This window comes from Mustelus asterias, chromosome 20 (assembly GCF_964213995.1).
Source record: "Mustelus asterias chromosome 20, sMusAst1.hap1.1, whole genome shotgun sequence".
In the NCBI taxonomy this organism is placed as follows: domain Eukaryota; kingdom Metazoa; phylum Chordata; class Chondrichthyes; order Carcharhiniformes; family Triakidae; genus Mustelus; species Mustelus asterias.
The window spans coordinates 26,157,290-26,436,904 of NC_135820.1; the positions used below are offsets into that span (position 1 = coordinate 26,157,290).

A 279,615-nucleotide genomic window follows, 5' to 3' on the forward strand; every position below is an offset into this window, starting at 1 on the left:
TCCAACAGGTTTGAGATTCTTCCTCCCTGTGTGGACGGGAACGGGGACTGCAGGGAGGATGAGCCAACTGACTGCAGCAGAGTGGTGCAGGGAGCCATTCAAGGGGGTTGAGAGAAAAGAAATGTAGTTGTAATTGGGGAAGTATAGTTAGAGGCATAGACACTGTTCTCTGTGACCAGGATCGAGAGTTCCGAAGGTTGTGTTGCCTACCTCGTGCCCGGGTTTGGGATATCTCATCTGGGCTGCAGAGGAATTTGGAATGGGAGCGTAAAGATCCAGTTGTCGTGGTCGACGTAGGGACCAACAACATAGATAAAACAGAGGTTCTGCTAAGGGAGTATGAATAGCTAGGAGCTAAATTCAAAAGCAGAACCAAAAAAGGTGATAATCTCTGGATTATTACCTGAGGCACAAGCTAACCGGCACAGGATCAATAATATTAAGCAGGTAAGTGTGTGGCTTAAAGATTGGTGTGGGAGAAATGGGTTTGAATTCATGGGACATTGGCACCAGTACTGGGAAACAAGGGACCTGTTCCGATGGGACGGTCTTCATCTGAATCATGCTGGGACCAGAGTCCTAGTGAGTCGCATAACTAGGGCAGCAGATAAGGCTTTAAATAGAATGGGGGGTGGTATTGGGAGGGTTCCGTTGTAGGGGAAATTAGAAAACCCAAATTAAAGGAGGAGGTAAGAGTGCAGGTTAATAATGTGGCGGATGCTCACCAGACAATAAAGGTGAGGGACAGAACGGGTTTATGCACCAAGGAATTATAAAAGAGTAGGGAAATTTGCCAGTAGAATAAATTTAAAATCTTTGAATCTAAATGCATGAAGCATTCGGTACAAAATTAATGAGTTAATGGTGCAGTAGAAACAAAAAGGTATGATTTGGTGGCAATTACTGAGACATGGTTACAAGGTGATCAGGTCTGGGAATTGAATATCCAAGGGTACTCAGCATTTCGGATAGACTGAAAGGAAAAGGAGGTGGTGTAGCTTTGCAGGTGAAGAAAGGGATCAGTGCTGTAATGACATAAGCACGGGAGATCAAGATGTGGAATCAGTCTGGGTGGAAATAAGAAATAGCAAAGGGGAGAAGTACTTGGTCGGAGTAATCTATAGGTCCCCAAGCAGTCGTTCCGCAGCGGGGCACAGTGTAAACCAGGAAATTCTAGGGGCTTGCAAGAAAGGTATGGCAATAATCATGGGTGATTTTAATCTGCACATAGATTGGAAAACTCAAATTGGCATGTGTAGCCTGGAGGCAGAGTTCACTGAATGTATTAGAGAATGTTTCTTGGAACAGTATGTTGTGGAACCAAATAGGGAGCAGGCTGCTCTGGATTTGGTATTGTGCAATGAGGAGGGATTAATTGATGACCTCATAGTTAAGGATCCTCTAGGGAGTAGTGACCGATAGAATCCAAAATTGGGGGTGAGAAAGTGGAGTCCCACATTAATGTTCTGGAATAAAACAAAGGAAATTACATTGGCATGAGAGCAGATTTGGCCCGAGTAAAATGGGCAGAAGGCTAAAAGGTAAGACAGTGGATGAGCAGTGGCAGTTGTTTAAGGTGATTCTCAATTCCTCACAACTAAAATATATCCCAATGAGGAAGAAAGATGGTAAGGGGGTAAAAAACATCCATGGCTAAACAAGGAGGTCAAGGACAATATAAAGACAAAACAAAGGTATATCATTTTGCAAAGGCCAGTGACAGGCTGGAAGATGTGGCACGGTAGCACAGTGGTTAGCACTGCTGCTTCACAGCTCCAGGGTCCCGGGTTCGATTCCCGGCTCGGATCACTGTCTGTGTGGAGTTTGCACATTCTCCTCGTGTCTGCGTGGGTTTCCTCCGGGTGCTCCGGCTTCCTCCCACAGTCCAAAGATGTGCGGGTTAGGTTGATTGGCCAGGTTAAAAATTGCCCCATAGATGCATAGGTTAGAGGGATTAGGGGGTAGAAATATGTGGGGGTAGGGCCTGGGTGGGATTGTGGCCGGTGCAGACTCGATGGGCCGAATGGCCTCCTTCTGCACTGTAGGGTTTCTATGATTCTATGATAAGATTGGGAAACTTTCAAACATAAACAAAGGGATACTAAAAAAGTAATAAAAAGAGCTAAGTTAAATTACAAAAGAAAACTAGCGCAAAATATCAAAAAGGATAGCAAAAGCTTCTATAAGTATATAAAAAGGAAGAGAGTGGCTAAGGTGAATGTTGGTCACTTGGAAGGTAAAACCGGAGAGTTAATTCTGGGGAACACGGAAATAGCAGAGATGCTAAATCAATTTTCGTCCTGAGATGCGTACATTAGCGGGTAAAATATGTGGGGGTAGGGCCTGGGTGGGATTGTGGTCGGTGCAGACTCGATGGGCCGAATGGCCTCCTTCTGCACTGTAGGGTTTCTATGATTTCTATGAATACTTTGCTTCCGTTTTCAGGGTGGAGAACACGAGTACCATTCCTAAAGGAACGGGCAAGTCGGAATAATAGAAAGGGTAGAACTTAGAACAATCAACACAGATAGGGAAAAAATACTCAGCAAACTATTGGGATTGAGGGCAGACAAGTCCCCCGGCCCTGATGGCCTACATCCTAGGTTAAAGGAAGTGGCGGTGGAGATAGTGGATCTATTGGTTATAATATTCCAAAATTCCCTGGACTCGGGAAAGGTTCCAGTGGATTGAAAAAATGCTAATGTAATGCCCTTGATCAAAAAGGGAGGGAGGCAAAATGTGGGAAATTACAGACCAATTAGTTTAGCATCTGTTATTGGCAAAGTGTTAAAATCAATTATCAAGGAAGCAATGTCTGGACATTTGGAAAGTCAAAATGCTATCCATCAGAGTCAGCATGGTTTTATGAAGGGCAATTCATGTTTGACTAATTTGCAAGAGTTCTTCAAAGATGTAACAAGCAAGGTGGATAATGGGGATCCTGTAGATGTAGTATATCTGGACTTCTGGAAAGCGTTTGATAAGGTGCCGCACAAAAGATTAATTCACAAGGTTAGATCACATGAGATTTGGGGTAATTTATTAGCTTGGATAGGTGACTGGCTGATGGACAGAAGTCAGAGAGTCGGGATAAATGGTTTTTTTTCTGGATGGCAAAAAGTAACTAGTGGGGTGCCACAGGGTTCAGTCCTTGGGCCCCAGCTATTTACAATCTATATTAACGACTTGGAAAGAGGGATAGAAGGCTCTATAGCTAAATTTGCAGATGACACAAAAATAGGTGGGACAGTAAGTTGTAATGAGGAAATAAGAACCCAACAAATGGATATAGATAGGTTAGGAGAATGGGCCAAAAGGTGGCAGATGATGTTTAACGTGGATAAGTGTGGTCATGCATTTTGGTTGGAAACATGGGAAGGCGACTTATTACCTAAATGGGGAGAGACTTCGGGGTGCTCCAGTGCAGAGGGACCTGGGTGTCCTCGTTCATGAGTCACAGAAAACTAGCATGCAGGTAGAGCAGATAATAAAGAAAGCGAATGAAATGTTGGCATTTATAGCCAAAGGAATAGAATATAAAGAAGTACTGTGGCAATACAAGGCATTGGTGACACTGCACCTGGAGTATTGTGCAGTTTTCATCCCCTTATTTGAGGAAAGATGTAGTGGCATTGGAGGCAATTCAGAGAAGGTTCACTAGATTGATTCCAGAGATGAGGGGTTTGTCGTATGAAGAGAGATTGGACAGATTAGGCCTATACTCTCTAGAATTTAGAAGAATGACAGGAGATCAAATTGAGGTATGTAAGATGATAAAAGGTATGGATAAAGTAGACGTGGAGTGGATGTTTCCTCTTGTGAGACATTCTAGGCAAGAGGTCATAGTCTTAGGATAAGGGGTAGCAAATTTAAAACAGAGTTGAGGAGAAACAACTTCCCCCAAAGGGTTATGAATCTGTGGAATTCGCCACCCCAAAGTGCAGTGGATGCTGGGACAGTGAGTAAATTTAAGGAGGAGTTAGACAGCTTTTAATTGGCGAAGGGTTGAAGGATTATAGGGAGAAGGCAGGAAAATGGGGATGAGGAGTATATCAGCCATGATCGAATGATGGAAAGACTTAATGGGCCGAATGGCCTAATTCTGCTCCTATATTTTATGAACTTATGAACTCCACTAGTCTACATCTGCCAAGGCACTAAACTCCAGACATTCCCTCCCTACCTCGCTCTACTTCACTTTCCTCCTTTCAGACACTTCTTAAAACCTTTTCATTTGACTCGATGTAGCTCAATGTCACATTTTTTCCCCCAGAAATATACTTTATTCATAAAATAATCTGAAAAACATTACAGAAAAGACTTTTCCAATCATTACAACAGTGAAAAACGGTCATATTTACACTTTCCTAATTTCAAATTTACAATGTTCAGTTCAGAAACGTTTCATACATTACAGTATACCCAGCGTTCTTTATCAATCTATATACATTCGTCACATTGCACTGTGTTACACACAGTTATGCATTCTGGAGTTTTTTTACAGTTAGTAGCCCCTCGGTCTGCCTTGGTTGAAAGGTCTTAAACGGTGGCCTTTCCCCATTGTGCCTTGGCGGTGGCTGCCCCAAGCTTGAGAGTGTCCCTCAAAACATTGTTCTGGACCTTGGAATGTGTCAGTCTGCAACACTCAGTGGAGGACAATTCTTTGCACTGGAAGATCAGCTATAATGTCTTGAAATGCCTCTGTGAAGCACCTTGGGATGGTTTATTTTGTTTAAGGTGCAGCATTTAAATGTTATTGCTCGGGAAGTTGGTGTGAATATTTCTTTATTTACATAGTCCTGTAACTCTGACTCTGAATTGCATCTGAGGCTTGTATTGTGCTCTTCAAATGAAGTGCGAACAATCAGAAGAACACGAATATTCTGCTAATGTTCCCTTTGAATGAAATGTAAGGCTCACTGCTGATTGCCTAGCTATCCACGAGGTGATACATGGAGTACTGTGACCAGACGTCTTGTGCATCTAAAAGTTGCAATAGAAAATGCTAAAGATACTCAAGATGTCTGACAGCATCAGTGGTGAGAGAGATTTAACAGTTCAGATCATAGAATTGCAGGAAAAAATTCGCCCAAAATTGCAGGAAAACGAGTAATTCACTTTTTTTTCAGTGGGAGTTCACACTAGAATCTTCCATACTCTGTGCAATGCAGAGACCACCAGCGTGAATATCATTAGATTTAAGGGAGCATTCCCCCACGTGGGAGGCTGAAACCTGTGGGCCTCTGCGCATGCGCAGTGGCCCCGAACTGTCAGCCTTCCGTTTGCTGACCAGCTCAATTGCTGACCAGCCTGGGAACCCCACAGTGCTGCCGCCCCCCCCCCCACCCCATTGGCCCAATCGCGGCTCCCCTGACCATTCCCAGGCCTCGACACCCCCCCCCCCCCACCTCCGTCCCATCCCAGACCACCCCAACCTGCAGCCCCCCCCCCACCACAGTGCCAATCCCCCCCACCCCCTCGCAGTGCAGACACCCCGCTGTCAGACCCCCACCCACTCACCACAGATGGCCCCAATACTGCCCCCATCGATCCCAATGGCAGAGTGACAGCGGGACCCCCCAACCCCACCAATCGCCCCGTAGGCCCTACCCCAAAATGCCCCACCCCCTTGGCACTGCCCCATGCCCAATGGGCAGTGCAAAGGTGCCCCCTTGGCATGGGTACTTTGCCCCTTGGGCAATGCCAGGGGCACAGGTTGGCACTGCTAGGATGCCCATACACAGGGGGCACACCTCCCCCACTGCCCGACCCCTTGTGGGGCCCCAATTGCCCCCCCCCCTTCACTCCAGTGGGGTCAGGCCGTTAGGACCATCATGTCTGTGTCAGCCATCAAACACCTATCTATTCCAATCTCATTTTCCAGCACTCAGTCTGTAGCCTTGTGTGCTAAGGTGTTTCAAGTGCTCATCTAAATGCTTCTTAAATGTTGTGAGAGTTCCCGCCTCTACCACCCTTTCAGGCAGCGTGTCCCAAATTTTCAACACCCTCTGGGTAAAAAGGTTTCCCTCAAATCCCCTCTAAATCTCCTGCTCCGATTTCCTCCCACAGTCCAAATATATGCAGATTAGGAGGATTGGTCATGCTAAATTGCCCCTTAGTGTCCCAAGATGTGTAGGTTCGGGGGAAGGGGCATTAGTAGGGTAAATACCTGGGGTTATGGTGGAAGTGGAGAGCTACTCTAAACCCCGCTGGAATGAAACACTTTGGCAGGGGTAGGAGAGGCTAGGAAGTCCCGGGCTCACTAATCTCATTTAAATTACATTTAAATAACTTACCTGTCTTCCCGCCGGTTTCCAGCACAGATCTGACGACGCCGGAAATCCGGCGCTGGGAGATGCACTGGGGGCGGAAACGCATGAGTGAATCCCGCGCGCACCCGGCCGCGAGATTCTCCCGCCCCACTGCGCTAGAAAATTAGCGCGGGGGTGGGGTGAGAGAATCACTCCCATAGAGTTTTACAGCACAGAAAGAGGCCTTTGGTCCATCATGTCTGTGCCAGCCAGCAAATACCTATCTGTTCTAATCTCATTTTCCAGCACTCAGTCTGTAGCCTTGTGTGCTAAGGTGTTTCAAGTGCTCATTTAAATGCTTCTTAAATGTTGTGAGGGTTCCCGCCTCTACCACCCTTTCAGGCAGTGAGTTCCAAATTGCCATCGCCCTCTGGGTAAAAAGGTTTCCCTCAAATCCCCTGCTCCAGTCCAAATATGTGCAGATTAGGCGGACTGGCCATGCTAAATTGTCCCTTAGTGTCCAAAGCGGAGCGGATTAGGTAGATTGGCCATGCTAAATTGCCCTCAGTGTTCAAAGATGTGTAGGTTAGGGGGAAGGGGCATTAGCAGGGTAAATACCTGGGGTTATGGGGATAGTGTGGGGGATGGGTGGGTAGATCTGGGTAAAATGCTGTGTTGGAGAGTTGGTGCAGATTAGAATCATAGAATCACTGTGCTACCGTGGGCGGCACAAGTAGCACAGTGGTTAGCACTGCTGCTTCACAGCTCCAGGGACCTGGGTTCGAATCCCAGCTCGGGTCGCTGTCTGTGTGGAGTTTGCACATTCTCCCTGTGTCTGCGTGGGTTTCCTCCAGGTGCTCCGGTTTCCTCCCACAGTCCAAAGATGTGCGGGTTAGGTTGATTGGCCATTCTAAATTGCCCCTTAGTGTCCCGGGATGCATAGGTTAGAGGGGTTAGTGGGTAAATATGTAGGGATATGTGGATAGGGCCTGGGTGGGATTGTGGTTGGTGCAGACTTGATGGGCCGAATGGCCTCTTTCTGCACTGTAGGATTCTATGATTCACTATGAAACCCTACAGTGCAGAAGGAGGCCATTTGGCCCATTGAGTCTGCACTGACAATCCTATCCCCACAACCCCAAACATTTACCCCACTAATCCCTCTAACCTACACATCCCGGAACAACTTAGCATGGCCAATCAACCTCACCTGCACAATTTTGGATTGTGGCAGGAAACCGGAGCACCCGGAGGATACCCATACAGACACGGGGAGAACGTGCAAACTCCACACAGACAGTGACCCAAGCTGGGAATCGAACCCAGGTCCCTAGAGCTCTGAGGCAGCAGTGCTAACCACTGTGCCGCCCAATGGACTTTATGGGCTGAATGGCCTCCTTCTACGCTGTAGGATACAATCTATGCCCTCCAGGTTATTGATCCCCTTTACCAAGAGGAAAAGTTTCTTCCTATATATCCTATCTATGTCCCTAATAATTTTATACACCTCAATCGTGTCCCCCCTCAGCCTTCTCTGCTCCAAGGAAAACAACCTCAATTTACCCAGCCTCTCTTGATAGCTGAAATGCTCCAGCCCAGGCAACATCCTGGTGAATCTCCTCTACACCCTTTTTAGTAGGTTTGTGGTCTTTCAACAGAACAGGTAAAATTAGAAATGTAACAGGTTTTAAGCAAGTACATGAGGCAGGGAAAGGAGTGAGATGGAGGGAGAACAAGAGGACAGATCTGAAATTTGGTTTTCCAGTATTGTAATAGAATCCCTGCTGTCTGTATCAAGTCTGCACCAACTCTCCAACAGAGCATTAATTTGTATCAGGTCAGGGCTGTAAATTACATATCATTTGCTGTCTTTCAATTAGTATGATTTAACTAACTGCAAACAATTCAATTGTTGCATTACATTAACATACAGGCTCATCTAATAGCTCCTCTCACTCGATTAACCAGTTCAGTGGTACAGGCCAGTAAGATCCCAGTTATATTGGTCAGCAGTTAAATTTACATAAAATTGCTACAAGAAAAAAGACCTGTTCAGTTCAACTAACTTCTATTGGCATTTCTCCCCCAAACCACCCCAACCTGCAGCATTTTCAGTTTTTGCCTCCCCATTCATCTTTCAGATCTCTGTTAGAGGGAGAGTCTGGAGAATGGGATCAGGGAATGGTATAATTTTGGAAGAGAGATGAGGGTTCAGGAGGCTGGGGTCAATAGTGGGAAATTAGGAATTGAGAGAATGGAACTAATATGGCTCAATTCCATGAATGAGCCCAGGGAGTAATTTAGAATTGGTGATGAGCTGAGGTTAGAGAAATGCGTCCTGTGGTGAACTCTACCAACCACTGAGCTGACCACCCTTTGTGCAATCTCTCAGTTTGGCTCACTCCCACCTGGTTTAACATGTAAGGTACAAGTTCCGAATGGTCATGACTGACATTATCATCTTCACATGGAACCTGGGTCCAAAGCAAAGTCAAAAGAGATGAGGAGAGGAAGTCGCTACACATCTGAATAGGGTATGCAAAATCTTGAGCATCTAACCTGAGGTCATGCTAGCCAGTACTCATCAAAGCAAGTCTGGATTTCCTAAAGAGGACGCACTTGGAGGCACAAGTTCTTTGCATAAGTGGCTTGGACCTAAGAAAAACACAATGACAGATAGGCACGGTGGCACAGTGGTCAACACTGCTGCCTCACAGCACCAGGGACCCGGGTTCGATTCCTGACATGGGTCACTGTCTGTGTGGAGTTTGCACATTCCCCCTATGTCTGCTTGTGTTTCCTCCAGGTGCTCCAGTTTCCTCCCACAGTCCAAAGATGTGTGGGTTAGGTGGATTGAAAATGCTAAATTGCCCCTTAGTGTCAGTGGAGCTAGCTAGAATAAATACATGGGGTTATGGGGATAGGGCGTGGGTGGGATTGTGGTCGGTGCCGACTCGATGGGCCGAATGGCTTTCTTCTGCACTTTAGGGATTCTATGAGAATGGTTCCAAGGTTCTCCAGTGCTGTACTAGAAGGCTTATTGCACGTGAACAGGAGGATAGAGCTCCTCTATCCATAGAGTACCAGGAGACATTCCAGACAAACTCTGAGAAGGTGATGGGAATGGATAGCCATGTAGCTCAATGGCAGCAATGCAACCCTGAGAAGCTAGATGCAGTGCTGAAAGAAGATCAGTTATCTCATATCTTTACTTCCTTTTCTGTAAATTTTGAAGAAGTGAGTAATAAAAACTGCTTGGTTGCTTCCTAGCTTGCTGTCTGTGAAATTTTTCAAGTGATTGGTTGATTAGCCTGCTTGATTACATCACCTATAGCTGGCATCAGAACGAAATTAACATTGGAAAAGTGAAATCCACACCATTCAGCTCACTAGAATTTTGTTCAAGGCTGATTGAAAAATCCAGGGCAATAACTCAAAAGGGATAAGTTTCTTGGTTTTCTGTATTTTGCAAATAGCAAAATGCTAGGATCTTTAGAGCACCATGCTTGTTGATCTGAATAGTCTAATCAAAGAACAAAGAACAATACAGCACAGGAACAGGCCCTTCGACCCTCCAAGCCTGCACCGATCATGTGTTCCTAACTAGACCATCCGTTTGTATCCCTCTATTCCCAGTCTGTTCATGTGGCTATCTAGATAAGTCTTAAATGATCCTAGCATGTCTGCCTCAACCACCTTGCTTGGTAGTGCATTCCAGGCCCCCATCACCCTCTGTGTAAAATACGTCCCCCGCATATCTGTATTGAACCTTGCCCTCCTTACCTTGAACTTGCGACCCCTTGTGTTTGTCATTTCTGACCTGGGAAAAAGCTTCCAACTGTTCACCCTATCTATGCCCTTCATAATTTTATAAACTTCTATTAGGTCACCCCTCAACCTCCGTCTTTCCAGGGAGAACAACCCTAGTTTACTCAATCTCACCTCATAGCTAATACCCTCCATACCAGGCAACATCCTGGTAAACCTAAACCTTTTCTGCACTCTCTCCAAAGCCTCCACGTCCTTCTGGTAGTGTGGCGACCAGAACTGGATGCAGTATTCTAAATGTGGCCTAACCAACGTTCTATATAACTGCAACATCATATGCCAACTTTTATACTCTATGCCCTGTCCAATTCCACTTGTGCTGCCACCTTTAAGGATCTGTGGACTTGCACACCCAGATCCCTCTGTGTGTCTATACTCCTGATGGTTCTGCCATTTATTGTATAGCTCCCCCCTGCATTAGATCTACCAAAATGCATCACTTCGCATTTATCTGGATTAAATTCCATCTGCCATTTCTCCGCCCAATTTTCCAGCCTATCTATATCCTGGTGGAATACTCTCTTATGTTCTATAATTCTGTGGAAAACCATGCATGCATCGTAATGCAATGTTCCTCAGGCTATCATATTCCTCAAAACTCTCACACCCACAGAAGAACCATTTCCTAACCTGGTCCCTATGGATGTGTAGGAAGATGATACCATAGCAAGGAAAAGGAATTACAGTATAACACAATTTTAGCCATTGACCACCAGATCTGTCTGGACCACACAAAGCACTGTCGGGTCCTACTCTTATCTGTGAAAACTGCTCACTTTTCAAGGATCATCCTGGAATGCCAAGGTAACCCTTGGCTTCCTGTTTTTACTGCAAACTCCTCTTCCCTGTCTCCTCCACCCTCATCTCCACCAACAAGTAGGAGGAGCCCGGGTTCCTGCTGCCTCATAGCACCAGGGACCCGGGTTCAATTCTGGCCTTGAGTCACTGTCTGTGTGGCGTTTGCACATTTTCCCCGTATCTGCGTGGGTTTCCTCCAGGTGCTCCGGTTTCCTCCCACAGCCCAAAGATCTGCAGGTTAGGTTGATTGGCCATGCTAAATTGACCCTAGTGTCAGGGGATTAGCAGGGTAAGTATGTGGGGTTACGGGGATAGGGCCTGGGTGGGATTGTGGTTGGTGCAGACCCGATGGGCTGAATGGCCTCCTTCTGCACTGTAGAGATTCTATGAATCTAATCAACTGCCCCTATCACGTCCCTCAGTTCCAGACCAAACTTCCTCAGAGTCTCCCTCTGTTCTAGCCTGGCACTTGTACCTTTTTCCAGTCTCTCTCTTGTATCCTCTTCAAGCTTATTGTATGCATCCTCTTTGATCCTATTCCCACAAAACCGCTAACCACCCCACTTTCCTTCCTGGCTCCCAGTTTGCTGATATTGTTAATGGTTCTCTTCCTTCAGGTACTGCCTCTATTTCTCTCTCTCTTTTCAAATCTGCCATCATCAGACCTCTCCTCAAAATACAAACAACTGAAGCCACCATCCGTGCATGCTGTCTCATCACCAAAGTCCCTTTCCTCTCCAAGGTTCTCAAATGTGTTGTGTCCTCCCAAATGCATTCCATCTTTCCTGAGACTTTATGTTTTGAATCCCTTCAATCAGGTTTTCACCCTTGCCACTGTTTTGAAACAGCTTTTAGGAAAGTCACAAATGACATTCAGAGAATCCTACAGTGCAGAAGGAGGCCGTTTGGCCCATCAAGTCCACACCGACCACAATCCCACCCTATCCCCATGCATTCACCCTAGCGAGTTCCCCTGACACTAAGGGGCAATTTAGCATGGCCAAGCCACCTAACCCGCACATCTTTGGACTGTGGGAGGAAATCAGAGCATCCTGAGGAAACTCACGCAGGCACAGGGAGAATATGCAAACTCCACACAGACAGTGACCCAAGCCAGGAATCGAACCCAGGTCCCTGGTGTGGTGAGGCATGGGATTGTGACAAAGGTAAGCTTTCCTTCCACATCCTTCCAGACCCGACTGCAGCCTTTAACCCACTTTTATCATACCATCCTCCTCCAATGCCTAACATCATCTAGCAAGGGCGGCACGGTGGCACAGTGGTTAGCACTGCTGCCTCACAGCGCCAGGGACCTGGATTTGAATCCTGGCTTGGGTCACTGTCTCTGCAGAATCTGCATGTTCTCCCCGTGTCTACATGGGTTTCCTCCGGATGCTCTGGTTTCCTCCCACAGTCTGAAAGGCATGCTGTTAGATACATTGGCCATGCTAAATTCTTCTTCAGTGTACCTGAACAGGCGCTGGAGTGTGGAGACTAGGGGATTTTCATAGTAACTTCATTGCAGTGTTAATGTAAGCCTACTTGTGACACTAATAAATAAATACTGTCACTCAGCAACATTATCTGAAAACCTGCATGCAGATGGCACCCAATTTAACTCACCACTTCTTTCAGCCCCTCCACTGTCTCTAAATTGTCAGATGCTTATCTGACATCTTGTAGTCAACCAGTATTAATTGATTGGAAATTGAGTTTCCGTTCCTCACTCAGGAGGAGGTCCGTGCCTCTGACTGACCAATGGCTTTCTACTCTCAGAAGCTGCAGTAGACAGGACTGGCACTAAAAGTCTGAGGCCAGGATTTTACCGCCCAATTATGAAAGGAGGCACAGCTTTCCCACCCATGGCCCAAACGGGGTCATCTTTTGGACTTCCTACCTGTCCCAGAACTCCTCCCGTCAACCTGAACATAAATGCTGGGATAGAAGTAACCGCTAAGGGGCCATAAATTGAACTTAGTGGCTTGCTCGGCCATTTCAGAGAGGCACTCATCTTCCTGACTTGGAAATATATCTCCGTTACTTCGCAGTCACTGGGTCAAAATCCTGGAATTCCCTCCCGAACGGCATTGTGCGTCAACCCACATCACGTGGACTGCAGCGATTCAAGAAAGCAGCTTGCCACCACCTTCTCAAGGGCAACTAGGGATGGGCAATAAATGCTGGCCAGCCAGCGACGCCCACCAACCCATCTCCCCCCCCCCCCCCCCGCTGCCCCACCCCCTCTATAACTGCTGTACGACATCCCCACATCCACTGGAAAAGGCACACAAGGATCTCAGTCCCATGTCTTATCTAAATGCAACAGTGCCGCACCCCTACTGAAAGGTAAACTTAGATCATATGCCCAAACCCTGGATTGTGATTTTATGTAGGTTTATTAAGTTGATGGAAGTTCATGGAATTAAAGGGGAAGTGGCAGTATGCATACAAAACTTTCTCAGACTGAGAGGTGAACCGAGAATGCTGTTCCCCAAGAGTCTATTTTTAGTCCATTACTTTTTTGCGGTTTTTTAGATGAACTGGAGTCAGGGGTGGGGCATTATAAAGATTGTGAAGTGAAACTTGACAAAGTCATAGATAGTGATGAAGATAGTTCTAGGTTCAAATGTGCCTGAGACAGGATGGTGACACAAAAGCAGGGAGGTTACACTTGCTCAACCTTAGCTGGAGTGTTGTGTGCCGTTCTGGGCACCACACTTTAGGAAGGATGTGAAGGCAAGCGCTGAAGAGATTTACAAGAATGGCTCTCGGTAGCACAGTGGTTAGCACTGCTGCTTCACAGCTCCAGGGACCTGGGTTCGATTCCCGGCTTGGGTCGCTGTCTGTGTAGAGTTTGCACATTCTCCCCGTGTCTGCGTGGGGTTCCTCCGGGTGCTCTGGTTTCCTCCCACAGTCCAAAGATGTGCGGGCTAGGTTGATTGGCCATTCTAAATTGTCCCTTCGTGTCCTGGGATGCATAGGTTAGAGGGGTTAGTGGGTAAATATGTAGGGATATGTGGATAGGGCCTGGGTGGGATTGTGGTTGGTGCAGACCCGATGGGCCGAATGGCCTCTTTCTGCACTGTAGGATTCTAATGAGGGATTTCAGTTACTTGGATAGATTGGAGAAGGTAGTGTTCATCTCCTGAGAGAAGATTAAGAGAAGATTTGATAGAGGTGAACAAAATGATGAGGGTGTCAAGAGAGACGGTAGAGAAATTTGTCCTTATTGGTGGGAGGTTGAATATAAAGTCCCTCATAGTCCTCATGGTAGGCTGGTGAAAAAGGTTGGATCTCATGGGATAAAGGGGGAGGTGGCTAGATGGGTGGAGAACTGGCTTGGTCACAGAAGACAGAGGGTGGTAGTGGAAGGGTCGTTTTCCGGCTGGAGGCCTGTGACTAGTGGTGTTCCGCAGGGCTCTGTATTGGGACCTCTGCTGTTTGTGATTTATATAAATGATCTGGAAGAAGGTGTAACTGGGGTGATCAGTAAGTTTGCGGACGACACAAAATTGGCAGGACTTGCAGATAGTGAGGAGCATTGTCAGAAACTACAGAAGGATATAGATAGGCTGGAAATTTGGGCAAAGAAATGGCAGATGGAGTTCAATCCTGATAAATGCGAAGTGATGCATTTTGGTAGAAATAATGTAGGGAGGAGCTATATGATAAATGGCAGAACCATAAAGGGTGTAGATACGCAGAGGGACCTGGGTGTGCAAGTCCACAGATCCTTGAAAGTGACGTCACAGGTGGAGAAGGTGGTGAAGAAGGCATATGGCATACTTGCCTTTATAGGACGGGGCATAGAGTATAAAAGTTGGGGTCTGATGTTGCAGATGTATAGAACGTTGGTTCGGCCGCATCTGGAATACTGCGTCCAGTTCTGGTCGCCACACTACCAGAAGGACGTGGAGGCTTTGGAGAGAGTACAGAGGAGGTTTACCAGGATGTTACCTGGTATGGAGGGGCTTAGTTATGAGGAGAGATTGGGTAAACTGGGGTTGTTCTCCCTGGAAAGACGGAGGATGAGGGGAGACTTAATAGAGGTGTATAAAATTATGAAAGGCATAGATAGGGTGAACGGTGGGAAGCTTTTCCCCAGGTCGGTGGTGACGTTCACGAGGGGTCATAGGTTCAAGGTGAAGGGGGGGAGGTTTAACACAGATATCAGACGGACATATTTTACACAGAGGGTGGTGGGGGCCTGGAATGCGCTGCCAGGCAAGGTGGTGGAGGCGGACACACTGGGAACGTTTAAGACTTATCTAGACAGCCATATGAACGGAGTGGGAATGGAGGGATACGAAAGAATGGTCTAGTTTGGACCAGGGAGCGGCGCGGGCTTGGAGGCCCGAAGGGCCTGTTCCTGTGCTGTATTGTTCTTTGTTCTTATATACTGATATAAGGTGATAATATAATCTTACACTAATTCCCTCTGGTGAGTGATTCAATGATGTGGAGATGCCGGCGTTGGACTGGGGTGAACACAGTAAGAAGTCCCACAACACCAGGTTAAAGTCCAACAGGTTTATTTGGCAGCAAATACCATAAGCTTTCGGAGCGCTGCTCCTTCGTCAGATGGAGTGGAAATGATTGAGTGATTCAATGGCCAGAGGTTCTGGATAGAAAATCATTGGCAAAACATAAGAACATAAGAAATAGGAGCAGGAGTAGGCCATCTAGCCCCTCAAGCCTGCTCCGCCATTCAATAAGATCATGGCTGATCTGATAGTGGGTTCAGTTCCACTTACCCGCCCGCTCCCCATAACCCTTAATTCCCTTAATGGTTAAAAATCTATCTATCTGTGACTTAAACACATCTAACGAGGTAGCCTCCACTGCTTCATTTTTTTTAAGGTTTCTGGTGTGTAACAATGCCTCAACCTTGGGATCCAACATTACATCCAGACAGAGAATTCCACAGATTCACTACCCTCTGGGAGAAGAAGTTCCTCCTCAACTCTGTTCTAAATTGACTCCCCCATATTTTGAGGCTATGCCCCCTAGTTCTTGTTTCCATTGTAAGTGGAAATAACCTCGCTGCTTCTACCCTGTCTAGCCCCTTCATTATCTTATATGTCTCTATAAGATCTCCCCTCAACCTTCTAAACTCCAATGAGTACAGGTCCAGTCTACTCAATCTCTCCTCATAAAGTCCAAGGATGTGCGGGTTAGGCTGATTCGCCAAGCTAAAATTGCCCTTAGTGTCCTGGGATGCATAGGTTCGAGGGATTAGTGGGTAAATATGTAGGGATATGGGGGTAGGGCCTGGGTGGGATTGTGGTCGGTGCAGACTCGATGGGCCGAATGGCCTCTTTCTGTGCTGTAGGGATTCTAAGATAAGCTAACCCCCTCATCTCTGGAATCAACCTGGTGAACCTTCTCTGTACCCCCTCCAAAGCTAATATATCCTTTCTTAAATAAGGGGACCAAAATTGTACACAGTACTCTAGGTGCGGCCTCACCAGTACTCTGTACAGTTGCAGCATGACCTCCCTGCTTTTATACTCCATCCCTCTCACGATAAAGGCCAACATTTCATTTGCCTTCTTGATCACCTGCTGCACCTCAGCTAGTGGGAAGATGAGAAATTATTTCACTTGGGGAATTGTCCAGATCTAGAATGCTCTATCCAAAGAAGCTTATTTTAAAAGGGTGTGGAACAGGTGCTCAAAGATAAGGATTACAGGTAAAGGGCAGGCTTCACCTCCGCTCTTGCTAGTATGGGCACGACAGACCGAATAATCTCCTTCCTGTGCTGTGGCTTTCCACGATTCTCTGCAGTCACCATCTGATTCGGGGGCAAGGGAGCTAGCCAATGAACCTGTCGAAAGGCAGGTGAGAAGGTGGAGGCGATTATTTTCCCGGTGACAATAGTGAATTCAGCCTTAGTCTGGCAGGCACTGAGACTGGTGAAAATGAATGTCTCGCCTTCTTTGAGTGGTGTTAGAAAGCATCGCATCGGTGGGGCTTTGTAAGGGCTCCTGGCAATCGTCAAGGAAGAATGGTGAAATCCAGGGAAAGCTGCGACAAAAAAAGGTTCTAACGTTGCTGAGATGTGTGAGACTGGAATAGACCAGGTGCCTTAGGAATTGGCTGAACCGATTCATTTGTTTTGGGGAGGGGGGGTGGTGGTTGTTGTGTTTGCATTGGGAAGGGAGGGTTCATGTCTGTCTGCTTTTTTTGTGTGTTTTGTTTTCTAATCCACTCCCAGTTGCAGACACATACACACCAGGCATTAAGTCCAAGTGCAAATGCAGACAACAATCGCTGAGAAAAGCCACAGGCTTCCTTCAGCTGGTTGGCGGACAGCCCATCGACTGGACAAACCGTGACCAGCCAAGCAAAAAGAACAGACTAAACGCTCCACTCCACTCTCTTCTCCCCACCCCCCCTCCCCATCATCCTGGGGGGAAATCACCCACAAATAGAGAGAGGAGGAACATTTTCAAATTCGTCTATCACCAATTCCAGATGATTCACACCACACTTTCCCTGGGAACTGTAAGAGGATCTATCGCTAAAAAACATCGCGTTTATATAATGGGATTTGCATGCAGCTTGCGGGTAATAAGACTCTCGGATGTCGGCAGGGGGGCTACAGACTGGAAACTTCGCATCGTGCTTTGTTATTTGCACTGAAGCCTCTTTCGTGCTTTTTGCTACTTACATTAATCTTCATATTTCCTATGACAATATTCCTAAATTCCATCTTTAGGAACCGCAATCTGCAGTATCAGGAAGTGGGTGATTTTTCCAGACAAGGTGGGGAGGGAGAGTCCATTCGGTTTGTATCACTTTCGGGTCAAACTAAGGTTACGCTTTACAAGAGCAGATTGCCTTGTAAAGTCTGTCTGAACACACAGACGCTCCCCCCTCCCCCAACCCTTTTTTTGTTTGGATTCGTTACGAGGACTGAGGGATGTGTGTACATCAAGGGCAAGGGGGAAAAATGTAATCAAGGTTTCAGCATCCTGTTTCCTTTCGCCTGCCTTGCACATTGAAATCTCCAAGCCCCGAAATTGATCCAGTTTTAAGTTTTTTTTTAAAAAACCCGTTGACAACTTTTGAAAGTTAAGAAAGTGCTTTGTCCTTTTAAAGTCCTCCAAATGGCTCATATCACCAAGACAGAGATGGCAGTGTTCTGAGCCTATTTATTTTAGTTTCAGCAAACACTCAGGCTCTAGCAAGAGTTCAAACGCTTAGAACATTTCAAACTGTTGAGGACAAAAAAGACTATATTTTATGGAGCCGGGTTTGATTTTATTTGCAGGAGCATCCACGGAGAGACACTGAGCAAACGTTTCAACACAACTAAATCTCTCCACAGATGCTGCCAGCATTTTAGGCTTTTTTCCGATAGAATTTAGGTTTGGTATTACTTTATTTGAAGCTGGCTTTATCACGGTTTCCTTTCTGACTGATGAGTCAAGGGAGTATAAAATTCCGCACTGTCTTCGTAGCCCGCATTTTTTGAACGTGAAACACATTCAAGAGACTTTAGGTAAACTTTCAAGGTCTTTTTTTGCCCTCCTCTCATTTCCTGTGCTCACTTCACTCAATGCTGCTGACCCACGTGCGCGTCCCAGCCTAGCCCGCCCACCCTCTCTCATCGTCCAATCACATTGTGGGACACCGCTCCAACCGTATCTCTCTATTCGATGACGTTCACGTCAATAATCAAACCCAGTCCCGCCCACTCCAGCTGACCCGCCCACTGCCCGAGCCGCCATTGGTTAGCACCCAAAGCGGGGCGTGTCTAGTGGCCCCCAGTTGGCCGTCCCCCTCCGCGAGGCGGGGCGCCGCCAGCTTCCCATTGGTTACCGCCCCACGTCAATCAGCCAAGGCAGACCGAGGTGGGACAAGTTCGCCTGTGTCCTGGCTGGTGACGTCATAGAGGCGAACTCGAACTTCTGAAGTCCCGCCCCAAGCCGCTGTCACCTTGCTGATTGGTCGAGCAGGAGGGGGAAGGGCGTGAGGCAATTGGTGCAGTCGCCAGTCGATCAAGCCGGAGGCGGGGTTGCTTGGGTTGATTGGCAACTGCTGAGGTTTGGTTGTGGCGTGAGGGGCTGTGCTACTTGATTGTCTGAGTGTATCGAGTGAGAAGGGACACAAAGTAGCACTTGGTGTATCCAGAGCCGGCAGCGCAAGAAGAGGGAGAGCCCCGGGCCGGACTAACACTTATTCCCTGATTATGGTTGCTCACATCTAAGAGATAGCCAGCTCCCCGTCCCCTCTTCCAGCGGGGTTCAGCCAGCGGCACTCACAGCGGAGGCTCCTCTCCCACCCCGGGGCGCCTGGCTGTCTTTATTTAACTCCTGTTATTTATTTCCCCCTGCCCCCTTCCCTCCCTCCTCAAATATTAAATGTACAACTTGATGGGTCTGAACAGCACAGCCGCAACGAATCAGCCCAATGTCTCCTGCACATGCAACTGCAAGCGCTCTTTGTTCCAGAGTATGGAGATCAGTGAGTACTCTAAACATTTTATTTTAAAAAACTGTATCATCTTGTTACGGGAACGTTGCTGGTGATTAAAAATAAAGCTAGTGATTGTTGGCATCTACCAAATGAAAAGGGACTCCTTTCCCCTCAACAACGGGGTTGGTGGGGAGGGGGGTTGTCTGGCAGTGTTACTAATTAAGACGGCGTCTCCCGAGCTTTCAGACTGCTTGGAGTTTTCACTCCTGTCAGAGTTTGTACTGTGTGGGGTTTTTCTGCATTATATTGTGTTTTCGGTCTCTAGTTCGACTTTATTTTCCGCGTGTCTCCTTCACTTTTCGATGAGGGACGGCTTTGGAAATCTGCTCCCCTAGCCGCCAGCACCAACCCCCACCCCATCCCTCGGCCAAGTTCGAGGCCACACAACACAGAGAAAGGAGCCAAGACCCGGACTTTAGAGAGAGAGAGAGAAATGCGTCTGCTTTCCACCCCCACCGATCTCCTCTTCAGGACGCCGTCTCTTTTCCAGAAAGCTTTGGGCCACTTTCGTTTTCTTGAGAACAGTTCTGTTTTTATAGAACCGTTTAGTCAGCCCAACGGTTTGGCATTGACTCAGAGTCCAGAGGGTTGCTTGGTTTCGACAAGAATCTCGCTCCTTCCGCCCTCCCCCCTTCCCTCTCCTGATCTGTGAATTTTTTTTTCTACACTTGACTGGAGGTGTCCGTCCAGTCAGACCCACTGTATCCATCAAAATTATCCTTCCTGCAGTGTATTTAAAACACAATGTCACAATCTCTGGCGCTACTCATCATTCAAGAAAGAGAGAAGTTAAAAGAATTTGATTTATATATGTCTCAGCCCTTTCTTCACAGTACTGTATGAGTATAATTTCATATTTGGTGAAAGGGGTGAACCAGAGCTGATTCCACAGACTCTGAGAGCCCCTGCATCCTACAAAATACAAATTATATTGGATAAACTTTGAATTGCACTGTGACCAAACAGTGTTGGATTTTAGAATGGGCAGTCTTGTCCCCCTCAATTCAAAGTCTAACAATTTGGGGATTATTGGGAAAATTAAGGTCCTTTGAATTAAAATGCTCAGATGCATCATCCTTTTTTTGATATTTTAAATGAATTTTATCTAAAGCATCAGTAGAATATTTACGAAGCAAATTTTGCTCTTACTTCATATTTGTCTAGCATTTTGTCTAACTTTAGAAATGTTGTCTTTGCTTTGGAATGGAGGGGTGCTTTACTGAATCTGTCTGTGCTCTCCTCACTCTTGTCCGATGTTATAGAGTACTGCTTTCTGGGAAGTGATGCACCTAATCCTGTAGAAGTGGGTGCTAATTTTTCCAGACTCCAGTCACACTGCCAGCCTGTGTGGGTCAGCTGCTGGTTTTAAAAAAAAATACAGTTTGTATTTTCTACGACGTAAGGGGCTGAATATGGTTTGAGTAACCAGACATCCAGCAGGTTATATAGAGAAGGCTGGATTTTGGGGTGCAGCGTCTAGTGTGAGTAACTTGCTCAAAATCGCATTACTGTGGGATCAGTTTACTTGGTTCTCTTGAACAGTCACTGTCACACTGTACAGATCCCGATTCAGTCACATCGTTTTTCCCATCTGCCAGGATTTTTCAAATCAGGATCCAACTGTCAGTCTTCAGATGTTCCTGAGAGTTCTGGATTAAGATATCGTGTAATTTTTCCCCTCTTAAAATGTTGCATTCGGATACTTATCATGGACTAACTTGGTCTTTTAAAATTATCACTGACCATTTTCAAACATCTGTTAGTTGGTGCATGGTGTTGCCCTGAATCTGTGGATCTTATTCCTTTCTTGATTGTCTGTTAGTTATTGTGTTATTACTGTCCGCTTTTACAAGCTGCATATTTATATTGTGTATAAGATGCAAAGAGCTGGCGATAGTGAATACACTGTTACGTGCTCTGCAAATAACCCCATTTGTTGATTCTAGACATTGGCGGTAATATTTGGGTGCACTACCAACTTGCCTGCTGCGTTGGTCTAGCAGATTTTGTTTGCTCTATTAAATTTGGCATCTGAGTTGTGAAAGAGAGAAGCATGATTCTCTCTCTCTCTCAAGGATCTATCCATTGAAGTCTGGTTTTATAATTTGCCTTTGGTGCAAAAATATTATGCTTCCTTCCACCCTGCTGGCTTTCTGTGATCAAATACACCTTCAATTGCTCATGTTTTAGTGGAAATTGTGACTAACTGTGGCAGGTGAATCCTAAAGGATTTTTCAGATTCCGGTGAATAGTTTTTAATCTACTTAACTTGTGATCGATTGAAAGTATCTCCAGGTGCATTTGCGTATTCCTCGGGTAACAAATCCCTCTTTTATATTCACCGATTTGCTTTCAGATTAAGTAATTATCCCACATTTGGGGTATCTTTGTCCCTGTGAGAGGGGGTATAATTTTTATTAGATTTGTTCTGTTGTGCTATGGTTTCTGAATTTTTGTTTCGTTCGGTACTTGAGTCACCCACTTACAAGACAGTAATCATTTGCTTTTGCAAAAACTGGCCATTGTAGACAAGGAACTGTGAAAAATCAGCTTTGCAAAACTTTCCAAAATTTGGTTTAAAACTGAATGAATCCAAATTGTGCATAATTTATGGACAAAATTTGATGGTCCCATGTCTCCTCTACTGTGCCCTTTTAAGGACACTATTGAGACAGGTGAGCTATTTAGGTGGACTAGTATTCTATTGTTTCAATTGTTCTTCTGGTTAGAGCTGAAATTATCGTGAATCATGGATTCATTCTTGTACTCTTCCCTGGTAGTGTTGTACTGAGTGACAGAAGTTTATATGGCTAGTCTCAACATACTGTATCCTCAGCAATTGACAGGATTCACCCGACTGCACCCACCTTGCCAGTCAGCAGCAGACTGTCATGTTCTGGCAGCAAAGCTGATCGGAATCAGAACTTGGCAGAGGGCTGTGGAATACGATGTGACCCACTGGGTTGAGACCCTGTTTGGAAACGAGAGCTGTGCTGAGTCCCTCAAGTTCCTCTTTCCCTTCAGCCTCTGAATCAGTGATTCATTTCCAGGGTGTACAGTAGTAGCAGTATGACAGCGTTCCAGTACCTCACTGGGACTTGATGGTTTGAGTTGTAAGGAGAGGCTGGATAGACTGGGACTTTTTTCTCTGGAGCGCAGAAGGCTGAGGGTGATCTTGCAGAGGTCTATAAAATAATGAGGGGCATAGATCAGCTAGATAGTCAATATCTTTTCCCAAAGGTAGGGGAGTCTAAAATTAGGGGGCAGAGGTTTAAGGTGAGAGGGGAGAGATACAAAAGTGTCCAGAGAGGCAATTTTTTCACACACAGGGTGGTGAGTGTCTGGAACAAACTGCCAGAGGTAGTAGTAGAGGCGGGCACAATTTTGTCTTTTAAAAAGCATTTAGATAGTTACATGGGTAAGGTGGGTATAGAGGGATATGGGCCAAGTGTGGGCAATTGGGATTAGTTTAGGGGTTTTTAAAAAAAAAGGGCAGTATGGACAAATTGGGCCAAAGGGCCTGTTTCCATGCTGTAAACCTCTATGAATCTATGGTTCACTTAGTTGGCTATTCTGCATGTCTGATGATGGACCGTGAGTGTTGGCGTGCAGTCTGTCCACAGGGTCCATCACACTGAAGGTGACTCTGTCTGCATTTAAAATCCATACATGCACCTCCTAGCAAGGCTAGCTAGATAATAAGCAGGAGTAGGGACACTCACTGTTTTGTAAGCATGCTTGTATCTCCTTTATTCCACCACCCTAGCTCTCTCTCTCTCTCTCTCTCTCTCTCTCTCTCTCTCTCTCTCTCTCTCTCTCTCTCTTCCCCCCCCCCCCCCCCCCCCCCCCCAAATTATTACCCTGGGGATATGGGAATCAACCTAATCTCCACTCTAGCTTGTTTTGTAAAAAGATATCTTTTATTAACATTATTCCTAGGATATATTTGAAACTGGTCTCAAGAATTTGTTCAGTTTGGTGAGCTTTATTCCCACTTATTCAGTTGGGTAATAGTTAAGGTACATGTGTAGTTAGGGCGAGTTACCTGGTGTATGGTTGAGAATCAGTGTTGCAGTCCCAGCTTCAGTGGGATGCCTGTTTTAAGTATCTGGTGCTGTCAACGAATTACACAGTGCCAAAGGAAGGGGGACTGTTTGAACCGAATGTCTAATCAGTCCCACTCCTCCGGTCTTTCCCCCAAATTTTTGCTTTCATGTATACATTAAATTCCAAATTACTGTTGAACCTGTTTTTCAGACAGTGCATTCCACATTGTTGTTACTTGCTGCATTTAAAGAAAAAACCCTTTCCTCTAGTTCTTTTATCAGTTATCTTCAAACTGTGCTCTCTGGTTATCAAACCTCCTATCGGTGGAAACAGCTTCCCCTTATTTACACTTCAAGACTCCTCGTAATTTTGAGCAGAGGGAATGGGATTGAGGGGCAGAGACTGGAGAAGTCTGGAATGGCTGGGGGTCAGACAGGGAGAGGATAAAGATGGAAGTGGACAGAACAAATGGAAAAAGAGAGGGTGGAAGAGATTAGAGGATGAGGAAAGTTGGAGTCAAAGGAGATGGTGGTGGGTGGAACGAGCAGAGAGAACTGTGGAAATGGTCGGACAATTTGAGTTGCAAAATGAGACCAGTAGAAGCCATTCTGCTTTCCACCAATTTTTGGAAGAGCCGGCACTCGTTGCCAGTCATGTGCACAGTTCAGATGCTGTGATTTCTGTCTGTCACTATACCCTGGACTCCAGTTATGCCAAGATGTGTAGCATGCTGAAAGGCTACTTTTAGGCCAAGGATTGCAGATCGAACTTGATGCCCATCAGCAGTCAGTATGTGTTTCTGTCATGTCACGTCAACTCTGGTATTGAAACAGAGAGAAAGGGAAAAAGACTTGTATTTATTTAAATCTTATGCTAGCTCTAAAATATCCTAAAGGTTCTTGCATTATGTGAATTGCTGTAAGGTACAGTCATTCATGTTGTTTGGATGAATGTGGTAGCCATTTTTCTTTCACACAGCAAGATCCCACAAAAAACAAGATGAATGGCCTTTAAAGATTTTCTTAATTACATCTGGGATCTTTAATGTCCACTTGAACAAGAAAGATGGCACCTCTGACAGAACTGTGCTCCATCAGTGTTGTATTGAAGTTTCAATGTAGATTCTGTTTTCAACCAATGGCTTTATCATGTGCTGCGAGTGTGAAAATTACACACAGGTCATGTGTCACATATAGTGTGATCTTTAATCTGTACAGGTGCCATCAATCTTCTGACTTAAATGATGAGAGTGTGCATGAGTTAATAGTCCAATATTCTTTCTAGTATTTACCACTTTAGTCAGCACCCTCAAGTTAGATTATCTGATCATTTATTTAATGATATTTACTGGGAGCTGGTGAGATGGTTAGTGTGTGGTTAAAAATAATGCCAATGGCCCAGGTATGATTCCTGTTAAGATGAGGTAGAATTGGGGCCTGTCTGCTTGCACTATCGCTGAGGGTCGAAGGCAGTGGCACACCATCACTGAAGAACTGCCGAGAAAACAGCTGAGGGTGAAGCATCGGCAGATAATGAGCCAAGGAGCTGGCTTTGAGCAGAGCACATGCAACATGGCATGACCTTGCTTTCCACCAATTGCCAAAGTTGCCTATGTCACTATTTCAGAAGTCTCTCATTGGTTGTGAAGTGCTTTATGATGTGTTATCTGTGAAAATTGTTATTTAACATGTTCTGATAAGGTGTAATAAAAATAGAAAATGCTGGCAAATCTCAGCATCTATGGGGAGAGAATAGAGCCAACGTTTCGATTAGGATGGCACTTCAGAGTTTTGCTTTTATTCTGATGTGTGTTGTACTTTCTAGAAGAGGTGGCTATAACTTGGATATAGTACAGCTAGACGCAGAGAAAATCCATCTACTGTGTCATGATTGGGAAGGATACCCATTAGCACTAGTTTCTATTATTTTGAGGGACGTTGGAAGAGGCAGGAAAATGGAATTGAAGTTTATGATCCTGCTTGATCTTGTTAAATGGTAGAACAGGCTGTGTGTTCTACTCCTGTTGATTTTCTTATTGTTGTAGTTTAAGGAAATCTAGGGGCTTATGAGGCATCTGAACAATGTCCATTCAAACAGCAAGAAGCAACCAGCAGCATAGTTCTGGATTCTGCTCTTCCAAACTTGGGTTGTGTTTGGGTGGCGAAAATACATTTTAACTGCGTAAAAGTGGGATGAAAATCTGGTGGTCTCACCTGGCAGTGATATGTTGTGGGTGTGCTTTGAGATGGTGGATCAATATTGCTTAGCTGCCTGTATCCTAACGTGCATTCCTTTCGCCTATAATCTCTGTGCTCATTGAGCTACGTAGACTCCTGGTCCGGCAACACCTGAATTTGCAGTTCAGTTTTCAAATGTCTTGCCACTCCCTATTCGAAATATCTGCACTTCTCCAATTCTGGCCGCTCTTGCACATCCCTCACTGGTGGATGCGCATGCCTTCAGCTGCCTATGTCCTAAATATGCTTCATTGCCTAAACTTTGCCACCCCTCTACCTCCTTTCGAGTCACATTTTTCTGTCTGAGCTTCAGGCCATCTACTCTAATAAATCCTTATTGACAGTGTCAAGTTTTGTTTGACTTACACTGGTGAAGTGCCTTGAGATACTTTACGACATTAAATGTGCTACATAGATGGGAAGCGGTGGTGTAGTGGTATTGTCACTGCACTAGCAATCCAGAATGGACCAGGCTCTAGGGGCAGAGTGGCCTACTCTTGCTCCTAATTCATATGTTGACCCAGGGCAATGATCTGGAGTCAAAAACAGTAAATGCTGGAAAATCTCAGCAGGTCTGGCAGTTTCTGAGGAGAGAGAACAGATTAATGTTTTGAGTCTGGATAACTCTTCTCTGATGAAAAGTCATCCGGACATTCACTCCGTTCCTTTTCCACAGATGCTGTCAGACCTGCTGAAATTCTTCAGTGTTTTTGTTTCAGATTCCAGCATTAGCAGTAATTTGCTTTAATTTCAATGATCTATGCGTGGAGCCAGAGGAAATGGGCGAGGTACTAAATGAGTACTTTGAGTCAGTATTCATCAAAGAGGACTTGGTGGATGATGAATCTGGAAAAGGGTGTGTCAATAGTTTGAGTCATGTTGAGATCAAAAAGGAGGAGGAATTGGGGTTCTTGAGAAACATTAAGGTAGACAAGTACCCAGGACCTGATTGGATATACCCCAAAATACTGAGAGAGGCAAGGGAGGAAATTGCTGGGGCCTTGAGAGAAATCTTTGTATCATCACTGGCCACAGGGGAGGTCATGATGTGGAGATGCCGGCGTTGGACTGGGTTGAACACAGTAAGAGTTTTAACAACACCAGGTTAAAGTCCAACAGGTTTATTTGGTAGCAAATACCATAAGCTTTCGGAGCGCTGGTCCTTCGTCAGATGGAGTGGAAATGTGCTCTCAAACAGTGCACAGAGACACAAAATCAAGTCACAGAATACTGATTAGAATGCGAATCCCTACAGCCAGCCAGGTCTTAAAGATACAGACAATGTGGGTGGAGGGAGCATTAAGCACAGGTTAAAGAGATGTGTATTGTCTCCAGACAGGACAGCCTGCAAGTCCAGGAGGCAAGCTGTGGGGGTTACTGATAATGTGACATAAATCCAACATCCCGGTTTAGGCCGTCCTCATGTGTGCGGAACTTGGCTATCAATTTCTGCTCAGCGACTCTGCGCTGTCGTGAAGGCCGCCTTGGAGAACGCTTACCTGAAGATCCGAGGCTGAATGCCCGTGACTGCTGAAGTGCTCCCCCACAGGAAGAGAACAGTCTTGCCTGGTGATTGTTGAGCGGTGTTCATTCATCCGTTGTCGTAGCGTCTGCATGGTTTCCCCAATGTACCATGCCTCGGGACATCCTTTCCTGCAGCGTATCAGGTAGATAACGTTGGCCGAGCTGCAAGAGTAGGTACCGTGTACCTGGTAGATGGTGTTCTCGCGTGAGATGATGGCTTCCATGTCAATGATCCGGCACGTCTTGCTACGCTGCAGGAAAGGATGTCCCGAGGCATGTTACATTGGGGAAACCATGTTGACGCTACGACAACGGATGAATGAACACCGCTCAACAATCACCAGGCAAGACTGTTCTCTTCCTGTGGGGGAGCACTTCAGCAGTCATGGGCACTCAGCCTCGGATCTTCAGGTAAGCGTTCTCCAAGGCGGCCTTCACAACACAAAACAGCGCAGAGTCGCTGAGCAGAAACTGATAGCCAAGTTCCGCACACATGAGGATGGTCTAAACCGGGCTGTTGGATTTATGTCACATTGTCAGTAACCCCCATAGCTTGCCTCCTGGACTTGCAAGCTGTCCTGTCTGGAGACAATACACATCTCTTTAACCTGTGCTTAATGCTCCCTCCACTCACATTGTCTGTATCTTTAAGACCTGGCTACCTGTAGGGATTCGCATTCTAATCAGTATTCTGTAACTTGATTTTGTGTCTCTGTGCACTGTTTGAGAGCACATTTCCACTCCATCTGACGAAGGAGCAACGCTCCGAAAGCTTATGGTATTTGCTACCAAATAAACCTGTTGGACTTTAACCTGGTGTTGTTAAAACTCTTACTGTGTTCACAGGGGAGGTCCCAGAGGATTGGAGAAGAGCCAATGTTGTTCCTTTGTTTAAGAAGGATAGCAAGAATAATCCAGGTAATTACAGGCCGGTGAACCTTACACCAGTGGTAGTGAAATTATTTGAGACGATTCTTCAAGACAGGATTTACTCCCACTTGGAAATAAATGGATGTATTAGCGAGAGGCAACATGGTTTTGTGAAGGGGAGGTCATGTCTCATTAACTTGATCGAGTTTTTTGAGGAAGTGACGAAGATGAGTGATGAGGGTAGGGCAGTGGATGTTGTCTACATGGACTCAGTAAGGTCTTTGACAAGATCCCTCATAGCAGACTGGTGCAGAAGGTGAAGTCGCAATGGGATCAGAGGTGAGCTGGCAAGGTGGATACAGAACTGGCTCGGTCATAGAAGACAGAGGGTAGCAGTGGAAGGGTGTGATGCTGAATGGAGGGCTGTGACAAGTGGTGTTCCTCAGGAATTAGTGCTGGGACTGTTGCTATTTGTAATATATATAAATGATTTGGAGGAAAATGTAACTGGATTGATTAGTAAGTTTGCAGACGACACAAAGGTTGGTGGAATTGTGGATAGCAATGAGGACCATTGGAGGATACAGCAGGATATAGATCAGTTGGAGACTTGGGCGGAGAGATGGCAGATGGAGTTTAATCTGGACAAGTGTGAGGTAATGCATTTTGGAAGGTCTAATACAGATAGGGAATATACAATAAATGGCAGAACCCTTAAGAGTATTGATAGGCAGAGGGATCTGGGTGTACAGGTACACAGGTCACTGAAAGTGGCAACACGGGTGGAGAAGGTAGTCAAGAAGGTATACGGCATGCTTGCCTTCATTGGCCGGGCATTGAGTTTTAAAAATTGGCAAGTCATGTTGCAGTTTTATAGAACCTTAGGCCACACTTGGAATATAGTGTTCAATTCTGGTTGCCACACTACCAGAAAGATGTGAAGGCTTTGGAAAGGGTACAGAAAATATTTACCAGGATATTGCCTGGTATGGAGGGCATTAGCTATGAGGGGAGGTTGGAGAAACTTGGTTTGTTCTCACTGGAACGACAGAGGTTGAGGGGCAATCTGATAAAAGTCTACAAGATTGAGAGGCATGGACAGAGTGGATAGTCAGAAGCTTTTTCCCAGGGTGGAAGAGTCAACTTCTAAGGGGCATAGGCTTAAGTTGCGAGGGGCAAGGTTTAAAGGAAGTGTACAAGGCTAGTTTTTTACACAGAGGATGGTGGGTGTCTGGAACTCACTGCCGGGGGAGGTAGTGGAAGCAGATATGATGATGAGTTTTAAGGGGCATATGGACAAGTTCCTGAATAGGATGGGAATAGAGGGATATAGCCCCTGGAAAAGTAGTGGGTTTTAGTTCAGTCAGGCAGCACGGTTGGTGCAGGCTTGGAGGACCAAAGGGCCTGTTCCTGTGCTGTAATTTTCTTTGTTCTTTGTTCTTTCTTTGATCTGGGGACCCGGGTTCAAATCCCACCATGGCAGATGGTGAAGTTCAAATTCAATAAAATCTGGAATTAAAAGGCTAATGCGGACCATGAAATAATTGTCAATAAAATCCATCTTTCTTTAGGGAAGGAAATATGCCCTTTTTACCTGGTCTGGTCGATGTGTGACTCCAGATCCGCAGCAAAGTAGATGACTATTAATTGGTCTCTGAAATGGAGAGCAATTAGGGATGGGCAATAAATGCTGGCCCAGTCAGTGACACCTACATCCCATTAATTCATTTTTAAAAACAATTGTTGCTGTATAGCGTGGTACTAAGTTTATTGACATGTTTAGGATAGAGAACAGCAGAAGTGTCTCGTGCTGTGAATTACACTACAAGAGTTAGTGATTGAAATGGGGATTATGTCAATGTTTAAGAATAGGTTAAAAGACGGTTGAGAGACAGAGGAGGTTAGGAACAGAGTGCGCACATGGGATTAAGATGTTGCGCAAACTAGGCTAAAGAGACTGTTTCCACGTTACTCTTCATGTATAAAAAGTGATTCTTCTATCTATACCCAATCGGATAGGTAGGCTGATTAAAACACCTTGCTGATGTGGGATGTACGTGAAAGTAATTTTAAGCAATGTCTGACATTGATTGGAGCACCTCGCCTATTAGAGTTGTAGAGTGAGAGCCAGTGTTAGTAAAGTTGCCTTTTTCAAGAGCTACTTCAGCTGGGTTGTTTCCCTCTTTACAGATGCTGCCAGAACTGCTGAGCTTTTCTGGCATTTTCTGTTTTATTTCAGCTGGGTTGTTTGGGAAATCAGTTGATCTCAATGCTATCCCACTGTTGGAGGTAAGATATCGTACACAGTGGTAAAGCTGCTTATTGTTAATTGCAGCTTTAAAAAAGAATCTTTGGGATGTGGGTGTCACTGGCAAGGCAGCATTTATTGTCCATCTCTAATTGCCCTTGAGAAGCCTTGAACTGCTGCAGTCCATGTGTTGCTAGGTGTACCCATAGTGCTGTTAGGAAAGGAGTTCCAGGACTTTGACCCAGCGACAGTGAAAGAACGGTGATCTAGTTTTAAGTCAGGATGATGTGTGGCTTAGCAATGAACTAGTAGGTGGTGGTGGTGCTTCTATGTGCCTGATGCCCTTTTAATGGAAGATGCTTTCATTGTTTGTCAGTGGTGGTGGGGGTGCCAATCAAGTAACTGCTTTGTTCTGGATGGTGTTGAACTTCTTGAGTGTTGTTGAAGCTCCACTCATCCAGGTAGATGGAGAATATTCGATTACATTTCTGACTTGATAATAGATGGCAGATAGACTTGGAGTCGGGTGGCGAGCTATTCTCTGCAAAATTCTCAGCCTCTGTCTTGCTCTTGTAGCCACACTATATTTATGCGGCTAGTCCAGTTCTGGTAATTCCCAGGATGAAGATAGTGGGGATTCCGTGATGGTGATGCTATTGAATGTCATAGGGAAATGGTTAGATACTCTCTTTGGAGATACTCATTACATAGCATATGTATGGCAAGTAACACAAAGAGACAACTTAGCTGTCTTTTTGCACCCACTGACAATGACAGGACAGTATCATTGGCGTTATTTGAGGTGACCTGCTTTGGTGTTTCTGAAAGATCTGCAAAGTAAAATCCATGATTATATTTTGAAAAAACCCTAATATCAGTTTTGCAGAAAGTTAAACCCTGTGACTATGATGGTATTTTGGAAACTGGTGCTTGTACATTCATTGAACATGTTAAAACAATGGGTTTGTTTTGTAGGTGATAGCATGTTGAGTTTTTTTTTATTCCACATTCTTCAGGGGGACTAATGGTCTTGTGCCCCCCCCCCCCCCCCCCCCCCCAGCCCCATTCAACTGCTGCAATCATTGTCTCTTGGTGGTTTGGTTGATGATATCTGCACCTTTTAATTCACTTCCCTGCACTAATTGAGGGCTGAAGCTTTTACTTTATAAAAGCTGATGAGTCTGGAGGGAATCTGTGCAGTTAGGCCTCCTTAAAGGACTTGACCTCTCTGAACCACACAGCTCTTGGTTGCCTGAACAACTCTAGTGTGGGGGTTGAAAGAGGGATTACATTGATTTGCTGTGTCTGACATTGTGTACATCACGTCTGGTGCTCTTTGCCGCCAAACAGGTTTGTACTGCTTTTTGATAGCCGTTTGGTTGTTAGAGGCAGCTGCAAACTTCATTTGATCGGTGACCAATGCTTCAGTCTCTTACACCAGTATTACTCAATGCATTTACTGTTAGACATTGGCAAATTGGAGATCGAGATTTTGGTCAATTGCGTTTCTGATTTAGTAAGCTTAAAAGATGAGAAGCAGGCACATTTGCTGGACATGTGATCTCGAAACCCATATTCACACGGTGCTTGAAACCATGTGTGCCTTGGTAAAGATGAAAGAAGAGTGCATGTGTGTGTGGTTTTTAAAAAAAATTTAGTCCTTTACATCCTTGGTTACTGAATGGTAGCCAATGTTTATGAAGTAAATATACACACCTGAAATATATTTATCTGAATTGTGTGTAACTGAAATTGGTACAATGGGTAAAACAGCATCACCATTGTCACTCCTGTGGTTGGACATCTTGCACTATTTCTGCTGGAATTTCGATGAAGTGATAGACGTAGGTGTCTACATTTTGGACTGTGCCCACCTGAGATATGGAAAGAAACTTAACAGTAATCCCAGAAGCTTTCTGGAAGTTGTGCCCGAGAGTGCAGATTTGAGCTGTCTAACATTACTGATGGGTACAGAACTGTGACTGAAGATCATGGGTGAATCATGCAGAGGACACTTAATTTCTTTGGCAATGGTTTAGTAACCCTCTCTTCCCCACTCCCTGTCTCCTCCATAAATCCATTGTCTGCTTCTGTGCCTTATATTGGGAGCATATAGAAGTGTTACGTTGCTGCATTGCCTCTCCCTCTTGCTATAATCTTTCCCAGCCATCTGAGATCCCTGCACTCCTTCAATTCTGGCCTCTTGGACATGCCCAATTTCCATCACTCCATCATTGGGTCTTCAAATGCCTGGGTCCTAAGCTCTGGAATTCCTCACTAAATCACCACTTCTCTCCTCCTTTAGCACGCTGATTAAAACCTGTCTCTTAAGCCAGACCTTTGCTCATGTGTGCTGAATTTTGTCTGATAATACTCCTTCAGATGTTCTCACGATTGGTGTTACTAAATTTAAAGGTGCTATGTAGTTGCTGTAGTCTTATCGTTGTGAATTTTCTCCTCCCCCACCCCCCCCCCCCACCTCCTTAAGCTTAAATAATATTGATATCAATATGCTGCATAAATTCAGTACACCAGTCAGCCTCCACATTGTGGTAGAAAGAGTTAAAGCTGCTCATTGGAAATAAAATTTGGAGCTGTTGCCGAGAGTTATCCTGTCTGTGCAGGATGAGCTGTTGTGGCCCTAATTACACTGTCTGCAAGTGGCAGCACAATGTGCGGAAGACAGCTGGTTTCTTCCTTGGTCAGATTCTTCATGCCTCAGCTGATGCTTTTTGTATGGTAGTTGTAATTTGTTTTTTCTCGTGCATTCACCCTCGCTCAGTCTGTGTGGTGAGTGCGGTGCACGCAGTCTGGGCTTTAAGCAAGCTGCATAGTCTGTCTGGGAGAGTTCGGACAGCTGTCCTGTACACACTCATCTGGAGGTTTGAAATGGCGCAAATTGTAATATTACAAAATCAAACGGGTTGAAGATTTCAGCAGATAATGTCTCCTGTTCATAAATAATAGAAAAACATAGCAGAAGTAAGAACCATTCAATTATTTTTGCTTTGGTCAATCAATTTTCTCCCCGTTCCCCCATCCTCATCCCACGTATTAGCAAATTTGCTGATGACACCAAAGTCGGTGGTGTGGTAGACAGTGAGGAAGGGTGTCGTAGTTTGCAGGAAGACTTAGACAGGTTGCAAAGTTGGGCCGAGAGGTGGCGGATGGAGTTTAATGCGGAGAAGTGTGAGGTAATTCACTTTGGTAGGAATAACAGATGTGTTGAGTATAGGGCTAACGGGAGGACTTTGAATAGTGTGGAGGAGCAGAGGGATCTAGGTGTATGTGTGCATAGATCCCTGAAAGTTGGGAATCAAGTAGATAAGGTTGTTAAGAAGGCATATGGTGTCTTGGCGTTTATTGGTAGGGGGATTGAATTTAGGAGTCGTAGCGTTATGTTGCAACTGTACACAACTCTGGTGCGGCCGCACTTGGAGTACTGTGTGCAGTTCTGGTCCCCACATTACAGGAAGGATGTGGAGGCTTTGGAGAGGGTGCAGAGGAGGTTTACCAGGATGTTGCCTGGTATGGAGGGGAGATCCTATGAGGAGAGGCTGAGGGATTTGGGATTGTTTTCGCTGGAAAGGCGGCGGCTAAGAGGGGATCTTATTGAAACATATAAGATGATTAGAGGTTTAGATAGGGTGGATAGTGATAGCCTTTTTCCTCTGATGGAGAAATCCAGCACGAGGGGGCATGGCTTTAAATTGAGGGGGGGTAGTTATAGAACCGATGTCAGGGGTAGGTTCTTTACCCAGAGGGTGGTGAGGGATTGGAATGCCCTGCCAGCATCAGTAGTAAATGCGCCTAGTTTGGGGGCGTTTAAGAGATCCGTAGATAGGTTCATGGACGAAAAGAAATTGGTTTAGGTTGGAGGGTCACAGTTTTTTTTTTTTTTTTGTTTTTTTTTTAACTGGTCGGTGCAACATCGTGGGCCGAAGGGCCTGTTCTGCGCTGTAATGTTCTATGTTCTATTCTCAGAATTACTGTAAGTGCTAGCATAAGGGATGGCTCTTTTGGAGTTCATTTTGTTTATGTCTCCTTATCTTATTTTACTTTGGCTTCCTCCTATTGCTGTCTTATTTTCAGCCCCTAGAGCCTATTCTGACATTCAGTTAAATGACTGGTGATCTGTATTTAAACTCCATTACCTGCCTTGTTTCTGCTTCTCTATACATTTGCCAACAAAAATCTAAATCTAATCTAAACTTTTGCAGCCATGAGGGAGGTATTTTGCCACACAAGTGGGAGCAGAAATCTTTCCTCAAGAGTGGCTTAGCTGGTTAAGGTGCTCACTCGCCTCTGAATCACAAAAGTACAAAAATCGAGGCTCTCACACCCATGCAGCAGGAGTGCTGCACTGTCGGAGGTGCTGCCTTTCCGAAGAGACAAACCAAAGTCCCATCTGTCTGTTGGGTTGAACGCAAAAGATCCTATGGTGCTATTTTGAAGGAGAGCAGAAATCTGCCCAGTTTTTATCCCTCAATCAATACCATGAAGAGCAGGTTATCTGGTCATTATCATTATAGTTGTTCATTAGTGTTTGCTGAAGGCAAATTAGCTGCATGTTTTCTACATTACAACAGTAATTACATTTCAAAATGTACTTCATTAGCTATAAAGTGCTTTGCAATGTCCAGTGGTCATGGAAAGTGCTATATATAAGTCTTCATCCGGTGCAGTAGGGTTGGGAAGGGAGGAGGACCTCCTTGTAAGCGCACACCTGTGCTTGGCTGAGCTGCCATTTACAGGGGAAGGGGTCGCCTGCCCCTCTTCCTGTCTCTGTTTGGAGATGGGTATCCTTGGAGCACGTGGTATCCACCGGCAGGCACAATCAAGGCCTTCAGTGACTGCTGGGCACCGTGGGGGTTCGAGTGCATCTTTGATCCCAAAACAACATTTTGATTTAATTTTAAGTTTCCTTGAGATTGACAGTGCCCCTAAATTTTTAATTTCTTGATTAATCAATTGGATTTAACTCAGTAGAAATACAAGTCTTTTGTTTTGCTTGCGCTGAACCATGCACCTTCCCCCAGCTGAATGGTTACCTGTCACTTTTCCATCTCACATGGCCTGCAACTAAACCCTGAGATAGATGCAAGTTTGGGGAAGTCTTCAGCCTAGACAACTTCTCTGCTGAGAGGTGAGGGTACTTCTATCCATGTAAAACTGATGTAAAATCTATAGTCAATTTTGGAGCTTAGTTTGGGTCTATAGAAATCATAGAAACCCTACAGTACAGAAAGAGGCCATTCGGCCCATCAAGTCTGCACCGACTACAATCCCACCTAGGCCCTACCCCCATATCCCAACATAATTACCCACTAATCCTTCTAACCTACGCATCTCAGGACACTAAGGGCAATTTTTAGCATGGCCAATCAACCTAACCTGCACATCTTTGGACTGTGGGGGGAAACCGGAGCACCCGGAGGAAACCCACGCAGATGCGAGGAGAATGTGCAAACTCCACACAGACAGTGACCCAAGCCGGGAATCGAACCCAGGTCCCTGGAGCTGCGGAGCAGCAGTGCTAACCATAGCTTGTGTGACTCATTTTATTGGTGCCTGTGCTGCTGTTATCTTTTAATTTTAGGGTTCGTTTTCCAGACTGCAGCCTGACTAATGATTCATGTAAGATTAAGTTCAAGAAATATGTCTCAGCCAAATGCAGAATATGTTTTTCTGTTTTAGCCTTTCCCTATTTGCTCCTTGTGATGTGGATTTACTCAATTTATCTTATATAATGTTTAATTGTTCACCACATTTTTGGTTGTGTCCAGTGTGATCAAGCTGTGATGCACTCCATATCCTTTTTTATTTGAGCAGACAACTTAAAAAAAACTTGCAATTGTATAACATCTATTGCAACCTCAGGACATCCCAAGTTGTTTGACAACCAGTGAGGAAACTTCTGTAATGCCAACGCTATTGTAGTACAGGGAAACAGTAGATGACTGTGTACAGCAGGGTCCCACAAACACCAGCTAAAACCTTTTTACTGATGGCGGTTGAGAGATGCAACAGGGTGGATGCTGAGAGGATGATCCTCCTTGTGGGAGAGACCAGAGCTAGGAGACATTTTCAAAATAAGGGGTCTCCCACTAAGAGGATATTTTTTTAAGGGTCATTATTATGTTGAGTTCTCTCCCCAAGAGAGCAGTGGAGGCCGGGTTGTTGAATATTTTAAAGGCTGAATGAGTTAGATTGTGAGTCGTAGGGTTATTGGTGGTATACAGAATAGTAATGGTCACAATCAGATCTGCCATGATCTTATCAAACGGAGCAGGCTCAAGGGTCTGAATGGCTGCTGCTAATTTTTATGATCATCTGCATGTATTTATTTTGCAGGATCCTCTGGCAATCTCCTCTGTTTAGAATGTTCACCTGAGACAGCAGATTGGGCCTCCAATAATGTCAAATTTAATTCGGTACTGCCCAGATTTTATGGCTAAGTCTAATTGCTGTTTGTTGAATTTTGATGTGCACTAGTTGCCATGATTCCTACATTGCAACAGACTGCACTTCAAAACAAGCACCTCCTAATGCAGCAAAACCTGGACAATATCCAGACTTGGGCTGACAAGAGGCAAGTAACATTACCTGTCACAGTATATACCAGTGGTTCCCAAAGTGTGTGGCGTGCCACACTGGTGCGGCGAGAGAGGATGGTAAGTGTGGTGGGAAGATTCAAGGACAATCAAAGAAACATTTAAACATGGTTTAAACAAGCATTGTTTTATACTTTCTGGATGTCCCATGATCATATAAAGTAGTTGTGTTCTATGTTATGAATCAAGCACTGCTAGGAGTTGGGTTTTTTTTTGTTTTTGAATGTATTTCTTATCAATAAAAAATTCAGTGTGGTGCGAGCAAATTTTTATTCCGAAAGTGCGGCCCAGTGAAAAAAGTTTGGGAACCCACTGGTATATACTGTGGGTACAAGAGGAGGTCAAAGGCGTTCAATCCTGCGGAGAGTAACTCGACTCCTGACTCTCCAAAACCTGTCCACCATCGACAAGGCACAAGTCAGGAGTGTGATGGAATACTCAACACTTGCCTGGATGAGTGCAGCTTCAACAGCAATCAAGAAGCTTAACACCATCCAAGACAAAGTAGCCTGCTTGATTGGCAACCCATCCACAAACATTAACTCTCTTCACCACTGACGAACAGTGGCAGCCATGTATCCCACCTACATGATGCATTGCAGGAACTTGCCAAGGCTCCTTGGGCAAAAGCTTGCAAACCCATGATTGCTACCATCTAGAAGGATAAGAGCAGCAGATACATCCCCTCCAAGTCTCTCACCATCCTAACTTGGCACTATATCATTGTTCCATCACTGTCAGTGAGAGGGGAGAGATACAAAAGTGTCCAGAGGGGCAGCTCTTTTCAGAGGGTGGTGTCTGCAACGAGCTGCCAGAGGTAGTAGTAGAGGTGGGTACAATTTTGCCTTTTTAAAAACATTTAGACAGTTACATGGGTAAGATTGGTATAGAGGGACATGGGCAAAATGCAGGCAATTGGGACTAACTTGATGGCAAAAACTGGGCGGCATGGACAAGTTGGGCCGAAGGGCCTGTTTCCATGCTGCAAACGTCTATGACTCAACATCATGGAACCCCCTCCCTAACAGCTCAGTGGGCGTATGTATCTCTTGGGGACTGAAGGGGTTCAAGAAGGTGGCTCACCACCACCTTCAAGGGCAATTAGGGATGGGCAATAAATACTGATGTGGAGATGCCGGCGTTGGACTGGGGTAAACACAGTAAGAAGTTTAACAACACCAGGTTAAAGTCCAACAGGTTTATTTGGTAGCAAAAGCCACACAAGCTTTCGGAGCTCCAAGCCCCTTCTTCAGGTGAGTGGGAATTCTGTTCACAAACAGGGCATATAAAGACACAAACTCAATTTACATGAATAATGGTTGGAATGCGAATACTTACAGCTAATCAAGTCTTTAAGAAACAAAACAATGTGAGTGGAGTAGCATCAAGACAGGCTAAAAAGATGTGTATTGTCTCCAGACAAGACAGCCAGTGAAACTCTGCAGGTCCACGCAACTGTGGGGGTTACAAATAGTGTGACATGAACCCAATATCCCGGTTGATACTCTATGATGACATCAACAAGTTCCATCCCACCATCAGACTCACCATAGACTACTCTCCGGAATCGGTTGCATTCTTGGACACACGCATCTCCATTAAGGATGGTCACCTCAGCACCTCACTGTACCACAAGCCCACGGATAACCTCACGATGCTCCACTTCTCCAGCTTCCACCCTAAACACGTTAAAGAAGCCATCCCCTACGGACAAGCCCTCCGTATACACAGGATCTGCTCGGATGAGGAGGATCGCAACAGACACCTCCAGACGCTGAAAGATGCCCTCATAAGAACAGGATATGGCGCTCGACTCAATGATCAACAGTTCCAACGCGCCACAGCGAAAAACCGCACCGACCTCCTCAGAAGACAAACACGGGACACAGTGGACAGAGTACCCTTCGTTGTCCAGTACTTCCCCGGAGCGGTGAAGCTACGGCATCTCCTCCGGAGCCTTCAACATGTCATTGATGAAGACGAACATCTCGCCAAGGCCATCCCCACACCCCACTTCTTGCCTTCAAACAACCGCACAACCTCAAACAGACCATTGTCCGCAGCAAACTACCCAGCCTTCAGGAGAACAGTGACCATGACACCACACAACCCTGCCACAGCAACCTCTGCAAGACGTGCCGGATCATCGACACAGATGCCATCATCTCACGTGAGAACACCATCCACCAGGTACACGGTACATACTCTTGCAACTCGGCCAACGTTGTCTACCTGATACGCTGCAAGAAAGGATGTCCCGAGGCATGGTACATTGGGGAAACTATGCAGACACTGCGACAATGGATGAATGAACACCGCTCGACAATCACCAGGCAAGACTGTTCTCTTCCTGTTGGGGAGCACTTCAGCGGTCACGGGCATTCGGCCTCTGATATTCGGGTAAGCGTTCTCCAAGGCGACCTTCGCGACACACGACGGCGCAGAGTCGCTGAGCAGAAACTGATAGCCAAGTTCCGCACACACGAGGACGGCCTCAACCGGGATATTGGGTTCATGTCACACTATTTGTAACCCCCACAGAGTTTCACTGGCTGTCTTGTCTGGAGACAATACACATCTTTTTAGCCTGTCTTGATGCTCTCTCCACTCACATTGTTTTGTTTCTTAAAGACTTGATTAGTTGTAAGTATTCGCATTCCAACCATTATTCATGTAAATTGAGTTTGTGTCTTTATATGCTCTGTTTGTGAACAGAATTCCCACTCACCTGAAGAAGGGGCTTGCAGCTCCGAAAGCTTGTGTGGCTTTTGCTACCAAATAAACCTGTTGGACTTTAACCTGGTGTTGTTAAACTTCTTACAATAAATACTGGCCTAGGGAACGATGCCAACATCCAAGAATGAATTTGGCTGCAAAGAAATTTTGGACATGCAGGACACTTAATTTTTCTTTCTACAGTAGAGATTAAACAGTAAGATGATGCAGAAAACTAGTTGCTTGTTTTGGTATGGTGTCATACAGAGGAGAGCATTTCTGGTTTGCTGCTAGTCAGTGGTAGAGATGTTACAGTTGGCTTCCATATCCCTGAGCTACGGTGATAGAGAGACGTTCATCCAAAATTCCTGCTCCAGAAATGCATAAATTTAGCCACGATTGTTTTCATTCTGTACACTTTTTGTGGTCGAGTAGCCTGTTGACGCTAGGGTTGGATGTTTGCACAGTTTTAGAAAAGCCACAGTGGCTCCAGCCAAAACTCACTGTCTTTAGGAATTGAAGTAGCGAAATTGTGTGGGAGGAAGGAGAAGGCTCTAACGGTTTGATGTTTAATTCTACAGGTTTTTTCATAAAATATCTGGTGCTGTGGCTCATTACTTGCCCAATAGAATGGAGTTTGAATAGTTGAGACCTCCAGTGTTTTATTTATTTCATTAAAGATGCTATATAAATGCAGGTTCTTGAATTTACTCAGACACCATTTAGTGACTCTCTCTGCATTAGTTGAATCAGCTCCCAATCCATATTGAAGTGGCTCCAAAACTGGTCAGGCTTGGTTCAGTTGCTTTCACATGTACATGCATGGCAGTCTGTTTGTTTATCTAAGCTGACCAACTCCAATAAGATAGCTTTGCTTTTGGAAACTTCTGCCAATTCTTGGCAATGTTTAAGCGCTTTGTTCTTCCCATCATTGTGAAGCAGAATTCACCAAACGTTAGATTGTTCACCCACTAATAGGGAACGTGAGCTGGGTGCAGACCGTCACGAGATAGTTTTACCCTATTGATGATTGTTCATCCATCCTAGTTGATGGATGAACAATCGTAAAATGTTTGTGCAGCTGTTTTAGTTCTCTTCGGCGTACATGGAGAAGCCAAGGACCATTTCTGGAACAGCACTGTAAGCAGGAGCTGCCTCAGTGCTTCATGTGTCTTAAGGAGCCTGTGTAGTTCCAGACTGGAGGATACCCGGGGTGTTCCTGGTGATGTGCATACAGCAGAGATCAGAGACAGTGATCAGGGCACTTGTGGTGTAAATTGCAGTTAGATTCTGTAAATTCCTCTAAGTTCACCCTTCCTGAAACTAGTGAGCAGTACCAGATGCATTCTTGAGGAAGTTACGGCCCTTTGGCATTCATTCAAAGTCATGAAAAAATAATTCTGGGTTCCATTCCTCTTAAACTGCTTTTTGACAGAACGAATCTGTTTGCATGAGTTTATGATTAAGCTGTGTGTAAAACTTCAAACCTGTTATTGGAGAGTGGGTGTGTTGGCTGCTACTTCCTTCCACCAGTGCCTTCAGAAGTTGAGAGGAATGGGTGTTGCACGTTGGTCTCCCCCCACACATCTGGCATCTGGAGTTTAATTGGAACTCCAAAGATATTTTACCTTCTCTCCATGGAAGAAACCAGTTTGGGCACTCATTCCTTAGTTGCACATGAGGACAGGTTCTTTCAAAATTGCACAGATTGGCTGCTGGTTGAGAGCTGCCATGAGTTTGGCTGAATTTGGAAATCCTATGCTGTTCCAAGCTAGCTGGGGCAGAAGGAGTTTGACTGCTGTATTTGTGAATTCATGATTCTAGAAGTGTTCCATTGCCTGGTAATTTCACCCCACACCCCCATTCAACAAAAGCCACAAATATTTAATTATTATGGTAATCACTGCATAAATGTCATGTTGATTTATCTATTGCGGCTGAGTCACTAGCTAACTTGAAGAGGGAACCCTAGTTTTTTAAAAAAAATTTCATCCCTCACCCACCTTCTTACAACTTATATTGTCTTTGTCTCAACGCCATTCAGCCGTAAAACAAAAATTAGGTGAGATTCTGACTTGGAGGCGCTCAGTCATAATCCCACGGATGGTAGCTTCGCACCATTGGCTCCTCAGCCAAGCACATACACCAAATGTCCGAACATGCGGTTCCTCTCGTACTGAGCAGGATTACTATTGCAACAGCACTTTCATCAGTAGGGTAAAACTATCTCGTGACGGTCTGCACCCAGCTCATGTTCCCTATTAGTGGGTGAACAATCCAACGCTTGGTGAATTTTGCTTCACAATGATGGGAAGAACCATTGAAGGATCAAAAAGCAAGTCAAGGGAGCAAATGTGAGGACAGCTGACCAGATATGTGGATAAAATTTTGGTTTGAAGCAGCCTCCTAAACTCCCATTCTTCCTTTAGCAAGAGAATGCCAAGTGATTAGGGTCCAAGCTGGTTGAAGATATTGCTGTCAATAGTGGAATGGAGAGAATGGGGGTGAGCAAAGGACCAAAATTAGAGGAGCACAGAATTCTCAAGAGGGTTTGGAGAGCCAGAGATGGTTGCAGTTTAGGCTATTGAGGCCACTAGGTGTCCAATTCAAATTTCACCCTTGTGCTTAGCTCCTAGAAAGCAAAAGCCCTTGGATAGTTAATTATATGGCAAGCAGTATAGAATTATTGTGTTGGATTGATTTTGTGACTGAATCACGGGATAATGAACCAACCAGCTCTTGTCTTGGCCAAGCTTGACTAACAAGTGAGCTGATGATTGCAGCTGGGATGTTGTGAAATGGAAGAGAATTCAATCCTGTCCCTCTCACCAGCTTGTTGTTTGGTCGTGCACTGAGAAAAGACTACTGCATGCCTACCTGAGGGTATCTCGCCAAAACAATAAAGGTTCAAACTATAGATCTTATTCTGAGGATTTACAGTGCATTGGGAAGGTCACTGTTTGATTTCCATCACTCCAAAGACACACATGGACACATTGGGGAGGGGACCACAAGGACATAGGACCAATCCCTGGTGTACAGGGCATGAACTGTGAGGAGGGTCTAATGAGGTATATAAAATGGTGTGGATTAGGTGAACTCAATATTATTTCAAGATAATCCAGAGGATGTGAATGAAAAATAATGAAATAAGCATTGAAGACACCAGAACAAATTTTTACTTAAATATTTGAACTAGTTTGTGAAGTTAACTTGGATGAAAGTTCAAAATAGAGCTGGTTGCTGTGATGGAAGAGTTGGAGTACTATAAGATGGGCTTTGGTGGGCTGAATTTCTTTTGACTTGTGTACTTTGAAAGTAACTGCCTCTTGTGTACAATGGCACCTCTCGCTTGCAAGGTAGCTTGATGATAAATGCAGGAGAAGTGATGGTAATTATGTTGCATAGACTAGACTATATTCCTTTTGAGTATTACAAGATTAAGAGTAATCTAATTGAGGAGATTAAGATGATCAAAGAATTTGATGGATTAGGTGAAGGATGGAATAGTTCCTCTGCTGGTGGAGTCCAGAGCCAGGAGGCATAACTTTAATGAGTGGGCCTGTTCAGGGGTTAATGACAGGAAGCATTTTCTTGCACAATGCAGCAGAAATCTGAAAAACTCTTCCCTCCAAGATGTTGAGGCTCCATGCAGGTCAATGAAAAATGACAAAACTGAGGGTAGATTTTTGTTAGACAAGGGATTACAGGTAAATGGAGCTAAAATACAGAATGGCCATGATCTAACTGAATGACTGAACAGGCTTGAGGGGCTGAATGGCCTCCTCCTGTTCCATTTGCGTGGAAGTGGAAGTAACCTATTTTTTTCCTTTGTTTGGGATAATGAGACTTGGGTTCTGTTTCTGAGTACTCTTGATTTCTGAGTTTTCGCTGTGTGAGGTTTGACACTGGCATTTGGAGAAATTGGGTCAAGCGAGCTGAAAAAGGTTACATCATGGGCCAAATTGGCTGAAGTCTGACCTTTTTCCCCTGTACAGTGAGTTAATGGTCTAATTATCATACAGTCAACAACCTTTATCGAAGCAATATGACAAGCTTCTGAAGTGCCAGTGGGAATGGACAGATTGGCATCCTGCAGTACAATAACTCTCTTTCACTTGAGGTGATAATTATATCTTTATGTTTTGACAACTTTGCTTCTCCCTGCATTTTTCAATGAAAATTAGGATATTTCAACAAAAAGTTATGCATAACTGAAATTATGAATTGCTGGAATCAATTTGCAAACTTTAAAAAATGCTGACACTTCTGCGGTTACATGTGGTGCCTTGCTTGATGCTCATGGAATCATACAGCACAGAAGGAGACCATTCAGACCAATGTTGGCTCTTTTGAAAGAGCTGTCCCCTGCTATCTTTTCATTGTCTTGCACATTCCAGCATATATCCAATTTAAAATTTTATTCTGCTTCCACAACATCTTCAGGCATTCTGGATTGTAACAACTGTTTATTTTTTAAAGATCTCATCTACCCTTCTGGTTCTTTTGCCAATGATCTTAAACCTGCAATCTTCTCTCACCGCCCAATGGGAACACTTTCCTCCTGTTTACAACCATCAAACCCTCATAATTTCAATCATAAAGTCCCAGGTCTCATCTTGAAAGTCTGGGGCATGTTCAGGCTCTCTAATCCTCTGCTAGGACTGGAAGGGGTTAGGGGCAGTGCTGAATCACGGGTTCTGACTCCCAATTTGGAATCTAGAAAGATGCGTACCAAGGATTTCCCCAAAGTGGGTTGGGCAATGATGTTCCTTGAGACTGTTGAAAGTTGCTCGTCAGGGTGCAGGAGAGTAGCAGCAGCCCTTAAACCATAAACCTCCCTCCGGATAGTCTTCAGGAAACACTTGGAAGACTAGCTTCGGATCTTTGTGTCCCATCTATGGTGATCTTCAAAACTGGCCTGTGCAGCAGCCTGCAATTTGTACTTGGGATCTTTCAACTCCTGACAATCCCAGGGCAACGATCTAAACTCCGTAACCTTACTACTAATTTGCACCAGCTGTAAAATAACAAGCTGCAAGGACCAGAAAAAGCAATACTGAGTTGAGGGCAATAATACACACTTTGTTATCCATGGGGTCTTAGTTTCAGGGTCAGATGATTTAGTGTACACCTAATAGAAAATGCCTGTGTGGGTATATAGGGAGAGCAGAATTAAGTCAGGCTCTCTCACAAGGAATAGCAATTTGAGTAAAACATTGTTGGGCCTGTGGAACTGTATCCCTCAAATTCTTGGCCACTCTTTCTATAGACCTGGTCCACTCTTAACACCCCAGCACCCACCCGTGTTCCACGTCATCATCTCTGCAATTGACAGAGGTGTAACACCTGTCCTTTTCCCTCCTCACTATCCAAGGCCCCAAAAGCTTCTTCCAGGTGAAGCACTCCTTTCAGTTTAGTCTACTGCATTTGCTGCTCACAGTGTGGACTCATCTACACTGGGGAGACTAAATGAAAACTGGGTGACCATTTTGCACAAGAATTTCACTCGCCTGCAACCATAAACCTGACCTTCCAGTTAGTTACTTGCCGTCGAAATGGACCATCTTGCTCTCATGCTCACACCCTGGTACTCTCCTTTGTCCTCATCCTGCTCCAGTGAAGCCCCACACAAACTGGAGCAAGAGAATCTCATCTTCTGATTAGACACTTTATTGCCTTCTGGACTTAACAGTGAGTTCAACAACTTCAGACAATGACTGTGTCCTCCATTTTTATTTTTTTTCCCCAATCCTCCACCTCCCCCACACCACCCCAAATATCAATCAGTAACTTGTTCTTATTTTTGCTTTGAGAGAGCATGAACCCTTGTTCTGCTATTAGCACATTCTGCAGTTTATGCCACTTTATGCCTTTGTATCTTTATGCCACTATTAACACCTACCTTGGTCTTTAACACTATCATTACCACTCCCTTTGTCTTGTGTCCATGGCATCTTTGCTATTTGATCTCTCCTGACCTATTTTGCTCCAACCCACTCATACCAATACCATAAAACCTATCACATTTCTACCTCTCTCCTGCTCCTAAGAGTCATGCGTCTCCACAGGTTCTGCCAGACCTGCTTAAATTTTTCCAGCATTTTTTTTCTTTGAACAGATTTGCCCCAGCTAAATAATGAATTGCCAATCAGCAGGTGATGTGCAGTATTTAGGCCAGATGATGGCTTTCTGCTGAACTGATCAATTGCATTTTAGATTAGCAAGGTAACAGGATGCCAGATCACATCTATCTTTGTGTCTTGTATTTCTCAAGAGCCCTGCTCCAGCTGAAAATATTGGCCTCTTCAGTATCAGTACTGTCTGAAAGGTGGCTTCATTACTAATGGTATCAGGAAACCTCATTATTTGTAGAATTTTGTTTTTCTTTCCCCCACTGCTTTAAGCAAGTCTAGCAATATTCGTCACATTGCAGATGCTGCACTCCTGTCTGTCGTGATCCATTGCTGTTTTTTTTAAAAGAGAAAGCAAGCCAAGTATTTCATCTTGGATTCTAAACCAAAACTTGAAAGTCTTTGCATCTCCCCAATTTTGTAACTGGTTCCAACAAACCTGGATCATTGCAGGGAGTAGCAGTTAGGATTAGCAGCTCAAAATAATCATCCTAACTATGAGCAATACCATGGGAACTCCACTGATAAAATAAATATAATTGGCAGTCGGGAAAACTTGGAATGAGAGGCTAGTAGTGATTTGTGAGGATTATATCTGTATATATGTATATGGTATCAGGGTAGTTGATTGGTTCAGTTCCTTGTGACATGCAAGCTTCTATTGTGCATAGCTTCCCCCCCCCCCCCCCCCCCCCCCACACACACCTGCTGCCCTGTCTTGCCCCCACACATTGATTATCATCTAGATGCTAGACATAGTGAGGACTTCCCATTGAATTGCTCATTGATAGTTAGGATAATTATTTTAAGCTGCGAATCCTAACTGCTACTCCCTGCAATGATCCAGGTTTGTTGGAACCAGTTACAAAATTGGGGAGATGCCAATAGGCTGCAGGGGTGCATTCATGTAGTGCTATCAAAGGAAATTTGATTCCAAGCCACACAGAAATGTTAGGACTGATGACCAAAATCTCAGCCAAAGAGGTGGGTTTTGCGGAACATCTTAGGGGCGGGGGGAGGAAAGAGACATGATTAATGGGGGAATTCAAGACCTTGGGGCTTAGTCGTTTGAAAACCCAGCCAGCAATGATGAAGCAGCAGTACTCGGTGATGCATGAGATGATAGCATTCGAGCAGCATGGGGATCTCTTGAGCGTTGCAGCACTAACGAAGATTGTGCAGATGGGGTCAGACAAGGCTATGGAGAGATTTGAAAGCAAGGATACTGTTGTTGAACTGGAAGCTAATGGGTAATGGTAGCAACAATGGAAGACAGCGATTGATAGATATCAGGGGGTATGGGAATAGTGCGGGGAAAATGGCGTAGAGGTAGATCATCAACCATGGTCTGTTGAAAGGTGGAGCAGGCGCAGGGGCCGAATGACCACCTCCTTCCTATGTTCCATGTAACAATAGTTGGCCAGGGGCAGATTGAATGTCTTTCACAATGACTGTTCAGCCTTTCTTGAAATAGAAGACAGTCCTTAATAATGTCTGTGTCCATCTATCCTGTGGAGTTTAATATCACCTGGCTGTATAAGTGGGCCAGTCCACAGTGCCAGAATCCCTCATGTATCACAGTAGCAATCCTTGGATGTAAACATGTATTAATATGCCAGTTGAATGTCAATTTATTCCCATTTCCCTTTCCTCTCACTTCGAAGAGTTTAAGGTAACTATAAAGCCCTCATTGAACATCAAACCAGTGCACAGTGCAATCTGAGTCCTGTGAGCTCACTAAGAGGGAAGAATATGTCATCCTGTCTCCCTTTTTTCATGTGGTGTAACTGAGGCTTCAGTCTTGGTGCTGGCTGTCTGCTGTCAATGCCTTATCTTCTGACTATCTGTCTAGGAATTCTAAAATATTCCGAGTTGCAACACTGCCTCACAACAAAGGCTGCTTTTGTGGGAACACAGGTATATTGTACAGTATGATCAGGCAATGCTTATAAAAGGAGGAGGCCACTGAAACACCAGCAACATTCCTGCAATGCTGAGAGATAAACTAAATAAGAAATCTCAGCACTTTCTGCAGTGTGTTGTGAACCAGTTCTGTCGCTTTAATTTTTCATACTTTCCACAGCAGTCACCTTTTTAATTAAAATCAATTTATTTGATTTATTGTCACATGTATTAGCATACAGTGAAAAGTATAGTTTCTTGTGCACTGCACAGACAAAGCATACAGTACATGGGGAAGGAAAGGAGAGGGTGCATAATGTAGTGTTACAGTCATAGAGGTGTAGAGAAAGATCAACTTAATGTGAGGTAGGTCCATTCAAAAGCCTGGTGACAGCAGGAAAGAAGCTGTTTGAGTCGGTTGGTATGTGATCTGAGACTTCTGTATCTTTTTCCTAATGGAAGGAGGTGTAAGAGTGTGTGTCCTGGGAGCATGGGATCCTTGATTATGCTGGCTGCTTTTCCGAGGCAGCAGGAAGTGTAAACAGATGGGAGGCGAGTTTGAGTGATGGACTGGGCTTCATTCATGACTCTGTGGTTTCTTGTGGTCTTGGTCAGAGCAGGAGCCATACCAAGCTGTGATGCAACTGAAAAAATGCTTTCTATGGTGCATCTGTAAAAGTTGGTGAGAGTTGTAGCGGACGTGCCAAATTTCCTTAGTCTCCTGAGAAAGTAGAGGCATTGGTGGGCTTTCTTAACTATAGCGTCCACACAGAGGGACTAGGACAGGTTGTTGGTGACATCTAGAAACTGTTGATAATTTCTACTTTGTCCCCATTGATGTTGACAGGGGCATGCCCTCCACTATGCTTCCTGAAATCGATGACTATCTCCTTCGTTTTGTTGACATTTGAGGGAGAGATTATTGTCATCACACCAGTTCACCAGATTTTTCTATCTCTTTCCTGTACTGTGTCTCATCATTGCTTGAGATCCGACTCACAACAGTGGTTTCATCAGCAAACTTGAAAATTGAGTTGGAGGGGAATTTGGTCACAGTCATAGGTGTATAAGGAGTATAGTAAGGGGCTGAGGACACAGCCTTGCGGAGCACTGGTGTGGAGGAAGTGTTGTTGCCTATCCTTAATGACTGCAGTCTGTGGGTTAGGAAGTCTAGGATCCAGTTGCAGAGGGAGGAGCCGAGCCCCAGTTTGAAGATGAGTCTCATAGGAATAATGGTGTTAAGGCTGACCTGTAGTCTATGAATAGGAGTCTGACATAGGTGTGTTTGTTATCTAGGTGTTCCAAAGTTGAGTGTAGGGGCAGGGAGATAGCATCTGCTGTGGACCTGTTGCGGCGATTGGCAAACTGTAGTGGATCCAGGCAGTCTGGGAGGCAGGAACTGATTTGTGCCATGACTAACCTTTTGAAGCACTTCATAATGATGGATGTCAGAGCCATCAGATGATAGTCATTAAGGCACGCTGCCTGGCTTTTCTTTGGTACCGGGATGATGGTCTCTTTGGACTGTGTTCTCTTGCAATCTTCAATTCTATAATGGCAAATTGCTTTAGCACGTTACTTATAAACTAACAGCACTGGCACTAATCATTATGTCCAAATCCACCAGTTTATTGGGAGGTGTGTTTTTTTCATCAGTGAATGTGATAGAAAACTATTAATGTTCTCGTGTGTTTCTGAGAAATCTACATATGTAGACTTCAGTCTTCCCACTGGCCATATCCCAGGTCCTAAGTGGCTTAAGTTTTGTCCCCATTGATAGAATGAAGACAATGTTCACATGAAAATGTGTATGAACATACGAGTTATGATCAGGAGTAGGCCACTTGTCCCCTCGATCCTGCTCTACTATTCAACAAGATCATGGCTGATCTGATTGTAACTTCAACCCAAGATTCCTGCCTACCCCTTGATAACCTTTCACCCCCTTGTTAATCAAGTATCTATCTAGCTCAACCTTAAAAAATATTTAAGGACTCTGTTTTCACTGCCTTTCGAGGAAGAGTGTTCCAGAGACACTCAACCCACAGAGAAAATTTCTCCTCCTCACTGTCTAAAATGAATGATCCCTTATTTTTAGAAAGCGATCCATAGTTCTAGATTTTCCAAAAAGAGGAAACACCCCCTCCGCATCCACCCTGTCAATATCCTTCAGGATTTCGATCAAGTTGCCTCTTACTCTTCTAAACTCTAGTGCATACAAGCTTAACCTCTCCTTTCCCTATGAGACAACCCGCCCATTCCTGGTCAAAGCAGAATTTTATAATTCCTGAATTTGGGTAAATGGAGTTGAGGATTTATATTAGAGATGAGGTTTCCCTATACTCCTTTTAATACAGCTCCTCTCATGATCTCTGGGTATCTCACAATGCTTTTCTCAGACAATCATGTGGGAAGGCAGATACACTAACATCCGTGTCCTCTCACAAATGGGCACCAGGAACATTGAGGCTATCATCATCTGCTGTCGTTTTCTTTGGGTTGGTTATACTTTGGGTGTCAAAAATCAGGCTCCCAAAACAGGTAGTCTTCCAGCTCAGCCAAGGCAGTTGCACCAAAGGAGATCAGAAGAGGTGGTTCAAGGGTCTATTGAAAGCCAACATGAAGAATTGCAACATTGACATCAACTCCTGGGAGTTCATCATCCTGGACTGAACCAAATGGCGGCCAAGTCTGGGAAGGATGCCAGCATTTTGAGACCCAACAACAAAATGAAGAGGAAAAATAAAAATGGCAAAGGAATACGCCATGACCCAACAAATACCATACCTGCCATAAAGTCTGCAGATCTGAATTGGCCTCATCTGCTATTCTCGGACTCGTGGAAGATAATCATCCTTGCTAGTGAGGGATAGCCAATAAGTATAACCGTGATAATTCTGTTATAATGTAAGAAACATTGTGGTCAGTTTGTGCGCAACAACAGCAATATGATGATGACCTGAGTCTTTTTCAGCGATATAGGTCAGGATATTGGGGAGAGCTCGACTGCTCTTCTCTTCTCTTTGAAATAGTGCAATGGACTCTTTTGCATCCATCTGATAGCGTCTCAGATAGATAGCGTCTCAGTTTAACATCTTTTCTGAAAGACAGCATCTTCAGTAATCCCTCAATTTGTAATGTCAGCTTGGATTATGTGCTCAAGGCTCTGGAAAAGCACTCGACCCACAACCTTCTAACTTGGGGAAGAGAGCTACAAACTGAGCAATACTTTGTGCTCATTAAGATATGGAAGGTGCCAGTTCTCCTCACCTGTATGGGTCAAAATGCTTCCTCCAGCCAGACCTGAAGACACTTTAATGGGTAAATTCTGACACTCAGGAATTCATTTACTTGTCCAAGGACCAATATAATTGCACATATATGGAGGAGCTCAGAAAGAACATGTGAAATTACTGTGATTGTCAACTGTCTTTTTGAAATATATAACCAGAATTTAATGGGTTAATAGTATAAAGATTGTTTCCACTTGTGAATTGGTAACAAATGGCATTGTACTAAGTCCATAAATGGCAGTTTACAGGCTTTTTCTTTTGTATCTTTAGAATTTTAAAACCTGATTGGATAGTTACTTGAAGAGGAACCTTAAAGGATATGGGAAATCAGCAGGAGAGTAATGGAGATGTGATGGGCCAAATGGCATGTTTGTGCATAGAGATTCTGTGGTTCTATAAATATGTAATCTATTACCACAGATGGCTATTGAAGCTTGCTCTTTCAAAGCATTTTAGAACAAATTGGATAAATATCATTAGGAAAAATAAAAAGGATATAGGGAAAGAGCAGGAAAATAGGATTGGCGTCAATAGCTCTGATGTGGAGTGAGCACAGTGTATGGAATTGGCCTCCTCTTGTCCTTTAAACTGCTTTGATGGTTTCCAGATTCCGGTTCCCTGAAATGACAAATGGCATCCTCCCTTGTATCTGATCTGGAGGGCTAATGCCCATAGGGGCGGCACGATGGCACAGTGGTTAGCACTGCTGCTTCACAGCTCCAGGGACCTGGGTTCGATTCCCGGCTTGGGTCACTGTCTATGTGGAGTTTGCACATTCTCCTCGTGTCTGCGTGGGTTTCCTCCGGGTGCTCCGGTTTCCTCCCACAGCCCAAAGATGTGCGGGTTAGGTTGATTGGCCATGCTAAAATTGCCCCTTAGTGTCCTAGGATGCATAGATTAGAGAGATTAACGGGTAAAATATGTAGGGATATGGGGGTAGGGCCTGGGTGGGATTGTGGTCGGTGCAGACTTGATGGGCCGAATGGCCTCTTTCTGTACTGTAGGGTTTCTATGATTTTTTTTCTATGATATCTATTCCATGTAAATATCACTCCGGGATCAGACAGCAGCCAATTTGTGCTCCCGCGATGAGCTAATGACCAAACCATTTATTATTAGTGACTGAGCAATGAATATTGACCAAGACGTCAGAACTCACCAACTATTTTTCAAATAATGCCATGGGATCTTGTGCATCCTTGCACTTGCTATTATATTGGTTCATTTGCTGGCTTTGGAGAGCAAAGGATCCCTAAATATTAACAAGGTGAACTGAAAGAAATTTGGGTGGTGAAGGTGAAGTGGGGCAGATTATGAGGGAGACACTGGAACAGCTTTCCTTTTCATTATGTCTTAAATATTTCCTTGCATTTATACAGAGTACCAATCTGTAGGACATCATGCACATGGACTCTAGACAAAGATACTGAAGATTACTTCCTATAACTCACCAGTGTAGACACAAGACAGACCAGAATGTAGATTATTGAGACATATTCTGCAAACTGGTGTGGCTGTGCAAGTTCCTGATGAGCAATTCTGATTTGTGGTTACTTGCTTAACTGTGGTCAAGGGCGCTTTTGTGTACCATACAACAGCTTACTGTTCCAGCATCATCACTCTGCCAGGCAAATACACTTGGAATGAACTGGAAAGCACTATTAACCAGTCTTTCAGTTCAATCCTTGCCTGCTGTTGTCTGTAACCTCTGCAATGAGTTGGTCCCTTTGTCTGCCACCCTACACACTGTCCCTGGCTTCGGCCATAGCTGTTCTCTTGTCACTTGTTGTCAACTAGTCTAAGTTGTACTTGCCGTCAGACCTTCCGTGTTTGGAGACTTCTGTACATTGTCCTTGTTTCCTGTTGGTGCTTACTTCTGCACTGTGTGAATCCTTTCTTTTCACTGGGTTACTGCTGTTTAATTTCCTGTCCAGCCAGCTTCTATTGCAGGTTCTTGGGCATGGAAACCACCATTAGTGTACCTTCAGGTAGGTGAAAAGTGTTCTGGGAATCCTGGCACCAATCTCAATACTGAACTTATGTCATGGTGGAAATTTGGTCATCTGTCCACATATCTCCTTAAGTAGCTCAGTGGCTGATTTTGTTTGATAATGGTCCTCAAGTGCCTTGGTCAAAGGTGCTATATAATCTTAGTGCACTGCAAGGATGCCATTGATGACATATGGAATGAGCCTTCTCTGTTTAGTTTGGGTCCTTGGGGATATGAATGAAAGACTTTGACTGACTTTGGTGCTTTTTCCTCCACAGACTGCTTGTATATGGGTGCAGAAATGTATGCTCCTTGACATGCTTTCTTTTGCAAGATTGAGTTGGTTTAATCTGCAAAATTTTCATCCTGTCATGCCTGATCCTGTTTTAAGCCTGTGAATATGTGGACGTTTGCTCACAGACATGACCTTGCCCGATGCTTTGCGCCTATGTGAGGGATGCTGCAATATGTGTCTATGTGTATGGAATATCCTCCATTCTCGCGTGTGCCTCAGCCATGACAGATTGAGTGTTTGTGTTATCTGCTCTTTCATCATATTGTTGCTGCTGTTCGGTCACTGGCATAAATAATATCTCTCCGAGGTCACAGCCGTAATCATTCTTTCTGGAGAAAGCCCTCAGTTTAAGAGGAGTTTGTTGCAGATCATAAATCTCGGTGTGGATAGGAACCCTTTAATTATATCTTCTTCAAAGTTCTATCTTTCTAAACCTTCGTACTGGTTTGTTGCCAAATTTGAATAGGTTCATAGAATCATAGAATTGCTGCTTATTTTTGCAAATGAACTCTTAGTCGGCAATTTATTTTCTCTTTTTTGGGGTGGGAGAAATTCTTTGACAAAAACATTGCGCCTGTCTGAAATAAAGCACAATTGATTAGAAAGGAAAATGATTTGACAGAGACTACCTCGAGTCTAGTCTGACACTGACTTGCGAAACTGTGATCCAGTAAGATGCTGATTATCTGGATTAATTGGGAGCAATGAACATTCAGGTAAGAAAATACTAGGGGCTGGTTTCACCCATTTGTGTCATTCATAGAATAGAATCCCTACAGTGCAGAAGGAGGCCATTTGGCCCACCGAGTCTGTACCGACCAAAATCCCACCCAGGCCCTATTTCCGTAACCCCATGCATTTACCCTAGCTAATCCCCCTGACACGAGGGTCAACTTAGCATGGCCAATCCACCTAACCCACACATCTTTGGACTGTGGGAGTAAACCGGAGCACCTGGAGGAAACCCACGCAGACACGGGGAGAATGTGCAAACTCCACACAGACAGTGACCCGAGGCCGGAATTGAACCTGGGATCCTGGCGCTATGAGGCAACAGTGCTAACCACTGTGCCATCGTGCCGCCCATTGTTGGAGTGTCTAGCTGTTGGGAGAGTCTGACACACACTCTTCTCGCATAAACTGTCAGGTAAGAGGGTGGAATGCTGATATGTCTGTTGAGAGCCAGTGAAGTGACTGAAACTATTCAGTAAAGTTGGCTAAGGAAGGAAAAGCAAAATCTGGTGCGCATTTACACAGTAAGAAGTTTAACAACTCCAGGTTAAAGTCCAACAGGTTTATTTGGTAGCAAAAGCCACACAAGCTTTCCATTTACATCGCATTTACATAGCAGCTTTCAGGGCATAGAAAAGTACCTTGCAGTCAAGGATGCACTTTTGAAATGTAGTCATTACCATTTACATACCGTAATCGTGAAATCCCACAGAGAGAAATGTGATCGTGACAATAGAATCTGTTTTACCATTGTTGGTTGGCACCCCTACTCTGTTTCAAATGAATGCCATGGAATCTATTGCCCCCACCTGAGACAGTAGACATGGCCGCAGTTTAATAGTGACATTTCCAGCAGTACAGCACTCCCTCGATGCTGCACTGAGATTTTCAAGCTAGACTCTTGTTCTCAAGTCTGTGAAATTGGATTTGAAAACTGATTGCAAATATCTCGTACTCCACGTGTGGATGATGTTTGTCATTGAGTTGGATTAGGGCGTGTGGGGTGGGCGGGGGGGTAGTTTTAAATTTATTTTGTGGCTTCCTGTGAAGATGGCCAACTTGAAAATTCCTTGATGGCAGATGAAAGAAAAGTTGCAGGCTGTGTTGGACCATACGTTCTGACTACGTTTTCTTCTTGTATGGAATTAAAATGCTTTTACTGTTGCTCTTGTACGTAGCAGAGTGATCATCTTTTTCTCCAGGCATAGGGCTCAAATTGAATCTCTCTTTTTTGGTTTTATTTTGCAGGGCCTAACTGGTGTGAAATATTATAAACTTTGGGTTTTGAAATACTTGTTATTTTCCCAGGTATAATGGAGAAGTATTGGGTTGGATGGGTGAGTAAAGAAACCATGAGGCTTTGTGCGACTCTTCTGAAGATTGGAGATCTTCAGTTCTGTTGACACACTGCCTGCCTGAGAGAGAGAACTTCCGTTAATCATCAAGTAATTTCCCAAAATTTTCTACTCCTATTCCTGTTATCAGGTACAGGAGTATACCATGTCACTGGACTAGTAATCCAGAGATCATTAAATTCAAGTCCCACCTTGGAAGTTTGAGAATTTGAATTTGTTATTTTGAAACTCCAGAAATACAAACTTGACATCAGTGAGCATGAAACTGCAGGATTGTCACTTTGAAAACCTAACTGGTTCAATGATGCACTTAGAGGAGCAAGCATGCTGTCCTCATCTGGCCTACATGTGATTTTAATCTCACACCAGTTGACGTTTAGTTGTTGTCTGAGATAGCAAATCAAATCACTACACTGCTCCAAATCCTGGAACTTCCTGCCTAATAGCAACTCGGCAGCACCTTCATCATGGGCTGCAGTGCTTCAAGAAGGTGGCTCACCATGCCAACTGGGGATAGGTAGTAAATTTCAAGGATGTATTTTTAACAAGCTTTGGCTGTACGCACTTGTTGTTTGTCACAGTATCCTGCTAGTATTAACATCCAAGGTTGAGAGGAATTTCCTCCTTTTTTAAAAATGCGCACAGTTTCTGTCCAGTGTTGCTTAAGATGAGGGTTTTCCCGCCCCGCTTAATTATACTGGTGTCTGAGTGGTGCAATTCTGTTCGAAAATAATGGCTGGTGTTAGTAACATGCGTTTCTCTGAGATTAAAAATGACACATGTCAGGTCTGTAGCAGCAATGTTCATCATGTCTCCTGCCTGTTCAGAGAATTTTATTCTTGGTGTAATGCTCAATAATCAAGCTGGCTTCTTCCTGATGACTGCTACAAATATTCTGAATCTAAAGGGATGGATTTTTGATGAGTAGATCCTTTGCCAAGCCACTTCACATAAGTTGAGACTGGGGTGCTCAGAGCTGACTTTGTAAGTGCAAGGTTTGGTTGGACACCTGATCCCACAGCAGAATGTGTGACAAAGCTTGCTACAGTCCCACGTCTGATTCACATTACAACTTTTGCTGGGAGGTGTATGCAGATGGGACTGTAGCAGTTGGGATAGGCTGCTACACGTATCTTAACCTCTTGTTCGGCATTTCTGGGCAACAATAAGGAAGGTCAGAGCATGGCAGCCTTACAATGTCAATCAAACCCTGTGGCCCAGTGCACTGGGAGCTAGTCCCCTCTGTGGTTGGCAGGTCAACACAACAGTTACTGCCACATGCATGGTATTGTGGCTATGGTCAAGACAACAGTTACTGCCACATGCTGGGTAACAATGACATGGAGATGCCGGCGTTGGACTGGGGTAAGCACAGTAAGAAGTCTCGCAACACCAGGTTAAATTCCAACAGGTTTATTTTCGAGCACAACATTTCGGAGTGTCGCTCCTCCTTCAGGTGAGTGAGGAGTTGTGTTCATAAACAGGGCATATATAGACACAAACTCAATTTACAAGATAATGGTTGGAATGAGAGTCTTTACAGGTAATCAAGTCTTAAAGGTACAGACAATGTGAGTGGAGAGAGCGTTAAGCACAGGTTAAAGAGATGTGTATTGTCTCCAGCCAGGACAGTTAGTGAGATTTTGCAAGCCCAGGCAAGTCATGGGGGTTACAGATATGAACCCAAGATCCTGGTTGAGGCCGTCCTTGTGTGCGGAACGTGGCTATCAGTGTCTGCTCAGCAATTCTGCGTTGTCGTGTGTTGTGAAGGCCCCCTTGGAGAACGCTTACCCGAAGGTCAGAAGCTGACTGCTGAAGTGTTCCCCAACAGGGAGAGAGCACTCCTGCCTGGTGATTGTTGAGTGGTGTTCATTCATCTGTTGTCATAGCGTCTGCATGGTCTCCCCAATGTACCATGCCTCTGGACATCCTTTCATGCAGCGTATCAGGTAGACAACGTTGGCCGAGTTGCAAGAGTATGTACGGTGTACCTGGTGGATGGTGTTCTCACGTGAGATGATGGCATCCGTGTCGATGATCCGGCACGTCTTGCAGAGGTTGCTGTGGCAGGGTTGTGTGGTGTCGTGGTCACTGTTCTCCTGAAGGCTGGATAGTTTGCTGCGGACAATGGTCTGTTTGAGGTTGTGCGGTTGTTTGAAGGCGAGAAGTGGGGTGTGGGGATGGCCTTGGCGAGATGTTTGTCTTCATCGATGACGTGTTGAAGGCTCCGGAGAAGATGTCGTAGCTTCTCCGCTCCGGGGAAGTACTGGACGATGAAGGGTACTCTGTCTGCCGTATCCCATGTTTGTCTTATGAGGAGGTCGGTGCGGTTTTTCGCTGTGACGCGTCAGAACTGTCGATCGATAAGTCGAGCGCCATATCCTGTTCTTATGAGGGCATCTTTCAGCGTCTGGACGTGTCTGTTGCAATCCTCCTCATCTGAGCAGATCCTGTGTATGTGGAGGCCTTGTCCATAGGGGATAGTTTCTTTAACGTGTTTAGGGTGGAAGCTGGAGAAGTGGAGCATTGTGAAAGGATGTTCCAAGGCATGGTACATTGGGGAGACCATGCAGACGCTATGACAACGGATGAATGAACACCGCTCGACTATCACCAGGCAGGAGTGCTCTCTTCCTGTTGGGGAACACTTCAGCAGTCACGGGCATTCAGCCTCTGATCTTCGGGTAAGCGTTCTCCAAGGCGGCCTTCACAACACACGACAGTGCAGAAACGCTGAGCAGAAACTGATAGCCAAGTTCCGCACACACGAGGACGGCCTCAACCGGGATCTTAGGTTCATGTCACACTATCTGTAACCCCCATGACTTGCCTGGACTTGCAAAATCTCACTAACTGTCCTGTCTGTTGACAATACACATTTCTTTAACCTGTGCTTAACCCTCTCTCCACTCACATTGTCTGTACCTTTAAGACTTGATTACCTGTAAAGACTCGCATTCCAACCATTATCTTGTAAATTGAGTTTGTGTCTTTATATGCCCTGTTTGTGAACACAACTCTTCACTCACCTGAAGGAGTGACACTCCAAGCTCGTGCCACCAAATAAACCTGTTGGACTTTAACCTGGTGTTGTGAGACTTCTTACATGCTGAGTAATGCAGCCATGCTCCCATGGGGACCGTAAACAATGATTGCCACAGATGTGGGTGAAACATGTGCAAGGCATATGTCTGCAGGAGATATGCCAGGGCTGTGCCTAGGACCTGAGAGAATATAATGAATCAGTGACCCGTTTTTTGAACTGTAGGGGCACCAGTGCCTGCGCGACTGGTACCCATTCTTAGAACTGGGCAGGGCAAGTCTGGAATCCATTCCTGAACCTTGGAGCTGACTGACTTCTGTTACGTGTATGGACTAGAGAAACTGGGATCCTCCTTATTGGTGGAGAGAAGATTAATGGAAAATTGAATAGATTACAAATCTTGAGGCGTTTGAAACTGTCTCAATAACCAGAGGACTAGTTTAATATAATTGGCAAACAACCGAGGAGTGGAAATGAATTTATATTTCAAAGCACAAATGAGTTCTGTTTTCCAGGAAAGCACTCCTTTGAAGGTTTCTATGGTGGTACCTCCCAAACTCAACAGTCAGCACCAGTTGGAAGGTCAGGGACAGCAACTGCTTGGGTTCCCAAGTTCCCTTCCCAAGTCACAGACCTTATGGATGGGACACATCTCTCTCCTTTGTCACTGGGCCACAATCGTCCAACTCCCACCCGAGCAGCACTGTGGGAGTACCTGCACTAAATGAAGTGCAGTGGTTAAAGAAGATGACCAGCCTCACCAGCAATGTCTGAATCCCAAGCTTGAATTAAAGGAGAATGGAATTTAATCCTGGGCACTTGGGTGTTCTATGCACCCAGCCACCTCCCTACCAATCCTGGTTTGAAAACCGTTGGTACAGGATACTTTACTCATCCTCAATCTTAAAGTATGGTGTTGTCGGATTTACTTTGTGACTTTAATTTATTCTGATCTCAATTACTGTAATTGGGTAAAGGAGCAATGACTGAGATTAGTAACTATGAAGCAATTATAAAGATTATCTGTAGGCACAACAAGAAGTCAATATTTCATAAATAGACTATATAATGCATGAAAATAGCCAGCTCTTCTTTTGTGGTGAGTATTGGATTGTAATTGCAGTCGAGAACACATTTTGGAATATTTGAGAGCTTGCAGGGGTGGGTGGTGGGAGTGGCGGGCAGGGGAGAAAGAAGAGTGAGGAGAAAGAGGGTCGAGGGCGGCGAGGTGGTGAGAGAGATTCTTTGTTATGTAACTTGTGATTCAGCCAGAGTCTCTGATTACTTAAATCATCTCCCTCGGGCTCATTCTGTGAGTTATCCAGGAAAAATGATGAAACATTTACACTGAGATGCTCATATGGAGTTGTTTCCCTTTTATTGCTTGGCTGGTTTTCATCTTCTTCTCTCCTGGTTTGTTTTTAATACATTTGTCTCTGACATTGTTAACCCTGTTAGCTCCAAATCCTAGTGATGTAAGAGACTTGCGCTTATAGTCAATGAAGTAATTGTGACGTAGTTATTCTGACTTCAACACACACACACACACACACACAGTGTTGTCACTGATGTTGCTTTTGAAGGGATATAGGACATCAGAAAAAAACTTTGTCGCTCATCATGGGATCTTTTGTGTCCACCAGAGACTGAGAACTGCTGTTTAACATCTCATCTGAAAGCTGTACCTCAGATCTCATTCCCTAAGCTCCAGTCATCAGTAGATTTGGGCCCACAACCTCGTGAATCAGGCGCATATGCTACCACTAAATGATGTGGAGATGCCAGCGTTGGACTGGGGTAAACACAATAAGAAGTCTCAACACCAGGATCACGAACCCACTCAGGTCAACCTATAGCACAGATACGCTGAGAGACTTTGCCATCGCACCTCTCACACTCCTCAACCACCTCGTACACCAGCTCTACAGCAAACGCCGCAGCCTGGAAACCAAGATAGAGTCCATATTCTCAACTTGCGCTCAGGACGCAGACCAGCTGTGAACCTCTGCCAAGCAGATGAGACAAAGGAACTACAACATCTACATGCACACCAAGAACAGGAAACTTGAGAAACTCAGCATCACCACCAGCAGCAACCAAGCCTCCCCCGGTACCACAGTAGAAAACAGTACCACTGCAGGGAAGTCCATTGTCAGCTTGTCAGACTACACACTTCAGCCAGATGAAATCGAAGTTCTCAGCCGAGGGCTCAATTTCTGCCCCACCACCAAAATAGACCCCATCAGTCTCGCAGCAGACACAGGAATTCATCAGGTGAATGAGGCTGCGGGAGTTCTTCCACAAACACCAAAAGGCCAACAGCGAACACAATGAGACAGCCAATGAACTGGAACAGCCGACAGAGAGATCTGCAGTGCAGCAACCGAAGAGGAAAGAGTCGAATTGGACTCCTCCGGAAGGCCGCTGCCCTCGACTTGACATGTACGCCCAAGCTGTCAGGAGGTGCATCAACACCAGGTTCATCAGCCGCACTCGACGACCCCGAACATCACCCAAGCACAAGGCAACGCTATCCGCGCTCTCAAGACCAAGCTCAACATTGTCATCAAACCAGAAGACAATGGAGGGGCCATCGTCACATTGAACAGAACAGATTACTGCAAAGAAGTGTACCGACAACTGAACAACAAGGAACACTACAGACAGTTACCCGCAGATCCGACCAAAGAACACACCCGTCAACTCAACAAACTGATCAAGACCTTGGATCCGGACCTTCAGAGCACTCCATGCTCTCATCCCACATACTCCCCGCGTTGGAGATCTCTACTGCCTCCCGAAGATACACAAGGCAAACAAACCCGGCCGTCCCATCGTATCGGGCAGTGGGACCATGTGCGAGAACCTCTCCGGCTATGTCGAGGGCATCCTGAAACCCCCCATTGTACAAAGAACCCCCAGCTTTTGTCGCGACACTATGGACTTCCTACAGAAACTCAGCACACATGGAGCAGTTGAACCAGGAGCCCTCCTCGTCACAATGGATGTCTCGGCACTCTACACCAGCATCCCCCATGACGATGGCATTGCTGCAACTGCCTCAGTACTTAACGTCGACAACTGCCAGTTTCCAGATGCAATTTTACAACTCATTTGCTTCACCCTGGACCACAATGTCTTCACCTTCAACAACCAGTTCTTCATCCAGACACACGGAACAGCCATGGGGACCAAATTCGCACCTCAATATGCCAACATCTTCATGCGCAGGTTCGAACAAGACCTCTTCACCGCACAGGACCTTCAACCGATGCTATACACTAGATACATCGATGACATTTTCTTCCTTTGGACTCGTGGTGAACAATCACTGAAACAACTATATGACATCAAGTTCCATCCCACCATCAGACTCACCATGGACTACTCTCTGGAATCAGTTGTATTCTTGGACACGTGCATCTCCATCAAGGACGGTCACCTTAGCACCTCACTGTACCGCAAGCCCATGGATAACCTCATGATGCTCCACTTCTCCAGCTTCCATGCTAAACACGTTAAAGAAGCCATCCCCTACGGACAAGCCCTCCGTATACACAGGATCTGCTCGGATGAGGAGGATCGCAACAGACCCCTCCAGACGCTGAAAGATGCCCTCATAAGAACAGGATATGGCGGTCGGCTCATCGATCGACTGTTTCGACGCGCCTCAGCGAAAAACCGCACTGGCCTCCTCAGAAGACAAACACGGGGCACGGCAGACAGAGTACCCTTCGTCGTCCAGTACTTCCCCGGATCGAAGAAGCTACAATATCTCCTCCGGAGCCTTCAACGTGTCACTGATGAAGACGAACATCTCGCCAAGGCCTTCAAACAATCGCACAATCTCAAACAGACCATTGTCCGCAGCAAACTATCCAGCCTTCAGGAGAACAGTGACCACGACACCACACAACCTTGCCACAGCAACCTCTGCAAGATGTGCCGGATCATCGACACGGATGCCATCATCTCGCGTGAGAACACCATCCACCAGGTACACGGTACATACTCTTGCAACTCGGCCAACGTTGTCTACCTGATACGCTGCAGGAAAGGATGTCCCGAGGCACGGTACATTGGGAAGACCATGCAGACGCTACGACAACGGATGAATGAACACCGCTCAACAATCACCAGGCAAGACTGTTCTCTTCCTGTTGGGGAACACTTCAGTGGTCACGGGCATTTGGCCTCTGACCTTCGGGTAAGCATTCTCCAAGGCGGCCTTCACGACACACAACAACGCAGAGTCGCTGAGCAGAAACTGATAGCCAAGTTCTGCACACATGAGGATGGCCTCAACCGGGATCTTGGGTTCATGTCACACCATCTGTAACCCCCACGACTTGCCTGGGCTTGCAAAATCGCACTGACTGTCCTGTCTGGAGACAATACACATCTGTGCTTAACGCTCTCTCCACTCACATTGTCTGTACCTTTCAGACCTGATTACCTGTAAAGTCTCGCATTCCAACCATTATTTTGTAAATTGAGTTTGTGTCTTTATATGCCCTGTTTGTGAACGGAACTCCCACTTACCTGATGAAGGGGCAGCGCTCCGAAAGCTAGTGGCTTTTGCTACCAAATAAACCTGTTGGACTTTAACCTGGTGTTGTGAGACTTCTTACTGTGTCTACCACTAAATCACAGGTGACACAGTCAAGTCTTGATGCTGGCAGTGTGCCATGCCGACCCTTGGTTGCACTGGGACGCTCTATATGCAGTGAAGCTGGGAATTTTCCTCATCATACAATTTGCCTGAATCTTAAATCCCAAAGCTCATGTATGAAAGTTTTTTTTAATTACTGCGATTTTACAAACTGGAGACTGCATGATATGTCCTAGATTCCAAACTTCAATCCTCTTGTCAGGAGATTTAACTGTGTCCTAGATTTAGTGCACGCATCTTTGCTGTTTTATGTAACCTTGGATTTATTTGCCCCCCTCTGTCCCCTCCCTGGACTTTTCTGCCACTTCTGTTTGTAAGAACTACTTTCTCTGCATTTGAAAGGAAAAGCAGACTATCTAACTTGAGGTAGTCCTGAGCACCCCTTGATCTAGCTTTGTGGACACACTTGTGGCTGGCTGAGTGGCCACCCAGTCCTCTCCATTGGGAGTCCACTGATGATCTAAGCAAAACATTGATACTCAACATCCTTCCTTTGAAACTTCAGCTGACGTACTGTCTCAATCTTCTGTTTGCTTGAACTTCCTCGTAATTGTCACAGAGAACGCTACTCATGAAAGACAAAAATGGATCTTTCTTTCTCATTGGATCAAAGTAAGTTAAAGAGACTGAGCTCAGGCATTTTCAGAATTATGAAAGGTTTTGAACTAAATAATGAAGAATTCCACTAGTGATAAGGCCTGAACTCAATCGTCAGAAAGGAAGGATGAAATAATTTCTCTCTGTATTACAACATGGAGTTCTTTACCCTGATGTCCACTGAGATAGATTGTAATTTCACATTGTTAGTGCAGAAGGAGGCCATTCGGTCCATTATGTCTCTGCACTGGCTCTACAGATGAGCATTATGACTTAATGCCAATCTCCTGCCTTTTCCCTGTACCCCTGCATGTTGCTTCTATTCAAATAATCACCTAACGCCCTCTTGAATGCCTCAATTGAACCTGAATCCATAACACTTCCATGCAGTGCATTCGAGACCCAAACTACTCAAGTGTGTGAATGTTTTTTTTCTCACATCACATTTGCTGTCTTGTAAATCACTATAAATCTGTGCCCTCATGTTCTCGATCCTTTTATAAGTGGGAACAGTTTCTCCTTATCTTGCTCTGTCCCGTCATGATTTTGAACTCCTCTTTCAAATCTCCACTTGGATGCCTTCTCGCACCAAGGAGAACAGTCTCAAACTCTCCAATCATCCCTGCAACCATTCTTGTAAATATTTTCTGAACTCTCTCCAATGCGTTCACATCCTTCCTATGGTCCAGCTGAGGTCCAACTGGTGTCTTGCATAATTATAGAATCCCTACAGTGCAGAAAGAAGACATATAGCCCACTGAGCCTGCACAACAATCCCACCCAGGCCCTATCCCCGCAACCCCACATAGTTACCCTGCTAATCTCCCTGATACCTAAGGGGCAATTGAGCATGGCCAATAAATCTAATCTGCACATCTTTGGACTGTGGGAGGAAACCAGAGCACCCGGGGGAAACCCATGCTGACACGGGGAGAACGTGCAAACTCCACACAGTTAGCTAAGGCTGGAATTGAACCTAGGTCCCTGGCACTGTGAGGCAGCAGTGCTAACCAGCATGCCACCGTGCTGCCCTTAAATTCAGCATAATTTCCTTATACTCTATGCCCCTATTAATAATGCCCAGGAGTCCGTATGCTATATTAACTGTTCTGTCCACATGTCCTACTACCTTCAATGATCTATGCACATATAAACCCAGGTCCCTCTGCTCCTGCAACCTCTTAATTTGTATCCCTTATTTTATATTGTCAGTCCATGTTCTGCATATCAAAATGCATTATCTCCCACTTCTCCACATTGACCATCATCTGCTACCTATCTGTCCACCCCACCAACTTGTCTTTGTCCTTTTGAAGCTTTGCATTGTCCGCTTCCAAGTTTGTATCATCCACAAACTTTTGAAATTGTCCCCTGTACACCAAGATCTAGATCATTAATGTATATCAGGAAAAGCAAGGATCCCAATACCAAGCCCTGGGGAACTTCACCACAAACCTTTCTCCAGCCCAAAAAATATAATTGACCATTAATCGGTTTCCTATTGCTTGGCTAATTTTGTATTCCCTGAATCTAGGGAAGACTCTAAGTTGTGAACAGAGCCCCTGAAATTTCCATTCTCACTTCCTTCAATATCCTTGGATGCATCTCATCTGGCCATATCAACTTTCAGTACCAATAGTCCATCCAGCACTTTCTCCTTAGATTTTGAAGCCTTTTAGTGAGAGTTTCCTCCTCTGCCACCATGGCCTGGGTAGCATCTACCTCCTGGATAAGGACAGATGCAAAGTATTCATTTAATATCTCAGCCATGCCCCCTGCCTCCATGTGTAAATTCCCTTTTAGGCCCCTAATCAGTCCTACTTCTCCTGTTACCATTCTTTTCCTAGCTTTATACTTTTTAGAACACTTTTGGATTCCCCTTTATCCTGGCTGGAGTCTTTTCTCATAATCCCACTTTGCTTCTTCATCTTCCCTCTGAACCTTTTGTATTCCTTTTGTTCTCGATTGTATTTTCTATCTGATACCTATCATAAGCATACTACTTCTTCATCCAGGAAGCTCTGGATTTATTTGTTCTGCCTTTTCCTTTTGGGGGGATATACTTTGTCTGCACCCAAACCAATTCATTTTTTTTTAAAAGTAGCCCATTGTTCTGCAAAGGTTTTCCAGTAATCAGTTGTTCCAATCTATCTAGCCCAGCTCCAAAGTTGTCTCATTGAAGTTGACTCTCCCCCAGTTAACTAATCCTAGATGACAAAGGGTCATCTAGACTCAGATGCTGTCAAACCTGCTGAGATTTTCCAGCATTTTCTGTTTTGTTTCAAATTCTAGCATCCGCAGTATTTTGCATTAAACTAATCTTAATCTTGATTGCTTATTGTTCTTTTCTACTCCCACCCTAAACCTTGCGATACAATGATTACTGTTTCCTTAAATGTTTCCCCACTGACACTTCATCTATTTGGCCCACTCATTTCCAATAACCAGATCCAACAGTGTATCCTTTCTTGTTGGACAGGACACGTAATATTGTAGAAAGGTTTCCTGAACACAATCTAGGAACATTGCTCCTCTCTTTCATTGACGACCATTGCCCCAGTCTACATTTGGGAAATTGAAGTCCCCAATGTTTGCATCTCTCTATAATTTCCCTGCAGATTTGCTTCTCTACATCCTTCTCACTAGTTGGCAGTATATAGACAACACTGCGCTATGCAATTGCACCATTTTTTGTTCCTTGGTTCTAACTAAATTGATTCAGACCTTGAACTCTTTGGGACATTCTCTTTCTCCAGCACTAGGATGCTCTCAATCAATACTGCCACCCCTCCCCCTTTTCTTCCTTTCATGTCTTTTCTGAAAACCTTAAACCTAGGAATATTTAACACCCAGTCCTACCATTCCTCGAGCCAGGTCTCTCTCATCACAATCTGCACCTGTAACTCGCCAATCTTATTCACTATACTCGGTGTATTCAGATACAGGCACAGTAACCCTGATTTAGACTTCTCTACTTTCTCCTTTAGTCTGACCCCACCTATTAACCTACTATTTTTATATAGTGGTGCTATTTGTCTCTCCCAGTATTTTGTGCACCCTGGTATTCCTCCACGCTAACACTTCAAAGCAGAATTGGGGGAGCACTGCATGGTCAGTGGTCCCAACATTCAGATATGGCACTATTTCAAAGCACAGCTGGGGAGTTTTCCCTGATATTCTGTTTGCTAGTGATCTCCCAACTAATGTTACTAAAACATGGTTAATATCACATTGCTGTCTTGCTGTGTGCAAATTGGCTGCCATATTTCCTATATTATAATAGTGATATAGTCAAAATGTACTTTTGCTCTCAAACACTTTTGGATGCCTTGATGCCATAAAAGGTAATATATAAATATAGGTTCATTCTTTTTTCATTCAAAGTAGTTTGGCTTGATTATTGTGAAAGGAAAGAATATCAGAAGAACCAGGAAATGGACAAGGATATGGGTTGAAGAGCCTGCCCAGGAGAGATCCTGTGTTGTAATTTTTGAGTTTGATATCTGATGGGTGATCTGGTTCTAAGTGTTTCGTTGTACTGCAGTGCAAACAGCTAGTGGGAATTGCCAAGGTGTTCTGCCCCACAGGCAAATGGTCAGCTTCCAACCAGCACCTGTCCACAGTGACACATTTGATGAAAACCGCTTGAGTTGTGTACATTTTCACTGTAGACGGAATTTGCAATATGAATTTTGCATATTGTTGATGTGTCAGCACCTGCAGTTTTTCTCTGAGCAATCATACATCCGGTATGTTTGCCCGGGGGGGGGCGGCATTAATAATTTAGAGATTGTGAAGGGGTGCCTCACGTCCATCAGCGATCTGGCTCTGGTAAGGTTTAGGCTCCTACGTCAAGCGGGGAGGTGAAGCACCCCACCCCAAAAAGAACACTCTTGCCTGTCTAAAGAGCCACCCTACCTGTCTGCTGCACAACCTATCCCCAGGATTTGATGGGGTGTTGGGGGTAGGGGGGATGTTTTTTTGAGATATTACAGTTGTATATTTTAACACACTGAAATTTGTTCAGAGTGGGGAATGTGAAGATCCAGTTACAGACTGACCACTGTGTCCTGCAATTGAGCAATTATATTCTCCAATGTCCTGAGCTGTGGACGTGCAATCAATTAGTCCTCTGGTTTCTTTTGCATCAAATCTCTTTCTATTATCTAAATGATTCCCTTGTCCTTTAGATGCAGCTTTTTTAACTGAAATGTCTCTTCCTCTCTCTCTCTCTCTCTCTCTCCCCCCCCCCCCCCCCCCCCTGCCTCCTCCTCACTGATTTCTGCAGGAAGCAGCTTGCTTATCTGTTGTGCCATTAATGTAACTTATTTAAAATTGCAGTCAGTATCTCACCATTTCTTCCTCCTCTTTAAAATGTGTTATTTCTCTTCACTGCTTGTATCTGAAATAGTCTGCCTGTGGAATGTCCCTTTTAGGACTAAAATAGAGTGATGTAAAATAGAATACTAGAGAGATGTCAGAAATTAGATTTATGATCAAAAAAGACAAGAGATTGATCACCAAGCCATTTCCGATGCAGGATTTTTTTAAAAATTTGTAACGGTGAGCTATGTATGTACACATGGCATGTTTAGACTTGAGTGAACAACTTCACAGTTCTTTGAGCAGGTGTGCACAAAGTTGTCTCTACACCAGTGGCAGTAGTGTGCAAGCTTTCTTGGTTCCAGTTTCTGATGACTGATCAGACATTTTTCAGTGATATTCTCAATCCACATTGTATAATTTTCAAGGATAAGCTGCAACACTGAACAAAAGCATTCCTGGGGCAGAAGAGAGAGAATCTCTGTATTTCTTTGGTTCTTATGCAGGACTATTCTTAAATCCTTTGAACGTAGCTTTGATAAGTGGTTAGTGAATAATTTCTACTAGTTTATAAATCTGTGTGAGAAGGGGTTATAGAATTAGCACTGAAAATGTAAAGAATAATTTGGAACTTTTAACCAAGATATTGAAAGCGAAAATAGAGCCCTGAAATTGCATGATTTTAGGAGGGAATTGAGTAATTAAACATATTAGGGAACAAGATTCAAGGGTCCCAGGTGCAAACAGGAAGTTAGAATTGCAATGACTGGGCTGACGCAGAGCTGACATGGATGCCATGGACCAACTTATCTCCCCCCGGAATCAAATTTCTATGTTTGTCTACCAATTTGGTGGTTGGGATGGGAGTGGGGAGAGGGGTAGAGGTTGTCATGTTCTGCCTCCTCCCACCCCCAAGCTGTTCCATCTCTGCCCAGTAAATAGACTTCAAGGCATTTGCTATCAGTTAGAAGGAGGAGGTCAAAATAAAGTAGTCATTGCCAAAGTGCTGCACCTAATCAGCTGCTCCTGTATTAACTAGAAACTGGCCATGCTGATGGATAATTTGGGAATTGGTATCCCTGAGAAAAGAGTGTTTAACTTTAGCAAGCTGTAGGAGGCAGGTAGCGAGCCGGCTGTGTTTTAAGTGTCCAAGTTAAGAATCTGTGTCTCTTCTAGTGACTCTGATTTCAATGTTGTTTCAGCTGGGAGTTGTTTTTTTAAAAAAATATAGTAGATCTTTTAAGGTTTCAAAACCTGCTACATTCATCTCTGGCCCTTCCAACACACAGATGTGGCACTATTTTGGTACGGAACTATGCAAGACTGTAAGGTTCCAGGTTTGATTCCCAGTTTTCTACTGAGTTAGTGTTATTGGCCTCACCATCCCCAGGGTTTGAAGAGAGGAAAGGAGAAAACCCTTGCATTGTTCAGTGTTCTGTGACCAGGATATCTGCTGATCCTTGACTGACCACTAGGAAATGCAAGATCACCTTTTCTTTCACATCTGAAATTGAGAACATATTGAAATGTATTGTGCAGAGTTATAGTACATTTGACTCATTGTATCTGTGCTGGCTCTTTGAAAGTCATTAAATTTTAGTTTGTTTTATATTCCAGAGCTCTGAACATCTACCTTTTCAAAAAAATATCTGATTCTGCTTTGAAAGTTGCTATAGAATTTGTTTCCACCAATCTTTTGGGCAGTGCATTCCGACAACTTACTGAATTTAATAATTTTTAAAATAATGTTCCCAATCTTCCCCACCCTTTAGTTCTTTGGCTTGTTATTATCTGAAATCCACTCCTTTGCACTTGCCCTGATTCACTTGGGAGGAGAATGTCCTTTTTCCACACTGTTCTACCAGACGTGGTCATTCTGTATTATTGCTCCCAAAAATAGTCAAGATTGAAAGTTAGCTTTCTTCTCGGGTCTTCCCCACCATGTCAGGAATCTGATGCTATGACTGACTGACGTTCCAGTATAGAAGTGAGAGAATTTGAATTGGAGAGCAGAAAATACCGCAGCAATGTGCTGAATGTGAACTGGCATGAAGTCTTTGAGCGCGAACAAAATATTGGAATAATATTATCCCATTGCCTTGTACTGCAGAACATTCACCGGGACTTCTGGCAGCTCGTGCTCCTTCTGCTTTCCATTCCTCCAACAGGTTTGTGAATCTTGACTTGAGGGACACTTGTCCATGACTCCTAATGCAATCTTCACCCTGGATTTAATGCTTTAAGTTCATAAGAATTCATATGAACTTAAATCCTTATGAACTTCTTAAGATATAGGAGCAGAATTAGGCCATTCAGCCCAGCGGGTCTGCTCAGCCATTCGATCATGGCTGATATGCTCCTCATCCCCATTTTCCTGCCTTCTCCCCAAAACCTTTCAACCCATTACCGATTAAAAATCTGTCCAATTCCTCAAATTTACTCTCTGTCCCAGCATCCACCGCACTTTGGGGTAGTGAATTCCACAGATTCACAACCCTTTGGGAGAATTGAACCTTCCTAGTTTGCAGGATTGAATTTAACTGGTTTCATGGCATTGAGGTAGCTTTACATTTAATGTGTGTAGGTGGCTTCCAAGGAACATTAATTGATGAATAATTTTGTTGGCTATGACCATCGCCCACACACAATAAGCATATTTTGTGTTGATGATGCAGGTTACACAGGTTAATTCTCCAGTGTAAGTATTTTGAATAAGCTGCATCTTATTGAATTTCAAATCCAGATGGTGCTTTGAAGGCTAGGATTTGGCGCACGCTTCTGTGCCCTGACTCTGTTTGCAATCATCTATCTGAACTCTGAACTTGTTGCCGGAGCAGGGGGTCAGGTCTCGATCCTGACCAAACATTAAGACCTCCTTGAGACTTAATTTGTTGACCAAGCTTTCTGATCACCTGTCTTCAAGTCTCCTTATGTGGCTTGGTTTTTTTAGTTCTCCTGTGAAATGCCTTAAGAGGTAATGTGACAATGTGCTGTAAATGTGGTGCAGGTTGTTGTTTCCAGTCCCTGCTGGCTGGTAAAGCCTCTGGAATGGTTGACAACTGATAACTGGAAGTGTGGAGCTTGCAGTTTACGCTTGCTTGCCTTGCTGACCAGTGTACGATGTGCTGCCGACAACTGATCCATATAGAAGTGAATGGAGGTTGTGGTTTGTCTGGTTTGTTCCTTTGCAGTCATTCTCTCTCTCTCTCTTTTCCCCCCCACCCCAACACCCCTGAAAGAAAGATGAAAGAGCTATGGCGAAATCATAGTGCTGACGCAGCAGGTCACTGAGTCAGACTTCAAGACAAGTACAGTGATTCTTTTTACAAAAAAGCACCTTTTGAAGCTTTTGCAGCTGAAACAGCATAAATGCAGCCCCTGCATGGAATGAGAAAACTGCAGCCTCTGCTTGCTTGAGTACTTCAACTGCCCTTTGTTATGATTGTCTAGACATGATGCAGGCTCTGTCTTTCTGTGTGATTGTTGATTAGTTTGTTGAAAAGGAAGTCCAGTCGATTCTGCACATTGATATTCTCTCTGACGGAGTCTCTCGTGTGTGTCTCTTTTTTTCTCTCTTTATCTCTCTCTCTCCTTTCTGTGTGTGCCCATCTCTTTCTGTGCTTGATGTATGGAAGGAGAACAGAATTTTACAAGAGAGGAAAGTATTTCAATGTGAATTTGTGCAGATATAAATTTTGCTGATTGCAGCAAATGGCAACAAGCTGAACTTGGGGGAAATGGGCAGATGTGAGTTTAGATTTTGATCATGGTGTTTGTCAGGAAGGAGTGTAAAAGGTCAACTTAGTGGGATAAGATTGAGCAACTGATGGAAGGCTGTCATCAGGTCTTGCTATAAATGGCATTGTTCTTTCACTCCTAGTGTCTTTACTGTTTCCATTCAGTATGGCTTCACCCATTTACTTACTGGTTACCTTTGTACCTCATACAAAAACCTGGTCTTGAGCTGCAATTTATTGTGATAATTTTAGATCAGTTAGCTAGAATCCTTTTTACCCTCCTCCTGCTGGTGCAGAAACTATCCACCATCTAGCTAAAATGAGTACGCTCTGGTATGAAAAAGCGTGCCTCAGTTACAGTGCACTGGACCATCTCAGAAACTGAGCATCAAAGGGGAGACGGGAAATCCAGATGTCTGTTTACTGTAGGGCAACAAAGACTGGCAAGTATTTGAGGTCAAGAGTGGTTTACTTCATTCAGGAAAGTTTGGGAGGTGGGGAGAGGGGGGGGGGGGGGATGGAAAGAGTGTGAGAAAACATTGTAAGCTGAGGCTAAACAACGTGTATAGAGTTGAGGCAGACTTCAAAACAATTCGGACATAGACTGGAAGAAGAGCATTCTATAACTGCCAAATACATAACAAACCTGCATTTTCTCTCTCCTTGTTCAGCCCCTGTCACTTTATTTAGATGTGCACCTAGTAGAATGAAGCAAGTGTTTACAATGTAGCTTAATGAAGGGGTGAATGCAGCCACTATGCTGGGTGTACCCTGCCAAGTCTGCTGTCCACTGCTCTACCATTCTTGCCCTTGTATTGCCCCTACTTGACCCCCTTGTTCAATGCCACAGACGGCAGTCCAATACTTTCAAAGAACTCTTTCAAACTGGAGAACAAGGGACATTGCTGACAATTCTCTGCGCAAAGGCGAGCCCTATTTTTACACCACTCGTCCTGCTGCCAAAGCACTCTGGCTGGCTGACTGCCTGCATCAGTGGGCCTATCTTTTGGCTGCTGGCTTCATTTGCAGCACTGGCACTTGTTTGTCTTGAGACTAGGGGCTATACGATTACCTCTGCACTGTTGTACACCTTTATGCACGTATAATAGATGGCAGAATTTTCTGGAAGGCAAGGTGATAATGGGTTGCTCCTGATCACCATTTTACTGGGAAATGGAATGTGAGAGAAAAGTCTTACTTCTGTATACCTCCATTCACAACTTTGGATACCCAAAGTGTTTATGAAGTGTGGTCACTATTATAGTGTAGGAAATGTGGCAGCCAAATGGATAGCAATGTGATAATGACCAGATTATCTGTTTTGTGATGTTGATTCAGGGATAATTATTGACCAAGACATGAGAGCAAACTCCCCTGCAAGCAGTTGGATTTATGTCCATTTGAGAACAAAGACCAGGCCTGGGTTTAACATCCCATCTGAAATTGAGTACATCTGACAGAGCAGTGCTCTTCGAATACTTCCCTGGAGCTTGTATTAAGTTAGCCTGTGGCTCGGCAAAGATTTGGCGTAAAGTGTTGCTACTTGTAATATTAAATGTTTCATCCTTCATTCTTCTGATTGGTGACTAGGGCATGTGCTCAAATGAATGGGACCAAGTGTTCACGATGATGCCTTTTCATATGCCAAGTCTCTGGCATGGAACTTGAATCCACAGTTTGAGGTGAGAGTTCTACCATTAAGCCATATCTAATTGGAACCAGACTTGGCTGAAACATTCCCAGTTGACTCACTGCCAACACTGTCATAGAGTCCTAGAGGTTTACAGCATGGAAATAGACCCTTCGGCCCAACTTGTCCATGCTGCCCTTTAACCACTAAGCTAGTCCCAATTGCCCATATCCCTCTATACCTATCTTACCCATGTAACTGTCTAAATGCTTTTTAAAAGACAAAATTGTATCCGTCTCCACCACTACCTCTGGCAGCTTGTTCCAGACACTCGCCACCCTCTGTGTGAAAGAAGTGCCCTTCTGGACACTTTTGTGTCTCTCCCTTCTCAGCTTAAACCTATGCCTTCTAGTTTTAGACTTCCCTACCTTTGGGAAAAGATATTGACTAGCTGATCTATGCCCCTCATTATTTTATAGACCTCTGTAAGAACACCCTTCAGCCTCCTATGCTCCAGGGGAAAAAGTCCCAGTCTATCCAGCCTTTCCTTATAACTCAAACCATAAAGTCCTGGTAGCATCCTAACAAATCTTTTCTGCACTCTTTCTAGCTTAATATCGCTCCTATAATAGAGCGACCAGAATTGCACACAGTATTCCAAGTGTAACCTTACCAATGTCTTGTACAACTTCAAAAAGACACCCCAACGTATTCAGTGTTCTGACCAATGAAACCAAGCATGCTGAATGCCTTCTTCACCACCCTGTCCACCTGTGACTCCACTTTCAAGGAGCTATGAACCTGTACCCCTAGGTCTCTTTGTTCTATAACTCTCCAACACCCTACAATTAACTGAATAAGTCCTGACCTAGTTTAATCTATTTAATCTACCAAAATGCATCGCCTCGCATTTATCTAAATTAAACTCCATCTGCCATTCATCAGTCCACTGGCCCAATTGATCAAGATCCTGTTGCAATACTAGGTAACCACCATCACTGTCTACTATACCACCAATCTTGGTGTCATCTGAAAACTTGCCAACCATGCCTCCTAAATTCTCATCCAAATCATTAATATAAATGCCAAATAACAGTGGACCCAGCACTGATCCCTGAGGTACGTGCTTTGTGTGTAATTGAAGACTACATGGGGGAGCTGACCAGCATTGAAGGCACCTTAACTAAGATGGAGTCTGTTCCTTCAGATGAAGAAAAAGCACTGAAAATTGACCAAGCAGAAGTAGGCCTCGATTGGAACTCAATTTAAATCTTTGTTATTTTTAATTTCGATCTTGTGGTGGAGAAAGCAATGTAACATTTTGCAAAGGTCTTTGGAATAGGTGGACGGTGAGGAAGGACAGATCTTTGTACATAGTTTTACACTTGGTGCAACTGAAGTAGCAGAGTATGTGCTGTATAGATGTTATGTTATGACTGGCAATTTAAAAATTGATCACAGTAACATATATGTATCTTGAAATTTTGCTGCTCTCCAGATGCAATCCAAGTCTGGGAAAACACAATGTATAATTATCCTCCTAGGTGTTCTTTAGGTTCGGACAGATGCAGTATGGAAATTTAAAACACCCAATGCTGCCCTTCACTAAAACACTCAAAAGTTACCTGATAATGCATAGGACAGACTGTCCACTCCTCTGTGTTAATCGAATTCCAGACAGTACTTTGCGTTACTCATCTTGTATGGGGGAATTGCTATGAGAGTAGAAAGAAACAGAATTGTCATTTATAAGCATATTCTGTGACATCCTAAGATGCTTTTCAGGCAATTGAGTGCATTTGAAGTGCAGTCCAAAACTGCACGGTAGTTTTGAGGGCGGCACGGTAGCATAGTGGTTAGCACTGCTGTTTCACAGCTCCAGGGACCTGGGTTCGATTCCCGGCTTGGGTCAGTGTCTGTGTGGAGTTTGCACATTCTCCTCGTGTCTGCGTGGGTTTCCTCCGGGTGCTCTGGTTTCCTCCCACAGTCCAAAGATGTGCGGGTTAGTTTGATTGACCATGCTAAAAATTGCCCTTCGTGTCCTGAGATGTGTAGGTTGGAGGGATTAGTGGGTAAATATGTAGGGATATGGGGGTAGGGCCTGGGTGGGATTGTGGTCAGTGCAGACATGATGGGCCGAATGGCCTCTTTCTGTACTGTAGGGTTTCTATGTCTTTCTAAAACATGCTGCTAAATTATGTGCAGTAAGATCCACAAACAGCAATGAAATAATAACTGTTTTAGGTGTTGAGTAAATGCTTTGTTCAGGGGGATAACTCCTTTCCCGCAGCACTATTTGAAGACGAGATATTTCACATTCACCTGAGAGGGCAGATTTAATGGTGGTTTAATGCTTCACCTGAAAGATGGCAACGTTCCTCAGTATTGCAAGTTTCAGCCTAGATTATAGGCTCCTATCTTTGACCTGTCCCAATTTATTGCGCTCTGTCCCCTTTGATTGTCTCACCCAATTTTACTTCCTCTGGACCAGGAGTTGAGGTGCAGTTCCTCCGTACTGACAGCTCTTAAGCACCTTACCCAAACAGTCATAACATTGCTTCACATAGAGAGGATGTTGCCAAGCTATTTAACATGTGCGTAGGGTGGGGCAGTGTAGGGTTTGATGGTAGCTCAGCTGATCCATTCCTGGAACTAACTGATGAGTACAAAGTACAAGTCACCTTGGTGCCGTAGACCAAAGTTGGGACGTATTCAGTACATCTCCATCTGTCTGCTCACAGGGAATTTGTCGTTGCAGATAAATGGCAAATGGAATACCAACTGAATATTCCTAAAGAAGGCAATAAACTTAAATTTGTATAGCACCTTTCACATCCTTAGAATGTCCCAAAATGTTTTGTAACCACTGTGCTACCGGCGGCACGGTAGCACAGTGGTTAGCACTGCTGCTTCACAGCTCCAGGGTCCTGAGTTCGATTCGCGGCTCGGGTCACCGTCTGTGTGGAGTTTGCACATTCTCCTCGTGTCTGCGTGGGTTTCCTCCGGGTGCTCCGGTTTCCTCCCACAGTCCAAAGATGTGCGGGATAGGTTGATTGGCCAGGTTAAAAATTGCCCCTTAGAGTCCTGGGATGTGTAGGTTAGAGGGATTAGCGGGTAAAATATGTGGGGGTAGGCCTGGGTGGGATTGTGGTCGGTGCAGACTCGATGGGCCGAATGGCCTCCTTCTGCACTGTAGGGTTTCTATGTTTCTATGTAACAAACGGATGGTGTTTTGAGAGGTGGCTGTTTTAGGGACAGCGTTTTGGCTGAGTTATGGACGGTGTTTTGAGAGATGGCTAGGTTATCATATTTCCTGGACATTGCAACCTAACAGATGGCCTTTTCTAAGCCTGTAAGCTCTTGTTTTTCCAACTCTTTTGTATAAAACCAATTAAAGCAAATCAAATGAACTGAAGGGACAGGTTTGCCACAGCATTCAAGTGCAAAACCAGCCTATGACAACAGGGCAAGGCTTGTCATAGAGGTTTACAGCATGGAAACAGACCCTTCGGCCCAACTTGTCCATGCCATCCTTATTTTTTTTAAAAACCCCTAAGCTAATCCCAATTGCCCGCATTTGGCCCATATCCCTCTATACCCATGTAACTATCTAATTGCTTTTTAAAAGATAAAATTGTACCTGCCTCTACTACTACCTCTGGCAGCTTGTTCCAGACACTCACCACCCTCTTTGTGAAAAAATTGCCCCTCTGGGCACTTTTGTATCTCTCCCCTCCCGCCTTAAACCTATGCCCTCCAGTTTTAGACTCCTCTACCTTTGGGAAAAGATATTGACTATCTACCTTGTCTATGCCCCTCATTATTTTATAGACCTCTATAAGGTCACCCCTCGGCCTCCTACGCTCCAGAGAGAAAAATCCCAGTCTATTCAGCCTCTCCTTATAACTCAATCCATCAAGTCCCAATAGCATCCTAGTAAATCATCTCTGCACTCTTTCTAGTTTAATAATATCACTTCTATAATAGGATGACCAGAATTGCACACAGTATTCCAAGTGTGGCCATACCAATGTCTTGTACAATTTCAACAAGACATTCCAACTCCTGTATTCAATGTTCTGACCGATGAAACCAATCATGCCGAATGCCTTCTTCACCACTCTGTCCACCTGTGACTCCACTTTCAAGGAGTTATGAGCATGTACCCCTAGATCTCTCTGTTCTGTAACTCTCCCCAGCGCCCTACCATTAACTGAGTAAGTCCTGCCCTGGTTCAATCTACCAAAATGCATTACCTCGCATTTGTCTAAATTAAACTCTATCTGCCATTCGTCAGCCCACTAGCCCAAGATCCTACTGCAATTGGAGATAACCTTCCTCGCTGTCCACCATGCCACCAATCTTGGTGTCATCTGCAAACTTACTAACCATGCCCCCTATATTCTCATCCAAATCATTAATATAAATGACAAATAACAGTGGAGCCAGCACTGACCCCTGAGGCACACCGCCGGTCACAGGCCTCTAGTTTGAAAAACAACTCTTTACAACCACCCTCTGGCTTCAGTCAAGAAGCCAATTTTGTATCCATTTAGATACCTCACCCTGGATCCCGTGAGATTTAACCTTATGCAACAACCTACCATGCGGTACCTTGTCAAAGGCCTTGCTAAAGTTCATGTAGACAACATCAACTGCACTGCCCTCATCTACCTTCTTGGTTACCCCTTCAAAAAACTCAATCAAATTTGAGAGACATGATTTTCCACTCTCAAAGCTATGCTGACTGTCCCTAATCAGTCCTTGCATCTCTAAATGCCTGTAGATCCTGTCTCTCAAAATACCTTCCAACAACTTACCCACCACAGATGTGAGGCTAACTGGCCTGTAGTTCCTAGGTTTTTCCCTGCAGCCCTTTTTAAACAAAGGCACAACATTTGCCACTCTCCAATCTTCAGGCATCTCACCCGTGACTATCGATGATTCAAATATCTCGGCTAGGGGGCCTGCAATTTCCTACCTAGTCCCCCACAAAGTCCTGGGATATACCTCATCAGGTCCCGGGGATTTATCTACCTTGATGCGCTTTAAGACTTCCAGCACCTCCTTCTCTGTAATATGTACATTCCTCAAGACATCAATATTTAATTCCCCAAGTTCCCTAACATCCATGCTTTTCTCAACAGTAAATACTGATGAGAAATATTCATTTAGGATCTCGCCCATCTGTTGTGGATCCGCACATAGATGATCTTATTGATCCTTAAGAGGCCCTACTCTCTCCCTTGTTACTCTTTTGCCCCATCAGTTATGTGCAGGGGTCTGCTTTGTGTCATTCAAGGAAGACTGAGGTCATTGACAAGTTCAGTTTTAAATGGGATGCCCATGGTTTACTGGTAGTCAGAAGGCAAGCCCTATAGCAGAGATGTGAATGCATAATCCTGGTCTATCAGTGCAGCATTGAGGGATTTGCCAACAATGGATGTGGTGTGAACTGAGGTTGACCTGCCTCCTCAGCTGCATGTAAGATCCCTTTGCAATATTGGGATGGTATCTGGGGAGCCCATTCCAGTGCCCTGGCCAATGTTTATTTGTTAACCAACATGCTCCAGTTTTCCGCCCCTTAAATCTCACTGTTTTATTTTGAACCCAGGTGTGTACAAATGACTACTTCATTTTTCAGCATTACAACAGTGAAGTAACTTCATTGCTTGGAAGTGCTTTAGGATGTCTTGAGGTGGTGATAGATGTTTAGAAATGCAAGATTTATTTTCACCTCCCTTGTTGCATGTTTGCAACCTGCACTGGGGCAGAGTGTTATCTGCAGCGACCATGGCCCATAGTTGGAAGCTGTAGAAAGTTGACGTTTGCATATGAAAAGCAAGACTTGTAAAAATCTGCATGAGGGTCATGTGGTGAGTCTGAATTTGAAACCATTGCTGACCTCAGTTGCAGGAAGGTATTCCTGCTGTCCCAGTGGATGTGAATAATTAGACCCTACATTGGAGAATTAAAAGCCCTGAACTCCTAAGCAGGTATTTTTCACTTGCTTGTTGGAGATTTACAAACTGAAAAACACCACTAAGAAAAACCACAGCCTTCCAAGAATTGTGTGTCACGCAATTCCTGTAATATGCCCTGAGGTAATCACAAACATTGTACTTGTCAATGCCCAGGCTGTTTAATGACATTTCACAAAAATGGATCAAATGGAAGCTGTGGACTGAGAGGAAAGAAGCGCAGCAGCTCTGGAATGCAGCTGCTGAGAATTTGCATTGATAAGGTTATTTATTTAAAGGTATTGAAGGCACTTTTCCACCTTCTTTCCCCTTGGATCATTTTTCCCTATTTGTCTTGGTGATTCAAAGTGTCTTTATAACAGTAAGTGTGGAAGACTTGGTGGAAACTAGTCAATTTGTAACCAATTCTACTCATCTAATTGAGGCACATAGAGGGTGCAACACACGGCGACCCACCTTGAATTACTGATTGTTGCTGTGACCATAGAAACTGCACAGTCAACACTCATTCTGTACTGGCTAGATTTTCCCGTGGCATTGCTTTGTCAGTGGAGGTGAGGGAACATGAGGCAGTGGATGTAGACACTCTGACTGATTATTGCCAGCCCTTCAGTGCTAGGGGTGTGGAGGTAAATTTTAATGGGTTAACCAGGTTTTATGGTCTGTCTGAATGGGCTCGGCATCAGCAGACAAGCTTTCACTTTGATTAAGTGAGTTACAGACTATATAATCACAATGTCTTTAATATCCAGAATAAAAGAAAAAACTGACCCAGCATATGAAGCAGTCCTTCCAGACAATTGTATTTTAATGTCCCAGCAGACAAAAAAAAAATCCCATTTGATTGCAAGATCCACACTTGGTGCCTTTCCAACTGAAAATTGCCCCTAAGAGTTCACTATCTAGAAATGTTCCTTTTTAAAAAAATGTACTGTTTCATTTTTTAATATTGACTGATATAAAATGTGTAACTGTCCTCCAATCTGATCTAGTTCCTATTAACCTATTTTGAGTCAATTTACAAGAGGAAACCCTATCAAGAAGCATCTCTAACATGTCATTGGGTGTAACATGATCGATGGTAGTCCATGCCTAACTGATTATATTATTAGTTGAGACTGCATAACACCAAACAGGCACATCTCCCATTTATAGAGCATAGCTTGCATTACTCAAAATCTTGAGGGAATGCTGCACTGTCAGAGGTGCTGTCTTGCAGTTGAGATGCTAAACTGGCCATCTTCATGTGTGCGCACACCCACACCAGCAGTCAAATCCCCAACAAATGTCATGGGTGAACCATTCAGCCCATCAAGTCTACACCATCTCTGCAAAAGGGCATCTGAGCCAGCACCCTCTCCCCTTCTTATACTTGTAACCCCACACATTTACATTTACCATGGCCAATCCAGCTTTGGACTGTGGGAGGAAACTGGAGTACCCAAAGGAAACTCACGCAGACACGTGGAGAACATGCAAACTCCAGACAGGCAGTCACGCAAGGCCGGAACTGAACCTGGGTCCCTGGCGATGTGAAGCAACAGTGCTAACCGCTGTCCAGAGTCTCCTCTCACTGGGTGGGTGAGCCAATGCCTTTGGACACGAGATAGTAACTGGCTCACTGTCAGTGTGGGTTTTGCCCAATGACGTAACTGTCCCTAAATTAATCCAATTTCTGAATCAAATTTGGGGTCTTTCTAACTAATCGGTGACTTTCCCCAGCTCCTGCTCTAGGGTTTAAGTCCCATTTGCTTTGGGATGTCAATACCTTGAATATAAACTCTCCAAACTGTGGCAGTAAGTTGAAGGTGGCAGTCAATCAGAGCTGATGATGGGTTTCAGCTGAAACACCAACCCGTCTTCTCTCTCTAACATGCATGCTGTCGGTTTCTAGTGCTTCTAATTGCAGGGTTTTTTTTATATAAAGAAAGCTGGTCTGCGGTACTGTCATCCTGAGTATAAAGAAGGGAAAGAAATATCAGGCAACGAGAATCAGTCTTGGCTGGGGAACTGAATTCCTGTTTGTCTGACTGTAAAGTCTGAGTTCCAATTTTCAGGGTAGCCTGCAGACTGCATTTTGTCTTTTTGACTGAGTGGAATTTGCAGATAAACTGGGTGGGGAAATGGTTGCCAGTCTTTGTGCTGATGGTTAATTTTAGAATGGCTGCAGTTGGATGAGAGGTGCGTTTGTCTGTGTGTTCCCCTTGTGTCCAGCCCTCTGCCTACGTGTGCATGTCTGAGTTTCACATTCTCACTGTCTGATTTCCAGGGGAAAGATGTTTCGAGAGTCGTCAGTGGAAAATTTCTGCAGTTGTGGAAGTGCACCTAAAGGGGTTTTGGCTTGTCTCTGAATTAAATGGCTTAATTAGCACAGTTGTTGTCATAAGCCGGGAAGTCTATGAAAGACATCGGGGGAGGGGTGGGATGACACTCGGCTATTTATAAGTACTGCCCCCCCCCCCCCGACCCCGTCGCAGTCTGGAAGAGTGGAAAAAAAAGGGAATTTGACTTTGAAACTTCGAACCAAGCCATACTGGATTTCAAGAAGCTGGTCACTTGAAATATGCAGATACACGATCGTAATTTCTTAATACATGAGCTCTTATTTATTTCTTTTAGTGAAACTGTCTGTTTTTGTTTGGTCTTCATTCACTCTCTCTCGAGAGTATGCCTCGCAGATGCAGAATGCTTACTGATTTCAGGAGGGTCTTTTTCTTTTAACTGACTGTTAAAAGCTTGAGGGGATATCTGTAAAGGTCACAGCGCTACCCTAAACTGGCAGGACTTCAGTTATTGAATGGGGTATTGAGAAACTGCAGCAATATTACATAAGAATGTTAAATGCACCAAAACACAAGCGCTGCATTACAGACTATACAAAGATAAAATTGTTGTGGCTTTGCCCCCCATCACCTCCTTGTTTCGTGCTTCGGATGTGCCCTTCAGTTTTCAGAAGCTCATTAATTGGTTTTTCCCCAGACAAATAGGAATCTGTGTCCAAATCACCTTGCTCGCAGTTGCCAATGATTTTTAACCATTCCTTTGGGGTCTCTGCGCTGTGAACAACAATGATTATTCTGTGTCCGTACTCTTGCTTTTAATTGAAGAGTTCATTTTCCTCTCTATTGACTCTGACTCTGATCTTCTACACTTGCCGGCGCGCACACACACGCACAAAGGTGCCTTGGCGCAGTATGTCAAAAGATGGATGAGATGACTCGAGGGGAGGTAGCTCCCAGTTGCTGCTGAGTGCTAGTTTGGTTTGCTGTTTCATTGCCCCACTTCTGTTTTTGCAGACTGCGCTGTACTGGGTAAAGCACACCTGACACGGATGCAGAATTCCACTGTCAGTGTTACGCAGCAGTGCTGACTCCAGCAAATCAGTCAGAACAAGGATTCCTCCGACTGTGGAGAAAGTAGCCCCCCCCCCCGTCCACCATTGAAAAGGCATTGAGGGAATGAAGTGCACAAGGGGTTTCAGTATTAGAGGTTTTAAAGGGACCTTTTTTACCTGCACAATAGACAAATAGACTTGCATGTGACAAATGTAGGTCAAAAGTGATCTGTTACTTCACATCTACATAAACAGTAGCCGGCTGTCACAGAGAGAGAGAGATGGGCACTCTGCTTCACTGAGTTAATTCATGCAGCTCACTGAATAAAATGAACAAGCCTTTTGTGTCTGAAATTACACTATCCGTCTCAGACTCCACAAAGAGCCAAGAATGGTTAGTGCGCCACTCTCTTCACCCGCTCCAGTGACGTGTCGGGTGCCTTTCTCCTGCCATTACTAGATTTTCTTGGGTCTTGCAGACTTTTACTTAAAAAGTACCTATCTCAAAGATTTATTGTTAGTGGTGGGAGCTGGAAGGTTGTGATGGAGGATTCACTCCGCTCTGTAAAATATATTATACTCCAGTAAATAGCAAGGGTCGTAGTGCTGGTGTCAACTGTGGCTTAGCTGGCAGCCCACTCCCCTCTTGAGTCAAAAGGTTGTGGATTCAAGTCCCACTCTAGGATTTGACACAAAATGCTTTGTACAAGTTCACAGGAGCAGGGAGACTGAGGAAAAATAAATTTCACCCAGGAGAGCTGTTCTGTGTACTGGGGTAATTTGGTTTCCTTAAAACTGGCCATTGATGGACACAGCCTTGCTGACCTCTTCTCCTGTCCGCGCAACAGCAAGCTTTACTGTCATATTTTAACATAAAAAGGATACTTCCTTCATTGAATTAACTTTTCTGTAAATTAGTGCTTAATTAAATTTTAAATAAAGGCTGACCTGCCTTTAAAAAATCTTATTTTGGGAGTCCTTGTATTTGTTATAAATAATAATTGGAATGCTAATGTTTGATATTGCAACATAGTTGCTGTGACGAATGAAGGTGGAGTCCTTTGGTTTCGTTTTGGAGCATCCAATAAAGACTTTGATTAGGAATTGATCAGAGTTTCACAATGATCTGGGCTTGAGAACACCTTACTGGCACCTCTTTACTTTGGATTGCTCCAAAATTGCAGGACACAAAAGTAGGCCATTTGGCTCAATAAAGCTGCACTATAAGTTAGCTGTTTTTGCACCCCCCCCCCCACCCCACCCTGCCAACCCAACCCCACCCCTTGCGCTTTCTTCAAACCTCTCTTACTTTATCTCCCAATGGCCTATATTGGTGTATTTTGCCTCCAGTATGACTCTGGTTTGTCTATCCTCCCCATAAAGGTAGGGAGAATAGATTGCTGGCTGAAGGATTGGATCAGAGGAACTTGCTGAAGGGATGATGAAGGTCCAGACAACAGAGTCTATATTGAACTTTTTTCCATCTTCTTCTACTCCTGCTCTATCTTTGGGATCTTCGTGTTTTTCGTTTGGTAAATTTGGCTTCATCAATTACTGTTGTGCTTTGTTTTCATTTAATTTTGTGATGGTATCTGGTTCATCCTTTAAGTGTGGCCAAACTCTTATTGGCTCAACTCCCTGACTCCATTCCGAACACTCATTGTGTGTGAGTGTATCTGTGTGCGTGCGTGTGTGTGTACACGTGCCTAAGATCAAGGCCAAGATGGGGTGCAATGCCCTAACTTGTCAACTTGGATCTTGTTTGTCTCTATTGTGAGGGCTGTGTGATAGCGAGTTCACAATTTTTACACTTTCTCTGTAGGGAATTTCTCCAGAATTCCTTATTGGGTTTATCAGTGGCCCCTAATCTTGTTTTCCCCAGAAGTGGAAATATAGTCTCTACATCTACCCTTGTGAATCTTGTTGTCATTTTAAAGACCACCTTTATCAAGTCACCCATCAGCCTTGCCATCTTAGAGAACAAGGCACAGATTGGTCTTTGAATCCAGGACCTCCTGGTCTGCGTCTAGGCATCACATCTAACTGTGTATTTGTCCATTGAAGGAGCTGCTTGTGTACGGGTAATCCATATATATGTAATGGGCTTCATGAATAAGCAGTCATTCCACATGGCAATCTGTGAAAAGCAGTGACCTTTTATTCCATTGTAGGGTGGCTGTATATTAGAAATGTAATGGTTATTTTTTAAAATGTTGGAAATATTCACAACCAAATTTGTATTAAGAGTGTGGTACAATGCTTCTGTTGACCAGCATTTATTTTGCTTTCATCTACTCAGTGAGGTGTGTGTGCGTGTGCATGTCCCCATGTGCATTAATGAGTTATAAGGCCAGTAAGGTGCGGAGTTAGCTGTGGGCAGTGAGAGCAGGAAATACCATTGATTGCCGTGCTTCTCATCACTGTCAACTGTCCTTTTGGTGGAGGGGTGTCACCAGAAGATGGAATCATTGATCATTTCTAAGGCAGCAGAGAAATTTGCAAAATCATAGTCCCTCCCCATCTGTTGGAAAAGATATCTGAGCATGGCAGAATGCTACCGGGTAAATGGTGGCATTGTGGTAATGTCACTGGACTAATAATCCAGAATCCCCGACTAATGCTCTGGGGAATCGGGTTCAAATCCCACCACGGCAACTGGTGGAGTTTAAAATCCATTAACAAAATCTGGAATTGAAAGCTACTTCCAGTGATGATGGCCATGAAACTGATATTAATTGTCGTATAAACCCATCTTTTAGGACAGGAAATCTGCTCTCCTCACCTGGTCTGGTCTTTGGGTGACTCCAGACCCAGATCAATGTGGTTGACTACCCTCTGAAATGGCCCAACAAGCTATTCAGTTGAAGGGCAACCAGGTGTGGGCAACAAATGTTAGCCTTGCCAGCGATGCCCTGATCCTGTGAAAGAATTTTTTTAAAGCTGCGAATGTCTAAGTGCACCTATTACACTGGAGGTCTTCCAAATTTGGAGATTCGTTGTTTCCCAATGTCAGACATTTGCTATTCTTTCTATACTGTTGGTAGTATAAGGAAAACTTTTTGCTATTGCAATCCACCCTGCTGCTCTCTTCTCAGTGCTATTTTTCATGTTTGGGCCTGCACCTCAATCTGTCATTGGCTATGTTTAACTTCCCTTATTTAAATAGAATTTTTTGAGGAGGTAACTAAGTGTGTTGATGAAGGTAGGGCAGTTGATGTCATATACATGGATTTTAGTAAGGCGTTTGATAAGGTCCCCCATGGTCGGCTTATGATGAAAGTGAGGAGGTGTGGGATAGAGGGAAAGTTGGCCGATTGGATAGGTAACTGGCTGTCTGATCGAAGACAGAGGGTGGTGGTGGATGGAAAATTTTCGGATTGGAGGCAGGTTGCTAACGGAGTGTCGCAGGGATCAGTGCTTGGTCCTCTGCTCTTTGTGATTTTTATTAATGACTTAGAGGAGGGGGCTGAAGGGTGGATCAGTAAATTTGCTGATGACACCAAGATTGGTGGAGTAGTGGATGAGGTGGAGGGCTCTTGTAGGCTGCAAAGAGACATAGATAGGATGCAAAGTTGGGCTGAAAAATGGCAAATGGAGTTTAACCCTGATAAATGTGAGGTGATTCATTTTGGTAGGACTAATTTAAATGTGGATTACAGAGTCAAAGGTAGGGTTCTGAAGACTGTGGAGGAACAGAGAGATCTTGGGGTCCATATCCACAGATCTCTAAAGGTTGCCACTCAAGTGGATAGAGCTGTGAAGAAGGCCTATAGTGTGTTAGCTTTTATTAACAGGGGGTTGGAGTTTAAGAGCCGTGGGGTTATGCTGCAACTGTACAGGACCTTGGTGAGACCACATTTGGAATATTGTGTGCAGTTCTGTTCACTATAAGAAGGATGTGGAAGCGCTGGAAAGAGTGCAGAGGAGATTTACCAGGATGCTGCCTGGTTTGGAGGGTAGGTCTTATGAGGAAAGGTTGAGGGAGCTAGGGCTGTTCTCTCTGGAGCGGAGGAGGCTGAGGGGAGACTTAATAGAGGTTTATAAAATGATGAAGGGGATAGATAGAGTGAACGTTCAAAGACTATTTCCTCGGGTGGATGGAGCTATTACAAGGGGGCATAACTATAGGGTTCGTGGTGGGAGATATAGAAAGGATATCAGAGGTAGGTTCTTTACGCAGAGTGTGGTTGGGGTGTGGAATGGACTGCCTGCAGTGATAGTGGAATCAGACACTTTAGGAACATTTAAGCGGTTATTGGATAGGCACATGGAGCACACCAGGATGATAGGGAGTGGGATAGCTTGATCTTGGTTTCAGATAAAGCTCGGCACAACATCGTGGGCCGAAGGGCCTGTTCTGTGCTGTACTGTTCTATGTTGTAACCCAGAGGCGGTCAAACACCTGAGCAAGTAAAGAATCACACAGCTGTCTTCTGTCACTATAGTCTTTTTAAAGACTAAATCTTTTTTAAAAATTAAAAATAGATTTATCATAGAATCCCTACAATGTAGAGGGAGGCTATTCGGCCCATCGAGCCTGCACTGACAACAATCCCACCCCGGCCCTATCCCCGTAGCCCCATATATTTACACTGCTAGTCCCCCTGACATTAAGGGGCAATTTAGCATGGCCAATTGATCTACCCAACACATCTTTGGACAGTGAGAGGAAACCAGAGCACCCGGAGGAAAGCCACGTAGACATGGTAAGAATATGCAGACTTCACACAGACCGGAATTGAAGCTGGATTCCTGACGCTGTGAGGCAGCAGTGCTAACCACTGTGCCTCACAGAGTCTCTGTGTGTATAAATGGATCCCTCGCCCAATGGCAAGCTCATTGCTGCCTCCATGCTACAACTTCTATGCTGCTAACAATTGCGTTAATTAGTGTTGGTAACCTTCCTGGGGATATTTACATTTTTAAACAAAATGTTGCAGGGTCCCACATAAAGATAGTGTAAGGGCCTGATTTAATTATTACAAAAGAAAATGTGTTATCTTCTGCCCTATCTTTAAATACAGAATCAACATCCTATCACAGTAGTCTTTAAAATTCTTTCACGGGATATATGAATTGCTGGCAAGGCCAGTGTTTGTTCTTATCCCTAATTGCACTTGAGAGGACTGACATGAATGCCCTAGATGTCTTTTAAGTGGATATATGGCGGAGAAAGGAATAGAAGGATATGCTGGTGTGAAGAATGGGAGGACGCTGTGTGCAGCATTAACCAGCTTGGCTGAATGTCCTAGTTCTATGCTGTAATTCTAAAAGAACGCTTTATTGTAGCTTCAAATAACTGTGGAACTGAGATGGCAGGCACCAACCTGTAAAAGGCCCAGCAATTTCTGGGCTAAGTCCTACACATGAAGGGACAAAGTCGAGATCCTTTCCAAGTAAAAGATGCTGGTCATCTGACTGACACACACGGGCCGTGGAAGCTTAATCATTGAGCATGTTCCAGATGGAAATTTCTGGAGACCAATGACAACCAGGGATATGGGGAAGGACTGGAAAGTGGTGTTGAGGAAGATGATCAGCTCCGATATTATTGAATGGCAGAACATGTTCAATGGGCTGAATGGCAACCTCCTGTTTCTGTATTCCTGAGAGTGAAAACACACAGCCAGACAAGACTTCCTGTGCAATACAAACTGATTATTGTCAACTTGCAGCTTGCTGTTTGCCGTTTCCTAAAGCCCTTTGACCAGAAGTGTTAAATCCGTTTTATTTAAAAAGGGTCCTTTTTTCTCATTTGACAAATTAATTTTTAAAAATCAATTTTGGCAGATGCCTTTTCATCCTATTTTTAAAAAATTTCCTTGTTTCATTGGAGCAAATGTGAAAATTCCACATTGCTACCTCGGCCTCCTTCCAATTTTGGTAAAGGTGATAAAGGTAAAGGCCTCAATTACTGACTAATAGCTGGGTCTCCAACTAGCACTTGGCACAAGTAACACTTGGGTGCCTGCCCTTGGGAATGCTGTAAGTGGAATATTTAACATTGACCACGCAAGACCCTGAATACATGCTTAAATCACAAATTTCCTTTTCAGAAATTTAAGGGAAGATTAATACAGTGTCTATTCATATTTCCCAAAGCACTTCACCTAACAAGGAATTGGTTAGAAATGTGGTCTGTTGCTTTCTCTGCCAAATGTGGGAAGGCATTTTGTGTGCAGTAATTTTCCACAAACTGCACAGAGGTGGGCGGTCAAGACCATCTGCTTTGCTTTTGTTGGTTTAATAAAGTTCATGTAGATGTTGAGAGATGTCATCTGTGGTACTGTCTGAAAAGCCTGTCCCAGTCAACAGTCCTGCAGGAGAACTCCTCACTTCTGAATTCTGTGGCACCAACCAGATAGACAGGGCCTCAATTTATCACCTCACCCAAAACTTGGAATGATGAGGAGGAAGTGATCCTTATTTAATGCCTTTCACCACCGTGAAACTTTTTCAAGTGCTCTACAATCAAAGATTTGAAGTGTAGTTACTGAAGTGCTGTACAAAATGCGGCAGCTAATTTGCAAATAACTACTCCCATTCATGATGATGACCAGATAATCTGTTTATAGTGACATTTAATTGAGGGAAACATATTGACCGGATACTGGGGAGAATTCTCCTGCTTTTCAAATATGCTGTGGAACCTGCTGCACACCCTGGTGCCTTTACAGCAGTTTCAAATGGGTTTGGGAGAAGAAAGTGGGACTAAACAGCAGGCTTCTTCCAAAGAAAAGGTGCAGGCCCCTCCAGCTGAAAGGCTTCCTCTTGCAAAATGGGCATGAACAAGTGTTGTGGTATCTACCTGAGAGGGCAGGCGATGTCTCGGTTATAAATGATGGCACCTCCGGTAGTGTAACACTTGCTCAGTAAGGCACTGGAGTTTCAGCCTAGATTAAGACTAGTCACAACCAGGATGGGTAATTGGAGACTGCTATCCAGTGATGCCTGCTGGACGTGTCTGCTTCTTTCTCATTCCCCATATCTTCCCAGAGTGTTGAAAAGAGTTTTTTTTTCATTGCAATCCAACTCTAACCTCCTGCACACTGACTACATAAATCATTGAGATCACCTTGCACAGCAGTTGACTGCCTCAATGTGTTTGTGCAGCACTGCATTCTCTCAGGACAGCTTGGCTCTCTGCATTACCTGTCTTTCCTTTGTTCCCTTCTCTTGTCTCTCTCCCTCTATATTTCACTATCTTGTCTCGTCTCATGTCCATCCCCTTCTCAACACTCTGCCCCCCCTCTCTCTCTCTCTCTCTCTCTCTCTCTCCAGATGGTGAGCTAAACCAGAACCTAGTTGGCTTGCACATGTGAAGGTCAGAGATTTCCCTCTGTTGCCACAGTGTTTTAAATCATAGAAACCCTACAGTGCAGAAGGAGGCCATTCAGCCCATCGAGTCTGCACCGACCACAATCCCACCCAGGCCCTACCCCCACATATTTTACCCGCTAATCCCTCTAACCTACGCATCTCAGGACTCTGAGGGGCGATTTTTAACCTGGCCAATCAACCTAACCCACACATCTTTGGACTGTGGGAGGAAACCGGAGCACCCGGAGGAAACCCATGCAGACACGAGGAGAATGTGCAAACTCCACACAGACAGTGACCCAAGTCGGGAATCGAACCCAGGTCCCTGGAGCTGTGAAGCAGCAGTGCTAACCACTGTGCTACCATGCCACCCTTCCTCAGTGGCATTTCCTTCCTCGTCAAATACTTGATTAGAAATGTGATAAAACACTGATGTACATTTTATCCCAGATTTCATCTTCAGTTACTGCGAGTTTATGCTGATCAATGAGTGGACTATCCAGCCTTAAGTTTATCTTTCACCTTTATTGTTTTAAAAATTGTTTGATCACATTGTTTTATTTGGTAAACTTCTAGGCATTGACTCGAGGTCGCTAACGGACAGTCGGGCTGTGTAAGTGACTGCCTGGCTCAGATTCTAAGGTCAATGTAGTGATGCATCGTCTGGGAAAACCTCCTGCAGCTGTTAAAAGGGAGGTAGAGAGATAGAGGGAAAACAAGGAACCATAGACCAGTGACCCTAACGTTAGTACTGGGGAAGTTGCTGGAATCCATTGTCGAGGATTTAATAACTCAGCATTTGGAAAGCATGGTATCGTCAGACAAAGTCAGCATAGATTTACAAAGGGGAAATCCATGCTTGACGAATCTATTGGAATTCCAAAGATGAACAGATTAGGTATATTGGCCATGCTAAATTGCCCCTTCGTGTAGGTTAGATGGGATTAGCCATGAGAAATGTGTGGGATTACAGGGATAGGGCAGGGAAGGGGGCCTGAGTAAAATACTCTGTCAGAGAGTCAGTGCAGACTCGATGGGTTGAATGGTATCTCCTACACTGTAGGGATTCTATGATGAATTATTTGAGAATGTAACTAGTAGAGTTGACCAAGGAGAACTGGTGGCTGTGGCTTATTTAGATTTCAGAAGACTTTCGACAAGGTCTCACAACAGGCTACTATGTAAAGCTAAAGCACGTGGGATTGCAGGTAATGTCTTAAGATGGATAGAAAGCTGTTTAGTAGATAGGAAGCAAAGAGTTGGCACAAATGGGTCTTTTTCTGGCTAGTGTTCACATCATATATTCATGACTTGGAGGATGAAACTAAATGTATTATCTCCAAATTTGTAGATAATATAAAGTTGTGTGGGAAGGGTGAGTTGTGAGGAGGATGCAGAGATGCTTCAGTGTAATTTGTACAGGCTGTGTGTGTGTGGGCATATGCATAGCAGATGCTGTATAGAACCATAGAAAATTACAGCTCAGAAACAGGCCTTTTGGCCCTTCTTGTCTGTGCCGAACCATTTTTTGCCTAGTCCCACTGACCTGCACTTGGACCATATCCCTCCACACCCCTCTCATCCATGAACCTGTCCAAGTTTTTCTTAAATGTTAAAAGTGACCCCGCGTTTACCACTTTATCCGGCAGCGCATTCCACACTCCCACCATTCTCTGCGTGAAGAAGCCCCCCCCTAATATTCCCTTTAAACTTTTCTCCTTTCACCCTTAACCCATGCCCTCTGGTTTTTTTCTCCCCTAGCCTCAGTGGAAAAAGCCTGCTTGCATTCACTCTATCTATACCCATCAAAATCTTATACACCTCTATCAAATCTCCCCTCAATCTTCTACGCTCCAGGGAATAAAGTCCCAACCTATTCAATCTCTCTCTGTAACTCAGCTTCTCAAGTCCCGGCAACATCCTTGTGAACCTTCTCTGCACTCTTTCAACCTTATTTACATCCTTCCTGTAACTAGGTGACCAAAACTGTACACAATACTCCAAATTCGGCCTCACCAATGCCTTATATAACCTTACCATAACACTCCAACTTTTATACTCGATACTCCGATTTATAAAGGCCAATGTACCAAAGGCACTCTTTACGACCCTATCCACCTGTGACGTCACTTTTAGGGAATTCTGTACCTGTATTCCCAGACCCTTTGTTCAACTGCACTCTTCAGACTCCTACCATTTACCCTGTACGTTCTACTTTGGTTTGTCCTTCCAAAGTGCAATATCTCACACTTGTCTGCGTGAAATTCCATTTGCCATTTTTTAGCCCATTTTTCTAGTTGGTCCAAATCCCTCTGCAAGCTTTGAAAACCTTCCTCACTGTCCACTACACCTCCAATCTTTGTATCATCAGCAAACTTGCTGATCCAATTTACCACATTATCATCCAGATCATTGATATAGATGACAAACAACAATGGACCAACACTGATCCCTGCGGCACACCACTAGTAAGAAGGGTAGCACCACTAGTCACAGGCCTCCACTTAGAGAAGCAATTCTCCACAACCACTCTCTGGCTTCTTCCATTGAAAGAAGTTTAACAACACCAGGTTAAAGTGCCAGTGTCTAATCCAATTTACTACCTCCCCATGTATACCCAGCGACTGAACCTTCCTAACTAACCTCCCATGAGGGACCTTGTCAAAGGCCTTGCTGAAATCCAGGTAGACAACATCCACCGCCTTCCCTTCATCCACTTTCCTGGTAACCTCCTCGAAAAACTCTAATAGATTGGTCAAACATGATCTACCACGCACAAAGCCATGTTGACTCTCCCTAATAAGTCCCTGTCTATCCAAATATTTGTAGATCCTATCCCTTATCACACCTTCCAATAACTTGCCCACCACCGACGTCAAACTTACTGGCCTATAATTTCCCGGATTTCTTTTGGAACCTTTTTTAAACAACGGAACAACATGAGCCACCCTCCAATCATCCGGTATAATGTGGATAAATGTGAGGTTATCTACTTTGGTAGCAATAATGGGAAGACAGATTATTATTTGAATGGGTGTAACTTGAGAGGTGGATACTCAAAAAGACCTCTGTGTCCAATCGCTGAAAGTAAGCGTGCAGGTACAACAGGCAGTTAAGGCAAATGGTATGTTGGCCGCCTTAGTGAGAGGATTGAAGAATAGGAATATATATAGGTATTATTGCATTGTATAGGGCCACACCTGGAGTATTGTGTGCAGTTTTGGAGTCCTTATCTGAGGAAGGATGTCCTTGCTATAGAGGGAGTGCAGCAAAGGTTTACCAGGTTGATTCCTGGAATGGCAGGTCTGTCATATGAGGAGACTAAATCGGTTAGGATTATATTCACTGGAGTTTAGAAGAGCGAGAGGGGATCTCATAGAAAGTTAAAAAATTCTAACAGGGTTAGACCGGGTAGGTTCGGAAAGAATGTTCCCAATGGTGGGGGAGTTCAGAACTAGGGGTCATAGTTTGAAGATGAGGGGTAAACCTTTTGGAACTGAGGTGAGGAGAAATCTCTTCACCCAGAGAATGGTGAACGTGTGGAATTCGCTACCACAGAATGTAGTTGAGGCTAAAACGTTGTCTGATTTCAAGAAAAAATTAGATATAGCTCTTGGGGCTAAAAGGATCAAGAGATATGGGGGAGGGGAGGGGGGGGAAGGGAGGAGATCAGGATAATGAATTTGATAATCAGCCATGATAATGAATAAACGTGGTAGGTCTGGCAGCATCTGTGCAAAGATAAACACAGTTAATTTTTGAGTCCAATATATACTTGGAGTAGGGGGTGGGGCAGAATGGAAAGTCAGTGATGGATTTTTGATTTGATTTATTTTTGTCAGATGTATTAGCATACAGTGAGAAGTATTGTTTCTTCCGCACTATACAAAGCATACCATTCACAAGAGTGCAGAATGTAGTGTTACAGTCATAGCTAGGGTGAAGAGAAAGATCAACTTAATGCAAGGTGGGTCCATTCGAAAGTCTGATGGCAACAGGGAAGAAGCTGTTCTTGAGTCGGTTGACCTCAGATTTTTGTATCTTTTTCTCGACAGAAGAAGGTGGAAGAGAGAATGTCCGGGGTGCACGGGGCCTTTAAATATGCTGGCTGCTTTGCCGAGGCAGCGGGAAGTGTAGACGGAGTCAGTGGATGGGAGGCTGGTTTGTGTGATGGATTGGGCTACATTTTGTAGTTCCTTGCGGTCTTGGGCAGAGCAGGAGCCATACGAAGCTGTGATACAACCAGAAAGAATGCTTTCTATGGTGCATTTGTAAAAGTTGGAGAGAGTCGTAGCTGACATGCCAAATTTCCTTAGTCTTCACAGAAAGTAGAGGCATTGGGCTTTCTTAACTATAGTGTCGGCATGGGGGGACCAGGACAGGTTGTTTGTGATCTGGATACCTAAAAACTTGAAGCTCTCAACCATTTTCTCCTTCGTCCCCATTGATGTAGATGGGCATGTTCTCCACTACGCTTCCTGAAGTCAAATCTCCTTCGTTTTTGTGGGTCAGAGTTAAGGAGACATTGACAAAGATGTCATGGACAAAAGGGCCTTTTGATGGTGCCATTAGGAACTGAAGACTATTAATGTTGGCAAAGGTGGGATAGCAGAATGTGTTTAATGAATGCTCAGTGGGAGCAAAACTGAACAAGTGGCAGTAGCCATTTTCAGCAAGTCCTGAGGGAATTGATGGCTACACGTGACTAATGCTGTGTTATCAAGATTCTGGAGGTGCAGTTGGCCTGTTTCCATAGAGTCAGTGTAACAGAATAAGCGGCAACAGCTTTTTTACATTTGGCACCATCACCTCCATGCTATGCTCCAGGGTCAGCTGGTGGTGTTGGGTACAATCCTGTCTACAGATATGTTTTAGCAAATGAAACTCAATCCTATTGTCAAGGCTGACACTTCCGGACCTCGGCAAACAGGTGATATTTGCAGCTGTTGATCAGATCATTCAATTTCTTGTTTTCAATGGGATGCTTTTGGGGATCGACACCACAATTTAATCCATTTTCCCCCACCCCCCCTCCCTCCCCTTGTCGAAAATGATGGTATTTATAGAGAGCCAGGAATAGGATTTAATAGGAAATGGAACACACATATATCGACAGATGAGCAGTTGGCATGTCATAACATTCAAGGCTATGGGCCAAGTGCTGGTAGATGGGATTAGGTGGGAGTTCAGGTGCTTACCGCTTGTCAGTGTAAACTCAGTGAGCCGAAGGGCCTCTTCTGCACTGTATGATTCTTCTGTCAGAAAAAGATAGAAAAATCTGCAACTGCAAACCAACCAACTGAAGAATAGCTTGTTCCCTGATGCCATCAGACTTTTGCACCTTTTGCAGCTGATCCTTCTCTTCACCCTACCATGTTACACTATATACTGCACCCTCTCCTTTCCTTCTCCCCTATGTACTCTGTGAATGGTATGCTTTGTCTGTATAGTGCGCAAGAAACAATACTTTCACTGTATCCCAATACATGTGACAATAATAAATCAAATGGTGAATTATAGTTGATCTTTCAAAGTTTAAATTTTCCCACCAACCTCTAAATGGCTCTTAACTTTAAGAAGTTTAACAACACCAGGTTAAAGTCCAACAGGTTTATTTGGTAGCAAAAGCCACACAAGCTTTCGGAGCTCTAAGCCCCTTCTTCAGGTGAGTGGGAATTCTGTTCACAAACAGAGCTCCGAAAGCTTGTGTGGCTTTTGCTACCAAATAAACCTGTTGGACTTTAACCTGGTGTTGTTAAACTTCTTACTGTGTTCACCCCAGTCCAACGCCGGCATCTCCACATCTTAACTTTAATGCAGGGGTGTTAATCCCCTCTTTACTAAATCTGTTCATTTCCTCTAACCACAAATAGCTTGGAAGTCACTTCTGAGGCAGAAGGCTCTGGATTCAAGCCTCACTGTAGAGACTGAGCACAGCATCTTGGCATGCAGTCTAGTGCAGTACTGACCAAAGTTCCATATTGGGGACTTTGAGGGCCATCTGCCCTCTAGGATGGATGCAAAAGGTCCCATGGGACTAATTCGAAGGAGAGTTGGAGTTCTCCCAGGTTTCTTGGCCAATAAATATTCCTCTATGAGCGACACTAACAGTTTATCTGGTTCTTCCTTAATTCCTGTTTGTGGGATCTTGCTCAAGTCAAAATTGGATGCTGCATTCTCCTACGTTACAATAATAACGTTTCAGAGCATGTAATCAGCAATAAAAAGCTTTTAGGACATTTGAGGTCACGAAAAGAACGATGGTTTAGACGGGAGTCGAGGGAATTTGTTTCTCACCCAAACGGGTGGTGCCGATCTGGGAAAACTACAGGGCTGGCTGGTGTGATTAGACCGTCTGCCTACTTATCAGCTAGTGTGTGAACACACTGAGCTGAATGGTCTCCTTATATTCCCAAAGTTTCTGACTTTATGAGCTGGAACTTGCTGTCTGAAAGGATATTGGAGGCAGAAACCCTCACTGCGGATTCTAATCGGGGTCAAATGTGTTGTGCCCAAAGCCAAACTAACCATTCTTTGGTTTATTATTTGAACATATTCTGGGGCCCTCTGTACCCATCCACTTCCCAATTAAAACCCAGACTGCAGTAAAATGGGTAAAGAAATGGGCTTGTAGAATATTTACACACAGTATCAATAATAAGATAAATTGCCACACATTAAAACTGTGCTTTAACTCGACTGATGAAGTGGTTGTATGCTGCTTCTAGCGGCATGGTCGGGATCTCCTATTTTGGCTGAGACACTGACTGATGTGTGCATGAACTGCATGTGGCTGGGAGGAGTTGAGATACCTTGAGCCCCCTGCCCTCTGGACTTTCAAGAGAAGGGAATCTATTCCCCCCAGAACGATATTCTTCACCCTGATAAAACAATACGTATTATAAAAGGCATTTCTTTCAATGCTACCTGTGCAACCATGGATTGTTAAATTGTGCAGCACACTCTGGGCAAGTGAAATTGTGCTCTCAGCAGCTATAACAGAACGTTTTGTTCTCCAAAGCTGCTTCCCTGTTTTTGAAGAATCTCCTGAATCCCTGGCTCTAATGCAGTGATCTGACCTGAGGAAGAAGCTGCTTGCTGAGAGACGATAAATGAAGCTGTGCACCCAGCCAACAGTGAGTCAGCAGGAAGCCGACCATTGGAATGTAAATGAGCTCTCTCTGCTGTCTCGCCACATAGAAAGCCGTCATTAGCCCAGATTAGATTTTCATAAAATTCAGACAGTTTAAGGTTTAATACCTGATATCTGCGCACTGGCTCAGACAGCTGTGAGAGTGTAGAGTGATAGGATTGTTTGGGAATGAACTGAGATTCCTGCCATTTAAGAATTGTTTTAATGACTCCCTTCCATCAGCCATTACAAGCTTTGGTTTTTTTTCGGGGGGTGGCATTGTAGAAAGCTGATCTTTTTCTATTCTGTCTGCTGCTTCTGTCTCTCTTTCGCTTCCCTATTCTGTTACACTCTCTCTTGCTTTTTCATTCTTGCGTGCTTTCACTCTTTCGCTTGTCTTTTATCCCCATTTTTGTCTTTTCTGGGCTCTTTCTGCATCTCCCTTCCCTCACCCCTTCCCTCACCCCTTCCCTCACCCCTTCCCTCACCCCTTCCCTCACCCCTTCCCTCACCCCTTCCCTCACCCCTTCCCTCACCCCTTCCCTCACCCCTTCCCTCACCCCTTCCCTCACCCCTTCCCTCACCCCTTCCCTCACCCCTTCCCTCACCCCTTCCCTCACCCCTTCCCTCACCCCTTCCCTCACCCCTTCCCTCACCCCTTCCCTCACCCCTTCCCTCACCCCTTCCCTCACCCCTTCCCTCACCCCTTCCCTCACCCCTTCCCTCACCCCTTCCCTCACCCCTTCCCTCACCCCTTCCCTCACCCCTTCCCTCACCCCTTCCCTCACCCCTTCCCCACATCTTTGTCATTGGCAAAAATACACCAGTAAAAATAGTGCCATTTGTGAACTTATTGTGATCTGTGGGATGGGGGTGAAGGGAGAGCTGTCAAAAACAGAGCAAGTAACTCTTGAGGTAGAGGAATGTTCGGCACCTGGGGGAAAATGAAAAGGGAGGTTTGTTGAGCAGCTTGCTCACAGATCTGTTCAAAGTATTTATTGAGCTGCTTCAGCTGGGTTTGTCCTTGGTTTGCAGACTCCCTCCCAGATGTGAAATGTTATTGATCTCATGAAGCCAGACTCTTTGTGATGTAATGTTGTACATTCCCCACTCTGCAGTGAGGTGTAAAACATGCCCAAAGTCTGGAGGCTCGTTCAATCCAACATTCCAGTTTCAATTCCCACTTTGCTGCAGATTTCATCTAACCCAAGTTATAAGATCCCAGCTCCAAAAAGGGTGCTGGAAATCCAAAATATAAAAACAGAAAACACTGGATAGCAATATTGGGTCAGCCAATGTCTGAGAGGAAAATGGACAAATATTTTCCGTCAGAAAAAATAGTAGGGGCATTTTTGTGTTATTTTAACAAACTGTGGAAAGAGGGGCAAGTTTGTATGTACCCAGTGCTAGGTACATCACTAAACACTGGGTACAGATAAACAGATCCAATCCTTATTTGAAATTGAGATGTATTGGTATTGACAATACATTTCAAATAAGGATTGGATCAATGGTAGAAAGGGGATAATATTGGAGACATTGTGACTGTTCCATTTGTTTGTGGGCTAGGATTATCTACCCCTTATTCCAATTTCAGCTTTAAAGTTATTTGCTAATGTCACAGTAGGCTTACATTAACACTGCAATGAAGTTACTGTGAAAATCCCCTAGTCGCCACACTCCGGTGCCTGTTCAGGTACATTGAGGGAGAATTTAGCATGGCCAGTGCACCTAACCAGCACGTCTTTCGGACTGTGGGAGGAAACCGGAGCACCTGGAGGAAACCCATGCAGACACGGGCAGACTCCACACAGTGACCCAAGCCAGAAATTTAATCTAGGTCCAGGTCCCTGGCGCTGAGAGGCAGCAGTGTTAACCACTGTGCTACCAGCTGAATATGTTGATTCGTACTGTGTTCTGACGCGGACACTGTCCCACCTGTCATCTCATTCCACCTCTGTTACCAGAGGAAGTAGTGGACAGTATTCAACAGTGGGAGCCCTGAAGACTTCCCTTTCCTCCACCAGAGCCTGAGTTAATTTATACTCCTCCCCAAATATCTCTCTCGCAGACACACACACCTGCCCTCAGTCACCACCTGGTTGGGGATCAATGTGTGTCACAGAGTTTCTAATTTTGTCTTCATGAAATTTCTAACTTCCAATCTAGTGAGTTTATTTATCTTCAATCTCCACCCTCTCCATCCAGAATAGAGAGAACTCTCTGAAATGGGGGCATAAGCAGGATAAGAAAGGAAACATCGCTTGGTGATGTCTCTCAAGACCCCTTGCATGGATTTACAGGGTGATTAACAATCGCAGGCTGCCAGATCATTGCTACCTTTATTCCAGTTGATAAGGTGGGTTGTCTTCTCCACCGGGCTTCCACAAACAACTTCTGCTGGCTAGCAATTTGGAATTAAGCCAATCCCTGCTCACTGGAGCTTTCGAGGAAGGGTTCAAACCCTTCTGAAGAGGCTGGGAATTCTATCACTAACCCGAAGACCCTTCCTGTAATTTAAATGTCAAGGTTAAATCCAAGGCAGGATGGAACTATTTTCAGCAATACATTGCAAAGTAGTAGGTACAAATGAAAGGCATGACATGATTGAGGCGCAGGTTTTAAGGAAGGAAAGCATTCAAAAAAATGACTGATCTCAGTCAGGGTTATGATGACTGTCAAAGGAGGAGACAGTCAGGTCCACAATGGACCTCTGGTGCTGCTGAGGGATAAAGTCCGAATGGGTTCCAGCCATTGTCACCATTCAGCAGCGCTGCTGGAAAGTGTGGGTTATGGTTGAATGCCCTACTGCGAAGAATAGACACAGCACGAAAATCGAGCTTGTGTCTTTGTGAGAGGTAGAGAGAAGATAAATTATTTGCTTTGAAGGAATTAATATAGTTTCTGTAAAGAGCATGCACACCTGAATTATAATAGGTTTATATTCTCTTGCTCTTCCCCCCGCCCTCCGCTCCCTTCCTCCACCTCCCCCCCCGCTCCCTTCCTCCACCTCCCCCCCCCCCCCCGCTCCCTTCCTCCACCCCCCCCCCCCGCTCCCTTCCTCCACCTCCCCCCCCCCCCTGCTCCCTTCCTCCACCTCCTCCCTGCGCCCCCTCAACCTTGAATGTCAGGGGGTGTACTGTGAATGGAGACATACTAACTCCCAGCCATTATGGTACGTAACAAAGTGGGCATTTTTTTTTGTGTTCTGTTTTTTAAGTATTGGAAGGGGTAATAATATGAAGCTGAATTCAATTTCCACGACCTTGCTTGGCATTCAGAAAAACTCTGACTGTCTCATAAACTACAGGCATCTATCAAGAGTCCCCGAGGACAAATTACTGGTGAAAAATTGAGCAAGGTCTCCTGCTAATTGAATAGTAACAGTGATTAGCAGCTGCTCTCTTCTAATCGGCCAACATTGCTCCATTTTCTGTTTCCACAAGGACCTTCTGCGGGAAGCTAGGCAGTGCCGCCAGTTGAGAGCTGGTTCCTCAATGCCTCTGTTGTTTATTTTAACTTTTTCTTTTCTTTTCCTCGTGGCGTGGCCTCCCTTTGCTTTGCGTCCTCTCTCCACCCGCGGTGTACTTTTCACTGAGTGCTAATGGCTGTGAAGGTGAGGTGACCAGCGTTGCTCCCGACTGAAGTTGATTTCCTCCTTTTTCAACTGACAGGTTATTCAAACAGGACTTTATTTGACTCTTGAGAATGCTCTCTTTCACCCCCACCACCTCTCATCCATCACACACTCTCTCTCTCCCCCCCCCCCCTTCCCTGCCTGCCCCACCCCCCCTCCCCCATTCAGAAGGCCTCTGCTGACCCTGTTCCTCCTCCTCCACCCCATTGCCAGGTAATTTCCTATCTAGCAGATCTATTTTCCCAGTGTGCTGAATGATTGATTTTTAGCAATGTGATGTTATCTCGTGCACTCTGGAGGATCCTAATTGCTGAAATTTGCATAATCTGGTTCCAATGAACCATGGATTTGCCTGCAGGACCCGGGATTGGCTCTCATCTTTAACAGGTGACTGGGCAAGTAGACTGATCAGTGCTCTTTGACAGCATCAAATGTAATAGAGACATGAATATATAAATCTTTTTGTATTTCGATCATGGAATGTGCCATGGGTTATAAGGTGGTGGTGGTGGTGGTGGAGGGGGGTGTGTGACGAGTGGTGGTGGTGGAGGGGGGGTGGGTGACGATTGGTGGTGGTGGAGGGGGGTGGGTGACGAGTGGTGGTGGTGGAGGGGGGTGGGTGACGAGTGGTGGTGGTGGAGGGGGGGTGGGTGACGAGTGGTGGAGGGGGGTGGGTGACGAGTGGTGGTGGTGGAGGGGGGGTGGGTGACAAGTGGTGGTGGTGGAGGGGGGTGGGTGACGAGTGGTGGTGGTGGAGGGGGGTGGGTGACGAGTGGTGGTGGTGGAGGGGGGTGGGTGACGAGTGGTGGTGGAGGGGGGTGGGTGACGAGTGGTGGTGGTGGAGGGGGGTGGGTGACGAGTGGTGGTGGTGGAGGGGGGTGGGTGACGAGTGGTGGTGGAGGGGGGTGGGTGACGAGTGGTGTTGGTGGAGGGGGGTGGGTGACGAGTGGTGGTGGTGGAGGGGGGTGGGTGACGAGTGGTGTTGGTGGAGGGGGGTGGGTGACGAGTGGTGTTGGTGGAGGGGGGTGGGTGACGAGTGGTGGTGGAGGGGGGGGGTGGGTGACGAGTGGTGGTGGTGGAGGGGGGTGGGTGACGAGTGGTGGTGGTGGAGGGGGGGTGGGTGACGAGTGGTGGTGGTGGAGGGGGGTGGGTGACGAGTGGTGGTGGTGGAGGGGGGGTGGGTGACGAGTGGTGGTGGTGGAGGGGGGGTGGGTGACGAGTGGTGGTGGTGGAGGGGGAGTGGGTGACGAGTGGTGGTGGTGGAGGGGGGTGGGTGACGAGTGGTGGTGGTGGAGGGGGGGTGGGTGACGAGTGGTGGTGGTGGAGGGGGGTGGGTGACGAGTGGTGGTGGTGGAGGGGGGGTGGGTGACGAGTGGTGGTGGTGGAGGGGGGGTGGGTGACGAGTGGTGGTGGTGGAGGGGGGGTCGGTGACGAGTGGTGGTGGTGGAGGGGGGTGGGTGACGAGTGGTGGTGGAGGGGGGGTGGGTGACGAGTGGTGGTGGTACTTATAGTCATCCAAACTAGCTATCTTCTTTGTGACCTACTCTTCGCATCTCACATGAGGAAGGCAAATACCTTGTGGGCAAAATCTCACCTGCAGTAAACAGCACAAGATGAGCCCCAACTGCTTTGACAAGTAGCCATTGGCCTGAAACATTAATTATGTTTTCCCCTCCACAGCATTTCTGGTTTTTATTTCAGATTTCCAGCATCGTAAATTCGTAACACCGTAGAAATTAGGAGTAGATCATTCGGCCCATCACGCCTGATCCACCATTCAATAAGATCATGGAGTTAAGACCACAATCCGATCAGCCATTTTCCTGCTGGTCCCACATAACTCTGACTCCCTTGTCAATCAAAAATATGTCGAATTTCAGCTTTGAATATATTCAATGACCCGGTCTCCACTGCTCTCTCTGGAAGAGAATTCCAAAGGCTAACTTCTCGAGAGAGCAGCAATCTTAAATGGGAGACCCCTTATTTTTAAGCTGTGTCCCCTAGTTCTAGATTCTTCCATGCAAAACACCTTGTCATCATTCACCCTGTCAAGTCTCTTAAGAATCTTATAGATTTCGATGAGATCACCGCTCAACCTTTCCTGATAAGACAATTCTTTCATCCCAGGCACCAACCGAGTGAACTTTCGCTGAACTGCTTCCAATAAGTAGATAAACGGTACTTCAGATGTGGTCTCACCAATATCCTGTACGGTTGTAAGCAAGACCTTCCTACTCGATCCCCTTTGCAATTAAAGCCAACATTCCATTTGTCTTCCTAATTACTTGCTGTAGTTGCATTCTGACTTTTTATGAATCATAGAAACATAGAAAATAGGAGCAGGAATAGCCATTCATGGCTGATCATCCAACTCAGTAACCCGTTCTTTTCTCTCTCTCTCTCTCTCCTCCCCCCCCCCCCCACACACACACACACACACACACACACACACACACACACACGCACACACAAACCCAGTTGAAGCCAAAACCACGATGTTTTGGCTTCAACTGCTTTCTGTGGTAGTGAATTCCACGGATTCACCACCCTCTGGGTGAAGAAATTTCTCATTTCATTCCTAAATAGTTTACTCCATATCCTCAGACTGTGACCATCGGTTCTGGACTCTCCTGCCATGTGGAACATCCCTTCCTGCATCTACCTGTCTTGTTCGTATTAAAATTTTATAGGTTTCTGAGATTTCCCCCCCTCATTCTTCTAAACTCCAGTGAATATAATCCATCTGACTCAATTCTCAGTCCCGCCATACCAGGAATTAGTCTGGTTAACCTTCGTTGCTCTCCCTCCATAGCAAAAACATCCATCCTCAGAAAAGGAGACTAAAACTGCACAAAATATTCTAGGTACATGTGCATTATTTACTCCAATCCCTCTGTACTGCCAACATTCTGCAGTCTATCTGCATTTTAATAATTTTCTTTCTATTCTTGCTGCCAAAATGGACATGACACATTTTGCCATATTGTACTCCCATCTGCCAATTTTTTGCCCCTTCACTTAATGTATCTATGTACCTTTGCAGATTCTTTGTATCATCCACACAACTTGCTTTCTTTGCTATCTTTGTATCGTCAGTAAAGTTGGCTACAATAAAAGTCAGTCTCTTCATCCAAATCATTAATATAGATCGTATATGTTGACTGGTTGATTGTATTATGATTTTCTGCTATTACAAAGAAAATTACAGCACAGGAACAGGCCCTTCGGCCCTCCAAGCCTGTGCCGACCATGCTGCCCAACTTAACTAAAACCCCCTACCCTTTCGACTAGTTACCTTCTTGATAATGGACTCTAGCATTTTCCCAATGACAGATCTCAGACTAACTGGCCTATAGTTTCCTGCTTTCTGTCTGCCTTCTTTCTTGACTTTCATTTGCAGTTTTCCAATCCTCTGGGACCTAACCAGTATCCAGGGAATTTTGGAAGATTGCAGCCGAAAGGTTGGAGATTTCCAGCAGGAAAAGCTGTAAACCGCATAAAATGGTGGAGAGAGGCAGGTGATTCCCACCTTCCCTTCCTCGAGGAAGTTTAGTCCTCCTGGTACCAAGAGTTACCCTTTGTCCGTCCCTGTCACACATTCCCAAATCAAATCCGTTCTGTTCTTGATTAGAGAGACTTGCATTTAGGCAGCACATCAAGGATTTCATAACTCAACACTTGGAAAGCAGTGGTATAGTCAGACAAAGTCAGCATGGATTTACAAAAGGGAAATCATGTTTGACGAATCTACTGGAATTCTTTGAGGTTTAACTAGTAGAGTTGACTGAAGAGAACTAGTTGATGTGCTTTATTTAGACTTTCAGAAGGTTTTCGACAAGGCCTCTCATAATCTACTGCTACCTTAGTTGAAGCAGATGGGATTGCAGGTAATGTCTTGAGATGGATAGAAAGCTGTCGCAGGTAGGAAGTAAAGTTGGCATAAATGGGTCTTTTTCTGATTGGCAGTCAGTGGCTAGTGGGGTTCCACGGATCTGAGCTAGGACCCCAATTGTTCACATTATATATTAATGATTTGGAAGAGAACTGAATATATTATTTCCAAATTTGCAGATGATACAAAGTTGGGTGGGAAGGTGAGCTGTGAAGAGGATGCAGAGATGCTTCAGCGTGATTTGGACAAGCTGAGTGTGTGGGCAGATGCAGTATAATGTGGATAAATGTGAGGTTATCCACTTTAGTAGCAATAATAGGGAGACAGATTATTACTTGAATGGGTGTAAATTGAGGGAGGTCAATTGAGAAATCAACGAGACTTTGGAGTCCTCATTCATCAGTCGCTGAAAGCATGCGGGCAGATACAGCAGATAGTAATGAAGGCAAATGGTATGTTGGCCTTCATAGTGAGAGGGTTTGAGTACGGGGTTAGGGATGTTTTGCTGCAATTGTATAGGGTGTTGGTGAGGCCACATCTGGAGTGTTGTGTGCAGTTTTGGTGTCCTTATCTGAGGAAGGATGCCCTTGCTTTGGAGGCAGTACAGCAAAGATTCACCAGGCCGATTCCTGGGATGGCAGATCTGTCATATGAGGAGAGACCAAGTCGGTTAGGATTATATTCACTGGAGTTTAGAAGAGTGAGGAGATGTCATAGAAACTTATAAAATTCTAACAGGGTTAGTAGATAGGTAGATTCAGAAAGAATGTTCCCAATGGTGGGGAAGTTCAAAACTAGGGATCACAGTTTGAAGATAAGGGGCAAACCTTTTAGAACTGAGGTGAGGAGAAATTTCTTCACCCAGAGAGTGGTGAATGTGTGGAGTTCGCTACCACTGAATGTAGTTGAGACCAAAATGTTGTCTGATTTCAAGAAACTAGATATAGCTCTTGGGGCTAAAGGGATATGAGAGGAAGGGGGGAGGGGGGGTGGAATCAGGATATTGAATTCGATGATCAGCCATGATCAAAATGAAGGCTCGAAGGGCCGAATGGTCTATTCCTGCTTCTAATTTCTATTTCACAACCATAGGATGCTCCAATAAAGTATTCCTGAAGTAAAGTTGTTGCTGTATGGTCGACAATTTGCACACTGCAAGATTCCAAATATAGCAATAATAAGCAGGGAACCCATTTCAAATAGGCGTTTGTCATTTAAATATTGGCTCTGGTCATCCAGAATGAACAACTGTTGTCATTTTTAAAGTCTGTTTCGATGTGCATGTTGAAGGTGAGATGGATTCTCGGGGAGGGGGTGGGGGGGGCGTGGGGGAGGCGTGGGGGAGGAGAGAGAGAGGGTGGGAGGATTTGAAAGTGGTCCTTGTGCAATAGAGGACTCCCAATTGCGGGAGCTCCTTCTGAGCTGCTGAAAGAGGGACAGACTCTCTTTTGCTTCTGTGAGCCGATGTTACAGCTGAGGTTTGCATCCGCCTTTTGTTTGCTGGAAGCTATAGGCTGTGGGGCTTTAAAAGTGCAAAGCTATGTCCTTCTGGATGGATGCTGTCAGGGCACAAGGTTGCGAGCTGGTCCCATTTAAGAATTGACTTGTTTTGGATTATTCCCTCATTGTGTCTGAGACAGCTGTTCAGTCTCCCTTCATAGTGCATTCACACTGCTAACCCCACCCCCTCATGGGGACTCCTGCCTTTTTTTAATAACGATTTGCAAGGCAGAAAATTGCCAGCCGTCACCCAACCCCTCCCCCTCCTCAATGCTTCCCAGACAGGCCGTCTAACTTGGGTGTTGAAATCCGTCACATCTGCAGCCCAGTGAGAGCTGTAGGTTCGCTGCAGTTTCATGATGTGAATGCCTAATACAGCCTTGACTGTTGAACTCCATTTTTAACTCCTCCCCGTCTGTCTAGGCAGGGAAGGGGCATACCTTAGGCGACAGCAGTTAACGCGGACAAGGAGAGCTTTTTCCCCTGTCGAGAACGTCTCTGTGAATGCAGTATGTATGTGTGTCTGTATGCCCGTGTGTATCTGTCCGTGTGTATCTGTCCGTGTGTATCTGTCCGTGTGTATCTGTCCGTGTGTATCTGTCCGTGTGTATCTGTCCGTGTGTATCTGTCCGTGTGTATCTGTCCGTGTGTATCTGTCCGTGTGTATCTGTCCGTGTGTATCTGTCCGTGTGTATCTGTCCGTGTGTATCTGTCCGTGTGTATCTGTCCGTGTGTATCTGTCCGTGTGTATCTGTCCGTGTATCTGTCCGTGTGTATCTGTCCGTGTGTATCTGTCCGTGTGTATCTGTCCGTGTGTATCTGTCCGTGTGTATCTGTCCGTGTGTGTGTGTCCGTGTGTGTCCGTGTGTGTGTGTCCGTGTGTGTGTGTGTGTCTGCCCGTGTGTGTGTGTGTGTCTGCCCGTGTGTGTGTGTCTGCCCGTGTGTGTGTGTGTGTCTGCCCGTGTGTGTGTGTGTGTCTGCCCGTGTGTGTGTGTGTGTCTGCCCGTGTGTGTGTGTGTGTCTGCCCGTGTGTGTGTGTGTGTCTGCCCGTGTGTGTGTGTGTCTGCCCGTGTGTGTGTGTGTGTCTGCCCGTGTGTGTGTGTGTGTCTGCCCGTGTGTGTGTGTGTGTCTGCCCGTGTGTGTGTGTGTGTCTGCCCGTGTGTGTGTGTGTGTCTGCCCGTGTGTGTGTGTGTGTCTGCCCGTGTGTGTGTGTCTGTCTGCCCGTGTGTGTGTGTCTGTCTGCCCGTGTGTGTGTGTGTGTGTCTGCCCGTGTGTGTGTGTGTCTGCCCGTGTGTGTGTGTGTCTGCCCGTGTGTGTGTGTGTCTGCCCGTGTGTGTGTGTGTCTGCCCGTGTGTGTGTGTGTCTGCCCGTGTGTGTGTGTGTCTGTCTGCCCGTGTGTGTGTGTGTCTGTCTGCCCGTGTGCGTGTGTCTGTCTGCCCGTGTGCGTGTGTCTGTCTGCCCGTGTGCGTGTGTGTCTGTCTGCCCGTGTGCGTGTGTCTGTCTGCCCGTGTGCGTGTGTGTCTGTCTGCCCGTGTGCGTGTGTGTCTGCCTGCCCGTGTGCGTGTGTGTCTGTCTGCCCGTGTGCGTGTGTGTCTGTCTGCCCGTGTGCGTGTGTGTCTGTCTGCCCGTGTGCGTGTGTGTCTGTCTGCCCGTGTGCGTGTGTGTCTGTCTGCCCGTGTGCGTGTGTGTCTGTCTGCCCGTGTGCGTGTGTGTCTGTCTGCCCGTGTGTGTGTGTGTGTGTGTGTGTGTGTCTGTCTGCCCGTGTGTGTGTGTGTGTCTGTCTGCCCGTGTGTGTGTGTGTCTGTCTGCCCGTGTGTGTGTCTGTCTGCCCGTGTGTGTGTGTGTCTGTCTGCCCGTGTGTGTGTGTCTGTCTGCCCGTGTGTGTGTGTCTGTCTGCCCGTGTGTGTGTGTGTCTGTCTGCCCGTGTGTGTGTCTGTCTGCCCGTGTGTGTGTCTGTCTGCCCGTGTGCGTGTGTGTCTGTCTGCCCGTGTGCGTGTGTGTCTGTCTGCCCGTGTGCGTGTGTGTCTGTCTGCCCGTGTGCGTGTGTGTCTGTCTGCCCGTGTGTGTGTGTGTGTGTGTGTGTGTGTCTGTCTGCCCGTGTGTGTGTGTGTGTCTGTCTGCCCGTGTGTGTGTGTGTCTGTCTGCCCGTGTGTGTGTGTCTGTCTGCCCGTGTGTGTGTGTGTCTGTCTGCCCGTGTGTGTGTGTGTCTGTCTGCCCGTGTGTGTGTGTCTGTCTGCCCGTGTGTGTGTGTCTGTCTGCCCGTGTGTGTGTGTCTGTCTGCCCGTGTGTGTGTGTCTGTCTGCCCGTGTGTGTGTCTGTCTGCCCGTGTGTGTGTGTGTCTGTCTGCCCGTGTGTGTGTGTCTGTCTGCCCGTGTGTGTGTGTGTCTGTCTGCCCGTGTGTGTGTGTCTGTCTGCCCGTGTGTGTGTGTGTCTGTCTGCCCGTGTGTGTGTGTGTCTGTCTGCCCGTGTGTGTGTGTGTCTGTCTGCCCGTGTGTGTGTGTCTGTCTGCCCGTGTGTGTGTGTCTGTCTGCCCGTGTGTGTGTGTCTGTCTGCCCGTGTGTGTGTGTCTGTCTGCCCGTGTGTGTCTGTCTGCCCGTGTGTGTGTGTGTCTGTCTGCCCGTGTGTGTGTGTGTCTGTCTGCCCGTGTGTGTGTCTGTCTGCCCGTGTGTGTGTGTCTGTCTGCCCGTGTGTGTGTGTCTGTCTGCCCGTGTGTGTGTGTCTGTCTGCCCGTGTGTGTGTGTGTCTGTCTGCCCGTGTGTGTGTGTGTCTGTCTGCCCGTGTGTGTGTGTGTCTGTCTGCCCGTGTGTGTGTGTGTCTGTCTGCCCGTGTGTGTGTGTGTCTGTCTGCCCGTGTGTGTGTCTGTCTGTCTGCCCGTGTGTCTGTCTGCCCGTGTGTCTGTCTGCCCGTGTGTGTGTGTCTGTCTGCCCGTGTGTGTGTCTGTCTGTCTGCCCGTGTGTGTGTGTCTGTCTGCCCGTGTGTGTGTGTGTCTGTCTGCCCGTGTGTGTGTGTGTCTGTCTGCCCGTGTGTGTGTGTGTCTGTCTGCCCGTGTGTGTGTGTCTGTCTGCCCGTGTGTGTGTGTGTGTCTGTCTGCCCGTGTGTGTGTGTCTGTCTGCCCGTGTGTGTGTCTGTCTGCCCGTGTGCGTGTGTGTCTGTCTGCCCGTGTGCGTGTGTGTCTGTCTGCCCGTGTGCGTGTGTGTCTGTCTGCCCGTGTGCGTGTGTGTCTGTCTGCCCGTGTGCGTGTGTGTCTGTCTGCCCGTGTGCGTGTGTGTCTGTCTGCCCGTGTGCGTGTGTGTCTGTCTGCCCGTGTGCGTGTGTGTCTGTCTGCCCGTGTGCGTGTGTGTCTGTCTGCCCGTGTGTGTGTGTGTGTGTCTGTCTGCCCGTGTGTGTGTGTGTGTGTGTGTCTGTCTGCCCGTGTGTGTGTGTGTCTGTCTGCCCGTGTGTGTGTGTGTCTGTCTGCCCGTGTGTGTGTGTCTGTCTGCCCGTGTGTGTGTCTGTCTGCCCGTGTGTGTGTGTGTCTGTCTGCCCGTGTGTGTGTGTGTCTGTCTGCCCGTGTGTGTGTCTGTCTGCCCGTGTGTGTGTCTGTCTGCCCGTGTGTGTGTGTCTGTCTGCCCGTGTGTGTGTCTGTCTGCCCGTGTGTGTGTGTGTCTGTCTGCCCGTGTGTGTGTCTGTCTGCCCGTGTGTGTGTGTCTGTCTGCCCGTGTGTGTGTGTCTCTCTGCCCGTGTGTGTGTCTGTCTGCCCGTGTGTGTGTGTGTCTGTCTGCCCGTGTGTGTGTGTGTCTGTCTGCCCGTGTGTGTGTCTGTCTGCCCGTGTGTGTGTCTGTCTGCCCGTGTGTCTGTCTGCCCGTGTGTGTGTGTGTCTGTCTGCCCGTGTGTGTGTCTGTCTGCCCGTGTGTGTGTCTGTCTGCCCATGTGTGTGTGTCTGTCTGTGTGCCCGTGTGTGTGTGTCTGTCTGCCCGTGTGTGTGTGTCTGTCTGCCCGTGTGTGTGTGTGTCCGTCTGCCCGTGTGTGTGTGTCTGTCTGCCCGTGTGTGTGTCTGTCTGCGTGTGTGTGTGTGTGTGTGTCTGTCTGCCCGTGTGTGTGTGTCTGTCTGCCCGTGTGTGTGTCTGTCTGCCCGTGTGTGTGTGTGTGTGTCTGTCTGCCCGTGTGTGTGTGTGTCTGTCTGCCCGCCCGTGTGTGTGTGTCTGCCTACCCGTGTGTGTGTGTGTCTGTCTGCCCGTGTGTGTGTGTGTGTGTGTCTGTCTGCCCGTGTGTGTGTGTGTCTGTCTGCCCGTGTGTGTGTGTGTGTGTCTGTCTGCCCGTGTGTGTGTGTGTCTGCCTGCCCGTGTGTCTGCCTGCCCGTGTGTGTGTGTGTGTGTCTGCCCGTGTGTGTGTGTGTGTCTGCCCGTGTGTGTGTCTGTCTGCCCGTGTGTGTGTGTCTGTCTGTCTGCCCGTGTGTGTGTGTGTCTGTCTGCCCGTGTGTGTGTGTGTCTGTCTGCCCGTGTGTGTGTGTGTGTCTGTCTGCCCGTGTGTGTGTGTCTGTCTGTCTGCCCGTGTGTGTGTGTCTGTCTGTCTGCCCGTGTGTGTGTGTGTCTGTCTGCCCGTGTGTGTGTGTCTGTCTGCCCGTGTGCGTGTGTCTGTCTGCCCGTGTGCGTGTGTCTGTCTGCCCGTGTGCGTGTGTGTCTGTCTGCCCGTGTGCGTGTGTGTCTGTCTGCCCGTGTGCGTGTGTCTGTCTGCCCGTGTGCGTGTGTGTCTGTCTGCCCGTGTGCGTGTGTGTCTGCCTGCCCGTGTGCGTGTGTGTCTGCCTGCCCGTGTGCGTGTGTGTCTGTCTGCCCGTGTGCGTGTGTGTCTGTCTGCCCGTGTGCGTGTGTGTCTGTCTGCCCGTGTGCGTGTGTGTCTGTCTGCCCGTGTGCGTGTGTGTCTGTCTGCCCGTGTGCGTGTGTGTCTGTCTGCCCGTGTGCGTGTGTGTCTGTCTGCCCGTGTGTGTGTGTGTGTGTGTGTGTGTGTGTGTGTGTCTGTCTGCCCGTGTGTGTGTGTGTGTGTCTGTCTGCCCGTGTGTGTGTGTGTCTGTCTGCCCGTGTGTGTGTGTGTCTGTCTGCCCGTGTGTGTGTGTGTCTGTCTGCCCGTGTGTGTGTGTCTGTCTGCCCGTGTGTGTGTGTGTCTGTCTGCCCGTGTGTGTCTGTCTGCCCGTGTGTGTGTCTGTCTGCCCGTGTGCGTGTGTGTCTGTCTGCCCGTGTGCGTGTGTGTCTGTCTGCCCGTGTGCGTGTGTGTCTGTCTGCCCGTGTGCGTGTGTGTCTGTCTGCCCGTGTGTGTGTGTGTGTGTGTGTGTGTGTCTGTCTGCCCGTGTGTGTGTGTCTGTCTGCCCGTGTGTGTGTGTGTCTGTCTGCCCGTGTGTGTGTCTGTCTGCCCGTGTGTGTGTGTGTCTGTCTGCCCGTGTGTGTGTGTGTCTGTCTGCCCGTGTGTGTGTGTCTGTCTGCCCGTGTGTGTGTGTCTGTCTGCCCGTGTGTGTGTCTGTCTGCCCGTGTGTGTGTGTGTCTGTCTGCCCGTGTGTGTGTCTGTCTGCCCGTGTGTGTGTGTGTCTGTCTGCCCGTGTGTGTGTGTCTGTCTGCCCGTGTGTGTGTGTGTCTGTCTGCCCGTGTGTGTGTGTGTCTGTCTGCCCGTGTGTGTGTGTCTGTCTGCCCGTGTGTGTGTGTCTGTCTGCCCGTGTGTGTGTGTGTCTGTCTGCCCGTGTGTGTGTCTGTCTGCCCGTGTGTGTGTCTGTCTGTCTGCCCGTGTGTCTGTCTGCCCGTGTGTCTGTCTGCCCGTGTGTCTGTCTGCCCGTTTGTGTGTGTCTGTCTGCCCGTGTGTGTGTCTGTCTGTCTGCCCGTGTGTGTGTCTGTCTGTCTGCCCGTGTGTGTGTCTGTCTGCCCGTGTGTGTGTGTGTCTGTCTGCCCGTGTGTGTGTGTCTGTCTGCCCGTGTGTGTGTCTGTCTGCCCGTGTGTGTGTGTGTGTGTGTGTCTGTCTGCCCGTGTGTGTGTCTGTCTGCCCGTGTGTGTGTGTCTGTCTGCCCGTGTGCGTGTGTGTCTGTCTGCCCGTGTGCGTGTGTGTCTGTCTGCCCGTGTGCGTGTGTGTCTGTCTGCCCGTGTGCGTGTGTGTCTGTCTGCCCGTGTGCGTGTGTGTCTGTCTGCCCGTGTGCGTGTGTGTCTGTCTGCCCGTGTGCGTGTGTGTCTGTCTGCCCGTGTGCGTGTGTGTCTGTCTGCCCGTGTGCGTGTGTGTCTGTCTGCCCGTGTGCGTGTGTGTCTGTCTGCCCGTGTGTGTGTGTGTGTGTGTGTCTGTCTGCCCGTGTGTGTGTGTGTGTGTGTCTGTCTGCCCGTGTGTGTGTGTGTCTGTCTGCCCGTGTGTGTGTGTGTCTGTCTGCCCGTGTGTGTGTGTGTCTGTCTGCCCGTGTGTGTGTCTGTCTGCCCGTGTGTGTGTCTGTCTGCCCGTGTGTGTGTCTGTCTGCCCGTGTGTGTGTCTGTCTGCCCGTGTGTGTGTCTGTCTGCCCGTGTGTGTGTGTCTGTCTGCCCGTGTGTGTGTCTGTCTGCCCGTGTGTGTGTGTCTGTCTGCCCGTGTGTGTGTGTGTCTGTCTGCCCGTGTGTGTGTGTCTGTCTGCCCGTGTGTGTGTCTGTCTGCCCGTGTGTGTGTCTGTCTGCCCGTGTGTGTGTCTGTCTGCCCGTGTGTGTGTCTGTCTGCCCGTGTGTCTGTCTGCCCGTGTGTGTGTGTGTCTGTCTGCCCGTGTGTGTGTCTGTCTGCCCGTGTGTGTGTCTGTCTGCCCATGTGTGTGTGTCTGTCTGTGTGCCCGTGTGTGTGTGTCTGTCTGCCCGTGTGTGTGTGTCCGTCTGCCCGTGTGTGTGTGTCTGTCTGCCCGTGTGTGTGTCTGTCTGCGTGTGTGTGTGTGTGTGTCTGTCTGCCCGTGTGTGTGTGTCTGTCTGCCCGTGTGTGTGTGTCTGTCTGCCCGTGTGTGTGTGTGTCTGTCTGCCCGTGTGTGTGTGTGTGTCTGTCTGCCCGTGTGTGTGTGTCTGTCTGCCCGCCCGTGTGTGTGTGTCTGCCTACCCGTGTGTGTGTGTGTCTGTCTGCCCGTGTGTGTGTGTGTCTGTCTGCCCGTGTGTGTGTGTGTGTCTGTCTGCCCGTGTGTGTGTGTGTGTGTCTGTCTGCCCGTGTGTGTGTGTGTCTGCCTGCCCGTGTGTCTGCCTGCCCGTGTGTGTGTGTGTGTGTCTGCCTGCCCGTGTGTGTGTGTGTCTGTCTGCCTGCCCGTGTGTGTGTGTGTCTGTCTGCCTGCCCGTGTGTGTGTGTGCCTGCCTGCCCGTGTGTGTGTGTGTCTGTCTGTCTGCCCGTGTGTGTGTCTGTCTGCCCGTGTGTGTGTGTGTCTGTCTGCCCGTGTGTGTGTGTCTGTCTGCCCGTGTGTGTGTGTGTCTGTCTGCCCGTGTGTGTGTGTCTGTCTGCCCGTGTGTGTGTGTCTGTCTGCCCGTGTGTGTGTGTGTGTGTGTGTCTGTCTGCCCGTGTGTGTGTGTGTCTGTCTGCCCGTGTGTGTGTGTGTCTGTCTGCCCGTGTGTGTGTGTGTCTGTCTGCCCGTGTGTGTGTGTGTCTGTCTGCCCGCCCGTGTGTGTCTGTCTGCCTGCCCGTGTGTGTGTGTGTCTGTCTGCCCGTGTGTGTGTGTGTGTCTGTCTGCCCGTGTGTGTGTGTGTGTGTCTGTCTGCCCGTGTGTGTGTGTGTGTCTGCCTGCCCGTGTGTCTGCCTGCCCGTGTGTGTGTGTGTGTCTGCCTGCCCGTGTGTGTGTGTCTGTCTGCCTGCCCGTGTGTGTGTGTGTGTGTCTGCCTGCCCGTGTGTGTGTGCCTGCCTGCCCGTGTGTGTGTGTCTGTCTGTCTGCCCGTGTGTGTGTGTGTGTGTCTGTCTGCCCGTGTGTGTGTGTGTGTCTGTCTGCCCGTGTGTGTGTGTGTGTGTGTCTGTCTGCCCGTGTGTGTGTGTCTGTCTGCCCGTGTGTGTGTGTGTCTGTCTGCCCGTGTGTGTGTGTCTGTCTGCCCGTGTGTGTGTCTGTCTGCCCGTGTGTGTGTGTGTGTCTGTCTGCCCGTGTGTGTGTGTGTGTCTGTCTGCCCGTGTGTGTGTGTGTCTGTCTGCCCGTGTGTGTGTGTGTGTCTGTCTGCCCGTGTGTGTGTGTCTGTCTGCCCGTGTGTGTGTGTCTGTCTGCCCGTGTGTGTGTGTCTGTCTGCCCGTGTGTGTGTGTGTGTCTGTCTGCCCGTGTGTGTGTGTGTCTGCCCGTGTGTGTGTGTGTCTGTCTGCCCGTGTGTGTGTGTGTGTCTGTCTGCCCGTGTGTGTGTGTGTGTCTGTCTGCCCGTGTGTGTGTGTGTCTGTCTGCCCGTGTGTGTGTGTCTGTCTGCCCGTGTGTGTGTGTCTGTCTGCCCGTGTGTGTGTGTGTCTGTCTGCCCGTGTGCGTGTGTGTCTGTCTGCCCGTGTGTGTGTGTCTCTGCCCGTGTGCGTGTGTGTCTGTCTGCCCGTGTGCGTGTGTGTCTGTCTGCCCGTGTGCGTGTGTGTCTGTCTGCCCGTGTGCGTGTGTGTCTGTCTGCCCGTGTGTGTGTGTGTGTGTCTGTCTGCCCGTGTGTGTGTGTGTGTCTGTCTGCCCGTGTGTGTGTGTCTGTCTGCCCGTGTGTGTGTGTCTGTCTGCCCGTGTGTGTGTGTGTCTGTCTGCCCGTGTGTGTGTGTGTCTGTCTGCCCGTGTGTGTGTGTCTGTCTGCCCGTGTGTGTGTGTGTGTCTGTCTGCCCGTGTGTGTCTGTCTGCCCGTGTGTGTGTCTGTCTGCCCGTGTGTGTGTCTGTCTGCCCGTGTGTGTGTGTCTGTCTGCCCGTGTGTGTGTGTCTGTCTGCCCGTGTGTGTGTGTCTGTCTGCCCGTGTGTGTGTGTCTGTCTGCCCGTGTGTGTGTGTCTGTCTGCCCGTGTGTGTGTGTCTGTCTGCCCGTGTGTCTGTCTGCCCGTGTGTCTGTGTCTGTCTGCCCGTGTGTGTGTGTGTCTGTCTGCCCGTGTGTCTGTCTGCCCGTGTGTCTGTCTGCCCGTGTGTGTGTGTCTGTCTGCCCGTGTGTGTGTCTGTCTGTCTGCCCGTGTGTGTGTGTGTGTGTGTCTGTCTGCCCGTGTGTGTGTGTCTGTCTGCCCGTGTGTGTGTGTCTGTCTGCCCGTGTGCGTGTGTGTCTGTCTGCCCGTGTGCGTGTGTGTCTGTCTGCCCGTGTGCGTGTGTGTCTGTCTGCCCGTGTGCGTGTGTGTCTGTCTGCCCGAGTGCGTGTGTGTCTGTCTGCCCGTGTGCGTGTGTGTCTGTCTGCCCGTGTGTGTGTGTGTGTGTGTGTCTGTCTGCCCGTGTGTGTGTCTGTCTGCCCGTGTGTGTGTGTGTCTGTCTGCCCGTGTGTGTGTGTGTCTGTCTGCCCGTGTGTGTGTGTGTCTGTCTGCCCGTGTGTGTGTGTCTGTCTGCCCGTGTGTGTGTGTCTGTCTGCCCGTGTGTGTGTCTGTCTGCCCGTGTGTGTGTGTCTGTCTGCCCGTGTGTGTGTCTGTCTGCCCGTGTGTGTGTGTCTGTCTGCCCGTGTGTGTGTGTGTCTGTCTGCCCGTGTGTGTGTGTGTCTGTCTGCCCGTGTGTGTGTGTGTCTGTCTGCCCGTGTGTGTGTGTGTCTGTCTGCCCGTGTGTGTGTGTGTCTGTCTGCCCGTGTGTGTGTGTGTCTGTCTGCCCGTGTGTGTGTCTGTCTGCCCGTGTGTGTGTGTGTCTGTCTGCCCGTGTGTGTGTGTGTCTGTCTGCCCGTGTGTCTGTCTGCCCGTGTGTCTGTCTGCCCGTGTGTCTGTCTGCCCGTGTGTGTGTGTGTCTGTCTGCCCGTGTGTGTCTGTCTGCCCGTGTGTGTGTCTGTCTGCCCATGTGTGTGTGTCTGTCTGTGTGCCCATGTGTGTGTGTGTCTGTCTGCCCGTGTGTGTGTCTGTCTGCCCGTGTGTGTGTCTGTCTGCCCGTGTGTGTGTCTGTCTGCCCGTGTGTGTGTCTGTCTGCGTGTGTGTGTGTGTGTGTGTCTGTCTGCCCGTGTGTGTGTGTGTCTGTCTGCCCGTGTGTGTGTGTGTGTGTGTGTGTGTGTCTGTCTGCCCGTGTGTGTGTGTCTGTCTGCCCGTGTGTGTGTGTGTCTGTCTGCCCGTGTGTGTGTGTGTCTGTCTGCCCGTGTGTGTGTGTGTCTGTCTGCCTGCCCGTGTGTGTCTGTCTGCCTGCCCGTGTGTGTGTGTGTCTGTCTGCCCGTGTGTGTGTGTGTGTGTGTGTGTCTGTCTGCCCGTGTGTGTGTGTCTGTCTGCCCGTGTGTGTGTGTGTGTCTGTCTGCCCGTGTGTGTGTGTGTCTGCCTGCCCGTGTGTCTGCCTGCCCGTGTGTGTGTGTGCGTGTCTGCCTGCCCGTGTGTGTGTGTGTCTGTCTGCCTGCCCGTGTGTGTGTGTGTCTGTCTGCCTGCCCGTGTGTGTGTGCCTGCCTGCCCGTGTGTGTCTGTCTGTCTGCCCGTGTGTGTGTCTGTCTGCCCGTGTGTGTGTGTGTCTGTCTGCCCGTGTGTGTGTGTCTGTCTGCCCGTGTGTGTGTGTCTGTCTGCCCGTGTGTGTGTGTGTGTGTGTGTGTCTGTCTGCCCGTGTGTGTGTGTGTCTGTCTGCCCGTGTGTGTGTGTCTGTCTGCCCGTGTGTGTGTGTGTCTGTCTGCCCGTGTGTGTGTGTGTCTGTCTGCCCGTGTGTGTGTGTGTCTGTCTGCCCGTGTGTGTGTGTCTGTCTGCCCGTGTGTGTGTGTGTCTGTCTGCCCGTGTGTGTGTGTCTGTCTGCCTGCCCGTGTGTGTCTGTCTGCCTGCCCGTGTGTGTGTGTGTCTGTCTGCCCGTGTGTGTGTGTGTGTGTCTGTCTGCCCGTGTGTGTGTGTCTGCCTGCCCGTGTGTGTGTGTGTCTGTCTGCCTGCCCGTGTGTGTGTGCCTGCCTGCCCGTGTGTGTGTGTGTCTGTCTGTCTGCCCGTGTGTGTGTGTGTGTCTGTCTGCCCGTGTGTGTGTGTGTGTGTCTGTCTGCCCGTGTGTGTGTGTGTGTCTGTCTGCCCGTGTGTCTGTCTGCCCGTGTGTGTGTGTCTGTCTGCCCGTGTGTGTGTCTGTCTGCCCGTGTGTGTGTGTCTGTCTGCCCGTGTGTGTGTGTGTGTGTCTGTCTGCCCGTGTGTGTGTGTGTGTCTGTCTGCCCGTGTGTGTGTGTGTCTGTCTGCCCGTGTGTGTGTCTGTCTGCCCGTGTGTGTGTGTCTGTCTGCCCGTGTGTGTGTGTCTGTCTGCCCGTGTGTGTGTGTCTGTCTGCCCGTGTGTGTGTGTGTCTGTCTGCCCGTGTGTGTGTGTCTGTCTGCCCGTGTGTGTGTGTCTGTCTGCCCGTGTGTGTGTGTGTCTGTCTGCCCGTGTGTGTGTGTGTCTGTCTGCCCGTGTGTGTGTGTCTGTCTGCCCGTGTGTGTGTGTGTGTCTGTCTGCCCGTGTGTGTGTGTGTGTCTGTCTGCCCGTGTGTGTGTGTGTCTGTCTGCCCGTGTGTGTGTGTGTGTGTCTCTGCCCGTGTGTGTGTCTCTGCCCGTGTGTGTGTGTGTCTGTCTGCCCGTGTGTGTGTCTGTCTGCCCGTGTGTGTGTGTGTGTGTCTGTCTGCCCGTGTTTGTCTGTCTGCCCGTGTGTGTGTCTGTCTGCCCGTGTGTGTGTGTGTCTGTCTGCCCGTGTGTGTGTGTGTGTCTGTCTGCCCGTGTGTGTGTGTGTCTGTCTGCCCGTGTGTGTGTGTGTGTGTGTGTCTGCCCGTGTGTGTGTGTGTGTCTGTCTGCCCGTGTGTGTGTGTGTGTCTGTCTGCCCGTGTGTGTGTGTCTGTCTGCCCGTGTGTGTGTCTGTCTGCCCGTGTGTGTGTGTCTGTCTGCCCGTGTGTGTGTGTGTCTGTCTGCCCGTGTGTGTGTGTGTCTGTCTGCCCGTGTGTGTGTGTGTGTCTCTGCCCGTGTGTGTGTGTGTGTCTCTGCCCGTGTGTGTGTGTGTCTCTGCCCGTGTGTGTGTGTGTCTCTGCCCGTGTGTGTGTCTCTGCCCGTGTGTGTGTGTCTGTCTGCCCGTGTGTGTGTCTGTCTGCCCGTGTGTGTGTCTGTCTGCCCGTGTGTGTGTGTGTGCCCGTGTGTGTGTGCCCGTGTGTGTGCCCGTGTGTGTGTGCCCGTGTGTGTGTGCCCGTGTGTGTGTGCCCGTGTGTGTGTGCCCGTGTGTGTGTGCCCGTGTGTGTGTGTGCCCGTGTGTGTGTGTGCCCGTGTGTGTGTGTGTGCGTGTGTGTGTGCCCGTGTGTGTGTGTCCGTGTGTGTGTGTCCGTGTGTGTGTGTGTGTGCCCGTGTGTGTGTGTGTGTGCCCGTGTGTGTGTGTGTGCCCGTGTGTGTGTGTGTGCCCGCGTGTGTGTGTGTGTGTGTGCCCGTGTGTGTGTGTGCCCGTGTGTGTGTGTGCCCGTGTGTGTGTGTGCCCGTGTGTGTGTGTGCCCGCCCGTGTGTGTGTGCGTGTCTGCCCGTGTGTGTGTGCGTGTCTGCCCGTGTGCGTGTCTGCCCGTGTGTGTGTCTGCCCGTGTGTGTGTGTGTCTGCCCGCCCCTGTGTGTGTGTGTGTGTGTGTCTGCCCGCCCCTGTGTGTGTGTGTGTGTGTGTCTGCCCGCCCCTGTGTGTGTGTGTGTGTGTGTCTGCCCGCCCCTGTGTGTGTGTGTGTGTGTGTCTGCCCGCCCCTGTGTGTGTGTGTGTCTGCCCGCCCCTGTGTGTGTGTGTGTGTCTGCCCGCCCCTGTGTGTGTGTGTGTCTGCCCGCCCCTGTGTGTGTGTGTGTCTGCCCGCCCCTGTGTGTGTGTGTGTGTGTGTGTGCCCGCCCCTGTGTGTGTGCCCGCCCCTGTGTGTGTGTGCCCGCCCCTGTGTGTGTGTGCCCGCCCCTGTGTGTGTGTGCCCGCCCCTGTGCGCGTGTGCCCGCCCGTGTCTGAGGGCCCGTGTGTGTGTCTGTAGAACATAGAACATTACAGCGCAGTACAGTCCCTTCGGCCCTCGATGTTGCGGCGACCAGTGGTACCAATGTGTGGCCCCTCGAATCTACACTATTCCAATATCATCCATATGTTTATCCAATAACCACTTGAACGCTCTCAACGTTGACGAGTCCACTACTGCTGCAGGCAGGGCATTCCACGCCCTCACTACTCTGAGTAAAGAACCTACCTCTCACATCTGTCCTATATATCTCGCCCCTCAATTTAAAGCTATGTCCCCTCATGCTAGCCATCACCATCTGAGGAAAAAGGCTCTCACTATCCACCCTATCTAATCCTCTGATCATCTTGTATGCCTCTATTAAGTCACCTCCTAACCACCTTCTCTCTAACGAAAACAACCTCAAGCCCCTCAGCCTTTCCTCATAGGATTTTCCCACCATACCAGGCAACATCCTGGTAAATCTCCTCTGCACCCTTTCCAACACTTCCACATCTTTCCTATAATACGGCGACCAGAACTGTACGCAATACTCCAAATGCGGCCGCACCAGAGTTTTGTACAGTTGCGGCATGACCTCCTGGCTCCGAAACTCAATCCCTCTACCAATAAAAGCTAACACACCGTACGCCTTCTTAACAACCCTATCAACCTGGGTGCCAACTTTTAGGGATCTATGCACATGGACACCCAGATCCCTCTGTTCATCCACACTACCAAGTATCTTACCATTAGCCCAGTACTTTGTATTCCTGTTACTCCTTCCAAAGTGAATCACTTAACACTTTTCCGCATTAAACTCCATTTGCCACCTCTCAGCCCAGCTCTGCAGCTTATCTGTGTGTGTCTGTGTGCCCGCGTGTGTCTGTGTGCCCGCGTGTGTCTGTGTGCCCGCGTGTGTCTGTGTGCCCGCGTGTGTCTGTGTGCCCGCGTGTGTCTGTGTGCCCGCGTGTGTCTGTGTGCCCGCGTGTGTCTGTGTGCCCGCGTGTGTCTGTGTGCCCGCGTGTGTCTGTGTGCCCGCGTGTGTCTGTGTGCCCGCGTGTGTCTGTGTGCCCGCGTGTGTCTGTGTGCCCGCGTGTGTCTGTGTGCCCGCGTGTGTGCGTGTGCCCGCGTGTGTGCGTGTGCCCGCGTGTGTGCGTGTGCCCGCGTGTGTGCGTGTGCCCGCGTGTGTGCGTGTGCCCGCGTGTGTGCGTGTGCCCGCGTGTGTGCGTGTGCCCGCGTGTGTGCGTGTGCCCGCGTGTGTGCGTGTGCCCGCGTGTGTGCGTGTGCCCGCGTGTGTGCGTGTGCCCGCGTGTGTGCGTGTGCCCGCGTGTGTGCGTGTGCCCGCGTGTGTGCGTGTGCCCGCGTGTGTGCGTGTGCCCGCGTGTGTGCGTGTGCCCGCGTGTGTGCGTGTGCCCGCGTGTGTGCGTGTGCCCGCGTGTGTGCGTGTGCCCGCGTGTGTGCGTGTGCCCGCGTGTGTGCGTGTGCCCGCGTGTGTGCGTGTGCCCGCGTGTGTGCGTGTGCCCGCGTGTGTGCGTGTGCCCGCGTGTGTGCGTGTGCCCGCGTGTGTGCGTGTGCCCGCGTGTGTGCGTGTGCCCGCGTGTGTGCGTGTGCCCGCGTGTGTGCGTGTGCCCGCGTGTGTGCGTGTGCCCGCGTGTGTGCGTGTGCCCGCGTGTGTGCGTGTGCCCGCGTGTGTGCGTGTGCCCGCGTGTGTGCGTGTGCCCGCGTGTGTGCGTGTGCCCGCGTGTGTGCGTGTGCCCGCGTGTGTGCGTGTGCCCGCGTGTGTGCGTGTGCCCGCGTGTGTGCGTGTGCCCGCGTGTGTGCGTGTGCCCGCGTGTGTGCGTGTGCCCGCGTGTGTGCGTGTGCCCGCGTGTGTGCGTGTGCCCGCGTGTGTGCGTGTGCCCGCGTGTGTGCGTGTGCCCGCGTGTGTGCGTGTGCCCGCGTGTGTGCGTGTGCCCGCGTGTGTGCGTGTGCCCGCGTGTGTGCGTGTGCCCGCGTGTGTGCGTGTGCCCGCGTGTGTGCGTGTGCCCGCGTGTGTGCGTGTGCCCGCGTGTGTGCGTGTGCCCGCGTGTGTGCGTGTGCCCGCGTGTGTGCGTGTGCCCGCGTGTGTGCGTGTGCCCGCGTGTGTGCGTGTGCCCGCGTGTGTGCGTGTGCCCGCGTGTGTGCGTGTGCCCGCGTGTGTGCGTGTGCCCGCGTGTGTGCGTGTGCCCGCGTGTGTGCGTGTGCCCGCGTGTGTGCGTGTGCCCGCGTGTGTGCGTGTGCCCGCGTGTGTGCGTGTGCCCGCGTGTGTGCGTGTGCCCGCGTGTGTGCGTGTGCCCGCGTGTGTGCGTGTGCCCGCGTGTGTGCGTGTGCCCGCGTGTGTGCGTGTGCCCGCGTGTGTGCGTGTGCCCGCGTGTGTGCGTGTGCCCGCGTGTGTGCGTGTGCCCGCGTGTGTGCGTGTGCCCGCGTGTGTGCGTGTGCCCGCGTGTGTGCGTGTGCCCGCGTGTGTGCGTGTGCCCGCGTGTGTGCGTGTGCCCGCGTGTGTGCGTGTGCCCGCGTGTGTGCGTGTGCCCGCGTGTGTGCGTGTGCCCGCGTGTGTGCGTGTGCCCGCGTGTGTGCGTGTGCCCGCGTGTGTGCGTGTGCCCGCGTGTGTGCGTGTGCCCGCGTGTGTGCGTGTGCCCGCGTGTGTGCGTGTGCCCGCGTGTGTGCGTGTGCCCGCGTGTGTGCGTGTGCCCGCGTGTGTGCGTGTGCCCGCGTGTGTGCGTGTGCCCGCGTGTGTGCGTGTGCCCGCGTGTGTGCGTGTGCCCGCGTGTGTGCGTGTGCCCGCGTGTGTGCGTGTGCCCGCGTGTGTGCGTGTGCCCGCGTGTGTGCGTGTGCCCGCGTGTGTGCGTGTGCCCGCGTGTGTGCGTGTGCCCGCGTGTGTGCGTGTGCCCGCGTGTGTGCGTGTGCCCGCGTGTGTGCGTGTGCCCGCGTGTGTGCGTGTGCCCGCGTGTGTGCGTGTGCCCGCGTGTGTGCGTGTGCCCGCGTGTGTGCGTGTGCCCGCGTGTGTGCGTGTGCCCGCGTGTGTGCGTGTGCCCGCGTGTGTGCGTGTGCCCGCGTGTGTGCGTGTGCCCGCGTGTGTGCGTGTGCCCGCGTGTGTGCGTGTGCCCGCGTGTGTGCGTGTGCCCGCGTGTGTGCGTGTGCCCGCGTGTGTGCGTGTGCCCGCGTGTGTGCGTGTGCCCGCGTGTGTGCGTGTGCCCGCGTGTGTGCGTGTGCCCGCGTGTGTGCGTGTGCCCGCGTGTGTGCGTGTGCCCGCGTGTGTGCGTGTGCCCGCGTGTGTGCGTGTGCCCGCGTGTGTGCGTGTGCCCGCGTGTGTGCGTGTGCCCGCGTGTGTGCGTGTGCCCGCGTGTGTGCGTGTGCCCGCGTGTGTGCGTGTGCCCGCGTGTGTGCGTGTGCCCGCGTGTGTGCGTGTGCCCGCGTGTGTGCGTGTGCCCGCGTGTGTGCGTGTGCCCGCGTGTGTGCGTGTGCCCGCGTGTGTGCGTGTGCCCGCGTGTGTGCGTGTGCCCGCGTGTGTGCGTGTGCCCGCGTGTGTGCGTGTGCCCGCGTGTGTGCGTGTGCCCGCGTGTGTGCGTGTGCCCGCGTGTGTGCGTGTGCCCGCGTGTGTGCGTGTGCCCGCGTGTGTGCGTGTGCCCGCGTGTGCCCGCGTGTGCCCGCGTGTCTGCACGCGTGTGTCTGCACGCCCGTGTGTGTGTGTGTGCGCGTGTGTCTGCACGCCCGTGTGCGTGTGTGTGCGCGTGTGTCTGCACGCCCGTGTGTGCGCGTGTGTCTGCACGCCCGTGTGTGCGCGTGTGTCTGCACGCCCGTGTGTGCGCGTGTGTCTGCACGCCCGTGTGTGTGTGTGTCTGCACGCCCGTGTGTGTGTGTGTCTGCACGCCCGTGTGTGTGTGTGTCTGCACGCCCGTGTGTGTGTGTGTGTGTCTGCACGCCCGTGTGTGTGTGTCTGCACGCCCGTGTGTGTGTGTCTGCACGCCCGTGTGTGTGTGTCTGCACGCCCGTGTGTGTGTGTCTGCACGCCCGTGTGTGTGTGTCTGCACGCCCGTGTGTGTGTGTGTGTGTCTGCACGCCCGTGTGTGTGTGTGTGTGTGTGTGTGTGTGTGTCTGCACGCCCGTGTGTGTGTGTGTCTGCACGCCCGTGTGTGTGTGTGTGTGTGTCTGCACGCCCGTGTGTGTGCGTGTGTCTGCACGCCCGTGTGTGTGCGTGTGTCTGCACGCCCGTGTGTGTGCGTGTGTCTGCACGCCCGTGTGTGTGCGTGTGTCTGCACGCCCGTGTGTGTGTGTCTGCACGCCCGTGTGTGTGTCTGCACGCCCGTGTGTGTGTCTGCACGCCCGTGTGTGTGTGTGTGTGTCTGCACGCCCATGTGTGTGTGTGTCTGCACGCCCGTGTGTGTGTGTGTGTCTGCACGCCCGTGTGTGTGTGTGTGTGTCTGCACGCCCGTGTGTGTGTGTGTGTCTGCACGCCCGTGTGTGTGTGTGTCTGCCGCCCGTGTGTGTGTGTGTGTCTGCACGCCCGTGTGTGTGTGTGTGTGTCTGCACGCCCGTGTGTGTGTGTGTGTGTCTGCGCGCCCGTGTGTGTGTGTGTCTGCACGCCCGTGTGTGTGTGTGTCTGCACGCCCGTGTGTGTGTGTGTGTCTGCACGCCCGTGTGTGTGTGTGTGTCTGCACGCCCGTGTGTGTGTGTCTGCGCGCCCGTGTGTGTGTGTCTGCGCGCCCGTGTGTGTGTGTGTGTGTCTGCACGCCCGTGTGTGTGTGTGTGTCTGCACGCCCGTGTGTGTGTGTGTCTGCACGCCCGTGTGTGTCTGCACGCCCGTGTGTGTGTGTCTGCACGCCCGTGTGTGTGTGTGTCTGCACGCCCGTGTGTGTGTGTGTCTGCACGCCCGTGTGTGTGTGTGTGTCTGCGCGCCCGTGTGTGTGTGTGTGTCTGCACGCCCGTGTGTGTGTCTGCACGCCCGTGTGTGTGTGTGTCTGCACGCCCGTGTGTGTGTGTGTGTCTGCGCGCCCGTGTGTGTGTGTCTGCACGCCCGTGTGTGTGTGTGTGTGTCTGCGCGCCCGTGTGTGTGTGTCTGCACGCCCATGTGTGTGTGTGTCTGCACGCCCGTGTGTGTGTGTGTGTCTGCAAGCCCGTGTGTGTGTCTGCACGCCCGTGTGTGTGTGTGTCTGCACGCCCGTGTGTGTGTGTGTGTCTGCACGCCCGTGTGTGTGTGTGTGTCTGCACGCCCGTGTGTGTGTGTGTGTCTGCACGCCCGTGTGTGTGTGTGTGTCTGCGCGCCCGTGTGTGTGTGTCTGCACGCCCGTGTGTGTGTGTGTCTGCACGCCCGTGTGTGTGTGTGTGTGTGTCTGCACGCCCGTATGTGTGTGTGTGTGTGTGTCTGCACGCCCGTGTGTGTGTGTGTCTGCACGCCCGTGTGTGTGTCTGCACGCCCGTGTGTGTGTCTGCACGCCCGTGTGTGTGTGTGTGTCTGCACGCCCGTGTGTGTGTGTGTGTCTGCACGCCCGTGTGTGTGTGTGTCTGCACGCCCGTGTGTGTGTGTGTGTCTGCACGCCCGTGTGTGTGTGTCTGCACGCCCGTGTGTGTGTGTGTGTCTGCGCGCCCGTGTGTGTGTGTGTGTGTCTGCGCGCCCGTGTGTGTGTGTGTGTCTGCGCGCCCGTGTGTGTGTGTGTCTGCACGCCCGTGTGTGTGTGTGTCTGCACGCCCGTGTGTGTGTGTGTGTCTGCACGCCCGTGTGTGTGTGTCTGCACGCCCGTGTGTGTGTGTGTGTCTGCGCGCCCGTGTGTGTGTCTGCACGCCCGTGTGTGCGTGTGTCTGCACGCCCGTGTGTGTGTGTCTGCACGCCCGTGTGTGTGTGTCTGCACGCCCGTGTGTGTGTGTGTGTCTGCACGCCCGTGTGTGTGTGTGTGTCTGCACGCCCGTGTGTGTGTGTGTGTCTGCACGCCCGTGTGTGTGTGTGTCTGCACGCCCGTGTGTGTGTGTGTCTGCACGCCCGTGTATGTGTGTGTCTGCACGCCCGTGTGTGTGTCTGCACGCCCGTGTGTGTGTGTGTGTCTGCACGCCCGTGTGTGTGTGTGTGTGCCTGCACGCCCGTGTGTGTGTGTGCCTGCACGCCCGTGTGTGTGTGTGTCTGCACGCCCGTGTGTGTGTGTGTCTGCACGCCCGTGTGTGTCTGCACGCCCGTGTGTGTGTGTGTGTCTGCACGCCCGTGTGTGTGTGTGTGTGTCTGCACGCCCGTGTGTGTGTGTGTGTCTGCACGCCCGTGTGTGTGTGTGTCTGCACGCCCGTGTATGTGTGTGTCTGCACGCCCGTGTGTGTGTCTGCACGCCCGTGTGTGTGTGTGTGTCTGCACGCCCGTGTGTGTGTGTGTGTGTGTCTGCACGCCCGTGTGTGTGTGTGTCTGCACGCCCGTGTGTGTGTGTGTCTGCACGCCCGTGTGTGTGTGTGTCTGCACGCCCGTGTGTGTGTGTGTCTGCACGCCCGTGTGTGTGTGTGTCTGCACGCCCGTGTGTGTGTGTGTCTGCACGCCCGTGTGTGTGTGTGTCTGCACGCCCGTGTGTGTGTGTGTCTGCACGCCCGTGTGTGTGTGTCTGCACGCCCGTGTGTGTGTGTCTGCACGCCCGTGTGTGTGTGTCTGCACGCCCGTGTGTGTGTGTCTGCACGCCCGTGTGTGTGTGTGTCTGCACGCCCGTGTGTGTGTGTCTGCACGCCCGTGTGTGTGTGTGTGTGTCTGCACGCCCGTGTGTGTGTCTGCACGCCCGTGTGTGTGTCTGCACGCCCGTGTGTGTGTGTGTCTGCACGCCCGTGTGTGTGTGTGTGTCTGCACGCCCGTGTGTGTGTGTCTGCACGCCCGTGTGTGTGTGTCTGCATGCCCGTGTGTGTGTGTGTCTGCACGCCCGTGTGTGTGTGTCTGCACGCCCGTGTGTGTGTGTCTGCACGCCCGTGTGTGTGTGTCTGCACGCCCGTGTGTGTGTGTCTGCACGCCCGTGTGTGTGTGTCTGCACGCCCGTGTGTGTGTGTGTCTGCACGCCCGTGTGTGTGTGTCTGCACGCCCGTGTGTGTGTGTCTGCACGCCCGTGTGTGTGTGTGTGTGTGTCTGCACGCCCGTGTGTGTGTGTGTCTGCACGCCCGTGTGTGTGTGTGTCTGCACGCCCGTGTGTGTGTGTGTCTGCACGCCCGTGTGTGTGTGTGTCTGCACGCCCGTGTGTGTGTGTGTCTGCACGCCCGTGTGTGTGTGTCTGCACGCCCGTGTGTGTGTGTCTGCACGCCCGTGTGTGTGTGTCTGCACGCCCGTGTGTGTGTCTGCACGCCCGTGTGTGTGTGTCTGCACGCCCGTGTGTGTGTGTCTGCACGCCCGTGTGTGTGTGTCTGCACGCCCGTGTGTGTGTGTCTGCACGCCCGTGTGTGTGTGTCTGCACGCCCGTGTGTGTGTGTCTGCACGCCCGTGTGTGTGTGTCTGCACGCCCGTGTGTGTGTGTCTGCACGCCCGTGTGTGTGTGTCTGCACGCCCGTGTGTGTGTGTGTGTGTCTGCACGCCCGTGTGTGTGTGTGTGTGTGTGTCTGCACGCCCGTGTGTGTGTGTGTGTGTCTGCACGCCCGTGTGTGTGTGTGTGTCTGCACGCCCGTGTGTGTGTGCGTGTCTGCACGCCCATGTGTGTGTGTCTGCCCGCCCGTGTGTGTGTGTGTCTGCACGCCCGTGTGTGTGTGTGTGTCTGCACGCCCGTGTGTGTGTGTGTGTCTGCACGCCCGTGTGTGTGTCTGCACGCCCGTGTGTGTGTGTGTGTCTGCACGCCCGTGTGTGTGTGTGTGTCTGCACGCCCGTGTGTGTGTGTGTGTCTGCACGCCCGTGTGTGTGTGTGTGTCTGCACGCCCGTGTGTGTGTGTGTGTCTGCACGCCCGTGTGTGTGTGTGTCTGCACGCCCGTGTGTGTGAGTCTGCACGCCCGTGTGTGTGTGTGTGTGTGTCTGCACGCCCGTGTGTGTGTGTGTGTGTGTCTGCACGCCCGTGTGTGTGTGTGTGTCTGCACGCCCGTGTGTGTGTGTGTGTGTGTGTGTGTCTGCACGCGTGTGTGTGTCTGCACGCCCGTGTGTGTGTGTGTGTCTGCACGCCCGTGTGTGTGTGTCTGCACGCCCGTGTGTGTGTGCGTGTCTGCACGCCCATGTGTGTGTGTCTGCCCGCCCGTGTGTGTGTGTGTGTCTGCACGCCCGTGTGTGTGTGTGTGTCTGCACGCCCGTGTGTGTGTGTGTGTCTGCACGCCCGTGTGTGTGTGTGTGTCTGCACGCCCGTGTGTGTGTGTGTGTCTGCACGCCCGTGTGTGTGTGTGTCTGCACGCCCGTGTGTGTGAGTCTGCACGCCCGTGTGTGTGTGTGTGTGTGTCTGCACGCCCGTGTGTGTGTGTGTGTGTGTCTGCACGCCCGTGTGTGTGTGTGTGTCTGCACGCCCGTGTGTGTGTGTGTCTGCACGCCCGTGTGTGTGTGTGTCTGCACGCCCGTGTGTGTGTGTCTGCACGCCCGTGTGTGTGTGTCTGCACGCCCGTGTGTGTGTCTGCACGCCCCTGTGTGTGTCTGCACGCCCGTGTGTGTGTGTGTGTGTCTGCACGCCCGTGTGTGTGTCTGCACGCCCGTGTGTGTGTGTGTGTCTGCACGCCCGTGTGTGTGTCTGCACGCCCGTGTGTGTGTGTGTGTCTGCACGCCCGTGTGTGTGTGTGTCTGCACGCCCGTGTGTGTGTGTCTGCACGCCCGTGTGTGTGTGTCTGCACGCCCGTGTGTGTGTGTGTCTGCACGCCCGTGTGTGTGTGTGCCTGCACGCCCGTGTGTGTGAATCTGCACGCCCGTGTGTGTGTGTCTGCACGCCCGTGTGTGTGTGTGTCTGCACGCCCGTGTGTGTGTGTGTCTGCACGCCCGTGTGTGTGTGTCTGCACGCCCGTGTGTGTGTGTGTCTGCACGCCCGTGTGTGTGTGTGTCTGCACGCCCGTGTGTGTGTGTGTCTGCACGCCCGTGTGTGTGTCTGCACGCCCGTGTGTGTGTCTGCACGCCCGTGTGTGTGTCTGCACGCCCGTGTGTGTGTGTCTGCACGCCGTGTGTGTGTGTCTGCACGCCCGTGTGTGTGTGTCTGCACGCCCGTGTGTGTGTGTCTGCACGCCCGTGTGTGTGTGTCTGCACGCCCGTGTGTGTGTGTCTGCACGCCCGTGTGTGTGTGTGTGTCTGCACGCCCGTGTGTGTCTGCACGCCCGTGTGTGTGTGTGTGTCTGCACGCCCGTGTGTGTGTGTGTGTCTGCACGCCCGTGTGTGTGTGTGTGTGTGTCTGCACGCCCGTGTGTGTGTCTGCACGCCCGTGTGTGTGTCTGCACGCCCGTGTGTGTGTCTGCACGCCCGTGTGTGTGTCTGCACGCCCGTGTGTGTGTCTGCACGCCCGTGTGTGTGTCTGCACGCCCGTGTGTGTGTGTCTGCACGCCCGTGTGTGTGTGTGTCTGCACGCCCGTGTGTGTGTGTGTCTGCACGCCCGTGTGTGTGTGTGTCTGCACGCCCGTGTGTGTGTGTGTCTGCACGCCCGTGTGTGTGTGTGTGTCTGCACGCCCGTGTGTGTGTGTGTGTGTGTCTGCACGCCCGTGTGTGTGTGTGTGTCTGCACCACCGTGTGTGTGTGTGTGTCTGCACGCCCGTGTGTGTGTGTGTGTCTGCACGCCCGTGTGTGTGTGTGTGTCTGCACGCCCGTGTGTGTGTGTGTGTGTCTGCACGCCCGTGTGTGTGTGTGTGTCTGCACGCCCGTGTGTGTGTGTGTCTGCACGCCCGTGTGTGTCTGCACGCCCGTGTGTGTGTGTGTGTCTGCACGCCCGTGTGTGTGTGTCTGCACGCCCGTGTGTGTGTCTGCACGCCCGTGTGTGTGTCTGCACGCCCGTGTGTGTGTGTGTGTCTGCACGCCCGTGTGTGTGTGTGTGTGTGTGTGTCTGCACGCCCGTGTGTGTGTGTGTGTGTGTGTCTGCACGCCCGTGTGTGTGTGTGTGTCTGCACGCCCGTGTGTGTGTGTGTGTCTGCACGCCCGTGTGTGTGTGTCTGCACGCCCGTGTGTGTGTGTGTCTGCACGCCCGTGTGTGTGAGTCTGCACGCCCGTGTGTGTGTGTGTGTGTCTGCACGCCCGTGTGTGTGTGTCTGCACGCCCGTGTGTGTGTCTGCACGCCCCTGTGTGTGTCTGCACGCCCGTGTGTGTGTGTGTGTGTCTGCACGCCCGTGTGTGTGTCTGCACGCCCGTGTGTGTGTGTGTGTGTCTGCACGCCCGTGTGTGTGTCTGCACGCCCGTGTGTGTGTGTGTGTCTGCACGCCCGTGTGTGTGTGTGTCTGCACGCCCGTGTGTGTGTGTCTGCACGCCCGTGTGTGTGTGTGTCTGCACGCCCGTGTGTGTGTGTGCCTGCACGCCCGTGTGTGTGAATCTGCACGCCCGTGTGTGTGTGTCTGCACGCCCGTGTGTGTGTGTGTCTGCACGCCCGTGTGTGTGTGTCTGCACGCCCGTGTGTGTGTGTCTGCACGCCCGTGTGTGTGTGTGTCTGCACGCCCGTGTGTGTGTGTGTCTGCACGCCCGTGTGTGTGTGTGTCTGCACGCCCGTGTGTGTGTCTGCACGCCCGTGTGTGTGTCTGCACGCCCGTGTGTGTGTCTGCACGCCCGTGTGTGTGTGTCTGCACGCCCGTGTGTGTGTGTCTGCACGCCCGTGTGTGTGTGTCTGCACGCCCGTGTGTGTGTGTCTGCACGCCCGTGTGTGTGTGTCTGCACGCCCGTGTGTGTGTGTCTGCACGCCCGTGTGTGTGTGTGTGTCTGCACGCCCGTGTGTGTCTGCACGCCCGTGTGTGTGTGTGTGTCTGCACGCCCGTGTGTGTGTGTGTGTCTGCACGCCCGTGTGTGTGTGTGTGTGTGTCTGCACGCCCGTGTGTGTGTCTGCACGCCCGTGTGTGTGTCTGCACGCCCGTGTGTGTGTCTGCACGCCCGTGTGTGTGTCTGCACGCCCGTGTGTGTGTCTGCACGCCCGTGTGTGTGTCTGCACGCCCGTGTGTGTGTCTGCACGCCCGTGTGTGTGTGTCTGCACGCCCGTGTGTGTGTGTGTCTGCACGCCCGTGTGTGTGTGTGTCTGCACGCCCGTGTGTGTGTGTGTCTGCACGCCCGTGTGTGTGTGTGTCTGCACGCCCGTGTGTGTGTGTGTGTCTGCACGCCCGTGTGTGTGTGTGTGTGTGTCTGCACGCCCGTGTGTGTGTGTGTGTCTGCACGCCCGTGTGTGTGTGTGTGTCTGCACGCCCGTGTGTGTGTGTGTGTCTGCACGCCCGTGTGTGTGTGTGTGTCTGCACGCCCGTGTGTGTGTGTGTGTGTCTGCACGCCCGTGTGTGTGTGTGTGTCTGCACGCCCGTGTGTGTGTGTGTCTGCACGCCCGTGTGTGTCTGCACGCCCGTGTGTGTGTGTGTGTCTGCACGCCCGTGTGTGTGTGTCTGCACGCCCGTGTGTGTGTCTGCACGCCCGTGTGTGTGTCTGCACGCCCGTGTGTGTGTCTGCACGCCCGTGTGTGTGTGTGTGTCTGCACGCCCGTGTGTGTGTGTGTGTGTGTCTGCACGCCCGTGTGTGTGTGTGTGTGTGTGTCTGCACGCCCGTGTGTGTGTGTGTGTCTGCACGCCCGTGTGTGTGTGTGTGTCTGCACGCCCGTGTGTGTGTGTCTGCACGCCCGTGTGTGTGTGTGTCTGCACGCCCGTGTGTGTGAGTCTGCACGCCCGTGTGTGTGTGTGTGTGTCTGCACGCCCGTGTGTGTGTGTGTCTGCACGCCCGTGTGTGTGTGTGTGTCTGAACGCCCGTGTGTGTGTGTCTGCACGCCCGTGTGTGTGTGTGTCTGCACGCCCGTGTGTGTGTGTGTCTGCACGCCCGTGTGTGTGTGTGTCTGCACGCCCGTGTGTGTGTCTGCACGCCCGTGTCTGTGTCTGCACGCCCGTGTGTGTGTCTGCACGCCCGTGTGTGTGTCTGCACGCCCGTGTGTGTGTGTCTGCACGCCCGTGTGTGTGTGTCTGCACGCCCGTGTGTGTGTGTCTGCACGCCCGTGTGTGTGTGTCTGCACGCCCGTGTGTGTGTGTGTGTCTGCACGCCCGTGTGTGTGTGTGTCTGCACGCCCGTGTGTGTGTGTGTCTGCACGCCCGTGTGTGTGTGTCTGCACGCCCGTGTGTGTGTGTGTCTGCACGCCCGTGTGTGTGTGTCTGCACGCCCGTGTGTGTGTGTGTCTGCACGCCCGTGTGTGTGTGTGTGTGTCTGCACGCCCGTGTGTGTGTGTGTCTGAACGCCCGTGTGTGTGTGTGTCTGCACGCCCGTGTGTGTGTGTGTCTGCACGCCCGTGTGTGTGTGTGTCTGCACGCCCGTGTGTGTGTGTCTGCACGCCCGTGTGTGTGTGTGTCTGCACGCCCGTGTGTGTGTGTGTCTGCACGCCCGTGTGTGTGTGTGTTTGCATGCCCGTGTGTGTGTGTGTGTCTGCACGCCCGTGTGTGTGTGTGTCTGCACGCCCGTGTGTGTGTCTGCACGCCCGTGTGTGTGTGTGTGTCTGCACGCCCGTGTGTGTGTGTGTGTCTGCACGCCCGTGTGTGTGTGTGTGTCTGCACGCCCGTGTGTGTGTGTGTCTGCACGCCCATGTGTGTGTGTGTCTGCACGCCCGTGTGTGTGTGTGTCTGCACGCCCATGTGTGTGTGTGTCTGCACGCCCGTGTGTGTGTGTGTGTGTGCACGCCCGTGTGTGTGTGTGTCTGCACGCCCGTGTGTGTGTGTGTCTGCACGCCCGTGTGTGTGTGTGTGTCTGCACGCCCGTGTGTGTGTCTGCACGCCCGTGTGTGTGTGTGTGTCTGCACGCCCGTGTGTGTGTGTGTCTGCACGCCCGTGTGTGTGTGTGTCTGCACGCCCGTGTGTGTGTGTGTGTCTGCACGCCCGTGTGTATGTGTGTCTGCACGCCCGTGTGTGTGTGTGTGTCTGCACGCCCGTGTGTGTGTGTCTGCACGCCCGTGTGTGTGTCTGCACGCCCGTGTGTGGGTGTGTGTGTCTGCACGCCCGTGTGTGTGTGTGTGTCTGCACTCCCGTGTGTGTGTGTCTGCACGCCTGTGTATGTGTGTGTGTCTGCACGCCCGTGTGTGTGTGTGTGTGTCTGCACGCCCGTGTGTGTGTGTGTGTGTCTGCACGCCCGTGTGTGTGTGTGTGTCTGCACGCCCGTGTGTGTGTGTGTGTCTGCACGCCCGTGTGTGTGTGTGTGTCTGCACGCCCGTGTGTGTGTGTGTGTCTGCACGCCCGTGTGTGTGTGTCTGCACGCCCGTGTGTGTGTGTCTGCACGCCCGTGTGTGTGTGTGTCTGCACGCCCGTGTGTGTGTGTGTGTCTGCACGCCCGTGTGTGTGTGTGTGTCTGCACGCCCGTGTGTGTGTGTGTGTCTGCACGCCCGTGTGTGTGTGTGTGTCTGCACGCCCGTGTGTGTGTGTGTGTCTGCACGCCCGTGTGTGTGTGTGTGTCTGCACGCCCGTGTGTGTGTGTGTGTCTGCACGCCCGTGTGTGTGTGTGTGTCTGCACGCCCGTGTGTGTGTGTGTGTCTGCACGCCCGTGTGTGTGTGTGTGTCTGCACGCCCGTGTGTGTGTGTCTGCACGCCCATGTGTGTGTGTGTCTGCACGCCCGTGTGTGTGAGTCTGCACGCCCGTGTGTGTGTGTGTGTGTGTCTGCACGCCCGTGTGTGTATGTGTCTGCACGCCCGTGTGTGTGTGTGTGTCTGCACGCCCGTGTGTGTGTGTCTGCACGCCCGTGTGTGTGTGTGTCTGCACGCCCGTGTATGTGTGTGTCTGCACGCCCGTGTGTGTGTCTGCACGCCCGTGTGTGTGTCTGCACGCCCGTGTGTGTGTCTGCACGCCCGTGTGTGTGTCTGCACGCCCGTGTGTGTGTGTCTGCACGCCCGTGTGTGTGTGTCTGCACGCCCGTGTGTGTGTCTGCACGCCCGTGTGTGTGTGTGTGTCTGCACGCCCGTGTGTGTGTGTGTGTGTCTGCACGCCCGTGTGTGTGTGTGTGTGTGTCTGCACGCCCGTGTGTGTGTCTGCACGCCCGTGTGTGTGTGTGTCTGCACGCCCGTGTGTGTGTGTGTCTGCACGCCCGTGTGTGTGTGTGTCTGCACGCCCGTGTGTGTGTGTGTCTGCACGCCCGTGTGTGTGTGTGTCTGCACGCCCGTGTGTGTGTGTGTCTGCACGCCCGTGTGTGTGTGTGTCTGCACGCCCGTGTGTGTGTGTGTCTGCACGCCCGTGTGTGTGTGTGTCTGCACGCCCGTGTGTGTGTGTGTGTCTGCGCGCCCATGTGTGTCTGCACGCCCGTGTGTGTGTGTGTCAGCACGCCCGTGTGTGTATGTGTCTGCACGCCCGTGTGTGTGTGTGTCTGCACGCCCGTGTGTGTGTGTGTCTGCACGCCCATGTGTGTGTGTGTGTCAGCACGCCCGTGTGTGTATGTATCTGCACGCCCGTGTGTGTGTGTCTGCACGCCCGTGTGTGTGTCTGCACGCCCGTGTGTGTGTGTGTGTCTGCACGCCCGTGTGTGTGTGTGTCTGCATGCCCGTGTGTGTGTGTGTCTGCACGCCCGTGTGTGTGTGTGTGTGACTGCACGCCCGTGTGTGTGTCTGCACGCCCGTGTGTGTGTGTGTGTCTGCACGCCCGTGTGTGTGTCTGCACGCCCGTGTGTGTGTCTGCACGCCCGTGTGTGTGTGTGTGTGTCTGCACGCCCGTGTGTGTGTGTGTGTCTGCACGCCCGTGTGTGTGTGTGTGTCTGCACGCCCGTGTGTGTGTGTCTGCACGCCCGTGTGTGTGTCTGCACGCCCGTGTGTGTGTGTGTCTGCACGCCCGTGTGTGTGTGTGTCTGCACGCCCGTGTGTGTGTGTGTCTGCACGCCCGTGTGTGTGTGTGTCTGCACGCCCGTGTGTGTGTGTGTCTGCACGCCCGTGTGTGTGTGTGTCTGCACGCCCGTGTGTGTGTGTGTCTGCACGCCCGTGTGTGTGTGTGTCTGCACGCCCGTGTGTGTGTGTGTCTGCACGCCCGTGTGTGTGTGTGTCTGCACGCCCGTGTGTGCGTGTGTGTCTTCACGCCCGTGTCTGTGTCTACACGCCCGTGTGTGCGCGTGTGTCTGCACGCCCGTGTGTGCGTGTGTGTGTCTGCACGCCCGTGTGTGCGTCTGCACGCCCGTGTGTGTGTGTGTGTGTGTCTGCACGCTCGTGTTTGTGTGTGTCTGCACGCCCGTGTGTGTGTGTGTCTGCACGCCCGTGTGTGTGTGTGTCTGCACGCCCGTGTGTGTGTGTCTTCACGCCCGTGTCTGTGTCTACACGCCCGTGTGTGCGCGTGTGTCTACACGCCCGTGTGTGCGCGTGTGTCTGCACGCCCGTGTGTGCGTGTGTGTGTCTGCACGCCCGTGTGTGCGTCTGCACGCCCGTGTGTGTGTGTGTGTGTGTGTCTGCACGCCCGTGTGTGCGTCTGCACGCCCGTGTGTGTGTGTGTGTGTGTCTGCACGCTCGTGTGTGTGTGTGTGTGTCTGCACGCCCGTGTGTGTGTGTGTGTCTGCACGCCCGTGTGTGTGTGTGTGTCTGCACGCCCGTGTGTGTGTGTGTCTGCACGCCCGTGTGTGTGTGTGTCTGCATGTCCGTGTGTGTGTGTGTGTCTGCACGCCCGTGTGTGTGTGTGTGTGTGTCTGCATGCCCGTGTGTGTGTGTGTGTGTCTGCATGCCCGTGTGTGTGTGTGTGTGTCTGCACGCCCGTGTGTGTGGTGTGTGTCTGCACGCCCGTGTGTGTGTCTGCACGCCCGTGTGTGTGTGTCTGCACGCCCGTGTGTGTGTGTGTGTCTGCACGCCCGTGTATGTGTGTGTCTGCACGCCCGTGTGTGTGTCTGCACGCCCGTGTGTGTGTCTGCACGCCCGTGTGTGTGTCTGCACGCCCGTGTGTGTGTCTGCACGCCCGTGTGTGTGTGTCTGCACGCCCGTGTGTGTGTGTCTGCACGCCCGTGTGTGTGTGTCTGCACGCCCGTGTGTGTGTGTCTGCACGCCCGTGTGTGTGTCTGCACGCCCGTGTGTGTGTCTGCACGCCCGTGTGTGTGTGTGTCTGCACGTCCCGTGTGTGTGTGTGTGTCTGCACGCCCGTGTGTGTGTCTGCACGCCCGTGTGTGTGTGTGTCTGCACGCCCGTGTGTGTGTGTGTCTGCACGCCCGTGTGTGTGTGTGTCTGCACGCCCGTGTGTGTGTGTGTCTGCACGCCCGTGTGTGTGTGTGTCTGCACGCCCGTGTGTGTGTGTCTGCACGCCCGTGTGTGTGTGTGTCTGCACGCCCGTGTGTGTGTGTGTCTGCACGCCCGTGTGTGTGTGTGTGTCAGCACGCCCGTGTGTGTGTGTGTCAGCACGCCCGTGTGTGTGTGTGTCTGCACGCCCGTGTGTGTGTGTGTCTGCACGCCCGTGTGTGTGTCTGCACGCCCGTGTGTGTGTGTGTGTCTGCACGCCCGTGTGTGTGTGTGTCTGCACGCCCGTGTGTGTGTGTGTCTGCACGCCCGTGTGTGTGTGTGTGTGTCTGCACGCCCGTGTGTGTGTGTGTCTGCACGCCCGTGTGTGTGTGTGTGTCTGCACGCCCGTGTGTGTGTGTCTGCACGCCCGTGTGTGTGTCTGCACGCCCGTGTGTGTGTGTGTCTGCACGCCCGTGTGTGTGTGTGTGTCTGCACGCCCGTGTGTGTGTGTGTGTGTCTGCACGCCCGTGTGTGTGTGTCTGCACGCCCGTGTGTGTGTCTGCACGCCCGTGTGTGTGTCTGCACGCCCGTGTGTGTGTGTGTCTGCACGCCCGTGTGTGTGTGTGTCTGCACGCCCGTGTGTGTGTGTGTCTGCACGCCCGTGTGTGTGTGTGTCTGCACGCCCGTGTGTGTGTGTGTCTGCACGCCCGTGTGTGTGTGTGTCTGCACGCCCGTGTGTGTGTGTGTCTGCACGCCCGTGTGTGTGTGTGTCTGCACGCCCGTGTGTGTGTGTGTCTGCACGCCCGTGTGTGTGTGTGTCTGCACGCCCGTGTGTGTGTGTGTCTGCACGCCCGTGTGTGCCTGTGTGTGTCTTCACGCCCGTGTCTGTGTCTACACGCCCGTGTGTGCGCGTGTGTCTGCACGCCCGTGTGTGCGTGTGTGTGTCTGCACGCCCGTGTGTGCGTCTGCACGCCCGTGTGTGTGTGTGTGTCTGCACGCTCGTGTGTGTGTGTGTCTGCACGCCCGTGTGTGTGTGTCTGCACGCCCGTGTGTGTGTGTGTCTGCACGCCCGTGTGTGTGTGTGTCTGCACGCCCGTGTGTGTGTGTCTTCACGCCCGTGTCTGTGTCTACACGCCCGTGTGTGCGCGTGTGTCTACACGCCCGTGTGTGCGCGTGTGTCTGCACGCCCGTGTGTGCGTGTGTGTGTCTGCACGCCCGTGTGTGCGTCTGCACGCCCGTGTGTGTGTGTGTGTGTGTCTGCACGCTCGTGTGTGTGTGTGTGTGTGTCTGCACGCCCGTGTGTGTGTGTGTGTGTCTGCACGCCCGTGTGTGTGTGTGTGTGTCTGCACGCCCGTGTGTGTGTGTGTCTGCATGCCCGTGTGTGTGTGTGTCTGCACGCCCGTGTGTGAGTGTGTCTGCATGCCCGTGTGTGTGTGTGTGTGTTTGCACGCCCGTGTGTGTGTGTGTGTGTCTGCACGCCCGTGTGTGTGTGTGTGTGTGTGTGTCTGCACGCCCGTGTGTGTGTGTGTGTGTCTGCACGCCCGTGTGTGTGTGTCTGCACGCCCGTGTGTGTGTGTCTGCACGCCCGTGTGTGTGTGTCTGCACGCCCGTGTGTGTGTGTGTGTGTGTCTGCACGCCCGTGTGTGTGTGTGTGTGTCTGCACGCCCGTGTGTGTGTGTCTGCACGCCCGTGTGTGTGTGTCTGCACGCCCGTGTGTGTGTGTGTGTGTCTGCACGCCCGTGTGTGTGTGTCTGCATGCCCGTGTGTGTGTGTGTGTCTGCACGCCCGTGTGTGTGTGTGTGTCTGCACGCCCGTGTGTGTGTCTGCACGCCCGTGTGTGTGTGTGTGTGTCTGCACGCCCGTGTGTGTGTCTGCACGCCCGTGTGTGTGTGTCTGCACGCCCGTGTGTGTGTGTGTGTCTGCACGCCCGTGTGTGTGTGTGTGTCTGCATGCCCGTGTGTGTGTGCGTGTCTGCACGCCCGTGTGTGTGTGTCTGCACGCCCGTGTGTGTGTGTGTGTGTGTCTGCATGCCCGTGTGTGTGTGTGTGTGTCTGCACGCCCGTGTGTGTGTGTGTCTGCACGCCCGTGTGTGTGTGTGTGTCTGCACGCCCGTGTGTGTGTGTGTGTCTGCACGCCCGTGTGTGTGTGTGTCTGCACGCCCGTGTGTGTGTGTGTCTGCATGCCCGTGTGTGTCTGCACGCCCGTGTGTGTCTGCACGCCCGTGTGTGTCTGCACGCCCGTGTGTGTGTGTGTCTGCACGCCCGTGTGTGTGTGTCTGCACGCCCGTGTGTGTGTGTGTGTGTCTGCACGCCCGCGTGTGTGTGTGTGTGTGTCTGCACGCCCGTGTGTGTGTGTCTGCACGCCCGTGTGTGTGTCTGCACGCCCGTGTGTGTGTGTCTGCACGCCCGCACGCCCGTGTGTGTGTGTGTGTGTCTGCACGCCCGTGTGTGCGTGTGTGTCTGCATGCCCGTGTGTGCGTGTGTGTGTGTGTGTGTGTGTCTGCACGCCCGTGTGTGTGTGTGTGTCTGCACGCCCGTGTGTGTGTGTGTGTCTGCACGCCCGTGTGTGTGTGTGTGTCTGCACGCCCGTGTGTGTGTGTGTGTCTGCACGCCCGTGTGTGTGTGTGTGTGTGTCTGCATGCCCGTGTGTGTGTGTGTGTCTGCACGCCCGTGTGTGTGTGTGTGTGTCTGCATGCCCGTGTGTGTGTGTCTGCACGCCCGTGTGTGTGTGTCTGCACGCCCGTGTGTGTCTGCACGCCCGTGTGTGTGTGTCTGCACGCCCGTGTGTGTGTGTGTCTGCACGCCCGTGTGTGTGTGTTTGTGTGTCTGCACGCCCGTGTGTGTGTGTCTGCACGCCCGTGTGTGTGTGTCTGCACGCCCGTGTGTGTCTGCACGCCCGTGTGTGTGTGTCTGCACGCCCGTGTGTGTGTGTCTGCACGCCTGTGTGTGTGTGTGTCTGCACGCCCGTGTTTGTGTGTGTGTCTGCACGCCCGTGTGTGTGTGTGTGTCTGCACGCCCGTGTGTGTGTGTCTGCGCGCCCGTGTGTGTGTGTCTGCGCGCCTGTGTGTGTGTGTCTGCGCGCCCGTGTGTGTGTGTGTCTGCGCGCCCGTGTTTGTGTGTGTGTCTGCGCGCCCGTGTGTGTGTCTGCACCCCCGTGTGTTTGTGTGTGTGTCTGCACGCCCGTGTGTGTGTGTGTGTCTGCACGCCCGTGTGTGTGTGTGTGTCTGCACGCGCGTGTGTGTGTGTCTGCGCGCCCGTGTGTGTGTGTCTGCACGCCCGTGTGTGTGTGTGTGTCTGCACGCCCGTGTGTTTGTGTGTGTCTGCACGCCCGTGTGTGTGTGTGTCTGCACGCCCGTGTGTGTGTGTGTGTCTGCACGCCCGTGTGTGTGTGTGTCTGCACGCCCGTGTGTGTGTGTCTGCACGCCCGTGTGTGTGTGTCTGCACGCCCGTGTGTGTGTGTCTGCACGCCCGTGTGTGTGTGTCTGCACGCCCGTGTGTGTGTGTCTGCACGCCCGTGTGTGTGTGTCTGCACGCCCGTGTGTGTGTGTCTGCACGCCCGTGTGTGTGTGTCTGCACGCCCGTGTGTGTGTGTCTGCACGCCCGTGTGTGTGTGTCTGCACGCCCGTGTGTGCGTCTGCACGCTCGTGTGTGTGTGTCTGCACGCCCGTGTGTGTGTGTCTGCACGCCCGTGTGTGTGTGTGTCTGCACGCTCGTGTGTGTCTGCACGCTCGTGTGTGTCTGCACGCCCGTGTGTGTCTGCACGCCCGTGTGTGTGTGTCTGCACGCCCGTGTGTGTGTGTGTCTGCACGCCCGTGTGTGTGTGTGTCTGCACGCCCGTGTGTGTGTGTGTCTGCACGCCCGTGTGTGTGTGTCTGCACGCCCGTGTGTGTGTGTCTGCACGCCCGTGTGTGTGTGTGTCTGCACGCCCGTGTGTGTGTGTGTCTGCACGCCCGTGTGTGTGTGTGTCTGCACGCCCGTGTGTGTGTGTCTGCACGCCCGTGTGTGTGTGTGTCTGCACGCCCGTGTGTGTCTGCACGCCCGTGTGTGTCTGCACGCCCGTGTGTGTCTGCACGCCCGTGTGTGTCTGCGCGCCCGTGTGTGTCTGCGCGCCCGTGTGTGTCTGCGCGCCCGTGTGTGTCTGCGCGCCCGTGTGTGTCTGCGCGCCCGTGTGTGTCTGCGCGCCCGTGTGTGTCTGCGCGCCCGTGTGTGTCTGCGCGCCCGTGTGTGTCTGCGCGCCCGTGTGTGTCTGCGCGCCCGTGTGTGTCTGCGCGCCCGTGTGTCTGCACGCCCGTGTGTCTGCACGCCCGTGTGTGCGCCCGTGTGTCTGCACGCCCGTGTGTGCACGCCCGTGTGTGCACGCCCATGTGTGTGCCTGTCTGCACGCCCGTGTGTGTGCCTGTCTGCACGCCCGTGTGTGTGCCTGTCTGCACGCCCGTGTGTGTGCCTGTCTGCACGCCCGTGTGTGTGCCTGTCTGCACGCCCGTGTGTGTGCCTGTCTGCACGCCCGTGTGTGTGCCTGTCTGCACGCCCGTGTGTGTGTGTCTTCACGCCCGTGTCTGTGTCTACACGCCCGTGTGTGCGTGTGTGTGTCTTCACTCCCGTGTGTGCGTGTGTGTGTCTGCACGCCCGTGTGTGCGTGTGTGTGTCTGCACGCCCGTGTGTGCGTGTGTGTGTCTGCACGCCCGTGTGTGCGTGTGTGTGTCTGCACGCCCGTGTGTGTGTCTGCACGCCCGTGTGTGCGTCTGCACGCCCGTGTGTGCGTCTGCACGCCCGTGTGTGCGTGTGTGCGTCTGCACGCCCGTGTGTGCGTGTGTGCGTCTGCACGCCCGTGTGTGCGTGTGTGCGTCTGCACGCCCGTGTGTGCGTGTGTGCGTCTGCACGCCCGTGTGTGAGTGTGTGCGTCTGCACGCCCGTGTGTGCGTCTGCACGCCCGTGTGTGCGTGTGTGCGTCTGCACGCGTGTGTGTGCGTCTGCACGCCCGTGTGTGCGTCTGCACGCCCGTGTGTGCGTGTGTGTGTCTGCGCGTGTGTGTGTCTGCACGCCCGTGTGTGTGTCTGCACGCCCGTGTGTGCGTGTGTGTCTGCACGCCCGTGTGTGCGTGTGTGTCTGCTCGCCCGTGTGTGCGTGTGTGTCTGCACGCCCGTGTGTGCGTGTGTGTCTGCACGCCCGTGTGTGTGTCTGCACGCCCGTGTGTGTGTCTGCACGCCCGTGTGTGCGTGTGTGTGTCTGCACGTGCGTGTGTGTGTCTGCACGCCCGTGTGTGCGTGTGTGTGTCTGCACGCCCGTGTGTGCGTGTGTGTATCTGCACGCCCGTGTGTGTGTCTGCACGCCCGTGTGTGTCTGCACGCCCGTGTGTGTGTCTGCACGCCCGTGTGTGCGTGTGTGTCTGCACGCCCGTGTGTGTGTCTGCACGCCCGTGTGTGTGTCTGCACGCCCGTGTGTGTGTCTGCACGCCCGTGTGTGTGTCTGCACGCCCGTGTGTGTGTGTCTGCACACCCGTGTGTGTGTGTGTCTGCACGCCCGTGTGTGTGTGTGTGTCTGCACGCCCGTGTGTGCGTGTGTGTCTGCACGCCCGTGTGTGCGTGTGTGTCTGCACGCCCGTGTGTGCGTGTGTGTCTGCACGCCCGTGTGTGTGTGTGTGTCTGCACGCCCGTGTGTGTGTGTCTGCACGCCCGTGTGTGCGTGTGTGTCTGCACGCCCGTGTGTGTGTGTCTGCACGCCCGTGTGTGTGTGTCTGCACGCCCGTGTGTGTGTGTCTGCACGCCCGTGTGTGCGTGTGTGTCTGCACGCCCGTGTGTGTGTGTCTGCACGCCCGTGTGTGTGTGTCTGCACGCCCGTGTGTGCGTGTGTGTCTGCACGCACGTGTGTGCGTGTGTGTCTGCACGCCCGTGTGTGCGTGTGTCTGCACGCCCGTGTGTGCGTGTGTGTCTGCACGCCCGTGTGTGCGTGTGTGTCTGCACGTCCGTGTGTGTCTGCACGCCCGTGTGTGCGTGTGTGTCTGCACGCCCGTGTGTGCGTGTGTGTCTGCACGCCCGTGTGTGCGTGTGTGTCTGCACGCCCGTGTGTGCGTGTGTGTCTGCACGCCCGTGTGTGCGTGTGTGTCTGCACGCCCGTGTGTGCGTGTGTGTCTGCACGCCCGTGTGTGCGTGTGTGTCTGCACGCCCGTGTGTGCGTGTGTGTCTGCACGCCCGTGTGTGCGTGTGTGTCTGCACGCCCGTGTGTGCGTGTGTGTCTGCACGCCCGTGTGTGTCTGCACGCCCGTGTGTGTCTGCACGCCCGTGTGTGTGTCTGCACGCCCGTGTGTGTCTGCACGCCCGTGTGTGTGTCTGCACGCCCGTGTGTGTATCTGCACGCCCGTGTGTGCGTTTGTGTCTGCACGCCCGTGTGTGCGTTTGTGTCTGCACGCCCGTGTGTGCGTGTGTGTCTGCACGCCCGTGTGTGCGTGTGTGTCTGCACGCGCGTGTGTGTCTGCACGCCCGTGTGTGCGTGTGTGTCTGCACGCCCGTGTGTGCGTGTGTGTCTGCACGCCCGTGTGTGCGTGTGTGTCTGCACGCCCGTGTGTGCGTGTGTGTCTGCACGCCCGTGTGTGCGTCTGCACGCCCGTGTGTGTGTCTGCACGCCCGTGTGTGCGTCTGCACGCCCGTGTGTGCGTCTGCACGCCCGTGTGTGCGTCTGCACGCCCGTGTGTGTGTCTGCACGCCCGTGTGTGTGTCTGCACGCCCGTGTGTGCGTGTGTGTGTCTGCACGCCCGTGTGTGCGTGTGTGTGTCTGCACGCCCGTGTGTGCGTGTGTGTGTCTGCACGACCGTGTGTGCGCGTGTGTCTGCACGCCCGTGTGTGCGCCCGTGTGTCTGCACGCCCGTGTGTGTCTGCACGCCCGTGTGTCTGCACGCCCGTGTGTCTGCATGCCCGTGTGTGTGCCTGTCTGCACGCCCGTGTGTGTGCCTCTCTGCACGCCCGTGTGTGTGCCTGTCTGCACGCCCGTGTGTGTGCCTGTCTGCACGCCCGTGTGTGTGCCTGTCTGCACGCCCGTGTGTGTGCCTGACTGCACGCCCGTGTGTCTGCACGCCCGTGTGTGCACGCCCGTGTGTGTGCCTGTCTGCACGCCCGTGTGTGTGCCTGTCTGCGCGCCCGTGTGTGTGTCTGACTGCACGCCCGTGTGTGCACGCCCGTGTGTGCGTGTGTGTCTGCACGCCCGTGTGTGCGTTTGTGTCTGCACGCCCGTGTGTGTCTGCACGCGCGTGTGTGTCTGCACGCCCGTGTGTGCGCGTGTGTGTCTGCACGCCCGTGTGTGCGTGTGTGTGTCTGCACGCCCGTGTGTGCGTGTGTCTGCACGCCCGTGTGTGCCTGTGTGTCTGCACGCCCGTGTGTGCGTGTGTGTCTGCACGCCCGTGTGTGCGTGTGTGTCTGCACGCCCGTGTGTGCGTGTGTGTCTGCACGCCCGTGTGTGCGTGTGTGTCTGCACGCCCGTGTGTGTCTGCACGCCCGTGTGTGCGTGTGTGTCTGCACGCCCGTGTGTGCGTGTGTGTCTGCACGCCCGTGTGTGCGTGTGTGTCTGCACGCCCGTGTGTGCGTGTGTGTCTGCACGCCCGTGTGTGCGTGTGTGTCTGCACGCCCGTGTGTGCGTGTGTGTCTGCACCCCCGTGTGTGCGTGTGTGTCTGCACGCCCGTGTGTGCGTGTGTGTCTGCACGCCCGTGTGTGCGTGTGTGTCTGCACGCCCGTGTGCGCGTGTGGGTCTGCACGCCCGTGTGTGCGTGTGGGTCTGCACGCCCGTGTGTGCGTGTGGGTCTGCACGCCCGTGTGTGCGTGTGTGTCCGCACGCCCGTGTGTGCGTGTGTGTCCGCACGCCCGTGTGTGCGTGTGTGTCTGCACGCCCGTGTGTGCGTGTGTGTCCGCACGCCCGTGTGTTCGTGTGTGTCTGCACGCCCGTGTGTGCGTGTGTGTCTGCACGCCCGTGTGTGCGCGTGTGTCCGCACGCCCGTGTGTGCGCGTGTGTCCGCACGCCCGTGTGTGCGCGTGTGTCCGCACGCCCGTGTGTGCGCGTGTGTCCGCACGCCCGTGTGTGTGTGTGTGTCTGCACGCCCGTGTGTGCGTGTGTGTCCGCACGCCCGTGTGTGCGTGTGTGTCCGCACGCCCGTGTGTGCGTGTGTGTCCGCACGCCCGTGTGTGCGCGTGTGTCCGCACGCCCGTGTGGGCGTGTGTGTCCGCACGCCCGTGTGTGCGTGTGTGTCTGCACGCCCGTGTGTGCGTGTGTGTCCGCACGCCCGTGTGTGTGTGTGTGTCTGCACGCCCGTGTGTGCGCGTGTGTCCGCACGCCCGTGTGTGTGTGTGTGTCTGCACGCCCGTGTGTGCGCGTGTGTCTGCACGCCCGTGTGTGTGTGTGTCTGCATGCCCGTGTGTGTCTGCACGCCCGTGTGTGCGCGTGTGTCTGCACGCCCGTGTGTGCGCGTGTGTCTGCACGCCCGTGTGTGCGCGTGTGTCTGCACGCCCGTGTGTGCGTGTGTGTCTGCACGCCCGTGTGTGCGTGTGTGTCTGCACGCCCGTGTGTGCGTGTGTGTCTGCACGCCCGTGTGCGCACGCCCGTGTGTGCACGCCCGTGTGTGTGCCTGTCTGCACGCCCGTGTGTGTGCCTGTCTGCTCGCCCGTGTGTGTGCCTGTCTGCACGCCCGTGTGTGTGCCTGTCTGCACGCCCGTGTCTGTGTCTACACGCCCGTGTGTGCGTGTGTGTGTCTGCACGCCCGTGTGTGCGTGTGTGTGTCTGCACGCCCGTGTGTGCGTGTGTGTGTCTGCACGCCCGTGTGTGCGTGTGTGTGTCTGCACGCCCGTGTATGCGTGTGTGTGTCTGCACGCCCGTGTGTGCGTGTGTGTGTCTGCACGCCCGTGTGTGCGTGTGTGTGTCTGCACGCCCGTGTGTGCGTCTGTGTGTCTGCACGCCCGTGTGTGCGTGTGTGTGTCTGCACGCCCGTGTGTGTGTCTGCACGCCCGTGTGTGCGTGTGTGTGTCTGCACGCCCGTGTGTGCGTGTGTTTGTCTGCACGCCCGTGTGTGCGTGTGTGTGTCTGCACGCCCGTGTGTGCGTGTCTGCACGCCCGTGTGTGCGTGTGTGTGTCTGCACGCCCGTGTGTGCGTGTGTGTGTCTGCACGCCCGTGTGTGTGCCTGTCTGCACGCCCGTGTCTGTGTCTACACGCCCGTGTGTGCGTGTGTGTCTGCACGCCCGTGTGTGTGTCTGCACGCCCGTGTGTGCGTGTGTGTGTCTGCACGCCCGTGTGTGCGTGTGTGTGTCTGCACGCCCGTGTGTGCGTGTGTGTGTCTGCACGCCCGTGTGTGCGTGTGTGTGTCTGCACGCCCGTGTGTGCGTGTGTGTCTGCACGCCCGTGTGTGCGTGTGTGTGTCTGCACGCCCGTGTGTGCGTGTGTGTGTCTGCACGCCCGTGTGTGCGTGTGTGTGTCTGCACGCCCGTGTGTGCGTGTGTGTGTCTGCACGCCCGTGTGTGCGTGTGTGTGTCTGCACGCCCGTGTGTGCGTCTGTGTGTCTGCACGCCCGTGTGTGCGTGTGTGCGTCTGCACGCCCGTGTGTGCGTGTGTGCGTCTGCACGCCCGTGTGTGCGTGTGTGTGTCTGCACGCCCGTGTGTGCGTGTGTTTGTCTGCACGCCCGTGTGTGCGTGTGTGTGTCTGCACGCCCGTGTGTGCGTGTGTGTGTCTGCACGCCCGTGTGTGCGTGTGTGTGTCTGCACGCCCGTGTGTGTGTCTGCACGCCCGTGTGTGCGTGTGTGCGTCTGCACGCCCGTGTGTGTGTCTGCACGCCCGTGTGTGCGTGTGTTTGTCTGCACGCCCGTGTGTGCGTGTGTGTGTCTGCACGCCCGTGTGTGCGTGTGTGTGTCTGCACGCCCGTGTGTGCGTGTGTGTGTCTGCACGCCCGTGTGTGTGTCTGCACGCCCGTGTGTGCGTGTGTGTGTCTGCACGCCCGTGTGTGTGTGTGTCTGCACGCCCGTGTGTGTGTCTGCACGCCCGTGTGTGTGTCTGCACGCCCGTGTGTGTGTCTGCACGCCCGTGTGTGTGTCTGCACGCCCGTGTGTGTGTCTGCACGCCCGTGTGTGTGTCTGCACGCCCGTGTGTGTGTCTGCACGCCCGTGTGTGTGTCTGCACGCCCGTGTGTGTGTCTGCACGCCCGTGTGTGTGTCTGCACGCACGTGTGTGTGTGTCTGCACGCCCGTGTGTGTGTGTCTGCACGCCCGTGTGTGTGCGTCTGCACGCCCGTGTGTGCGTGTGTGTCTGCACGCCCGTGTGTGCGTGTGTGTCTGCACGCCCGTGTGTGCGTGTGTGTCTGCACGCCCGTGTGTGCGTGTGTGTCTGCACGCCCGTGTGTGCGTGTGTGTCTGCACGCCCGTGTGTGCGTGTGTGTCTGCACGCCCGTGTGTGCATGTGTGTCTGCACGCCCGTGTGTGCGTGTGTGTCTGCACGCCCGTGTGTGCGTGTGTGTCTGCACGCCCGTGTGTGCGTGTGTGTCTGCACGCCCGTGTGTGCGTGTGCGTCTGCACGCCCGTGTGTGCGTCTGCACGCCCGTGTGTGCGTGTGTGTGTCTGCACGCGCGTGTGTGTGTCTGCACGCGCGTGTGTGTGTCTGCACGCCCGTGTGTGCGTGTGTGTGTCTGCACGCCCGTGTGTGTGTCTGCACGCCCGTGTGTGTGTCTGCACGCCCGTGTGTGTGTCTGCACGCCCGTGTGTTTGTCTGCACGCCCGTGTGTGTGTCTGCACGCCCGTGTGTGTGTCTGCACGCCCGTGTGTGTGTCTGCACGCCCGTGTGTGTGTCTGCACGCCCGTGTGTGTGTCTGCACGCCCGTGTGTGTGTCTGCACGCCCGTGTGTGTGTCTGCACGCCCGTGTGTGTGTTCCTGCACTCCCGTGTGTGTCTGCACGCCCGTGTGTGTGTGTGTCTGCACGCCCGTGTGTGTGTGTGTGTGTGCGCGCGCCCATGCATGTGTACGATAAATGGCCGAACCATCAAGGTTGTAGATACGCAGAGGGACCTGGGTTTGCAAGTCCACAGATCCTTGAAGGTGGCGTCACAGGTGGAGAAGGTGGTGAAGAAGGCATATGGCATGCTTGCCTTTATAGGATGGGGCATAGAGTATAAAAGTTGGCGTCTGATGTTGCAGATGTATAGAACGTTGGTTCGGCCGCATTTGGAATACTGCGTCCAGTTCTGGTCGCCACACTACCAGAAGGACGCGGAGGCTTGAGAGAGAGTGCAGAGGAGGTTTACCAGGATGTTGCCTGGTATGGAGGGTCTTAGCTATGAGGAGAGATTGTGTAAACTGGGCTTGTTTTCACTGGAAAGACGGAGGATGAGGGGTGACCTAATAGAGGTGTATAAAATTATGAAAGGCATAGATAGGGTGAACGGTGGGAAGCTTTTCCCCAGGTCGGTGGTGACGTTCACGAGGGGTCATAGGTTCAAGGTGAAGTGGGGGGGAGGTTTAACACAGATATCAGGCGGACATATTTTACACAGAGGGTGGTGGGGGCCTGGAATGCGCTGCCAGGCAAGGTGGTGGAGGCGGACACACTGGGAACGTTTAAGATTTATCTGGATAGCCATATGAACGGAGTGGGAATGGAGGGATACAAAAGAATGGTCTAGTTTGGACCAGGGAGCAGCACGGGCTTGGAGGGCCGAAAGGCCTGTTCCTGTGCTGTACTGTTCTTTGTGTGCGTGTCCGCGGGCCCGTGTGTGTGTGTGTGTGTGTGTCTGCACGCCCGTGTGTGTGTGTGTGTGTCTGCACGCCCGTGTGTGTGTGTGTGTGTCTGCACGCCCGTGTGTGTGTGTCTGCACGCCTGTGTGTGTGTGTGTCTGCACGCCCGTGTGTGTGTGTGTCTGCACGCCCGTGTGTGTGTGTCTGCACGCCCGTGTGTGTGTGTCTGCACGCCCGTGTGTGTGTGTCTGCACGCCCGTGTGTGTGTGTGTGTGTGTGTCTGCACGCCCGTGTGTGTGTCTGCACGCCCGTGTGTGTGTGTGTCTGCACGCCCGTGTGTGTGTGTGTCTGCACGCCCGTGTGTGTGTGTCTGCACACCAGTGTGTGTGTGTGTCTGCACGCCCGTGTGTGCGTGTGTGTCTGCACGCCCGTGTGTGTGTGTGTGTCTGCACGCCCGTGTGTGTGTGTGTGTCTGCACGCCCGTGTGTGTGTGTGTCTGCACGCCCGTGTGTGTGTGTGTGTCTGCACGCCCGTGTGTGTGTGTCTGCACGCCCGTGTGTGTGTGTCTGCACGCCCGTGTGTGTGTGTCTGCACGCCCGTGTGTGTGTGTCTGCACGCCCGTGTGTGTGTGTCTGCACGCCCGTGTGTGTGTGTCTGCACGCCCGTGTGTGTGTGTCTGCACGCCCGTGTGTGTGTGTCTGCACGCCCGTGTGTGTGTGTCTGCACGCCCGTGTGTGTGTGTCTGCACGCCCGTGTGTGTGTGTCTGCACGCCCGTGTGCGTGTGTGTGTCTGCACGCCCGTGTGCGTGTGTGTGTCTGCACGCCCGTGTGTGTGTGTGTGTCTGCACGCCCGTGTGTGTGTGTGTGTCTGCACGCCCGTGTGTGTGTGTGTGTCTGCACGCCCGTGTGTGTGTGTGTGTCTGCACGCCCGTGTGTGTGTGTCTGCACGCCCGTGTGTGTGTGTGTGTGTCTGCACGCCCGTGTGTGTGTGTGTGTCTGCACGCCCGTGTGTGCGTGTGTATCTGCACGCCCGTGTGTGCGTGTGTGTCTGCACGCCCGTGTGTGCGTGTGTGTCTGCACGCCCGTGTGTGCGTGTGTGTCTGCACGCCCGTGTGTGCGTGTGTGTCTGCACGCCCGTGTGTGCGTGTGTGTCTGCACGCCCGTGTGTGCGTGTGTGTCTGCACGCCCGTGTGTGCGTGTGTGTCTGCACGCCCGTGTGTGCGTGTGTGTCTGCACGCCCGTGTGTGCGTGTGTGTCTGCACGCCCGTGTGTGCGTGTGTGTCTGCACGCCCGTGTGTGCGTGTGTGTCTGCACGCCCGTGTGTGCGTGTGTGTCTGCACGCCCGTGTGTGCGTGTGTGTCTGCACGCCCGTGTGTGCGTGTGTGTCTGCACGCCCGTGTGTGCGTGTGTGTCTGCACGCCCGTGTGTGCGTGTGTGTCTGCACGCCCGTGTGTGCGTGTGTGTCTGCACGCCCGTGTGTGCGTGTGTGTCTGCACGCCCGTGTGTGCGTGTGTGTCTGCACGCCCGTGTGTGTGTCTGTCTGCACGCCCGTGTGTGCGTGTGTCTGCACGCCCGTGTGTGCGTGTGTGTCTGCACGCCCGTGTGTGCGTGTGTGTCTGCACGCCCGTGTGTGCGTGTGTGTCTGCACGTGCGTGTGTGTCTGCACGCCCGTGTGTGCGTGTGTATCTGCACGCCCGTGTGTGCGTGTGTGTCTGCACGCCCGTGTGTGTGTGTCTGCACGCCCGTGTGTGCGTGTGTGTCTGCACGCCCGTGTGTCTGCACGCCCGTGTGTCTGCACGCCCGTGTGTCTGCACGCCCGTGTGTCTGCACGCCCGTGTGTCTGCACGTGTGTGCACGCCCATGTGTGTCTGCACGCCCGTGTGTGTGTGTGTGTGTGTGTGTGTGTGCGCGCGCGCCCGTGCATGTGTACGATAAATGGCCGAACCATCAAGGTTGTAGATACGCAGAGGGACCTGGGTTTGCAAGTCCACAGATCCTTGAAGGTGGCGTCACAGGTGGAGAAGGTGGTGAAGAAGGCATATGGCATGCTTGCCTTTATAGGATGGGGCATAGAGTATAAAAGTTGGCGTCTGATGTTGCAGATGTATAGAACGTTGGTTCGGCCGCATTTGGAATACTGCGTCCAGTTCTGGTCGCCACACTACCAGAAGGACGCGGAGGCTTGAGAGAGAGTGCAGGGGAGGTTTACCAGGATGTTGCCTGTAATGGAAGGGCTTAGCTATGAGGAGAGATTGTGTAAACTGGGCTTGTTTTCACTGGAAAGACGGAGGATGAGGGGTGACCTAATAGAGGTGTATAAAATTATGAAAGGCATAGATAGGGTGAACGGTGGGAAGCTTTTCCCCAGGTCGGTGGTGACGTTCACGAGGGGTCATAGGTTCAAGGTGAAGGGGGGGGGAGGTTTAACACAGATATCAGGCGGACATATTTTACACAGAGGGTGGTGGGGGCCTGGAATGCGCTGCCAGGCAAGGTGGTGGAGGCGGACACACTGGGAACGTTTAAGATTTATCTGGATAGCCATATGAACGGAGTGGGAATGGAGGGATACAAAAGAATGGTCTAGTTTGGACCAGGGAGCAGCACGGGCTTGGAGGGCCGAAGGGCCTGTTCCTGTGCTGTATTGTTCTTTGTGTGTGTGTCCGCGGGCCCGTGTGTGTGTGTGTGTGTGCGCCCTTTGCCCAAGCGAAGGTACATTAGGCACTGCTTACCCTCCACTGTATGATGTGTTTTTGTTCGGGATGAACAGAGACGGAATAAGAATCAGGCACAGGAAGATAAAAGAGAAACTGACTGAGAAAAACTGCCACCGTGGCACTGAAGCATTTTATAGCTGAAATGTTTAAATTTGTACCTCCAGTTGGTCGCTCTTTCACCTCCAAGCCAAAGATTGTGGGTTCAACTCCCATTGCCGATTCTCTGACCTCTCCCTTTCTCTCTCCATCCACACTGGTCTGTGAGATTGCACCCTGGGTTTTCTGATCTGTGGCAGTTAGCTGTTGATTTTAAATGGCTTGACATTGGTACCGGTCAGAAAATTGAAGCTTCTGTTTGAGGTGAGCAAGAGACAGAGCATAAGCTGGCTCTCACCCTCTGTGAACATTCCATGTAGGAAGTGGTCCACAGATGATGATGGTGATGATCTTGTGTCTCCACCCTGTCTGATGGGGTGTTGAACCTATTTGGGGATCTGGAGGGAGTGAAACGATTGGATGCTGATGCTGCTAAATGCCCACCTGAACATAGTGGTTGCATTACTGAAACAGGCCATTCGGCCCAGCAGATCTATTCTAGTGTTTATGCTCAATGCAAACCTCCAGCCACTCCCCATGATTTGAAAGTTGTCATTCTGTATCAGACCTGTCTCCACGTGATTTGCGATGAAGTGGTGCTCCATGGAACTTATTTGCCCGACCTCTGTAAATGTTACTGAATTTGGAAACAGCAATGCTATGCTGGTACAACACACCCAATGCTGAACAGGGAGTTCAACTGCTGTATCTCTTGCTGAATTCATGATGCTACAAGTGTTCTATCACCCAGTAATTTCGCGCTCGCCTCCCAAAAAGCACAAGCCATGGAATATTTAATTGTATGGTTAGTTTTCTATAAATGTCACATTGGTTTGTTTATTGTGGCTGAGTCACTGGATAACTTGTCAAGAAAACCTTGGGTGACTTGCTTTATATTTTGTGCATCCCTTGCCTGATGACAACAACAACTTGCATTCGCATAGCATCTCTTTAAACCAAGACACAAACATGCAAGAAAATGTCTGACCGGTGACCAAAAACTTGATCAAAGGTGAAGGTTGTAAGGAATGTAGTAGAGGGGCAGAGAGTCATAGTCAGAATGTGGGGCCTAGACAGCTGAAGGCCATCAGTGGACGTGTAATTAAAACAAAAGGGAGGCCAGAATTGGCTGGTTGCAGCAATTTTGGCGGGTTGTGGGGCTGGAGGAGATGAGGGAGGGGCAAGGCCATGGAGTGATTTAAAATGAGAATGCGATTTTTAAAATCCTGAGGCACTGCCCAAGTTGGAGTCAAGACAGGGTTGATGGGTGAATAGGGGTTTGGGCTTGGTCATGGCCTGGACAGCAAAGCTTCGGATGAGCTCAAGTTTATGGACTGCAAGCCAAGTGACAGGCCAGGGGAGCATTGAAATAGTCAATTTAGGGAGTGTTACAGGTGAGGCCCAGATAATGTTGGTTCTGGCCTGAATGTGGTGTGTCAGCTGTTGCTGAGACTTGCATTTCACTCGCTCCCCATGGCCAGCTTATAATTTCCAGTCACAAGTTAAATATTTCATGAACTTTGCACACAGCAGGAAAAGAGTTGTTTTTATTATCAGCATTTTAATGAGTAAATGAATACAAGAAACCTGTTTTGTGTTGGCAAGCATTAAATATTAATTTTTTCCTGAACCCTTATGATGGTCCAAACCAGTTTAGTTTTCTTATATAAACATTACTTAAGAAACACATAACTAAGCTATGCTTCATATGCAATGGAAAAGGACATGGAGCAATTTAGAGTAAAAATACTTAATTGGAGGAGGACTGATTTCATCTGAGTGGGCATCAATTCCCCTCAAGTAATTTAAAATTGAAGAAAACTGGGCAAAACTGCAACTTTAAAGAGGAGATGGTCTGGATCCAGTTGAAGGGGAGATGGTGTAGTGGTAATGTCATTGGATTAGTAATTCACAAGTCCAGGCTGATGCTCTAGGGACACAGGTTCAAATCCTGCCACAGCAGCAGGTGGAATTTGAATCCAGATAGTTAAATCTGGAATTGAAAAGTTAGTCTCAGTAATGGTGACCATGAAACTATCATCAGTTGTTGTAAAAACCCACCTGGTCCACTTATAGGGAAGGAAATCTGCCATCCTTGCCCAGTCTGGACTACATGTGACTCCAGATCTTAACATTGTGGTTGACTCTTAACTGACCCTTTGAAATGGATGAGAAAGCTACTCCATTTATGGGCAATTAGTGATGGGTGATAAATGCCTTGTCATCAATGCCTACCTCCCATCAAAGAATGAAGATATTCTGAGAAGTTGCACTACTGGGAGTATACTACAGACCCCCAAATAGTGAGAGAGAGATAGAAGAACAAATATTTATGCAAATTTTTGTCTATAGCAACAAGAAGGCAATAATAGTAGAAGACTTTTAACTATTCCAATATCAATTATGATTCAAACAATATAAAGGGCACTGAGGGAGAAACATTCATGCAGTGTATCCAGGAAAATATTTTTCAACCAATAGTGACAAACCCAATGAGAGGAGATGCAATTCTAGACCTAGTCTTGGGAACGAAGAAGGGCAAGTGGGTGAAGTGACAGTTGGTGACCATATCTGTGGGGATGGTGATCACAATTCAGTTGGATTTAGCATTACCATGGAAAAGGACAGAGATAAGACGGGAGTAAAAGTTTTGAACTGGGGAAAGTCAAATTTTGCTGCAATTAGAAGAGACTTGGGTGATACAGGATAAATCAGTGGAAAACCAGTGGGAAGCAATAAAAATTGAGATCCTAAATGTACAAAGTAGACATGTTCCCACCATAACTAAAAATGGTACTGTCAAATCTAGACACCGCCCCCCCAGTTGTCTAGAGGAATACAGGGGAAGATCAAACAGAAAAACAAAATATACAAAAGGTACAAAGAATAAGCACTGCAAATAACCTAGACAAATATAGGAAGGGAAGTTTAAAAAAAGGAAATGAGGAAATCAAAGAGAAGGCATGAAAAAAGATTAGCAAATAAAGTTAAAGAAAACCCAAAGATTTGCCAATATATTAATGGTAAGATGTTAGTTAAGGATAAAGAGATGAAGAAGAGAACTTGTGTGTAGATGCAGTGGCTGTGGGACGGGTTTTAAATGAATATTTTGACTGTGTTTACAAAGGAAAGGAATGATGCAGCCAGGAGGAACACTTGAGATATTGGACAGGATAATCATAAAGAGAGAGGAAGTACTCAAATGGTTGGAATCCTTGAAAGTTGATAAGTTGCCCTGCCAAATTGACTGTTTTCGAGGTTGCTGAAGGAGGTCAGGGCGGAGGTGGCAGATGCTCTGAGGATGATTTTCCAATCCTCACTAAATACAGGGAAGACACCGGTTGACTGTAGAAACATAGTTCCATTAAAAAGGGATTGAAAGAAATGCCAAACAGTTATAGGCCAGCTAGTCTTGCATCAAATGAATAGAATCAGTCCTGAGAGATGGGATTAACTGCCATGTAGAAAGGCATGGACTAGTCAGGAATAGTCAGCATGGATTTGTTACTGGAAGGTCTTGCCGTACAAATTTGATTGAATTCTTTGAGGAAGTGACAAGAAGGGTAGATAGTGCAGTGGATGTTCTCTACTTGGATTTAGCAAGGCATTTGACAAGATCCTATATCACAGATTGGTCAAAAAAGTAAAAACCTGTGGAATACCAGGTAACGTGGCAAACTGGATCAAAAGTTGGCTTAGTAATAGGAAACAAAGGGTAATGGTCGATGGATGCCCTTGCAAATGGTAAGTTATTTCAAATGGTGTTCCATAGGGACCCTTACTGTTTGTGTTATATAGTAATGATTTGGAAGTGAAAATTGGGAAATTTGCAGATGACAGAAAGATTAGCCGAGTATTGGATAGTGTAGAGGATAGCTATAATTTCCCAAAGCGATATGGATGGGTGGGTGGACAGTAAAGTGGCAGGTGGATTTTAACCCAGGTCATGTATTTGGGGAGGTCAAACAGTTATAGGGAGTACACAATAAAGGGCCTGAAGGGTAGGTGAAGAGAGAGATCTTGGCGTACAAGTGCATGGGTCTCTAAAGGCAGCAGTTCAAGTAGACAAGATTGTAACAAAGGCATATGAAATGGTCTCCTTAATTGGCAGAGGTATAGATTATAAAAGTAAAGATATAATGTTGGAATTGTATAAAATACCGGTGAGGCCACAACTGGAGTATTGTGTGCAGTTCTGGTCATCATTGCTCTAGAGAGAGTACACCAGTTTACAAGAATGTTGCCAGGGCTAGAAAAGTGTAGCTAAGAGGAAATATTGGATAGGTTGGTGTTATTTCCCTTTAGAACAAAGACGACTGAGAGTGACTTGACTGAGGTGTACACAATTATATGGGGAGGAGATAGAATGGACAGGATAAAATTCTTTCCCTTGGTGGAGAATTCTAGATTCAAGATCAGTGGCAGTAGGTGTAGAAAGGACGTGAGAAGAACATTTTTATGCAGAGGGTGGTGGGTGTCTGGAATTCGCTGCCCGAGTTGGTGGCGGAGGCAAAGACCCAAAAAAGTACCTCGATCTGCACCTTATGTGCTGTGGCTTACAGCACTTTGGACTGGATGCAGGAAGGTGGGATTAGAAAGGGCACCTGGATGTCCTCTGGCTGGCATGGACAAGATGGGTTGAGTTGCCTCCTCCTGTGCTGTAACTTTTCTATGGAGAAGAGGAAACATTTGGAGAAGTAAAGTCAGAAGATTCTGGATGACGAGTGAGAGTAAAATGAAATGGGTTAAGGGACTTTTAGAAGAGTGAGGGGTGACTTGATTAACACGAGTACGATCCTGAGGGGCCTTGGCAGGATTCATTTGGAAATTATGTTCCCTTTTCTGGGAGAATCTAGAACTAGGGGTCACCCATTTGGAATGGAGATGAGGTGAAATTCTTTCTGAAGTTTGAGAGTCTTTGGAACTCTATTCCTGAAAAGGTGGTGAAGCAGAGTCTTTGAATATTTAAAGGCAGAGCTAGATTGATTTTTAGTATAGATAGGTAATTGAGAGTCAGTGGGATGCCGATTTGAGGTTACTATCAGATTGGCCACAATCTGATTAAATGGCAGAGCAGGCTTGAGGGACTGAATAACCGCCTCCTCGTTTGTATGTTCGTAAGGGTTGAGAACCAGTGGACACTGATTTAAGGGACTTGTCGGTAGAACCTAAGATGATGAGGCAAAACCTTTTACCCAGCCAATGGCTACGATCTGGAATAGACTGCCAAAGTATAGAGCAGGAAGATTCAGTTGCAGCTGAATTCAGTTGCAGCAGGGCGGCACGGTAGCACAGTGGTTAGCACTGCTGCTTCACAGCTCCAGGGTCCTGGGTTTGATTCCCGGCTTGGGTCACTGTCTGTGTGGAGTTTGCACATTCTCCTCGTGTCTGCGTGGGTTTCCTCCGGGTGCTCCGGTTTCCTCCCACAGTCCAAAGATGTGCGGGTTAGGTTGATTGGCCAGGTTAAAAATTGCCCCTTAGAGTCCTGGGATGCGTAGGTTAGAAGGATTAGCGGGTAAATATGTGGGGGTAGGGCCTGGGTGGGATTGTGGTCGGTGCAGACTCGATGGGCCGAATGGCCTCCTTCTGCACTGTAGGGTTTCTATGTTTCTTTCAAAAAACAAGCATCTGGAGAAGATGAGCATTTTCTTAGGCTACAGGAGTACAAGGGAGAGACGAGCTGAATTGTTCTTACAGAGAGCTGCACAAGCACTGAGCTGAATGGCCCCCTGTACTGTAGGCATTCTAAATGGTGTGGGCTAATCATGTGTTCCCAGAGGACAAGAGGTGTTGAGCTATAACCAGTCCCTATGTATAGTATGGAGTGCTGCAAAGGACCTAGGATACTGTACCTAGAGTTGTACAATCATGAGTTGGCCTGGGAGGGAGTGTGATGGAGCTGCAGATAATTATTGGCTGTGTTTGATTCCAAATCAACATCTGTTTCCCCTCTGTCTTTGGGCCTTGGTTTCACTCCTGGGTTTGCTATGCTATCTGTCTGACGACTTAATGCATTCTGAGTGAGATTGTGTCAGTTCCCAAAAGCCTGAGTGGGAGGAGGCCACAAATTGTGGAATCTTACAGACCTGAGGGAGATCATTTGATCCATCTTGCCTGTGCTGAGCTATCCATTGAGTCCCACACCCTCTGCAGAGCACTATAGTGGGGTTGCTTTCTCCCCCACCTCATTTGGGACTCTTGCCTCCATTCACTGCACATGGTAGTTATTTGAAAGCAGGTCTGGGACCTGCATTTTGCTGCAAGTAATGTCCAGTTTGTTAATGCAGCACTGCTGGAGAGAGATCCTTTACAGCCCTCCGAGATCCTTGCATTCCTCCACTTCTGACTGTATACACCCTGATTTCCATCACTGCATCGCTGGCATCCATGCCTTCAGCTACCTAGATCTCCAAGCTCAGAAATCCCCTCCTTAGGCCCCTCTCTCCACCTTGGTCTTCCCTCAAAACCGACTCTTGGCCAGCTGTCCTAATATCACTGAGGTTTGGTGTCAGATCTCTGAAGATCCTTGGGGCGTTTTAGTACGTTGAAAAAACGCTTCATAAATGCAAGTTATTGTCCAAGGCTCCTTCCCCACCTTAAAATTCAAATGTTTTGTGGACAGTGTTGGGAGCACCACTGCTTCTCAATAATGCTATATGTGTAGAAAAATTCCAATCAGGCCGGACCCCAAACCCCCCTCCCCCCACTGTCATTTCTGCTCCTGCCATAGAGCTGAGCCCTATACTCTGTATGAGGGAGATCACTTCGAGCTGATCCTAGAGTTAGCATAAGGGCATCTTCAGAAATGTCGTTGAGAACAGTATGGCCTGCTTCGAAGTTGCCTGTGGCCAACGGACACATTCAAGTTTGTGGTAGAGGATCACCAGCTCAGGAACTTGTAACTGGACAGCTTAATCTTCCAGTGTACTGAAGTCGGGCTCGGTCAGATGGTTAGGTCTCCCTGAGCTGGTGTGTTCCATCGGTTTGGATTTGATGTTCTCTGAAGTGGTATCTGCAATCTCTCTCAAGTTGTTCCTCTTTTGTGTTCCATTCCAGCTGAGTTGGAATTTGTCCAGATCATTGTGATAGTGGTGGTGATGATAGTGATGGTCGTGGTGATCACCTGCCTGCTCAACCACTACAAGCTTTCCACACGATCTTTAATAAACAGAACGAGTCACATGAGGCGACAAGAAGACACACTGCAGTCGGTAAGATGTCCACTTACAAGCATACTATACTTGGAATGTTTTTGAAAATGATTGCTTGGGTACAGTAGGTTGCTGGTTACTTTACTGGACTAGGAAGTCACAGATGCTGATATCAAAACCAATCATGGCTAGTTAGCGAATTTAATTGAATAAATGAGATATTGTGTGGGCCAGCACCAGGAAATGAAAGAAAGACCTGCATTTATACAGCACGATTCACAAGTTTGGCACGTCTCCAACTGCTTTATAACCAATCGGGGGTTTTTTTTCATGATAAGGAAATGCTGGCAGTCAACATTTCGCAGAGAAAGATCCCACAAGTAACCAGTGTGTATTTATGGTGTGATGCAAAGTACATATTTGCCAGGACACTAAGTGAGAACCTCCACTGCTCCTCTTGAAAATAGCATGGGATTTTTCACATCTACACGCCAGGGCCAATAAAGCCTGTTTAATGGATCAACTGGAAGGTACTGTCTCTGACAGGGCAGCGTTCCCTCAGTTATTCTCCTGGGTCAAGTTCCATTTCCTGCCCACCACCCCAACTCCAAATGGGCGGTGCAAGTTTGCAGCCTAACTACGCCACACTTGGTGGTCTCATTCTTGAAGTGCATTAAAATCAGCGAGGTGCATTGCTCCTGATTTTTCTTGACTAATTGTGAGCTAAAAGGGAGGGAGGAGGGGTGTTTGTGTGTTTTGTGTGGAGGGGAGAGAAACACTGTCCAGGGTAACACTTGGTCCCCCCCAAACTTACTCAACTCCCTCACTCATTCAGTCCTACTCCCCTCCCAGCTTGGACCTCCTGAGAAATGGCTTTGGGAGAGGTGAGGGTTCAGAAGGTAATGGATGTCTGTCCTAGTTACCTGGAAAGGAGACAGCCAATGAACATAGCAGAAAGAGCTCCAGGTTCTAGAGCAGCAGCTCTCACATGTCGCTGCAACACAGCACATTCTCATTCACTCTCACCTGTGTGGGTGGTGTTGGCTAATGAGACGCTGCTGAGTCGTGTCATCTTCTGTCATCCTTTTACTTTAGGCAAGATGAGTGTTTCTCTCAGTTCAGTGCAACAGTCAGCAATGAGGGCGTGGGTAGAATGCTAACAGATGGATGTGCGCAAATTTAGCCTGTTCTGTGCATTCTGAAATCCAAAAGTGACCCAAATACTGGACTTCCCGTTTTTAAAAACAGCCCCGTCTCAGTAACCTGAAGGGTACAAATGACCTCATCATTGAACAGCGAGTCCCGTGCTGTTTGCACAGTAGGAATTGATCAAAGTGACAGTTCCATTAATCAGTGCTGAGGTGCGCCAGGTAGATAGATGAATGCTCCTTGGGATCTGGGTCCTCAGGGCAGGACATTCTGATGTATGAGTGACAAGCAACTCATTGTATCATGGAGTGAAGGCAGGTGGATTAATCCCTCAGTTACCAGCACAGGTGTAACTGCACCTGGCTGTCACTTTGAAAAATAACCAGTGGGAGGAGAATACTCAGTGGGGAACACATACTCGACTGTCTCTCTAGAAACAAAAGCTTGCTACCTCGGTCTCCTTTTTTTAAGAAAAAGAATAAAAATAACTAGGTTTCCCCTGACAGTGCTCCAAAAAGGTAGTGGCATAGACCATTTAATAAAGTCCAGACTTTTATAGTCTGAAATCTACAGTGCATTACTTAACTGCTCAAGAGGAGCAGTGTGCAAAGTAGTTTGTCCCCATTAACTAATCTAAATCAACTGTAGATCACCTACTTGGTAACAGTCCCCTTGCGCTGTCAAGCTTCTTCTTGCCAAAGTGGACCCCATCACTCTATAACCAGTGGAGTTCAGGAATGTAGCCATGAACTTGCCTTGTGTTTGGTCTAGATCTGTGTCTCGTGCGTTCTCCTTCAATCTCTGCACATTTGGACTGAGTTAGCAAGAGACCCGATGATACTTTGACCCACAGTCAGGTTAAAATTACAGAATTTGTGATCTGTTGAGAGAATACCAGATGCGTTTAGTGTACTGGTCCATGTACTAGCGCACACATGCTATCCTGTTTCATGGCGTGGGATACAGCCTCTTGCCACCTGCCCTCATCCTGGAGAAGATGTTATTTTCCTTTCACAGTTTTTGATAAACTCTTGATTTCTGCCTGCCTCTGCCTGCCTCTGCCTGTCAATCTTTTTGGCGAACCAAATAAACTAAATCAAACAAACTGAGGGACAAAGTAAACGGGGCAGCTGCTAAAAAGGGGAGGGGGTCCACCCAAAACAAAGCACAAAGGAAACTTAAAATGTCAAACTAAAATGTGATTAAAGGAGCCAAAAATACAGCCCAGTCCCTGTGGGGCTCCTCAGCCTTCAACAAAAATGAGGAAAGATCTCCAGGTACTAACTTTCTCTGAATAACCAGACATGGATATGTCTTCAAGAGAAACACGTTCACATCTCTCCCTCTGATTAATATTAGTCCAGCTTGCACGCTCACACCTCCACGTGGAATGGAATGATAACCCACTTCTGACCAGACTTCACTCTTCACACAGCTTGTGTTCAAATCCTTCCCTGTGATGAAATGGTGAGGGATCCTGAACCAGGATTGTTTCTTTCACAGCCACGAGGTGTAGTTGCTGAGGTTTCCTAGGGTGGTTTGAAGCAAATTCCGATTAGTTTGTCCTCATTCAGTTTGCAGTCAGACAGGCTTTTATCTATCTTTTAGTGTGAATCCTGAAGCAAATCCAGACAATATTACCTGTTAGCGAGGAAACTTCTCTGCAGATTGGGAATGAGGTGGACTCGCTGGGTCGTGGTATTAAAAAGAGTGAAAGGGATTTGCACGTGACTGACGAGTCCCAACACTTCAAAATGGAGAGAGGCAAGCTTTCCACATGTCTGATTTACAATCCCTTCTGGGAGAGGAGTATGTTGGGAAGTACTTGCTCACTTCCCTCTGCACCTGGAAGCTTCAGAGTGGTACTTGGCAGCTGCCTCCCATGCGATGCTGTACACACAACAGACACAGTTTGATTCATCCTTGAGGAATATTTTATATATGGTGCCATTGTTGATCCAGTTGTGTGAAACTATGCCAATACAATTCTTACGCTGCACTAAGCAGCAATGTTGCATTGTCTGGAAAAGAGTAGAATCAGGGTCATTCAATCTGTTGCAACAACACCACCACCCCTGACCCATGTCATTGGACTACGTCAGCCATTCCATATGGTAATGGCCTCCTTCCACCTGACTTGATCTCCCCCTGACAGCAATACGAGATGGTACAAAACCCCTACTACCAGCTAAATAGTCCATTCCAAGCAAGGGCCTATGAAATGTTAGGTTTGAAGTTGGTCTTAAAAGATAGCCAGTGTGGGTGGTGCCATTAACGCTGTACACAGTTATTCTGGGCATGTGTGAGTACCAGTTTGGAGACTTGAACTGAATGGTGTACTCCATTGGTAGCACTTCCTCCTCCGAGCACCAAAACAGTCCAGGATGCCGACCCAGTGCGCTGCGGCGCTGGACTGTCTGGCCCAGTGCGCTGCGGCGCTGGGCTGTCTGGCCCAGTGCGCTGCGGCGCTGGGCTGTCTGGCCCAGTGCGCTGCGGCGCTGGGCTGTCTGGCCCAGTGCGCTGCGGCGCTGGGCTGTCTGGCCCAGTGCGCTGCGGCGCTGGACTGTCTGGCCCAGTGCGCTGCGGCGCTGGACTGTCTGGCCCAGTGCGCTGCGGCGCTGGACTGTCTGGCCCAGTGCGCTGCTGCGCTGGGCTGTCTGGCCCAGTGCGCTGCGGCGCTGGACTGTCTGGCCCAGTGCGCTGCGGCACTGGACTGTCTGGCCCAGTGCGCTGCTGCGCTGGACTGTCTGGCCCAGTGCGCTGCGGCGCTGGGCTGTCTGGCCCAGTGCGCTGCGGCGCTGGGCTGTCTGGCCCAGTGCGCTGCGGCGCTGGACTGTCTGGCCCAGTGCGCTGCGGCGCTGGGCTGTCTGGCCCAGTGCGCTGCGGCGCTGGACTGTCTGGCCCAGTGCGCTGCGGCGCTGGACTGTCTGGCCCAGTGCGCTGCGGCGCTGGGCTGTCTGGCCCAGTGCGCTGCGGCGCTGGGCTGTCTGGCCCAGTGCGCTGCGGCGCTGGGCTGTCTGGCCCAGTGCGCTGCGGCGCTGGGCTGTCTGGCCCAGTGCGCTGCGGCGCTGGGCTGTCTGGCCCAGTGCGCTGCGGCGCTGGGCTGTCTGGCCCAGTGCGCTGCGGCGCTGGGCTGTCTGGCCCAGTGCGCTGCGGCGCTGGGCTGTCTGGCCCAGTGCGCTGCGGCGCTGGACTGTCTGGCCCAGTGCGCTGCGGCGCTGGGCTGTCTGGCCCAGTGCGCTGCGGCGCTGGACTGTCTGGCCCAGTGCGCTGCGGCGCTGGACTGTCTGGCCCAGTGCGCTGCGGCGCTGGGCTGTCTGGCCCAGTGCGCTGCGGCGCTGGGCTGTCTGGCCCAGTGCGCTGCGGCGCTGGGCTGTCTGGCCCAGTGCGCTGCGGCGCTGGGCTGTCTGGCCCAGTGCGCTGCGGCGCTGGGCTGTCTGGCCCAGTGCGCTGCGGCGCTGGGCTGTCTGGCCCAGTGCGCTGCGGCGCTGGGCTGTCTGGCCCAGTGCGCTGCGGCGCTGGGCTGTCTGGCCCAGTGCGCTGCGGCGCTGGGCTGTCTGGCCCAGTGCGCTGCGGCGCTGGGCTGTCTGGCCCAGTGCGCTGCGGCGCTGGGCTGTCTGGCCCAGTGCGCTGCGGCGCTGGGCTGTCTGTCCCAGTGCGCTGCGGCGCTGGGCTGTCTGGCCCAGTGCGCTGCGGCGCTGGGCTGTCTGGCCCAGTGCGCTGCGGCGCTGGGCTGTCTGGCCCAGTGCGCTGCGGCGCTGGGCTGTCTGGCCCAGTGCGCTGCGGCGCTGCTGCATTTCCTCTATAAGTAACCACACTTCCAAAAAAGCACTTTGAGACATTCTGAGATTGTGAAAAGTGTTATATAGAAGCAAGTATCTTTCTTTCTTTTAAATGCCTACCAGCTGCCAGTGAGCATTTCCCAAAATGCTCCCTGGCAGCAAAGCCTGATCTAGAAACCGAGGCTAAAGTTAGATTGTGTGGTATACATTCTGTGTATGAAGCCATCTTGGTAAGACAGCCATTTTACAGTGAAGAATGGGCACGCCCATAGAAGCATGTGAACTTGCCCTTTGTGGCCCACCTGTGATACAGGTGACGTGGTTGTTTCTGACACCTATTACAGGTGCAGCGCAGCTGCCCAGAATGGCTGATGAGTGTCTCGGAGTCACCTTAGAACAAAGTAAAATTATTCTGCCCACATTTACTGATTTTTTTTTAAAAGCAGTTTCATTGAGAGCTTTCCATCAAATGACCCAATTACCTTGTTATTTGTTGGGTGCAGGGAGGAAACAAACATATAAATGGGAGTTGATGTGGCATTGTTTAGTCAGTTACTGACCTTACTGTTTCATCTGGTGTTCCTTAGTATTCTTTGGCACAAACACTGAAAAGGAGCAGAGCTCCAGATAAACTCTGAAACGGCTACTCAGTGACATCCGCACACCTCTAGTCTAGTCACTTTCAGACTGCATTTCTACTTCCCTAACCAGTCTCTGCAGACACTTTGCTGCGGGAGCTCCATGTCCTACTCCATTGTATCCTTGGAGCAATAGTGTCGCCTACTGGAGGCATAGTTACTGTCAGGAAACAAATCATCCATTTATCATTCCAACCACTATACTTATTAGTCAGCTGGTCTGTGTGAGCACTGTAGCTTATCTGCATTTTAGGAATAATTGTGTTCAAAGAGGGACTCTGAAGATAGTGAGTCGTGTACTTCCTTTACAAGACTTAGGGGTTGGTTTGTAAATGCAAATTCTTGTCTTAGCCAAAGGAATAGGACTTTCTAACCTCTCTCACAACAACATTTTGTTTAATCAGCTCTAGGATTCTCCATATTCTGTATGATGATGAGTTGTGATGTGGAGATGCCGGCGTTGGACTGGGGTAAACACAGTAAAGAAGTCTAACAACACCAGGTTAAAGTCCCAACAGGTTTATTTGGTAGCACATGCCATGAGCTTTCGGAGCACTGCTCCTTCATCAGGTGGAGTGGGAGATCTCCCACTCCACCTGACGAAGGGACAGCCTGTTCCAAAAGCTCATGGCATTTGCTACCAAATAAACCTGTTGGACTTTAACCTGGTGTTGTTAGACTTCTTACTGATGATGAGTTGGGCAGGGGAATAAAAACTTGCTTTTGTTTTGCCTTGTCAGCCATCAATATGAATGTTGCAGCAATTTACCTTTTTGTGGTTTTATTTCTAATTTTGCTGAAGTTTTCCATGTCCAGCTGGGTTTCCTGGTACAGTAGAGTGTGGGGAGAGCAAGAGTGGGAGCGAGACATGATCTGTTGGTGATGGCAAGGTTCTTGAGAGGCCAGGATAATGAATGATGACAGGGACATCTGGATGGGCGGCACGGTAGCACAGTGGTTAGCACTGCTGCTTCACAGCTCCAGGGACCTGGGTTCGATTCCCGGCTTGGGTCACTGTCTGTGTGGAGTTTGCACATTCTCCTCGTGTCTGCGTGGGTTTCCTCCGGTTGCCCCGGTTTCCTCCCACATTCCAAAGATGTACGGGTTAGGTTGATTGGTCATGCGGAAAAATTTCCCCTTAGTGTCCTGAGATGCGTAGGTTAGAGGGATTAGTGGGTAAAATATGTAGGGATATGGGGATAGGGCCTGGGTGGGATTGTGGTCGGTGCAGACTCGATGGGCCGAATGGCCTCTTTCTGTACTGTAGGGTTTCTATGATTCTGTGACTGAAAACGTCAGTTCTCTTCTCTCCTTACCGCTGCTGCCAGACCTGCTGACATTTTCTCTTTTGGTTAGTGAATGATGAGTTCAGGAAGCAGAGCATCTGAAGGGAGAGAAAGTAAATCCCTAAGGGAGAATGTGTGCTGAGCTTTTATATGTATTGCATATATTGAAATCAGGAAAGGGCATAAAGCCGATTTTTTTCACCCCTTGCACTACCGATCAGCATGGCAAGCCAGTAAAATCGCACCCATGTACTCAGTCCCATAACTGTCTCATTAGGATTCACTTTATTTTCAGCAACTATAAAAAGCCCAGTTTCTCAATCATACTCCATATTTCACAGATTTATGAATAGAACAATCGTGTCATTTCAGAAACTGTGTCCTCCCCCGCCCACCTCACTCACTCCCCTTTCCTCCTTTGCGCCCTCTTTCCTATATTTTCTCTCCCTTCTCTTTCAATTCTTTCTCTTTTTTCTTCACCCCATTGTTCTCTTCTCTGTCCTTTCGGATGTAAAATGAATTTGACCACTCCCTGATATCTTCCTGGTAAACATAGGGACCCACAGCACGAATCTGCTGATTTCAGTACGAAATGTGGCATCTAGAAAGAGGAGACAGGAAATGAAAGAACAGATTACATGTGACATCTGGAGCATTAGAAACTTTTTGCAGGCTGTGAAAAACACCACTGTAGCTAGTGATTGAAGCAATAAGCATGTTGACATTTAAGAATAGTAAGAAGCCTCACAACACCAGATTAAAGTCCAATAGGTTTATTTAGTAGCAAAAGCCACTAGCTTTCGGAGCGCTGCTCCTTCATCAGGTAAGTGGGAGTTCTGTTCACAAACAGGGCATATAAAGAGACAAACTCAATTTACAAAATAATGGTTGGAATGCGAGTCTTTACAGGTAATCAAGTCTTACAGGTACAGACAGACAATGTGAGTGGAGCAGCACTCCGAAAGCTAGTGGCTTTTGCTACCAAATAAACCTGTTGGACTTTAACCTGGTGTTGTGAGACTTCTTACTGTGTTTATCCCAGTCCAACGCCGGCATCTCCACATCATTTAAGAATAGGTCAGATGGATGGTTGAAGAAGAGAATAAAGTGATGGGGGACATAACAGACATGATGGGATTAGGACCAGCACTGCTGCGAAGGATAAACACAATGATATGCTGGGTGGATTGAACGGCATGTTTCCCTGTGGAAATTTGGCCCCCCAATGTAGCTGGTATGAAAAATGGGAATTGTCACACTGATGGAGTACATTCAGGCAAAATAGTGAGAGCTTTGCTCTGCATCTTGCCCTTCTGTATCTAACAGGACGAATGTTTGAAGTAGGGTTAGGACACAAGCACCAACATCCCTCCTCATAATTATCACAAAAACGACATTTCTGTCTCTGCTTCACAGAAGTATTTTTGTAGCGTAATCACCATTGTAGTGTTGGAAATGTGGTAATCAGTTTGTGCACAGCAAGCTCCCAAAAAAAGCAAACTGACCAAATGGCCAGTTTTCATGCTGTTGATTGGGAGGTAGTTATTGACCAGGACACAGGAGGAATTCCCCTGCTCTTCTTCAAATAGGATATTTTATATCCATGTGAGATAGTAGATGCTTGGTTACCATTTTGCCTGAAAGACCATACAGGAGAAACAATCTTCTCACTCTGAGAGTGCTGCCACTGAGCAAAGGCTGACACCATGCAGTAAGGTGTTTGTGAACATTTCATGCCAAGGAACCTTGAAAAGGACCGAGCAGTCCAGTTACAGGCTATTCTTCCTGACTCGAGCTGTACCTCAGGTGGGCTCTTTGAGGTGTATTATAGTGGAGTACTGGTAAACACAGAACTGCCACACACCATGGTAACAACTAGAAATGATGATTTTAAAAGCACCTTGGCTCAGTGGTTAGCACTGCTGCCTCAACGCCAGGGACCCGGGTTCAATTCCGGCCTCGGGTCGCTGTCTGTGTGGAGTTTGCACATTCTCCTTGTGTCTGCGTGGGTTTTCTCTAGGTGTTCCTGATTTCCTCCCACAGTCCAAAGATGTGCCAGTTAGGTTGATTGTCCATGCTAAATTGACCCTAGTGTTAGGGGGATCAGCAGAGTAAATATATGGGGTTATGGAATAGGCCCTGGGTGGGATTGTGATTGGTGCAGACCCGATGGGCCAAATGGCCTCCATCTGCACTGTAGGGATCCTGTGATTCTAAGTGCAAGTTAAAATTGATCAGCTAGCGTACTTTGAGATTGGTTGTACTTGCAATGGCACTGATTGACACTCTTTTACTTTAGCTATTTCTTCCAGCCCACAAAGCTGTAGATCAGAAACCCTTTCAATTGATCATCTTGCTTCTTTATGTAGGAAGGAGGCCTATGGCCTTCAGACGGCACAGCGGCAGCAAGTGGAATGTCAGAGGTAAATCTGGAAGGTCTAATCCTCACCGCCTAATTGTGAATTCCAGTCCATCATATCCCATCTACCACCAGATGATCTGTTTTTAATGATGTTGGTTGTGTGATAAATATTGGCCAAGAGAGAGACCTCTACTCTTCATGTTGTGAGATTGTGAATAACATATAAATGTAGATAGAGAATTTTATTTTTAAATATCTCAACACTTCAAGTGATTTGTCTTGTTATACACAGGACAAGTGCCAAACTGACTGAACTAAGATGACACTTTAAAATTCATACAATTAGTTAGCAAAAAAAATAATATTGCCCAGTCCCCTGTACTATATCTTCACTGAAGCATTATGATTTTACTAACATATGAAGCAAGGGACAGGGGTGTAGGAGACTGTGGGCTAATCCGGAAGTGCTGAAATCTGGTACCAGGTGGCTTGTTGTGCTTGTCTAAGTAAGTGATGGTGCTGTGTGTGTGACCAGACAGTGAATAAAAATGACTGATTGTTTAGAAGGATGGGGAGGGGTAGTGAATGTTGTTTTAAACTGACCAGTATTTCCTGCAGCAACTATTTTGCTTTTTAAATTTTGACGGACAGTTAATAAGGAAAAGTTAAGCTGATTATTGACCCTGTTCGCTATCCCTTGGATTTGTAACTGGCTGCTGTTCGGAACTAAAGTAAGAAGTCTCACAACACCAGTCCAATGCCAGTATCTCCACATCATGGCTACGTTTGGAACTAATGCAAGTTCATGAAATCTGTCCTGACGGTCATTGATGGGACATAAACTGCAGACAATTGCTCTGCACTTTATCTCATCAACAACAACTGCATTTATATGGTCTCTTTAACACAGTACTCATGGAAGCATTATCAGATCAAAAATATCAATCCATATAATTGTGATTGTAAGACAGGTGACCAAAGGCTTGGTCAAAAATGTAGGCCTTAAAGAATTGAAAGATAGGTTAAGATACTTGGGGAAGGGAATTCCAGACCTTGAAGACTGGGTGGCTTGAATGGAAGGTGACCACTACTGGACCAAGGAAATATGGAATACTGTAGAGGTCTGAATATGAGGAATACCGATATTTTACTGGGTTGTGGAGCTGGTGAGATTGGAGATGAGGAGGGGCAAGGCCATGGAGGGTTTTGAAGGCAAGGAAGAGTTCTTTAAATGAAAGCTTACTTAGGAGCTAATTTATTTAGTGAGCACAGAGATGATTGCGAGAACAGGATTAGGTGATGTTATAGGAAAACAAGAATATTAAATGAGCTGAATACCTTGCCAATCACCATTAATGTCTAAACCAGAATCCATATCCAAGGAAGTGTCTCTAGTGACATTAGAACAAGCGTGAATCCCTAATAAACACACCACCCAGTATGGTTCAGCAAGTGTCCAATTGAGAGTCCAAGGCAGCCAACTCGCCATTCAAGTATCAGGGTCTCCTCTGTGTTGTTGTGTAATACAGTCACCTGGGAGTCACGAGGTTGTGGGTTCAAGCTTCATTTCCAAACAGCTTTGTATTCCATGCAATACTGGAGGTGTGCTGCACAGTCAGAGATGCTGGCCTTCAAAACAAACATTAAATATCTTTGTGAGCAGATATTAAAGATCCCAATGGCACTGTTCAAAGAAGAGAAAGAGAAATCTTATTCGTGCCCTGGCCAATGTTTATCTCTCAACTAACACCAGTTAAAACAGATTATTTGGCCATTATTACATTGCTGTTTGTGGAATCTTGCTGTGCTTAAGTTAGCAGCTGCATTTCCTACAATACACACTTTAAAAAATGCTTAAATGACAAACATGGTTCAGAATGTCACAAGATTGTGAAAGGTGCTTTGCAAGTTCATTTCATTTCTGCCCTGGTTAACTGAAATCTGAATAACTTTTATTTGGAATTATTTTTGGTTTCTAATTTTAATGTTAGGTGCCATATTTTGGTTTGACTTTTTTGGCTTTGGCGATGTTAAAACCAGAAGTAGCTATCATGAAGGTGACTAACTGACTTATTTATTTCTTTTAGCAGCAGATCTACACACCCAGATCAACAGACAGATTGACAGTCCCGTCATTCCTACAACGAGATAGATTCAGTCGCTTCCAGCCCACCTACCCCTACCTACAGCACGAGATCGACCTTCCTCCCACCATCTCTCTGTCAGACGGTGAGGAACCCCCTCCATACCAGGGGCCCTGCACCCTCCAACTCCGCAACCCTGAGCAGCAGATGGAACTGAACCGTGAGTCAGTGCGAGCTCCGCCGAATAGGACTATTTTTGACAGCGATCTGATAGACACGTCGATTTACAACGCTGGGCCCTGCCCGCCCAGCAGTAACTCTGGAATCAGTGCCACCAGTTACAGCAACAACGGCCGAATGGAAGGACCTCCACCCACTTACAATGAGGTCATAGGTCACTACCCAGGGTCGACCTTTTTCCAACACCAGCAGAACCATGGCGTCCTCTCTGTGATGGGAGGCAACAGACTGCAGCACCCTCAGAACCACGGCCTTGAGAATACAGTCGTCCGGAACAGCAAAGACAAAAAGACAGGACATCCCTTCTGAGATCCACTCTGTGCACTTCAACTCAAACCAGGGGGTGTGGGTGAGCGGGAGAGCGTGGTCAAATGTGCTTTCTCCTCCTGCCCCCTGCTCCCCCTCTCCATTGTATAAAATTAATACTTAGCTATGTTGCATCTGAATTGAACATCAAGCATAAGGCTTCAGGTAGTTCTATTGAGCTACATTAGATAAGGAAGGTCCAATACTCTGTTACTTTAAAAGAGACCTTAGTTTAAGTGATGTGCGTAAAATGCTGTCTTTAATTATCTCACTTAACTTTAAAGAAACATTTGCACAAAATTTTATGTTTGAAGAACCTGCAATATGCCTAATGAGAAAACTGCATGTGGAGACAGGAGTATTTTTGTAATAGAAATGGCCTATACGAAAATGATGTCTTTTTTTTGTTTTGTTCCCAGATGAGAGAAATGGCAATTTTTGGAGTGCCATCTCGGTGTGTCTCTAAACATTTCTGTGTATAAAAAAAAGCAGGGGTTTAGAGTTATTTATGAACACTTTTGAAACATTGCACTATTTTGTAATATGAGTAACAAGCAGACACTTGTAATAATGATGGCCTGCAGTGTCTGCCACGGATGTATGAACAAGCAAAGACATTCTTGATTATAAAAGTGCTGAGCTACACAGATAATTGTAGGTAGAGTCCTGTAGGCCCTGGATCCAGTGGGGGGAAGAAGCTGCAATGATTTTAGAATATAGAGCAAAGTTTAGAGGATTGTGTGACATTCGGAATAAATTGTGCTTTAAGATTAGATGATGGGAGTTACAAGGAAGCTCATCTTTTCTTTGTGGCTCATGGTAATAACAATGGACCCAATACTGTGAATCCAGCTTGCAGTGCATCTTAGAAAATCATCAGGCTAGAAAATAGTCATGGAAAAGATAACCAAAGACAGTCCTCTTTGTACCCAGTACAGGGTAATAAAATATGATTTGTGACAGTTTTGGTACCTTTTAGCATGTCTGCAAAAAAAGTGTAGCAACTTTTATTAAGAAACCACTCCCTCCAATGCCAACACTCGCCTCATTTTGGAATTCTTTCAAAAAAATGTGATGGTGTGGGTTGCATGCCAATCAAGCTTGGAAAATTCTGTATGCTTTGGGAGTCTGGCGCGGAATCCAGGACTGAAATAATGACATTGAATATTGTGACTTGGAGAGGGGTTTAGATGTGCGAATGAGTCACTGGTAATGCAAGGTCCACTTTTTCCCAAACCTGTTGTTGAGGTATAGTCCGGGTAGTGTGGAGTTGGTCCAAGCTCCAGGGTGGACAGTTACTCTATTCCCTATTATTTCCATCCCTCTGAACTTTTGAGTACAAAATTCTCTAGATGGGGAATTAGGTTGATGGGGGAACAAAGTATGGCTGGCTAACTGGGACAGGGAAGGTGAGAAGAAGAGGACAGGAGGACCATTTCTAATAGGAGACATCAACTGGCATTTGGATTATCACATAATTGGCTGCATTCAGATCATGGTGTCTGATATACTGACTTTTTTTTCCACAAAGTTTTCAAGTTGCTCAAATGATGTGAAAAAACTTTGGGCCACCTTTCGAAAATAGGTCATGTCAATGAGTTTAAAGTAAAATGATGAGGGTTCTATACAGTCAAAAAGCCTCTATCAATTTGTAGACTGAAGGTCTACAAGAATAGTTCAAATGTTTATTTCCTCACCACCTGATAGTTTATTTGGTGGGTAATGATTAAAATAATTTGAAGTTCTCAGTCACACCATTATGTCCCTAGTGTAACTTTCCCTGGTTCTCACCAGGCCATGAACCCACAATCACTAGCACCTTCAATGATTAAAACTTCCCAGTGTCCTGCTTTCAAAAACAACCAGACCTCAAAATTACATCCACTTTTCAATTTGTTACATTATTGGCCAAATAAAGTTGAAGCTTAAAATGGTGAATGTGGTATAAATCCATCTTTTTGGTTTCTATGCTGTAGGGCAGGTCAAGTGCTTCACTCTTGTTTGTGCTCATTTTCTTTGGAGAAAATCAAACATGAGCCAGACACCCTATCTATCATGGGTCATGGAGAATGGCATGGGTGGTAATTGATTCAGAACAAAGCTTGGATTAATAGAACTCCGTTATTAGTTAGAATACATATTGATAATGCATGGTATCTTGTTTACAGCACTATTGTAACAGGATTACTAAGATGCACCCAATGTCTTTCAGGCATGTCTTTGACTCTGCCTTGATATATGGGGCTTTAGCAGTGCCCTGAAAGGTGATAATGTGATCCTGTAACCTTCTGCTTGCACACGTCAATTTCTTGATGCCCTTGCTAGATTTTCTTGGATCTGCACAGTTGTTGATTGCCAAGACCCGAGTGCATTTTACCAGTAAGAATAAGCTAATCTCCAGCTTCCACAAGGTATGTGAAGCAGTCATCACATGGAAAAACTGATGATGGTAGCTGCTCATCCATCCTCCTGGGAGGAGGAAAGTTTCAATATGCCTTCTGACTAGATAGATCTTGAAGACAGAAGGAGCTAGATTCCTTTCACTGGTAAGTGCACAAACTCGCAACTGGGGGTACCTACCCTAACACTCGCTCACCAGGCAGGATCAAGTGACTCACCACTTTTACAGACCCAATATTACTCCTGATTTCAGTTTTCTGATGAACAAGTTGGATTAAAATTCTGCCACAGTTGGAGAGAATTTTGATGGACTTGGGGAATGGATAGGCCATTTACAAGTCAATTCAATCTGCAAATCGAACCTAAGATAGCAATTTTGGCCAAATCCACCTTCCCAGTTCCCTTAATTGTAGCAATACCGCACAATTTAGCTCTGCAGTTATCATTGTTTCTAACCACACTATTTTGTTTCTTTAACCTATGGGCTGTCAGCAATTTCCACGCATGTTCACTTTTTTTCTACTAAATGTTGTCTTGGTGTATAGTATAGTGGAGAATCTTGCTAGTGCCAGATGAAGGCTGAGTCACCCAGAACCCTTGTGTTTCTACTTTTTCAAATTTGCTTTCTCTGAAATTGCTTCCATTGCCCTGGCCTCTCTCTTTCACTATCTCACATTAGTGTTACTCAGGCACGGGTGAGGTGCTCAGTTACTGAAGTTTCTTTAAGAATTGCTGTGCGATTGAGGCAGTGTTTGTCGCTCTTGTGTCAGGTCATTAAGAGCTCTGCAGGCTGGGAGAGGAATCATCCTTGTGCAATTCAGAAGGGGAGAGAGAACGGTGTGACCTTATCTTAAGATTTAAGCTTTATGTTAACACTCCAGGTTCCATGAGTATTGTGCCTCATGTTAAAATTGCTGCTTTGTTTAATTTCTTCTCCCCCCTCCCTCCCCGGTGCTGTGTATAACTTGAATATATTCACATATCCTACCCATTGGTGAAAGAAGAATTTATATTATGGGTATTGCATGTAGTTTAAACAATAGTATTAACCAAATGAATAGAATCTGTGAAACCTAACCTCCACCACCATTACATGATGTTAGTCTAATAGAGTTCTGTTCAATCTAAAGTCAAGAATGGATTAAAGAGGAACTATGAAAGGCATTATTACTTTGACAGGTTTATTTCCAATATTAGTTTTATAATAAACAGCTATACAAAGACAAAAGCTGCAATTTCTGCACTTTGTAACCATTTAGCGACTGCAATGATGCTGGTTTATTACATGAGAAGTGTATGTTTTAAAAAGTGGTGAGAGTGGGTGATAAATGGGAACCGGTCCAGCTGCTGTGATGTGTGGTCTGCCCCATGTAGCGTCTATGATTTGCTGAAAGCCTTATTAAAATCGAAGCAGTATGCTGCCTTATTGAGTCTATCAATGTTCAAAAGGCAAGGAGGTTTGGTTGGTAGGAGTGTATATTTTTTTTAAAAATTGGATTTCATTTAATCTATTTCTACACCCCCCCCCCCCCCCCCCCCCAAAAAAACACCAATACTGAACTCTTATGGAATAGGATTACCACCCTAGCGGCCACGTACATTAAGTAGCAGTCAGCTCCCCAATCTTCAACACCAAGTTTTAAATTAACTGCAAGCATCTGTCATTTGTATTAATTTAAATTACCTGGAAGACAATTCTCTCCCGCTCACTGACGGTTATTCCAGACCCGAATAAACATTCTTTTTGATTTTTCATTGCTTTCATTCGTCTCTTTCCCCCTCCCCCCCAACTCGACTCAAATAAAATTAATCAGCCACCTGTCCTGGATCAGAACCAATAGAAAGAGCGACACCCTCCAAAGTCTCTTTTGGGAGGGGGAGAGAGTGAACATTCAACTGGGTTAGGCAGCTCTTGCCTGGACCGGCTGCAAGAGGAAGAGTCTCACTTTCAATCGGATTGGAGCGAGTCTCGGGGCAGCTCCCAGAGTTCATGATTACCTCCTCACATGGGGGTTTGGACAGAACCGGCTGTATAAATAAAACCAAACCAAAATACTGGAGGCGCCTAGCTGATCAGTCGATGCTACAAGGTGGAAATTCACAAAAGCTGGGAGAGGGATATGGAGAAAGATTTCCTTCCGAAATCTCTGGGCTAAGCGTGTGGCTTTTGCTACCAAATAAACCTGTTGGACTTTAACCTGGTGTTGTTAAACTTCTTACTGAGCTGTCCCTGCAGACGCTGTGAACTGTAACAATATCTCCCGCGTTCTGGTTTTTAAACCCACGGGTGAGCTGCACCCTTTTCTAATCACCTGGTTCCAGATCATGACTTGCTCATTGGCTTTTAAATCGCTTTCTAACCCGCTCGAATCCCATTCTATTAGCCTGTAATTTACTCCACAGGTTTCGGAGTCCATTTATTTTTTGTGTTTGAAACCACCTGTTTATTACGGGGCAGCTCCCGAGGTTAAGCCATGCTGGGAGCGAGGGTTTCGCTCCTGAATCGGGAATGGGAGCTCCCGGAGTGGCTCAGGACTCTGTCCAAACGGAGTTAGCTCAGCCGGAATAGCCCTGTCTCAGATTCCCCGCCCTCTGTACTTTCACCTCTTCTGTTTCAATTATGTAACGTTTTGGAAACCTTTTTTTTTGGAGGAAAAAAAACTTCAGGTGGGTTTGGAAGGTCCTTTCCTGAATTCATCTGTTTAAAAAAAAACCTCGGGCATTTCTAAAACGATTCTGCGTGGATCTGCTGGATTTAAATTTGGTGTAAAATGTATACAGCACTTTTTTTCAAAGCTGAGTAACTTTTTTCTCATTGTAATAATTGTGAACTCTTGCTGAGCTTACAGAAGAGATTCCCCTGTACAAGCTTATTGTCTACATGTGACTAATGGTGTTTTTTTAAAATAAAAGGCAATCTCTCTTGTCACTAGGGCTTGAGTTACCATGGATGCCGCATATTTTCACGAGTTAAGTCCGTTCTTCCCCTTAGTAAAAGTGGGTGTGTCCTCCCCCCACCCCTCAACAAAAGTCAAAAAATGTCCTCAGCTCTACCATGGACAGACAGACTCTTGTGCTGCCAAACTCGGGTTACATCTGGAGTATGTGGTGGCAGGACAGGTTGTAAGAGTTCATTGCGGAGACATCTGACGACAGTGGTTCCCAAAGGGTGTGGCGCGCCACACTGGTGCGGCGAGAGAGGATGCCAAGTGTGGCGGGAAGATTCAAGGACAATCAAAGAAACATTTAAACATGGTTTAAACAAGCATTGTTTTATACTTTCTGGATGTCCCATGATCATATAAAGTAGTTGTGTTCTATGTTATGAATCAAGCACTGCTAGGAGTTGTTTTTTTTGTTTTTGAATGTATTTCTTATCAATAAATTTGGTGTGGCGCGAGCAAATTTTTATTCCGAAAGTGCGGCCCAGTGAAAAAAGTTTTGGAACCACTGTCTTACAAGGAGTGTGTACTAGTTCAATTTAGGAGTGCTTTAACTGGCCAGTGCACTCGAAATCCTGGTGAGATATATATATATATAAATGAGAAAGAAATCATTCCGACATGCTGCATTTTTCCATCCGTGTGTATAGTGCCCTTTAGCCTGCCTCTTTCTGTAAACTTAGTGGTATTAGAATGGATTTTAAATACCCTCTCTCCTCCCAATCCCACAGCACACATCCTTCCCTCACATCACCAACCCCACCACTGGGCTATTTTATCCATTAATGCATTTGCAGAATTATTCGAAGCGATGATATTAATTACAATTTTTTTTGTTTTTCAGACGCTTGTGGTCGACTTTGCAGCGATCACGTTTGAAACAAATTTTAAAAACACTTAAAAAAGAAAAATAAAGATGAGAATAAATATATTGGATGGTTTTGTTGTGGTTTGTTGGCGGGGGTGTAAACCAATAACCGGGGGCAGCCAGGCAAGTGAATATGTAGATCACGATGCCCTCCAGTCAGGATTAATCTGATTGTCTCCCCTAAACTACCACAATGATTGGAACTGCAGCCTACCTGGTTTCACATCTATAGCCGGCTGAAGTGACACTGCCAAGGCCAGTGTTTACTCCCCATCCCGAGTTGCCCTTGAGAAGGTGGTGGGGAGCTGCCTTCTTGAACTGTGGTATAGGTACACCGGTTAGCGAGGGAGTTTCAAGTCCATGTGGTGTAGGTACACCCACAGTGTTGTTAGGAAGAGAGTTCCAGGATTTTGACCCGGTGAAGCTGTTCAAGTTAGATTGGTGTGGTATTCCCATGTGCCTGATGCCCTTTCATTCCAAGTGATCATGGGTTTGCCGATAGGAGAGGCATTGTTGAATTCTTTCAGTTCAATTCCCAAGTTAACTTTCTTGTTTCTGCAATTCTCCTTACTTTGATTCTCTGAATCTTGGTGCTCAGCATCACAGTGATAGAGAGGTGATCCTTGCCCTACTTTACAAACAGGAATTCCCTCCAGTTACAGTTTGTTGCTATAAGCCAGCTGAATGACCCAAAGTGCTCAGCATAGATCAGTGAGAGCACTTCATTGTATAGCACTGAGGAAATGCAACATTGCAAATTGAGTCATTAAACCAAGCCCCCTCAAATAAAAGATCCCATGCAATTATTCCACAGATGAGCAGGGGAGTTCTCCCTGCTGTCCTGGCCAACATTTCGCTTTTAACCAACGGTACTAAACCTGATCAGCTGATCATTTCCCAATTGCTATTTGGGATCCTGCTCTATGCAAATTGGCCATCACATGGTACAACAGCAACTACACTTAAAAATTGCTTCATTAACCTCAAAACCCTTTGGGACAGTCAAGTGTCCTGAGAGGTGCTATATAAATGAAACTTCTTTTTCCCTGCTTTCTTTGCCCTTATGCACCAATTGCTGCCATGTATTGTACATTGTCAAATTGTGACAACATAGACGGTGGCCATTTGGTCTGTTACATCTGTGCCTACTCTCTGCAACAGCAATTTATTTAGTCCCACTTCTCTTCCTTTACCCTGTAGCCCTGCAATTGCTTTCTTTTGATATAATTACCCAATTCTCTTTTGAAAGCCTCAATTGAATCTGCCTTCACCATAGTCTCAAGCAGTGCATTCCAAATCCTGACAACTCGCTGTGTGAAAACGTTTTTCCTCATGTCACCATTGCTTCATCACCTCTAGTCAATGTCCTCTGGTCTTGACCCCTCTGCCAATGAGCACAGTTTCTCCTTATCTACTCTGTCCAGACTCCTCATGACCTTGAACACTACAATCAAATAAAATCACCTCTTAATCGTCTCTTCTAAAAACAAGCCCAGCTTCTCCAATCTATTCACAAATCGGAAGTCCCTCTTCCCTCGAACCATTCTTGTAAATCTTCTCTGTACCCTCTCTCTGATGCATTCACATCCTCCCTAAAGTGTGGTGCCAAGAAATGGATACAATATTCTAGATGAGGCCAAACAGGTTTATCACAGGAAAGTAAGAGCAGGAGTCGGCCATTTGCCCATCAAGTTTTGCTCCGCTATTCAATTAGATCATGCATGATCATATACTTAAACGCCATTTCCTACACTATTCCCTTGGTGTCATTAGTCTCTAGAAATCTATTAGTTTCTATCTTGAACATTCTCAATTCTTGAGCTTCTGCAGCCTTCTGGGGTAGGGTATTCCAAACATTCACTACCCTCTGAGTGAAGGCACAGTAATTAGCACTGTTGCCTCACAGTGCCAGGGACTGGGGTTCAATTCCAACCTTGGCTGCAAACTCGATGGGCCAAATGGCCTCTTTGAGATTCTATGATTCCATTGTATGACTGAGGTGATATGTAAAGCAAGTGAAATGAGTTGTGTGCTGTTTGCTCACAACCTTGATTGTGAGAGCCGTGCGCTTCCTCAGTGTCCAAAGTGTAAATATTTCTTTTGGTTTTAACATTTAAAGTTGATGATAGCTTTATTAATATATAAATGATTAAGCATTTTCTATAATAAAGGCAAAATACTGATGCTGGAATCTGAAACAAAAAAGAGAAAATGCTGGAAAATCTCAGAAGGTCTGACAGCATCTTTGGAGTTCTGATGTGGAGATGCCGGCGTTGGACTGGGGTAAACACAGTAAGAAGTTTAACAACACCAGGTTAAAGTCCAACAGGTTTATTTGGTAGCAAAAGCCACACAAGCTTTCGGAGCTTTAAGCCCCTTCTTCAGGTGAGTGGGAATTCTGTTCACAAACAGGGCTTATAAAGACACAAACTCAATTTACATGAGTAATGGTTGGAATGCGAATACTTACAGCTAATCAAGTCTTTAAGATACAAACAATGTGAGTGGAGAGAGCATCAAGACAGGCTAAAGAGATGTGAATTGTCTCCAGACAGGACAGCCAGTGAGACTCTGCAGGTCCAGGTAAGCTGTGGGGATTACAGATAGTGTGACATGAACCCAATATCCCGGTTGAGGCCGTCCTCATGTGCAACCACGCAGCCAAGTTCCGCACACATGGAGACAATACACATCTCTTTAGCCTGTCTTGATGCTCTCTCCACTCACATTGTTTGTATCTTAAAGACTTGATTGGCTGTAAGTATTCGCATTCCAACCATTATTCTGTAAATTGAGTTTGTCTCTTTATATGCCCTGTTTGTGAACAGAATTCCCACTCACCTGAAGAAGGGGCTTAAGGCTCTGAAAGCTTGTGTGGCTTTTGCTACCAAATAAACCTGTTGGACTTTAACCTGGTGTTGTTAAACTTCCTACAGCATCTTTGGAGAACAGATCTAATGTTTCGAGAGTCTGGATGACCCTTCGTCAGAGTTCATTTTCTACAACTTGTTATGAAATATTTGACATGTATTAAATGCATTTAATCTTATTCGTGGGATCATGGTTTGAGAACAAGCTTGATTTCAACCTTGTGACCCTCTGAGATGAAGGAGGGCCACTCATGTGGCCCACTCACTAGCTTAGGTTGCCTATCACTATTCTAGACTCACCAATCAGGGGAAACATCCTATCTACATCTACCCTGTCACACCCTAGCCATGACCTCCTTGCTTTTGTGCGGTTGCTATTAGTTATAAATCCCAGAGTCCTGTATGCATTATTAACTGCTTTATCAACCTGCCTTGCCATCTTCAATGATTTGCACATATTCCTTCAGGTCCTCTCCCAGGCTGCCTGTAATTCCTGCACTCTTGAGGAGTCTGTGTTTCAGGTTTACATTGGATTTTCAAGGTTGCAGCCTCTGTTTTAATATCTGAGGAGGCCGGTCCTGAACCTTTGGTTACACTTCAGCCACACATTTTGGATTTTTAGCCACCGGGTGCAGAGGGAGAGCGAGCAGGACAGAGAACCTCCTGATTAATCTGCTTATGGGTCTGGTCAAGGTGGCCATTAACAGGTCCAGGCAGTGGGCAGTTAAAGGGGTCACTCATCCTGACTGCCTGCCTTTCTTCCATGGTTATGTATACACCCAGGTGTCCTTGGAATGGGAGGACGCGGTGTCCACTGGTACACTTGATGTCATCCATGAGCGGTGGGCATCACAGGGGCTGGAGTGCTTCATCAGCCATGGAAAAAGTATTTCAATCTAGTTTGATAAGTTTCCTTTGATTTTCATTTTTGTTACAGTGCACTTTAAGGGGCTATCGGCCAGTTCATTTGTTTATTAGTTCATGCGTTTAAACGGTGGTGCATGTACACCAAATCAACTCTATTGCCTTCATCAAATGTCTCTGTTATTTCATCATAAAAAAACTCAAGCTAGTTAGTTAAACATGATTTGCCTTCCCAAACTCATGCTGACTTTCCTTAATCCACATTTGTTCAATGGACTCTTGATTTTGTCCTGAATTATCATTTATAAAAACTTTCACACCACCAAGATTGAAGTAACTGACCTGTAGTTGCTGGACTTACCTTTGGAACAAGTGAGGACAAGTGAAGTGAGGTACATGCTGTTTGCACACAACATTGCAATTAACCGTGTTTTCTGAAACAACCCCAGTATCTGAGGAGGGTTGGAAGATTAGTCAGTACCTCTGCAACTACCACTCTTCCATCGGTATTTTTAAAAATGTATTCATTCATGGGATCTCAGCATCACTGGGCCAGCATTTATTGCCCAACCTAATTTCCCTTGAACTGAGTGGCTTGCTGGGCCATTTTAGTCCATTTCAGAGCCAGCCACATTTCTGTGGGTTTGTAGTCATATGTAGGCTAGGCAAGGATGGCAGATTTCCTTCCCAAAAGGACATTCATGAACAAGATGGGTTTTTATGACAATCGACAATGGTTTCTTGGTCATCATTACTTATAATTCTAGATTTTTATTGAGTTCAAATTTCACCATCTGTCATGGTAGGAGAAATGCTGGAGAAAATTTCTGTGATCGGAGGAGCAGTACAAAGGTGAGCGGTGGCATTCAGCCTGAGGACTAAGCATGGCAGCTGCGGCAATGGGTCTGCGAGGGAGTGGCTGTTTGCTGTCAATATTCAGCAGGCTTCAATATCTCCGAGGAGCAAGGCTCACCCAGCAGATATCCTGAGAAATTTACAGGTAACACTATACCCAAAGACACCAATGACAATAAGGACTCCAATAATGTGATGCTAGAAGGACCAGTAACGGATGGCATCCTCACCACATTTTTTTCAAACTCCTTCAGAAAAACATGTGATGGGTTCTGTCTGTGAGTTGACATCATGAGGCTACGTCAATCACTGCCATCCCAGTGTTTTTGAGTGGGTCAAAAAACCATAAGCAGGGGGTTTTATAAAAGATGGAGATTCCTATGGGGAGGGGTGGGGGCATCCTTTGTGGATACCCGGGCCTATTGGAGGCATCCCCCCGCCAGGTCAATCCCCTCCCTTTAATCTTTTCCTCTGCTTTCTTGAACCCCACATCACTCTTGGCCAGAGACCTGAATCGGGACTCACCCGGGCTCCTTAGTGGCGTGGGACTGTCTGCAGTTCCAGGAGTGGCCACCCTCCTGCATGGCACTGCAGCACTCCCAGCTATCCAATTGGTGGGCCGCTCTCTAAGGGGGGACTTCCTCCCAAGATAGGAGCGAAGTCTCATGCTAAAACAATTTACACCTGCTCCCAGTGCTAAACTGCAGACATCAGGATCAAGGACAAACTCTCCCTCGATTTCTTCACCATGGGACTACAGCACCCCCATAAAATTCAGCCCAGAGTGAAGCCACACCAGGGATACACAGAGTTTTGGTTTCCATGTCTTGGAGGTGCAACTGCAAAGGTTCATTAGATTGGTTCCTGGAATACGAGAGGATTGTCTTATGATGAGAGGCTGAATATACTGAGTCTATACTCTCTGGAGTTTAGAAGAATGAGAGAGGAGCTAATTGAAACATACAAGATTCTGAAGGGAATAAAAACAAAACACTGCAAATGCTGCAGAAATAAAAAACAGAAAATGTTGGAAAAACTCAGCAGGTCTGGCAGCTTCTGTGGAAAGAGAACAGAATCAACGTTTCGAGTGCAATTTAACTCTTCTTTGGAACTCTGAAGTATATTGACTGAGTAGACTCCGAGAGGTTGTTTCCAGTTGGCGGGAATCTAAAACACAGGGCACAGTCTTAGGATAAGGGGCTGATCATTTAGGACTCATTTGGAAGAAATTTCTTCACTGAAAGGATTGTGAATTCTCTACCCCAGAGGGTTGTGGATGCTCCATCGTTGAATGTATTTAAGGCCAGGAATGTAGTGTCAGACTTTGAGGGGCCAAAGCTCTAAAATTTTGTGTGGGCCATGTAATTTCTAATTATTGCCTTGTTTTCCTATGTATTAATCATTTGAGCTCAGACTTCAATAAAAGTATACTTTTTAAGTGAAAAATACCAGTGTTGATAGGCATTTTATTTTGAACCATGGGGTATTTTGAATCATTAGTCCTTAGCATAGCTAGAATTTCATTATGCAACAGTCTAATTATTTAATTCATGCCTATTAAAACATGAATTAAGGAAAACGTTACTTGCCTCTGACTGGGGGACGGCATAAAAACAGGTAAGCTGTTTATCTTAATTAATTAATAACCTACATCTGGATGTACAGGGCTCAATTTCAAAATTTAAAGATGTGTAAGATTTGGAAGTCTTGTGAGGAGGATGGTGATGGACTTCAACAGGGTAGACAGGCTGGTAGAATGGGCAGACACATGGCAGATGAAATTTAATGTAGAAAAGTGTGAAGCAATACATTTTGGTCGGAAGAATGAGGAGAGCTAATATAAAATAAAGAGTACAATTCCAAAGGAAATATAGGAGCAGAGGGACCTGGGTGTACATGTGCATAAATCATCGGAGGTGGCAAGGTGAGTTGAGAAAGTAGTTCATAAATTATATTGAATTCTGGGTTTTATAAATAGGGGCACAGAGTACAAAAACAAGTAAGTTATGAACCTTCATAAAACACTAGTTAGCCTCAAGTGTGATTACACACTCTCACATGATGAATACACACTATCATGTGCTTACATACTGTCACATGTAATTATAGTCAAACAGTGATTACACAGTGTCACATGTTGATTACACACTGTCACATGGTAATTATGCACTGTCACATGGCGATTACAAACTGTCACATAGTGATTACACACTGTCATGCAATGATTACACATTGCCACGTGGTGATTACACACTGCCACACGATGATTACATACTGCCATGTAATATTACACTCTCATGCGGTGATTATATACTGCCATGCGGTGATAACACACTGTCACGCAGTGATTACACACTGGCACGTGGTGATTACACACCTTCACACACTTTTTAAATTTAAATATTCACTCATTTGGCTTGGCATTCTTATTTAGAAAACAAATCATAATTGAGCCAAAATAGGTGTGAAGGCTGTGATATTAATATCCAATCAGATCTACTGAAAACAGAAAAACAAGCCGGCAGAAACTGCTAATACATTTAACCAATTCAGAACACCCCAAAGCACTTCACAGCTAATGAAGTGATTTTGAAGCGGTGCCATTGTTGCAATGTGCAATGTTGAGATTTGAACCCCAGGTCTCTGGTTTACTAGTGCCACTGACAATACCACTATGCACCTCCACAACTCCCCCCCCCTCCCCCCCTCCCTCCCACCACCCATCAGCTCCCTGGCTAGCTTTATGTGAATTTGATGAAGGCCGGGTTGCATCCATCTCCAGTTTAACACAGTCAGATATTTTCCCCAGTTAAATTCCAATCTGCTCTTCCACCAGTATTTCTTTCTGACAATATAAGAGTAAAACCACGATGAGTAACTTTGTAAATCATGGCCTAAGACCTTCGCATGATTAGACAATTCTACCCCATTCCCTTTCCCACATTTCTACTGGAATTTGGAGTGGCTATTTTAAAGGATTTTGAAATCTTGGAACTCACTAAGCAAGGAATCCATGTGATGTGAGTGGCCAAGAACATTTGTGAATCATGAGCAAGAACCCTCGAGGTATGTAGTCTGTTCTTTTATCTCTACAATCCAGGTCAAGCAACACACTTTGAAGGACACCAATCCTCAAAGGGAAGATTCTTTGCTAAATAATTGCTTTGTCAAGCAATGTCCTCAATTAATAAAAAAGCTACATTTAAGAGGTCAGAAAGATCATCTCTTATTTTAGCTAGACACTGCTTGTTTAAAATCTAACACAGAGTTCTGCCTTGCCTTTTTAGAAGCTCTAGATCAATCACATTGATTTTTTTCTAGCTTTTAAAACCACATCTCCCTTTATAAACCTGCTTGACTTTTTTTTCCAGAGGCTTACATGAATTTGTGGAGAAAATGGATACAGCACCATTCCCTTTGAAGAGACAGATTGAAATTAATTATCAAGGGCAATGTAGCCCACAGGAACATTAAATAAAATGATAGGAGGGTGCAAGTGAAGGTTCTGCAGTCTTTAGAAGCAAATCTTCCTTAGGCAGAAACTAGGATTTAAAACCTTCAAAGAGACTTAAATGTTGTGTCACCGCAAAGTTCTAAATTCAAGCACCAGAAACCAACATATTCATCTGTGTGTTGCATTGCCTAGGGTAGATACTAATTCATAAGAGTCTGGAGTCACTTTCTGGGGAAAAGTTGCAAGCTGATTTCCTATTGCCTTCCTCATACATAGAACATAGAACATAGAACATAGAAAGCCACAGCACAAACAGGCCCTTCGGCCCACAAGTTGCGCCGATCACATCCCCACCTCTAGGCCTATCTATAGCCCTCAATCCCATTAAATCCCATGTACTCATCCAGAAGTCTCTTAAAAGACCCCAACGAGTTTGCCTCCACCACCACCGACGTCAGCCGATTCCACTCACCCACCACCCTCTGAGTGAAAAACTTACCCCTGACATCTCCTCTGTACCTACCCCCCAGCACCTTAAACCTGTGTCCTCTCGTAGCAACCATTTCAGCCCTTGGAAATAGCCTCTGAGAGTCTACCCTATCCAGACCTCTCAACATCTTGTAAACCTCTATCAGGTCACCTCTCATCCTTCGTCTCTCCAGGGAGAAGAGACCAAGCTCCCTCAACCTATCCTCATAAGGCATGCCCCCCAATCCAGGCAACATCCTTGTAAATCTCCTCTGCACCCTTTCAATGGCTTCAACATCTTTCCTGTAATGAGGTGACCAGAACTGCGCGCAGTACTCCAAGTGGGGTCTAACCAGGGTCCTATAAAGCTGCAGCATTATCTCCCGACTCCTAAACTCAATCCCTCGATTAATGAAGGCCAGTACGCCGTACGCCTTCTTGACCGCATCCTCCACCTGCGAGGCCGATTTAAGAGTCCTATGGACCCGGACCCCAAGGTCCTTCTGATCCTCTACACTGCTAAGAATGGTACCCTTCATATTATACTGCTGCTTCATCCCATTGGATCTGCCAAAATGGATCAGCACACACTTATCCGGGTTGAAGTCCATCTGCCACTTCTCCGCCCAGTCTTGCATTCTATCTATGTCTCGCTGCAACTTCTGACATCCCTCCAAACTATCCACAACACCACCTACCTTGGTGTCGTCAGCAAACTTACCAACCCATCCCTCCACTTCCTCATCCAGGTCATTTATGAAAATGACAAACAGCAAGGGTCCCAGAACAGATCCCTGGGGCACTCCACTGGTCACTGACCTCCATGCAGAGAAAGACCCCTCCACAGCCACTCTCTGCCTTCTGCAGGCAAGCCAGTTCTGGATCCACAAGGCAACAGCCCCTTGGATCCCATGCCCTCTCACTTTCTCAAGAAGTCTTGCATGGGGGACCTTATCGAACGCCTTGCTGAAGTCCATATAGACCACATCCACCGCTCTTCCTTCGTCAATGTGTTTGGTCACATTTTCAAAGAACTCAACCAGGCTCGTAAGGCACGACCTGCCCTTGACAAAGCCGTGCTGACTACTTTTGATCATACTAAACTTCTCTAGATGATCATAAATCCTGTCTCTCAGGATCCTCTCCATCAACTTACCAACCACTGAGGTTAGACTCACCGGTCGGTAATTTCCCGGGCTGTCCCTGTTCCCTTTCTTGAATATAGGGACCACATCTGCAATCCTCCAATCCTCCGGAACCTCTCCCGTCTCCATCGACGATGCAAAGATCATCGCCAAAGGCTCCGCAATCTCCTCCCTCGCCTCCCACAGTAACCTGGGGTACATCCCATCCGGTCCCGGCGACTTACCAACCTTGATGCCATTCAATAGTTCCAACACATCCTCTTTCTTTATGTCCACATGCTCGATCCTTTCTGTCCACCGCAAACCAGCAGTACAACCACCCAGATCCCTTTCCACCGTGAATACCGAGGTAAAGTATTCATTAAGCAGCTCCGCCATTTCTAACGGTTCCGCACAAACTTTTCCCCCTTCACCTTTTAAGGGTCCTATGCCTTCACATCTCATCCTTTTACTCTTGACATATTTGTAGAAAGCCTTGGGATTCTCCTTAATCTTACCCGCCAAGGCCTTCTCATGACCCCTTCTCGCTCTCCTAATTTCCTTCTTAAGCTCCTTCCTACATCCCGTATACTCCTCTAAATCCTTAACACCTCCTAGCTCTCTGAACCTTCTGTACGCCTTTCTTTTCTTATTCACCAGGTTCATCACAACCTTCGTGCACCACGGTTCCCGTACCCTACCAACACCCCCCTGTCTCATCGGAACATTGTCATGCAGAGCTCCAGACAAACATTCCTTGAAAATCCTCCACTTTCCTTCGGTACTTTTCCCCAAGAATGCCTCCTTCCAATTTACCCGTCTAATTTCCTCCCTGATGACACTGTATTTCCCTTTACTCCAGAGAAACACTTTCCTAGCCTGCCTGATCCTATCTCTTTCCAATGCTATCGTGAAGGAGATAGAATTATGATCGCTATCCCCAAGATGCTCACCCACCGAGAGATCCTCCACCTGTCCAGGTTCATTAGCCAGCACCAGATCAAGTACAGCCTCTCCTCTAGTAGGCTTATCCACATACTGTGTCAGGAAACTCTCCTGGACACACCTAACAAACGCCTCTCTATCCAAACCTCTAGCCCTAGGGATATTCCAATCTATGTTTGGGAAATTAAAATCTCCCATCACGACAACTCTGTTATTCCTACATCTCTCCAGGATCTGTTTCCCCATCTGCTCCTCAACATCTCTGTTACTATTGGGCGGCCTATAGAAAACACCCAGCAACGTTACCGACCCCTTCCTGTTCCTAACCTCCACGATGTGGAGATGCCGGCGATAACCTCCACCCACAGAGACTCCGTAGTCAATCCCTCCACGGCGTCCACCTTCTCAACAGCCGTGACACTATCCCTGATCAACAGTGCCACTCCCCCCCCTCTCTTGCCTCCCTCCCTGTCCTTCCTGAAACATCTAAAACCCGGCACCTGAAGCACCCAGTCCTGTCCCTGAGACATCCAAGTCTCCGTAATGGCCACCACATCACAATTCGAAGCAGCAATCCAGGCTCTAAGCTCATCCACTTTATTCACTACACTCCTGGCATTAAAATAGACACATCTCAGACCTTCAGCCTGAGCACTTCCCTTCTCCATCAGTCGTCTAACCTCCCTCTTACCCTGTTTACATTCCTTATCTATTTGCGAGCTAACCTCCTCGCTCTCAGTCCCCTCATTTCGATTCCCTCCCCCCAACCTTTCTAGTTTAAAGTCTCTCCAGTAGCCTTAGCCAACCTTCCCGCCAGGATATTGGTCCCCCTGGGATTCAAGTGCCACCCGTCTTTTTTAAACAGGTCACACCTGCCCCTAAAGAGGTCCCAATGATCCAAGTACCCAAATCCTTGTCCCTTGCTCCAGTCCCTCAGCCACGCATTCATTCTCCACCGATTCCTGTTCTCACTCTCCCGCGGCACAGGCAGCAATCCCGAGATTACTACCTTTGCATTCCTCTTTCTCAGCTGTCTACCTAACTCCCTATATTCTCTTTTCATGACCCCTTCCCTCTTCCTACCTATGTCAGCAGTACCTATATGCATCACGACCTTCGGCTCCTCTCCCTCCCCCTTCAGGATTTCTGGGACTCGACCAGAGACATCCCGGACCCCTGCACCAGGGAGGCAAACCACCATCCGAGAGTCCCGTCTGTGTCCGCAAAAACGCCTATCTGACCCCCTCACCGTAGAGTCCCCAATTAGCACTACCCTCCTTTCCTTACCCTTTTGCACTACTGGGCCAGGCTCAGCTCCAGAGACACTGCCACCGCTGCTTCCCCCAGGTGGGCTGTCCACCCCAGTAGTACTCAGACAGGAGTACTTATTATTAAGGGGCACATCCACCGGGGTGCTCACCATCAACCGAGCTTTCTCCTTCCTCACTGTTACCCAGTTACCCTCCTCCCGTGGTCCCGGTGTGACCACCTGCCGATAGCTCCTGTCAATGACCTCCTCACTATCCCTAACCCGGCGAAGGTCCTCGAGCTGCAATTCCAGTTCCCTAACATGGTCCCTTAGGAACCGCAGCTCAACACACCCAGCACAGATATGGTCGTCCGGGAGGCTAGGAGCCTCCAAGACCTCCCACATCCTACATTGGGAACAACATACTGGCCTCACACTCATAATTGCCCCTTTAAACACACAGGGAAAAAAAAGTGAATGAAAATTTTAAACTTACCTTTCCTCCTCCTGTTTTCTCCAAAGCCCTGCTCTCACTGGGTCTTTTTTTTTTAGGTTAGAGGAGGAGGGAGGGTGGGATACTCTACAAGTGTAGAGTATCGGGATTCCTCTCTGTTCCAATTTATTGGGGAAAAAAAAATCTCTCTCTCCCAGACCTCCCTGCGCGACCACTTCCGGGTTTAGATATTATTAAAGAAAAAACCCGCGAAAAAGTAAGTTAAAAAATAACAGCGCTTACCCGCAGCACTCCTCTCGCGAATCTCTCCCTCTCTGCTGCACTTCCAAGACGCAATGAGGTCACTGTTTGTGCGGAACCTGCACACTCTCCCTGTGTGTTTCCTCCAGGTGTTCCAGTTTCCTCCCACAGTCCGAATGACGTGCTGGTTAGGTGCACTGGCCATGCTAAGTTCTCCCTCAGTGTACCTGGACAAATGCTGGAGTGTGGCGACTCGGGGATTTCCACAGTAACTTCATTGCAGTGTTAATATAAGCCTACTTGTGACACTAATAAATAAACTTTGAGGTTGGGAGAGTTTTCGAGTGCTGTGGCAATCTAACTATCATTGCCACAGCTCGAAAGATCTGGCTCATTGTTGATAGCAAAAACAAATTGGCTATCCTCTGTTAATACACCTGTTTCACCAGCTTTCTTGGCTGGCACAGTGCCTAATAACAGAACTTTGAAAAAATGAGAATAGCAGCATAAAACAACAATGAGAGTAACATGAGTGAACAATGTGTTACGAGTCATGCATCCTCCTGAAGGCACATGGGTAATCTGTGTGCAGTATATTATATCATATCTATGTAACATTTGTGTGTGTGTATGACTAGCTGATCATGGCTCTGTGTCAGAACAAGGCAAAATCAATCCAATTGTTGTGCCCGCGATTTAAAGATCATTCTAGAATCCTAGTCGCAGAACAGAATGAGGCCATGCAACCAATAGTGATCCTTTTAGCTTTGGAGCAATCTCCTCTCAGGTGGGCCTCAAGCAAGACTAGAGAGCCTCATCCACCCTTTGAGAAGGGGGACTCATTAAATACAAGTACCATTGCTGGTGTGAACCCAGTAATCAGGGCCACAATTCAAAACTGTTTAGAGTGGAACCTGAACCCAACCATTCTGAATCAATGTCAAGAACCATAGGTTACTCCGTCACCAGTACACTGCAAATGTACTCCTCCAAGTATTTTTTCTGCATTTTGATTACTTGAACCCAGGTTACAAAGCTGCTATTGTTAATGTTGGAATTGTGCCTGTAATAGAGTACATGCTTTAAGTTGGTAATCAAAAGCAGCTATCCCCAACTGGAAAAGTATTATGGCTTCATTACAAGAGTATAAAAAAGGTGTTCACACTGGGTGTTTGGAGTGGGGGGGGGAGGGGGGGTTGTCTTTACAGGTTTGGAAACAGGTACAATCTTAAAGTATAAGCTGGTTTCCGACCCATTCTTGCCTCAACATATGAATATTCAATTTATCAATGATTGGATCTTACATATAAAAGTGATTTGTGTTATGTGGAGGAATATCCTTTAAAGCAGCATTGTGACACAGTGACATATGACACAGGCATTTGAAGAAAATAACTTGTATTTATATGACCCTTTTAAATTCGAAAACAACTATAGATGTTGCACAGATGTGTAATTAGAAATAAATGGACGCTGAGTCAACGTACCTTTAGAAGAACTTCCATTTATATAACAGCTTTCACAATCTCCGGACATCCCAATGCTTAATAAGCAATTAAGCATTTTTGAAGTATAGTCACTATGGCAAAGCTGTAACACAACAGCCAATTTACAGATTGGAAGGTCTCACAAAGAGGCTGAAACAATTGAAAATGATGGTATAGTCATACCTCATAATTTCCTCAAAAGCCACTTACCCTTGACTCACAATCTCTTCTGATTTACAAGCTACAGATGATATAACAGATCTCTTATTTTCATACCCTTCCTCACCACAATCCTGCCTTTTTCCCTTTCTGATACCCAATATTCACAGCCTGGCCTGGCAGTTGTGGATGATGAATTGGTGGATAAAACAAGAAGGCAATGATGATGAAGAAAGCCCACTGATCTCAGCCACCGGCTCAGATACTGACACTTTGTGAGGATGTTTTTGAGGTGGGATCTGCACATGATGAGGCATTGGCAATGAGATTGCAGCCAGGGAGGGGGAAGTGGTAGAGTAGGTACCAACTTAACAGAGGTGTGGTCGCACCTGGGTTGTGCTGCAGAGGACTCAGATGAGGGTGATGCAAACTACTGCACCCATGTCTGGAGGAGGCTTGTGTAGAATTTTGAGGTCAGGATAAAGTTGTTCAATGCAAGCATCACTCCCTGTTGATTTCAGCAATTTTAAGCAACTTTGTAAAACACCAAACACTTGTACAGTCACAGAAAGAGCCAGTAGAACTAACCTAAAAGTCTGTTCACAACCTTGTTGTCATATTTGATCCCAAAATGAACTTCCAATCTCATATCTGCATTGTCACTAAATCCCCATTTCCATTCCTGTAACATTGCTCAACTTTGCCCTTGCTTCAGCTCTTCTGCTCCCGAAACCAACATTCTTGCCTTTGCTATCTTTAGACTCGACTTTTCCAACACACTCCTGACTGGTCTCTCACATTCCACCTTCAGTAAACGTAAGGCCATTCAAAACTCTGCGACCCGTGTCTTAACTGGCACCAAGTCCCGTTCCCCTATCTTCCCTGCCTCTCTGACCTAGTGGCTCCCAATCAAGCAATGTCTTGATTTTAAACATTTTCATCCTTGTTTTCAAATCCCTCCGTGGCCTCGCCCCTCCCAATCTCTGTAATCTCCATCAACCAATTATCTGTTCTTCTCTAATTCTAGTCTCTTGTGCATTCCCAATTATAATTGATACATTATTAGAGGCAGTGTTTTTTGTTGTCTAGTCCCCAAGCTCTGGAATTCCCTACCTAAACTCTCCATCTCTCAGCCTTGCTTTCCTCCTTCAAGATACTTCTTAGATATGTCCCTTTGACTAAGCTTTTGGTTATCTGACCTAATATTTCATGTGGCTCAGTATCATACTTAGTTTCATAATGTTCTTGTCAAGCATCTTGGGATGGTTTCATCACATTAAAGGTAATACCACTGGACTAATAATCCAGAGGCCTAGGCTAATGCCCTTGGGCTGAATCACATCCTGGAAGCTGTGGAATGTGAATTCAATTATTTAATTAAAAAATTCAATTTAATATAATAAATTTTGTGGCTAAATTTTGGCGAGCCGAGAAACGGCTGTGATTTCTGCTTCTGACCACAATTGGAACTTGAACATCATTTCATTCTGGCTGGCCAATTGAGGACCGGCTGGTGTGACACACGACCAGACATTAGCACAAGCACGGCAGAGGCAGGAGTGTGGCAGGCGCCAAGACCAATGGAATCCCAGTGGAGGATTTAAAGTCAGCAGACACAGCTCCCTGGAGGCTGCCAGGAGTTGTTGAACAGGCTCGGGGAGTTGTCCATGAGAGATTATAAAAATTGGCATCAGTTATGGCCTTAGCACCCGCTGGACATAGCAGGTGGGAAGGCAATGCCAGTGGGCTACCCCCTGCTTTTTAGATGAGTGCCTGGCACTCTAGTGGAGGCAGTGAGTGCTGGGAGGACAGTTCCATATCGCATGTTGGCAAGAGAAGCCAGACAAAGAGGGCCTGGTCAGTAAGCATGACATTGTGCATCTCGCCTGGATCCAGTGCTGCAAGAGTGCCCAGCAAGAGTGAGTACTGAGTTGGCATGGTGATGTGTCACTGGGTGCACCTTCCCTGGTGGAGCCTTCTCAGGGCCTGCCATCCAGAGGACAAGATCAACAGGGCCAAAATTACAGCAGAGTCAGCAATTTGTCTCCAATGCCACTGCCAGCAGGGGTAGGGGGGGGGGGGCACCAAGACACAGCATTTGCAAGCATAAGTTTAAAGCACTGTGAGTACAAATTTTCACAGGTGACATTCATTCATTTCATTATTGTAATGCATTGTTTTTGTGTAACTGTGGCAACCATTTCATGTTTTGTTCCTTGCTTGCATCTCCGGTAAAAATATAAATCAAGATTTTGTTTCAATGCCCATGTCCTTCATGTTTTCCATAGGTGCTCATCAGTGTCTTATGATAGATGGCAGGGAAAGCAAACTTTATTGCAGAGCTTCTGAGGCAACACTGATGTCATGTATTGTCAGAAATGTGTGTGAAAGAGGCGGTGCCTTTAGAGATGGAGGGCAAGCCTTAACAGCCTAGCCGAAGGAGCGTTGAACCAATGCCTCCCTGGTTTCCTTGCCTCCTTGAAGGTTCATCATGTCTGCCTCCTTGTCCTAAACCTGTGTCTGCCAGAGCTCTTCATCAGATCCATCTGTAGAGTCTTCCTCTGAAGCATGTGGAGCTGCTCGGTATCCTCAATCTCGAGTGGGTCCCCCTGCCAGTGCCAGATTGAAGTCTCACAACACCAGGTTAAAGTCCAACAGGTTTATTTGGTAGCAAAAGCCACTAGCTTTCGGTGGCTTTTGCTACCAAATAAACCTGTTGGACTTTAACCTGGTGTTGTGAGACTTCTTACTGTGTTTACCCCAGTCCAACGCCGGCATCTCCACATCATGAGTGCCAGATTGTGCAGAGCACAACAGACCACAGCAATAATCTGGAGGATACTACAGGGCACCCCTGAAACAGTCCAGGCAGCAGAACCTCATCTTCAGCCCTATTGTCCTCTCAACCACTGCCCTTGTGAAGGCACGACAATGATTGTACCTCTTTTCTGCCTCTGACCTAGGGTGCTGGAGTGGCATTGTGAGACGCATTTTCACAAATACCCTTTGTCATCCAGCAACCAACCATCCAGCCAAGCTATAGCCATGAACAGTCTTGGCACCTGGAATTGTTGTAGAATATATGCGTCATGGGAGCTGTCTGGGTACTTGCAAAAACTTGAAGAATCTGGGTCCTGTGGTCACATATTACCTGCACGTTCATGGAGTAGTAACCCTTCCTATTCACAAAGGCACCCAGCTGACCAACTGGAGTCTTGATGGCCACATGGGTGCAGTCTATGGCACCTGGATGCGAGGGAATCCAGCAATAGCTTCAAAGCCTCTTGCTTGCTCAGCCTGGCTGGCTTGGTCCATCCAGTAATGGATGAATGTGACAACACATCTAAACAGAACATCAGTTATGAGCTTGGCACAGCTATGGACAGCTGATTGGGACATTCACACAGACCCCCCAAAGACTCCTGGAATGATCTGGAAGCAGAAACATGATCTTCAGAGCCACTGGCATTGGATGCCCACCCACATAGTTGGAAGCGATCACTGGACTAATCATATCATTGTGTCCCTAGAGGGGTGAAGCCTCCTGCTATACTGGACCTCGGACATGTTGAGGTAGCTGGATCGCTGCCTGTACACTCTGGCAACAGGGTAGCAGTGTCTTCTGCAGTGTCATCCACCTTGTTCTCCCTGCTGGCTCTGTACCCCTTCTGCTTGAGCCTTTCCTCCCACAGATCTCTTCCTGAGACACTGCTTGCAGACACCTGGCCTCCTCGCCCTTTGGACCCTCTCTTCCTCCTCAGAGGAGGTGCCCCCAAGAATGTATATAATCCCCATCTGCTGAAATGTAGATGGCACCACCCTATGCACCGAGGACTACAATCGGCAGAAATGCTCTAATAGTGTTGACAAGAGTCCTCAAAAGCAAATACTTCAGAAAAAAGCAAAGGGAAATCTCAAGACTAAAGCAGTAGCAAGCTCTCACCTGAACTCCCAGCATCTCACACAGCCAATACTCCAGCCCCTTTTATACCACCCTTGGATGAGAAAAGTGAAAGAATGGGATGGCCACCTGCCCATATTGCCTGTGCATCAACCTAAAAATCACTCAAACAACATAAAATTTCAGTCAATTGCTCTTAATTATGTTAACTAATTAATTGTTGGTGGGCACATGTCCAACTCATACTCGCGCCTGCTAACTGAAATATTATATGAGTGCGCAATGACGTTTGGATGCTTGCCTAATGTTTTCTCACGTAATTTCGGGCCAGGTGTATGCTCACTTGAACAATGTTAAATTCTGGCCCTGGAAGATATAGCTAGTCTCAGTAATGGTAACAATGAAACTATCACTGACTATTATTTAAAAACACATCTGATTCACTAATCTCCTTTAGGGAAAGAAATCTGCTGTCGTTACCTGATCTGGCCTACATCTGACTTTGTTGATTCTGAACTACCTTCTAAAGCAAGCAACGCAGTTCAAGGGCAATTAGAGATGGGCAATAAATGCTGGCCTTGCCAGCAACACCAACATCCCAATAAATTAAGTTGTTGTAGTTGCTAATATCTATGCACTTGTGAGGGGACCGTCCTGCTGCTGAACACATATTCAGCTGTGCAATGGGAAGAGATTAGCTGGAGCATCAAACTCCAAAATGGCAGCATTGACACCAAATCAATGTAAAATGCAGACTGACAACATAATCTGCACACTCTATATCCTTACAGCAGAGGCTTGCTATGTTAAGATCCTTACCAAAATGGCTGCCAGTGAATGCATGTACACCATGCATGCTATTTTGGGAGCAAATGGCATCCAAAGCGTTGCAAAAAAGAGCACTGTGCTTCTGGCTTTTAGAGTTGGATCTTGTGTTTCTGTTCTGGCGAATGGATCAAAAACTGACATACTGGCTCTGTGTATAAAAATGAATTGGGATAACATCTCAAAATTATTATATTGGCAATGAGGCTGAAATCACTGTTTTCTCACCAATGTCGGTTTGTGTTTCCAAAATTATCTGGAATTGTCTTCCCTTTCATGATGTATCTCTTATAATTTTCATTGGTGTTAAAGTTTGAAATGTATGAAAAATGAAGATGTAGGGGGCGATTCTCCCAAAAGTGCTGAATTGGTGGGAAAACTGTTCTAAATCCCGACTATTTTGTCAATTCAGCTTCTCCCCCGAATCTCCGCACTCTGTGCAATGCAGAGGGCCCAGTCATGAATATCATTAAATGCTTGGCAGGGCGGGGGGGGGGTGAAATCGGTGGGATGAGCGGGAACCAGCGCATGCGTACATCGCTGGGAGACTGCAGAAAAGAGCTCGCAGCATCCAGATCACTGCCATCAAAATCCCACAGACATCGCTGGCCTCATTGCTGGCCCCCACAACCCCCTCACAGAGACATCGCTGGCCCCCACAACCCCTCCCCCCCCCCCCCCCGCCCCCACAGAGACATCGCTGGCCCCATCACTGGCACCCACAACCCCCCACACACATTGCTGGCCTCATTGCTGGCCCCCACGACCCCCCCACAGAGACATCGCTGGCCCCCACAACCCCCCCCGCCCCCCAACAGAGACATCGCTGGCCCCATCACTGGCACCCACAACCCCCCACACACATCGCTGGCCTCATTGCTGCACCCCCCCCCCCATCTCCCCCCACACACAGACATGGCTGCCCGCTCACCTCATGCCCCCATGGATCCGGATAATGCAGGAACACAATCCCTCCATCCCTTGAACATACCGTCCTCATTGCAATATGTTAATGCTTGCTATCCACCTTATGTTCCCACAGGAAAAGAAAATCCACAACGCAAGGGAGATGACACACACTGGTGGTGGTGTGCCTGACCTGTGGCAGCTGACTAGCATGGAGGAGCATGCCATGGAGCTGGCAGGGGGTGATGGGCCATATCGAATAGTCACCGACAGCCATGTTGGCGTACAGTATGCAAGTGAGCAGAAGCGCACCCTCAACTTTGGTCCTCCTCTAAGTAAGTGCGATGCTGCATGGAATGTTTTGCCTCCCTCCCCTTAACGTGTGTTATTTTTTCCAGCTCTGGACCCAGAGGAACACAGCCCTTCAGGTATCGTCGCCACTCCCCGCTGCTCTGGAGCAAACTGCCCACGACTGCCTGGATGACACCTCAGAGAGAGGCACTGAGGAATCCTCCGAGGGCAGCACCACTAAAGCGTCATTGGCATATATCACACAACCCATCAACACAGAGACGATCACCTCGGTGTTGAGGCTTCTGGTCATGATCTGTTGAGCACATCACAGCCGCTGATGCACATTGGGTGGAGGCGGGCACATCCAAGGGCTCGGGCACACAGAGGTCTGCCGGAGGCCAGAATTCAGTTGTCCCCAAGCCTCTGGGTTTATTCCTCCCAAGGCTGGTAGACATGCATCAGGAAACCCAGGGAGTTGTGAAAGGACTGTCAGCAACCATGCAAGGCTGTTTAGAGGAGTCAAACAGAGTGCTGTTGCAGGAGGTGGTACCGACACAGCGAGAGACCCAGGCCAACACTGCAAGGGTGACGACCGCAGTGGAAAGTCTGGCTCAGGGTCTGTCTTCATGGGTGACAGGGTCTAGGCTATCCTGAAAATACTATGGGCCATGGGTGAGTATGTTTCCGGCATCCAGGAGGCACAGCGTTTGATGGCCATGGGTGTCGGGGGCATGTGGGAAACACTGCTGGCCATGGCTGGCACTCTCACTGGCATTCTGGAGACACAGCAGGCCATGACTGTGAACCTCGATAACTTAGCTCAGGCTCAGAGGGCTACTGCTGAGGGGCTCCAGAGCCTTGTTTGCTCACAGAATTCTGTAGCGCAGGGGCTCCGGAGCTTGGACGCGTCTCAGAGGGCCAGGGCTAAGGGATCACACATCATGGGGCAGACGCATCTAGGCCTCCAGGACTGGCAGAGCCAGGTGACGCCGGAGCTTCTGGAGCTCAGTCCAGCTACCCCGTCCCATGAAGTACCCCTGGGGCCTCTGGGCACCCCAAGGGAAGAAAAAGGGCTTGAGGCCATGCCGGGGTCTTCCACCCAGGAGATCCCGAATGTCCAGAGGCCTTACAATTCCCCCCTTCCTCACACTAGGGCACCTCAGGGCCAGCGAGATGAACAGGGTGGAACCGAAACAGTGCCATCCACAAGTCAGTTGGGGCCCTCCAGGTTCCAGCCACCCAGGAGATGTCCGCCAAGCGCATCACAGCTGGACACCTCCACCTCCGATGTGCATCCTGGGGTAACACCTAGAAGAAGCGTAGACAGCAAAAGTTAGAAAGTTGTAGTTCACTGAGGGGCACGGGTGAAGGTCAGCATTAGTCAGGGTTTGGTAATCATTTATGTCAAGAGCACAATAAGCTGTTAATTGCACATCATGCTGCGACTAATGTGTCTCTGATTCTCTCCCCCCCCCCCCCCCCGAACCCTCATAGCTGTGTTCCCGACTCCCAAACATAGAGGTGCTGTCTGATGAGCCTTGCAGACTCAGCCACATGTTTCAGAGTGCCTGCCCTACCTTCCCCAACACCCACCAGACCCTTGGTGCAAGTACCCTCCCCACCGCCCCCCCCCCGCCCAACTCTTGGTCAAAAAATGTGTTCCCAACCCTTACAGCTACGTGGGCCAGGGTGGCAGCGTGCATTCGCAGTACAGGTAGGAGTCAGACTTGAATTGCACGAGGGACAGGATCCCAGTGTGCACAACAGCAAGTCGTCATCATCCTCCAGCCTTCAAACAAGACTCACAACCATTGCCAGCCCAGGCACATTAATAGGGTCGGATGTTTCTGGCGTAAAGGGTGGTGGGATGACAGGAGCAGGAGAAGGGTGATGTTGTGGTTTGAGGGCCCAGGTTGATGCGGAGGGGGAATAGCGGCTGCACTTACTCCTGGGGTGTGGTGGATGTGTGTTGGTTGCACCCCCCTCACTGCGCAGCACCAGCTAGGTGAGGCGGGCTGCAATCAAGGCGTCCCTCGCTGCCTTTCCTTGCCAGACATCTGCCATTACTGCCCGTTATCTTTCCTCCGGCTCTTCATGTGGTGGGGCGCCCACCTTGCCGCTCCTCCAGCTTCAGCTGGTCTCCCCACTGCTGGGTGATGTTGTGCAGAGCGCAACAAACGATAATGATGCGTGAAGCACGCAAAGAGTCATACTGAGTGGTCCAAGCAGCGGAACCACATCTTCAGCACTGCTCAATTACAGACCAGATGGCTGCATGGGCCTTATTGTAGCAGATCTCCGCCTCAGTCTGGGGCCTCCGCACAGGCATCATCAGCCATGACCTTCGCGGGTAACCCTTGTCACCCAGTAGCTATCCTGGGAGCCTGGGCTGGTCTTCAAAGAGCCCAGGGATGTCCGACTGCCGGATCACAAAGCTGTCATGGACACTCCCTGGGTGGCGTGCATCAACCTGCATTATCTTGAGCCGATGGCCGCAGACAACTTTAACGTTCAGGAAGTGGAACCCCTTCCAGTTCACAAATCGCTGCGGCCCTGCATGGGGGGCCTGCAAGGCGATGTGCGTGCCTTCCACTGCCCCCTGCACATTCAGGATCCCGGTGATGGATGTGAAGCCAAGAGCCCGGGCTTCCTGCTGTGCACGGCCCAAATCAAAATTAATGAACAGCTCTGCCTGGGCATACAGGACATCTGTGACCTGCCGCACACATCTGTGCACAGAGGTCTGGGAGATCCCAGCTAGGTCGCCACTGGGAGCCTGGAATGACTCGGAGGCATAGAAATTGAGGGCTGCCATCACCTTCACATCCACAGGGAACGGGTGGCCGCTACTCCCCCAAGGTGCCAGGTGTGAGAGAACCTCACAAATGTAATGCGCCATGGTCTTGGACAAGTGCAGCCGGTGACAGCACATTTCCTCCGAGAGGGCCTTGAAGGAATTGCAGGGTCTGTACCTCCTTGGTCTCGGCACCCTCCACCTTTTGTGCGCCCTCTCGGGAGCCTGCTCACCCACCTTCTGGCCCTCTGCAGCAGCCCCCCTGCCCTCCTTCCTGAGGGTCTGGTGGTGGCTGCTCTTGCAATGGTCTCTCCACGCCGGCCACCTCCCGAGCTGCCGCCTCCTCCTCCGCCCCTGCTGCCACCAACATGGCCAGCTCCAGATCAAGCAAACCGAGATGCATCTGCACAGTGGGGTTTGCAAAGTGCATAGAATGACGGATTATTATCATTGGCTGCATAGACCCAGCACCACCCCAATCCCTCACTTGGTTCTCAATGAGTACTTTGTCTCTGGCTTCACTAAGGAGTGGGATGATGCAGACATTCTAGTTAAATTCTAGAGGGGTGATGCAGACATTCCAGTTTGAAGAGGGTGGAATATTGGATATAATAAGCATAATGAGAGAGGAAGTACTGAAGAGACTGTCGTCCTTGAAGATGGATAAATCACCAATTGAACCAATATTTCTCTTCGGTGTTCACGCAAGGGGACATGAATATAGCTGAGGAGGACACTGGGTTGCAAGGGAGTAGAATAGACAGTATTACAGTTGATAAGGAGGATGTGCAGGATATTCTGGAGGGTCTGAAAATAGATAAATCCCCTGGTCCGGATGGGATTTATCCAAGGATTCTCTGGGAGGCAAGAGAAGTGATTGCAGAGCCTCTGGCTCTGATCTTCAGGTCGTCGTTGGCCTCTGGTATAGTACCAGAAGATTGGAGGTTAGCGAATGTTGTCCCATTGTTTAAGAAGGGGAACAGAGACTTCCCCGGGAATTATAGACCGGTGAGTCTCACTTCTGTTGTCGGCAAGATGTTGGAAAAAATTATAAGGGATAGGATTTATAGTTATTTGGAGAGTAATGAATTGATAGGTGATAGTCAGCATGGTTTTGTGGCAGGTAGGTCGTGCCTTACTAACCTTATTGAGTTTTTTGAGAAAGTGACCAAGGAGGTGGATGGGGGCAAGGCAGTGGACGTGGTATATATGGATTTTAGTAAGGCGTTTGATAAGGTTCACCATGGTAGGCTTCTGCAGAAAATGCAGATGTATGGGATTGGGGGTGATCTAGGAAATTGGATCAGGAATTGGCTAGCGGATAGGAAACAGAGGGTGGTGGTTGATAGTAAATATTCATCATGGAGTGCGGTTACAAGTGGTGTACCTCAGGGATCTGTTTTGGGGCCACTGCTGTTTGTAATATTTATTAATGATCTGGATGAGGGTATAGTTGGGTGGATTAGCAAATTTGCTGATGACACCAAAGTCGGTGGTGTGGTAGACAGTGAGGAAGGGTGTCGTAGTTTGCAGGAAGACTTAGACAGGTTGCAAAGTTGGGCCGAGAGGTGGCGGATGGAGTTTAATGCGGAGAAGTGTGAGGTAATTCACTTTGGTAGGAATAACAGATGTGTTGAGTATAGGGCTAACGGGAGGACTTTGAATAGTGTGGAGGAGCAGAGGGATCTAGGTGTATGTGTGCATAGATCCCTGAAAGTTGGGAATCAAGTAGATAAGGTTGTTAAGAAGGCATATGGTGTCTTGGCGTTTATTGGTAGGGGGATTGAATTTAGGAGTCGTAGCGTTATGTTGCAACTGTACACAACTCTGGTGCGGCCGCACTTGGAGTACTGTGTGCAGTTCTGGTCCCCACATTACAGGAAGGATGTGGAGGCTTTGGAGAGGGTGCAGAGGAGGTTTACCAGGATGTTGCCTGGTATGGAGGGGAGATCCTATGAGGAGAGGCTGAGGGATTTGGGATTGTTTTCGCTGGAAAGGCGGCGGCTAAGAGGGGATCTTATTGAAACATATAAGATGATTAGAGGTTTAGATAGGGTGGATAGTGATAGCCTTTTTCCTCTGATGGAGAAATCCAGCACGAGGGGGCATGGCTTTAAATTGAGGGGGGGTAGTTATAGAACCGATGTCAGGGGTAGGTTCTTTACCCAGAGGGTGGTGAGGGATTGGAATGCCCTGCCAGCATCAGTAGTAAATGCGCCTAGTTTGGGGGCGTTTAAGAGATCCGTAGATAGGTTCATGGACGAAAAGAAATTGGTTTAGGTTGGAGGGTCACAGTTTTTTTTTTAACTGGTCGGTGCAACATCGTGGGCCGAAGGGCCTGTTCTGCGCTGTAATGTTCTATGTTCTATGTTCAAGCAAGGTACTAGACTTTGGTAACTAGAGGATTGGAGTCTGTGAAAGTTGTACCATTGTTTAGAAAGGGTGCGAGGAATAGGCCAACTAATTATGGGCTGGCCAATCTGAGTTTGGTGGTGGGCAAATTATTAGAATTAATTCTGCCAGGATAAACTGTCATTTAGAAGGCACGGATTCAGCAGGGATAGTCAGCATGGTTTTGTTAGGGGATGGTCGTGTCTTACTAACTTAATTAAATTTTTTGAATAAGAAACTAGGAGGATTGATAAGGGTCATGCAGTGGATGTTGTCTACATGGATTTTAGTAAGGCACTTGACAAGGTCCTACCTTGCAGACTGGTTAGGAAAGTAAAAGCCCATGGGATATAAGGAAATATGGCGAGTTGGGTCAAAAGTTTAGAATTCATAGAATCCCTACAGCGCAGAAAGAGGCCATTTGGCCCATTAAGTCTGCACCAGCCACAATCCCATCCAGGCCTTATTCCCGCAACCCCACATATCTACCCTGCCAATCCCCGTGACACTAGGGTCAATTTAGCATGGCCAATCAACCTAACCCGCACATCTTTGGGCTGTGGGAGGAAACCGGAGCACCCGGAGGAAACTCACGCAGACACGGGGAGAATGTGCAAACTCCACACAGTGACCCGAGGCTGGAACTGAACCCGGGTCCCTGGCGCTGTGAGGCAGCAGTGCTAACCACCCAGTCACCCAGTTGGCTCAGTGACAGGAAACAAAGGGTAATGGATGTTTTACAAATAGAAACCAATTTCCAGTGGTGTTCAACAGGGCTCAGTGTTGGGTCATTTCCTGTTTGTGGTATATATTGATGGCAAGATTGGGAAATTTGCAGATGACACAAAAATTGGCTGTGTAGTTGATAGTGAAGAGAATAGTTGTCGACTCCAGGTATTTAATGGGGTTTAATGGTTTAAGTTTATTTATTAGTGTCACAATTAGGCTTACATTAACACTGCAATGAAGTTACTGTGAAAATTCCCTAGTCGCCACACTTTGGCACCTGTTCGAGTACACTGAAGGAGAATTTAGCACAGCCAATGTACCTAATCAGCATGTCTTTCGGACTGTGGGAGGAAACTGGAGCACCCAGAGGAAATCCATGCAGACACTGTCTCCACACAGACAGTGACCCAAGCTGGGAATTGAATCCAAGTCCCTGGCGCTGTGAGGCAGCAATGCTAACCACTGTGCCGCCCACAAAAGAAGGAATGTAATGCTGGAATTATATGAAATGCTGGTTAGGCCATTGCTGGAGTTTTGCGTATATTTCTGGATATTACAGGAAGAACATAATTGCTCTCGAGAGAGAGTGCAAAGGACATTTACAAGAATGTTGCCAAGGCTTGAAAATTGCAGACATGAGGAAATATTGGATAGGCTGGTGTTGTTTTCCTTAGAACAGAGGCTTAGGGGGTGATTTGATGGAGGTGTACAAATTATGAAGGCCTAGACCGAGTAGACAGGAAAGACGTGTTTCCCCTAGAGGAGAGATTGATTTCCAGGCGGCACAGATTTAAGATGATTGGTAGAGCATTAGAGGGGATATAAGGAAAAACCATACCACCCAGAGTGTGGTTGGCGTCTGGAATTCACTGCCCAGATTTGTGGTTGAGGCAGAAACTTTCAACTTGTCTAAAAGGTAGCTGGCTCAGCACCTGAAGTGCTGTAACTTGCAAAGCTATGGACCGGATGCTGGAAGGTGGGATTAGAATGGGTGGCTAGCTTTTTCAGCTGACGCAGACACAATGGGCTGAATGGCCTTTTTCCATGCCCTAACCTTTATATGGTTCTATAGACATTAATTGGTCATATCTGAAAATATTCACTGTGAGATGTTTTGGGTTTTTTCACTCAATCCACAAGATGATGTACAGTATCTCTCTTTTATTCTATTTAATTATTGAATGAATAGCCTTCAAGGACAAGAAGGTCAAGAATAGCATAGGGCTTAATCTTATGCTTCCCCAGGTGGGCAGGGACATTAAATTTGGTGCAATGCAATGTGTGTCATTCCCAGCACTGCCACAATTTTACATGTGGCGGGAGAGGTGTTGTGTATCCTTCCAGGCTGCAGGCTAATTGAGGCCTTTAGTGGCCAATTAATGGCCTCTTCTCATCCCCACTGTAATTTTTCCTGTGACAGACAAAGGGGATGTACCTTCATTATGGGTCTCCTTGGCCCATCAGAGATTCCCTCCGAAGGTTTTCCCAGAAGGCTGAGAACGCTGTGGGAGATGAATTTGGGGGGAGGGGGAACAGAAGGAGTAGGAATTGGACAGAATCTGTAACAATAAAAGAGATTACAGAAAAGCACTGTAAATAGTTTATGAAATAGTGTAACATTGTTATTAAAGTTGTTGACTTCTGGGGAAAGTGTAGTATAATGGGTTAATAGAACAGTTATGGTCATGAATTGGTGATGTACATTATGTTATAACAGTGACCCTGGCTAATATTTCACAGATGGCTAGTGCCTATATGAAATTAGTTAGTGTCATAAGAGTTGAGTGTTATGGTCAACACAGCCAGAGTTCACGGCTGTAGGTCCTCAGGCAGTGGTTGGCACTGTTTCCCTATTGCCTCTTTAGTAATGCACACCTTTATTATACACACCTTCTCAGTCAAGTTCTCATACAAGCTGTGCTTCCTACATATTCCATGTGGGGCAGTTAATATTTTACAGGGTTCATCACCTTTTAACATTGTCTCATTTTGCTCCATTATATGCTGTCCTCCCTTAACAAGACAATAGAAAATCAGAGTACACATATTGTGGGTGCTATCCTTGCTCCTCAGAGACCCTGACTGTGGGTGGATGAAAATTTGCTCTGACTAGCAAGTCCAGGTGGCTGCCTGCAGAACAGCAGAAAAATCGCTGCTGAAATCAAGATAATCTCCAGATTCTTCAAGCTCAGTAGCTCCTCAATTCCACCCACTTTAGCCTATTCTGGCAAATAATGAACCACAGGATTCTCAGTCTTGGTTACCTAGCTCTTCCATTCTCTGTGTAAAAACAGGAAGCATAAAGCAGCAGTGCTACTAATATATGTAAATAATATATTGGCTGTGGTGGCCCCCAAAATCGAAGATGACATCCATCAGACTTGGCAGAGTCTTTTTGCTTTTGTCTGATGGAGGCCTATACATGACATTGTTTAGTGTGGGGACTCCGGCGCATGCCAGGTTCCACAGTTTTGGCGATTGGTGGCCGGATTCAGTGGCATGGTGAATCATGAGTGGGGCCATTTCACCATTGCAGCCTTCTTCCACATTCACAGCAATTGGAGCTAACGCCCTCCTCCACCTGCTCTGCCATTGAGGACTTCTTGGATCATTCTGGCTGCAATCTCTCCCTCCCCTTACCACCATGAGAGGCCCTACCAGGAGCACCAGCTCCAGCTGGCATTGCTCTCGGGCAAACCTCTCTAGCAAGGTGACTACCTTCAGAAAGGAAATAATATATGCAGAGATATGTAAATAAATACACCCACTGTATAGGAAGGATTAAGAGGTGAAGAAAATTGTGGTGGGGTGCAGACTTAAAGATGCGGTGTGGGCTTTATGTCCAATTTTCCTGACAGAACAACTTAACTGTTTCTGAAGTGTAAATTGGCCCCACACTGAATAAAGTACAATTCTGGCATCTAGTGGCAAGGATTAGAAATTACAACCTCCCTCCTCCATACTACAGTACTGCACTAGCAAGAAAATAAGAACCTTATGGCTAAGATAAAGCATCAGATCAAGCCCGAGATAGGATGCAAGCTTATCTTGTCAGTTTGGATCTTGTTTATCTCACTCATGGAGACGATGAATTGGATTCAATTTGACTTTGGATTTTGGAGCAAGCAGGAATGGATTTGGGTCTGCCCGATTCATTCTGAGCGCTTTGTAACTTTAATATTGGAATAATTTTTTTAAAAATCAATGATAAGCCAGATAATTTTGTCCAACTTAGCATTCAACTCTAATTAAAACAAGGTTAATATGAGCCCAAGCTGATTTCAGACAACCTTTCTCTCGAGCCCCAAGCATAGTTGCTGAAGTCAGCCATGAATGGATGTAAAAAAGTAACCTGGGTATATCACTCAAGCTCTGATTTCCCCCTCCCCTGGTCAAGAAGCTCCTGGTTTCCATTTCACACCTACTGTCACAGTGTTGCATTGTTGGGAACTAAGTGCTCATGCAGTTTTTCAGACTGGAGGCCTGTGACCAGCAATGTGCCTCAGGGATCAGTGCTGGGTCCACTGTTATTTGTCATTTATATTAATGATTTGGATGATAATTTAGGAGGCATGGTTAGTAAGTTTGCAAATGACACCAAGATTGGTGGCATAGTGGGCAGTGAAATAGATTATCTAAGATTGCAACGGGATCTTGGATCAAATGAGCCAGTGGGCTGACGAATGGCAGATGGAGTGTAATTTAGATAAATGCAAAGTGATGCATTTTGGTAGATCGGACCAGGCCAGGACTTACTCAGTTAATGGTATGGCATTGGGGAGAGTTATAGAACAAGGAGAGGTACAGGTTCATAGCTCCTTGAAAGTGGAGTCACAGGTGGACAGGATGGTGAAGGCATTTGGCATGTTTGGTTGAATTGGTCAGAACATTGAATACAGGAGTTGGGACGTCTTGTTGAAGTTGTACAAGACATTGGTAAGGCTATGCTTGGAGTACTGCGTACAGTCTGGTCACCCTATTATAGAAAGGATATTATTAAACTAGAAAGAGTGCAGGAAAGATTTACTAGGATCCTACAAGGACTTTATGGTTTGAGTTATAAGGAGAGGCTGGATAGACTGGGATTTGTTTTCACTGGAGCGTACGTAGGAAGCTTAGGGGTAATCTTATAAGGTCTATAAAATAATGAGAGGCATAGTTAAGGTATAGTCAACATCTTTTCCCAAAGGTAGGGAAGTCTAAAACTAGAGGACATAGGTTTAAGGTGAGAAGGGAGAGATACAAAAGGGTCCAGAGGGGCAATTTTTTCACACAGAGGGTGGTAAGTGTCTGGAATGAGCTGCCAGAGGTAGTAGTAGAGGCGGGTACAATTTTGTATTTTTAAAAAGCATTTAGACAGTTACATGGGTAAGATTGGTAGAGGGATATGGGCCAAATGTGGGCAATTGGGACTAGATTAATGATAAAAACTGGGCGGCATTTACAAGTTGGATCAAAGGGCCTGTTTCCATGCTGTAAACCTCTATGATTCTATGCACATATACTAACATTCTTTAGCATCATACACACAAGGTCCTCAATATTCAATTGCATGGCACCATACTTTCAGTGATGCAGGTGGTATTTCAGATGCAAAATGATGTCTGCACCACTTGAGCACAGTTTTGGTTATTAGATGGGCCAGACACCATTCTGGGTAGGCTGTTAGTATGGGCACTGGGATCATGTGCTGGAAGTGTGCGGCATCTATAGACTGCGACTTCAGCAGCGTGCAACACTTGAGTTAATGCTAGCAGTGCCATTTTCCACCTCAGCTCTTCAGTTAACGCTCTCTCTTAACCTTGCACAGTTGAACATGCATTCAGCATTAGGAAGAACTCCGCAGCAGTGCTATTTAAAGGGATCATGAACCACTTTCAGATTAGTTGCTGATGCCTTGATTCTCACTTCAAAGGGTCTGCTCACACTACTTGCTCACAGACATCAGTGTTATAGTCCCGTTGGTCTGCAGCATGAAAGGGAGAATCAACATAAACAGCAGAAAGAGTACCGCAGAAAGAGTACCGTGACTGAGGAAAGGAGACCATATCTACCCAAGGTCTTCAGGGAGCAATTCTCCTCTCTCAACAAGGTGTGTAGAATTCCAGAACGGTTACATCAGAGGAGGCCATTCAGCCAATTATGTCCATGCTTTGCCTGTAGCCCTGTAAATGTTTTCTCTTCAAGCGTTTATCCAATTCCCTTTTGAAAGCCACAGCTGAATCTGCCTTCACCAGACTCTCAGTGTGGTTCCAGTTTGTAACTACTGGCTGTGTCCAAATGTATCCTTATGGCACTGTTGGTTCTTTTGGCAATTACTTTAGATCGGTATCCTCTGGTTCCTGACTCTTCCACCAATATAAAATTACTCTCTATTCACGCTATCTACACCTCTCAGGATTTTCAAGATTGATCAGCTCTGAGGTAGGACTTCTTCTCGAGTGAGGGGCACCATCAAGTCAATTAACACTCCTTGGAGCATTAAATGGCTGCAATGGCAGCCAGTATCAGCAGGATTGTGTTCTCCCACTGATTGACTCTTCAGGTGATGGTGTGGGGAGAACCTGACCATAAAATGGTTACAGCACAGGAGGCTATTCGGCCTGTCTTGTTCACACCAGCTCTTTGCAAGAGCAACGCAGCTAGTCCCATGCCTCTGCCTTTTTCCTGTTGGAGGTGGGCCTGGGTGGGATGCTCTTTCAGAGAGTTGGTGAACACTTGATGGGCCAAATGGCCCCTTCCTGCACAGTAACGGTTCTATGGACACACCCTCTTTTTTACAGCACAAGCTAGATTGAGTGGTGAATGGAGGGGGATGGTCAGTGGAGGAGAGTTGAGTGTTCACTGGGGAGTTAAAGGGTGGAGTGTAGATAGGGGAGAGGGTAGTTGGTGGGAATTGGAAAGTGGGGAGGATGGTCAGGGGTGGGAAGGGTGGTCAGGGAGTGGAGAGGGCAGATGGGGGTTAAGTGTCCCAAGGGGGTGGGGCAGGGGCGTGGATAGTCCCATGATGGGTTGGGACCTAGGTGGGTCAATACACTGGTTACCTAGAAATTGGAAGTTGTTTTAATTCTTCGAACTTTTTCTGGGTAACTATTGCTATGAGACAGTTTGAACCATCCAAAGTTTGTGATTAGAGTGATGTGCAGGCTGGGTTGATTAGCCATGCTAAAGTTTCCTCTAGAGGGGACTGGCAGGGTAAATAAAGTTTATTAGTATCACAAATAGGCTTACATTTACACTGCAATTAAGTTACTGTCAAGTTAATGAAGTTACACTCCAGCACCTGTTCAGGTGAGAAAGAGAATTTAGCATGGCCAAGGCACCTAACCAGCACATCTTTTGGACTGAGAGAGGAAACTGGAGCACCCGCAGGAAACCCACGCTGACATGGGAGAATGTGCAGACTCCGCACAGACAGTGACCCAGGCCGGTAATCGAACCCGGATCCCTGGCACCGTGAGGCAGCAGTTAGCACTGTGCTGCCCTTACATGGGGTTACAGGGATAGGGCCTGGGGGCATTGTTATTGGTTCAGGCTCCATGGGCCAAATGGTCTCCTTCTGCACTGTAGGGATTCTATGAAATGGCAGTTTCATAAGGCACCCATTGCAGGGCAATTACTCAATGGAAGTTTGAACTAACCAGGCAATTGCTGTGCAATCCTTTTGTGGGGATTTTCAGGCGGGTCTCCCAGCACATTTTTGGGGTAACCCCTCACGAACTCTACGGCACCCCAGAGCTCAGATGCTATGGGCCAATACTTCCAAGTATAAATCATTTACAAATTTTGACATTGTGCCCTGTGCACCCAAATCTAGATCAATAATAGCAGCGTACCACATCTCAATTTCATTTAGCAGGTGGTCACTGAAATCTGCAGGTAGACTGGAAGCCAGGGGAGAGTGGCACCATCAGTAATTGTAAAGTTGACCATGATCTTGAACTTCTTCACGGTGGGTTACTTCCAGAATGGAGCAGATGCCATGTCCAACAGTTTGCATTTTGTCATCCACTTGTGTAAGTGAGGTCACTGATCTCTGCATGCAAAGAGAAGTGAATACATTGCTGCCTCTTTTTCCAGGATGAAGCAGGTGGCAAGCTCCACAGGCTGCAGTGTGCCACTGACTGCACACACATCACTTTGCCTGTTATGCATGCAAACACAGAAATATACTGCAACTCACCCCCGCAATGTCCAGCTGAGATGCAATCATGCTCAGCACAGATCAAATTTCAGTATTTCAGGAACAGTCACATCTTCATTCTGCAGTGGTCCACCTCATTATCCACTATAAGAAACCAGGGGTAGCTACTGGGTAACAAGGATAATCCACTAATCATCTGGTTCATGACTTCAGTACACAACCCATACACCTGTAAGCAGTATGCATATAACAAAAACCATTGTAGCTCATGAAACATCATTAAGCAGAGTACTGGGCCTTTTAAGCAATACATTTGTGGCCTGGATCATTGTGGAGGATTATTCATCAGAGCATGTTTCACAAATCTTCATGGTTTGCCTAATCCTACACAACATTGAAGTACACAGAAGATACAGCCCTTGTCACCAGTGGTGTGATAAGTAACTGAGGAAGAGCAGGGGGAAGAGAAAGAAGACAAGGGGGGGGTGGGGGGGCACAGAGGAGCAACAGAGGACAATACAACTGAGCCCCTTACCGATTGGATTGTCTTGATCAGCTCATCCGAATGTGCTGCCAGTGAACACAACCCAAAGTCCCCATTCAATAACAGCCCACACCTTACCTTCCCATTTTTCATGGAATAGAGTCATAGAACCCCTAGTGCAGAAGAAGACCATTCAGCCCATCGAGTCTGCACCGACACTGTAACAGAGAACCTTATCCAGGCCCGCTCCCCCGCCCTATCCCCATAACCTCACACATTTACCATAGCTAATTATTCTAATCGACACATCTCAAGACACTAAGGGGCAATTTAGCATGGCCAGTCCACCTAACCTGCACAACTTTGGACATTTTTGCTGAACATCACCATGTTCTCTTAGCCACAACACCAAAATAAGAACCACCACAAAATATTCAACACCAACTTTATCAAACCATCTAACATTCCAAACAAAAGTCAACTAACAGCCCTTGTGCATTCCCCTGGTACCTGTCTTCCATGTGCCTCTTCCTATCCCAGTGCTCCTACATAGTGCTACCCTGTGGCTGCAACATAGCTGGTGGATAGCTGCTGACATCCAGTGGGGAAGATTGAAGATAGCCTCGCAGGATGATCTCACATTGCACTGGCCCTAGAAGGCCCAGTTTATATTGCTCCACCTTGGCATGGTTAGGCTGACTGACATGGTAAGAAGTCTCACAACACCAGGTTAAAGTCCAACAGGTTTATTTGGCAGCACTAGCTTTCGGAGCCTCAAGCTCCTTCTTCAGGTGAGTGCGGACTTGTGTTCACAAACAGGATATACAGACACAAACTCAATTTACAAGATACTGGTTGGAATGCGAGCTTTACCCTCGCATTCCAACCATTATCTTGTAAATTGAGTTTGTGTCTTTATGCTCGCATTCCAACCATTATCTTACCTGAAGAAGGAGCTTGAGGCTCCGAAAGCTAGTGCTACCAAATAAACCTGTTGGACTTTAACCTGGTGTTGTGAGACTTCTTACTGTGCTTACCCCAGTCCAACGCCGGCATCTCCACATCATGACTGACATGGAACAGCAAGGGCATTTCTCCAGCTGGCACAGAAATGAATAGCTTCCTTCTGGATCATAATTTATCTCTGTTTCTCTGAACCTCTTATTCATCTGATCATAGCCAAAGCATTTCTATCAATGACTCTTCTTCTTTGGATTTGGCAAAGCAATTTCCTACTTTACAACAGTGACTCAAAGGTTCCAACAGTTGTAAAGCATTTTGGAACATCCTAAAGTCATGAAAGGCACTACAGTAAGTCCCTGTTCTAAGTTGCCCTGTTTTGAGTTGTTCTGCAAGAACGTAAGTCAGCTAAGGGGGAACACATATTTGTGTTTACTGTCAGGAGTTTCATTTTAAAAATGTTTCACGCCAGCTCTGACATTGGGTTGCATGACTCAATTGGCATCATTTTGGAATGGTCTCTCAAGCGTCTCTACCCTCTACTTCATGGTCTCTCCTGTTCCCTGATCCTCCAGCTCATGACCTCTCCCACTCCATGACTTTATCCCTCATGGCCTCTCCTGTTCCCTAGCCACAGCTTCTCACACTCCCTGACTCTTCAGCCACAGCTTCTCACACTGTTTGACCCTCCAAATTGCTGCCTCACCTGTTCCCTGATCCTCTCCTTCCTGGACTCCCCGACTCCATGGCCCTCTCCCTCGTGGCCTCACCTGCTCCCTGACCCTCCAACTAGCAGCCCTTCCAGCTCCCTGATCCTCTCCTTTGTGGTACCTCTCAACTCCCTGACCCACTGCTCACAGCCTCTCCTGCTCCCTGATCCTCCAACGCACAGCCTCTCTTGTTGTCTGACCCTCCAGCTCACAGCCTCTCCCACTCTCTGACCCTCCAGCTCACAGCCTCTCCCGTTCCCTGACTCTCCATCTCACAGCCTCTCCTGCTCCCTGACTGATCATTCAGTTCAAAGCCTCTCCTGCTCCCTAACACTCCAGCTCAAAGCCTCGCCTGCTCCCTGACCCTCCAGCTCACAGCTTCTCTCACTCTCTGACCCTCCAGCTCACAGCCTCTCAAGCTCCCTGACCCTCTCCTGCTCGCTGACTCTGTTCCTCATGGCTTCCCTTGCTCCTTAATCTTCACAGTAACTTCAATGCAGTGTTAATGTAAACCTGATTGTGCAATAAATAAATAAACTTTAAATAAACAAACTTCTGGCTTTCAGCTTCTCCCTCTCCTGACCTGTAGGCTGGGGGCAAACATCACTTCATATCTTAATCTTTCTCTCTCTTCTTCCCTCAGTGACATGAGGAGGGAATCAACCAATCCATTATTGCACAAAATATGTCACCCAGGAGGGAAAACAGATGCTAGAAACCTGAAATAAAAACAGATAATGCTGGAAAGGATTAACATAGAAGATTGCATCGTCAGAACAGAAAATCAGAAAAGGCACAAAAGATGTGCCTGCAGGACATGTAAAAGGGGAAAATGGAGAATCCTAAAACCACTGCTGTCAGAAAAAAAATCGAAGAGATGGGAGAACCTATAGAAACTAAGAGCAGACCCTTGAGTCTGCTACCCCATTCAATATAATCATAGCTGATCCTCTATTTCAGCACTATGCTCTCATGCTCTCCCCACATGCCTTGACACCTTTAGAGTCTAGAAATCTATTTCCTTCTTACATATATTCAGTGACTTGACCTCCACACCACTGTGGTAGAGAATTCCACAGGTTTACCACCCTCTGAGTGAAAAAATCTCTCATCTCAGTCGCAAACGGCCCACCCCGTATCCTGAGATGGTGACCCCTTGTTCCTGATCCATGAGCCAGAAGAAACAACATCCCTGCATCCAGCCTACCCTGCCCCATCAGAATTTTATACGTTTCAATTAGATCCCCTCTCATTCTTCTAAATTCCAGTGAATACAGGCCCAGTTGACCCATTCTCTCTTCATACAGCAACCCTGCCACCTCCCAGGAATCAAGATTGGTGAATCTTCGCTGTACTCGCTCCATGATCTGAAACTGTGGGAAGTTGACATGTCTGTTTCTAGGATGTCTAAAGAATCAAACGGAGCACCAGGGTTCTGGTATGTGGGTTCTCTGGATCCTCCGAGGACGATTTCCAATCCCTTTAAATATGTTGCCATGGTAACCGCTGGGCGCCATTTTAAGTTTGTGTGTGGGGCGGGGGGGGAGAGGAGTTTTGTTTGTGTAACAACGAGTCTGTTAGAGTTCGAACGGTATTGCTGAGACACACCCAGCGCCGGCGAATGCTTCCCTCCGAATCGGAAGATGTGGCCCAATGCGGCCTCCTATCAAGAGTGTTGATACTGCTGAGGGCGGAGAGAGAGATCAGGCCGCACCGGATGTGACATCAGGCAGTCCCGCTGTTGCTGGTGACCGCTCTGAGGACCCGGATTGAGCCGCGTAGCTGCTGTTTGAAAGCTCCGAGAGGCGAGATCCCAGCCCCCCATCCCTGGCTTCGAGTAACTACCCTCACCTCCTGGCCTGATATACGGCCCCGAGGCCCAGGGCCGACTGCAGCATTGACCGCTCGGGCCGCCGCCAGGTTAGTGTTTCTTTATACGGGGTGCTGGAGACGCCTCCAGCCCACTCCCTTCCTGCCGAGGACTGTGACTGTCCAAACACGGTCTGAAAGATTGATCTTCTGCCTTTTGGTCTGCCCTGATTGACCAACAGTTGAGGATTTGCTGTTATTTTATTCACTGTCTTTTAAATGTCCACTGTCGTTTTGTCCTCAACGAAACACTGCCTTGATATTCCACTCGAACTATTAGATTAGGTAAATATTGAGCCTAGCAATCTTGGCAACACAAAATGTAAAGTTTGATTTATTATTGTCACATGTATTAACATACAGTTAAAAGTATTGTTTCTTGCGTGCTATACAAACAGAGCATACCGTTCATAGAGAAGGAAAGGAGAGAGTGCAGAATGTAGTGTTACAGTCATAGCTAAGGTGTAGAGAAAGACCAATTTAATGCAAGGTCGGCCCATTCAAAAGTCAGACGGCAGCAGGGAAAAAAGCTGTTCTTGAGTTGATTGGTACCTGACCTCAGACTTTTGTATCTTTTTCCTGATGGAAGAAGGTGGAAGAGAAGGTGTGTGGGGTCCTTAATTATGCTGGCTGCATTGCCGAGGCAGCGGGAAGTGTAGACAATGGATGGAAGGCTGGTTTGTGTGATGGATTGGGCTACATTCACGACCTTAAGCTGTGATGCAGCCAGAAAGAATGCTTTCTATGGTGCATCTGTAAAAGTTGGTGAGTGTCGTAGCTGACATGCCAAATTTACTTAGTCTACTGAGAAAGTAGAGGCGTTGGTGGGCTTTCTTAACTATAGTGTCGGCATGGGGATGGGGATGGGGATGGGGGGGGGGGGGGGGGGAACCAGGACAGGTTGTTGGTGATTTGGACACCTAAAATCTTGAAGCTCTTGACCCTTTCCACTTCATCCTCGTTGATGTAGACAGGGGCATGTTCTCCTCTACGCCTCCTGAAGTTGATGACAATCTCTATCATTTTGTTGATATTGAGGGAGAGATTATTGTCGCCGCACCAGTTTACCAGATTCGCTATCTCATTCCTGTACTCTTGTCTCGACATTGTTTGAGATCCAACCCACTATAGTGGTGTAGTCAGCAAATTTGAAAATTGAGTTGGAGGGGAATTTGGGGCCACACAGTTATAGGTGTATAAGGATTATAGTAGGGGGCTGAGAATACAGCCTTGTGGGGGCAACGTGGCAACCACACAAATAAATGGTCCTTATTTACTGGTGGCACAATCTTTCCTGGAATATTCCCACCGAGTAGAGTGTTTGCAATGTCATGGTGTTACCTATAATAATCGAACAACATTCTGACCTACAGACCAGTTTAGACATTAGCATTTCATATTACTTTGAGTTACGTAAAATATGCAGCATAGAAAAAGACCATTCAGTCCATCTAAGTCCTTTTAAAAAAAATATTCTGGTTTCCCATTCTTGCGACTAAAGTGAATAATCATACACTTCCACATATTATATTCCATCTACCACCTTGTCTATCTCTGCAGTCTTTTTGTGTTCTTGCATCCCCAGTATTGTAAGCAAACTGAGATACATTACTCGCAGTCTCTCTTGATCTCAGTACATACTATAAATTGTAGATAGCTAAGGCATGGATCTTTGTGGAACTTCACTGCCAACTTGAAAATGTCCCTTTTATCCCTACTGTCTCCTTCCTTTCTGTTAGATTAGATTCTTGTTAGGCAAGGGAATCAAAAGTTATTGGGGCAGATGGGAATATAGAACTTGAAATATAAACTATTCAGCCATGATCTTATGGAATAGTGGGCAGGCTCAAGAGGCCAAATGGCCTATTTCTGCACCTATTTCCTATATTTGTATGTTAACCAATCCAAATGAAACACATGCCATTGTGAAAATTTAATTAATCTAAGCATTAATGTAAAGCGAATGTTTCTGACACTCCCATCAGAATACTAATTATGAGGGAGAAAGCATCGAGATAGCTCAAAATGTCTTCCCGTATTCAGGTTTCATTGGTTCTATACCAATAAACATGTACTGCAAATGTTTTTTATTAATTTTCAACAAGTCAGCCTATTCATCGAGCAGCCAAAAGAAAATGATTGTAGAATCTGTAAATACTGATGTGCTTGCCTGAGTATCGAAATCTACAAGATGCAAAGCTTGAGCAGTTTTAACTGATGGCTGCACCCAGAGTTTGCATTACTGCATTGAGATGTCTTTAATCTTTTTGTATAGATTTTTGTAAAGCAGAGTTTATTTATACTAAAGTAAGCAACTAAGATATTTTATTGAAGTGTTCAATCTTTAAGAGAATCGACAAGTTGAATTCTGAGAAACTGTTTACTATGCCCTTAGCAACGTCAGAGTTGTATGGGATGAAACGAGTGAGAGGGAATAAAAAGGAAGATGTGTTTCACAGTGTGGTGAGTGAAATAAAATGAAGGCTTGCATTTAAGTAGCACTTTTCGCAATCTCAGGATGTCCCAAAGTGCTTTTCAGCCAATAGTGTTTTGAAATGTAGTCATTTTGTAAGAAAAACAGTATCCGATTTGCCCACAGCAAGATCCCACAAACAACAGAAAGTTTATTTATTAGTCACAAGTAGGCTTACATTAACACTGCAATGAAGTTACTGTGAAATTCCCCTAGCCGCCACACTCCGGCGCCTGTCCAGGTCACTGTACCTAACCAGCACATCTTTCAGACTGTGGGAGGAAACCGGGGCACCCGGAGGAAACCCACGCAGACACAGGGAGAATGTGTAAACTCCACACAGACAGTGACCCAAGCCAGGAATCGAACCCAGGTCCCTGGAACTGTGAGGAGGCAGCAGTGCTAACCACTGTGCCACTGTGCCACCGTGCCGTCCATAGTGTTAATGGCCATATGTTTCAGAGGCACTGGTTGAAGGATAACCATTGTGCAGGACACTGGGTTAAACCCTTATGCTGTTCTTCAAAATTACACCAAAGGATCTTTTATATCTGCCAGAGAGAAAAGAGAATATCACCAACAGTATAGTGCTCTTCCAATATTGTGCTCGGATGTCAACCTAGCTTTATCCTGAGAATGGGCAGCCCAAGTGGAGGATCAAGACTGATTTGGCAAGAATATGAGTGAGTACAGATAGTGAAGTGTATATTCTGTAAGTGACCTCCAGAACATGCTTGATGGATTGAAATGATATTTTCCAGGTCTGTCCGTTCCTACCATTGATTCAGTTAGTTCCAGTTCCAGTGTGCCACACTGATGTACCTGCTGATATTTGCACTGTGTAGTTGAAGATGAAGTTGATTTAGTGGTCACTGTCCAGCAACCCATAGATTTCTGTTGCTAAAATCGCATGGCTTAGAAGGCAAATACCATGTATTACATTTGCTTCAAAAAAACTTTAAAAGTTGCCATGTGTCACTTTGCATTTGAGTTTTTAATCTGGTTATTTTGTTGAATCCTGCACTTTTCTGGCAAGATGACTTATTTCAGGATCCACAGCACAGCTAGATCATGTTAAATGCAGCGGAGAGCTCCCTATTCAACCGTGTGTCTCAGTCCAAACTTCCTCCTGTCCGATGTGCTGCTTTTCCATTTTCCATGCCAGTTGTCCTTTGCCATCACCTTGAGTGAATCAATAAATCAGGGTTGAGTGCCACAGGAATCAGTGCTGGGGCTTCCATATTAATTACTTGGATGGAGGGACCAAAAGTACGCCAGCTAAATCTGCAGATGACCCAAAGATAGGTAGGAAAGTAAGTTGTCAATTGGACATGAGCCTCCAGAAGATAAAAAAATGGCAGATGGAGTATATTGTGGAAAAATGTGAACTTGTCCACTTTGGCAGGAAGAATAGAAAAGCAGCTAGATCATGTTATGTAAATGGAGAGATTGCAGCACTCTTGAAGTACAGAGAGATCTGGATGTTCTGGTAAATGAATCAGGAAAAGTTAATATGCAGGTACAGCAAGTAATTAGGAAGACAAATGGAATGTTGTCATTTATTGCAAGAAGAATAGAAAATAAAAGTGGGTAGTTTTGCCACAGTTTTTGATGAAATCACATTTAGAATACCCTGTACCATTTTGGTCGTCTCATTTAAGAAAGGATACAATTGCTTTGAAGCAGTTAAAAGAAGATTCACTCGACTGATTCCTAGCATGAAGGGGTTATCTTGTAAGGAAAGGTGTAACAGGTTGGAGATATATCCATTGGAGTTTAGAAGATCGGGCGATGGTCTTATTGAAGCATGTAAGATCCTGAGGGTAGATGCTGCAATAATGTTTCCCATGTGGGGGAATCGGACACAGTTTGGAACTCTCCCATTTAAAACTGAGGTAAGGCAAATTTCTTTCTCCGAGGTTCATTAGTCTGTGGAATTCTCTTCCCCAGAGAGCAGTGGAGGCTGGGTCATTGAATATCTTCAAGGCTGAGTTAGATTTTTGATCAGTAAGGGAGGCAAGGATTAAGAGGGACTGACAGGAAAGGTGGAGTTGAGGCCACAATCAGGCCAGCCATGATATTATCAAATGAAGAGCTGACTGGCCCACACCTGTTCCTAGTTCTTGTGGTTCAACCGGGACCAAGGTGAATTAGAACTAGATTGAGACTTCTCAAATCAGTTTTCTTGTTGGAATGGAGGAGACTTTAAAGCAGCTGGTCTCAGCTGGATTTGAAGTCAGATCTCAAATGAAAGGTCACTAGTGAGTCTAAATTTTGACTTGTGTTTTCCTAATTTGAGATATATGATAGTGGTTGATCATCGTTCAGGCATTATGTGGCTGCTTGTGAATGCTTTCTGACATTTCAATTTGCAAATGTAATTTAATAGCATTTATTGAAATATTTTAGCATTTGCTGAGATGACGTATGGGTTCCATCTGGAACTTCAAGATCAGTTCTCTGGTACAACGGAGCAAAAAAAGCAACCTCAGCCCCCTCCGATACTCCTTACACACCTATGACTGTGTGGCCAAATTCCCCTCCAATTCGATTTTCAAGTTTGCTGATGATATCACCGTTGCGGGTCGGATCTCAAACAATGACGAAACAGAATACAGGAATGAGATAGAGAATCTGCTGAACTGGTGGGACGACAATAATCTCTCCCTCAATGTCAACAAAATGAAGGAGATAGTCATCAATTTCAGGAAGTGTACGGGAGAACATGCCCCTGTCTACATCGATGGGGCCAAAGTAGAAATTGTCGAGAGCTTCAAGTTTTTAGGTCCCCAGATAACCAACAACCTGTCCTGGTCCCTCCATTATAGTTAAAGCCTACCAACACCTCTACTTTCTCAGAAGACTAAGGAAATTTGGCATGTCAGCTACAACTCTCACCAAATTTTACAGATGCACCATAGAAACTATTCTTTCTGATTATATCACAGCTTGGTATGGCTCCTGCTCTGCCCAAGACTGCAAAAAACTACAAAGTGTCATGAATGTAGCCCAGTCCATCACGCAAACCAGCCTCCCAGCCATTGACTCTGTCTACACTTCCCGCTGCCTCGGAAAAGCTGCCAGCATAATTAAGGACTCCATGCACCCCGCACATACTCTCTTCCACCTTCTTTTCTCCTTGGAGTGACGTAGGATGAGAGGAGACCTAATAGAGGTATATAAGATGTTGAGAGCCATAGGTCGGGTGGACTCTCAGAGGTTTTTTCCCAGGGTGGAAATGGCTGCTACGAGAGGACACAGGTTTAAGGTGCTGGGGGGTAGGTACAGGGGAAATGTTAGGGGGAAGTTTCATCACACACAGGGTGGTGGGCGAGTGGAATCGGCTGCCGTCAGTGGTGGTGGAGGCAAACTCAATAGGGTCTTTTAAGAGACTCCTGGATGAGTACATGGGACTTAATAGGATGGAGGGTTATAGGTAGGTCTAAAAAGTAGGGATATGTTCGGCACAACTTGTGGGGACGAAGGGCCTGTTTTGTGCTGTAATTTTCTATGTTTCTTCCGTCAGTCTGAGGTCACGTACCAACCTACTCAAGAACAGCTTCTTCCCTGCTGCCATCAGACTTTTGAATGGACCAACCTAGCACTAAATTGATTTTTCTCTACACCCTAGCTATGATTGTAACACTACATTCTGCACTCTCTCCTTTCCTTCTCTGTGAACGGTATGCTTTGTCTGTATTGCGCGCAAGAAACAATACTTTTCACTGTATACTAATACATGTGACAATAAATCAAACAATATCCAATCTACTCCCTCCTCTCTCAGCTCTATCACTTCCAGCAATTCAAGTGCCTGAAAAGCCTGTTCATCATAATTGACATCCAGAATTACGGTGACTAGTGGAAGACTTTTGAAAATTGAAATGCCCCAAAAGGCTGCACAACCAGCTACTGAGGGAAATGGCTTCCTAACGCCGCCTTCCTCCTCTCGCCCACTCCATGCTGTTCTTGGAAGTCCAACTGCAAACAGTGTTACTTCCAAGTTGATCTGCTTTGAAGCAGTGATATAGTGTCTTCACCCCTGACCACCAGGACTGAACTAAATGAAACTTTCCTGCTGCCTCTCTGTTTCTGTTCAGCTAGTTGCTTTGTAATGTATCTTGTCTACTGTGAATTCTAGTGTCTGATTTCAGTATTGCCAGCTTGAATTTCAATGGATAGTTATTAAGGCTGATTGTAGTGTAAGATTCTGGTGTGTGCATGTGACTTTCAGCTCCGACCTCAGAACAAATATTTGGAGCCATTGACTAAGCGAGTATTTTAAAAATTATTTTGTGTGATGTGCACCCCGCTGGCAAGTTCAGCATTTGTTCCCCATCCCTAATTACCCCTGAGAAGGTGGCATTGAGCCACCACAGTGCACTTGGAGCAGGTACAATCACAGTGCTTGCTAGGAGGGGAGTTCCAGGATTTTGATCCGGTAACTGTGAAGGAACTGTAAGGATGGTGTGGCTTCTTTCTTGCCTCCTGTATTTTCAGGGTCATAAGTTGTAGGTGACCTCTTGTTCTGAAGAAGAGCCATATAGATTTGAAATGTTAACTCTATTTTCTCTCTCCTTTGATGTTGCTAGACCTGCAGAGGTTTTCCAGCATTTTCTGTTATTTCTGATTCCAGCATTTACAGTATTTTGCTTCTATTATCTTGCTCTTGTTTATCAGTCATGGCTCAATTGTATGTTATTGTAAAAGAGCAAATTTCAGTAGATTAGAACTAAGTATAATTTGAAAAAAATCTGTTTTTATTGTATGTTGCAGCAAGGACTGAGTGAATCTTTGACAATATCCATGTTTCTGAGTCATAAGGTTGTAGGTTAAAGGTTGAACACACTTTATGCACTTGCCTTATGTTGTCTTAAGTTTGAGGGTTAAGGGATAAGAACACAAGAAATAGGAGCAGGAGTAGGCCATCTAGCCCCTCGAGCCTGCCCCGCCATTCAATAGGATCATGGCTGATCTGAAGTGGATCACTTCCACTTACCCGCCTGATCCCCATAATCCCTAATTCCCTTGCCGATCAGGAATCCATCTATCCGTGATTTAAACACATTCAACGAGGTAGCCTCCACCACTTCGGTGGGCAGAGAATTCCAGAGATTCACCACCCTCTGAGAGAAGAAGTTCCTCCTCAACTCTGTCCTAAACTGACCCCCCTTTATTTTGAGGCTGTGCCCTCTAGTTCTAGCTTCCTTTCTAAGTGGAAAGAATCTCTCCGCATCTACCCTATCCAGCCCCTTCATTATCTTATAGGTCTCTATAAGATCCGCCCTCAGCCTTCTAAATTCCAACGAGTACAAATCCAATCTGCTCAGTCTCTCCTCATAATCAACACCCCTCATCTCTGGTATCAACCTGGTGAACCTTCTCTGCACTCCCTCCAAGGCCAATATATCCTTCCGCAAATAAGGGGACCAATACTGCACACAGTATTCCAGCTGCGGCCTCACCAATGCCCTGTACAGATGCAGCAAGACATCTCTGCTTTTATATTCTATCCCCCTTGCGATATAAGCAAACATCCCATTTGCCTTCTTGATCACCTGTTGCACCTGCAGACTGGGTTTTTGCGTCTCATGCACAAGGACCCCCAGGTCCCTTTGCACAGTAGCATGTTGTAATTTTTTTCCATTTTAGATAATAATTCAATTTGCTATTATTTCCTCAAGTGAATAACCTCACATTTGTCAACGTTATACTCCATCTGCCAGATCCTCGCCCACTCACTCAGCCTGTCCAAATCTTTCTGCAGACCTTCTACGCCCTCCACACAATTCACTTTTCCACTTATCTTTGTGTCGTCTGCAAACTTTGTTACCCTACACTCAGTCCCCTCCTCCAGATCGTCTATATAAATGGTAAATAGTTGAGGCCCCAGTACCGATCCCTGCGGCACACCACTAGTTACCATCTGCCAACCAGAAAAGCACCCATTTATTCCGACTCTCTGCTTCCTGTGGGATAGCCAATCCCGAATCCACGCTAACATCCTACCCCCAACACCGTGTGACCCAATCTTCTTCAGCAACCTTTTGTGAGGCACCTTATCAAACGCCTTTTGGAAATCCAAAAACACCACATCCACCGGTTCCCCTCCGTCAACCGCACTAGTCACATCTTCATAAAAATCCAACCAGTTCGTCAAGCACAACTTTCCCCTCATGAATCAGGATGATTATCAGGATGACCTGACCTGATTGGTTGTTGAAAATGATAATCCAGTGGGGTAGTTACAGAGAAACTATCACCTCTGAGAGCTGGGACTCTGAATGGGGAGGAATTTGTAAAATGCGTACAGGAGGGTTCTTTGGAACAATATGTAGATAGCCCGACTAGAGAGGGGACTATACTGGACCTAGTACTGGGGAATGAGCCCGGTCAGGTCTTCAAAGTTTCGGTAGAGGAACATGTGGCAAATAGTGACCACAATTCTGTTAGCTTTAGGATAGTGATGGAAAAGGATGAGTGGTGTCCCAAGGGTAAGGTGTTGGATTGGGGGAAGGCTAACTTTAGTGGGATTAGGCAGAAATTGGCAGCTCTTGATTGGGAGAGGCTGTTTGAGGGTAAATCCACATCTGGCATGTGGGAGTCTTTTAAGGAACAGTTGTTAGGGCTGCAGGACAGGCATGTGCCTGTCAAAAAGAAGGATAGGAAGGGTAGGATTCGAGAACCATGGATAACCAGGGAAATTGAGGGACTGGTCAAAAAGAAAAGAGAGGCGTATGTTAGGTCCAGGCAACTAAAAACGGAGGGAGCTCTGGAGGAGTACAAAGAAAGTAGGAAAGAACTCAAACGGGGAATTAGAAGGGCAAAAAGGGGTCATGAAATGTCCTTGGCAGACAGGATTAAGGAGAATCCCAAGGCATTTTATTCATACGTTAGGAACAAAAGGGTTGTCAGGGAAAAAATCGGACCTTTCAGGGACAAAAGTGGGGAATTATGCTTGGAGCCCAAAGAAGTAGGGGAGATCCTAAATGAATACTTTGCCTCGGTATTCACAAAGGAGAGGGATGTGTTGACTGGGAGTGTCTCGGAGGGGAGTGTTGAACCGTTGGAGAAAACCTCCATTACAAGGGAGGAAGTGTTAGGTTTGTTGGAGAATATAAAGACTGACAAATCCCCAGGGCCTGATGGAATCTATCCAAGGCTGCTCAGGGAGACGAGAGATGAAATCGCTGGGCCTCTGACGCAAATCTTTGTCTCGTCACTGGACGCAGGTGAGGTCCCAGAGGATTGGAGGATAGCTAATGTGGTCCCGTTACTTAAGAAGGGTAGGAAGGATAACCTGGGTAATTATAGGCCGGTGAGCTTGACGTCCGTGGTGGGGAAGTTGTTGGAGAAGATTCTTAGAGATAGGATGTATGCACATTTAGAAAGGAATAAACTCATTAACGATAGTCAGCATGGTTTTGTGAGAGGGAGGTCATGCCTCACTAACCTGGTGGAGTTTTTTGAAGAAGTGACCAGAATGGTTGACGAGGGAAGGGCCGTGGATGTCGTCCATATGGACTTTAGTAAAGCGTTTGACAAAGTCCCTCATGGTAGGCTGGTGAAAAAGGTTGGATCTCATGGGATAAAGGGGGAGGTGGCTAGATGGGTGGATAACTGGCTTGGTCACAGAAGACAGAGGGTGGTAGTGGAAGGGTCTTTTTCCGGCTGGAGGCCTGTGACTAGTGGTGTTCCGCAGGGCTCTGTATTGGGACCTCTGCTGTTTGTGATTTATATAAACGATCTGGAAGAAGGTGTAACTGGGGTGATCAGTAAGTTTGCGGACGACACAAAATTGGCAGGACTTGCAGATAGTGAGGAGCATTGTCAGAAACTACAGAAGGATATAGATAGGCTGGAAATTTGGGCAAAGAAATGGCAGATGGAGTTCAATCCTGATAAATGCGAAGTGATGAAATAATGTAGGGAGGAGCTATACGATAAATGGCAGAACCATAAAGGGTGTAGATACGCAGAGGGACCTGGGTGTGCAAGTCCACAGATCCTTTAAGGTGACGTCACAGGTGGAGAAGGTGGCGAAGAAGGCATATGGCATGCTTGCCTTTATAGGACGGGGCATAGAGTATAAAAGTTGGGGTCTGATGTTGCAGATGTATAGAACGTTGGTTCGGCTGCATTTGGAATACTGCGTCCAGTTCTGGTCGCCACGCTACCAGAAGGACGTGGAGGCTTTGGAGAGAGTGCAGAGGAGGTTTACCAGGATGTTACCTGGTATGGAGGGGCTTAGTTATGAGGAGAGATTGGGTAAACTGGGGTTGTTCTCCCTGGAAAGACGGAGGATGAGGGGAGACTTAATAGAGGTGTATAAAATTATGAAAGGCATAGATAGGGTGAACGGTGGGAAGCTTTTCCCCGGGTCGGTGGTGACGTTCACGAGGGGTCAGAGGTTCAAGGTGAAGGGGGGGGTGTTTAACACAGATATCAGAAGGAGATATTTTACACAGAGGGTGGTGGGGGCCTGGAATGCGCTGCCAGGCAAGGTGGTGGAGGCAGACACACTGGGAACGTTTAAGACTTATCTAGACAGCCATATGAACGGAGTGGGAATGGAGGAATAGAAAAGAATGGTCTAGTTTGGACCAGGGAGTGGCACGGGCTCGGAGGGCCGAAGGGCCTGTTCCTGTGCGGTATTATTCTTTGTTCTTTGTTCTCTGGTAGAATATCCAGAATAAGAGGGCATAATAAAATTGGAATTACGCCGGTTAGATGTGAAGCCTGGAATCTTACCTTACCCCCCTCCTCCCCAAAAGGTTGTGAATGCTAAAATTTTCAAGACTAACTAATAGATTTTTTTTGTTTTGGGGGGGGGTGCGTGGAGTGGAAGAATAAGTGCATAAAAGGATCAAAGATGGTTAAATAAGATTGAGGCACAAAACAGTCAGGATCGACCCAAATGGTGGAACAGGCTTGAAGGGCTGACATACATTTGTCCTGACATCACTTCAAATTGACGCAAGCTATGTGTCATGAACATAAATGTTTTGCTAACTTTTTTTATCTCCAGGAAGCTATGACTATCAAAAGAGAAAATTTACCTCCTTTGCTCACCATCCAAGGTCCAAAACATTCATTCCAGGTTAAGCAGCGTTTCACTTGCACCTCTTTCAATTTGATGTATTGCATTTGCTGCTCCCAATCTGGTCTCCTCTATATCGGAGAGACCAAGCGTAGACAGGGTGATCGCTTCGGTCTGTGCGCAATCAGGACTCTGGCCTTCCGGTTGCTTGCCATTTTAACACACAATCCTGCTCCCATGCCCACATGTCTGTCCTTGGTTTGCTGCAATGTTCCAGTGAAGCTCGACGCAAACTGGAGGAACAGCATCACATCTTCCAACTAGGCACTTTACAGCCTTCCGGTCTCAACATTGATTTCAACAACTTCAGATAATTTGCTCTACCCCACCTCGACCCCTTTGTTTTCATTCTATTTTATTTAATTTTTTACTGTCCTCTACCTTTTATTTCCTTATTGTTTTTCTTCATTATTCTTCCCCCCTCCACCCTTTTCCCCCTAGTTTATCCCCCTTCCCTTCCCTTTTCTCCCCCTTTGCTTCCCCTTGTCTAAATTTTACCTCTGTCCCATTCTCTCTCTCTCTTCCTCTTCTCTCTCTCTCTCCCCCCCCCCCCCCCCCCCCCCACCCCACCACCCACACACACACTCTTTTCCCTGGTTTCTGTGGCTATAACTCCTTTCATTCCCTCACCCTGCAGTATAAATATCTCCCACTTTCTATGCCTTTTAGCTTTGACAAAGGATCATCTGGACTCGAAACGTCAGCTCTTTTCTCTCCTTATAGATACCGCCAGACCTGCTGAGATTTTCCAGCATTTTCTCTTTTGGTTTCAGATTCCAGCAGTAATTTGCTTTTAGCTATGACTATCATACTGGCACGTGAATTATATATGGTAATGTTGACTTGCCATCTGAAAACATTTGTTTCTCTTTTTTTCTCAGGTGTTCTAAGCACATCTGTTCTGGACTCTGGGGCCCCAGTGTTTCTGATCTCCCTCCTGGCACTTTGCCCCAGCGAGCATCATGCTCCCGATAACTAAAGACTGAGAGTGGTTGTTCTCACTGCTGGTTGCAATTTGCAAGGTGTTCCATGGGAATGGCTGGGCACTTCCGCAGCTATGTATGGGATCCCGTTCTCATCATATCCCAGATTATCCTGATGCAGTGCATCTATTACAGTTTCCTCGGCATTTGGTTGGCTGTGGTGGACAGCCTGGTACAGAACAGTCGCTCACTCGATCAAGTGTTTAGTTATGAGGTAAGTAAAATTGAAGTTTTGTGGTGTGTGCTTTTTCTTGCAGCAGCATCTCCTACCTCTGCAGATTGAAACACAGTGAATTTATCCTATTTTCTGGGAGGAAGATGAAATGAACCCTGCAAGGGATACGTTGTTTGTTGTAGGAAGGTATGCATTATTAAAAAAAGAGCATGTTGCAGGCTTCACAGTCTGCAACAGGTTACAGTCAATTGAGCTGCCAGTAGCAGCTTCTCAACATCTCTGCATTTATCATCTGATGGGAGACACTGTCAACATCTGTATTTATATACCAATTGTGATCTCTACAAAGATCAAATCTGATTGTACATGATGTCTTGAGGCGCATTCCAATTGATAGAAAGCTACTTATCCTCTTTGATTTCAGTGCACGTGTTGAGTTGGAAAGAAATTTATGGCCAGTATGCCTCGATCATCATGAGGTGGGCAAGATCAGTGGCAATGGTTTTTTTTCAACTTTGAGCCCTGAATGAACTCTGTGTCACCAGCACTTTCTTTTGGGGCAACTTGGCTACAAAGACACATGGATTATCTCTCCCATACCTGTAATATGTTCTTCCTCACTAGCAGTGTCAGGAAAACCGTGGTTATGGAATAGGATGTCACATCTTCTCCCTAAATTACTCTAAATAACACCCAACTGAAAGTGGTTAGCAAATTCTGCTACAGTGATCCACAATGATAGACAATCTGTCTTTGATGCCAAAACTTGACAAACATATAGGCATACATGCTACCAAATCACAGCTCTAAAAATGTGCGTAGAATAGCATCAAGTTGGCTCTTGGTTTGTGAGGCCTGTGTTTTCAGTACCTTGGTATTGGCTGCGAATGACAGACGACTTTCACCTTTTGCTGTTTATGGTGCATTCTGGGCATCTCATCAAAGGACAAAATCACAAATGCCTCCCAAAGATCCTGGTATGTTGATATTAGTCAAGCAGAGACAATTTTGCTGGCTCGGGCAAATTCACAGGATGGAAAACAGTTGCATACCCAAAGACTTTGAGTGAAGAGGTAACTGAAGCCGGAAGACCAGTAGGACGCCCAAAGTTCTGCTCCAGGAATGCTTGCAAGCATCAATTTTTCACACCTAGGTAACACGAGCTGACAATGGAAGGAAATGATGACATCACTGGTGGGCCGGTGTGTGCCACCATGACAATCAGTGGCTACATGGTGAGGCATAGTGGTATTTTCGTTGGACTAATAATCCAGAGACCCAGGATAATGCTGTGCAGAGCAGGGTTCAAATCCCATCACAACAGATGGTGAAATTTGAATTTAATAAAAAAAATGTCATTAAATAATGACCATTATTATGTTGTCAATTGTCATAACACATCTGGTTCACTAATGTCCCTTGGGGAAGGAAATCGGTTGTCCTTACTTGGTCTGGCCACATGTGACTCCAGATCCACAGTGATGTACAAAGAACAGTACAGCACAGGAACAGGTCCTTCGGCCCTCCAAGGCTGCGCCGATCACGTTGTCCCATCTAGGCCAGTCACTTGTATCTCTCTCTTCCCTGCCTGTTCATGTGTCTATCCAGATAAGTCTTAAATGTCGCTAAAGTATTTGCCTCAACCACCTCACTTGGCACTGTATTCTAGGCCACCACCCTCTGTGTAAAAAGACTCTCCCCCCCCCCCCCCCCCCCCCCCCCCCCACACACACACACACACACACACACACACACACACACACACGCGCACACACACACACCTCCATTGAACTCTTATCCTTATCTTGAACTTTCCCCCCTTGTAATTGTCATTTCTGACCTGGGAAAAAGCTTCCAACTGTTCACCCTAACTATACCCCTCAAAACTTTATAAACTTTTATCAGGCCCCTCAGCCACCATCTTTCCAGGGAGAACAATCCCAGTTTATTAAATCTCTCCTCATAGCTAATACCCTCCATACCAAGCAACATCCTGAGAAAACCTTTTGTGTACTCTCTCCAAAGCCTCCACATTCTTCTGGTAGTGTGGCAACCAGAATTGGACACTGTTCCAAATGTGGCCGAACCAACGTTTTATATAACTATAACATAATTTGCCAACTTTTATACTTGATGCCTTGTCTGATGAAGGCAAGCATGCCACATGCTTTCTTCATCACCTTTTCCACATATGCTGCCACTTTTAAGGATCTGTGGACCTGCACAGTGTCTCTGTGCTCTATGCTCCTGATGGTTCTGCCATTTATTTTATAGCGCCCACCTGAATTGGATCTACCAAAATGCATCACCTTGCATCTGTTCGGATTAAATTCCATTTGCCATTTCTCCGCCCAATTTTCCAGTCTATCTATATCCTGCTGTATTCTTTGACAATCTTCATTACTATCCGCAATTCCAGCAATCCTAGTATCATCTGTAAATTTGCTAATCGGACCAGCTACGTTTTCTCCAAGTCATTTACATATATTACAAACAGCAGAGGTCCCAGCGCTGATCTCTGCTGAACACCACTAGTTACAGATCTCCATTCAGAGAAACGCCCTTCCACCGCTAGCCTCTGTCCACAGTAGTGGACTCGCCAACATTAAGGGCATTTAAATGGTCATTGGATAAACATATGAACATAGAACAGTACAGCACAAAACAGGCCCTTCGGCCCACGATGTTGTCCAATATCATATGGATGATATTGGAATAGTGTAGGTTAGATGGGCTTTAGATTGGTTTCACAGGTCGGCGCAACATCGAGGGCCGAAGGGTTTGTAATGTGCTGTAATGTTCTATGTCTTCTATGGCCAAGCCAGTTCTGAATCCATCTAGCTAATTCACCCCTGATCCCATGTGATTGAATCTTTTGCACCAGCCTGCCATGAGGGACTTTGTCAAATGCTTTACTGAAGTCCACGTAGGCAACATTCACAGCCCTTTCCTCATCAATAATTTTTGTCACCTCCTCAAAAAATTCAAATTAGTGAGACATGACCTCCCTCGTGCAAAACCAGGCTGTCTGCCGCTAATAACACCATTCAGTTCCAAATGTGTATAGATCCTATCTCTAAGAATCTTCTCCAACAATTTCACTATCGCTGACGTCAAGCTCACTGGCCTATTACTACCCGGGTTGCCCTTCTTAAATCACGGGACAACATTGGCTATCCTCCAATTCTCTGGGACCTCACCTGTGGCCAATGAGGAAACAGAGATTTCTGTTAGAGGCCCAGCAATTTAATCTCTTGTCTCCCTCAGTAATCTGGGATAGATTCCATCTGGCCCTGCGTATTTGTCTACCGTAATGCTTTTTAATACACCTAACACTTCCTCGTAATGATAACTTGTTCGAAAGGGTTTACATATCCCTCTGAGACACCACCAATCAACATATCCCTCTCTTTTGTGAATACTGATGCAAAGTACTCATTAAGGACCTCGCCCACTTCCTTTGGTTCAGTGCATAATTTCCTCCTTTGTCCTTGAGTGGACCAACTCTTTCTCTAGCTACCCTCTTGTTCTTAATATATGTATAAAATGCCTTGGGATTCTCCTTAATCCTGTCTGCCAAGGACATTTAGCCCTTCGAACCCTGTTTGAGCTCTTTTCTACTTTCCCTGTATTCTTCAAGTGCTTCATCTGTTTTTAGTTACCTGGACCAAAGTGAGTACTTTGCGTCAGCATTCACAAAAAAGGACATGTTGATTGGTGGTGTCTCAGAGGGATATGTAAACCCCTGAGAACAAGTCATCATTACGAGGGAGGAAGTATTAGGTGTATTAAAAAGCATTAAGGCAGACAAATCGCCAAGGCCAGATGGCATCTATCCCAGATTACTGAGGGAGACAAGAGGTTAAATTGCTGGGCCTCTTTTTGACTAGACTTGCAATTTCCCTGGCCATTCATGGTTCCCAAATCCTGCCTTTCCTGTCCTTCCTTTTCACAGGCACTTGCCTGTCCTGCACTCCGATCAACTGCTTCTGAAAAGACTCCCACATGCCAAATGTGGATTTACCCTCAAACAGTCTCTCCCAAACAGCAGCCTCCAAATTCTGCCTAATCTGGTTGTAGTTAGCCTTCCCTCAATTTAGCACTTTAACCTAAGGATAACACACGTCCTTTCCATAAGAACATAAGAAATAGGAGCAGGAGTAGGCCATCTAGCCCCTCGAGCCTGCCCCGCCATTCAGTAAGATCATGGCTGATCTGAAGTGGATCAGTTCCACTTACCCGCCTGCTCCCCATAACCCTTAATTCCCCTTCCGATCAGAAATCCATCTTTCCTGACTTAAACATATTCAACGAGGTAGCCTCCACCACTTCAGTGGGCAGAGAATTCCAGAGATTCACCACCCTCTGAGAGAAGAAGTTCCTCCTCAACTCTGTCCTAAACTGACCCCCCTTTATTTTGAGGCCATGCCCTCTAGTTCTGATTTCCTTTCTAAGTGGAAAGAATCTCTCCACTTCTACCCTATCCAGCCCCTTCATTATCTTATATGCCTCTATAAGATCACCCCTCAGCCCTCTAAACTCCAACGAGTACAAACCTAATCTGCTCAATATCTCCTCATAATCTACACCCCTCATCTCCGGTATCAACCTGGTGAACCTTCTCTGCACTCCCTCCAAGGCCAATATATCCTTTCGCAAGTAAGGGGACCGAAACTGCACGCAGTATTCCAGCTGCAGCCTCACCAATGCCTTGTACAGATGCAGCAAGACTTCTCTGCTTTTATATTCTATCCCCCTCGCGATAAATGCCAACATCACATTTGCCTTCTTGATCACCTGTTGTACTTGCAGACTGAGTTTTTGCGACTCATGCACAAGGACCCCCCAGGTCCCTTTGCACAGTAGCATGTTGTAATTTTTTTCCATTTAAATAATTATTCAATTTGCTATTATTTCTTCCAAAGTGAATAACTTCGCATTTGCCAACGTTATACTCCATCTGCCAGATCCTCGCCCACTCACTCAGCCTATTCAAATCTCTCTGCAGACCTTCCGCTTCCTCCACGCAATTTACTTTCCCACTTATCTTCGTGTCATCAGCAAACTTTGTTACCGTACACTCAGTCCCCTCCTCCAGATCATCTATGTAAATAGTAAACAGTTGAGGCCCCAGTACCGATCCCTGCGGCACGCCACTAGTCACCATCTGCCAACCAGAAAAGCACCCATTTATTCCAACTCTCTGCTTCCTGTTGGATAGCCAATCCCCAATCCACGCTAACACCCTACCCCCAACTCCGTGTGCCCCAATCTTCTGCAGCAACCTTTTGTGAGGCACCTTATCGAATGCACTAGTCACATTTTCATAAAAATCCAGTAAGTTCGTCAAACACGACTTTCCTCTCATGAATCCATACTGCGTCTGCTTGATCGAACCATTCTTATCCAGATGGCCTGCTATTTCTTCTTTAATGATGGATTCCAGCATTTTCCCAACTACAGACGTTAAGCTAACCGGCCTGTAGTTACCCGCCTTTTGTCTACTTCCTTTTTTAAACAGCGGCGTGCGTAACAGTAGCCGTTTTCCAATCAGCTGGCACTACCCCAGAGTCCAGTGAATTTTGATAAATAACTACTAACGCATCCGCTATTACCTCTGACATTTCTTTCAGTACCCTGGGATGCATTCCATCCGGACCCGGGGACTTGTCCAACTTCAGTCCTGTTAGTCTACCAAGCACTGCCTCTCTAGTAACAATAATTGTATTGAGTACCTCTCCTCCTACCAACACTCGATCGTTAACATTCGGTAAACTACTTGTGTCTTCCACCATGAAGACCGACACAAAAAAACTATTTAAAGTCTCAGCCATTTCCTCGTTTTCCACTATTAAATCCCCCCTCTCATCCTCCAAGGGCCCAACATTCACTCTAGCCACTCTATTCCTTTTTATATATTTGTAAAACCTTTTACTATTATTTTTTATGTTTAGAGCTAGTTTAGTTTCATAATCTATCTTTCCTTTCTTTATCGCTTTCTTAGTCATTCTTTGTTGTTTTTTAAAGCTTTCCCAATCTTCTAAGTCTCCACTATTTTTGGCCATTCTGTACGCATCGGTTTTTAATTTAATACTCTCCTTTATTTCCTTCGTTATCCACGGCTGGCTATCCCTTTTCTTACAGTCCTTCTTTATCACCGGAATATATTTTTGCTGAGTACTGAAAAATATCTCCTTAAAAATCCTCCACTGTTCCTCAGCAGACCTACCAGTCTGCTCTCCCAGTCCACCTTAGCCAATTCAGCCCTCATCCTATCGTACTCCCCTCTGTTCAAGCAGAGGACATTGGTTTGGGACCCTACTTTCTCCCCCTCCATCTGTACCAGAAATTCGACCATATTGTGATCTATCGACCCAAGAGGGTCCTTCACAAGAAGATCCTTAATTCTACCTGTCTCGTTACACATTACCAGATCTAAGATAACTCGTTCCCTCGTAGGTTCTGTAACATACTGTTCAAGGAAACTATCCCGACAGCATTCTAAGAATCTTCCTCCATCCCACCACGTACAACTTGAGTCAGCCAATCAATATGCAGGTTAAAATCCCCCATGATTATTGCCGTTCCATTTTTGCACGCATCCATTATTTGTTTGTTTATAGCCCTCCCCACCTCAACATTATTATTTGGGGGCCTATAGACCACGCCTACTAGTGTCTTTCTCCCCCTACTATTCCTTATCTCCACCCATAATGATTCCGCGTTTTGCTCCTTAGAGCCTATGTCGTCCCTCACTACTACCCTGATATCCTTTATTAACAGAGCTACCCCACCACCTTTTCCATCCTGTCTATCCTTCCTAAATGCCTGATACCCCTGGATATTCATTTCCCAGTCCTGGTCACCCTGTAACCACGTTTCTGTAATGGCCACTAGATCTTACCCATTTGTGCTGATTTGCACCATCAACTCATTTACTTTGTTCCGAATGCTTCGTGCATTCAGGCAAAGTGTCCTTATTCCAGCTTTTATCTGGACCCGAATTATTCCATGAATATCCAAAAGCTTACCGAATTGTGGTCATTGTTGCCACATGTTCCCCCACTGCAACTTTGACCTGGCCGGGCTCACTCCCCAGTACTAGGTCCAGTATCGCCCCTCTCTCTAGTCAGACTATTCACATATTGTTCCAAAAAGCCTTCCTGGACACACTTAACAAATTCCTCACCATCTGGACCCTTAGCCCCAAGGGATTTACGGTCAATATAAGGAAAATTAAAGTCTCCCATGACAAAAACACTATTATTTCTACATCTGTCCAGAATCTGCTTACATATCTGTTCTTCAACTTCCTGTGGGCTGTTTGGAGGACTGTAGTACACCTCCATCATAGTGACTGCTCCCTCCCTGTTTCTGAGCTCTACCCACAGTGTCTCATTATATGATTCTTCCAAGGTGTACAGCAGTAATATGTTCTCTAACCAGTATTGCAACTCCCCCAACTCTTTTACCTTCCCCTCTGTCTCACCTAAAACACTTGTATCCCGGAATATTTAGCTGCCAGTTCTGCCCCTTTTTTAACCAAGTCTCCGTTACCGCAACCACATCCAGGTTTTGCGCATGAATCAAGGCTCTAAGTTCATTTGTCTTACTTGTTATACTCCTTGCATTGAAGGATGCACTCCAGGCCTCCAGTTTTGGTTTTTGTTCCAGGATTGTCTGAGACAAAACAAGAAATTTGACCCCATGGTTTCCAAATAAATACATTTCATTTTTGCTACTAAAATAAGCAAAATAGTGCGGATGTTGGAATCTGAAACGAAAACAGAGGATGCCGGAAAAACCCAGCAGGTCTGGCAGTATCTGTAAGGAAAGAAAGCAGCCAGAACTGCTGAGATTTTCTGGCATCCTCTGATCTTCCTTCATATTTTCTTTCTTGGCTATTGAGACAGTATTGTCAGGTGGCTTCCTGGATACTGTTCAATTCATCAAAATGATGAGAAAGAAACTTCTGTAAATTGGAAAATTGCACAAGTCTAGTGCTAATCGAATGACGGATGTTGTTTTTCTTTTGTGGACGGTTTTGGACCAGATACAGTCTTTCCATTAATGGGCCATTTGATTATTTCCAAAATGTAACTGTAATTTTAACATGGTTTTTAACAGTAATCTTTCTGCTTCCCATAGTGTAGAGAAATTGTTGACCAATGCCATTAAGACTTTTAATGATTTTTTTATCAACAGTAAAGCAAACATCAGAACTGTTATCCCTCCCCTCCCCCTTCATTTACTTTGTGAAAGGTGATAGCTGCCCTGTGGGGAACAGATGTAATAGTTGCCATTCAGTCTGGGATGTGGGGAGGGTTGCATTATAATCTATAATGTCAAAATACAGAGCAGCTAATCTATATCAACTTTGGGAGGCTAAATTATACTTCAAATTATTTTTTTAAATAAAGGCTTTTTTTTTTTGTTTTTTTTCCTAAACTGTGAACTCACTAACTCTTTGCAATCTACACATTTCTGTTCCCAGATGGTAACAGGTTTACATCTACATTTAAGTGGGATATCTGTAGACTTGGTTACCTCTAGGTCTTGTTCCTGCATTTTCTATTCAAAACTGCTGGTCAAGGGCAGCAAAGGAACAAAACTTCCCCTGCGTTTGACTACTTACCAGGTTTTTTTAAAATCGCCATTTTGTCATTCAGCCTTTGCACTGTAATAATTTTCCAACTTGGATTGGTCTGCACTATTGCATTCAGCACTGATCCATAGCACACCGGATTGAATTGTGTCACGGAAACTGGAGCCAGGAAGGAAGGTAGCATTGAATTTTGAGTACCATACATATTGGAAAGAAGCACTGTACATATCCACATTTCCCATTGCAGTGTAATTTAGTGACTTCCATGTCCAGACAGGTTTTTAGACAGATAATTGACCCATTTCTTTAAATTCAAATTACCTCTTGAAACCGTGAAACCAGCAACAAATTCTTGACATTGGAAGTGAGCTGATACATGCTGCCTGCTTGTGGTGTATTGGGAAGTACCTAGTTCATACCTGGTTAGAGGCTTGGTCTTTATAGGTGATGTCTTTGTTTTAATTTTCTTTTTATATTAACCCAGTTTGTTTGTGATTTAGGTGCTGGGATTTTCCACAGCTCAGGGGAGGCTGTCGATGATGGCATTTATCCTCAATTCACTCACATGGTGAGTACATACACAGATTAGAAGTGTTCAGAGAATAGCAGACCAAATAACAATGTATATGGAGTGTTTCAATTAAGATCTTGGTAGTGACTTATTAATATCACCTAAAGGATATCAATTGGATTATACGAAAAGGGCTGAATCTCATCTCCTTTATTTAATTTCTAAATTATTCCACGACTGTTGCTTGATTGAATTCCTCGTGATGGCATTATATCACAGAATGTTTACAGAACAGAAGGACGCCATTCAACTTGCTGTGTCTACACCAGATTTCCGTGGGAGCAATTTACCCAGTGCCATTCCTATACATTTTATGAGAAGTCACCAAAGGATTATAAGTAATCTGTTCACTTGAATTGCCATTTAAACCTAGATTTAAACAGGATACCTGTAGAAATGGTGAGAGCTCTGTCTTTCTCTTTATACAGTAAGAGTTTTAACAACACCAGGTTAAAGTCCAACGGGTTTATTTGGTAGCAAATGCCATTAGCTTTTGGAGCGCTGCTCCTTCGTCAGATGGGGTGGAAATCTGCTCTCAAACAGGGCACAGAGACGCAAAATCTAGTAACAGAATACTGATTAGAATGCAAATCTCTACAACCAACCAGGTCTTAAAGATACAGATAATGTGAGTGGAGGGAGCATTAAGCACAGGTTAAAGAGATGTGTATTGTCTCCAGACAGGACAGCCAGTGAGATTCTGCAAGTCCAGGAGGCAAGCTGTGGGAGTTACTGATAGTGTGACATAAACCCAACATCCCGGTTTAGGCCGTCCTCATGTGTGCGGAACTTGGCTATCAGTGTCTGATATACCGATAGCCAAGTCCTTGGGAGCTTGAAAGCTAATGGCATTTGCTACCAAATAAACCTATTGGACTTTAACCTGGTAGTTGTTAAAACTCTTACTGTGTTTACCCCAGTCCAACGCCGGCATCTCCACATCATTTCTCTTTATACACATACCATGTCCAATTTAGAAAAGTTTCCAACCAGCAAAAATTTAAAATAATACTTTTTTTATTCATCTTGGGATCTAAGCACCTCTGACAAGACCAGCATTTATTGCCCATACCACATTACACTTGAGCAGGTGGTGCTGAGCCATCTACAATAGAGTGGCTTGCTAGGCCGTTTTACAGGACATTTAAGAGTCAACCACATTGTTGCGACTCGAGTCACATGTAGGCAGGACCAAGTATGGATGGCAGATTTCCTGTTCTGAAGGACATTGCTTTTTGTGGCAATTCAGTGGCTTCACAGTCATTATTAATGAGATTAGCGTTTTATTCCAGATTCATTAAATTCTCCAGCAGCTGTGGTGGGATCTGAACTCAAGACTCCAACGCATTAATCCAGGCCTCTGGATTACAAATCTTGTAACATGACACTATACACTACTGTCCACCGATCTGTTGAGGATGGCTTCATGAAATCTATGTTGCCCCACTCTGAGATTCTTAAGAGCTAAGAAAATCATAGATTCGTAGAAATCATAGAAACCCTACAGTACAGAAAGAGGCCATTCGGCCCATCGAGTCTGCACCGACCACAATCCCGCCCAGACCCTACTCCCATATCCCTACATATTTTACCCACTAATCCCTCTAACCTACGCATCTCAGGACACTAAGGGGCAATTTTAACATGGCCAATCAACCTAACCTGCACATCTTTGGACTGTGGGAGGAAACCGGAGCACCCGGAGGAAACCCACGCAGACACGAGGAGAATGTGCAAACTCCACACAGACAGTGACCCAAGCCGGGAATCGAACCCAGGTCACTGGAGCTGTGAAGCAGCAGTGCTGCCATGCCGCCAAGTGTAACAATGGGCTGGTTTTTTTAAAAACTGTCCTTCCACCCCCTGATCCTGGGTTTGAAACCAGCTCAGACTAATGTATTGAGATAGCCTTCCTCTCCTTTCAGACTTCAGGAATCCTACATGAAATTAATTTAGCCAGTGACTACACAGTTACTAATGAGTGGAAACAGTCCACAACACAAATGAGCTGAATTTGATACTAAGTTGGCAGTTTGTCAAAGGGCCCATAGGATACTGGAAAATGATACACTCATGCAGTACAGGGAACTTCCTGCAGGTTGCAATTTTGGTGCAACACTCCATGTGAGCTAGGCGTATGATTTAGGCAATGGGTGCCTATGATGAAAAGTGCCCATTCCTTAGACTCAATGAGCATAACCCAGCAGAGAATAAAGGTCCTCTTGTACTTACACAACACCTTTCATCACTTCAGGATGTGCCAGAGCGTATTACAGCCTATGAAGTAGTTTTGTAGTGTAGTCAGCAAGTGCTGCAATTTGCACACACCTTGCTCCTATAGCAAACAAGCAGTGAGCAATGTGATACTGACCAAACAATTTGTTTCACTTGATGTTGATTGAGTTGAATGAGACAGGAGACCCCCAAACCCCATCTTGCTGTTCTTCAAAATAGTGTCATCAGATCTTTTACACCCAACCAAGAGGGCGCACCTAGATTTGATGTTTCATCTGAAAAGAAAGCACCTGTGACAGTGTAGAACTCCCTCAGTACTGCACTGGAGTGTCAATGTATACTAAATGCTCAAGTCTTTGGAGTGGGAAAATTCTAAAATATATTCCAGTCTGTTGTGTGTAAATAGTGCATCTAATTACCTTTTCCTTGTTTCCTTCACAAGTGCACTTGGATTGTGGTATTTTATCCGAAGAGGGAAGCAGTGTCTGGATTTTACTGTGACCATCCATATCTTCCACTTTATAGGCTGCTGGATCTACAACTTACACTTTCCCACAGCACTGAGCTGGTGGCTCGTGAACATTGTGTGCATTGCACTGATGGCCGTGATAGGGGAGTACTTGTGCATGCGGACAGAACTGAGGGCCATCCCTGTGAACACTGGGCCCAAATGTAACCTGTGACACATTGTGCGGAGTCATGTGCTTCTTGAGCATTCAGCACCTTGGATTTGTCCAATCGTGAATGAAACTGCCCCAACGACCAGTGTTAAAATAGATTGTAACATTAAATATTTTATTTCAATGTTCGCAAGACAGAATACAACAAACTCATTCTTATTTTGGTCAGCATATACAACCTGATATGTAAAGTGAAAATGGTTTGCACACTACATTTTTTTCTAAATAAGCCTTTCTAAGCATGTATCTATGTTCATAATCTGGAAGTAGCTTTGGTTGGCAGAGAGTTGAAGGTTGGTATCAGAGTTCACACAAAGATAGTTGTGGTTTTATAAACTTAAGCTGGATATAGATTGAATCAGATTTTCAGACTTGCTGAGAGTGCAGCATGGTGCAATTATTGCAGAAATCTGCTTTTACATCTCACCCCATCGCCCAGCATGCCTGCCCAGTATCTTCACTCCTTTTATAAACAAGCTGGAATGTTCCCAAATTGTACCCTGATTTTGTTTCTTTTCTTAATCTAAGTGCCCTTCAAATTAGGACATAAAAACCTTTATACTCACTGAGCATCTTTAAACTTGAAATCTATGTCTCAAACCATCCATTCGACACTTGGAAAGGTAAGGAATACTTTAAGTCATCAAGTGAGAGACCTGGAACCTATTGTAACACTGGGTGTATCTGGCATTGCACAGTTTCCACTGATTTTAAGCAAAGATTAAGTTCCCTTGTTTTGATATTGAGATATATCTACTGGTTGGTGTAAAATAGTTTAGTAACAAAATGGTAAAAGCACTTTGAAGCTAAAGGCTGGTCCTAGACCTGAGAACTGACTTGTGGCCACAATCCATGACCCTTGTACCATGTTTTATTGGCAGGGTACACAGCTTAATCTTTATTTTGTTTAAAAGTCACAGGAATAAATCTATTGCAGTGCTTAAAGTGTTTTAGTTCTTGATTCAGATCAACTCGATTGAAAGATCCTGACATGTTTCTGTATACCTGCTCCATCGCCACTGTTTTCCACTCTTCCCATCTCAGTTTTCACTTCTCAAGGCAATGATTGTTGCTGGGGTTCAGTGTGGATATCTGCAACCCTCCTCCTGTATCTTGGTCACATTCATGATACAAGTCTAGACAACATTAAAGGCCTGTCCCAGCAAACTTCTGCCTGATCGGTGATAAAATTTGTAAACAAGCTCCATGTGATTAAATTGCTGGCAAATCAAATAAGAGTCATAGTCACCTCAGTCATCTAAGGCCAAATTGTGATTAACCAACTTGCTTGAATATTTTGATGAGGTGACAGGGTTGATCCAACATCCTCTACTTGGGAGTCCACCTTTGCCCAGTTCAGAAATACTGGCTTACTGGCTGGCAAATTACCAAGAGCTGGAGGCCAAGGTCACCGCTCGCCTGAATCGCTGGACAGCTCCAAGTGTTGTCTTACAGGGCTCGAGTTCTTGTCATAAACCAGCTGATCGCCTCCATGCTGTGGTACCAACTGGTCATTTTGACTCCCACCCCTGATTTTGTCACAAAATCCTCTGTATGAGGACTCTCATACAGTTCTTAGAACATAGAACAGTACAGCACAGAACAGGCCCTTCGGCCCACGATGTTGTGCCGAGCTTTATCTGAAACCAAGATCAAGCTATCCCACTCCCTATCATCCTGGTGTGCTCCATGTGCCTATCCAATAACCGCTTAAATGTTCCTAAAGTGTCTGACTCCACTATCACTGCAGGCAGTCCATTCCACACCCCAACCACTCTCTGCGTAAAGAACCTACCTCTGATATCCTTCCTATATCTCCCACCATGAACCCTATAGTTATGCCCCCTTGTAATAGCTCCATCCACCCGAGGAAATAGTCTTTGAACGTTCACTCTATCTATCCCCTTCATCATTTTATAAACCTCTATTAAGTCTCCCCTCAGCCTCCTCCGCTCCAGAGAGAACAGCCCCAGCTCCCTCAACCTTTCCTCATAAGACCTACCCTCCAAACCAGGCAGCATCCTGGTAAATCTCCTCTGCACTCTTTCCAGCGCTTCCACATCCTTCTTATAGTGAGGTGACCAGAACTGCACACAATATTTCAAATGTGGTCTCACCAAGGTCCTGTACAGTTGCAGCATAACCCCACGGCTCTTAAACTCCAACCCCCTGTTAATAAAAGCTATCACACTATAGGCCTTCTTCACAGCTCTATCCACTAGAGTGGCAACCTTCAGAGATCTATGGATATGGACCCCAAGATCTCTCTGTTCCTCCACAGTCTTCAGAACCCTACCTTTGACCCTGTAATCCACATCTAAATTAGTCCTACCAAAATGAATCACCTCACATTTATCAGGGTTAAACTCCATTTGCCATTTTTCAGCCCAGCTTTGCATCCTATCTATGTCTCTTTGCAGCCTACAACATCCCTCCACCTCATCCACTACTCCACCAATCTTGGTGTCATCAGCAAATTTACTGATCCACCCTTCAGCCCCCTCCTCTAAGTCATTAATAAAAATCACAAAGAGCAGAGGACCAAGCACTGATCCCTGTGGCACTCCGCTAGCAACCTGCCTCCAGTCCGAACATTTTCCATCCACCACCACCCTCTGTCTTCAATCAGATAGCCAGTTACCTATCCAATCTGCCAACTTTCCCTCTATCCCACACCTCCTTACTTTCATCATAAGCCGACCATGGGGGACCTTATCAAACGCCTTACTAAAATCCATGTATATGACATCAACTGCCCTACCTTCATCAACACACTTAGTTATCTCCTCAAAAAATTCTATCAAATTTGTGAGGCACGACTTGCCCTTCACGAATCCGTGCTGACTATCCCGGATTAATCCACATCTTTCTAAATGGTCGTAAATCCCATCCCTAAGGACCTTTTCCATCAATTTACCAACCACCGAAGTGAGACTAACCAGTCTATAATTACCAGGGTCATTTCTATTCCCTTTCTTAAACAGAGGAACAACATTCGCCACTCTCCAGTCCTCTGGCACCATCCCCGTGGACAGTGAGGACCCAAAGATCAAAGTCAAAGGCTCTGCAGTCTCATCCCTTGCCTCCCAAAGAATCCTAGGATATATTTCATCAGGCCCAGGGGACTTATCAACCTTCAGTTTATTCAAAACTGCCAGTACATCCTCCTTCCGAACAACTATTTCCTCCAGCCTATTAGCCTGTAACACCTTCTCTTCCTCAAAAACATGGCCCCTCTCCTTGGTGAACACTTAGGAAAAGTATTCATTCATCACCTGCCTATCTCTACTGACTCCATACACATGTTCCCACTACTGTCCTTGACCGGCCCTAACCTCACCCTGGTCATTCTTTTATTCCTCACATAAGAGTAAAAAGCCTTGGGGTTTTCCTTGATCCGACCCGCCAAGGACTTCTCATGTCCCCTCCTAGCTCTCCTAAGCCCCTTTTTCAACTCATTCCTTTCTAACTTGTAACCCTCAATCGAGCCATCTGAACCTTGTTTCCTCATCCCAAATAAGCTTCCCTCTTCCTTTTCACAAGACATTCCACCTCTTTTGTGAACCATGGTTCCCTCACTCGGCCATTTCCTCCCTGCCTGACAGGGACATACCTATCAAGGACACCCAGTATTTGTTCCTTGAAAAAGTTCCACTTTTCATTAGTGCCTTTCCCTGACAGTTTCTGTTCCCATCTTATGTCCCCCTAATTCTTGCCTAATCGCATCATAATTACCTCTCCCCCAATTGTAAACCTTGCCCTGCCGTACGGCCCTATCCCTCTCCATTGCAATAACAAAAGACACCGAATTGTGGTCACTATCTCCAAAGTGCTCTCCCACAACCAAACCTAACACTTCGCCCGGTTCATTTCCCAGTACCAAATCCAAAGTTCTTCTGGGGCAAAAGACTGCACTGGGTTGCTTCTGAGGTTCTAAATCTCCCGCTTACAGTGGCTGGTTAGGCACTGGTGTGCCTTTGCATCCAGGTAGCGAACTTCTGCCTTCAGATCCTGCAGCGACACCTTTACATTGAGCCCCCCTCCTTGATGGTGTACCTAGCGAAGTATTTCTTCCACCAGATGCACAGCCTGAACTATGACGTGCAGCTCCTGTTTAAGGACCTGAGGGCAGTTCTGAGCTCCTTGCAGGTGTTGCCCATTTTTTACCAGGAGCTCGCAAAGTCTGGGACACGGTCATTACGAGCCGCAACTCTGTCCCATCTTGAGTAGCAGCTGTCATCAGAGAGCTGCTGCCCAGGAATCCGCTCCTCCATTAACTCCATTTCCAGTGGAAGTGAATTTTGATTCGATGTATTAAGTTTCCTTTTATGCTTTTTTTTTGTTTCGGGTGGTTCGCCCCCCCACATTTTTATTAAGGGGCTGCCCTCCTTGTTTTATCCCTTAGTTTGCTTGCTTTAGTTTAATTGTTTTCACCAAAAAGACAGAGGGTTAATGAGAGCAATGCTGTGGAAGTGGTGTACATGGACTTTCAAGACATTTGATACAGAGCCGCACAACAGACTTGTGAGCAAAACTATGACTTTTGGAATAAAAACAGTAGCAACACGGATACAAAATTGGCTGAGTGATAGGAAACAGGGTAGTGTTTAATGATTTTTTTTTTTCAGATTAGAGGAATGTTTGTAGTGGAGGACCCTGAGTGTTGGTGTTAAGACCCTTGCTCTTCCCATTGTATGTTAATGACCAAGAGCTTGGTGTGCACTGCACAACTTCAAAATTTGTGGGTCATACAAAACCTGGAAGCATTGTGGACTGAGAATGGTGGGAGAGCTTCAAAAGAGCATAGACAAGTTGTGGAATAAGCGGAAAATTGGCAGCCAAAATTTAATGTATAGTAGTGTGAAATTCATTTTGGTAAGAAGAATATGAGCTACAATATAAAATAAAGGGCACAATTGTAAAGTGGGTACAGGAGCAGAGGCACCAGGATATATATGTTTATAAATCATTGAAAGCAGCAGGACTGCTTGAAAGATTAATAGACCAGTCTCCTAGGCTTTATTAATAGGGTCACAATACAAAAACAATGAGGTTATGTTAAAACTTGACAAAGGATCATCTGGACTCAAAATGTCAGCTCTTTTTTCTTCTTACAGATGCTGCCAGACCTGCTGAGATATTCCAGCATTTTCTCTTTTGGTTTCAGATTCCAGCATCTGCAGTAATTTGCTTTTATCCAGGGATGAGAAACTTCAGTTATGTAGATAGAATGGAGAGGTTGGGGCTGTTTCCTTCGAAAAGAGAAGGTTGAGAGGAGATTTGCTAGAGGTATTCAAAATCATGAGGGGTCTGGACGAGTAGATAGGGAGAAACTGTTCCTATTCGTAGAAGGCTCAAGAACAAGAGGGCACAGATTTAAGGTAATTGATAAAAGCAGCAGTGGAGACAAAAGGAAAAACTTTTTCACACAGCGAGTGGTTAGGATTTGGAAGGCACTGTCTGATTGTATGGTGGCGGTAGGTTCAATCAAGGTATTTGAGAGGGAATTGGATTGTTTTATGAAAAGGCACATGACTGGATATGGTAGGGGAGTGGCACAAGATACTTGCATGCCTTCAGAGAGCCAATAAAAACACAACAGGCAGAAGGATGACCATCTGTGCTGATTGATCTGTGATGTTGAGAAATTGCTCATGAGCTCTGCCATGAAGGTCTGCATCCAATATAATTTTTTAATAGCAATGGCCAGCGGGAGATAGAGCAACAGATATGTAGGCAGATTTTGGCAAGGTATAAAAGTAACAGGATTGTTGTGGTGGGAGATTTTAACTTCCCCCATATTCACTGGGACTCACTTAGTGCTAGGGGTATGAATGGGGCAGAGTTTGTAAGGAACATCCAGGAGGGCTTCTTGAAACAGTATGTGGATAGTCCAACTAGGGAAGGGGCCGTTCAGGACATGGAATTGGGGAATGAGCCCGGTCAGGCAGTCGACGTTTCAGTAGGGGAGCAGTTCGGGAACAGTGGCCACAATTCAGTAAGCTTTAAGGTACTGATGGATAAAAGATAAGTGCAGTCTTCAGGCGAAGGTGCTAAATTGGGGGAAAGTGAATTACAGCAATATTAGGCAGGAACGGAAAAATGTAGATTGGGGGCAGATGTTTGAGGCAAATCAACAGCTGGCATGTGGGAGGCTTTTAAGTGTAAGTTGATAGGAATTCAGGACCAGCACGTTCCTGTAAGAATGAAGGATGGCAAGTTTTGGGAACCTTTGATGACGAGCGATATTGTGAGCCTAGTCAAAAAGAAAAAGGAAGCATTTGTCAAGGCTGGGAGCACACAAAGCAAGTGTGGAATACAAGGAAAGTAGAAAGAAACTTAAGCAAGGAGTCAAGAGGGCTAAAAGGGATCTCAAGTCATTGGCCAGCAGGAATAAGGAAAATCCCAAGGTTTTATGTACAGAGCAAGAGGGTAGCCAGGGAGAGGATTGGCCTACTCGAGGACAAGAGAGGGAATCTATGAGTGGAGCCAGAGGAAATGGGCGAGGTATTAAATGAGTACTTTGCGTTAGTATTCACCAAAGAGAAGGACTTGTTGGATGATGAGTCTGGGGAAGGATGTGTAGATAGTTTGGGTCATGTTGAGATCAAAAAGGAAGAGGTATTGGGGGTCTTGAAAAACACTAAGATACACAAGTCCCCAGGGCCTGATGGGATATATCCCAGAATACTGAGAGAGACAAGGGAGGAAATTGCTGGGGCCTTGAGAGAAATCTTTGTATCCTCACTGGCTACAAGTGAAGTCCAGAGGATTGGAGAATAGCCAATGTTGTTCCTTTGTTTAAGAAGGTTAGCCAGGATAATCCAGATAATTACAGGCCGTTGAGCCTTATGTCAGTGGGTGGGAAATTAGTGGAGAGGATTCTTTGAGACAGGATTTACTCCTACTTGGAAATAAGTGGAGGTATTAGCGAGGGGCAACATGGATTTGTGAAGAGAAGGTCGTGTCTCACTAACTTGATTGAGTTTTTTGTGGAAGTGGCGAAGATAATTGAGGGTAGGGCAGTGGGTAAGTCTACATGGACTTCAGTAAGGCTTTTGACATGGTCCCTCATGGCAGACTGGTACAGAAGATGAAGTCGCACGTGATCAGAGGGGAGCTGGCAAGATGGATACAGAACTGGCTCGGTCATAGAGGGTAGCAGTGGAAGGGTGCATTTCTGAATGGAGGGCTGTGACAAGTGGCGTTCCTCAGGGATAAGTGCTGGGACCTTTGCTCTTTGTAATGCATATAAATGATTCGGAGAAAAATGTAACTGGTTTGATTAGTAAGTTTGCGGACAACACAAAGGTTGGTGGAATTATGGATAGCGAGGATCGTCGGTGGATACAGCAGGATATAGATCGGTTGGAGACTTGGGCGGAGAGATGGCAGATGGAGTTTAATCCAGACAAATGTGAGGTAATGCATTTTGGAAGGTCTAATACAAATGGAAAATATACAGTAAATGGCAGAACCCTTACGAGTATTGATAGGCAGAGGGAATTGGGTGAACAGGTACACAGGTCTTTGAAAGTGGCAATGCGGGTGGAGAAGGTAGTCAAGAAGGCATACGGCATGCTTGCCTTCATCGGCCGGGGCATTGAGTTTAAAAATTGGCAAGTCACATTGCAGCTTTATAAAACCTTAGACCGCACTTGGAATATAGTGTTGAATTCTGGTTGCCACACTTGCAAAAGGAGGCTTTTGGAGAGGGTACAGAAAAGATTTATCAAGATGCTGCCTGGTATGGAGGGCATTAGCTATGGAGGAGAGGTTGGAGAAATTTGGTTTGTTCTCACTGGAATGATGGAGATTGTGGGGCAACCTGATAGAAGTCTACAAGATTATGAGGGGCATGGACAGAGTGGATAGTCAGAAGCTTTTTCCCAGGGTGGAAGAATCAATTACTAGGGGGTATAGGTTTAAGGTGCGTGGGGCAAGTTTTAAAGAAGATGTTCAGTCGAGCAGCATGGTCGGTGCAGGTCCAAAGGGCCTGTTGTGCTGTAATTTTCTTTGACCTTTGTAATACTAATTAGTTCTCCAATTTCAAGTATTTTGGCTATACCAGATAAGGTTTGAATTTTGTTGCTTAACATGAGGACAAGCTCATCAGTGTGTTGTATCTTATGTTTGCTCTCAGATTGTTCTACATAATGAATGGCACTTTGCCAGGTGGTCATTTAATATACGTAAAATTAACATTTATGGAACTTTTGAAACTAATCGGCCGGGGTGGGGGGGGCGGGGGTAGGACTACGGAGCAACAGCATCACAGATTGTCCAATGGTAGAATTCTTCAATAAGATGGAGAGTGACACAGTTAAGTCTGAGACTAAGGCCCTGAACTTAAGGAAAGCTAACTTTGATGGTATGAGACATCCATGGCTAGGATAAGCTGGCAAAGGGTACTTAAGAGGTTGACAGTGGATAGGCAATGGCAGATATTTAAAGAACACATGGATGAACTTCAACAACTGTACATTCCTGTCTGGCATAAGAATATAACTGGGAAGGTGACTCAATGATGAATTACAAGGGGAATCAGGGATAGTGTTAAAGCCAAAGAGGAAGCATATAAATTGGCCAGAAGAAGCAGCAAACCTGAGGACTGGGAGGAATTTAAAATTCAGCAGAGGAGGACAAAGAGTTTAATTTGGAAGGGGAATAAAGAATATGAGAGTAAGCTTGCTGAAAACATAAAAACTGACTGCAAAAGCCTCTACAGATATGTGAAGAGAAAAAGACTGGTGAAGACAAATGTAGATTCTTTACAGTTAGAATCAGATTAATTTATAATGGGCAACAAAGAGATGGCAGATCAGCTGAACAAATACTTTGGATCTGTCTTCGTTAAGGAGGACACAAATAACCTTCCAGAAATACTAGGGGACAGAGGATCCAGCACGAAGGAGGAACTGAAGAAAATCCTTATTAGTCAGGAAATTGTATTGAGGAAATTGCTGGGATTAAAACCCCATAAGTCTCCCGGGCCTGATGCCTTGCATCCCAGAGTACTTAAACAAGTGGCTCTAGAAATAGTGAATGTATTGGTGATCGTTTTTCAGCATTTTATAGACTCTGGAAGAGTTCCAATGGATTGGAAGGTAGTTAACGTAACCCCACTTTTTAAAAAATGAGGGAAAGAGAAAACAGGAAATTATAGACCAATTAGCCTGACGTCAGTGGTGGGGAAAATGCTGGAGTCAATTATTAAGGATGCAATAACTGAGCATTTGGAAAGCGGTGACAGGATCGGTTCAAGTCAGCATGGATTCACTAAAGGGAAATCGTGCTTAACAAATCTGGAATTTTTTGAGGATGTGACCGATAGAGTGGACAATGATGAACCCGTGGATGTTATGTATCTGGACTTTCAAAAGGCTTTTGACAAGGTCCCACACAATAGATTAGTAAGCAAAATTTAAAGCTCATGGTATTGGGGGTAATAACTTAGATAGTGAACTCATTGGCAGACAGGAAGCAGAGAGTGGGAAGCAGAGTGGCAGATAGTGACTTGTGCGGTACTGCAGGGTTCAGTGCAGGGACTCCAGCTATTTACAATATACATTAATTATTTGGACAAAGGAATTGAATGCAGTATCTCCAATTTGCAGTTGACACTAAGCTGGGTGGCAGTGTGTGTTGTGAGGAGAATGCTAAGAGGCTGCAGGGTGACTTGGACAGGCTGGCTGAGTGGGCAAATACTTGGCAAATGCAATGTGGATAAATGTGAAGTTATCTACTTTGGTGGCAAAAACAGGAAGGAAGATTATTATCTGAATGGCAGCAGTTCTAGGAAAAGGGGAAGTGCAATGTGACCTGGGTGTCATGGTGGAACAGTCGCTGGAAGATTGGTATGCAGGTACAGCAGGCGGTGAGGAAAGCTAATGGCATGCTGGCCTTCATAGCAAGAGGATTTGAGTATAGGAGTAAGGATGTCTTGCTGCAATTATACAGAGGCTTGGTGAGGTCACACCTTGAGTATTGTGTGCAATTTTGGTCTCCTAGTCTGAGGAAGGACATTCTTGCTATTGAGGGAGTCCAGTGAAGGTTCATGAGACTGACTCCCGAATGGCAGGACTGACAAATGAAGAGAGACTGGATTGACTCGGCTTGTACTCATTGGAATTCAGAAGAATGAGAGGGGATCTCATAGAAACATAAAATCCTGATGGTATTGGACACGCTAAATCATAGAATCCCTACAGTGCAGAAATAGGCCATTTGACCTATCAAGTCTGCACCGACCATAATCCCACCAATGCAGGATGGTGGGCTTGATGGCGTAGAGCTTGTTTCCACTAGTTGGGGAATCTAAATCATGGGGGCAGTCTCAGTATGAGAGATCGATCATTTAGGACTGAGATGAAGAGAAATTACTTCATTCAAATGGTGGTGAATCGTTGGATGTTCCATTGTTGAATATGCTTAAGGCTGATTTTTGGTCTTTCAGAGAATCAACGGACACTAGGAATTGGTGGGAAGGTGGAGTTGAAGTGCAGGATCAGCCATGATCGTATTGAATAGCAGAGTAAGCTTAATGAGTCATATGGCCCACTCCTGGTCTTTCTTTGTGTTCTTGTGAGCACTTTCACATGGTCATGTTGAAGCAGGGTAAGAGAAAAACTAGAAATAAATTTAGAAATAAGCTTGGGGTTGAGATAAAGTCAGGAACACAGTCCTTACCTGACTGCTGGAGGTATTAGAAGTAAAATGCTGAATTGAAAACTGCAATGGACCATTCGGCCTCATTTTTGTAATCCTGCTCCTTCAGAAAAGGCCAACATTCATTTTTTTGATTAATTTTTGTAGGCTTGTTTCTCACCATTACAGAAACATTCCAGTTGGTCTTTCTCAGATAAAAAGCAGATGACTTTGCGCTTATGTACATTAACTTCCGTCTTTCATACTTCATACTCACTTTGTCTAGATCCGTTTGTGACTTCCTGCTCCTAGCCAAACAACTGAGTAGCTCACTGCTTTCCTAACTTAGTGTGAATTTGGATGTACACCTCCTTATTCTTACATCTGTCTATACGTATCACATCTCCCTCATTCCTGTTCTGTAGTGAAAAGATAAGGCTCCGGTGCAGATCCTTGGAGAACACCAAGAAAACAAAGGGGTCAAGGTGGGGTACAGCAAATCATCTGAAGTTGTTGAATTGGTGTTGATCGGAAGGCTGTAAACTGCCTAGTCGGAAGATGAGATGCTGTTCCTCCAGTTTGCATTGAGCTTCACTGGAACATTGCGGCAAGCCAAGGACAGACATGTGGGCATGGGAGCAGGATTGTGTGTTAAAATGGCAAGCAACCGGATTGCGCACAGACCGAAGGTGCACCTCGACTCCTTTGTTTTCATTCTATTTTATTTAATTTTTTACTGTTCTCTACCTTTTATTTCTTTATTTTCTTTCTTCATTTTTCTTCCCCCCCCCACTCTTTTCCCCCTACTTTATCCCCCTTCCCTTCCCTTTTCTCCCCCTTTGTTTCCCCTTTTTTAAATTCTACTTCTGTCCCATCCATTCTTGCACCCCACCCCCCCCCCCCTCCCCTCTGTTCCCCAACATCTTAATTTTAGCTTCTCTGCCATTTGGCCATTCACACACTTTATTCTCTCTGTGGACAGCCTTTCCCCTGGTTTCTGTAGCTATGACTCATCTTTCATTCCCTCATCCTGCAGTATAAATATCTCCCACTTTCTATGCCTTTTAGCTTTGACAAAGGGTCATCTGGACTAGAAATGTCAGCTCTTTTCTCTCCTTACAGATGCTGCCAGACCTGCTGAGATTTTCCAGCATTTTCTCTTTTGGTTTCAGATTCCAGCATCCGCAGTAATTTGCTTTTATCCATTGATAAATCTGAAGTACCTGGTTCTTATCATCATGGTATCCTTAATTTAGAAGTACGGGCATTTCTTGATTATAATATGTTCAACTTTGCGATCTGAGTCAACAAGAAGCAGCGCAGTCACATGTGACCACAAAACACATTTAATAGAATGAGAATAAGTTAAAGCAATGAAGTGAAACGTATTTCTGAGAAAACCCCATGAAAGACATTTAAAAAGTTTAAATATTTAAGTCAGGTAAAGGTCAAAGAGAAATAAGCCAAATAAGCAGTGCCCAGATGGAGAACACAAAAATTTGAATGGAGATCTGGAAGAAAAATCTATGCAAAGTTAATTCGGAGAATCTGATTTTAGAATCCCTACAGTGCAGAAGGAGGCCATTTGGCCCATCAAGTCTGCACCGACTCTCTGACAGAATATCTTACCCATGCCCTCTCCCCACCCTATCCTCGTAGCCCCACACATTTTCACCATGGCCACGGTGGCTAAAATCCACCCAACTTGTACTTCTTGGGACACTAAGGGATAATTTAACATTGCCAATCCACCAAACCTGCACATCTTTGGACAATGAGGGGACAGGAAATCATTAATAGACTTTGAAAGGGTTAGCCTTGGTACAAAAAGTACACTGGAGAGAAATAGAGCAAAGACTATTATGTACAGTTTTTTTTTAAACTGTAAAAGACTACAAGTTTAGTTAGGCATGCTGGAGGAAATGAAGACTAAGGGAAAGTATGATTTATCTTTGTGTGTTTACTGGAAAGGAAAACATTAGTTCACACCCAGATATTGTGGTGCAAGTAATTGTAAGAACCTATTTGACCAGACCAAAATAATGAAGGGCACCAAACAAATCCTTTCAAAGTTTGTATAGTTGTAGTTAGATACGTTTCCAGAACCTGTCTAATCTTGTCCTTGTCCCCCCCTGGTATAGGTGAGCCAGCAGCCTTGTGTTCTTGCAGAAGAATGAGGCTTAGCCTCTCGAGAAATCTTAATGGAGGTGTAATTGAGACTTAATAGAGGTGTATAAAATTATGAAAGGCATAGAAAGGGTGAACGGTGGGAAGCTTTTCCCCAGGTCGGTGGTGACGTTCATCAGGGGTCATAGGTTCAAAGTGAAGGAGGGGGAGGTTTAACACAGATATCAGAAGGACATATTTTACACAGAGGGTGGTGAGGGCCTGGAATGCGCTGCCAGGCAAGGTGGTGGAGGCGGACACACTGGGAACGTTTAAGACTTATCTAGATAGCCACATGAACGGAGTGGGAATGGAGGGATACAAAAGAATGGTCTAGTTTGGACCAGGGAGCGGCACGGGTTTGGAGGGCCGAAGGGCCTGTTCCTGTGCTGTATTGTTCTTTGTTCTTTGCGGTGCTGACCATTTTTCTGGATCCTCTGCTCCTGGGTAAATTCACATTCCGCTGTATCAAGACAAGCTGGCTAAAAGCTACCTTGTTTGATCATAAACATGGATGCTTAAGTAACGTAGTCCTATTGGGCTGGTATAACTGTTCAATCTTAACGTCTAGAATTTTTCTGTTGGAGATGCACTTTCTGGTTTTACAGAGTCATCCCACTACATGTGCTATACCACAAAAACTTTACACTATTTTTCCACAAAGATCACTAAAAGAACTACAACTATGTGTTACCACTGGCTTCAGTGTCAAAAAAGTTCTAATCATCAATCTGAATGACATGCTAGGCTTTCTAGTGTCAGTTACCCCTGTAGGTGCTCCAGGTGACTTCCACATCATTAAAGCTTCAGCATCCAGACATGCCAGGTCACTCATTTACTCCCTAGCTTCTCAATTATTTGTTAACAACAGGGTTCAATACAATTGTACAAAGGTACAATATATATCTACCCCTTTCACAAATTATGTGATCTTGATGGCGTGTCTATCCCTGGTATGAAATATTTTATTTATGTAAATCTTTATGATGAAATTAACATTGGTCCTTGCCTTTCCTTTCAGTTACAGTTCACAGTTCTAAGTTGTGACCCTATTTTGAGGAAAGATGATAGGCCCCTCCTCTTTCAATGTATCCTAAAGGATCCGGAGATTAGCAAGAACAAAGTACTGGATATCTGAAGTGAATGAATGGCTAATTACCCAGTCCAGATGTCATGTAATCTCAAGAGCTGAACGGGACTTGGGACCAGGAGAGTACTTGATGAACATTGGCTATAGATATGAATTATCTGTTGGAGTCTGGAGAGGTTCTGCAGAATTGGAAGCAAACATAGTACCAAAAGGACGATAAGCTAGACCTATGGTCATTAGATTTGCATTAATCTCTGGCAAAATATTGGAAACCAAATTAAGACTTGAAGATGTGTCTGATTGAAGATGTAATTCTTCAATCAGTCACTCTCATGTAGTGGCCTCAGTGTCACAAGATTGCTAAGCAAAACTCAGTAATGCCATGATACGGCAACGGGGCAGGTAGATGAGGCAGATACCAAGAACTATCTCAGCCAATACAGAGAGTCATATTGTCAGCGCCATTCGGCACTGTCAGTTAAATGGCCTTCCATTTGATGAGTAACAGCATAAATTTAGAAGGGAAATGGCCTCTTTCCACATGGAATTTTTCTAAGATTCTATCATGGTTAACATGAATTAAAAATTGCATATTAAGAGTAGATGAAACAAAGATTGATCTCTCAGATTTATCAGGCAGCATTTTTGGCACCAATTTCAGCAGCAAAGTTCTAATCTTCCACAGATAGAATTCCATCTTCTTTCCTTCATGGATTTGGCCCCTGATTCTCAGCAGATAGCAGCTCCCCATCAATCACAGTTACACAGATCCAACCTTCAACAAAATGGCCTCTTAGATCTTGCTCACAATGATGTTGATTGAATAGATCCACCAGTATTACCTTTATCCAAACCACAGTGATGAACCTGTGCACAATATGGGCAGTTCTGGTCAATCAGTAAGGACAGGCAACAACACCCCCTCCATGATTATCCTCAGCACCGGTGCCCCTCAAGGCTGTGTCCTCAGACCCTTACTGTACTCCTTATACATCTATGACTGGCCAAATTCCCCTCCAACTCAATTTTCAAGTTTGCTGATGACACCAGCATAGTGGGTTGGATCGCAAACAATGATGAGATGGAGTTCAGGAAAGAGACACAGAGTCTGGTGAATTCGTGCGACAACAGTAATCTCTCCCTCAATATCAGTCAAATGAAGGAGATAGTCATCAACTTCAGGAAGCGTAGTGGAGGACATACCCCTGTCTACATCAAAGGGGATGAAGTGGAAATGGTTGAGAGCTTTAGGCTTTCTAGGTGTCCAGATCACCAACAATCTGGTCCCTCCATGCCAACACTATAGTTAAGAAAGCCCACCAGTGCCTCTGCTTTTTCAGGAAGCTAAGGAAATTTGGCATGTCTGCTAAGACTCTCACCTAGAAAGAGATCCTTTCTCTTTAGAAAGCATCCTTTCTGGTTGTATCACAGCTTTGTATGGCTCCTGCTCTGTCACAAGAAACTACAAAGGGTCATGAACGAAGCCTAGTCCATCACGCAAACCAGCCTCCCATCCATTGACACCGTCTACACTTCCCGCTGCCTCGGAAAAGAAGCCAAAATATTAAAGGACCCCAGGCATACTCTCTTCCACCTTCTTCCGTCGGAAAAAAGATACAAAAGTCTGAGAACACGTACCAACCGACTCAAGAACAGCTTCTTCCCTGCTGCCATCAGACTTTTGAATGGGCCACCTGAGGAGGGAAATTATTAACCAGCTAATAAGGTTTTAGACAGAATACATAAGGCACTGATAGCACTACCAGTAAGGAGTTAAATGATTCTTGAAACAAAGTTAATAAGCTAATGAAACAAATAGTTTACACATATGTGAATGCAGTAAGAGAATTAAATAAGTAATTATGATTTTAAAACATATATGCTGATATTTTAAATGTATTTTAAGTATTGAATGAATTGTTGTCCATTTCAGCCAAACGCAGATTACTGCAAGGAATGATGGTAAAGGTGAAGAGTTCAGAGCCAAAGGCCTGGGAACCTCAGTAATTCGCAGAATTCATATCAGAAAGTTTCTGGTGAGGGAACACATTTTACAACTTTATGAATTGGGATATTCATTGTCCAGACATAGAATAGATAGGTACCTGGACGCAGGATGATGTGTCTATCCAGTTTGGCAATGAGCCGGTGGGAATATTCACTTGGACCTCTACAATGAGCGTCTACAGTTACTTAGCAACAGGGAAGTGAGTTCAGACAAGACGGGAGTCAGTGTCGGGTTAAATGGACGAATGAGGTATCATTATGCTAGTTGATAAACTGCAATTGGCTGAGGTGAATGTCAGAGATTGTTATTGATGTGTGTTCACTGAATGTAATTGATTTTAAACTAATGTGAGGCAGGAATGATCGATAAGAAAATCTATAATTGATCTGCTTTTGATTGTACATGTTAGATTCATCGGAGAGGTTCTGTCGCTTTATTCCAGAGCTACTTAACTTTTTTGGTGATCTCCAAGCAGCTGCTTGTTGTGTTTTTTTTAAAATAAATGTCTTTATACAGAGATATTGCCTCGTGAGTTTTGTATTGTCTGCAGTTAAAGACAGTACCGACCATCTCAATTCACCCCACAACACCACCCTTATACGAAGTTGATCTTTCTCTACACCCTAGCTGTGACTGAAACACTACATTCTGCACCCTCTCCTTTCCTTCACCATATACGGTATGCTTTGTCTGTACAGAAACATAGAAACTAGAACCAGGAGTAGGCCAGTCAGCCCTTTGAGCCTGCTCTGCCATTCATTTTGATCATGGCTGGTCATCGAATTCAATATCCTGATTCACCCTTCCCCCCCCAATATCCCTTGACCCCTTTAGCCCCAAGATCTGTATCTAATTCCTTCTTGAAATCAGACAGCGTTTTGGCCTCAACTACATTCTGTGGTAGTGAATTCCACACATTCACCACCTTCTGAGTGAAGAAATTTCTCCTCACCTCAGTTCTAAAAGGTTTACCCCTTATCCTCAAACTATGACCCCTAGTTCTGGACTCCCTCACCATTGGGAACATTCTTTCTGAATCTACCCTATCTAACCTTGTTAGAATTTTGTAAGTTTTTATGAGATCCCCTCTCACTCTTCTTAACTCCAGTGAATATAATCCTCACTGACTTAATCTCTCCTCATATGACAGACCTGCCATCCCAGGAATCAGCCTGGTAAACCTTTGCTGCACTCCCTCTATAGCAAGGACATCCTTCCTCAGATAAGGACACCAAAACTGCACACAATATTCCAGATGTGGCCTCACCAATGCCCTATACAATTGCAGCAAAACATCCCTATCCCTATACTCAAATACTCTTGCTATGAAGGCCAACATACCATTTGCCTTCTTTACTGCCTGCTGTACCTGCATGCTTACTTTCAGCGACTGATACACGAGGACTCCAAGGTCTCATTGAGTATCAACCTCTCTCAATTTACACCTATTCAAGTAATAATCTGTCTTCCTATTATTGCTACCAAAGTGGATAACATCACATTTAACCACATTATACTGCATCTGCCTGTCCAAATCACGCTGAAGCATCTCTACATATAGTGCGTATAGTGTGCAAGAAATAATGTTTTTCACTGTGTACTAATACATGTGACAATAATAAATCAAATTAGTTACTTAAAAGTAACAGAAACAGCAGCAGCAGCAGCCTTATTTTTCTTATCCCTGCTCCAAGTGCCAGCCTTCATGTTTTCCTTCTCTGACTGGGCCACACCTTCTTCCACCTTGCTATTTTTGCACCATGCACACACACAGGCCACTTAGCTCTGATTTTGCACCCTTTTCTTGTCATCTGAGAGCTAAGGGAGGGACAGGACTGGCAGCTCAATGTTCCAGGTTACAGATGCTGTAGGAAAGATAGAACAGGAGATAAAAGAGGAGGGGGAGTTGCACTTTTGATTAGGGAAAGCATCACGGCCGTACCGAGAGGGGATATATCCGAGGGTTCGGCCACTGAGTCTATATGGGTAGAACTGAGAAATAAGAAGGGGGAAATCACTTTGATAGGGTTGTACTATAGGCCCCCAAATAGTTGGGGGGATATTGAGGAGCAAATATGTAAGGAGATTACAGATAGCTCCAAGAATAATAGGGTGGTAATAGTCAGAGATTTTAACTTTCCCAACATTGACTGGGACAGCGATAGTATTAGAGGGTTGGATGGAGAGAAATTTGTGTATTCAGGAGGAATTTCTCATATGTGGATGTGGATGTGGATGGCCCGACTAGAGAGGGGGCAAAACTTGACCTCCTCTTGGGAAATAAGGAAGGGCAGGTGACAGAAGTGTTAGTGAGGGATCACTTTGGGACCACTGACCATAATTCTATTGGTTTTAAGATTGCTATGGAGAATGATAGGTCTGGTCCAAAAGTTAAAATTCTAAATTGGGGCAAGGCCAATTTTGATGGTATCAGGCAGGAACTTTCAAAAGTTAATTGGGGGAGTCTGTGGGAAGGCAAAGGGACGTCTGGTAAGTGGCACGCTTTCAAAAGTGTGTTAACCAGGGTTCAGGGTAAACACATTCCTATTAGAGTGAAGGGCAAGGCTGGCAGAAGTAGGAAACCCTGGATGATTCAGGATATTGAGGCCCTGGTCAAGAAGAAGAAAGAGGCACATGACATGCATAGGCAGCTGGGACCAAGTGAATCCCTTGACGAGTATAGGGGGTGTAGGAGTAGAGTTAAGAGAGAAATCAGGAGGACACGAGATTGTTTTGGCAGATAAGGCAAAAGAGAATCCAAAGAGCTTCTACAAATACATAAAGGGCAAAAGAGTAACACGGGAGAGAGTAGGGCCTCTTAAGGATCAACAACGTCATCTATGTGCGGATCCACAAGAGATGGGTGAGATCCTAAATGAATATTTCTCATCAGTGTTGAGAAAAGCATGAATGTTAGGGAACTTGGGGAAATAAATAGTGATGTCTTGAGGAATGTACATATTACAGAGAAGGAGGTGTTGGAAGTCTTAAAGCGCATCAAGGTAGATAAATCCCCGGGACCGGATGAAGTGTATCCCAGGACATTGTGGGAGGCTAGGGAGGAAATTGCAGGTCCCTGAGCAGAGATATTTGAATCATCGATAGTCACGGGTGAGGTGCCTGAAGATTGGAGAGTGGCAAATGTTGTGTCTTTGTTTAAAAAGGGCCGCAGGGAAAAGCCTGGGAACTACAGGCCAGTGAGCCTCACATCTGTGGTGGGTAAGTTGTTGGAATGTATTTTGAGAGACAGGATCTACAGGCATTTAGAAAGGCAAGGACTGATTGGGGACAGTCAGCATGGCTTTGTGAGTGGAAAATCATGTCTCACAAATTTGATTGAGTTTTTTTGAAGGGGTAACCAAGGAGATAGATGAGGGCAGTGCAGTTGATGTTTTCTACATGGAAGTTAGCAAGGCCTTTGACAAGGTACCGCATGGTAGGTTGTTGCATAAGGTTAAATCTCACGGGATCCAGCGTGATGTATCTAAATGGATACAAAATTGGCTTCTTGTCAGAATAAGAGTTTTAACAACACCAGGTTAAAGTGTTTACTGTGTTTACCCCAGTCCAACGCCGGCATCTCCACATCATGACTACCATTCTTGACAGAAGCCAGAGGGTGGTTGTAGAGGGTTGTTTTTCAAACTGGAAGCCTGTGACCAGCGGTGTGCCTCAGGGATCAGTGCTGGGTCCACTATTATTTGTCATTTATATTAATGATTTGGATGAGAATATAGGAGGCATGGTTAGTAAGTTTGCAGATGACACTAAGATTGGTGGCATAGTGGACAGTGAAGAAAGTTATCTCCAATTGCAACAGGATCTTGATCAATTGGGCCAATGGGCTGATATATGGCAGATGGAGTTTAATTTAGACAAATGCAAGGTGACGCATTTTGGTAGATTGAACCAGGGTAGGACTTACTCAGTTAATGGTAGGATGTTGGGGAGAGTTACAGAACAAAGAGATCCACGGGTACATATTCATAGCTCCTTGAAAGTGGAGTCACAGGTAGACAGAGTTGTGAAGAAGGCATTCGGCATGCTTGGTTTCATCGGTCAGAACATTGAATACAGGGGTTGGGATGTCTTGTTGAAGTTGTACAAGACATTGGTAAGGCCACACTTGGAATATTGTGTGCAATTCTGGTCACCCTATTATAGAAAGGATATTATTAAACTAGAAAGAGTGCAGAAAAGATTTACTAGGATGCTACCGGGACTTGATAGATTGAGTTATAAGGAGAGGCTGGATAGACTGGAACTTTTTTCTCTGGAGCGTAGAAGGCTGAGGGGTGATCTTATAGAGGTCTATAAAATAATGAGGGGCATAGACAAGGTAGATAGTCAATATCTTTTCCCAAAGGTAGGTGTAAGTTTTTCGGGCAACACCAACGCATATAAGGACTGTAAAATGCACATTGGCCATTTAAATGGTAGAAATGGCCACGTTTGGCTGCAGAAACTGGCTGTTTTCTCCCAGCAGGCTTAGCCCTGCCTGCCTCCAGTTGAATTCACAAACAGTCAGCGTCCAGACGGGCTGCTGATTAGCTTAACTGAATCACAAAGGGAGCAGATGACGTCACCAGACCAGACCTGCATCGAGATTGGAAGATCAATACCAGCCACAATGTACCTGGATAAGATACAATAGATATGATAATGGAGCTATCCACCAGTAAGGAGAAACCCATCTCCATGATGGGAAAGCAATCTGTAAGCCCCGGTAAAGTGATTAGGAACGTCGATGGGCCATTCATACTGGACAAGGCAGTCTCAGCCGTTTGTGATTTCAATAGGCTGTGCTATCACTGAGGCTGATAGCGATCTGGGACCATTGTTCTTACAATTGCCGGTGGGGGCGGAGCTCACGGGACTTTTGAAATCTGAACTTTAAAAAGTGTGGCTTCGCAGCCATTCTCTCTCTTTTCTCTTCGGACCAGCATGGCAACTCTCTCACCCTCCTGAACCGCGTTGCAGACAGCAGTTTTCCAGCACACAGCCAGCCCAGAAGGTCAAGGTCAGCTCAACTGAGTATTTCCTAGTAATTTGTGAAGTTCCCGAGGGTAACATAGCAGTGGAGGCTTTTGTGGGAATGGTGGGTGCATGAACCTTTTCATAGTATAAGATATTGCTAACACTGTTTAAAGTTAGAATTTACGTTGTGCCCGTTTAGTTTTTGTTCTCATAGTTATAGAGTATACGATACCTATATGTTTGTTTTCTGGTGTTGATGAGGTTTAATTTTGGTGTTTAATAAAAGATATATGATTTGAACTCGATTGGAGCCCATTTTGCTCTTTCATTTTCTCATCAGCTATCTCTGGTCAGGTCACATTTTAATATCCCTTACCGTAATTCCGGAGTCGAGAACCGAGGGTACTCTGGGCAATTCGAACCCGCCCACTCAGGAAAGGCTGCCAGGTCGTGGATAGGCAGCAGTTTCCTTTTCTCTCTCTTGGGGGCGCTACTCTAGTGAAGTAGGCGCAAGGTGGCCGTTGTTCCATCGGCGAGAGAGAGAATCACTCGGGCATTGGTGGGGTTTGGGTAACGGAGAACCAAACCTAAAATAAGCCCACGAGTGGAGTTAAATAGAGGGAGCCGGCTACAATGGCGGCCGCGACAGGACTCCGGTGGTCTGGGATATGTGACTTATCAGAGGGGGTGAGAGAAAGAAGTAAGATGGAGGAGAGAATCTCCTCATACTTATGGAAAAAGATTAACCTCACCAAGACATGGGTGACAGCACTAATCAATGCAGAGCAGCCCGGAACGGCTGCGGCTGCATGGACAGAGAGCAAGGAATACACTAAAGGGTTGGAAAAGGCAGTTTGGCTAGCCTGCCTGTCCCAGCAGGTAGCCAAAATGGAAAGGAGAATTGCTGTTCTGGAGGGAGAGTTGAGCAAAGTTAGGGCCAGCGCAGGGGACAGCGCTAGAGCAGAGGAACAGTTATTTAATGAATTAACTGATGCGAGGCAGTGCATCCTACAAGCTAGCGAGTCACACCGATACGAAAAGGAATTCCTCCAATGCCGGGTAGTTGAGGCAAAGGAGAGGGAACGGAAGGCCCAGGAATTCCTGGCTCAAGGTGCGCAGAGGTACAAGGAGCTGGAAGGGAGGTTCAGGGACATCCAGGCAGCGTACAGGGTGGCTTGCGACGAGTTAGGTGACGGCGAGCATAGACCGTGCCAGGCACGGATAGAAGAGCTGGAGGAGGCTGTCCAAGGTCAGGGGACGGATGCACCTGGTAAGTCCAGGAGGGTCCCCTAGGGGCAGAGGGCTCCTCGCAGCAGATGATTCCCCAGGCGCTAAGGGGAATAGACCACCTCCTGAGGTGCCGGAAACGTGTCCGGTCAGCAGGTGGGTTTCGGGCTGTCCAGAGAGGGGCAGGTCCAAGGGGGATCAACGGGGTACCCCCAGGTGGCGGCGTGTCCGCCGGGTATAGCGCACCATTCCTTTGGGAAAGGGGACAGACCGCTGGCTGAGATGCCGGCAATGTGTCCGGGTCAGCAGGTAGGGTTCGGGACGTCCAGGGAGGGGCAGGTCCAAGGGGGGTCAGTGGAGTATCCCCAGGTTGTGGTGTCTCCGACATGGGTAGCACACCCCGGAGTGGTGGGGCTACCGAGCATGGAGGGAGAGCCGGATGCCGATGAGGCAGGGGGGGCAACAACCCCAGGTGGGGCAGATGTGCCCAGTTAGACAAAGAAAGTATGGTCCCCCGGTGGGAGGGGATGCAAGGGGACCGATAGAGAGCGATATAATAATTCCCCATGGGGCACATGTGCTCAGGGGGATGGTAACCCACATCCCAAGACTGACTAGGGCGGGAGACCCGTCATTACATTTTATGGAGGTGCAACAGGCAGCTGACATAAATGATTGTGATGACACAGAACGGGTAAAGCTACTTTTGATGACCCTGGATTCGTACCTATGTAAGGCAGTGACCTCCAGGGAAGGGAGAAGATCTGCCACACGGGTAGTGGCACAGACAGCTGGAGGGCAACAGTGGACTACAGAGTCCTCACTAAAAACATTCCGGCATGCGCCCCAACGGTGGCAGCCGTAGCGGACTTGTTAGGGGAAATCCCAGCGTCGGCCTCTGTTTTTACAGTGCTGGATATTTCCAACGGGTTTTGGTCCATCCCGGTCAGGCAGGAGGACCAATACAAGTTCGTGTTCACTTTCAAGGGCCAGCAATATACGTGGAGCTGTCTCCCACAGGGGTTTCACAATAGCCCCAGTATTTTCCATCAGTGTATGGCCGAATGTCTGAAAGAATTCAGTGAGCCCCACAGACTGGTCCAGTACGTGGATGACATATTGCTGTTCACGGACAGTAGCGAGGAACATGGCCCCCTGATAGATGAGTTGTTGGGGTTACTCCGTAAGGGAGGATTAAAGGTTAACCCCAACAAAGCCCAGATCAGGTTGAGGGAGGTCAAGTTCCTGGGTTTAACCCTTAGGGCTGGAGAGAGAGGGTTAGATGCAGCCAGGAGACAGGCAGTGCAGGAACTCCCAGTCCCGGTGGATGTTAGGGGGGTACGGTCCTTTTTGGGAGTCACAGGCTACTGCCGTGACTTCATTGAAGACTATGCCGCGACTGCAGCGCCTCTGCTCAGGCTGCTGCACAAAGGGGTGGAATGGGAGTGGGACAGCAAGTGTGAGTCGGCATTTGTCCGACTCAAACAGGACTTGCAGAAGGCCCCAGCTCTGGGAGCCATTAACCCCCGGGAGGAATTTTTCCTGGAGGTAGCAGCAGGCAGTGATAGCCTGAGTGCTGTACTCCTCCAAGAACGGCATGGCAAGCTTAGGCCCGTGGTGTATTCCTCCCGAGTTCTCACAGAAGTGGAGCAGGCATACTCCAACTGTGAACGGCACCTGCTAGCCACATACTGGGCAGTAAAACGGGTGCAGGTTTTCATCAGAATGTCACTCATCACTCTCCTGACCTACCATACCCCAACCCAAATGTTACTAGACGGTCGAATTAAAGACGGCACGGTCAGTAGTGCAAGGATCACCCGGTGGACTCTCCTGTTGTCCCAGATGGCTTTACGGGTGAAGGGGCTGAGTGAGCCACAGCTCGCAGCCAACCTGGTGTACCCAGGGGAACCACACCATTGTTCCGTAGAGGGGGTATGGGAGGTAGATTTCGGTTTTTGGGCAGGGCTGCATCCCACGGGTAGGGAAATCTATGTAGACAGATCCAGTTCCGTATCGGAGGGCACCAGGTTCACGGGTTGCGGGATCTGGGACCCCGAGGCAGAGATAGCCCTGGCCCTCAAGCTCCCACACACACTGAGCGCCCAGCAGGCAGAGCTGGCCGCCGTTATGTATGTGGTTACCCATCCCGAGCGTTTCCCCACTCCATACACCACTTGTTCAGATAGCATGTTCACGTGCAACTGGTGCACAGAGTACCTAGTTATCTGGTCCCGCCGAGGGTACACCTCGTCGGATGGGAAACCCCTCACCACTAAACCTCTGTTGGAGAGAATCGTGGCTGCTGTAGGGGAGGGCGGGGATAGATACATACATAAAGTAAAGGCCCACTCCAAGACAGAGCCACGAGATGAGGGGAACCAGAAGGCAGACCTTCTGGCCAGAGAGGGGGTTGGAACGGGGTAGTGAGGGATCCATATGAGGAAGGACAGGTGGCAGCAGCCAGGGGACAGCCCCGGAGAGGGGATCCAGGAGTGACCTTGGCCCCAGACCTGGCCACAGTTCAGGCACAGGACCCCAAGTTAAAAACTGTTTTAGCAGCCCTAGGCAGACAAGAAAGGGTAGAGGGTCCCTATGGGGAGAAGAGCATGACCGTGAAGGAAGGCATGCTCTTCAGAGGGGACCAATGGGTAGTACCTGCCCTTTACAGAAGGGAGTTTTTGAGACTAGCCCATGAGGGTCCAGGGACAGGACACAACGTGTGGAGATGGCGGGCTGGTGGCCGGGGCTGAGGGAAGACGTTCACGACTTTTGCGCAAGCTGTCTAGTTTGCGTTGCGAACAACCCAGACCCCCAGAAAAGGAAAGTTTCAATTGGACACGTCAGGAGGGTGGAGGGGCCATGGCAGTCGATCCAAATCGACTACATTGGACCCCTTCTGACTGCTCAAGGGGGTTACAAATACTGCCTGGTACTGGTGGATGTGTTTCCAAAATGGGTGGAGGCCTTCCCCTGCCGAACAACCACCGCGATAGGCACGGCAAAAATCTTAGTCCGGGAGGTGTTCTCCAGGTGGGGACTCCCACAGTATGTCGAATCGGATCAAGGGAGCCACTTCACAGGGCAGGTGATGCAGTCTACCCTTAAAGTACTGGGCATTAAAGCAAAATGGCACGGAGCCTACAACCCCCAGTCCTCGGGTCCGGTAGAACGTTTGAACCGGACTATAAAGGAAAGGCTGTGGAAGGAGACAGGAGATTCACCCACCCAGTGGGTGGAGGTTTTGCCCCTGGTGCTGATGGGGATCCGGGCCAGCCAGTCCAGGAGTACCGGGTACTCTCCCCATGAACTCATGACGGGCCGAGTCATGAGGACCCCCATTGCATGTCCTGATCCCAGCCCTGACCGAGGGACAGCTCAGGGGGGTAAGCAGGGACAAATTTGCTAAACAGCTGCTGGAACAGCTGAAGCAGGTTCACTGGCAGGCAGCCAGTAACATGGGGGCCCAGCACCGCAGAAACAGGCTGCTGCTGCAGCCCCGCACAACTCACGAGTGGGCCATAGGGGAGCAGGTGATGGTCCACAATTTTGCGCGGGTAGGAACATTTGAGCCACTGTAAGCGAGGCCGTACAATATAGTGGATAAGGCCAGCCCCATGGTGTACACTGTACAGCTTCCCCGAAAGATAAGGTGGTACCACATAAACCAGTGCAAGCTCTTCGACCCCACCAGGGCCGGTAAGAGCAGGAAGGAAATGAGGAAGGGGGAAGTGAGTGAGGAAGCCCCCATAGAGGTGGAAATGGTAGGGGGAATACCCGACCCCACCGTTACCCAACAGGTGACAACGTGCTGTCCCCGCCTGGCAGCACCAGAAGTAACGACCACCCGAGCACCCACTCACCGGTCGAGTAAACTGCCTCAGGGAGGCAGAAGTAGTGGAGGCAGAGGAGATGGAGGTGTCGCCTCTGGTTTGGGTACCATTGAGGGGACATAGGAGCGGTAGGGTCTCCAAGCCCCCGGTAAGGTGGTCTCCCTCACACATGGCACCTGGGGCCCGATCCCGCAGTAAAAGGGCCCGGGTGGAAGGTGGGAAATGTGGAGCACTGCTGAGTGCGGCCACAAGTAGCCCAGTCTCCGCAGGGAGCGGAGGGGGATTCCAGAACCCCTTAGGGGAAGGGGAGGCCAGGGGCAGTCAGGCCCCTCGGCCCAAGGAAGTCCAGACCGGACGGTCGGACCAGACGGACGACTGGCCCCAGCATAGTGGGGACCAGTTTTGAGCTGGCCACCTGGAGACGGGTGGCATTGTAAATCGGTCTATGATTCATAGCTTCTGTTTAGTAGAACTTTTGTGTAGGATCTGGTTAGTGTTGTGTGTGTTTCTACTTGGGGTAACAGTTTAGTGTGGAGGTCGGGAACTTCCACGGTGTGAGATGGATGTAGGGCACTAGGACCCTGGGGAGCCGGGGCACCGCAGCCGGCGGTTTTAAATTGAATGGCGACAATTTTAAAGTGGCAGCTGCCAGTGTCGGCCATATGGCACCCTTCCATTTTAAAAGGTCTCAGGAAGGGTGAACGTACAATGTGGAGGCGAGGAGGTCTTTTGTTTTGTTTTTCAGATGGGTCCAGCTATGTGGATGGTGTTGATGGCGTGTCTGGAGGGGTGCGAGGCCCGCAGAGGAGATACGGAAGAGTCTCTGGTGTACGGGTGCTCTGGGGGTAGGGCACCCCTCGTAACCACTGGACAGGGTAACCCGGTGGCAAATGAACGGGCCCGCTACTCCCACAAAGGGAGGTGGCCTGGGTGGCTGGGGTCAAACTCGACCAGGTACTCCAGCCACCAAAGCTCCACTTACGGGGAAGCCTCTCTGCCCTGTAAAGAAATACAGGTGGCGACTGACCGGGTTAGGGTGACTGAGGGCAGGCGTGACTTGCAAGGGGGATGTTCCTTTGGGGAGATGGTGGTGGCTCAGGAAGCTGAGCCCGGACATGAGGAATCGATTCTCGAACTGGGGACAATTAGACAATGACACCTACCGGACCATCACGGGGTCACCGGGAGGGATTACTGTATGTTGGGAGAAGTGGTGGGCTTATGACCAGGGGATATATTTATGCCTGTGGGGGTCTGCCAGGGTATGTCCACAAGGGGCATCGATCACTTTTGTGAGGTGGTGGCAGGACCCAGGGAACGGGATAAATTGGGACCGCAGTGGGCAGGCATGTGTAACTCCCGGGGAAGGGATGACAGTGAAAGCTACTGAACTGCTGGTTCAGTAAAGAAGCCCCTACCCACCGCCCAACCGATCGACCCTCACGGCTGTCCGACCACCACCAAGGGGCCCGAGAATGGGTGAGCACTCGTCCCCACTAAGAAGGTGTTGTACCAGGGGGTACATTATGCTGAGGCCTTGGTCGTTCTGAACCTGACCGAAGTACGTTTGCCGGCACGGTGTCCTCGCGAAACGGAATTATTGTACCAAGCACTTTTAAAGGATATGTTCCAGAAATTCCATAACCTGGATTTCGGGGACATTGACACAGGAGAGATGTAACTGCAAGTTCCGAAAGCGAAGAAAGGCCGCGGAGCTGCGGAAGTTATTAAATCGATCAAACCTCCACAGCCAGAACCGAACCTCGCCAGTTTAATAAAAACCGCTACTGTATCCCAATGCTGGGAAGTTTCTGTATATATATATGCGGTAACCCCTACGTTTGGGGGCCGCTGGTTTATTGCTGTACTTGTTGTATTTAATGTTTTTCCATCCCGCATATTGCAAGGGATTGTTGTAATGTATCTACCTTTATCACCTTTCTCTGTGTTGCTGTATGTAAAAGGAGTGTAGCTCAGATTAAGAGGACTCCTCGGGACACAGGGCTTCACGGGTTAATAGGGGGTGCTTGCAGTCAAGAAGGAGAAGTGTTGCCCCTCAACGTTTTATGTCGATACGGTCCGAGCGAGTCTGGACATATCGAAGGGGCATCTGTAAGTTTTTTGGGCAACACCAACGCATATAAGGACTGTAAAACGCACATTGGCCATTTAAATGGTAGAAGTGGCCACGTTTGGCTGCAGAAACTGGCTGTTTTCTCCCAGCAGGCTCAGCCCTGCCTGCCTCCAGTCGAATTCACAAACAGTCAGCGTCCAGACGGGCTGCTGATTAGATTAACTGAATCACAAAGGGAGCAGATGACGTCACCAGACCAGACCTGCATCGAGATTGGAAGATCAATACCAGCCACAATGTACCTGGATAAGATACAATAGATATGATAATGGAGCTATCCAGCAGTAAGGAGAAACCCATCTCCATGGTGGGAAAACAATCTGTAAGCCCCGGTAAAGTGATTGGGAACATCGATGGGCCATTCATACTGGACAAGGCAGTCTCAGCCGTTTGTGATTTCAATAGGCTGTGCTATCACTGAGGCTGATAGCGATCTGGGATCATTGTTCTTACAATTGCCGGTGGGGGCGGAGCTCACGGGACTTTTGAAATCTGAACTTTAAAAAGTGTGGCTTCGCAGCCATTTCTCTCTCTTTTCACTTCGGACCCGCATGGCAACTCTCTCACCCTCCTGAACCGCGTTGCAGACAGCAGTTTTCCAGCACACAGCCAGCCCAGAAGGTCAAGGTCAGCTCAACTGAGTATTTCCTAGTAATTTAAGGGCGGCACGGTAGCACAGTGGTTAGCACTGCTGCTTCACAGCTCCAGGGTCCCCGGTTCGGTTCCCGGCTCGGGTCACTGTCTGTGTGGAGTTTGCACATTCTCCTCGTGTCTGCGTGGGTTTCCTCCGGATGCTCCGGTTTCCTCCCACAGTCCAAAGATGTGCGGGTTAGATTGATTGGCCAGGTTAAAAATTGCCCCTTAGAGTCCTGAGATGCATAGGTTAGAGGGATTAGTAGGTAAACATGTGGGCGCAGGGCCTGGGTGGGATTGTGGTCGGTGCAGACTCGATGGGCCGAATGGCCTCCTTCTGCACTGTAGGATTTCTATGATTTGTGAAGTTCCCGAGGCTAATATAGCAGTGGAGGCTTTTGTGGGAATGGTGGGTGCATGAACCTTTTCATAGTATAAGATATTGCTAACACTGTTTAAAGTTAGAATTTACGTTGTGCCCCTTTAGATTTTGTTCTCATAGTTATAGAGTATACGATATCTATATGTTTGTTTTCTGGTGTTGATGAGGTTTAATTTTGGTGTTTAATAAAAGATATATGATTTGAACTCGATTGGAGCCCATTTTGCTCTTTCATTTTCTCATCAGCTATCTCTGGTCAGGTCACATTTTAATATCCCTTACCGTAATTCCGGAGTCGAGAACCGAGGGTACTCTGGGCAATTCGAACCCGCCCACTCAGGAAAGGCTGCCAGATAGGCAGCAGTTTCCTTTTCTCTCTCTTGGGGGCGCTACTCTAGTGAAGTAGGCGCAAGGTGGCCGTTGTTCCATCGGCGAGAGAGAGAATCACTCGGGCCTTGGTGGGGTTTGGGTGACGGAGAACCAAACCTAAAATAAGCCCAGTGGAGTTAAATAGAGGGAGCCGGCTACAGGAGTTGGAATGTCTTGTTGAAGTTGTACAAGACATTGGTAAGGCCACACTTGGAATACTGTGTGCAATTCTGGTCACCCTATTATAGAAAGGATATTATTAAACTAGAAAGAGCGCAGAAAAGATTTACTAGGATGCTATCGGGACTTGATGGATTGAGTTATAAGGAGAGGTTGGATAGACTGGGACTTTTTTCTCTGGAGCGTAGAAGGCTGAGGGGTGATCTTATAGAGGTCTATAAAATAATGAGGGTCATAGACAAGGTAGATAGTCAATATCTTTTCCCAAAGGTAGGGGAGTCTAAAACTAGAGGGCATAGGTTTAAGGTGAAAGGGGAGAGATACAAAAGTGTCCAGAGGGGCAATATTTTCACACAGAGGGTAGTGAGTGTCTGGAACAAGCTGCCAGAGGTAGTAGTAGAGGCGGGTAAATTTTATCTTTTAAAAAGCATTTAGATAGTTACATGGGTAAGATGGGTATGGAGGGATATGGGCCACATGCGGGCAATTGGGAATAGCTTAGGGTTTTTTTTTTAAAAAGGGCGGCATGGACAAGTTGGGCCGAATGGCCTGTTTCCATGCTGTAAACCTCTATGACTCTATAACTCATTGTGCATCTCATAGAAGAAAGAATGACCTGAGATATCACCAATATTAATTTTAATCTCTCTATCCCTCACCTGCACCTTTGTAACTCCACAGTCAATTCTGATAGTTGCCAAATATTTTGCAACAAACCTCTTCTCAAGGATTGTTTAATGACACAGCTCTTCACCCACAGTGGCTTCATGTTCTTATTCTGCCATTGCACGGTGGTTTCCATGGTGATAGAAACATAGAAAAACTACAGCACAAAACAGGCCCTTCGGCCCCACAAGTTGTGCCGAACATATCCCTACCTTTTAGGCCTACCTATAACCCTCCATCCTAATAAGTCCCATGTACTCATCCAGGAGTCTCTTAAAAGTCCCTATTGAGTTTGCCTCCACCACCACTGACGGCAGCCGATTCCGCTCGCCCACCACCCTCTGTGTGAAAAACCTCCCCCTAACATTTCCCCTGTACCTACCCCCAGCACCTTAAACCTGTGTCCTTTCGTAGCAGCCATTTCCACCCTGGGAAAAAGCCTTTGAGAGTCCACCCGATCTATGCCTCTCAACATCTTATATACCTCTATCAGGTCTCCTCTCATCCTACGTTTCTCCAAGGAGAAAAGACCGAGCTCCCTCAAACTATCCTCATAAGGCATGCCACTCAATCCAGGCAACATCCTTGTAAATCTCCTCTGCACCCTTTCAATCTTTTCCACATCCTTCCTGTAATGAGGCGACCAGAACTGAGCACAGTACTCCAAGTGGGGTCTGATGAGGGTCTTATATCGCTGCATCATTATCCCCGGACTCCTAAACTCAATCCCTCGATTGATAAAGGCCAGCACACCATACGCCTTCATAACCACCTCCTCCACCTGCGGGGCCGATTTTAGAGTCCTATGGACCCGGACCCCAAGGTCCTTCTGATCCTCTACAGTACTAAGAGTCTTTCCCTTTATATTGTACTCCTTCATCCCATTTGACCTGCCAAAATGGACCACTACGCATTTATCTGCCCAGTCTTGCATCCTATCTATGTCCCTCTGTAACTTCTGACATCCCTCCAGACTATCCACAACCCCACCAACCTTCGTGTCGTCGGCAAACTTACCAACCCATCCCTCCACTTCCTCATCCAGGTCATTTATGAAAATGACAAACAGTAAGGGTCCCAGAACAGATCCCTGGGGCACACCACTGGTGACCGACCTCCATTTAGAAAAAGACCTATCTATACCCACTCTCTGTCTCCTTTGGGCAAGCCAGTTCTGGATCCACAGGGCAGCAGCCCCTTGGATCCCATGCCCTCTCACTTTTTCTGGAAGCCTTGCATGGGGGACCTTATCGAACGCCTTGCTAAAATCCATATAAACCACATCCACCGCTTTCCCTTCGTCAATGTGTTTAGTCACATTTTCGAAGAACTCCACCAGGCTCGTAAGGCACGATCTGCCTTTGACAAAGCCATGCTGAGCATTCTTGAGCATACTAAACCTCTCTAAATGCTCATAAATCTTGTCCCTCAGGATCTTCTCCATCAGCTTACCAACCACTGAGGTTAGACTCACCGGTCGGTAATTACCTGGGCTATCCCTATTCCCCTTCTTGAAAATAGGAACCACATCCGCAATCCTGCAATCCTCCGGCACCTCTCCCGTCTCCATTGACGATGCAAAGATCATTGCCAGAGGCTCTGCAATCTCTTCCCTCACCTTCCACAGTAACCTGGGGTGCATCCCATCCGGACCTGGCGACTTATCTATCTTGATGCCATTCAAAGGTTCCAGCACAACCTCTTTGTTAAAGTCCACATACTCAATCTTTTCAGTCCACCGCACGCCCGCAGTACATCCACCCAGGTCCTTCTCCTCTGTGAAAACCGAGGCAAAATACTCATTAAGCACCTCTGCCATTTCTACTGGTTCCGTACAGACTTTCCCGCTTTCACCTTTTATAGGCCCTATTCCTTCACATCTCATCCTTTTACTCTTCACATATTTATAGAATGCTTTAGGGTTTTTTAATCCTACCTGCCAAGGCCTTCTCGGAACCCCTTCTGGCTCTCCTACTTTCCTTCATTAGTCCCTTCCTACAAGCCGTATACTCATCTCGATCCCTATCTTCGCCAAGCTCTCTGAACCTTTTGTATGCTTTCCTTTTCTTCTCGACTAGGTCCCGCACAGCTTTCGTGCACCATGGTTCCTTTAACCTACCAACTCCTCCCTGTCTGCTCGGAACGTTGTCCTGTAGAACTCTAGACAGACATTCCTTGAAAAACTGCCACCTCTCTTCAGTACATTTCCCCGAGAATACCTCCTTCCAATTTACTCCTCTAATTTGCTGCCTTATGTCTTCATATTTCCCCTTACTCCATATAAACGCTTTCCTAGCTTGCCTGATCCTCTCTTTTTCCAATGCAAGCATAAAGGAGATAGAGTTATGATCGCTATCCCCAAGATGCTCTCCCACTGAGAGATCTGACACCTGTCCAGGTTCATTGGTCAGTATCAGATCAAGTACAGCCTCTCCTCTTGTAGACTTGTCCACATGCTGTGTCAGGAAACCCTCCTGAACACACCTAACGAACTCCTCCCCATCCAATCCCCTTACCTTAGGGATATTCCAATCTATGTTTGGGAAATTAAAGTCTCCCAACACAACAACTCTGCTATTATTGCATCTCTCCAGGATCTGTTTCCCTATCTGCTCCTCCACCTCCCTGTTACTATTGGACGGCCTGTAGAAATCTCCCAGCAAAGTGATCGACCCCTTCCCACTCTGAACTTCCACCCACAGAGACTCTGTAGACAATCCCTCCACAGCATACACCTTCTCTACAGCTGTGACACTGTCCCTGATCAGCAGGGACACTGATCCCCCTCTCTTGCCACCCTCCCTGTCCTTCCTGAAACATCTGAATCCCGGCACCTGGAGTATCCAGTCCTGTCCCTGAGACATCCAAGTCTCCGTAATGGCCACCACATCACACTTCCAGGCATCAATCCACACTCTGAGCTCATCCCCTTTATTCACTAAACTCCTGGCATTAAAGTAAACACATCTCAATCCTTTGGTCTGAGCTCTCCCCTTCTCTATCCCCTGTCCATCCTCCCTCTTGCACTGTCTATAACCCTTCTCTGTTTGCGAGCTAACTTCCTCGCTCCCAGTCACCTTGTCTCGATCCCCTCCCCCCAACCTATCTAGTTTAAACTCTCCCTAGATGTGATGGGCCACCACTTCACACACCGCCACCCAACCCAGGCCGAGTTCATACAACAGCATTTTGATTCCGACCTTGGGTGACTGTGTGTGTGGAATTTACACATTCTCCCCGTGTCTGTGTGCGTTTCCTCCCAACTCCAAAGATGTGTAGGTTTGGTGGATTGAGCATGCTAAATTGCCCTTAGTGTCCCAGGATACGTAAATTAGGAGGGTTAGCAGGTTAAAAACGTGAGGCTTTGGGGATAGGGTCTGGGTAAAATCTCTGTCGGAGAGTCAGTGTAGACATGATGGGCCGAATGGCCTCCTTCTGCACTGTCGGGATTCTATAACCACCACTGGAGCTCCTGAGGAAGTACTGTTTAATCCCCTGACCCTTAACTTTTGGCGAGCCACAGGATTGCCAACTGAGTGGTTGGCTGTTTTTGTGCAGATTTCATCACATGATCTTCTAGTGCCCCTCCCAGTTGGAGGACAGTGGAGTGGAGTTGGAGGATAGTGTGGCCAACCATGTCACAAGCTGCCGACAGGTCGAGCGGGGCACAGGGGGATAGTTTACCTTTATCACAGACATACAGGTTGCTATTTGTGACTCTGATAAGAACCTGTTCGCCTCTGTGACGGGCGCAGAAACCTAATTGGAGCAGTTCAAACATGGAGTACTGCCTGAGAAAGATGGGCGTATGTTTGGGAGGTAACTGCACATTCAACAACTTTAGTAACCATGACATGGAAAGCCATTCTAAGTATCGATTTTCAAAGTTGAAAATCAGGCGTGCAAGAGGGATCGGTTTTGTGAAAGGATTGAGGTCAGATATGCAACTGACAGACAAATAGCTTAAAGATAAAGTTTATTTATTCGTCACAAGTAAGGCTTACATTAACATCAATGAAGTTACTGTGAAATTCCCCTAGTCGTCACACACCGGCGCATGTCCAGGTCACTGTGCCTAACCAGCCTGCCTTTCAGACTGTGGGAGGAAACTGGAGCATCCGGAGGAAACCCACGCAGGCACAGGGAGAATGTGCAAACTCCACACAGTGACCCAAGCCGGGAATCGAACCCAGGTCCCTGTGAGGCAGCAGTGCTAACCACTGTGCCACCGTGCCGCCCACAACGTGAAATTTAATACTATTAAATGCAAATTATCAGGTGGAAGGATGATCAGGCAGAGATGTGAAGGGTGGGAGTGGAAGGAGGTGGAGAGTTCAAATATCAGCATATACTTGTTGGGCTGAATGGCCTGTTCCTGTGCTCTGGATTCTGTATCATCTGAAGACTTCAGGAGGTCTCAGCATAATCATGATTTTCAATAGCTCTTGCTATTGAAAGTGCAGCAGCAATTAAAGATGCAGCATGGTGGCACAGTGGTTAGCACTGCAGCGCTAGGGACCTGGGTTCGGGTCACTGTCTGTATGGAGTTTGCGTGTTCTCCCCATATCTGCGTGGGTTTCCTCCGGGTGCTCCGGTTTCCTCCCACAGTCCAAAGGGTTAGGTTGATTGGCCACACTAAATTGTCCCTTAGTGTCAGGGAGATAGGCATGGTATATAAGTGGGGTCATGATGTGGAGATGCCGGCGTTGGACTGGGGTAAACACAGTAGGAAGTTTAACAACACCAGGTTAAAGATCTGTAGTCCTTTCAGTATCTTGTAACCTGGTGTTTAACCTGGTGTTGTTAAACTTCTTACTATATAAGTGGGGTTACAGGGATTGGGTGGGACTGTTGTCGGTGCAGGCTCGATGGGCCGAATGGCCTCCTTCTATACTGTAGGGATTCTATGATGCAACTAGAAAGCTGAGATTATTTAGTGAGAAGGGTGCTGACATTTCACTATCACATTGGTGGGTAATTCTGGTTTTCACATGTGTTTGCATTGTGCATGAATAAAGGGGGGCCTACAAGATTAATCTAAAGTGTGACAGGGATGGGCCCTGAGAGAAGCTGGAGAAGTTTACGCTGTGCCATCCAGAGAGAAGACAATTAAGGAGAAATCTAATTGAAGTAGGAAAAGCAAGCCTGTAATAATTCGAGTTACAACTTGTTGGATTTTCTATTCGTAAGTTTCATTTTCAAACTACACAGAACTTTGCATCAGGGACTTATTCAGCTCATTTTGCCTTACTTAGCTCTTTGACGGACCTATCAATAAGTCCCATTTCCCTTGTTTCCTACCCCATAGCCCAGCTTGTGGTTCTTTTTTGATTATTTACCCAATTCCCTCTTGAAAGTTTCAATTGAATTTGGTTCCACCACCTTTTCAGGCAGTGATTCCAGATCATAAGACTTCACTGTATTAAAACAAAACTACTCATATCCCTTCTGTTTTTTGGTGAATTACTTTAAATCTGACTCTCCTGTCAATGGAATCAGATTCTCTTAATTTACTCAATAGAATTCCTCATAATTGCCTTTCTGACGAGATTGCGAAGCAACAGTTGACAATTAATGACAACAGTCGCTAATTAAGATTTCCAGTTTTAAAAAAGGTTGGTTGCTTCCTTGTTTGGTTTTGCCGTATGAGTCATAGCCGGCAAATCGAATCAACATCAACATGCTCTCAGTGTGTAATGGGGTAGTATTGAATTTAACTTGTTATGAATGTGACTTGTTTTAATTCTCCTTCTCCATCCTACCACTCAGAAAGATCTAGAATGGTATGAAATACTAAAAAAGAAAAAGGACTAATTGCAAAAGACAGCCATCTTGAGTTTTTAATTACGTTATCTCAAATATTCATTTCACAACACCTTGTCATCCCATAAAGAGTGGTCCTATCTGTAGCAAAAAAGAAAAAAAAACAAAAAAGAGATTTTGATGGGTATAGATAGAGTGAATGCAAGCAGGCTTTTTCCACTGAGGCTAGGGGAGAAAAAAACCAGAGGGCATGGGTTAAGGGTGAAAGGAGAAAAGTTTAAAGGGAATATTAGGGGGGCTTCTTCACGCAGAGAGTGGTGGGAGTGTGGAATGAGCTGCCGGATAAAGTGGTAAATGCGGGGTCACTTTTAACATTTAAGAAAAACTTGGACAGGTTCATGGATGAGAGGGGTGTGGAGGGATATGGTCCAAGTGCAGGTCAGTGGGACTAGGCAAAAAATGGTTCGGCACAGACAAGAAGGGCCAAAAGGCCTGTTTCTGAGCTGTAATTTTCTATGGTTCTAAAATGTATCGCTAATTCCTAGTGTCTGTTCAGAACAACTTCATTATTCCCCTTGCATTGATGTCTCTGGTTGGAGGTATTCCTGGAGGTTGTGCCATTCTGACCACATAACAGCTGGCAGTGTGATCTACAGTTACATGACATTTATTCACATGACTTCCACTAATGTTATTTCAATTCCTTTATAAATGTTGTTCCCTTATTTTAATTTTGGATCAGCAGCTTTTTAAAAACCTTTCACAGGATGTTAGTGTTGCCGGCTAGGCCAACATTTATTGCCTATCCTTAATTACCCTTGAGAAGCAGGAGGCGGGTTACCTTCTTGCACCGCTGCAGACCATGTAGTGTAGGTACACCCACAGTGCTGTTCGGGAGAGAGTTCCAGAATTTTGACCCTTGCGATAGTGAAGGAATGGCAATAGTCATGATGGATGTGTGGCTTGGAGGAGAACTTGCAGGTGGTGGTGTTCCCATGTGTCTACTGCCCTTGTCCTTCTGGATGGTAGAGGTCATGGCGTTGTTGAAGGAGCCTTAGTGGTGTATGCAAAATATAAGGCTGAAGCATTTGCAACCATCTTCAGCAGGAAGTGGATGATCCATCCTAGAACCACAGATGTCAACCTTCAGCCAATTCGATTCGCTCCATGTGATATCAAGAAACGGTTGAAGGTGCTGGATACTGCAAAGGTGTTATGGGCCCTGCCAATATTCCAGCAATAGTACTGAAGACTCATGCTCCAGAATCTGCCACGCCCCTAACCACACTGTTCTAGTACAAGTACAACACTGGCATCTACCCAGAAATATGGAAAATTGCCCAGGTACGGCCTGTACACAAAAAGGATGAATCTAACCCAACCTCATCAGTCTACTCTTGATCATCAGTAAAGTGATGGAAAGGGTCATCAACATTGCTATCAAGCAGCACTTGCTTAGCAATAATTTGTTCATTGATGGTCAGTTGGGGTTCCACCAGGCCTCTCAGCTCCTGATTTTATTACAGCCTTGGTTCAAACATGGACAAAAAGAGCTGAACTCCAGAGGTGAGGTGAGAGTGACTTCCCTTGACATCAAGGAAGGGAACATTTGACCGAGTATGGCAACAAGGAGCTGGAATCAATGGGAATCGGGGAACCCTTAACTGGCTGGAGTCATACCTAGCAAAAAGGAAGATGGTTGTCGTTGTTGGAGGTTACATCACTGCAGGAGTTCCTCAGGGTTGTGTCCTAGGCCCAACCAGCTCCAGCTGCTTTATCAATGACCTTCCTTCCATCATCAGGTCAGAAGTGGGGACGTTCGCTGATATCTACACAAGGTTCAGCACTGTTCGCGACTCCTTAGATACTGCCCCATTGCAGCTAGATCTGGACAATATCCAAACTTGGGCTGACAGGTTGCAAGTAACATTCGCACCACACAAGTGCCAAGCAATGACCAGCTCCAACAAAAGAGGATCTAACCTTCACCCCTTGACATTCAATGCCATTACCATTGCTGAATCCCCCCATGAACATCCTGGGGGTTACCATTGGCTGGAAACTGAACTAGACCAGCTATACCATATTAATAGTTTGGCCACAAGAACAGAAGCTAGAAATCATTTGCCGAGTAACTCACTTCCTGACTCCCCAAAGCCTGTCCACCATCTACAATCACAAGTCAGGAGTGTGATGGACAGCATAATCAAGGACCCCACGCACACCAGACGTACTCTCTTCCGCCCTCTTCCATCGGGAAAAAGATACAATTGTCTGAGGACACATACCAACCAACTCAAGAACTGCTTCTTCCCTATTGCCATCAGAATTTTGGATGGACCTCACTGAATGGAATAAGTTGATCTTTCTCTACACCCTAGCTATGACTGTAACACTACATTCTGCACCCTCTCCTTTCCTTCTCTATGAATGGTATGCTTTATCTGTATAGCGCGCAAGAAACAATTCTTTTCACTGTATACCAACACATGTAATAAATCAGATACAAAAAAACATGAAATAAATCAAATCAAGTCACTTGCCTGGCAGAGTGCAGTTCCAATACTAAAGCAGCTCAACACCATTCAGGACAAAGTGGTGCACTTGATTGCTACCCCATGGTGATGTAGGGTCATCATTCAGCTGAAACATTAACCCTGTTTTTCTCTCTACAGATGCTGCCAGCCCTGCTGAGTATTTCCAGCACTTTCTGTTTTTATTTTAGATTTCCAGCATTTGCAGTATTTTTATTCTGCTTTATCGCTGATGTTGCCTCTGATTCTCGTTCCAATCTCTGGTTTCCCACCCCCCTGCCACTGGAAACATCCTCTTCTTATTTACTTCATCAATTTCTGAACAGATTAGTTTCAGTTGCCCAAAGAAAACAATGCTGTTACTGATTTAAAAAACAGTTTTTTATCAGGGCTGTACACCAGAAATTCCACCAGCTGCCAAGTTATTAAATACAAAAATCTTATAACTAGACCCTGGGCTGCTTTACAAGCCCTTAGAGTCTTGTGACATTCCTTGAGTTCTTGTTTTGAGGATACAACATTGTTCAAAGTCCGTTAGCATGTCAAGCAGATAAATACCTCTATCCTTGGCACCAATGACACTGACAATGAAATCTGCTTCTGAGACCACACCAGTGGTTCAGTCTGAGAAATAATTTCATTTTCAGCCTTTTCTCCACCTCAAACTCTTGGTCAGATGTTACCTATGACCCAGTGGCAGCACTTTCACTTCTGAGTAAGAAGGTTAAAGGATTCAAGATCTAGACCAGAGACCCGAGCATAAAATGTGGGCTGACACTCCAGCGCAGTACTGAGGGATTGCTGCGTAGTTAGTTGGAGGTGCTGTTTTACAAATGAGACATTAAACCAATGTCTGGTCTCTTGGGTAAATGTAAAAAGGCACATGGTGTCCCTCAAATTATCTGATTGTGGTAACCAATTGTTTCTGAAATTGTTCAAGAGTCTATGCTTCCACTGCTTTATTTGAGGTTCCATTCCAAGTGTTTATCCCTCTTTCTGGGATTAAGAATCCCCTGGTATCTTGACGATAAATATATACCATTTATTAGTTCAAACAGTTTTCCCTTGTTCTATTCACACAATTTAAGATTTCTGTATTTATTTTTTGCTGCCCTTTAACTTCTTTATCTAACCCAGTGACATCACTTCTCAGAAACCTTCTTTCCATGTTAAATAGCCCAATCGCTCATTAATCAGCTTGACACTTGTGATCATTGAATCATACAGTGTAGAAGAGGCCCTTTGGCCCATCGAGTCTGTGCCGACATGCGAAAAACACCTGAACTCCTATCTCATCCCATCTACTAGCATTTGGCCCATAGACTTGAATGTTATGATGTGCCAAGTGCTCATCCAACTACTTTTTAAAGGATGTGAGGCAACCCGCCTCCACTACCCTCCCAGGCAGCGCATTCCAGACCATCACGATCTTCTGGGTAAAAACGTTTTACTTCACAACCCCCCTAAACCTCCTGCCCCTCACCTTGAACCTGTCTCCTCGCGACTGACCCTTCAACTAATGGGAACAGCTGCTTCTTATCCACTCTCTCCATGTCCCTCATAATCTTGTACACCTCGATCAGGTTGTCCCTCAGATCAACCTCATGGCTTCTCTCTGCACTGCCTTTGACACTTCAAATGCCTCCCCTGAGTTTCACTGACCAGTCAGTTAGGATTGTATTCGCTGTAGTTTAGAAGAATGAGGGGGGGGATTTCATAGAAACCTATAAAACCTAACAGGACTAGACAGGGTAGATGCAGGAAAGATGTTCCCGATGATGGGGGTGTCCAGAACCGGAGTCACAGTCGAGTAGTATGGGGTAAAGCATTTAGGACTGAGATGAGGAGAAATTTCTTCATCCAGAGAGTGGCAAGCCTGTGGAGTTCGCTACCACTGAAAGCAATTGAGGCCAAAACATTGTATGTTTTCAAGAAGAATTTAGATATAGCTCTTGGGGCCAAAGGGATCAAAGGATAGTGTGGGAAGACAGGAACAGGTTACTGAGTTGGATGATCAGTCATGGTCATAATGAATGGCAAAGCAGGCTCGAAGGGCTGAATGGCCTCCTCCTGCTCCTATCTTCTATGTTTCTATGGTGTAAGGAAGGAATGAGAGCATGGTGGGTCAAAGGTAAGAGCTGCATAATCATTGAATGATTGCAGTACACAAGGAGTCCATTCAGCCTATCACACCCATGCTCACCCTCTGCAAGAGCAACCTAGCTAGTCTTATTTGATTTGATGTGATTTAGCCAAATTGTAAACTTTTCTGCGCACTCTCTTATGCCTTCCCATAGAGCCTGGTATTCAGAAGTGGACACAAGTGGTGAGGCCAAGCCAGTGTTTTACAAAGGTTCATCATAACTTCCCTGCTTTTATTCTTTATGCCTTTATTTATAAAGCCCAGGATCCCATGTGTTTTATTAATCTCTTTCTCAACCCTTCTGGCCACATTGAACAATCTGTATACATATACCCCCAATTCACACTGCTCCTGCACCCCCATTAGAATTATTTCCCTTTTTTATTGCCTCTCCTGCTTCTTCTAGCCAAGATGTGTCACTTAACACATCCTTGCGTTATATTTCTCTGCCATGTGTCTATCCATTCTACCAGACTGCCAATTTCCTCTTGAAGTCTATCACTATCATGCCAGCAGTTCACAATATTTCCAAGTTTTGTGTCAGCTGCTAATTTGAGATTATATCCTGTACGCTCAAGTATAGGTAATTGCTATAGTCAAGAAAATGAATGATCGTAGAACTGACCCCTGGGGAACCCCACTCAGAAACAACCTCAGTCTAAAAAACAACTGTTCACCACGTTGTCTGTCCAGCCGACTTTGCATTCATGCCGTCACTGACCCTTTTATTCCATGGGCTTCAACTTTGTTGATAGGCCTGATGTGTGACAATTTATCAACCGCCTTTTGGAAGTCCATGCACACCAAATCAACCACACTATTCTCATTAACCTTATCAAAAAATTAAATCAAATCAGTTAAAAATTATTTATCCTTAACAAATCCATGCTGGCTTTCATAAAGTGGAGATGCCGGCGTTGGACTGGGGTGAACACGGTAAGAAGTCTCACAACACCAGGTTAAAGTCCAACAGGTTTATTTGGTAGCAAATACCATAAGCTTTCAGAGCACTGCTCCTTCGTCAGATGGAGTGGAAATGTGCTCTCTGTTTGCACTGTTTGAGAGCACATTTCCACTCCATCTGACGAAGGAGCAGTGCTCCGAAAGCTTATGGTATTTGCTACCAAATAAACCTGTTGGACTTTAACCTGGTGTGAGACTTCTTACCGGCTTTCATAAAGTCATAGAATTTTACATCACAAAAAAGTGGCCCTTTGGCCATTGTCTCCCTGCTGGCGATCAAGCACCTATCTATTCTAATCCCATTTTCCAGCTTTGTCCATAGCCTTGTATGCTATGGCATTTCAGCTGCTCATCTAAATACTTCTTAAATGTTGTGAGGATTCCTGCCTCTACCACCCTTTCACGCAGTGAGTTCCAGATTCCCATCATCCTCTAGGTGAAACCATTTTTCCTCAAATTCCCTCCATCTCCTTGATTAATCCACAATTGTCCAAGTCTTGTTAAATTTGTCCAGAATTAGTGTTTCCACCCACCAGTGAGGTTAAACTAACTGGCCTATATTCGCTGGGCTTATCCGTACACCCTTTTTTCTGCAAGGCCGCAGCATTTTCAATTCTCCAATCCTTTGTCACCAATCTTAAGGAGAATTGGAGTATTATGGCCAGGATCATAGAATCATAGAATCATAGAAATCATAGAAACCCTACAGTGCAGAAGGAGGCCATTCGGCCCATCGAGTCTGCACCGACCACAATCCCACCCAGGCCCTACCCCCACATATTTACCCGCTAATCCCGCTAGCCTACGCATCTCAGGACTCTAAGGGGCAATTTTTAACCTGGCCAATCAACCTAACCCGCACATCTTTGGACTGTGGGAGGAAACCGGAGCACCCGGAGGAAACCCACGCAGACACGAGGAGAATGT

At 47.7% G+C, this 279,615-nt stretch overlaps 2 protein-coding genes across 5 annotated transcripts; both read left to right on the forward strand.

The window, feature by feature from the left end:
• Positions 1–18,960: 18,960 nt before the first annotated feature.
• Positions 18,961–175,023, forward strand: LOC144508437 (protein TMEPAI-like). 2 transcript variants are annotated; one of them, XM_078236349.1, is made up of 3 exons: positions 18,961–19,349; positions 156,824–156,978; positions 168,223–175,023. In XM_078236349.1, exons 1-3 carry the CDS (start codon positions 19,247–19,249, stop codon positions 168,766–168,768), a joined length of 804 nt encoding a protein of 267 aa, XP_078092475.1. In that variant the 5' UTR covers positions 18,961–19,246; the 3' UTR covers positions 168,769–175,023. The 2 variants fall into 2 exon arrangements, with proteins under 2 accessions (XP_078092475.1, XP_078092476.1); XM_078236350.1 differs by having other exon boundaries at positions 168,226–175,023.
• A 36,791-nt stretch (positions 175,024–211,814) lies between these two features.
• Positions 211,815–237,101, forward strand: sys1 (SYS1 golgi trafficking protein). 3 transcript variants are annotated; one of them, XM_078236352.1, is made up of 5 exons: positions 212,026–212,202; positions 214,547–214,614; positions 224,606–224,921; positions 233,988–234,055; positions 236,736–237,101. In XM_078236352.1, exons 3-5 carry the CDS (start codon positions 224,754–224,756, stop codon positions 236,974–236,976), a joined length of 477 nt encoding a protein of 158 aa, XP_078092478.1. In that variant the 5' UTR covers positions 212,026–212,202; positions 214,547–214,614; positions 224,606–224,753; the 3' UTR covers positions 236,977–237,101. The 3 variants fall into 3 exon arrangements, with proteins under 3 accessions (XP_078092477.1, XP_078092478.1, XP_078092479.1); XM_078236351.1 differs by lacking the exon at positions 214,547–214,614 and having other exon boundaries at positions 211,815–212,202; XM_078236353.1 differs by lacking the exons at positions 212,026–212,202; positions 214,547–214,614 and adding an exon at positions 215,183–215,307.
• The last annotated feature ends 42,514 nt before the right edge of the window (positions 237,102–279,615 follow it).

Bases quoted from the DNA above. Each gene is read 5' to 3' on its own strand.
- LOC144508437 (XM_078236349.1), top strand. From the start codon at position 19,247: ATGTACAACTTGATGGGTCTGAACAGCACAGCCGCAACGAATCAGCCC. The intron at 19,350-156,823 runs GTGAGTACTCTA...GTTCCATTCCAG, and splicing joins GTTCCAGAGTATGGAGATCA to CTGAGTTGGAATTTGTCCAG. The intron at 156,979-168,222 runs GTAAGATGTCCA...TATTTCTTTTAG, and splicing joins AAGAAGACACACTGCAGTCG to CAGCAGATCTACACACCCAG.
- sys1 (XM_078236351.1), top strand. From the start codon at position 224,754: ATGGGAATGGCTGGGCACTTCCGCAGCTATGTATGGGATCCCGTTCTC. The intron at 224,922-233,987 runs GTAAGTAAAATT...TTTGTGATTTAG, and splicing joins ATCAAGTGTTTAGTTATGAG to GTGCTGGGATTTTCCACAGC. The intron at 234,056-236,735 runs GTGAGTACATAC...TTCCTTCACAAG, and splicing joins ATCCTCAATTCACTCACATG to TGCACTTGGATTGTGGTATT.